The following is a 288,358-nucleotide window of genomic DNA, read 5'->3' on the forward strand; positions in this document are numbered from 1 at the left end:
CTCTTCCAAGAGGGACAACTCACCTAAGATGGAGAGACCTACTTGTTTTAGCATTTTTAGTTTATTGGTATTTTGCATCAAGATTGCATTAATGATATGTTGTCATTGATGTCAATTGAACCGGTAAATGTTATTCATGTTATTGTTGATATTGTTGTTTTTGATATTGGCTAGTAATCAATAAGAAGAGATTTGTGGAAGATGTTGTAAACCTGTATGTTAAGTTTGTGAGTTGAACCGGTGTAAAGGGTTAAACCTTTCTATGTAGTGTAACTCGTAAAACCCTCACAGACCAAGTTTGATGGTTTATTATCTGATAAGCGGTAATGATGGAGACACATGTGATCATTTGATTAAGGAGATATTCAAATTATTTTGGCGTGTTTGTTCTTGTCTAGGGAAGGAGAAAAGTGGATTGCATCTAATGCACAACGCATGATGAGTTACAAAGTCCAATAGAGCAGTGATCATGGAGTGGTTTAAATTGTCTTAAAGAATGTGAAGAGATTATCATGATTTCTAACGGTCAAGATTATACCAACTTGTTTGTAATCTCAATGATGAGAATTAGGTTTTTGTTGTGTTACCGACCTAATTGATTTCTATTTAAGGTCAATGAAGTTGTTTGTTAAGGTTGTTGGCAAGGTTGGTAGAAAACCTATTGAGTGTGTTGTTGCCAAACCAGTGGATGGATTTGCACTTTGAGTGAAGGCATACTGAATGTTATAGAAGGATTTGATAAAGAAAATGCAGTGCTACTCAGACAGATCAAGAAAACCTGTTACCATAGTAATCAGTAAGGTACTAAGAACCCTGCTACCAGTCTATGATATCCAAGTTGTAGCTATTCAGAGTTGCAATCCATTAATAAAACAAAGGTAACTCTTGAATTTATTATTGGCAAACTTACTACTTTTGAACTAAATGGCTATGATGGTAGTGTACAAAAATCAGAATCTACATTTAGAGCTTCTGTCTCTAACCCATATGTGAGAAGAAGTAGATATATTGGCCATAACTATGAATCTAGATCCAGCAGAGATGCTGAAGATGAAGACAACTTAGTGGAACTTGAAGTATTGTTGGAAAAATGATTGCCTAGACGCACTGGTAAATATAGAGGTAAGCTACCTTTAAAATGTTTTGCATGCAACAAGATTGGTCATATAGCAGCAAATTTCCCTAATGGTGAAAATGAATACAAGAGAGACAAATTTAAGAAATATAAGGGTAAAGGAAAGAGAGATTGTCTTGTAGCTATTGACAGTGGTGTTGCTAATGAAGAATTTGATGATGATGCTAGTGAAGGTATTGTGTTTGTAGAAATTAAGGAAGAAATATCATATTAGAAGGCACTAGTATCCAGAATGGATAACTCTGATAATTGGATCATTGATAGTGGTTGTTCACATCACATGACCGGTGATCAGAGCAAATTTCTTTCCCTGAAGGAATTTGATGGCAGTGTTGTCAAATTTGGCAATCACTTACCATGTATGGTTAAAGGTAAGGGAGTTATTTCTCTTAATGGGAAAAGCAGTGATGACGATGTCTATTGGGTTGAAGGCCTAAAGTACAATCTGTTAAGTGTGGCACAACTTAATGATAGAGGATACCCACTGGAGCTCAGAAATAGAGTGTGCAAAATCTTTGACAATAAAGGTGAATTGATTGCAACCAGTAAACAAGCCAGGGGTAATCTATTTCATCTCAATCCTAAAGTTAGCAACTATTCGATTGCAAAAATACATGATAGCTGGCTTTGGCATAGGAGATTTTGTCATATAAATTTTGACAATATTATTAAAGTAAGTAAGTCTAAGACAGTAAGAGGTTTGCCTCAAATAGATAAACCGGTTAATGCTCTTTATAAAGAATATCAACTAGGAAAGATGACTTCTTCAACTTTCAAGAGAAATTCCTTCTCAGCAGAGCACTTGTTAGATTTGGTTCATACAGATCTATATGACCAATAAGAACAAGAAGCATTCAAGGTGATATATACTTTATTATCTTCACTGATGACTCTTCAAGGATGATGTGGGTCACATTCTTGAAGGATAAAAATGAAGCTTTTGGTAAATTCAAGGCATTCAGAGCCTTAGCTGGGAAAGAGAGTGGCAAAAAGATAAAATGTCTAAGAACAAATCAAGGCAGTGACTTTACTTCTACAGAGTTCACTAAATATTGTGATGACAATGGTATCAAGTGGCAACTTTCTGCACAAAGGACACCATAGCAGAATGGTATAGCAGAAAGAAACAACTGTTTAGTGGTTGAAGCGAATTATGTTGATACAAGGAGGTGTATCAAAAATATTTTGGAAAGAAGCTCTAAGTACAGTTGTGTACACGATGAATTGAGTTATGGTAAAAAGAGGTAATGACAAGACCCCATATGAGTACTGGTATGGGAGATCACCTGATGTTAGCTTTTTTAAGATATTTGGAAGCAAATTTTTTATTAAAAGAGGTGATTACATAAGCAAATTTGAAGCTAAGAGTGATGAAGGCATATTCCTTGGCTATTCCACCAAGAGTAAGGCCTATAAATGCTTCAACAACCAGACATAGAAAATTGTTGAAAGTGTTGAGGTTCATGTAGATGAATGTCCTGAAATTGCAGAAGGAACCAGTTCTGAGAAGAAGGATGAAGATCCTTACATTTTGCTTTTGGAACCTGAAACTGTTAAATTAGAAACCGGTAAATCAAATCTTGATGAAATTGATCAACTGAAACAAATAAATTCAGAGGAAGATGAAAATGATGAAGTTGAACCTGAAGAGAATGATCATGTTATTCCTAGGTATGCAAGACTGAATCACAGTCCTGAATAGATAATTGGGGATAAGGATGTTGGAGTACTAACCAGAAGGAGAATAAGAAAGAACTCTTGCATCATATCCACCTTTGAACCTAGAAGTGCTAAAGAAGCATTTGTTGATGATCATTGGGTGAAATTTATGGAGGAGGAGTTAGATCAAATTGAGAAGAACACTTGGACCCTGGTACCCTGACCGGTAAACAAGAATGTTATAGGTACCAAATGGGTGTTCAAAAATGAATTAAATGAAGATGGTGTTGTAGTTCGGAATAAGGCAAGATTAGTATGCAAAGGGTATGTGAAAGAAGAAGGAGAAGACTATGGAGAAAATTTTGCACCAATAGCAAGATTGGAAGGTGTCAGAACATTTCTTGCATTTGCAACTCATAAGAAGTTCAAGGTATACCAGATGGATGTTAAGTCTATGTTCTTGAATGGGATATTGGAAGAAGAGGTTTATATAGAGTAGCTTGATGGCTATGCATTGACAGATAAGGAAGGCATGGTATGCAAATTGCATAAAGCCTTGTATGGATTAAAGCAAGCACCTAGAGCATGGTATGAATGGCTTCATACTCATTTGATGAAGATAGGCTTTATTAGAACTAATGATGATATCAACATTTATCTCAAGTCTGAAGGAGATGAGATACTGGTCAGTGAAGTATTTGTAGATAACATTATATTTGGAGGTAATGATGACATGAGTAATTGCTTTGCAGATGTAATGAAGAATGAATTTGAGATATCATTACTAGGGGAAATAAAAAAATTCATAGGCTTACAGATACAGCAGATGAAGAGTGGTATTTTCATTACTCAATCCAAGTATGTGAAAGAGGTTTTTAAGAATTTCGGTATGAGTGACTGTAAAACAGTTGGAACCCCAATGGTTACAAATTGTAAATTGTCAAAGGAAGATGCATCTAAGTCTATAAATGAAAAGGAATACAGATCAATAATTGGCAAACTACACTATGTTGTTCACAGTCAACCAGATATTGCCCATGTAGTTGGTATTGTTGCTAGATTTCAGAAGAATCCAAAGGAGGCACATCTGATGGCAACTAAGAGAATTTTTAGATATCTAAAAGGTACTATTGACTATGGGTTATGGTATCCATATGGTGGAAATTTTGATCTGAAAGCATACACAGATGCTAATTGGGCAGGAAACATTAATGACCGAAAAAGTACTATCGGTGGAGCATTCTTTTTTAGGAGGAAGGCTAGTCTCTTGGAGGAGTAAAAAGAAGAGTTGTACTTCACAATCTACTGTTGAAGTTGAATATGTCGCAGCTTACATGAATTGCACACAATCTATGTGGATGAGGCACATTTTGGAAGGTTTGAAGATGGAAATCTTAGAACCTATAAAGATTTTGCGTGATAATACAAGTGAAATAAACATTTCCAAAAATCTTGTTTTTCACACAAGGACTAAGCACATTGAATTAAAGTATCACTTCTTGAGGAAAAAGTTCAAAAGAAAAGATGTTATCTTGGACCATGTTTCTACCAAGGAGCAGCTTGCAGATATCTTTACCAAACCTCTACCTAAGACCACTTTCGAGTATCTTAGAAGTCAATTGGGGGTTGTCCCTCTTCATGAAGTTGGTTGAGCATGATGTTGATTGCATCAGTCTCTGCATTTCTTGTAGAATCTTATATGTACTTATGAAGGAGTGGATGTATTTCACAGGGGGAGCATCAACATTACAGTGAGAGAAGAATTACATGTTTTAATTTCACTTTGGCATTATTGTCAAAGGGGGAGAAGAATTATGTGATGGGAAGAAGAATTATGTGTTTGATTAGGTGAATACTTGGTAATGTAAACTAGGATTCCTATTCACCAATAGCAAGATGAAGACATACAGAGCAAGGTGAATACTTGGCAATGTAAACTAGGTTTCCTATTCACCAATATCAACAATAATCAAAGGTGTTGATATTTGTATTGCCATCAATGCCAAAGGGGGAGATTGTTGGCATTTTTAGTTTGTTGGTATTTTGCATCAAGATTGCATTAATGATATATTGTTATTGATGTCAACTGAACCGGTAAATGGTATTCATATTATTGATGATATTGTTGTTTTTGATATTGGCTAGTAACTGCTAAGAAGAGATTTGTGGAAGATGTTGTAAACCTGTATGTTAAGTTTGTGAGTTGAAACGGTGTAAAGGGTTAAACCTTTCTATGTAATATAACTGGTAAAACCCTATCAGTTGTTAAACCCTAACCGACCAAGCTTGATGGTTTATTATCTGATAAGTGGTAATGATGGAGACACATGTGATCATTTGATTAAGGAGATATTCAAATTGTTTTGTCACATTTGTTCTTGTCTATGGAAGGATCAAAGTGGATTGCATCTAATGCATAGTGCGTGATGAGTTAAAAAGTCCAATAGAGTGGTGATCATGGAGCGGTTGAAATTGTCTTGAAGAATGTGAAGAGATTATCATGATTTATAATGGTCAAGATTGTACCGACTTGTTTGTAATCTTGATGATGAGAATTAGGTTTTTGTTGTGTTACCAACCTAATTGATTTTTATTTAAGGTCGATGAAGTTGTTTGTTAAGGTTGTTGGCAAGGTTGGTAGAAAACCTATTGAGTGTGTTGTTGCCAAACCAGTGGATGGATCTGCACTTTGAGTGAAGTCAGACTAAAGGTTATAGAAGGATTTGATCAAGCAAATGTAGTGCTACTCAGACAGGTCAAGAAAACCTGTTGTTTTCTAACAATTACAACAGAAGTTAAATCCCTTAACCGGGTAATCTCTAACAACTTGGTTACTCATTAAATCCTCTAACACAGTGGTCCATTAGCTTGGATTCTTAAATCCTCCAATGAGGTTACTCCTAACAGGGTATTGTGCTTCTAACAAGACATATTTGTAAATCCCTTAACCGGGTGATTCCTAACCGGAACTAGTTCTTAACAAGACTTATTGTAAAGCTCTAATAGGCTTTGGCTCCTAACAGGGCGAATTTTGAAAGAGTTGAGATAGCTATCCTCGTGAGTCTCGTCTCACCGTGATTTTTACTTATTTGGGTTTTCCACGTATAATCATTTGTGTCAAGTGGTGAATGCTTTTGTGGTTGTGATCTTATTTGTTGATTTGGTTAATTTCTGATAAGGCATGTTAAGTAGAAGCATTGAGAGATGAATATGTTGAGTTATGATTAAGCATTGTTGATATTCACAAGATTGAAGTTGTTTACTATTAAAGTTCTCATAACAGTTAAATCGGTTAATGTCAAGTATTTTTATGAATATTGATCTTGATTGAGATATGTTTACTTTTTTTGATTGAGTTTGAGTTTGGGAACTTTGTATCAGTTTTTTCAGTATATTGATTCACCCCCCCTCTCAGTATTCTACTAGATACTTATTCTTTTATCATATCATCAACTTGTGCCTATTGTAAAATGTTTGGTCATGAGGAGCATCATTTCCATTCTAAAAATATTTATGAGCTCACACACATCCTCAAAAAGCATAACATTGATTTGCCTAATGCCTACAAGAAGGATGATTCATCAACTTCTACTTCCTCACATTCAAAAGGAAAAGGGCAAGTATTCATGGCTTCTACAAGTGGGAAGACTCACTCTTTTAGGAAAAGAATAGGAAAATCTCTTTGTGCTACTACAAGTCATGATTCAGGGAGATGGCTTCTAGATTCAGGGGCTTCTCATCATATGACATCTTTGCAGTCTATCTTCTCTACATTTGAGCCTTGCACCATGCCGCAGATTTTGATGGGCAATCATACATACATGGATGTGATTGGGAAAGGATCTATTGCCATTGGGGATAACTCCTTCAATGATGTGTTATGTGTACCCCATTTGACAAACAATCTCCTTTCCATCTATCAAATCACACATGACTCAACTAAGAGAATTATGGAGTTCACACCTGAGTCAGTTTTCATTAGAGACTTGAAGACTAGAGCTATCATTGTGACTGGGGTGGTTGATCATGCATCTCGGTTATATTCCTTTTCAAATTTTGTTGATGATGATGATTTCACATATGATGATTCTTCACATGATGATCACACTTCTTGTGATGATTCAGATTTTGAGGAGAACTTTGGGTACTTGAACTTGGGGATTCTCACATGTGAACCAATTCTCGAGCCTTGTGTTTCATCCCCTCCTATTGATATCGCATCACCTATTTCACTTGATGATGCAGATAGTGCGACAATTTTGCCTTCATGTGATTCAGTGCAACACGATATATCGTGTCTTCCAGCTTTAGTTTCATGGGATGATTACTTGACAGACATTGCAGGTTTGTTTATGGAATCCTACATTGTAGATTTGGGAGACATCATTGATGACATTCATCTTCTCTTTGATGAAGATGATCCTTCTTTGATTATTGCGAAGGAACACTCTGACCCTCTTGTTCATTCTCTACATGATCATTCTTTCAAGGTTGATATGATTGTGAATACTTATGTATAACAGTTGGAGGAGGTCTCTTTATTCTTAGAGGAGACATGTGAGTCTTTGGGACTTGTTCTACATTCATCTCCACTAGATCTTGGAGTGCCTTTTTCAGTAGCGTGGAGCAGTTTACCACCTTTGGAGGGGGTATCTTTCAGCATCAACACGGGGACACTTGAGAAGTTTTCTGAGACTTCATTCATCATGAGTTTTTTTTATACATCTTCCCTTCATGATTGGGGAGACTTCATGGATACACCTTTGGTTTTTTTTCTTCCTAAGGGGAGGAACATGGTTCGACGTTCGTGGAGCAGTTTCTTCATACATCATCGAGCTTCTATCATTGGTGTCGATTCTACATTGAGGGAGGGATTCCTAGCTTCTCTTCTTCTCTCATATGGAGGGACTTTTTCATCACATGGCGTTTTGTTCCTCACATAATTCTATGAGAGTTCTCTATATTTAGTTTTCATCTCTCTTTTGGGGGAGGGTTTTTTCCCATTGGGTTTTTCTCTCTTTCCCCGCTTTGTGAGAGATTTCATTGCATTGGTTTGCATGCATTTGCATTTGTACATGGGTACCTAACATGGCCTTGTAGCCGGGACCCATCTTGCATTGCTTAGTTTCATAGTAGACTTAAGTGCATTCCCCTAAGTTGCACTTAAGGGGGGTGTTGGTGTAAATAATTATTCATCATAGATATTATTACACTATACTTAAGTTTACTTAGGAAATGTATTTAATAGTAGTTTGGGTATGAGACACTTGGGTGTTTGTGCCATATTGGGATAGTGTGTGTATTAGAATTTCCACCTTTTATGGTGTTGATTTTGTTACTACTCTATCATATCCACTTATTGTGGAGTGATAATTCCACCTTCGATGGGTGAACCACCTCATGTTGAATATTTTACTGTTTCTCCTACCTACCACACCTATTTCCTACCTACCCATGTTTCTTATTGAGCCACATGTCATGTTTGTGTGCTCACATATCCATATAGCCTTGCCTATATATGAAAGCTCATATTCATTGTATGTAATTAATTTATTGATGATCCAGTTGATAAATATTTTCATCTTGATAGAATACAATTTATTCCTATCATACATTTTGTTCTCTCTTATTTGTGCTTTCCACTACCTCTTGATCTTGGAAAAATCCCACAATGATCCCTTGTAATAGACAGTGTTAATATATTTTATGAGCTTACTTTATGTTCTTTTATATTGGTTAATGTTAGTACTTGAGTAACATCATTGTGGAGTCTGAGGACTATTTCTAGTTATTATTTGTACATTTTTTTCTTATCATGTTGTATCATGTTGTTCAATGCACAACTTCATTTAAGTCCTCTGGACCTCATAGTGGGGCATTACATCCCAACTACTAGGCCATGTTAGGTACCCATGTACAAATACAAATGTATGCAAACTTATGCAATCTCTCACAAATAGAGAAAGAGAGAAAACCCCAATGGGAAAAAAATTCCCCCCTTAAAAGAGAGATGATGAAAGCACACAATGCTCTCAATGATGTATGAGAAGAACAAAACCTCATGTGAGGAGAAATTCCCCCTATAAGAGAGAAGAAGAGAGATCATGAAGGCCCCCCTTAATGTAGAATCTCCTGCAAAGATGGTCCAAAGTTGACCAAAATACCTCCCCATTAGGAAGAAAGAGAGCCAATGTTGCACCAATAATGTCAAAGTGTGACAAAACCAAGTACCAATGTTGATGATAATGAACCACTCACTACAACAAAATGAAGATCAAGCATGGAGACAGACGGATTAACACCAATGATAGATGTACTCAATCCAAATACCTTCTAAACTAAAGAATAAAAGTCTTACATGGATATTCCTAAGTGTACAAGAGAATTACATCAAATATTGTGAGAGTTGAGAAATACAACACCACAGGAGCACAAATGATCTTTGCAAGCTGAATAACCTGTTACAAGGAGATGCATGGAAGCAATAATAGAAAAACAAATACACAGAAAATATGCTTGAAAGATGAGAGCTCAATATTCACAAAATGTGTAATGTGATAATAATTACAATACAATGAAAAGAATTAACCTCTAATAGGTCATGAAACCCTAAAAAGGAAAACCTAGGCTTGCACATAATAATTAATAAAAGAATTAATTATTATGCACCTAAAGTTAGCTTAAGTGTAAAAAAGATAAAGGGAGCTTAAATAATTAAACAAATGTTGTTTAATTAATCAAGTAAAGACCTTAATACTTTAACACCCCCCCTCCCTCCTTAAGCTAGACTTAAGGAGAAGCTAAAACCTAGAACAGCTACTAAAAGAAAGAAAGATGGGTCCCGACAACAAGGCCTAATCAGGAACCCAAATACAACCAAATCTCTATGAACCAGAGAAATAGAGAAAATTGTGTGGGAAAAAAACTCTACTCCAAACAGAGATGGAAAAGGCAAGAAGAAGGAAACCTCCAAACAAGAATGTTCCGAAAAGATAAGAACAAGAGAAGAATAGAAGAATCACTAAAGCATGAAGAACCAGCAAACACTGTTGAAGAAAAACTGCTGATCTGAAGAACCTCCACTGAAATAGAACATGACTAGGTAGAGAAGACTGTAATCTATATGAGTGCCCTCAAATGAAACTACTCGAATCAGAAGGCAAACAAAGGCAAACAATTGAACCTGAAGATACAGATGGCATGAGAAACCAAAGCCTAAAGAGTTGATCAATTGAACCATGGAAGCATTAGAACCAACTGGACAAACCTCCCCATAATGCTGAAAAGGGAGAGGGATAGGTACACTAAAAAGAACGCCAACAAGAACTGCACGACGAAGAACCAGGAACATCGAAGGTGCAAAGAAAGTACATAGCATCATGGAAGGAACACACACTTGACACACATCATGAGGCAAATTTCATGGAAGGAACACTCACTAGACAAAGGTAGATGGCAAAAAAGGAAAACATCAACCCCCTCATGGCACTTTATAAGTAGTGCATGTACAATAAGACACAAGATGTGCAAGATCCCAAGTAAACAATGCATGATGGCACTTTATCTTAGTGTGTTTGCATAAATGAAATGTTACAATGATAATAATACTCAAAACAGAAAGAACCAAAACCAAGACATCCTACTCAGAGAAGAGATCCCAGGACATGAAACAACCAAGATATTTACCAGAGTGTTGAAAAGCAAAAAAATGAATAAAATATTCTTGGAGAAGAATCTGGAAACAAAACCCATATGGCTAGAAAGTACACAGAACAAGCTTTCCAACAATATAAAGTTTTTGAAAAATAGAGTTCATATGCCCATTCTACGGCTCCCGGAGTGCAAAAAAGAGACCCCACTTTGACTAGAAAAAAAATAGTCGAAAAGCAAAATTGGAAAAAAAATGCCAAAAATACGAGGTCCAGCTCAGAACTAGTTTTCTGATGCCTATTTTTTTTTGAAAAAATGACTCCATTTGCCCAAATTATGGAAAAAACACCAACCCCCCTTAAAAGAGGCAAGAGGGAGGTGCAGCGGGGGCAAGGTCGGGTGGAGGTGGCCCGTGGGCGGCGCTCCAGTGGCGGTCGAGTGGTGTTGTGGTGATCGGGCAGTGCTTTTGTGGTTTTCTGGTGGAGGTTTCGTGGCGACTGGTGGGCACAGGCGACGGTAGAGCGCAGGCAGGCCGCAGGCAGAGCGGCAATAGCGGGCGCGGGCAACGCAAGGCAGAGGTGGGCGATGCAGGGTAGAGGCGAGCGGCGCAGGGAGAGACTGGCACTAGCAGCGATAGCCAGTGGGGGGGCGACAAGGCCAATGGAAGCACCAGAGGCAGGGCGCCAACGGGGGCTATGAAGGCGGGCCGACGGGGGTCAGAGGTCGACGGCCTGCGGGGGCCCACTCTGACAACAGTGGCAAGGCCTGCAACATGACAGGGGGGCCCATGGTACCCTGCGTACCATGGGGAGCCCCAAAAAAAGATTTTTGATTTTTTTTTTTTTTTAAAACACTTTGTCGAGTTTCAATGATTTTTTATTTTTTTCTCGAACTGCATGTCAGGGTTGTACGCCCTAGTATTGGAGAAAAAAATACTCCCAAAGGCTCAGGAGCCAAAAATGGTCAAGTTTTAGATGACCATAGGGGTTTTTGGGCCTTCTGAGCATGATGGTGAGGTTCGTTTAGGCCCAAAGTGCTCAGAAAAAGGCCTATCCTTAGGTTCATAAAAAAACTTCTTAAAACCCCAGATCTGCTTCCAATGCAAAAAATCTCAAAACAAGAACAGATAGCTGCAGCTCTAAAGCTTTGATACCATGTGAGAGTTGAGAAATACTACACCATAGGAGCCCAAATGATCTCTGCAAGCTGAATAACTTGTTACAAGGAGATGCAAGGAAGCAATAACAGAAAAACAAATACACAAAAAATATGCTCAAAAGATGAGAGTTCAATATTCACAAAATATGTAATGTGATAATAATTACAATACAATGAAAAGAATTAACCTCTAATAGGTCATGAAACCCTAAAAAGGAAAACCTAGGCTTGCACATAATAATTAATAAAAGAATTAATTATTATGCACCTAAACTTAGCTTAAGTGTAAAAGAGATAAAGGGAACTTAAATAATTAAACAAATGTTGCTTAATTAATCAAGTAAAGACCCAAAACTCTAACAAATATGTCATAAATGACAAATTACAAGGAGATGTGGCACTTTATAATAGTGTGAGTACAATATTGCCCATGCAAGAGCATACAACATAATCAAAAATGTGCAAAGATGGAAACTGAAGAAGATGATGCCACCAAAATGATGACCTGTAGAATACTGCAGATGAAGATGCCTCCAATTGGGACATCGCCAAGAGATATAAAGGAGAAATCTAACACCCCCTTGGCGACCAGTTAGAAGCATTCCAAGATAGGTATGAAGGTGGACAAAAAATTGTTCCCAATTTTACTTATTACATGAAAAAAATTGTTTTTACAAAAAACTTATCAAAAGTTTAAGAAAAACATTTATTAAATACCAAATAAACTTTATTAAAAATTAATAGAGAAAAATTTTGATTTTTTTTTTAATTATTTGACAAAAAAACTTTATTAAAAAAGAAAAAACAACAAATTATTTTTTTTTAATTTTTAATTTTAAAAAACTTAATTAAATATTAATAAAGAAAACTTGAATAATTAATTTAAATTTTTTTTTAAAAAAATTGTTTAAAAAAAATGAGGGAGGGGGGAGGTGGTCCCCCTGCCACGATCATAGTCATGACAAGCGGAGCCATCCACCCCCTACCCTGCGAACCTATGGGCCACATGGTCTAATAGTACCCAGGGGTATTGTCAGTTCCCTACGATATCAAACAAACCATAAAAGATTTTTGTTTGTTTTTTAACTTAAAAAAAACAACACCCCATTTAAAATGAAATCGAAAAAACAAAGACCCCCCTGATTTTAAATTTTTCTAAAAAATTAACAAATTAGAATTTTTTATTTTTTTTAAATTCAGACCTGCAACAGTGACATTTGTATAGTAAGTTTGAGAGGGGGATTTTTTTAACTAGAAGGAACGGAAGCTGATTTCGACAAATTGATAGGCGATCTTCAGGTTTTTGGACCTTCTGAACATGATGGCAATGATGGATTGTGTCAATAATGCTCCAAAATTGCAAATCATTGTCGAAACATGTCACCACCCTCCACCTTCAAACAAATATCGGATGTCGGATTTGGATGAAAAAAAAGACGATTTTGACTTTTTCAAACCTCCTCAATCCAATTGTGACCTCAAAATTGACCCCACAAGCTCCAATAATAATCTGCAATAGAAAGCTCCAAAATGCAAAACCCCAAATAACATCAAATTTCACTCAATTAGAAAACCAGTGACATTTTAATGGCTTTGATACCATGTGAGAATTTGTCAAGATCTAGAGTCCAATTGATAGCACAAATAAAATAAAATAAATATTTTGAAAAGAATAAACTATATTCTAATCAAGATGCAAATATTGATCAACTAGATCATCAAAAATTGTTACATACAATGTAGATGAGCCTTCTTATAAAGGCGAGACCATATGAATATGTGAGCACACAATCATGACATGTTGCTCAATGAGAAAGAAGGGTAGGTAGGGATAGGTAGGAGAAATAATAAAATATTCCACACGAGGTGGATCACCCACCAAAGGTGGAATGTAACAACAAGATAAGACCACAAAAGGTGGAATTTCTCCTGCATGTATCATCCCTATGTGCACACTTCCGTAAGTATCTCATATCCAAACCATGATGTTATACATTTACCTAAGTCAACTTAAGTAAGGTGTAATTATGAGGAATAATTTACACCAACAATAATACATCATTATTACAAGTCCAGGGAAATGACATACGACTCCTCAAACTTCCTTTCTTTATAGATACGGATTCCACAACACTTACAATGGTTCTCTAAGGAAATAGACCTCCCAAACCGAATTGATTCAAACATAGTTCAAATGAGAAAAGAATGCAATCTCAAGCCTTTGCAGCCCATTATCAATTAGATTGATTCAATAGAGAAAATAATACAGTCTCAAGCCTATGCAACCCATTGTCAATTAGATCGATCAGTTTCAACACCATGAATTGGTTACTCTGATTGGTATGTTGATAAATGTATTCACAAAAACAAAACTTATGCATAGAGAAACACTAACACCAAAAGTAAGAAACAAATAATATGTGTTCCTTTGAGCTCTCATATGTAATAAACATCAAGTAAATGGTTCGCGAGGATTCATAGGCAGAAGCAAAGAAAATCCTCTCAGTATATCTCTTTAGCAAATCAATTAAGAATGCTCAAAGTAAACTTGATACAAGCATCAATAGGATAATCTTATGTCCGGGTGATTGGGATCAGGTTGACAAACATTTGTAGCTTCACTAGCTTCAGTTTTGATATGGACGATGAACTCTGCACTTGATCAAGCTTGATAGAAGAATACTATCACCTCTGAGTTCGCAAAAAACTCTTTCCTCCTCCTTAAGGTCAGACTCTGATTCATTTTTAAATATTTGAGCTCCTCTTCCTTTCATACCATCATAATTTTCTCAAACATATTCTTATATTGTCTCAATATGCATTTTTTGAGATAATGGAAAGCAACCCCTTAATTGTCATCAATGACCATCTATATCAATGTAAGAGGAGCTTTGGCCAAGAAAACTAACATAGCTTGAAAGGTGGTAACGCCCAACATTACCAAGGTAGCTTAATCCATAAGAGCATGGACTCAACCAACTTGCTTGTTGGTGATGAAATTGAATCTTCCACCAAGGCGTTATTTGCCATATCATATGCATTCAAAAAATAAAATAAGAAACATATGTATATTCATATAAGTACGCCCATATACGTGTGTGAAAATATATATGATCCACTAATAATAATAAATAAAGTAATCAAAGGAAACTCATATAAATATATCTTTATATAAATTATATGTGTGTATGTATGTATGCTTAAAATCATCATGCTGAAATAGGAAATAAGGAAATCATGAAATCCTTAACAATTAAAGCACTCCTAAACATAACTCAATGGAAATGAATGCATAAATGAAATGAATTAGACAATTAAAATAATTGAAAATTCCCTCAAATGCATTGTAGCTTCCATTGTTCCTCTCATCTTTGTGGTATGGTGGATCTCAAATATCACGTTGATAACCTGCATGTGACACAAAGATTTTGAAGTTTGTGATCATTGAGAAAGGGGAAAGTTGCTTTTATAGATTTTTGAGATAGATTGGGTGAGATATGGAACTGAAGTGTTGATTGATAGTTGAATTGATTTGATTGATCAGTTAACTTATTTTGATTGATCTATTAAGTGGATTGATTGGAGAGCTAACTCAATTGATTGCCTAGTCAACTAGATATATTAGCTAGTTAACTGAATAGATTGGGAAGAAGACTGAATTGATTAGAGAGAAGACTGAATAGATTGAAGAGATGATTGAATAGATTGACTAGTCAAAAAAAGGTGATTAGGAGTGAAAAGGGGAGATTGAAGAGTTAATTGAGTTAACTGATTTGATCAATCAGTCATGATTTTCAACATGTGTTGTAGGATTTTGAATTGAAATTCAATTACATGTTTATTTGGATTTGAATTTGTATTTTCAAATGATGAAATGCACATGAAATTTATTGAAATGGGATGAAATTAGAATTTGTTGAAATGTAAATTTAGGAGAAATGAAACTAATTGAAATCTGAATTTGGGGATTTGGAGGAATCAATTATTTAATTAATTAATTTAAATAAAATTATTTAATCATTAGAAATAAGGTTAATTAAATAATAAAGATTATTTAATTAAGGAATAAATCATAATTAATTAAATAATAATATTTAATTAATATTTGAGAAAGGGATTTAAATGACGAATTGATTAAGAAATGGAAATTGAATAATTAGTAATGATAGAAAAAGATGGTGATCGAATTAATTTAGAAAAATATGAATAATTAGATTAATTAAATATTAAAGAATTATTTAACAAATAGGATGAATAATTAGTGTGTGATCGATGATACATTTTTAGGTGTCTACATTTACCCCTCTTTGAGACAATGTTGGAATGACATTGTTTTAAAGAAAACGAAAATTTTCCTGCCCTAGTATGCCCTAGTATGCTCTAGTGACACTTAGGGTGTAATGCCCCCTCGAGAGATTGTTTGTGCATTAAAGGAATGAATGATCTCTTGAAAGAAAAAGAGTGTTAGATGAAAGATGAAGAATGATAAACTTGATGACACGAATGAGTTTGATTGAAGAGATGGTTAGATTGATTAGATTGATTGGATTGGTTTGATTTATAGGATTGATGGGATAATGATCAAGTCTAGTTGGACATATCCAGTATAAGACGAAGATGATCAAAACATCTAGTTTCAGGAAGGATACATCCTATACAAGAAAAAGATGAAATTTGATGAAAGTGAAGAAAAAGTGATTGATAGATAGAATAGTTTATGAGGAAATGAAATAATTATAGATGAAAAGGTTGGAAATAAGTGATGAGAGAGACAATGTTAGATGAAATGGATGATTGGAAAGAATTGAAAAGGTTGATCCAAGAAAAAAATCTTGATGAGAGAATGATCTTAATTGATAAAATCAACATGATGAGATTGATGATTGATACACAAACTTTTGTGCCTTTATTCATAGCGCAATATATATTCATCACAAGCCTTATTATGTAACAATGAAGTTGGGTACATCAAGGTATAAGGAACCAATATATAAAGATATCTCATTGTAAAGAACAAACACATAGAAGACAAGAAGTGAACCTTCCATTCTGGGAATAACACCAGGGGTTGAGGTATGTGCGGTAGTCCCAAGCATAGTTATCCTTCATGGGATAATTGCCGAATGAATGTACCAATCAAAGACACCCACTAGAACTATTGCCCCATAACTACATTGGTTCACACCACAAACAACAAAGAAAGAAAAAGATCATTCTTATCACGGCTCCTCTAGTCACTTGTGGACATCCTTGAGTAGCATAGTAACATGATCTATCACCCATTGATAAAAAAGATAAAGACCAACTAGGACAAAATTCAGTAGCCATACTGATCCGTGTCTTAGTTTGATTGCTTGATGTAATGGTTGATAATGCCTACTTTCAAAAAGTGTGGACCTTGTTTAAAACTAACCTGTCTGATTTCGAGTGTATCCTCTTATGTTTAAGACAAGATAATGATCACTTGATATGGATAGTTGATACGATTGATAAGACAATTTGATCAGTTGATTGCAAGTTTTGACAAGATAGTTTTATCCTTTGCAAACTTCGTGTGAAGTGTTTGTTGGATATCTACTAGGGTGTTTGATTCTTGCGAGACATTTTATTGCAAGTTTTCAATTATTTTTTATTTTTAGTTTGTTTTGATGTTTTCGATGTTGAGGGGTTTTTTCAGGATCATATTTGAATGTTTTTGTACTTTTTTTTCAGAATCATTTTTTGACATTTTTAGTTGATTTGTTGGATTTTCAATGTTTTGGGTATTTTTGCTATTTAATTTTTTTTTTGAATTTTTATGTTTTTTTCAGGAATTTATCCTATTTTTAGGATTTTTTCAGGACTTTTTATGATTTTTCAGCCATGCCCCTAGTATGCAGACTTACTATGACATGATGATCTATAGAATGTACATGAAGACAAAGAATTTTTGGCATGACCTATGCTAATGCAATATGCAAGATGAAGATGCATTTCCTATTTGAACAAGGATGATTGCATGCGTCTTTCATTTTGAAATGCACTAATTGAATTAAAGGTAAGAAACATTTCAGAGATAGGAGTTCAATCTATTCTCAGAAAACTTTGGATCATCCAACCTAACACACTATGTGACCAAGATTTATAAATGGAGACTTGGAAAACTTCCCCACCAATTCTTGAAACTTTGATCTTCTTTTGCCCATGTGTGTGCAATTGAATTTATTCCGACTTATAACCATTAGAGACCCTTAGAATCCTATGTAGTCAGATGCATTATGTATAGAGCCTCGCTATAAATTCCTTAAAGTGTCATTGGTTTTCTAATTGAGTGAAATTTGATGTTATTTGGGGTTTTGCATTTTGGAGCTTTCTATTGCAAATTATTATTGGAGCTTGTGGGGTCAATTTTGAGGTCACAATTGGATTGAGGAGGTTTGAGAAAGTCAAAATTGTCTTTTTTTTCATCCAAATCTGACATTCGATATTTGTTTGAAGGTGGAGGTTGGTGACATGTTCCGACAACGATTTGCAATTTTGGAGCATTATTATCTTCCCTTGTACCAACAATATAGTTGAATTTGAAGCCTCAGTCATAAGACTTCATACAATGGAAGATAATGGAGTTACAAGTCTATGGAGACTTGTAGCTTATCATCAATCAAGTGAACGATGATTATAATACAAAAGATGGCAAGATGACACCTTACAAGCAATTGGTGGACGAATACAAGTAACATTTCACCAATGCAACATTTGAACGAATTCCAAAAATGCAAAACAAGGCAACTGATGCTATGGTAACAAAGGATATCTCTTGGATATGAGCAACAATGGAAGTCCCTTTGAGTTCATAGTATAACAACTCATGGTACTAGCATATAAAATACCATCTTTTGAGTATGTTTCTATGTTAGTGGGACCTGAATCCCCTTGGTACAAAGAGGTTTATGACTATTTACATGACCAATATATGTCTCCTGATCTCTCGTGCAATCAAAGAAAGACACTTATACGTCAAGTATCAAGACATACAATCATTGCCGACACTCTATACAGGAAATGCTTACATGATACTTTGCTTCACTATCTTAGTCTTGAAGAAGCACAAACAACTATAAAGGAAGTTCATGATGGGATATGTGGTGCTCACTCTTCTGGTCCTGCACTAGAAAAGAAATTGCTGAGAATAGGGTACTATTCACCAATGATGGAGAAGGATGCATACAAATATATCCAAAAATGCAAACAATGCTAGATCCATGGAGATCTGATCCATGCACCTGCTCAAGACCTTCAACCAATTACATCACCATGATCATTCTCACAGTGGGGACTGGATCTCGTGGGAAAGATAAATCCTACCTCCTCCAATGGACACAAGTTCATACTCACAACTATTGAATACTTTACCAAATGGGTCGAGGAAATCCCAATGAATTACATAATAGGAAAATAGATAGCTAAATTAATCTTGAACTATATCATCTACATATATGGAGTTCCCATGTGCATTGTTATAGACAATGGGTGACCTTTCAAGAATCAAGAAGTGAGTGAAATTTGCGATCAATTCCACATCCAACGATATTTCACAACTCCTTACTATCCCCAAAGCAATAGTCAAGTTGAGGCAACAAACAAAATGATATTGAAAATCTCAAAGAAAGTAAATGAAGTCGAACGAGACTGTCATCTTCAATTGAATCCAACACTCCAAGCCTACCAAACTGGTGTACGCACAACTTCTAGTGCAAAACCATACTCTTTAGTATATGGTTTAAAATCCATTTTACCTATTGAGGTAGAATTTCCATCACTAAGAGTCTCCTTGAAACACATCATATCAGAGGAAGACTATAGAGTCGCATATTTGCAAGAACTAGAACTATTTAATGAAAAATGAGAAAGCGCTCTGAATCATTTACAAGGTTACCAAAACAGAATGAGATGAAGTTATAACAAAAGAGTAAGACCATATTTCTTTGAAGTAGGGGATATTGTCCTTAAGGAGAATCAAAGGAACCTAGCAGAATGCGAAAAACTAAGTTTGAACCTAATTGGCTAGGTCCTTTTGTAATAACAAGAGTGGTTGGAAATGGCACCTATAATCTAACAACAATGGAGGGAGATCAACTTCCTGATCCTATGAGCAACATGCACCTTAGAAGATATTACATCTAAGGGCAAGGTTAATTTAGTCTTTACTTTCTACATTTGCTTATCATATATTTTATTTCCTAAACGCATTGCATTCACAATCCTCATAGCATATAGTCTCTGAATTCGTATATAGCTGCATCAATAAGCAAGGAAATTGTCTTAGTCATTCACATGTTTTCACTAAAAGGAGCAAAGGTTGTCTCATTTCCTAGATACTAGTACATGAAGTTTTTAGGTCTTAGGTCATTCATCTTCAATGTCACCTTGTGATTGAGCTTTATCCATGGTTGTGTAGAGGTTTTAGTATTGAGCCTTGTTACCCAAAATCTATTGATTGCTATATATCTCACAAATTAATCAATAGCTCTAAGTCATTACAAATACCTTGTTGGTCATGTGGCTACTGAAAAATCCAAATTTCTACTTCAACACCGTTGTAATCGTCATACCCAAGTAGGTTTCATTACTTACAAATCAAGGCAAGAAAATAATAGAAAAAAATGCTATGCCAAAATCCATATCAAAATATCAAGGCCAAAAAAGAAAAGATACATAACTGAAATATCATGCATACAAGTGCAATAAAAGCTTGACTATGGGAACATGCAAGTAACTCCATCAGGGCTATGGATGCCTGCAAGAGATTACAGTGTATAACCCTGTCAGAGCTATAAACGTCTAACTAGCATCGAGGCTCTATCCAGGATTCTTTTGAAGTTATAATAACTCACGTAGCTAGAGAATTTGTCAGACCCCTAGAATTTCTCAGACCTTTATTTCCTCATTGATGGTTAGATGTTATTTTAAAGGATTATTGACAATTGACTAACACATTTATTTTGTGCGTGAGATGCATTATGTATATGTTATCATGTTTGCAAGTGTATGGGTGCGAGGAGGTGATTTTCCTTCACTCACTTCGGTGAGACCGGGAACATCATGATTCTCCTCCACCGATGTGTCTATCGTGTTTGAATATATATGTGTATGCATGAATTGGTGATGCAGGATTTGCAAGTACAAGGTACTGACTTCACCCGGTCCCATAGGTCTAAGTGTACCTAGATAATTTGATGGAAGTGGAGGAGATAGTCTTAAGGCCCTAAGTTTCACCTCTAGCCTTTCTCATTACTAAGCAGTGTCAGTCGTCGGTCAACCTTCCCTTTTGTTGGTATGTGGGTCGTGTTTTTGTTTTGCTTTGTTGTTTGTGTGTTATGCATTTATCTAAATTAATTTTAAAATAAATGATTAAGTGTATTTTAATATTTTAATAGATTAATCAATTGCTTTATTTGAATAGTTAAAAATTGAATTGTTAAGATAAATAGTGGAATGTTATATTATGTGTTTTTAATTGATTTAAAAAAAAGGAATAAAGTTGTTTTATTTTTATGTATATTTAATGGTTAATTGATTTTCATGTTTGTGGAAAAAGGGAAATGATTTTAGTTTGAAAATTTAAATAAAGTGCATTCTTTTGAAAAACAAATATATATTGCAATTTTTATTTTAAAAGTTTTAAATTGTGACCTAAAAGATATTTTTGAGGAGGAAATTTTCATATAATCTAAAATTTTCCCAAAAACATTTCATTATGCAATTTGTGAAAAACATTATGGAAACCTCTGTGTATGGTTTTGGACTGGAAATTATTGGTTGAAGACTCTGGTTGGTGTTTTGAGCCTTTCTCTTCTTCAACTTTGTCTTCTTGGAAAGCTTACTAGGTTGGTGTATTGATTTTTTTTAGTTGGGTAAAATTTTGGTTTTAATCAGCTCTTTGTTGAGTTGTGGGTTGAGTTTGCAAGAAATTTAAATTAGTGTATTTTTAATTTCCCCTTTTGGTTGTTAATTTTTATTTCTCCATTGTTGATTTAATTGGGGTTATGCTGCCAATTTTTTTAATTTTGGGCAAACCTCGGAAATTTGGGGAAATAGAAAATTGTTGTTTGTTGAAAGAAATGGAAAACAAAAATAACCTTATACCATGTTTGGTGTTTTAAAACCCCTGTTGTTTTTTAAACAATTGATATGAAATTTTGTTGGGGTTTGATTTTTAAAATTACTAGTTAAAAAAATATATATTGGGTTTTATAGTTGCTGGAAAAATTTGCTTTTTGGGTTATATAGTTGGTGTTTAAAAAAAAATTTACCAGTTCATATTTTGAGTTGAACTGGGTTTTTTAAAAAAAAATTAAAAATATTGAAAAAATATATGTATATTAAAATATTATTTAATGGTATGGGGGGGAGGGGGGGAGAGGGTGTCGATGGACCACATCCCCATGGCATGGGAGTCGTGGCTCCCCACGGCCATGGGAGTGGCCACGGCAATGTCAACCACATTGTGGTCCACCCACAGCCAAAGGTTGTAGGGAGGGCCACATCATGGCCCACAGCCACCATCCTACCCCTTGTTTTAGGGGATGCATGGCATTAAGAATACTACGTGGGGTTTTTAAAAGTTTTTATTTTTTTTTATTTTTTTTTTAAATAATCTTAATTAATTAAAAAAAAAAAAAATATATATATATATATATATATATATATATATACTTTTTTTTGTGGAGAAAAATATAGTTTGGAAAATAGGAAAAATAAAAAAGGTTATTGCATTTTGGGAAAAAGAAAATATTAGATTTAGTATATAAATGAATATATATATATATATATATATATATATATATATGGCTTTTGATTTGTAGTGAAATGGTTATTATTAAATGGTTTATTTTGAAACTTAGAGAAGTTAGAAGACTTAGTCAATTTTGTTTTTAAATGAAAGAGAAAAAAATTGTTATTCTAGATTAGCGAAGGTGCTTGTTTTAATTTGATTGTTTTCGCATTTAATTTGGAAACTGCAAGTCAATGGTTTAATAGAACTTGACATTTCCATGTGATATTTTTCATTGGTCGGTCATGTCACTTGACTAAGTTTTGTCAGTTGTTTTAACCTACGTGCAAGGGCTTGTATGGTCAAGTGTTTTCTATTCCCTTGAACTTCGTTATGTAACTTTGTTTGGTACCTTGGTTTTCAAGTTCATTAGGACAATTTGTTTAGTGTCATAAGGGAGAGTGGCTTTTGGCTGGGGGTCGTGCCCAAAGAGGTTAGCAAGATAACCCCTCGAAAGTTGTATAAGTAAGTGATAACCTAATAATACATTAGGGCTTTGGGTAGATGAAACATTAAGTAAGATAATTATACCTCGCTCATGGTTGAGTGCTAGTATAGACTCAGGATGCAGTGAGAAAGCTTGGAATGGCAAACCAACAACCTTGTCCTCATGAAAGGATTGTTTGGGTCCACGTGAGACTTGGATGGGGCCGGGGCTCCGAGAGAGGTTACCAAGATAACCCAGGATGGGGGTCAGGACCTATGAAGGTATGTCGGGATAGCCATACCAAGCTATGTGATGACACTCTTCCCTTATGGTCACTAGTGTGTAGCCTTGTTGGTATCACCTGAGTTTTGTTGTGGAGTCATGTTTTGCGAGTTTATGCCTTATGTGAGTTTCTCGATATTGTGTTTCGACCATGTGTGTTTCGACCTTGTAGGTTGCTAGTGGGTCTTATTTATATCTCCTAGCACGTTGGGGTGGTTCTTTTTGAGCCACATGGTCGGGTGATAGTGCCACTTTCCATCAGGTGTGTTTATTCCTTCTTGCGGGAGTTGGCTTCACAAGTGTTCCAGTTGCACTTGGATTCGAGCGTCTTGTTATTCAGTTGGATCCTATTGTTATTTTGGATCATTCCTTGTATATCATGGACCTTATATGGTCAGTTGTAATTGTATGCCAGCAATGTGGGATCAACCTGCAATAGAGAAGAACACTTCAAACATACACATGAAACACTGCATTAGAGTTAGAAATCAAAACAAAACAAAGCAATTTAATGAATCAAAACTCTTTAAAATCATTCCATGCTCCTCTATCTCTAAAGATCTCTAAGATTCAAGGTGGCCCTCGCTTGGAAGAGTACTTGATCCTCAAGATGACAACCTAGAGAACAATATTTAAATGATTCTAGGATCAAAATGGATGCAACTAAGATCCTAGTGAAAGCTAAGATGATGGATTGAGATGAAATGCAAGATGCAAGACTAAATGCTCAAGATGATGAAGATATGAAACTAGGTTAATTCCAAATTGAAGATTAAATTATATTAGATGAGTTAATTAAGCTAGAAAAGGATATGCATTTAAGCTAAATGAAACTAAAATGCTATGATATGAATGCTTGATGTTTGAAGATGACAAAGAGAGCTCCTTAACCTGTAAAATGACTACAAGTTTGATGCACAAAAGACTTGATATCTTTTGAAGAAAGAATGGGATCTATTTATAAGGAAAATAGGGCAATGGAGGGTTGAGATTGAATAATCTCAACAAGGGCTAGGATTGAAAGTTATCAATCCATGTGAGGGATTCAGTCCAATCTCAAGTTGACAAATGTCACCTTGAGAGGGCTTTAGAGGAGATGTAAGAGGCATTAAATGCCTGAGGAGACATGGAGGTTACATTAGGAGGTAAGTTTATGGTTAGGGTAGTGGATAATCAATGGACAAAGCCTTTACCCAAGGGGTAAACTCTTGTGCAAGGGTTAATAGGATAACTAGAGTCAAAGCCATGAGTGCTTGATGAGACCCTTGGGTTAGCTAAGGGTTAAAATAGAGAGAAAGTCTCTAACCATGAGGGGAAGGTTGAGTTAACCATTAATGGTTAAGAAGACTTTGGGGACAAATTTGTCAGAGTCCTTCCAAATTTGGGGAACTCAACAAGATAGCTTGTTGAATGGATAAAGCCTTTATTGCTTTTAGAAGACTTTCCTCCAAAATTGAGAAGTGACCACCTCAAGTTTAGGGAAAGGACATGATTAGGAGTTGATTAGGATAATTAAGAGAGTTTAGAAGAATCTAGAAGGCTCTAGAAGAGGTTTAGGAGGCAAGTGGGAGATGTAGGATTTTGCAAGTGGGTGGGGAAAAAGAATTTAATTGAAATAAAATTAATTTATTTCAACTGTTGGTTGCAACTTGCATTTGATAGATTAAAGAAATATTGATTTATTTAAATGTGATTTTTGATTTTGCAAGTGGGTGGTTTTAATTAAATGTAAATTTAATTAAAAATGGCTAGAAGGGGAATTTTAATTAAATGTAAATTTAATTAGATTTTAATTAAATGTAAATTTAATTAGATTTTAATTAAATGTAAATTTAAATAAATGGCTTAGAAAGGTGGATTTAATTAAATGGCTTAGATAGAAAAAGGGAAATATTAATCAAATCTTTAATTTGATTAATGATCAATTAGAAGAATAGGGATATTAATTAAATCTTAATTTAATTAATTGGAAGAAATAGGGACAATTAAATGAATAAAATTCACTTAATTTTTTGTGCAACTTTTAGGTGTCTATAGTAATTATTTGATATGTATTCTGTCATGGAAAGATGTAAATTGTAATGTAAACATCATCTGATCTTTTGAGACTTAGTGATTTAGTGGAATGTAATGTATTTCTATCTTATGATGCAAAACAAATGTGTGAATGGGAATTAAATGTTAAATGCATATGTTTTATTAGAATATTAGATGTAACGTAATTGATAGAATACTCATGAATGAACTTAGACATGTTAATAAAATCTCATACTAATGGTTGAATTAATTATTGGTTAAATGTAATTATGTTTTTATGTTTAATCAACTTAATTGGATTAATTAATGCTAAGAAATGTTAGTTTAAACCATGATAGCCAAGTTGGGAAACCCTTTAGGTGTTAAGTTAAGTCTTTCGTTGTGTAATCTAAACATAATGTTAGCTTCATGTATCATTAAACTTATTAAAGTTTTTTTTTTTTAATATTTACACTCTTTTCAAGTGTTTCAGTTTAATCCCTTCGGGTTTCCTAGCGGGGCGTTACAATTTATAGGATTGCTTTCACCTTTTCAGGTTCCATCTCAATGCCTCTATTTGATACAATAAACCCCAAGAGTTTACCAGATGTTACTCTGAACACACTCTTTTTTGGGTTGAGTTGGACACTATATTGCTCAAGTCTGTTAAAGATTTTGGCCAAGACATCCAAATGATCATCCCTTATTTTGGATTTAGCTAGTAAGTCATTCACATAGTCTTCCATGATTCTATGTATCGTGTCATAAAATAGGGTGGTCATTTATCTTTGATAAGTAGCGTCGGCGTTCTTGAGGCTGAACGACATCACATTCCAACAATATGTTCCCCAAGGACAAGTGAAAGTTGTTTTATGTTGGTCTTCTGGTGCAATCCTGATTTGATTATAACCAGAAAAACTATCCATGAGTGATAGCATTTCATTTCCAGTTTTCAGATCCACAATAATATCTATTTTATGGAGTGGAAAATCATCCTTTGGACAGGCTTTGTTTAGATCTCTGAAGTCAATGCAGATTCTTATGCCTACAATGTGTTTAGTCACTAGTACTAAGTTTGAAATCCATTCTGCATAATCTATGGGTCTGATGAAACCCACATCTAACAATTTATGTAGCTCAACTTTGACTAACAAGGCTATCTGAGGATGCATCTTCCCGAGTTATTGCTTGTATGGTTTCACTCCTGGAAACTTAATGGCAAATGATGCAAGACCAACTCGGGATCCAACCCTGGCATATTAGCATACGACCATGCAAAGTTGGGTCATTTTGTAAAGAATTAAATAAACTTTATTTTTTCTATTAGATTCAGAGGCTTGGCCAAGTGTATCTTATGTACAGTTTCAGCATCACCGATATTGATTTTTTCAGTTTCTTCTACTAGCAATGCTGACTGTTCTTTGTCTATAGGAGAATATCCAATCTGTTTGAAGTGGTATTTTCTACTTCATTCATGTCTTCTGGATTGGAAGAGGAGCTTGCTTCTCCAAAGTATGTGGTTCTATCAAGATCTATAAAAAACCGACTTTATGATCATCGTAGGGAAGTCCATCCCTAGCACCTAAGAATTCAACTATGGCCTCATCATTTTGGAACCAATCCAAATGTGTTGGTTCTTCTTGCCCCGGTCTATTAGATGAGGATACATAAGACACATATCTCTTTCCTCATTAGGAGGAGATGTTATTGATATCATGCATATTTTGTTGTCAAAAACATACTTGAATGATTTTTTATCAACTTTTTTATCCTCATATTCAATACCATCATCCATGATTGGCTGATTCTCATAGGCTCTGAATGCTAAATATGTGATGCAACTATGCAAAGATAAGAACTCATAGTCGTGTGAATCAGCTATACTCTCAATATATGTTTCTTTGTCTGATCCATCTTCATCAATTTCCTCAATCGAGGAAAGAGGAGTTTCAATTGTGTTGATGATAAATGGGAGAGTTTCATGACTTGTAGACCCTACTTCTATGATAGAGGCGTTGTTTAGGGCTTGAATGAGAGATAGAGGTAATATGGAATTACCATCTCTAGCTGGTGTTATTCGTGTGTGCCTTGATGTACTAGTTGATGATGATGATGTAGAAGCATTACTCGATTTATCAACCAATGCAATTCTTGTTTGTCATTGTATTGACATGTGATGTTGGTCCGAAGGTAATCATTGTTGTTTTGGTCTAACTCGGTGACTCAGGATCCTCATCTTCATTTGTGAGTTGTGTTGTTGTTGGAAAATTTTGGATGATTGGAGTATCAAGTCTAGATGTTCTTCTTCTTCTTCTTGTCAGGACCATATATTCTAATCCCCAATTCTTTGTATTTTCTGATGGTAATATGGGTTCTATAATGCCTTGATCATGTTCCCCCAATCCCATTGTTCCATAATAAGCATGTATGTGTAACATCTTGAAGCCATTTCCATATTGGTCCAGAGGGAGTCTGATATCTGCATTGTCATTTTCTTCTTTGTATAGCCATCCATTGACATCTTCTTCTATGGATTCCTCATTGAGATCTCCCCATCTTATGAAGGATTAAGAGTCTAAGAATTTGACAATTTCTTTTCCTTTATCTTTGTATTCAAATTTGGTAATGCTCTCCCAAAGGACGTTGGTGACAATTGTGCTACTGATAGTGTTCCAGAACAGGAATATTCACCACACCCTTCATCCTTGATTTTAAGTAGGTGTGCGATGATGATGTTAGTGTGTCTGCAATTTTCAAAGATTCCCTTGTATATAATCGAGAGCCATCAATAGTAGACCGGGATCGAAACCTAGTAGCTAGGTTAGATTAAGATTCTCTTGATTCAGATCTATAGGTTGTAAAGCGCAGATCCACGTGCATCACCCATATTAAAGGTTATCCCCTACCAGCTCCCCCTTACTCATCGATCTGTCGCCAAATCGCAGAAATCGGAATGAGAGTGACCTAGCCATTATGTTGAGTGGTGCTAACTGATTGATGGCAACTTGACTATCTATGCTTACTGTTAAATAGTTACAATGTTGAAAAGGATTTGGATCACCATGTATCATGATATCAATGTCGTTATAAGAGAACATCATACATTGGTAGAAAGTTGACGACACCACCTGCATGACATGTATCCATGGGCGACCTAATAACATATTGTATTCCAATTCTCGATCCATAACCTAAAATGTGATGTATGTGGTAACAGTTCCTACTTGCACAAGTAAGGTTACTACACCCTTGGATGGTCATCCTTAAACATCATATGCTTTAATATTGATTCTTTTGGTAGGATGGATATGATGTTATGAGTAACCCAAATCTTTTATCAAGTTTAAAGTGCATGTGTTGAGTCTAGCTCTACCATCTATTAGCACCCTTCTAACTTTCTTTCAATGTACAAATACTTCTAAGTGGAGAGGATCATTGTGCATGGGTCTGTCTATCGGTATATCATGTTCTGTGAATGCTACCTTGGAAGCTGCTAGATTTCCAACCATGGATTGGAATGCATTTTCATCCATGTCACGAGCAATGACAAATTCTTGTAGTGCCTTATCTAGAATTTCCTTGTGAGTTGGTGAGATGAGAAGCAACTCAAACAATGAGATTTGGGTTGGGGTCTTCTTTAATTGATCAACCATATTATAGTTTCTTGTTGGTGGAGGAGGATTTGATGGCATCCCTTGCAATCTGACCTTAGATCTACGGGTGACAACTGCACAATCTCGACTTCTTGGATTGACTATAATTGTTGCTACTATTTCATCTCCTGCACTGATTGCATTGATTGCAGAATCATATGCTACATTGGTATACTTTGCAGTGTTATTCTATGTACCTAAGCTAGAATCTTTCCCTTTGTCATGCTTAACAAAAGGATCTTTGAATATAGTATGATCTGTGTTACTTGATCCTTTGTTAGCATCCACAGTAATATCCCCTTGATCAATAAGGTCTTGTATCAAGTTCTTAAGCTTGTAATAACTTGTTGTTTTATGGCCTTTTGTACAATGGTACTCACAAAAGTCATTATCATTCCACCAAGTGGGTTTGAATGGACCTAGTTCATATGGTCTAACCTTTGGAAGAGTGATGACATGAGTTTGTATCAATTTCTTCAGATCTGACTCAATTGGTTCTCCAAGGGGTGTATAGTTCCTTTGAGGTGTATTGATCCTTGGAGGTCTTTGATTTCCTTATTGAACCGCATTGGCATTTGTTGACATTGCGTTGTTGCTATGAGGTTTATTTCTATTGAAAGGATCAATTGGTCCTTGCAGCGACACCATTGATTGAGCTTTGTTAACAACACGAGCATCTACAACTCCATCACTTGTGATATTCTTTTTTTTGGACTAAAACTTTAGTTTTTCATTACTTGAACTATTTGTTGATCCATTGTCTTTGTGATGTTTCAATATTCTTTTCTCTATTAAGCCCTTTTCACACTTTAGTCCTTTTTTTTTCTGTGATCTCTTTGAAGATACTCAAAAATTGCATTTGTAGTGGATATTTGACTTAAGGAATAAGGTTCTCAATGAAGATATCCAATTTCTAAACTTCTGGAATATGACTAAGACACCTGCGGTATAATGCCCTCCATATTTATAAGAATAAAGCAAATGTCTCACCTTCTCTTTGTTTGGCAACACATAAATCCATTAAAGTAACTAGATTGTCTATATTGTGGGAAAAATTTGTGATAAAATGCTCAACCAACTCACCCCATGAAGAAATCTTAGGTGGCAAATTTGAGAACCATTCTAATGTCATCCCTCCAAGAATTTTAGGAAAGAAACACATCAAATATGTGTCTTCATGAGCTACTTCAATACATGTTGTGAAAAATTCTCTAACATGATCTCAAGAATCACCTTTTCCTCTATACTTGTCAAACTTCGGAGTTTCAAAATGTGGTGGAAAATGTGACATATACAAAGTCCTAGCAAAAGGACAAGGATAGAGATCTTTTATGGTATAGCTATTCTTATCATTCATGTTTGCATGTTTGTCATTTGTTGTTGCAGATTATGTACTTGTTGAGCCAAAATTTCTATTTGGGTCAAAGGTGCACTGGCCCTATAGGTATTTCCTACAACTAAAATGGTTTTTGAGTACACTAGAGCTTGTTGGAATGTTGATTGACCATGTAATTGCGTGCCATGATTTTCACTGGGTGGCGTGAAATATCCAAATTCCACATTGACATTTGGTTGACTTGAGTTATACATCCTTGTTGATCCTTGATTCATATTTTGACCACTATATGTAGACCCAATGGCGATTGATACTGTTGGTTGAGAAGTACTTGTAGGGATAGTATTCTGAACCATTGTTGTTGAAGCCTGTGTGGAGGTATTCAAAATGCTTGACGTTGTTTGTGATGTAGCACTCGGTGTTGTTTGAGATGTGACATTTGTGCTTTAAGATGCGGCTTCTAATTGAGTTGAAGCCATCGTGGCTTGAGTTGTTACTTCTTGTGTGTTTTGAGATGCACCTTGGGTTGAACTAGAAGATGTTGCTTGAGTTTGTGTAACATTTGGTGCTTGAGTTACAATTTGGATCAATGTTACTCTTGGTGGCAAAATTGTCGAGATGTCAACACCTGGAGGCAACTTGGCCCCGTTTTGAACTAAAAGTGTGAGGTATCGATCTCTATCATTGTTGATAAGCACGTTTAAAACCATGAGGAGTGTTGGATCTTGTTGAGTTGCTCCAGTTATTCTTGTGTCTAATTATGTTGGACTTCATCTATTGAAGGCAATTTGTTTGGTAACAATGTTTGTCGTCCAACTTGTGGTTGTTGATAAGCTGATAGAATCATTTTCCAAGTGGTATTGACCAAGGGGTCGTTGTTTGGATCCATCTTAGCTCTTTGTGATCTTGTTATGAGCATGAAGAAACCTCTGAAGTGATCTTATGACCTAGGATGATACTGCTAAAATGTAAATGGTGAACTTGGATGAATGCAAGACTATGCAAGGACTAGCTATGTATGCAAGCTAAACTAAAATGACGACACTCTATTAAGAATTTTGATGAGGAATTTTCTCTTGAATTGCAATCTTTTCGAGTAGTTGTCGAAACAATTTCTTGTTCTCTCTATCGAGCAATTTCTTGTGAGGCTTGCACTTCAATCCATATTGATTTTTGGATTTCACCGTCTATAACATATTCGACTTCCTCATACCGGGGAAGGTCAATTCTCAACTCCCAAACAAGGTTATACAAACCATCAATTATTTATAATTGATCATCTTCTGTCCCAAGGTTGGGTTGTTCAAAAGGGAATTCACCATCACCTTTAAAACCCATGCAAATGATATGCTCCTAAGATTTTCTAATCAGTGATGGACTTCAAATGAAGACTATGCAAGGATTAATTTGAGACTAAGATGATAGAGGTAGACTCTAATGCAAGCTATTGGAATGTGCAAGACTTAAACTGGATCCTAAGAGGGACGTAAATGACAATAATGCAAAGACTATTTTGAATGCAACTTTTGACAAAGATTGAACTTATTTCTAAGTGTGAAGTGAGGACTTGTGCAAAGATTTGTGAAATATGAGGACATGAAATTGTGACTATGTATGGAATATGCAAAATGGAAAGACTATGCAATGGGACCTAAGATCACAAGAGAGAACATGTTTTCTCCATCCTTCTAAAAGTGGTAATCTTGTTTGATGTGTTGAACTTGACAAACTCGTTTGAGCTGAGATTGTGTTTGACCGATTCTCTGATTGTGTCTTAGATGTTTGAGGTATGATTTTCTAAAAATGATTAAAACACATCTGCAAGTAAGAAGGCGCTTTAATTTTCCATAAACTAAACAGAAGAGAGCATGTTTGATAGGATCTTTTCAAATCCCCTTTGTTTTGTAGGATCTTTTCAAATCCCAAGTTTTCGATAGATTTTTGGCCAAGCAAAAAACACATCAAGTAGACTCTCCCAATGTCAAAAGGTCATTCATAATATCATATCCCACATCTTGATATTCCATCAGCTCAAATAGCCCTGTCACACCCTAGGGTGCGCTCAATTTTTTGTCTTTTGCTAGAAGTTAAACCAAAGAGAATTGCTTCTCAATTGGATCATTTTATTGGGAGATATATGGTGAGTGTCTTGGGGGCGGATTCTTCCCCACCCTTGCACTATGATATTATAAATGTTTGGTTACTAACTCAGTTTGGCTTCTATGCTTAAGGTTTGTAGAAAAGGTTTTATTCGGTGCGTCAAAGATAAACTTCCCAAGGAGGCTTCCCAACCTTTAGAACAAAGGTTTTTCACATCTCAAAGATACTAGGGGGAGGCTATCAATGCAAAACTATCGTTGGACATAATTTTCATCACATGCATATTTGATTATAGTGGGTTGGATTACTTGGCTTTAACCATTGCCCACTTAGGTCATTCCCCTCTCATCGGTCTTATGGGCTTCCCAGGAGGGTGGGACTGCTAAAGGTTTTAGCCTAATTGCAATAAAGAAAGAAACCATAAATAGTGAGTCTAATTTTTTGATCACTCAATTAAGGGGAGAGCATATGCCTATCACTTTCGAAACACGATAGACAAAGATTGTTCTTTTTAATTCATCATTGCAATGCTATCTAATTGTTATTTGGAGATGTTGCTCCAACAGTCATGGTGTTCTTTTTAACCCAAATAGCAATATGTGAATGTTCTTTTTAAGCCAAAACATTGCAATAATAAAGCATTTGGAAGATAACAAAGAAATTTAATCTAACTCCTTGGACCTGCAACAAACGTTAGCCCCTGCAAAACCTTTTAAAAATGTTAGCAAACATTGTGGGCTCACAAACCTAGATTTTTCCTTTGGGTTACAAAAAGTTTGCTTTATGTTTGTAACAGATATGACAAAACACATAACATTAGCAGGACCAGAATATCACATACATTTTAGATATTACAAAATAGAGAGGTTCAAGAAAAGCCATCGAATGTGAATCAGGTTCAAATCAAATGCAGATTTATGCAAGGTTGAATGTGAACTACTATGTTGTCAAATGTGAATTATTGTCTGCTTGAATGTGAATTATTGCCTACGCGAATGCAGTGTAGAAAACAGAGTTTGGAAAATGACAAAAACCTGCAAGATAACGATTAGCTCGGAATAACACTACCCATTATAGCGATATTATCAAATACATTAAATTTTATTTAGTATTAATGGATGATATTATAGTATTTGGATAGAGCAGCTTCATCTAGCATATTTTAGATGCTTCTTTCTGCTCTGAGTATGTGTTGATGAGCTATTTGTTGTCTTATGTGCTCTGACCTTCTTCTTGCACCAAAAATCTTGAATGTTACCCTTCTTGCCATGAGAATTAATGCATTTTTGGTAGAAAAATAATTATTTCCAGAATTCAAAAATAATTATGGGTTAGTAGTGCAAATGGATGAAAAACATAAACGACACAAGAAATTGAAAATACAACTGGTCCCTGCAAATGTGAATCAATATGTAAGCGAATGCAAATCAGGATATCATTGAATGTGAATTTCTATCAACTCAAATGCAATGTAATGTGAGCAAATGCGAATTTTTGTTGTCGAATGTGTATCACTTCTTGTGTCCATACAGAACCTACAAAAACAAAAAAAAATCATGCCAAAAGGTTAAATGTTGTTCTTTACATCAAGTCCACCAGTGTTTTCATGCTCAAATAGGAAATAAGGAAATCATGAAATCCTTAACTATTAAAGCACTCCTAAACATAAGTCAATGGAAATGAATGCACAAATGAGATGAATTAGACAATTAAAATAATTGAAAATTCTCTCAAATGCATTGTGACTTCCATTGTTCTTCTCATCCCTATGGTATGGTGGCTCTTAGATATCATGCTAATAACCTAAAAGTGGCACAAAGATTCTGAAGTTCGTGGTCATTGAGAAAGGAGAAAAGAGGTTTCTTTATAGACTTTTGAGACAGATTGGGTGAGATATGGAGTTGAAGTGTTGATTGATAGTTGAACTGATTTGATTGATCAGTTAACTTCTTTTGATTGATCTGTTAAGTGGATTGATTGGAGAGATAACTCAATTGATTGTCTAGTCAACTAGATAGATTAGCTAGTTAACTGAATAGATTGGGAAGAAGACTGAATTAATTAGAGAGAAGACCGAATAGATTGAAAAGATGACTGAATAGATTGATTAGTCAAAAAAAGGTGATTAGGAGTGAAAAGGGGAGATTGAAGAGTTATTTGATTTGATCAATTAGTCATGATTTTCAACATGTGCTATAGGATTTTCATTTGAAATTCAATTTCATGTTTATTTGGATTTGAATTTGGATTTTCGAATGATGAAATGCACATGAAATTTATTGAAATAGGATGAAATTAGAATTTGGTGAAATTTGAATTTGGGAGAAATGAAATTAATTGAAATCTAAATTTGGGGATTTGGAGGAATGAATTAATTGATTAAATAATTTAAATGAAATCATTTAATCATTAGAAATGGGATTAATTAAATAATAAATATTATTTAATTAAGAAATAAATCACAATTAATTAAATTAGAATATTTAATTAATATTTGAGAAAGGGGTTTAAATGATGAATTGATTAAGAAATGAAAATTGAATAATTAGTAATGATAGAAAAAGATGGTGATTGAATTATTTTTGAAGAATATGAATAATTAGATTAATTAAATATTTATTTAACTAATAGGATGAATAATTAGTGTGCAACCGATGAGACATTTTTAGGTGTCTACAGTATATATATATATATATATATATATATATATATATATATATATATATATATATATAGAGTGTTTCTTGAGGGCAAGACATGGTTTTGAAAGGATGATGTTGGTGGGGTAAACCAAAAAAAAGGGTCCAAAACAATAGTAGATCCTATCACAAGCCACCACAAAGGAGATGTGTTGCTCAAGGTTGACTAGGTCTCCTAATGGTATCAAATGTATAAGGAATAGAATATAGATGGAATATATATTCATTGAGTGTTTCTTGAGGGCAAGACATCATTTTGAAAGGATGATGTTGGTGGGGTAAACCAAAAAAAGGGGTCCAAAACAATAGTAGATCCTATCGCAAGCCACCACAAAGGAGATGTGTTGCTCAAGGTTGACAAGGTCTCCTAATGGTATCAAATGTATAAGGAATAGAATATAGATGGATAGATTAATGATTGCAATGACAAATATAATATATCAACGTATTAAAGTTTGTGAATGCCTTGTATAAACTGTTACATATTGTATGATGGATACTATTCAAGATTCATGCTAATAAGCATAAACATTGTAGTCATTTAACCCTCATTTTGATCCTTCTATTATTGCTTCCTTTGGGGTATAAATATAGCACAAATAGAATATTTGGGCCTCAAAACATTTTATCTATGATCCCTACTTTGCTTATTATTAGCATGCATAAAACTAGCAAAAGTTGTATGTATTGTAGTATATAGAGTGCAGATTTTAGGTAGGAGGTATGGTGTATCCACGATTGACACCTTATAGGCCATCTACGATTAAAAAGAGTATATAAAAAAATCTCAAGTCGTGATTTATGGTTCATTCAAGATCAAAAAGAGGATTGGAGAAGTGTCTTATGAGTTGAAATTACCAAATGATAGCAAAGCACATAATGTATTCCATGTATCTCACCTCAAGAAAGTACTTGGACATAATGTGGTTGCCTCTTCAAAGTCACCTCCTTTCAATGAAAAGAACTCATCTTGATTCCTAAAGCAATTATTGATTTCAAAGAGTGTATATTGAGGAACATGAATATCAAATCATATTTGGTTAAGTGGAAGAAATCTTCCTATTGAGAATGCTACTTGGGAGATTGAGCATATTTTGAAACATCTAGACTTGCAAGCGCTTGAGGACAAGCAAATTATGGGAAGGAAGATTGTAATGTCCCCTTCTCGAGCATAACAAGTTGGGAAATGATTAACCTATTTTCCAAGTTTTCTCGTAGTCGAATTGGTGTGCAAGGGAGAACTCCAACTTTCTTGGAGAGTGCATGATTAAGCAAGCCTTTTGTTCATGGCGGTGAGTTCAAATGATTTTGGTAAGCCTCGTGATGCTTTTAAAATGTGATTTCTTCTTTTTAGGGGCTCTCCAAATTTCTTGGAGAAAATGGTTATTTTTAGACTAACACCAAGTTGCTACAATTTATTATTCTAAGTCATCAAAAACATTATGGTATGGTAAAATAACTAGTTATTTTTCCTTGGATGTTCCCTTTGATGATTGAGTTCAACATGGTTCAAAAGGAAATCATAGCTTCTCTTTAATCAAAAGTGCACCACAATTCTCTTAATCAAGCTTGAAATCATTTTGAAAATAGAATCATATCATTCTAATTAACAAAAGAGCACCAACATACTTGTTTAGATAATTCCACTACAAACTTGATCAACTTTTATTTCGCTTATGTCAAGTTAGTTCCTTGTTAAAGCAATTATCATTTTAAAACTATTATGCTCTTAAGACTTACTTATACTTGCCAACATATTCTCTCAAAATCCAAGTTGCAATCACCGTCATTTGGAACTACCTTGTCTTGATCTTGAAATATATAAATCATGATCAACCTAAAAAAAAAAATTTAGTTGGAGCTACAAATGAATAACAATATAGTCTTCATTTTGATGCACAACCAATCAATAAATTGATGATAGGTATCATGTAACACAATTATTGAATTTTGGATTAGGTAGTGTAGAGCCCAATTTTGTGCTCACCCTTTTGGGACAATGTTTTAATCAAAATGGTATTTTTTCAATTCTCTAGTTGACCACTTTGTTTCTCTTTTGACTTGAGTATTTGTTAATTATAAGATATTATATGATTTTCTTGTGTTGCATTTCAAATTTTGTATAAATTTGTAAGATTTTCAAGTGACTCTACGAGATTTCCTTTCTCATGGCATCAATAGCAGGTCCACATTATTGATAATCTCAAAGATTAATGACTAGTGTAATAGTTAGAGATTGTCAATCTAACACCTCTTTCCTATTATACCATTGGTTAATAATTGACACATCAACTTGAGAAAGCCCCATAATAGGGGAAGAGCACCAATTATTGTTCATGTTCCAATAATTGTTCACTTCACTTCTTGCAGAGCCAACTCTCGAATTACTAACTTTAAAGAAGAAAAAAAAACTAAAAGTCCATTAATAAATTTCACTTGTACCAATAGCTAACATTTTGGACTATAATTGGCCCGTTTGTGCACCTTTATTTGTAACCATAGCACAAAGTATTGGGGCATTTGTGCATAAGTATTGACAATTTTAAATGCACAGTTATTGAGGCATTTTTAGGCAGGTATCAAGCGACACTTTGAAATGTGTACTTTTTGACCCTTGTGCACATAATGAATCCCACATGTATTGTTACCACCCCAAATCCAAATCAATAGCTATAAATACTTACATAGAAAGTAAAAACAACAAAAAAAATAATCAAAATCCAATATACCGTTTAAAATCTATAGATACACAAAATAAACTATAAACTATAAACTATTGGTATTCTTCCCTAATACAATTCACTAGAAAAAGCTTGTGATACAACAAATGTCATCTCACCTAAAGAATGAAACAACCATTGCGGAGAAAGCTTGTGACACAAAATGTCAATCTCGCCTAAAGAATGAAACAACCATCGCAGTGTTTTGAAGTCAATACACCTTGGGCCTATCATGCTACTGGAAAAAACTCGGTCACTTGGTGAAGATGGTGGCCTTGATTTCCTTGATACCTTCAGCGAATACAGCGAAATGGAGCAAGGAGAACCTATCCTATATGATACATGTCACCTCGGCGCTTCCCGAAAATATTGTTAATCTTACAAGCTGTTCAGTTGCGCCACTGACTAGAGATGACACAATGGATAAAGTGGGTCCCTCATTTTGCTAAGAGCCACGACGTACAGGGTAGACTTTCGATGTAGCGAAACCGTTTATCATCTCTAAGATCAACAATGTGCAGTGTGTTTTTGAAGCTGCTTCAGACACCCCAATAAAGGACCTCCCAACACGAACAAGCGTGATGAATAATTTGGTGCAACACCAAGAATATTACAGTTGATGCACGGCGAAAAGATGTTGGCAGGAGGAGGCAACAACTTGAGAGACCTGTTTGAAGTGTCCAAGACCAGGGAAGACGCACCTCCCAAACTAGTGCAAATGCCGATGAACAAATTAGGTGCATCGGAGAGGAACAATAGGAGAGAATTTTCTGACCTAGGCGTGAGGGTTTCAGAAGGGGGTGCGAGCACCATTAAATCCAAATTAATTTCAAATTATGAATTCCATGTGTTTAATGTTAATAATATTACGAATAGCATTACAACAATGAAATTCCAAATAAAAAAATATTGACTATTAATTCAACATGATTTTTTTTCTTTTCTGCATTTACAAATTTGTATCTTGAATCTTCCCTGTTTGAATAGCAAAATCCCAATATTTCATTTATGATTGTAAACTTTATAAAGGGGGATTATATTAAAACACTTTTCACCCCGACCACATGATACGTGCTGCCAATTCAATGGATGTAAAAAGCACATAATAAATTAAATTGTTATCGTGTCTCCTCTGCGATAATTTCAGAAATTCTTTCAGTCAACATGATAAGAAGTATCTCACTCTAAGATTAGAAATATAATGAAACGCATTCCTTACAAGCATATTACTAGTACCTGTATAAATCAAATATTTGGAAACAAACCTTCTAAAAGGAAGAAAAAAAGTAGAATGACGCAAACAAAAAAGCACCTATTGGCACACCCATTGCATCTCCACATGGTGCAAATGCTAGTTAAATTCTGATGTGGGCGAGACTGGTTAGTTAAATTCTGATGAGGGAGGCAGATTTCGGGTTGTCTCACAATTTATATTTGATCTCCAACAGCACCATCAGTTTTGTATGCATCCTGATTTCTATGCCACGTCCACAAGGCATGTGTAGAATTAAACACCTACAAACAGAATGAGATCACCGTGATTAAAATTCTAATCAACACATAAAGCACATTTTGAATCCCAAACATGTGGTCATATTTCCATGGATAAACGATTATTCAATTTCACAGCCTAGATATATGGCATACCTCAAGTATGCCATGTCCAAAGCTACTCTCTCGATATGCACTCCATTCTGGTTGTTCATCCCAACAGAATTTACCTTTTGCAGGACCCGTAGTGAAATTTATGTGGCATACACCTCCAAATTCTGGTTTGTTGTCCTCTTTCTTGGGGCACTTGCCTTGATCATCTGCAAAGTCTGTGTCAATACCCTCGATGTTCCCACCATCTCCTACTATGATATACAAGGGAGCACATGGATCCAAAGTATAGTTGTACACTCTATTCATTCTTTCATATGCATGTACCTGCTATAATGTTGTTAGAATGCTAAAAACTTGATAAAACATCGACAGAGACTTCTAGATCACATCAATGCACGTATTTTTTTTTATCATTTTTAATTACTTGAACGAAGTTTCCATGTTTCCCACATATTGAGACACATGCCCTGCTATAGACCTGTAAGAATTAAAGTTGATAGGAATTCCACTCTACTTATTTGGCACTTTTTGCACAGACATCATTCACTCTACTTGTGGTAACGTTAATGATACATTTCATCCCTCAATACTGTGGGTACATTCTATGTAAGAGAGAATCCTCCACCTACCCTGTAAACACCCTGCATAGAGATCATCCTCATTAACTGAAAAAAGTATTTACTTGTATTTCTTCCAATTTTCAGATAGAATTCACATTATGCAACCACAAAGTTCCAAGATCGGTAAGAGTGTGAGGTAAGGTTCAAAGAATAAGAATCAGGGAAAATTCCTATGGGATGAGGTAAGAGCATGCAAGCTGGGACAAGGAAATTTCACAGGCTAACTGAACAGATTAAGAGTGTAAATTCATTCCTACATGTACAAAATGAAACTTCACCAGTGATTAACTGCAGTTTGCATGCTAATTATCTCTTTCTGTGTATGCACTACATTTGTTCCTTTCATGCCTAATATCCTACTCAAGGGATGAGGAAGAGTATAACCGCTTTGCTCAAACAAACTGTAAGTTGTCCCAATGCAAAAGTTTCTAGGTCACTACTTCATCCTTTGAAAGTAAGCATGAACCTCTCAGCACCGGAGGTGGGCTAGAATATTCATGCTTGTCATCATTAGAAAAGGTGGTTTGAGTCTGAAAAGCATCAATTATATTTTCCAATCAAAAAACAGTTGTGTGCCCAGGATACAATGTCAAAACCCACCAATATAAATGGGCTATCTACCGCACATCCCACTACTGGTTGCCAACTATAAGTTGAGAGCTTCCATTGACCTTACAAAAATCCTTTATTTAATGGCCTTCAATCTATTGCGTTGTTTACAGCTTAAAACTGATCAAAAGAGCAAAGTCAGATTGTCATTAAAATATTTTATTTACATACTTAAAATATATTTTGCTTCCCTAATAGGGAATTGCATTTGAGATAGATTGTACAATCAGAATCTCAAAATTAAATCTCATACATAATATACACCCTAATGTTTACACATGTAAAAAGCAGGGTGTTTCACGATCCAATGAAGCAATAGTCTGCAAAAAATCGCGATTATACCCGATTAATCTTGAATCCTGGAGCTAGCTGATTCATTCCTTGAAAAAATCGTTGACCAAGCGTTGACCCAATTTTCAAAGTTTTTTGCATTTAAATCACGTTAAAAACCCAAAAAATGGCAAAAAAGTGAAAAAAATCATTGTAAAAACTTGCAAAACCCTAGAAAAACGCATGAAATTACTGAATTGCTTAGAAATAGGGTTGGTATGAGACAAAATCAAAGCCAATGTGGAATCAACATTAAAAAAGTTTGTTATTTTGTCCATTTTCGAAGGGTTCATCATTCCCCACATTTCACTTGTTCAAACCCACGAGCTCAATGACCCAACAAAGGTAGAAAGCCCACAAGCTCAATGGCCCAGTAGGGGTTTGAACCTTGGTGGCTACCTCGCCAATGGAGTTTTTCTACCACAACACTAAATGTTAAAAGACATATTTAATATATGTAGATATAGATATATGATTTTTAATTTATAATTGATATAGTTAATTTTTGCTCAAACAAAGATATACAATTCATTATGTGAGCAATATATCTAAAGTGCTGCATAAAATAAATCTGAATGACAACAAACAAGCTTACATAGTTGTAATAAAAGAGCCTCCAACACACAATCATTAAAATTTGTCTCTACCTAAAATAGTAGTTGCAAGCTAGGTATTGCCAAAATCAGTGGCTTGCTAATCTTTTACTTCAGCTAAACAAATGCCTTTTGTTGAATTCAACCCCATAAAAGACTTATCAATTGCCATCAAGGAATATAAAGCATTGCAACTATGGAATATGATTTGATAAGCTTTCTCAAATATTGAACTACCCCTAGAAAACTCCTTGCCTCAATCACAATGAAAGTCTTGGAACACTTCAAAATGGCTTCCACTCTTACTAAATTCCTAACGAATGTTGGATCTTTGTCTGATAAATTTTGATCTCAACTACTTCATAGACTTAGCTAATCTTTGATCTCAGACTTAGACAACTATTTGGTGTATTTGGTGACTGCCCTTTTAAAAAGTTAAATGAATATTTGCCTGTGTAATCAGTAATATGAATATAAACAACAAAAAAAAAAAATTCCAACCCCCCCTTCGTCAAGTTGTGGATTCTCCCCTCTTGAGTTGGGTTGGGTTGTTGATGGTTTGATAGGTGGGTTTGTTTGGCTTGTCTAATTTTGTTTGTTTGGGGTTCGCACCTCTGTTTGGTCTATTTAATTTCGATAGCCTGTTGACTTTGTAAAGGGTCAGCACCCTAGTTAACATTGCTGTATTTATCAAAAACAAAAAACTATTTTCTACAATTCATAAGTTAAACTCCTTGTCTCAATCACAATGAAAGTCTTGGATCACTTCAAAATGGCTTCCACTTTTACTAAATTCCTAACAATAGTTGGATCTCTGTTTGATAAATTTTGATCTCAGCTACTTAGACTTAGCTAATATCCATAGAAAACTCCTTGCCTCTATCACAATGAAAGTCTTGGATCACTCCAAAATGGCTTCCACTTTTACTAAATTCCAAGTTGGATCTCAGTCTGATAATTTTTTATCTTAGCTACTTCATATACTTAGCTAATCTTTGATCTCAAACTTAGACAACTATTTGGTGTATTTGGTGACTGCCCTTTTAAAAAGTTAAATGAATATTTGCCTATGTAATCAGCAACATGAATATAAACAACAAAATCTATTTTCTACAATTCATGGGTTAAACTCTATTTTATTTACTCTCTAGAATCTCTATGCTATGGAAATGCCCTTAAGTTTTTTTTTAAAAGTAGTTTGTGTCTATTTTTCTACAAATTTTTACGATTTTTTAAAATCCAATTTCTTACTCATTTTTTCAAAAAATCTTATACTTTTGGTTTGCCGATTTTTTTCCCAAATGAATTTTGTTACTATGATATAAAGCATTGCAATTGTGAAATATGATTTGATAAGCTTTCTAAAATATTGAATTAACCCTACAAAACTCCTTTCCTCAATCACAATGTAATTCTTGGATCACTTCAAAATGGCTTTCACTTTTACTATTTGTCTGTTAACTTTTGATCTCAATTACTTCATAGACTTAGTTAATATTTGATTTGACTTAAACAACTATTTGGTGTATTTGGTGACTGACCTCTTAAAAAGTTAACTGATTATTTGCCTATGTAATCAATAATATGAATATAAACAACAAAAAATTATTTTCTACAATTCATGGGTTAAACTCTATTTTATTTGCTCTTTATATCTCTATGCTATGGAAATGCCCTGAAGTTATTTTAAAAAAATAGTTTTTCTCCTTTTCTACAATTTTTTTATGTTTTTTTTTTAAAATCTGATTTTTTCTGGGCTTTTTGCCTATTTTTTCCCAATTTTTTCAAAAAATCTTATACTTTTGGTTTGCCGATTTTTTTCCTAAACGATTTTTGCTACTATAAACTTTCATCTACTTGCTCAAACAACGAGTGTCATTGTCAAACATCAGGCTTTATATATGTTGTGCATCCATTTTTTCCCAACTCGTCTGCTTTACAATACTTCATTGGACATTTACAAACAATATGGTTTGATTTCACAAAATCATAATCCTATAGCTCAAGTCTTGAGATATGAATAGGATGCTTGAAACTCTACCATTGCTTCTGTTAAATTTTTTGATTAAAATTGAAATTACAGAGATACAGGGCAATATCTCTGATATTACTGTTATAATTCGAAATTAAAACAGAAATATCTAAATATATATATCTCACACTCAGTATATATATTGCACACAGTCTTTATTATTCTCACACTGCACATAAATCACAGCATATAACCTCAGGGATCTTCACGTAGCATATAAGTGCGGATATCTTTACGTACAGCCAACTAGAATTCGCTCAGATGTATTTTATGTGTATAGCTATTATCTACACACAGCTCTGAATATATAACACAAGATATATATCGCACACACAATGTAATATTCTCACGTAGCAGATATATGTTGCAACCTTTTTTCAAACACCTGGCAGACCAAATTACTCAGATCGCCGCCTATCCTTTTTAATCTTCTTGACTTTACTAAGGCCCACGACTAGGAGATAAAATACCCGATAGTAGAAGTGGACTGACATGTCCCAATCGGGGAGTCATTAGAAAAGTGTGTGATTAGTTATGTAAAGACACCCGATACATAATGCATTCAATGAATATTAGTTATTCAATAACAAAAGCAAATGGATAATAACAAAGCATGATGATTAGAGAAGAGACGAGATCACTGACAGGGATCATAAAATAATTTAAAAAATAAGGATTGCAACAGCAGTAAGGAGAAAGATATCTCATGTCGCTATAACATCAACACTCCCTCTTAACTAGGGAGGTATCTTTCCATATATACATGACATCCACAATGGCTCCTCCCATTTGTGGAGAAGAGTTTATTACGGAGTCATTCAACGTGATGTCCATGGCTACTCCCATGAGTGGAAAGGAATATGTGCACAAGTGCCCATCACGGAGTCACTCAATGTGATGTCGTCATGGTGTCACTCAACATGATGTCCACCATGGCTACTACCAGAGGGTGGATAAACACAAGTAAGAGAATCATCACAGAGTCTCTCAACCTGATGTTGTCATGGAATCACTCAACATGACATCCACCATGGCTACTCCTAGAGGGTGGATGGAACCACATCTCTGTCTCAGAGATGGACAAGGGCTTTCACCTCAAATTTCTCTGTCACAAAGAAAGATGCATTATGGCAAATTACAAAAAATCACTAATACTGAGACTCCCTCTCAGCAAGGGCTTCACTCTCCACAACTCCAATCTTGTCTCGAAAATGCACAAACTTCACTCTGGAGAGAGGCTTGGTGAGAATGTCAGTCGTCTGTTCATCAATGCAAATATATCAAAACTGAATGGCTTTCTGTAATACCATATCTCTGATGTAATGGTATTTGATCTCAACATGTTTTGTTTATTCATGTAACAATGGATTGACAGATAGCTTTACACAGCTTTGATTGTCACAATGAATAACAATCGGCTCCAATGATTGTCCAAACAATCCTGCAAGGAGCATTCAAATCCACACTACTTCTCGAGCTGCTACACATGCTACAATATATTTTGCCTTTGTCGTACTTAATGCTACTAAGGATTGCTTCCTGCTGCACCAAGAAATCATTGCAGAACCCAAGTTGAAGCAACACCTAGAGGTGCTCTTTCTATCAACTACACTCTCGGCCCAATCAGAATCAGATTAACCTTGTAGCTTTAGATCTATACAGGAAGAATACTTTCAACCCATATCCAATCGTCCCACATATGTATCTCAGGATATGCTTAGCTGCAACTAGATAAATTTGCCTTAGTTCACACATGAACTGATTGAGGGTACTCACTGCATAGCAAATGTCTAGTCTATTATTGACTAGATACATCAATGATCCAATAAATTGCCTGTACATGGTGGGATCTACCAAATTTGAACTAGCTGCAAACTCACTCAATTTCTTTAGATTTGTTTCCATTGGTGTAGACACAGACTTGCAATCTAACATTCCAAATCTCTTCAAGATATCTATGGTGTATTTTCCTTCACTTAGAATAATCTCATTGGGTCTTTGCCACACCTCTAATCCCAGAAAATAATGCATAAGACCTAAATCCTTCATCTCAAATTCAGAAGCTAACTCCTTTCATTTGACAATGAGATGACCTTCACCAGTAAGAAACAAGTCGTTAACATAAAGAACCAATATTAGAGTCTCACCATTAATTACCTTGAAGTAGAGATTTAACTTGCATCATTCTTGGAGAACCCCAAACTCATCAAGTATTGATCAATCCTTTCATATCAAGCACGAGGTGCCAATTTAAGGCCATACAATGCCTTTTTCAATCTGAGTACATGAAATTCCTTTCCTTGAATCACAAAACCATCTGGCTGTTCAATGTACACTTCTTCTTCAATTACACCATTAAGGAATGTTGTCTTTACGTCCATTTGGTGTAGCTTCCATCCTTTAGCTGATGCAATAGCAATAATAGTCCTGATGGATGTATAGCGAGCTACAAGAGCAAAGGTCTCCTCATAATCTATTCCCTCTTTCTGAGAGTATCCTCTAGCCACAAATCTTGCTTGGTACTTTTCAATGCTCCCATCAACTGCATGCTTGATCTTGAAAAGCCACTTGGAAAATACAACTGATTTCCCTTCTGGTCTAGATAAAACATCCCAAACATCATTCTTGAGAATGGACTGATATTCCTCTGTCATAACATCTTTCAACACTTGCTGAGTTGATGCCTCCTCAACACTGGAAGGTTCAGATTCGATGATGTGACTCATAGATGCCACATAGCTTGGAAACCTTTGTGGTCTTTTTCTTTCTCTGAATGTGCCTCTAGGAGCTGCATACTTTTCTGCATCTTGCATAGTCTGTCTAACCCATAGAGGTCTCTTTCGACTTATAGCAATATCTCTTGGACGATCTGTGGGTTCCAAAGGCTCAACTAGATCAATAGCCTCTTCAGGTTCAGTAGACTCCCTGTAAATCTTGGGAGTATGATTAACGTTCATGTCCTGAGGAGTCTCTTGGTCTTCATTATCTACTTCCATGTATGAACCCTTAGATCTTTTGAATGCAACATCTTCTTCAAAAGAGACATCCCTGTTGATCTCTATTTGTTTCTGTCCTGAAATGTAAATCCTGTAGGCTTTTAAAAATTCACTATAACCCACAAATATTCCTTTCTTTCCAGATGGTTCTAACTTAGATCTCTTATCTTTAGGCACATGAATATAAACAAGACAACCAAAAATTCTCAAATGTCTAACCTCGGGTTTCACACTTGTAAATGCTTCTTCAAGAGTCATACTTTCCAATATTCGATGAGGGCTCCGATTCTAAACATATAATGCAGTTCTAGATGCTTCTGCCCAAAGAAAGGTTTGTAAGTCTTGATCATGGTTCATAGCTTTGGCTGCCTCAACTATGGATCTGTTCTTCCTTTCTGCAACTCCGTTTTGCTGGGGGTTGTAAGGAACACAAAACTCCCTCTTAATCCCTGCCTCAATACAAAAATTACAGAAATTTCCAGAGGTGTACTCTCCTCCGTTATCAGATCTTAGAACCTTGATTCTTTTTCCTAACAAGTTTTCTACTTGATCCTTAAATTCTTTGAATTTCTCAAGTACTTCCTCAGATTCTTTAGACTTTAAAAAATAAATTCAAGTCTTTCTAGAGTAGTCATCAATGAAAGTTACATAATACCAAAAACCACTTAAGGATGCCACAGACATTGGACCACATAAAACAGAATGAATAAGATCTAGAATACATTTTGATCTACTTTCACTACAATGAAAAGGACTCTTAGTATTCTTACCCATTACACATCCTTTGCAAGTACCATTATGTTCCTGATTGAGTTTCGGAAGGTCAGCAACCATCTTCTCCATGGATGAAAGAGCTCTGAAGCGAAGGTGAGCAAGTCTCCTATGCCATATCTCACTCAAACTGGTGGAATCATGCATCAATGCTTGAGTTGGGCTAGTAGAAAGTCTATATAGACTCTCTTGGCGAACACCAATCACCTTAGCTATTTTAATGCTAGAGTTCTTTGGCCAAGAAAGAACTTTTCCTTCTGAGAATGCAACTTGATATCCTTTGTCCTCCAAAGCTGAAATTGATTCAAGGTTCCTCTTGATACTTGGTACGAACAAGACATCACTCAGGTGAAGAGGGATGCTAGAATCTAGATGTAGAGAGGTGGTTCCGACACCTTTCACATAATAGAAAGCATCGTCTCCAATTATTACTTTCAAGTTTGTTTCTCTTTCCACCAAGTCAAAAAGATGCTCTCAATATCCTGTAATGTGTCGTGAAGCACCACTATCAATCAGCCAAGTGTTACTGTTGGTTGGGACATTGCTTGGAGGAGCTGAAATGAATAGAAATCCACTTGAGTCTTCTCTTGATTCCTTCTAAGGATAGACATCATCCACATTTGCAGTAGAGGCATGTGATTTTGGTCTTGTTGAACAATCACTAGCATAGTGACCATATTTGTCACATCTGAAGCACTGAATATGGGAGAGATCCTTCTTCTTCTTTGATTTAGGAGCAGCATCTGATTTCCTGTCTCTATTTCTTTTGAAATTTCCTTTTCTCCCTTCTCTTCTTTTCCTCTTTGAAGTTTGGGTAGAAAGAACATAATTATCTTCATTGTAAGAGCTACAACCAATACCTCTTGCTGCCAACCTAGATTCTTCTTGAATTTAATCTGCTCTGCGGTGTTCAAACTTTGGCAATTTGGATCTTCCTCTGATACTTTGGATGAAGAGCTCCCAAGATTGTGGAAGACCATTTAAAGCCAACATAACCAGGTCTCTGTTTTCAACTTCATCTCCTATGGCACCTGGCTGATCCTTCAACTCGGTGATCATCATGAAGAAGGAGAGGATAGATTCTCCTTTAGCTATTTTAATGTGATGAAATTGTTGCTTCAATGCAAGAGCTCTACTGGTGTTGTTTATTTCATACATGCCTTGTAGACTCTCAAACATGGCTTTGGCCGTCTTTAACTTGGATATAATAGGTACAAGGTGATCCTTTACGGAATCAATCAATATCTTCTTGGCCTTCGTACCATTCTTCCTCTATTGTGTTTTCTCAATCTCATCATCAAGCTCGAGAACTTCTTTCTCCACAAATTCAAGAATATCATTTTCTTCTAACGCAATTAGGACTCTAAACTTCCAAGAGGTGAAGTTGGAGGCACCATCAAGTCTATCTTCAACCTTGAGTCCATTTACCATTTTCAAGACTTGGATAGGACTTCCTTAGTTGAAAAGTGTTGTGAAATATGGATCGAAGAAAAATGACAGCGATTCTGGAAGACTGATTGCCGTCAGTTATTGATCGTCTCCATCATTGAATCCGGTTTAAATACAAGAGGAAAGGTTGCCTACGTAGGGACATGTCCATGCGTGGCAGTTGCCAGGTATGGACATGTCCCTACGGAGGCAACTGTTCATAACAATTAGTTTGTTTATGTTTAATTTCCAAACGGTATGCTCTGTTAATATATCACTCTCCAGATAATAACCGATTTACCATTAGTTAGATTCATGAGGGCTATATCTTAACACTCCCTCTTAGCAGGAGTGGATCTAAGTAATTTTCTTGGGAGCATATTCTGTCATGACTTCCGACACAATTCGGGACAACATTTAATATAGTCTTGTCATGACAATAAACTCAATATCATGATATCCGGCTCAGTCTAGGACAATCACTTAAGAAGTCAATCATGAGATGATCACATACTTTAGGATCAAGATATCCGGCACAGTCTGGGACAACAACTTAATGTAGTCAATCTTGACACTTGGTCAACTATTGTCAAGATCGTCACCTTGAAATAGTAACCTTAAACATAAGAAGATCGTCATCTTCTTGAACACAGTTAGAATATTGCAATATACATTTTATTTATTTATTCATGAACAAATTACACATGGTAGGAATTTCATCCTAATAATCTCAATTATAATCTAGTCATACCAAGTTTACTTCTGAAGTATTCTATCTTCAATCTTGCAAGTGGCTTGGTGAAGATATCAGCATTTTGTTCTTCAGTACTGATGTACACTAGTTTTATGACGTTTCGATCTACCATATCTCTTATGTAGTGATAAGGGATCTCAATATGTTTGGATCGATTGTGAAAAACTGGATTTACTGAGAGCTTGATACAGCTCTGATTATCACAGTGAATTATTGTTGAATTCAGAGTTTTTCCAAATAATCCAAATAATAACTTTCTTAGCCATACCACTTCACGAGCTCCCATGGAGGCTGCCATATATTCTGCTTCGATGGAGCTTTGTGCAACTGCTGACTGTTTTCTACTAAACCAAGATATCATAGCAGAACCAAGACTGAAGCAACACCCTGTAGTACTTTTACGGTTAGTGGTACTTCCGGCCCAATCAGAATCAGAATATCCTTCAAGTTGAATCTCAACATTTTCATACTTTAAGCCAAGTTCGATTGTGCCTCGTAAATATCTTAGAATGTTTTTAGCAGCCATTAGATGTATCTTCTTAGGTTCACACATGAAGTGACTTAATACATTTGTAGCATAGCTGATATCAGGACGAGTATTTACCAAATACATGAGTGAACCGACGACTTGTCTGTAGAGTGTGGGATCTGTAGGTTTTGAATCTTCTACCTCAATTTTCAGCTTGTGCAAATTAGTTTCCATTGGTGTAGCTAATGGCTTGCACTCCATCATCCCAAATCTAGTTAGAATATCTGTGGTGTACTTTCCTTGATTTAGGAAGATGTAGTTTTTCTTCTGCCATACTTCTAATCCCAGAAAATAATGTAGAAGCCCTAGATCCTTCATATCGAATTCTGCTGCCAGATCTTGCTTACATTTCTCAATGAGATTATCCTCTCCTGTTATCAAAAGATCATCCATGTAAAGGACCAATATAATCATATTGCAATTTGAAGCCTTGAAGTAGATGTTGGGATCTGCTAGGTTCTTGGAGTACCCTAGTTTGGAGAGATAGTTGTCTATCCTTGCATACCAGGCCCTAGGTGCTTGTTTTAACCCATAGAGAGCTTTCTTTAGTTTACAAACATAGCAATTTTTATCATGTAGGTGAATCCTTCTGGTTGTTCTATATATACTTCTTCTTCAATTGAACCATTTAGGAAGGCAGTCTTTACATCCATTTGGTGAATTTTCCATCCTTTGGATGCTGCAATTGCAATGATTGTTCTTACTAACGTATACCAGGCAACTAGGGCAAATGTCTCTTCATAATCAATTCCTGCTTTCTGAGAGAATCCCCTGGCCACAAAGCGAGCTTTATGTTTTTCAATGCTGCCATTAGATGCATATTTGATCTTGAATAACCACTTGGATGAGACAACTGATTTGTCTTTTGGTCTAGGCACTATATCCCAAACATCATTCTTTAGTATAGATTGATATTCTTCAACCATAGCATCTTTCCAAGCCTGTTTTGATAAGGCTTCTCTGACATTTGTTGGTTCAGAATTTGTGAGTTCGGTCAGAAGTGCAGCATAACATTTTAGAGTTCTTGTTCTCTTATTTTCTTTGGAAATTTCATTTGGTTCTACATTATTCTCTTCAATCATTTTCCTTGCCCATAGAGGTCTTTTCTTGTTATTGAGTGTTTCAATATTTTCATCAACAAGAAGTTCAGAAGCTCTTATGATGTCCTCCCTCTCAGTGTCTGAAGGTTTGGAACTTTCTATGATATTCTCCCTCTCAATCTCAGTTATGTGATCTTCTTCTTCTTTAGTAATGTTATCATCCTCAGGTTCTTTGAGTGCAGTGTTTTCTTCAAACTTTACATCTCTACTTATCTCAACAAATTTTTTTCCTGGAATGTAAATGCGATATCCTTTAGTATTTTCACTATAGCCAATGAAGATACCTCTTTTTCCGGATGGTTCTAGTTTTGTCCTCTTTTCTTTAGGAACATGTATATATACGGGACAGCCAAATATCCTTAAATGACTTAAGTCTGGTTTGTTCCCTGTAAAAGCTTCTTCAGGGGTTATGTTTTCTAGAACTGAATGCGGACATCTTGTTTTGAATGTAGACTGCTGTATTTGAAGCTTCTACCCAGAATGAAGTGTGTAAATTTTGGTCATGCATCATGGCTTTTGCTGCTTCAATTATGGTTCTATTCTTTCTTTCTGCTACTCCATTCTGTTGTGGATTATATGGTACAGTATACTCCCTCTTAATCCCAACAGAATTACAAAAGTCTTTGAAGTTGTCAAATGTATATTCTCCCCCATTGTCGGATCTTAACACCTTAATTTTCTTCCCTAACTAGTTTTCTACTAGTGCCTTGAATTCTTTGAACTTAGATAGTACTTCATTTGAGTCCTTGCACTTTAGAAAATATATCCATGTTTTTCGAGAGTAGTCGTCAACAAAGATTATGTAGTATAAGGATCCAGTTAGGGATGTTGTTGACATGGGACCGCATAGGTCTGAGTGAATTAGTTCTAAAATAACTTTTGATTTGTGCTCGCTTGAGGGAAAAGAAACTTTCACATTCTTTCCCAAGGCACATCCTTTGCAAATGCCTGTGTGTTCAGATTTTAGTTGGGGCAGTCCTGAAGTAATCTTCTTTATGTTGGATAGAGCACTATATCTTAGGTGTCCTAATCTTTTGTGCCATAATTCATTATTATTTGAAACTTCAAGATTTAGTGCTTCCTTTTGATCACTGCATAGTTTGTATAGGCTACCATCTCTTGAACCTACTGTTATGGCATTTTTGATATTTGTATTTTTAGGCCAGAGTAGAACTTTATCTTCATTGAAGGTAACCCGATATCCTTGATCAGCTAGGCCTGAGATTGAGACTAGATTTCTTTTTATTCCAGGTACAAACAGAACATCCTTTAATTGTAGAGATACTCCATTTCTTAGTTTGATAGTACAGGTCCCAATTCCTTTCACAGGATATGTGGAGTTATCTCCAATAGTAACATCTTCACTTGAGTGCCCTTTAAGTGTTTCAAACTGATTTATGAATCCAGTTATATGCCTTGATGCTCCACTATCTACGATCCAAGTGTTTTTATTTGTATTTATTTCGCTTGATAGGGCTAAGAAAAAAAGTGAGTTTTCTCCTTTGACTTCGGCTAGAGTAGCTTGTGTTTTCTTCCTTTCTGGACAATTCCTGTGAGTGTGCCCATATTTGTCGCATTTGAAACACTGAATTTTAGACATATCTCTTTTCTTATGGTTTTTATTTCCTCTCTTCCGTTTGGAGAACTTTTTCTTTTTGTTGAAGATATTTGTATTAAGTGCTTGGATTTCTCCTTCTTTATTTGTCCCTAATCCTCTTGAGATTAGTCGAGATTCCTCTTGAATGCACTCATTCTTAAGTTGTTCAAATTGGGGTAAGGGGGGTGTTCTGCTAATAAATTGAATGTAGGATTCCCATGAAATTGGTAATCCTCTTAGGGCTATGAGAGAGATTTCTTGATCATCTACCTCATTTCCAATAGTTTGTAATTGGTCTTTTACTTCAGATATCCTTTAAAAGTATGTAGATATTGTATCATCTTTATTCATCTTTATGTTTAAAAGTTGTTGTTTCAAGGTTAACATTTTGCTCACATTGTTAACTTCATATGTATTTTTAATGGTTTTAAATACTTCATATGCTTTAGGCAGTCTGGCTATAGATGGAAGAATATGATCTTTGACTGAGTCAATAATTATTTTCTTTGCTTTATTATTACGCCTTTTCCAGGTAGATTTCTCTGGTTCATCATTTGGCATGTCTAGATTTTCTTCTATGTAAGACTCTAATTCTAGTTCTTCAAGAATGGCAATGATTCGTATCTTCCAGGAAACGAAGTTGGAGGCTCCTTCGAGTCTATCTTCCACTCTCATATTACTTGACATTTTGAATATTTTCTTAGTCGGATATATCCTCTGCGTATATAGCCTCTGCGTTGATTTGTTATTTACTTACGATAAATGCTTATGAGTAATATGGCTGTCTAATTTATTCTCTTAATAACTTGGCTCTGATACCATGTTGTGAAATATGGATCAAAGAAAAATGACAGCGATTCTGGAAGACTGATTGCCATGAGTTATTGATCGTCTCCATCATTGAATCTGGTTTAAATACAAGAGGAAAGCTTGCCTACGTAGGGACATGTCCATACGTGACAGTTGCCACGTATGGACATGTCCCTACGGAGGCAACCGTTCATAACTATTAGTTTGTTTATGTTTAATTTCCAAACTGTATGCTCTGTTAATATATCACTCTCTAGATAATAACCGATTTACCATTAGTTAGATTCATGAGGGCTATATCTTAACAAAAAGAGTAGATCAATTCTCCGTTGTTTCGACAAATCTGATCACGATCTTGTTCAAACCTGCTTTGATACCATGTTAAATTTTTGGATCAGAATTGAAATTACAGAGATACAAAGCAATATCTCTGATATTACTGTTGTAATTCAAAATTAAAACAGAAATATCTAAATATATATATCTCACACTTAGTATATATATTGCACACGGTCTTTATTATTCTCACACTACATATAAATCACATCATATAACCTCAGGGATCTTCATGTAGCATATAAGTGCGGAGATCTTTACGTACAGCCAACTAGAATTCTCTCAGATGTATTTTATGTGTATAGCTATCATCTACACACCGCTTTGTATATATATTACAAGAAATATATATATCGCACACACACAATGTAATATTCTCACGTAGCAGATATATGTTGCAGCCTTTTTTTCAAACACCTAGCAGACCAAATCACTCAGATCGCCGCCTATCCTTTTTAATCTTCTTGACTTTACTAAGGCCCATGACTAGGATATAAAATACCTGATAGTAGACGTGGACTAACATGTCCCAATCGGGGAGTCATTAGAAAAGGGTGTGATTAGTTATGTAAAGACACCCGATACATAATGCATTCGATGAATATTAGTTATTCAATAACAAAAGCAAATGGATAATAACAAAACATAATGATTAGAGAAGAGATGAGATTGCTGACAGCAATCATAAAATAATTAAAAAAATAAGGATTGCGACAGAGGTCAGGAGAAAGATATCTCATGTCACTATAACATCAACAGCTTCCGTCTACATTACAATTCAATAATCATAAACATGTTCTTTTAGTGATTAAATGATGAACATGTTATGAATTCTAAAGTGCACTCTGCTACCAGGTATTAATGCGAGTCCATTTGCAATTCACTCATCTTGTTCTCAGAGATGAAATGAGCAACACCATATTATTTGCCAGCTTCTTGTATTTTCCCAATTTCACTCTTAGAAGTACACAATCCCCAAATTCAGACTTTAATTTGGGAAATTCCTAAGCAACTTTTGGTTTAGAAACCATAAACAAGAGTTGTCTATTATGTCAAAGTCACCGTGGACTCCCACCTGGCCAAGTCACCTAGTATACCAAACCAAGCATGACGAATGTGGTATTATGCCAATTTCTACACTTAACATGTCTACTCAGATTAGATTCAAGGACTCTATTGAGATCCAACTTGCTTTAACCACTTGAATCCATTGCATTCAACAAACAATACTGCTTTTGCTATTGACATAATAAATTTGGTAAAACTGAAGGGCTTCTAGACTCTTAATTATTTTAAGCTGAAAAGCTCTTTGATCTTATAAGAAATTGTGTCCTTAAGGAATGCTACATCTTCGTATGTGTAAGTCTTCAAAAAGGCTCATCACCAATGCTGCATAGTGCATTGTTATATGCAAAATCCACCATTTGAAAATAATTAGTTGGAAAGTTTTGTACATGGTATTCAGTTAAGTAGGTTGATCCTATATTAGTTTTCCAATTGGAATCTAGATTATAAGCAGTTCTTAAATGCATTTGATGTTAATAGCTTGGATTAACAAATAATGTTTCCCTAAATATTGAAGTAACTTGTCAGCCTTGTGCATTAAATATTCTTTATAAGAAATTCCATGAAGCCCCACAATGTATATTATGTAGGCTACCACTATTTTTCACATTTTATGAGGAAATGACAAGTACAAAATGGTTTGCCTTGGCCGGCTTCTTCACCACAGCCATGATGCCATGACATTTCCTCATCATCTTGTGTAAATGTAAATAGACTGTGATGACTTTCAGAACAATCAGAATTCTGAGACAAAGAATTTATACTATTAGTATTTGATTTAAAGAAATATACAACTGATTTTATTTATGTCTTATCAGTTTGCCTCTGCAAATACGAAGACCAAGCAATTATATCTTCTACGTTCACCACATGTATCGTCTGACGTTTTTTTCTTATTCAACGAGGGTGGCGGATATATATTACTTGTCTTCATTGGATCGTGCCTCCACAGGGGGTCGCGATCCTATGTGGAACCACGTGGTTCCACATAGGGACGTGACCCCTGTGTGGAGCCACGATCCTTCTACACTTGTGGGATTACTTAACCAAACATAACAATAACAAACTAATGTGTTAGTTTAATATTAACTTACATAAATCTCAATTAAATCGCAAGTAAATCAAATCGAATTTCTGGGCATTAATAACCAGATTAGTTACGACTGACACTAATTTTAACACTCCCTCTTAGTCTTAGGAGTATAGACCTAAAACTTAATTTAGCTCCACACTAATCTCATGATAATTACATCACCTAGGTGTGAAGAATCAGCATGTGATTCTAAGGATATACTCACTTTGATATCCCTGTTTTAAGTATCAACCTGTGATACTAAGGATATACTCACTTTGATATCCCTGTTATAGTATGTGCACTGACATTAATCCGCTTACATAATGTCTACTATAATTTATCATATTACTGATATTCAAATTGTCTGATTTTCAGTTTATATGATCTTCCAAACATTTATAAGATGGTCACCTTACAATGTTAAAATACAAGTGTTCATTAACTAAAGAATCGTCATCCTTTAGGAATGAACACAGGGAAAGGTTACATACTTCATATACTCAAATATATGACCAAGAAGTTTACATAATTTTAGACATCAATTACATTTTAACCATACCAAGGTACCTCCTGAAGTGATCAATTTTCACTCTTGCTAGGGGTTTGGTGAGAATGTCAGCTATCTGATCTCCTGTATTGACATATTCCAATCTTATTACCTTTCTCTCTATCATGTCTCTTACATAGTGATATGGGATCTCAAAGTGCTTGGATCTATCATGGAAAACCGGATTCACTGAAAGTTTAATGCAGCTCTGATTGTCACAATGAATGATAGTAGGCTTCAGACTTTCACCAAACAGTCCTCCTATCAATTTCCTCAACCATACGGCTTCCTGTTGACGTGTATTTTGTACACGACCAAACACAGAATAAAATACCTAAAGGTACCTTATCCTCTCTTGAATAAAGTCTCTGAATGCTGAAGATGTCGCAAAAAGGATCAATCGGGATGACTTCAAGGTTCTTTGTTGTAGGATCTCTACGTGTTGATAAGCTCTTTGTGGTATGATGTGATTTGCTGGAATCACAAGGGGACTTACACTTGACGACCTAAACGTCTGTTTTGTTGGAATCATAGGATTTCACTAGCGTAGATTTGGAAAAAAGGAAAAAAAATGAGGGCGAAGAAAGGATCTAATTCTGATACTAAGAATGTAGGAGCAATGAATGATCTTTGATGAAATTCTAACTAAGTCTTGTTTTTGTCACAACCCTCCTTTATCACCTTTGGATTAAAATACAAACTCTATTATATTTCTTTTGGATAAACTATTGAATAAATATTATAAAGGAATAAAAATAATAAATCACACACACGGAAAATATACTTTTTTTTTAATTGATTATTTAAATTTCCTCACCCAAATTATGGCACATGTTGTAGGAGGAATAAGAAGCTTCTAGAGGCTTCTCCACCACCTTGCATATAACTCCTCCCACTAAGTCTAATCAATTTGCATGAAGGCCAAATTGGGAGAATCTCTTTTTTTTTAATTAAAAATTAGGTAGTGGAATTTGGAAATTTTTCTTATAAAAGATGTACAAGTTTTCAAAAAGAGGAGTTGGTAATTCCATAAAGATTTTTTTCAAGTAAATTTTTCTTTTGTAGTCATAATTCATTTTTCAGCTAAAATTTTTGCCTTGGAGGACTTCTTCATGTTGAAGGATCAAGGGAGATCCATAGAGGATTCTACACCATTTTCAAGCACCCAGGTTCTTTCAAATTCAGTTTTTTTCATGCATCTTATTCTTGCTGCAAATTAGAGTAGATTAAATTGTTTAACAAATTAGAATCTTTTGCTTCAAATTTTGATGAGAAATAGATTCATTTATTTTCAGCTTCTTGATAAAAATTAGATCCATTAGTTTCAAATTTTTGATAAGGAGAAGATTAAATTGTTTAAGAAATTAGAATCATTTGTTTCAAATTTCGATGAGAAATAGATTCATTTATTTTCAGATTCTTGATAAGAATTAGATCCATTAGATCCATTGTTTAAGAAGTTAGATCCATATATTTCAAATTTTTTATAGGAATTAGATTAAATCGTTTAAAAATTTCTTATTAAGTTTTAGATTGATTCTTGCTGAAGAACTAAATTAGAACTATCTTTATTTTCTCTAGAATCATCTCTCCGGTTATTGTTTATCTGAATCTCATCCTTTAAAGAGATTTCGCTGTGATTATTTCCTCTGTGTTTGGTTTGAGATTTTACTGCGATTATTCTAAATTTCTCCCTGTAATATTTAAATCTGTATGATTAATTCTTTCTATCTCTGTGAATAACTCTTTGTGAAGAAGCAAAATATAAATTTATCTTTGTAGGTTTTAGATTGAAAATCAAAAAAAAAAAAAAACACCTTTTATGAGCTTGCATTTACCAGCATAATCCATTTATCTTCATGGCTGGAAACAAATATTGTATCTGGATTGTCTATCTCTGAGAATAAAAGTTTATCTCTGTAGATTTTATGAGATTACACTTCCCAGCATAATCATCTATCTTTCATCTTCCTGGATTGTTTATCTGTAACTTCCTGGATTATTCAACCTGTGAATGAATCCTTATTGTTTACTTCAGTATTTTTTTATCCTTTTATCAAAAAAAAAATCTACTTTATGTACCTATTTAAACTAAAAAAAAATTAGAATTTATATATATATATATATATATATATATATATATATATAATGAATATTCCAATGTTAATATATTAATACTAATGCCATAGCGTACCGCATTTATGTTGCACAATTTTCCGAAAACGAGATTTCGCAGGGCGGCGGTTTTGAAAACCACGGGGTTAATGGTACCCCCCACTACCCTGCGGTCACTGTAAGTGGCCGCAGGGGAGTGGAGGGGACCACGCGGCCCCCTCATTCCCTACGGCCCTGCGAATTCAGGACCGCAGGGGATGATGGGACCCGTGGTCCCCACCTTCCCCTAATTGCTACACTTAAAAGCAATTCATTGCTAATGAATAAATTCGATAAAACTTTTAAAAATCATTCTTTATTAAAAATTTAAATTATTATTTTTATATATATATCGTTTAAGTTAAATTTAAGTTAATTTTTTTTACTTTATACAATTGTTTAGTTAAATTTATTTTTCTTAAAATTAGCAAAAAAAATTGAATTCAAAGTATTGTTTCAATTCCTTTAGGGAATTATTGGATTATTTGATCCATGATTTTGAAAACAAATAAGTCTTATTATTATTTTGATTTGACCCAAAAATTTCAAAAAAATTATAAGCTAGTCACTCATGGGGAATTTGTAACCTTATAATTAATTAGTCTCGCGATAAGAGAAAACATTTCTGCATTTTGTATGTAAATGACGTTACTTTTGCATTGTATTATTATTATTTCGTACTCCTTATCTTCATGCAATTTCTCGTAAGTTCACAATTATCATTACCATGCCAATACATGTATTAATTCATTTAATTGTAGAATAATGATATTTCTCTTTTTCAAATAGTATTTAATGTTTAAATTATGTACGTCCATTTCATAATTATATTTCAAGCATGATGTTCATAAGCTCTTAATTAGAAACTAAACAAAGGAAGTTGGAAAACCAAAACTAGCAGCGTTCGGTATATACAGTGCCTCAGGGTCACGCTTACAGGTAATGCCATCGTGTTGAACTACTGCACTTAACGCCTAATAAAGCTGCATTAACGACGTCTGTGGCATCATCCCTATAAATCATCGGGGATTAATAAGGGACACTTGGAAGTTAAAATCCAAGGGGCGGGTAATCCCCCTTGGATTGATAATTTAATAAGATAACTTTTAAATGATTTTCACATCCGTTGAGATAAACCATAGTAAACCCCTTTTAGGGATGGTCAAGTTAAATGCTCTCATGAAATTGATTTCTTTTTTTTATCTTGAAGGGATATTGGTGATTTGCAATTGGGTCAAGGGTGACACTCGTGATAGGAATTAGGACCTAGTTATTTTTTTAGGCCACAAGCAATAGGCCACCTTGAGCCTTCGCTTAAGCGCTACCATCGTGGGTAGCAACCGCAAAGAAACTGTCTGGGACACTGACCCTAGAAAGGGTTGCGTACCCACAAATCAGTTTACATCAAACCATAGAATAGAAAATAGAACTATATACTTTACGCCTTGATCCCGTGCCGAAGCGGGTATGTAGGCAGTCTTGGGACGGAGTTGTCCCTCATACTCAGGCGTTCGTGGGTGGGGTCTAGGCTTGGTTGAGTAAGAATCCTAATTGAAAGATAAGATAATTAAATTGAAAAAGAAATTCAATGCACACTCTGAAGGAATCCCGTATGGATTCGCTTGACTTCCCGAGGCTTTAAGCCAAATTCTGAGGCGGAATTCAAGCTTGTATTATTTTTAATTACTCCTAAGGACGGCGACCTCGGTGCACTCTTGTTAGAAGAGTGTAGTACTTAGTGAGTGGCTCAGGACCCGAACGGTCCCAATGAGTCTAAGTCTCTGGCCAGAGCATCTCCTATCCCGTTTGGATGGATGCCTACCCCGTATGGGTAGATGCCTATCTCGTTTGGATAGATGCCTACCCTGTATGGGTAGATGCCTATCCCGTATTGGATAGATGGAATCTTATGTCCCGTATGGACAATTGCCTAACCTGTATGGTTAGATGCTCATCCCGGATGGATGAATGCCTAATCCTAAATGGATGGATGCCCAGAGTATGCAATTGAATAAAACATAATGATTTCATTAAACAAAAAAAAAAAGAATACTCAATTTTGTTGATTCAGTTATGGTGGGTTATTACAGTTTTGACATCCCAGGACCATCTCCACAAGGTTAGTGTGATCTTCGAAGGAAAGCTTTATGATGTTCAAATCATCACTACAGGCATAGACACCATCAGGCTGATGCATATCAATGAAGAAGCGACAATTGATGTTAAGCTTAAGCTGAATGATTCCAGTTGACTACACAAGGTAAGTCTGCAATCAACAAACTGCTATTAGTATGGATATACGAATTTCACCATCAATCAAACACATTTCTTCCACTCATCTAATAACATGAAATCAAATATGAGAAGTATAGAGACCATGCAAATTGTCGAATCGACCCATAAATTTCACCATTTCTTCAATGAAGTTTTACAAGTCTTTTATAACAACATCTTGGCAACAATCTTTGCCTTCTCTCTCTACTCTACTCTAATTGCTATACTATTAACTGACTAATTCACTATTCTAACTATTCACTCCCTACTTTCTATCCGCCTTTACAAAATGAAGAGTCGGTGCTTATATAGTGCCCTTAATACAATTCAATGGCTAAGATCAATCTGAGATCAATGGCCAAGATTCTACAATGAAAACCCTAATTAGGGTTTGTTACAACAAACTCAATTCTGACCAATGAAATAATTGTATTAATTGGACACATGTCTTCTCTAGAAAATTCGACCAATGGATAGCTGGGGTAGGTACATCGAAGTTTGTGCCACCTCCCATGAGTTAGGTACATTGAATCTGGACACGCTGAGGTGGACCAATCCGACTGGAGGAGCGATGACTAGGATGCCACCTCGTCTAACACTTGCAACTTGGTAGATATCCAATTCGATGATGCTGAGAAGCTAGCTTTAATTAACTCTTCTGAAACTATCTGCTTCTTCAACGAACCCTTGCTCTGACTTCTTTTGTCTTTGATGTGCAGGATGATGATGTACCTCGCCCTGGAATGCTATATTGGAAGAGGTCGCCCTTATCCTTGCTCGATCTTCTTGGAGGAGACCGTCCTTGATCTGGCTTGATTTTCTTTGATGAGAGTCTGCCAAGTAATAGATCTTCCGACTCCGAGCCGCCATTTGATGCCTACACAAAACTCCAAAATTAGTCTTTAAGCATTATATCTTAAAATGTAGAAATTAAGACTCTCCAAAGGGAAAATTCAAGATATTGATTAAGAAATTTCATGATAAATCTAGAATTCTTCATTTCCTAATTAATTAATCAACACTTAGACTTTTCTAAAAAAAGTGCCCAAAAATCAAGTCCTGAACAAGGATATTAGGATAATTTTGCCATACCTCCTCTTGAGTACTTAACTCTAAGACCTTTTTGAAAATGATGCAAGAAAAATGGATTTTGCTAGGCAAAGTTTAAATCATAGCCCTCTCTTGGATGAATTGCGCCTCCATTAGTCTTCAAAAGAATTTCACCCTCCTTAGTCTCCACACTCTGCAAAATTTCGCCTTCAATCTTCTGGATTTCGCTCCTCAAATTGCTCCTCAATTTTGCATTTTAGAAGGGATGAATGAATGATTTGAACTTGAAACAATGCCCCCCTATTATATAGAGCGCTCACCTTCTTTCCATGAGGCCGACCTAGTTTTTTTAATAACAAAATAAGATAATAATCCATTAAAAAGAAGGCCGACTTGCTTGCAAAAGCCAATAAGTGTGTTTGAGCGCTCAATTTGTATTTTTAATTTTAAAAATTAATTTTAGTGCCTCCAAGGTGGATTTTTTAATTATTTCAAGGCTTAAAATTAATTTATTAAATGCAAAATGCTTTTAAATTAATGCGAATTTTAATTTTCCAAATGTCTCAAATTTAGCAATTTTGGTGATTTAGTGCAAACAGGAAAATATCAATTTTTGATCAAGGTCTCAATGAAGCTTGCTAGTGATTTCGCCCTGGACCCTCAGCAAGGGTCAGGAGCGATTTTTCTTCCCTAGCTCAAAATTGACATTTTTCAAAGCTCAAAATTTCTTCAAGGCATCTCAAATAGGTCCTCTTACTGAATCCCAATCTTAGTTCTATCCATCTTAGGAGAAAAAGTGTGATTTTGGTGTTTTTCGCCTTGGACCCTCAGCAAGGGTCAGGAGCGAATTTTAGGTTTTAGGCCAATTTTCAAATCCTTTCATCTTCAAATCACTTCCATGGCATAAAACATCACGTCCTTCTCCCATCCAAGTCATAAAAACCAAAATCCAATCTTGAAATGCAAGGAAAATAGGAGGCTTTGAATTTTTCGCCCTGGACCCTCTCCAAGGGTCAGGAGCGAATTTTGCCTTTGGGCATCAAAATTTGCGTTTTTAACCATCCAACCCAACTTCAAGGCAATTCAAATGTCATTTCACACTCATGTCTAAGCTTGGCCTTGCTCAAATTTTGGAGGAAAAGGTAGGTTTTAGGATTTTCGCCTTGGACCCTCAGCAAGGGTCAGGAGCGATTTTCCTTTTTCAAACTCAAAATCACCTCAATTTGACCAAACAAGGCAAAAAATGCCCTCTACTAAGATTTTCGCCCTGGACCCTCAACAAGGGTCAGGAGCGAAATTTTGGTTTTAGGCAAAATCCTTCATTTTTCAAAGTTAAAACTTCTTCAAGAGGCAAAAGGAAGTTGTTCTTGTTTCACTCATGCCTAAAACTTGACTTTTTTCATTGCAAGATGAGAGCTATTGGGAATTTTGCTCTGGACCCTCTCCAAGGGTCAGGAGCGAAATTGCCTTCCTTGTCCAGAATTCATCATTTTGCACGCTTCCAAACCTTTGGATGATGTTCAACCTTCACTCCAAGAGACCCTGCACATAAAAATATAGCCAAAATTAGTGAAAAAAAAGGCTCAAATAAGATTTTCGCTCTGGACCCTCAGCAAGGGTGAGGAGCGAAATTCACAATCTAGGCTAAACTACTCAATCTTCAAGTTTCAAATCACTTCAGAGCACAAGGTAAGATCGTTTTCAAGGCCAGGAACAAGGTTTCAAGCTCAAACAAGGTGGCAAATGAAGTTTATAATGAATTTCGCTATGGACCCTCAGGAAGGGTCAGGAGCGAAATTCCTAATCTTGGCCAAAATTCATCATTTTCTCAAGGTTTTCAAACATTTCCAGCTTTCCCTTCAAAATGCCTTGCAAGTCAAAATTTGGTCAAATAAGGCAAGAAATGAGTTCTAGGTTGATTTTCGCCTTGGACCCTTTGGAAGGGTCAGGGGCGAGATTCACTTTGGACCTCCTGAGAGGGTCAGGAGCGAAATTCGCTTTGGACCCTCAGGAAGGGTGAGGAGCGAAATTTGACTTTTTGAACTCTCCGTCAAGATAATTTTATGGAATATAACATTTAAGTATAAGAATACTTTAAGTTATATTCCATATATACTTTCAGGATGTTTGAGAGTGGTTTCAGACCTCCAGAAGTTATATTGCAAAATCTAGTTTTTGGAGGTTTTTCAGTTTCCAAACTTAGTCAAATTTCAGGATCAGGACATTCCAGACTTAGCCAAATTTCAGGATCAGGACATCACTCGAGCAAGACCTGCTATCCAGGTGATCCCCTTGGCGACACTCGAAAGATAAAGGCTAACAGACAAAACCTTAAAAGACCACAAAAAACCCTAAACAAGCAAAAAGCAAGGGTCCCCATTTGCAATGGGGCGATGTGTGAATACATCACAACACTTCCTTAGCTGCCATGGATGCAGCTATCTATTCAGCTTCTATGGAGCTTTGAGCTACGGATGATTGTTTTCTGCAGATCCAAGATACCATAGCTGATCCTAAGCTGAAACAGCATCCTGAAGTGCTCTTCCTATCTATCACGCTTCCAGCCAAGTCTGAATCAGAGTATCCATGTAGGTTCAATGCAGTGTGTTCATAATACAGTCCATAGTCCAAGGTACCTTGTAGATATCTTAATATATGCTTTACTGCAACCAAATGTATTTCTTTGGGTTCAACCATGTGTTTGCTGAGTGAATTTACTGCATAACATATATCAGGTCTGGTATTGACTAGGTACATTAATGATCCAATAATCTGTCTATATAATGTTGGATCTGCAAATTTGGAATCTGCTATAGCTTCTTTTAGTTTATGTAGGTTTGTTTCCATAGGAGATGACATTGGCTTACAATTCATCATTCCAAATCTCTTCAGAATGTCAATGGTGTATTTACCTTGATTTAGATAAATACCATCTGGTTTTTGCCATACTTCTAATCCAAGGAAATAATGGAGTAGACCTAAATCCTTCATCTCAAACTCTGAAGCTAGTTCCTGTTTGCATTTTGCAATGAGATGATCTTCGCCTGTAATTAATAAGTCATCTAAATATAATATGAGCATCAACATTTCACCTTTGATTATTTTGAAATACAGATTTGGATCAACAATGTTTTTAGAGAAACCTATCTCTAATAAGTAACTGTCAATTCTTTCGTACCATGCTCTGGGAGCTTGTTTTAATCCATACAGTGCTTTCTCTAACTTGCATACATGTGTTTTAGCATTATTTACCTCAAATCCCTCAGGTTGCTCTAGATATACTTCTTCTTCAATTGTTCCATTCAAAAATGCAGTTTTTACATCCATTTGATGAACTTTCCATCCTTTAGATGTTGCTATAGCCAGGATTGTTCTGACAGAAGTGTATCATGCAACAGGTGCAAATGTTTCTTCATAGTCAATTCCTTCCTTCTGTGAGAAGCCTCGAGCAACAAATCTTGCCTTATGTTTTTCTATACTGCCATTAGCAGCATGCTTAATTTTAAAGAGTCATTTAGAAGATACAACTGATTTTCCTTTAGGTCTAGGCACAATTTTCCACACATCATTCTTTAACATAGATTGATATTCTTCTATCATCACATCCTTCCATACTTGTTGTTTAAGAGCCTCTCCGGCACTTGAAGGTTCAACATTTATGAGGTCTGTCATTAGAGTAACATAGCTAGAGAACTTTGAAGGTCTTTTGCTTTCTCTAAATGTTCCTCTAGGTGCTGCAAAGGATTCTGCTTCCTGTACTGTTTTAGTGGCCCATAGTGGTCTCTTCCTGGGATTCTCTATTGTAGTGTTCTCAAGTTCCAAGGTGATATCCTCAGGATGCTCCCTCTGAGTTTCAGAAAGAGAATCTTCTTCCAAATTAATGGAATTAGTTGGGATTTTAGGAGTGATGGAACTCCTTGTTTTGTTAAGAGCTATATCTTCCTCAAATATGACATCTCTGCTTAATTCTATTTGTCTTTGACCAGGGATGAATATTCGGTAGGCTTTAGATGTTTCACTATATCCTACAAAAATCCCTTTCTGTCCAGTAGGTTCTAATTTAGTTCTTTTCTCCTTAGGTACATGAATATAAACAGGACATCCAAATATTTTGAAATGGCTAATATCAGGTTTAATTCCAGTAAAGACTTCTTCAGGAGTTTTGTCACCAATATGAGAGTGAGGACATCTATTTTGAATGTATACAACGGTATTAGTGGCTTCTCCCCAAAGTGCAGTTTCTAGGTTTTGATCTAACAACATAGCCCTTGCCGCTTCTACTATTGTTCTATTTTTTCTTTCAGCAACCCCGTTTTGTTGAGGATTGTAGGGTACCATGAACTCCCTCTTAATCCCAGCATCTTTGCAAAACTCTTTAAATACTTCTGATGTGTATTCCCTACCATTGTCAATCCTAAGAGTTTTGATTTTCCTACCAAAGTGATTTTCTGTGATAGATTTGAACTCTTTAAATTTCCTAAGAATATCTTCAGATTCTTTACTTTTAAGGAAATAAATCCAAGTTTTCCTAAAAAAATCGTATACAAAGATTACATAGTATAATGTGTTTCCTAGTGATGGTTCAGACATAGGCCCACATAAGTCAGAATGAACTAGTTCTAGTACTCCTTTAGTTTTTCTAGAACTACAAGGAAAAGAGCTTTTAGTATTTTTCCCTAGTGCACATCCTTTACAAACATCTAAATGAATTGGCTTTAGTTTAGGTAGTCCTGTGACTAATTTCTCCATAGAGGGTAGAGCACGAAAATGTCGGTGCCCTAGTCTTCTATGCCAAATTTCTACTTGATCTATGACTTCATGAAGTAAGGTTTGATTTGGCTCATTACACAATTCATATAGGTGCCCTTGTCTGTAACCAATCACTTGTGCTCTTTTGAAGGTGGCAGTTTTTGGCCATGCCATTACCTTTCCTTCTATGAATGAGACTCTATATCCATCGTCCTCAAGTGCAGAGATAGAGACTAAGTTCCTTTTGATGCCTGGTACAAATAGTACCCCGGTGAGTTGGATTGAGATTCCAGACTTCAGTCTGATTGTACATGTCCCAACACCTTTTACAGGATGTGCAGAGTCATCCCCTATTGTTACCTCTTCATTTGATCCCTTTTCCATTAAGTCTAGTAATTCTCTGAATCCGGTGACATGTCTTGACGATCCACTGTCTATCACCCAAGTGTTAGAATTGTTTGAAGCTTGACTTGATAGTGCTGAATATAATACAAACTTCTCAGATTCAAGTTCTGTGTTCCTCTCTACTTTGGCGAATGATGCCTACTGTTTTACTTTGTCAGGACAATTAAATGACATATGTCCGTACTGATCACATCTATGACATTGGATTTTTGACATGTCTTTCTTATGAAAGCTTTTCCCATGATGGGATTTTCTCTTCTTGAAGTTTCTCTTCTTGCCTTTCTTACGAGAGTCGGTATTCAGAATGTGGAGGTCCTCATCTTTAGTTTTGTGATTTCCCCCTTTCATTTGCCTTGATTCTTCAAGGAGACAGTCATCCCTTAGTCGATCAAATTCTGTGAATTTATCCCTTGCATTTATGCCTTGTTTGAATGATTCCCAAGATTCAGGTAATCCGTCTAGGGTAATCATTGATAGTTCTTGCTTCTCAACATGATAATCAAGTTTTTGTAGTTGATCTCTAAGTGAACCTATCCTCATGAAGTATGAGTTTATTGTTTCACCTTTATTTATACTTATGTGGTTCAACTGTCTTTTTAGAGCTAGGGTTTTGCTCGGATTGTTTATTTCATACGTCCTTTCAAGGGTTTTGAACATTTCATATGCGTTGTCATATTTTAATATAAGTGGTATTATGTGATCCCTTACTGCATCTATCATGATTTTTACAACTTTATCATTTCCCTCATTCCATACAGTTTTCTCAGGTTCGTTTTCAGGTTCGGGCTTGTCTTCTTTTATGAATTTGATTACTTTGTTCTCTTTTAACACTATCATAATTCTGACTTTCCAAGCCACATAATTTGCTGCTCTTTCGAGTCTGTCCTCGAATCTGATTGTGTTCGCCATTTTAGAATTCTTCAATTTTGTAAACTTCACTTTCAGTCTATTCGGATCTTAAGTAGTTAGGCTCTGATACCATGTAAATGTAAATAGACTGTGATGACTTTCAGAACAATCAGAATTCTGAGACAAAGAATTTATACTGTTAGTATTTGATTTAAAGAAATATACAACTGATTTTATTTATGTCTTATCAGTTTGCCTCTGCAGATACAAAGACCAAGCAATTATATCTTCTATGTTCACCACATGTATCGTCTAACGTTTTTTTCTTATTCAACGAGGGTGGCGGATATATATTACTTGTCTTCATTGGATCGTGCCTCCACAGGGGGTCGCGATCCTATGTGGAACCACGTGGTTCCACATAGGGTCATGACCCCTGTGTGGAGCCACGATCCTTCTACACCTGTGGGATTACTTAACCAAACATAACAATAACAAACTAATGTGTTAGTTTAATACTAACTTACATAAATCTCAATTAAATCGCAAGTATATCAAATCGAATTTCTAGGCGTTAATAACCAGATTAGTTACGACTGAGACTAATTTTAACATCTTGGGCAAATTGGTCATGAAAAGCATGGAAGGTTTAAAGTTTTAGAAATTTTAACTGATCAAAGTAAAACAAAACAGTCATGTTCTTCCATTTTCACTCTAGTCCATTCTATCCAGCAAGAGGCATCAAATAATTTTCTAATAATCTGTGGCCAAAAGAACCACTTCATTCAAGGTTGTATGTTACTTTCGATAAGCAGGATAGGCTATGAGTTGAGGTAGAGATATGAGTAATGTAATGCCCCCTTTTCCTGGCTCATTCCAACATCTTTAGAAACTCCAACTTCTTTGGAGAGTTCCTACTTTTTCAGAAAGGAATTCTGATAGTGGCAATAATCCCAGGAGATCAGGATGGGTCCAATAGTACTTTTGATGCAGTTTCTTGACTGTTAAGTTTTGATCAGATTATAATAGGTAGGTAATTTTAAATTTTATTTGAACTTTAATCTCCATTTGATGTCAATTCAAAACATATACGATGGAGATCCAATCTGTAGAATGTATATCGAATTCACTGCAAGTGAATATCACAAACTAAATGTGTATATGTCAAAGACTGTTGTATATGTATCCACCTTTTATTGCTTATGGTTCTCTATACGAACATTGTATTTATTGCTAGCTCCTGATTATATCTCTGCCTTATTGTATCATGTATATATCGTTGTCTGCTCATTATATCTCCGCCTGATCATATCCTATATATATTCCTCCCAAAGGAAATGCATTGTATGATATAGGATACCTGAGGTCGTGACTCTACACATCGGGACATGATACCTTTGGAGGAGAACCGATACATTAATGTAATCGGTATTTATAACTAAACCAATTTTAAACATAATTAGTTATGTGCAATAACACACATCACCAATAATTAGACAATACAATGATAATAAAGATTGATAATGTAATATAGATATCGATAGTCGATTATACATTTCGACAACAATCATTTGCTAATCTTTTTCATATTGATTATATATATAGACATTAACTAATATCGATTTTAATATTGTTTAATATATTAGGCATTTAATATCGATTTTCATTAATAGCTGGTATACATAATTGACTAAGGGCGATAGGCCAATTAGACAATTACATTGTCTCTGTTGGTCCTAATAGATTCTGACCGTAGCTATTCTATCATCAACACTCCCTCTTAGCTAGGGAGGAATCCTTCTTAACCTTTATAAGTTGCATCACCTCTTGTGATGATATATCACAATAGCTACATCTATTTGTGGAAGAGAAAGACATCACCTCACAATGATATCAAGCATTATGGTATATCCACAGATGTCACTTCTCATGATATCCACCATAGATATCTCCTTATGTAATATCCACCATTATGGCTTGTCCACAGATATCACTTCACATGATATCCACCATTATGGCATATCCATAGATATTACCTCTCAAGATATCAACCATTATGGTATATCCATAGATATCACCTCACGTGACATCCACCATTATGGTTTATCCACAAATATCACCTCATGTGAAATCAACCATTATGGCATATCCATAGATATCACCTCATGTGACATCCACCATTATGGCATATCCATAGATATCATCTCATGTGACATCCACCATTATGGTTTATTCATAGATATCACCTCACATGACATCAACCATTATGGTATGTCTAAAGATATTACTACATGGCATGCCCACGGATTTCACGTCACATGAAATCCAACATGAATATCTCTTTTTGTAATATCCACCATTATGGCTTATCCATGGATATCATGCCTCATGATATCCACCATTATGGCATATCCATAGATATTACTACTAGAGATATAATCCATTATGACATATCCATAGATATCACATCCCATGATATCCATCATAATGGTATGATCAATCAATATCGTAAGATCGTCACCTTACGATAAAGATTAGATGTACAAGAGTTCACTATTGAGAGATCGTCACCTCACAATAATGTTCACAGGGGCTCATCAAGCACTGAACCAAAATTGTCATGAAGTCACACACATGACATCCACCATGAACCATATTAGAGGGTGTGGATAAGGGATTTCTCCTTAAGTCTCTCTCAAAGAGAAATGCAATCACAAGAGTTTACACTTTAAAACATAATTGAAAAGAAGAATACATTAGTGAATAGCATACCTTTCCACCATGTCTCTAACATAGTGATACTTGATCTCCACATGCTTTGACCTTTCATGAAATTCAAGGTTGGAGTCTGCATCACTCTTGATGTATTCCAAGCTCACCAAGTATTCATCTATCCAGGAATATCATGACCTAGAAGTCAAAATAGAGGCCTTCCAGCCTACATAAATGGGACTCCGTCTCATGAATCATAGTCCTTTGACTAATCAGTAGATAAACCATATTGACATGGTCCACTCCCTTTGAACCAATATAACCAAGATCCTCTGATATCAATAGAAGCACATCCTCTTAGCTGCTCCCTCTGCCACAGAAGCATCCCCTGCTCACATGGTCCCAAGCATGGAAGATATCTTTCTTTAGGAGACTCTCATCATCTGGTATGATCCTCATACGGTTGGAAGTGCTGGATCCAAAACCACCATCGATCTACTGTCATAAGATCAAGCCCTAGGCAAGAATATGATCATCTTGAAATTTAGAACAAATTCCCCTTTCAGTATGCTCCCTCTCACTGAGAGAGCCCTCTTTGTCTCAATCTTGGCTTTGTAACCCTAGATGCTATCATTACCAGCACAAGTGCCTCTATGGCTTTCACAAGTGAACTATTGCACCTCTACAGGTATATATTTGTTTAATAAAAAATGGAAATGCAAAATCTCAGAATCTCCACTAAACTCCTCTGCATATTCCTCCTGAATTTTAATCTATTCATCACAACTAGAACTTCAAAACTCTATAGCCTGAAAAGCAAAAGACTCTAATTCTAAAGATGTCCTAAATGTAAGGGACAAATTTCTCATAGTAAATTGAAGAAATGTAAAACACAAGATATCCAAATGTAGCTGTTGTAAGCGAACATCTACTAACAAAGTTGTTTCATAAATAACACGCATAATGAAATTGCATGAATTAACAAAAAAAAAACTACATATTAAATTCATGAACATTATTCAAACAAAAAGAAAACTTATCTCTTTCAAATCAAAATATGAATCCATCTGAATCCTTTTGTGGAATAGTCTCACCAACATCCGCAATGGAGGCTTGGGGCGTAGTCCTGGTTGGACATTTCATTGCGTAGTGACTATATTTGTCACATCTAAAGCATTGAATTTTTGAAATGTCCTTCCTTCTTTTGTGCGTAGGAGCACCATTTGATTCCTCATCTTTCTTTCTTTTGGAGTGTCCTTTCTTACCCTTCTTCTTTGAGGAGTGTGTAGCAAGAACATGCATATCTTCATTTGTGGAGCTTTGCCCAATACCTCTTGTAGCCAATATTGACTCTTTTTGAATGCAATCTGTCTTCAATCGATCAAACTTAGGAAGCTTATATCGTGCACTTATCCCTTGAATGAATAATTCCCAAGAAGAAGGGAGACCATTGAGGGCCAACATGGTTAACTCTTTACTTTCAATTGTGTGACCAATGGTGGAGAGTTGGTCTCTTAGTTCTGTTAGGTGATAGATTCGTCCTTGATCATTTTTACGTGATGGAGTTGTTGCTTTAATGCAAGAGCTCTACTAGTATTATTTATCTCATACATACTTTCTAATGATTTGAACATGTCATAGGCCATTTCCAATTTTGAGATAGTTGGTACAATATGATCTTTCACAAAGTCAACCAACATTTTCATTGCTTTGTTGTTTTTTTCTCTTCCATTGAAGCTTCTCATCCTCTTCTTTTGGTTCAGGTACAACATCTTTCACGAATTCGTCTAATTCATTTTCCCCCAAGGTAAGCATAACTCTAAACTTCCAAGATACAAAGTTTAATTCTCCTTCAAGTCGATCCTCAAATCTAACACCATTCACCATTTTGATCTATAGAAGGGAGTAGAAGAATTCGAGGATATATAGAGAATAGTCTCGCCTATATAAATATGATCTGATCTTTTTCTTATGCTGGCTCTGATACCATGTTAAGTTTTGATCAGATTATAATAGGTAGGTAATTTTAAATTTTATTTGAACTTTAATCTCCATTTGATGTCAATTCAAAACATATACAATGGAAATCCAATCTGCAGAATGTATATCGAATTCACTGCAAGTGAATATCACAAACTAAATGTGTATATGTCAAAGACTGTTGTATATGTATCCACCTTTTATTGCTTATGGTTCTCTATACGAACATTGTATTTATTGCTAGCTCCTGATTATATCTCCGCCTTATCGTATCATGTATATATCGCTGTCTGCTTATTATATCTCCGCCTTATCATATCCTATATATATTCCTCCAAAAGGAAATGCATTGTATGATATAGGATACCTGAGGTCGTGACTCTACACGTCGGGACATGATACCTTTGGAGGAAAACCGATACATTAATGTAATCAGTATTTAAACATAATTAGTTATGTGCAATAACACACATCACCGATAATTAGACAATACAATGATAATAAAGATCGATAATGTAATATAGATATCGATAGTCGATTATACATTTCGACAACAATCATTTGCTAATGTTTTTCATATTGATTTTATATATAGACATTAACTAATATCGATTTTAATATTGTTTAATATATTAGGCATTTAATATCGATTTTCATTAATAGCTGGTATACGTAATTGACTAAGGGCGATAGGCCACTTAGACAATTACATTGTCTTTGTCGGTCCTAATAGATTCTGACCGTAGCTATTCTATCATCAACATTGACAACTCCATGAAGAACATTCTCTTAGAGAGATTGTTATTTGGATTAGCGAATGCAAAGGCAACTTTTCAAAGAGTGAGGGATTTATCATTTGGTGATATAGGGGAGATGTGACTGTGGTCTATTTAGATGATACCATGGTTTTCTCCAAGAAAAGAAGTAATCATCTCAATCATTTGATCATGGTATTTCACTGTTGTAGATTTCATGGAATTTCCCTAATCCTAAAAAATCTATAATCGTTGTAGTTCAAGGGAAATTATCCAGGCATGTATCATGAGAGGGAACAAAGATTTATCCAGGCAGAGTAGAAGCAATTCAAAACTTCTCCTTACCCACTAGTAAGACCAAAGTTAATTCTTACTTTGGAAAAATGAGCTTCTTGAGACAGGGAATAATACAAACATGATGAAGAAGGTAATTACCTTCAAATGGACTAAAATAAGGAAAAAAGGCATTCAGTGGTAAGTTACCGGTCCTAGTACTAGTTCAGGTCCCAGTTCAAGGGTTTGGTTCGCAAGTTTAGTCAAAAAAGAATTTGGGGTTGGGTTCATCCGTATAAAAACATATAAAAATCAGAAATATATATTTATAGCCTCAAATCAAGAATATAAGACAATATAATATTTCCTTCTTTTTTTTTATCGGTGAAAGTGCAAGGATTTTCAGCCTGGCCCTTGTTCTAGGTGAGGCCACAAATGGGGGACCTCCTTGTAATAACCCACCCTAATTGATCCAACAAAATTTGAGTATATATTTTTTTTTTCCTTTATTATGTTTTATTCAATTGCATACTCTGGGCATCCATCCAAATAGGATTGGGCATTCATCCATTCGAGATGAGCTTCTAACCATACGGATTAGGCAATTGTCCATACGGGACGTAAATTCCATCTATCCAATACGGGATAGGCATCTACCCATACGGGGTAGGCATCTATCCAAACGGGATAGGAGATGCTCTGGCCAGAGACTTAGACTCATCGGGACCATTCGGGTCCTGAGCCACTCACTAAGTACTACATTCTTCTAACAAGAATGCACCGAGGTCGCCGTCCTTAGGAGTAATAAGAAAATAATACAAGCTTGAATTCTGCCTCGGAATTTGGCTTAAAGCCTCGGGAAGTCAAGCGAATCCATACGGGATTCCTTCCGAGTATGCATTGAATTAAGTTTGATTATCTTATCTCTCAATTAGGATTCTTACTCAACCAAGCCTAGACCCCACCCACGAACGCCTGAGTACGAGGGACAACTCCGTCCCAAGACTGCCTACATACCCGCTTCGGCACGGGATCAAGGCGTAAAGTATGTAGTTCTATTTTCTAATCTATGGTTTGATGTAAACTGATTTGTGGGTACGCAACCCTTTCTAGGGTCAGTGTCCCAGACAGTTTCTCTGCGGTTGCTACCCACGAAGGTAGCACTTAAGCGAAGGCTCAAGATGGCCTATTGCTTGTGGCCTAAACAAAATAACTAGAACCTAATACTTATCATGAGCGTCACCCCATTGCGAATCACCAATATCCCTTCGAGATGAATAAATAAATAAATAAGAAAGTAAATTCCACGAGAGCTTTTGACTTGACCATCCCTAAGAGGGGTTTACTATGGTTTATCTCAACGGATGTGAAATTCATTAAAAGTTATCTTATTAAATTATCGATCCAAGAGGGATTACCCGCCCCTTGGATTTTTAACTTCCAAATGTCCCTTATTACTCCCCAACGATTTATAGGGACGATGCCACAGACGTCGTTAATGCAGCTTTATTAGGCGTTAAGTGCAGTAGTTCAACACGACGGCATTACCCGTAAGCGTGACCCAGAGGCACCATATATACCGAACGCTGCTAGTTTTGGTTTTCCAACTTCCTTTATTTAGTTTTCTAACTATGAATAACAAAATGAAAGCGTAATTAATTGAAGTAACTACTTGAAGTGTAATTTGCATAACAAATGAAACTTGCATAATAGTAATTGCATGGAAGATATAATTATCCTATAAATAATTCGCATGCTATGAACCATTAACGAAAGCAATTAATCTATGATGAAAGATGACTTAACGAATCCAAAATAACGATTAAATCTAAGTACTTGTAATAAGGTAAGTTAATCTCAATCAAGTGTCTTAACGATTCTTAATTTTTTTGAAGAATATAGTCTACAATTTTAAAGTTTATTAAGGATAGTTCAATTACAATCTTGCTACACGTTAATCCCATTTTCAATTGAAAGTCAATATCCTTAAATTTATACTAAGGAAGAAAAAAAATCATCATTTCCTAATGTCATTATTATCAACTGAAAAAAAATGACTAAATAGAAATTAACTTAGATTATTGTTTTTTTTTAAAAAAAACCAAATTACAATTTCAAATTTCGAAATACTTAAATAAAAAAAAACTAAATTTTAAACTTAATGGCAAAAAGGGCTTGCATCGTTTTATAATAATAAAGAGGGTTGTGGGGTGGGGACCACGGGTCCCATCACCCCTGCGGCCCTGCATGCGCAGGACCGCAGAGGTGAGGGAACCCGCGGCCCGTACTCTGCGACGGTTACTACGTAACCGTCCATGCAATGCACTGTTGCCGACGTCCAATCAGCGAAAACGCCATGCGTTACGGGCTCGGGGAAAGATTTGAAGTTCGAAATGCTTTCTCGCTTTTTTTGGTTACTTATATATATATATATATATATATATATATATATATATGTATAGATATATATTTGTTACAGTATTATCATTATCATTTTTATACAGGAGTATTATAACTTTTAAAAATATTTGAAGATTAATAGGTAATTAATAATGTTGCAGGTTTGTCTCAGGGACAAAATGAAGCAATAACCAGAGGGATTTTTTTCCCATTTCTTTGTTTTCTACAGGGAAATACATTCACAGATAAAGAGAGTTTATTTCTTTTCTTCATTTCTTTTGTTTCCTACACAGGGAAAACTCATTCACAGAGAAAGGAATTCATTTCTTTACACAGGAAAAATTCATTCACAGAGAGAGATATTCATTTCTTTACACAGGGAAAATTCATTCACAGAGAGAGATATTCATTTCTTTACACAGGGAAAATTCATTCACAGAGAGAGATATTCATTTCTTTACACAGGGAAAATTCATTCACAGAGAGAGATATTCATTTCTTTACACAGGGAAAATTCATTCACAGAGAGAGGAGATTTATTTATACACACAGGGAGATCTAATTTTTATCAAAATAAACTGAAGATAATGAATCTAATTTCCATTTACTCTGAAACTAATTTCTTATCAGAATTAAAACAATGAATCTTATTTTCAAAAAAAAAAATGAATTTCATTCTACAAAATCTGAAACAAATTTCTTATCAAAATTTTAAACAATGAATTTTATTCTCTAAAAATCTGAAACTAATTTCTTATCAAAAATTTAAACAATGAATTTCATTCTCTACAAAATCTGAAACTAATTTCTTATCAAAAATTTAAACAATGAATCTTATTTAGCAATAAATCTCATTCTTTACAAAATCTAAAACTAATTTCATATCAAGAATTTAAACACAAATCTAAGACTAATTTCATATCAAGAATTTAAACACAAATCTAAAACCATGACTCTCATTTTCTACAAAATCTAAAACTAATTCTTTAACAAAACACAAATGAATTTCATACTCATAATTAATCTAATCAAATCTAATCTACCATAAAAATGAGATGCATAAACTAAGTTGAAGGAACCTGGATGCTTGAAGATGGTGTAGAGTCTTCCTTGATCCTCCAAATTGAAGAGAAATCTTCCCAACAAAAATCTTAGCTGCCAATGAAAGTGGACTACAAAGGAGAATTCAACTTGCAGAAATTTCTTATGGAATAGCTAACTTTTCTTTTGAAACTTGTACCTATTTTATAAAAGAAATTTCAAATTCCCACTACCTAATTATTAATTGAAAAAAAAGAGATTCTCCCCCAATTTGGCCTCCATGCAAATTGATTAGGCTTAGTGGGAGGAGTTACATGCAAGGAGGTGGAGAAGCCTCTAGAAGCTTCTTATTCCTCCTACAACATGTGCCTTAATTTGGGTGAGGGAATTTAATTAACAAATTAAAATATATATGCATTTTCCATGTGTGTGAGGTTTATTATTTTTATTCCCTTACAATATTCATTCAATAATTCATTCAAAGAATATAAGTAGAGTTTTGTATTTAAATCAAAAAAAGTGGTAAAGGAGGGTTGTGACACTCCTCCCCGGCATTAACACTTGGCCGCCTTCCTTCTCCTCCTTGGCATTAACGCTGGCCGTCCTCCTCCTCTTCACGTTCTCCGCATTCCTCCTTTGTGCTGTTCTCCTCTTCTTCCTTCTCTCTCCGTCCTCTATGGGGTTTGAACCTTCATAGCACCATTAACAATGCCACTTTTTCACCATCACATTGCAGGGTCAACCCCAATATTTCCTATATTTTTCAATGTATAATATAAAATGTTATAAAATAATAATAAAATTAATATTAAAAATTAATTTACATAAATTAATCTTTTTAAAATTTTCAATTAACAGTAATATTAATAATTTAATTAAATAAATCTGTATTATTTATAATGCAATTTATTAGCATAAGAAATATTAATTTTCTGGTATTAATGTTATAGATTGAAACTATATTATATTAATATTCTAATTATATTAATGTTACCCTCTACTTCAGCGAGCCTCTCACGTCTGTTCTAGTCAATTAGTGAAATCTCATTGAACAACCAATTGCATGGCTGGTCTGATTTATACCGCATCTGGGTTTTTTCGCCTTCCAGTTTTCCTTATTAAGATGTATGACCAAAATAATCAGAGATGTCCAGAATTTATAGAGCAAAAACATTAGGTTTGGCATAGGGCACATGATTTTTCTATTGGATTCTTCATATGTTCACGCAAATTCATTCAAGACAAATCCACAGCTGTTCAACTTCAAACTTCATAGTTCATACACATCTGAACAAAACCTTTGACAATTCAGCTCTAAATCTGGATGGGGTATGAACTGGACTCAGAATTGAGCATAGTAGGGACAAACCGGTAACATAGATTCAATGATAAAAGAAGTAAGCAATGGGGAACCAGAATTAGTTGCCTAGATTATTCTAAGGAATTTGTCACACATTCTTATGCTTCAAAATTCACTATGTCAATTATTCTAACCCAAAAGAATCATAAAGGGATAGAATCACCCATTGCTTTCATAAGATTTGGATTCAAAGATCAAGATATACACAATTGGATTGAAGAAGCATTCCTATGCATTAGTACATGCTAATAAGAGTTTCCACTTTTACATAATTCATTCTCACTCTAAATTTATGGTCCCAGATCCAGTAGTAAAGACTATTCTAACTCAACAAGAGGTAGGTACTAAGTACTAAAAGACGCAATTGGGTTTGTTAATTTTTGTAACATCGGTCGTGCTATTTCATGATTCTGATGTATTAATTTGATTGCATGTTAACATATATACTAATAGATTAACTATTAGTATATACGTTAACAAATGATGAATAAATCAAAATTAAATTATTGCATTTAACCAACGGTTACACCGTTACATGTTATCGAGTTGTAAGCGATTCTTAACAAATCGCACTCCTTCCGATCGGGTAAGTAAATAATGCTAGTTAACGTGTTGTGGTGAGAGGTATGTAGGGAAGAGATGTGTCTTCCAACGTGGGAAGACATATCTCTTCACTACGTAACCCCTCATCCACTTACATAACATGCATACATTGAGGAGGATCAACACACCGAAATCGATAAGTGTGGTGCATCCTTCAAATCACACTATAGCAGATAAAATACAACTCACAGGTCATATCTCCATCTCTCCTATCTTCTTGATCACAGAATTTTCAAAGAACTTAACATGGTATCAGAGCGAAGTTAAGGAAGATCGTATTAAAATTTTGTAACGATCTCATAGACTTTCACCCAGCTCTTACTAGATCACATTCTTATAATCCTAATGGCAACCGGAGTTAGGTTTGAAGATTGATTAGATGGAGCATCAAATTTTGTATCTTGGAAATTCAGGATCATGCTTGTTTTGAAAGAAAATAAAATTGACTCCCATGTCAAAAGTGAAATTCTTGAACCCTCTGATGATACAGAGAAAATTCAGTGGAGCAAGGACAGTGAGAAGGCTCTTAAGATAATTGTGGATTCAGTGAGAGACCACATTGTGCCAATTATTTCTAAATATGAGACGGCCTTTCAAATGTTTAAAGCATTAGCTGACATTTATGAAATCAACAACACTAGCAAGGCTCTCACCCTAAAGAATCAACTACACCATATAAAGATGAATAAAGGAGAAACAGTTACATCCTATTTCTTGAGGATCATTGAGCTTAGGGATCAACTATCCAGTGTTGGACATCTAGTAGACAACAAAGAACTTGCTATGATGGCCCTAACTGGACTTCCTACCTCATGGGAATCGTTCATTCAAGGAATCAGTGCTCGTTCTAAATTTCCTAAGTTTGATAGATTGAAAATCGATTGTATTCAAGAGGAATCTCGGCTTGTCACAAGAGGAATAAAACACAACAATGGTAATGAAGACATTCAAGTTCTAAACTCTAATTCCCACAAGAAAGGAAAGAAGAACTTTAACGAGAAGCTAGTCTTCTACTCAGCCCTCTCTAGTCAAGTCACCTCCAATTCCAACGCATGGGTGATTGACAACGGAGCATCTCGACACATCATTGGATTTCGTGAGCACCTAGATGCACTTGTGGAAAATTCAAATGAAGAAGTGACAATTGGTGATGACTCAAATTATCCAAGTATGGGAATAGGAACCTGCAATATCAACCCAAAGTCAGGCATATCCCTACAGCTGACTGTAGTTCTATTTGTACCTGGTATAAAGAGAAACCTTGTCTCAGTTTCTGCACTTGAAGATAAGGGTTATAGATTAACCTTTATGGAAGAAAAGGTACTTGTTTGGCCAAAGAACTCCACCGTCAAGAAAGCACACACCATTGGAGTAAGACAAGGGAGCCTCTACAGACTTTGCACCACTCCACCTCTAGCCTTGATTCATGAGACTCCAAATTTGAATGAACTTTGGCACAGAAGATTAGGGAACCTTCATTTCCATGCCCTACCTAAGATAGAGAAGACGGTGATTGGCTTACCCAAGCAAAGTCAAAATTTTGAAGGAGCCTGCAAAGGGTGTGCCTTGGGAAAAAATACTAAAGGGTCTTTTAATTCTAGCAACAGTAAATCCAAAAATGTATTAGAATTAGTTCATTCTGATTTATGTGGACCCATGTCTGTACCCTCCTTAGGGGGATTTTTATATTATATAATATTTGTAGATGATTATTCTAGGAAGAACTGGATATATTTTCTGAGGTACAAAGAGTCTGAAGAAATCCTTTCTAAATTTAAGGAATTCAAAGCTCTTGCAGAAAATATGACAGGTAAGAAAATCATAACCTTAAGAATAGACAATGGGGGGGAATACACTTCTGATATATTTAAAGATTATTGTATAAATGCTAGGATTAAGAGGGAGTTAACTGTACCTTATAACCCACAACAAAATGGGGTAGCTGAAAGAAAGAATAGGACTATAGTAGAAGCTGCTAGGGCTATGTTGTTTGACCAAAATATAGAAACTTCATTTTGGGCTGAAGCATCTAGGACAGCTGTGTACATTCAAAATAGATGTCCTCATTCTCTTCTTGATAATAAAACCCCTAAAGAAGCCTTTACTAGTAACAAACCTGACATAAGTCATCTCTGGATCTTTGGGTGTCCAATCTATATTCATGTCCCCAAAGAAAAGAGATCAAAATTAGAACCTTTTGGAAAGAAAGGAGTATTTGTTGGGTACAGTGAAACCTCTAAAGCTTACAGAGTATACATACCTGGTCAAAGGCAAATTGAACTAAGCAGAGATGTCATCTTTGAGGAAGACATAGCATTCAAGAGGTCCAAAAGCTCTAAAGAATTAGAACACCAAGATCCTCTTACAAGCTTGGATGAGGATTCCACCCCTGAGATTCAGAGGGAGACCCCTGAAAACGTTGAGCATGAAGTTCAAGGCTTACCTTTAGAAGAACATTATCCCGAAACTAGGAAGAGACCACTTTGGGCTAAAAAGATTCTTCAAGAAGCTGAAAATTATGCTGCTCCAAAGGGGACCTTCAAAGAAAGTAATAGACCTAACCTATTTTCCAGTTATACTACCTTGATGAGTGAGATCATTGATGCGGAACTTTCTTGTGTTGGAGATGCGCTCAAGCATCAAGTTTGGAAAGATGCTATGTCAGAAGAGTATCAGCCAATTCTGAAAAATGATGTTTGGGATATTGTGCCTAGGCCTAAAGGCAATCTGTGGTATCTTCTAAACGGCTCTTCAAAATCAAACATGCAATAGATGGTAGCATTGGGAAGCACAAAGCAAGGTTTGTTGCCAAAGGTTTCTCACATAAAAAAGGTATTGACTATGAAGAGACATTTGCTTCTGTTGCCAGATACACTTCTGTCCGAGCAGTTTTGGCTATTGCAGCATCTGAAGGATGGAAAGTCCATCAAATGGATGTCAAGACTTCTTTTCTAAATGGTAAGATTGAAGTAGTTTATTTGGAGCAACCTGAAGGTTTTGTGATTCATACGACTGAATCACATGTCTACAGATTAAAGAAAGCTCTATATGGACTGAAACAGGCCCCAAGAGCATGGTATGAAAGAATTGATCGCTATCTCTTGGAATTAGGGTTTTCTAAGAATGAAGCAGATCCAAATCTCTACTACAAGGTAATCAATGGTGAATTATTAATTCTTATTCTTTATGTTGATGATCTACTAATCAAAGGAGAGGATAATTGTATTTCTCGATGTAAGAAAGAATTAGCCTCTGAGTTTGATATGAAAGATTTAGGAATTCTTCACTACTTCCTTGGATTGGAAGTTTGGCAGCAGGCAGATGGTATAATCCTTAATCAAGGAAAATACACCATTGATATACTCAAGAGATTTAGAATGATGGATTGCAGATCCATGACCACACCTATGGAGACAAATCTACACAAGCTAAAGGAAACAGCTCCAGAATCAGAGTTTGCAGATCCTACACTCTATAGACAAATTATTGAATCTCTAATGTATTTGGTAAACACAAGACCTAATATATGTTATGCTGTTAATGCACTAAGTCAGTTCATGTGTGAACCTAGGGAAATAGATCTTGTTGCTGCAAAGCATATTCTGAGATATCTTTGAGGAACTATTGGTTTTGGTCTGAAATATAAACATGTAGACCTTGACCTACATGGATTCACTAATTCTGATTGGGTTGGAAGCATAGTTGACAAGAAGAGCACATCCAGATGTTGCTTCAGTTTAGGATCAAGAATCATCTCATGGATATGTAGAAAACAGTCTTCAGTTGCTCAGAGTTCTACAGAAGTTGAATACATTGCAGCCTCCATGGGAGCAAGAGAAGTTGTATGGCTCCGGAAATTGCTTGTAGGATTGTTTGGTCAGCCCTTAAACCCTACTGTCATCTATTGTGACAATTAGAGTTGCATCAAGCTTTCAATGAATCCAGTATTTCAAGACAGGTCTAAACACATTGAGATTCCTTATCACTATGTTCGAGATATGGTGGAAAGGAATGTGATCCGACTAAATTATATTAGTATGGGTGATCAGATTGCAGACATTCTTACCAAGCCTCTCTCCAGGATCAAGACTGAACACTTTAGAGATAAACTTGGTATGGTTGAAAATGTTATTTAATTTTGAGATAGAGTCTCATTTGTTCTGATATACTAATATATTTAAAGATGTTTAATGTTTAAACTCTTTTATTTGTCATGTGTGTGACTCCATGACTTCATGGACCTTCTGTGAACATTATTGAAGGATGACGACTTTTCAATAATGAACACTTGTTTCAAATTGATATTGTAAGGTGATGATTTTACAATTATCAATTTATCTATCTTGATGGATATCATGTGACTTGATATCTGTGGACATTTCATGATAGTATATATATCTCTAAGACATTATGGTAGATATTTGTTGGTTGATATCATTAAATAAACCATAATTATGATAGAGATCTTCATGTTGAATATTATGAACATAATATTCGTGGACATGCCATGAAATCATTATCAGTATGGTAGGCATCATGTGACTTGATGCCAGTGCACATACCTGTTGATGTGTATTTCATGCACATGCGAACACAGAATAAAATACCTAAAAGGTACCTTATCCTCTCTTGAACAAAGTTCCCGATTGCTGAAGATCTCGCCAAAGGATCAGTCGAGGCAACTCCAAGGTTCTGCTTTGTAGGATCTCTACTCGTGGATAAGCTCTTCGCGGTATGATGTGATTTTGCTGGAATCACAAGGGGACTTACACTTGACAACCTAAACGTCTAATTTGCTGGAATCACAGGATTTCACTAGCCTAGATTTTTTTTTAAAAAAAAAAAGGATGAGGGCGAGGGAAGGATCTAATTCTGACACTAAGAATGTAAGAGCAATGATTGATCTTTGATGAAATTCTAACTAAGTCTTGTCTTGACATCCCAGGACCATCTCCACAAGGTTAGTGCGATCTTCGGAGGAAAGCTTTATGATGTTCAAATCATCGCTACAGGCATAGACACCATCAGGCTGATGCATATCAATGAAGAAGCGACAATTGAAGTTAAGCTTAAGCTAAATGATTCCAGTTGACTACACAAGGCAAGTCTGCAATCAACAAACTGCTAGTAGTATGGATATACAAATTTCACCATCAATCAAACACATTTCTTCCACTCATCTAATAACATGAAATCAAATCTGAGAAGTATAAAGACCATGCAAATTGTTGAATCGACCCATAGATTTCACCATTTCTTCAATGAAGTTTTACAAGTCTTTTACAACATCTTGGCAACAATCTTTGCCTTCTCTTGCTATTCTACTCCAATTGCTATTCTATCAACTGATTATTCACTATTAGCTAACTATTCACCTACTATCAACTATTGACTAAATATTATTAGCCTTTGCAAATGAGGAGTCAGGGCTTATATAGTGCCCACAATACTATTCAATGGCTTAGATCAATTTGAGATCAATGGCCAAGATTTTACAATGAAAACCCTAATTAGGGTTTGTTACAACAAACTTAATTCTAACCAATGAAATAATTGCATTATTTGGACACATGTCTTCTCCGGAATATTCGACCAATGGATAGCCGGGGTAGGCACATCGAAGTTAGTGCCATCTTTGATGGGTCAGGTACATTGAATCTGGACATGCTGAAGTGGACCAACCCGACTGGAGGAGTGATGACTGGGATGCCACCTTGTCTTTCCTTCAAATGTTGGACTGGAAGAGGTCGTCCTTGATGAGGCTGGGCTGGAGAAGGTGGTCCTTGTTGATGCTGGGCTGGAGAAGGTCGTCCTTGTCCTAGCCTGGTCTTCTTTCATCTGCCAAAACAAACCAAAAGATGATTAAGGACACATGATAAATTCATTTCAACATAGCATTTTCAACTTAAATCATCAACAAAAGGATATTAACATGAAACTTGCCCAAGATTTTCTCCAGGAACAGACCCTATAAGAATTTCGCCCTGGACCCTTTGGAAGGGTCAGGGGCGAATTTTGCATTCCTGGCTCAAATTCTTCTCACCTTGTGATCATACTTGCTTAGATACATGCCCAAGGACGTCCTCATTCTCAACCAACACCAAGCTTGATGTAAATTTGGGGCAAAAATGGAAGTCTTCAGAATTTTGCTCTGGACCCTTTGGAAGGGTCAGGAGCGATTTTCTCTTCTTGCAGCTCATTTTTTATCGTTCCAACTTCAATCGACCTCATAAAGCTAGGCAATATCTTTCTTCTTTCACCCAATCTAAGTTTGATTTCGTTTTGCAAGGCAGAATAGGAGATTTTAGAATTTTCGCCCTGGACCCTTTGGAAGGGTCAGGAGCGAAAATCCTCCTTTGGCCTAAAATCATCACTTTTGGAAACCAACATCAAGTCAGAGGTAGTCTCAAGGGCATTTCTTACCTTAGTCAAACCTTGCCTTAGCATAAATTTGAAAGGAATGGGTAGGTTTTAGGATTTTCGCTCTGGACCCTTTGGAAGGGTCAGGAGCGAAAATCTTGTTTTAGGGCTATCTTGCCATCCTTCCAACTTCAAATTACTTCCAAGGCATAGAACATCTTATCTTTCTCCTTCCCATGGTATAAAAACCAAAATCTTGTCTTGAATTTGCAAGGAAAAAGAGGAATTTTAGAAATTTCGCTCTGGACCCTTTGGAAGGGTCAGGAGCGAAATTTTCATTAGGCTTTCAATTTTGCATTCTTGGCAACCAAAATTCACTCTAAGGCAATCCAAATGCCTTCTCACACCCTTGTCCTAGCTTGGTCTTGCCCAAAATTTTGAAAAAACAATGTTTTCAAGGATTTTCGCTCTCGACCCTTTGGAAGGGTCAGGAGCGAAAATCACTTTTTAGGCTTATTTCTCTATCATTTCAAGTTGCATTCACCTCAAAAGGCTAGAAAACACTTCTCCTCTCACGTCCAACCCAAGTTTGACTTGATTTCGCAAGGAGAAAAGGTGATTTTAGGAAATTTCGCTCTGGACCCTTTGGAAGGGTCAGGAGCGAATTTCCTATTTTGAGCTTGTTTTGGCTACTCCATTACCTCAATCCAATATTCAAAGGCAAGAACACATAAAAGTCCACCTAACCATGCCATAAACTCAAGAATTTGACCATCTCCAAGAAGAAAATATGAGTTTCCAAGAATTTCGCTCTGGACCCTTTGGAAGGGTCAGGAGCGAAAATCTGGTTTTGAGCTAAAATCATCATTCTTTCAACTTGAAACTCATATTGCAAGGTAAAATCTCATCTCCCTTTGCCCTAGGAACAAGGTTTTAAGCTTGAGAAAGGTCAAAAGGTATACCTATAAGGAATTTTGCCCTGGACCCTTTGGAAGGGTCAGGAGCGAAATTTCCTTTCCTAGCTAGAATCCTTCATTTTCACAACTTCTAAACATCCCCAAAGGCTAGACCATGTTCATACTTCATCTCATCATGCCTTGGACATCAAATTTTGGCCAAATAAGGCAAGAAATGAGTTTTAGAGAGATTTTCGCTCTGGACCCTTTGGAAGGGTCAGGAGCGAAAATCCCTTCTTGGGCTAAATCCTTCATTTCTACTTTCCAAAACGACCCCAAGAGGCAAAAGCAAGTCATTTTCCTTCCATCCATGCCATAACAAATCAAAACTTGATTTCTTTTATTGCAAAATTAAGAGCTTTTAGAAATTTCGCTCTAGACCCTTTGGAAGGGTCAGGAGTGAAATTTTCATTTTTGTCCAAAATCCTTCATTTTCAATGCTTTCAAGCCTTTCAAAGGCAATAAGAATGTCCAAGCTTCCTTCCAAGGTACCCTGCAAGTCAAAGATTAGCCAAACTTAAGATGAAATGTGCTTTGGGAAGATTTTCGCTCTGGGCCCTTTGGAAGGGTCAGGAGCGAAAATCTCATTCTTGGCTAAATTACTCATTTTTCAAGCTTCAAACCACTTCACAAGGCAAAATTAGATCATCATCCACATTAGGAGCAAGGTTCTTAATCCATTCAAGTCAAGAAGCATGGTTTATGATGAATTTCGCTCTGGACCCTTTGGAAGGGTCAGGAGCGAAATTTGACATTTTGGACTCTCCGTCAGGATCATTTTATGGAATATAACATTTAAGTATAAGAATGTCACTTACACTTTAAGTTATATTCCATATATACTTTTAGGATGTTTGAGAGTGGTTTCGGACCTCCAGGAGTTATATTGCAAAATCTAGTTTTTGGAGGATTCTTCAGTTTTCCAGACTTAGTCAAATTTCAGGATCGGGACATTCCAAACTTAGCCAAATTTCAGGATCAGGACATTCCAGACTTAGCCAAATTTCAGGGCATTTGAAGATCAGGATGACATTTCAAACTTCATCACTCACCAACTCGACCTAGCTCGGACCTTCAAGAATGATACCCACTCACAAAGAAAGACATAATTAGCAACGAGAGCAAAACCAGGCCCTAAGGAAGACTCTCAAAGAAACCCTAATTCTGGGGCACCTGCTGACTCCCCTGGCTCAAGCAAAGCCTACCATCCTATTGATCCCCTAGCGACACTCAAAATGCAAAGGCTAACAGACAAACCCTAAACACTAAGAAAGCAAACCCCAGAAAGCGAAAAAAAAGTAGGGGTCCCCATTTGCAATGGGGTGATGTGTGAATACGTCACAACAATACCTTACTTGATAACTATGAGTTATGGTGAGTATCGTGAGACTTGATATTCATTGTTTAACCATATCTCTAAATATCACCATGGTGTGATATCTCTTCTCTTCACAATCAATGGATGAATTGTGATGTTTTCTCTAACATGAAATGTGTCCTCCCTAGTTAAGAGGGAGTGTTAATTTTTGTAACATTGGTCGTGCTATTTCATGATTCCGATGTATTATTTTGATTACATGTTAACATATATACTAATAGATTAACTATTAGTATATACGTTAACAAATGATGAATAAATCAAAATTAAATTATTGCATTTAACCAACGGTTACATCGTTACATGTTATCGAGTTGTAAGCGATTCTTAACAAATCGCGCTCCTTCCGATTGGGCAAGTAAATACTGCTAGTTAACGTGTTGTGGTGAGAGGTGTGTAGGGAAGAGATGTGTCTTCCCACGGGTTGTAAGCGATTCTTAACAAATCGCACTCCTTCCGATCAGGTAAGTAAATAATGCTAGTTAACGTGCTGTGGTGAGAGGTACGTAGGGAAGAGATGTGTCTTCCCACGGGTTGTAAGCGATTCTTAACAAATCGCACTCCTTCCGATCGGGTAAGTAAATAATGCTAGTTAACGTGCTGTGGTGAGAGGTACGTAGGGAAGAGATGTGTCTTCCCACGTGCAATTCTTAACAAATCGCACTCCTTCCGATCGGGTAAGTAAATAATGCTAGTTAACGTGCTGTGGTGAGAGGTACGTAGGGAAGAGATGATGCTAGTTAACGTGCTGTGGTGAGCGGTACGTAGGGAAGAGATGTGTCTTCCCTACGTACGTGGGAAGACACATCTCTTCCCTACGTACCTCTCACCACAGCACGTTAACTAGCATTATTTACTTACCCGATCGGAAGGAGTGCGATTTGTTAAGAATCGCTTACAACCCGATAACATGTAACGGTGAAGACATATCTCTTAACTACGTAACCCCTCATCCACTTATATAACATGCATACATTGAGGAGGATCAACACACCGAAATCGATGAGTGTGGTGCATCCTTCAAATCACACTATAGCAGATAAAATACAACTCACAGGTCATATCTCCATTTCTCCTATCTTCCTTGATCACAGAATTTTGAAAGAACTTAACAAGGTTGCCAAAATTTAGGAATATAATTGTATCTTCAACCAAGTTGATAAGGGGAAGGGGTTTCTGCAAGTTGATAAATGAGAATGGTGATTTGAAAAGGAAAATGCCATAGCATCAAAAAAAAGATGTAGAGTTGTCAATGGATTTATTTATTGATGTAAATTGTACTTGGTATCAAGATATTATCAATTTCCTTCCTATGGTAATTGTCCAATGCATTTGGATGGCAAACAAAGAGCTTTGAAATTGTGGGTGTGAAAACATATCATCTAGAAGGATATATTATATAAGAGAGGTTTTTGAGATGCATAAATAAAGAGCAGTAGATGAAGCTTCTTGAAAGTTTTCATGAGTAGGCCTGTGGCAGTCATTTTTTTCATGAATTACAACATTTGAGATCTTGCACACTCACTCTTTTATTGGCCTACTTTGTTCAAGGATGCTTCTTATGGATCTTGTCATTCATGTCAGCAATTGATCAAGATATTAAAATTGGATGCCATAGCTTTGAAACTTGTAGTAATTCATGCCCCATTTAGCACTAGAGTCTTGGTGTATACTTGTTTTCTTGTTGACAAATTAATTCGCCTATGCTTTTGTTGTTTTCTTCCTCTTCTGAAATGAACTGTTTGTGAAGTTATGTGAATGAGGAATGCATTTTATTTTGCCTTTTGAAAATTGATGATAAGAGTTTTTTAATTTAGTTCTGTGTATTTTTGTAATGACGTTTTCAGATTATATTTAATGATTCATCATAAAAAAGAGGAGTTAAATGTTGATCTTATAATAAGTTGAATGTTAAAATGAGATATTCAATAAAGCTTTTGAGGATGAGATTTACAGTCAAATGTGCATCAATTTGGAGATTTACAAAGACTACATAAAGTTCATCGTACATGACGAAAAAAATCATTGTGAACAAAAATGCAATACTACTAGTACTTGATACATTGAACTATATAGAAACTGGACATTAGGTTTGTTTTCTTTCCCAATATTTTAGGCTTTGCTTTAATATTGTACCTGTACTGTCATCAGTATTATATGGATTCAAAACTCTTTCTCTTGACAATCAACTTATAAACTTACAATAATAAATCAAAATGAAAAGGATATTTGATTTCAGTATATTATTTACTTTATTAGCAAGTCAATTTTTGTATACATCAAAAGGTTTTGATAATGCAGAGAATAAAATACTTATGATTACTTACATGGCCAGAGAATACTATGTCCACACCAAACTCATACAAAAGGTGTTCCATTTCTTGCCTCATACACTCAAACTCTTGGTAATGAGAAGAGTAACTATTATACCAAGGTGGATGCCATGATGCAACAAGCCATGGTGTAACTTGTCGATCTACATTTGCCAAATCTTTCTTTAGCCAATCATATTGCATGCCTATTTTAAGAAAAGTACACGAAAGCATTAGACCATTTGAAGATATTATTTTTACTCACCACTTTGAAAATTCATACATTGTATAGTAAAGTAGAATTTCAAAACTACCTATAACGTATTTTAACTGTAAAATTTGATAGTTTGAATTTTTGATGAACTTTTTAGTGCTAAGTTGACAAAATTTATTTTGGAGAATTGAAAACGGACCATTCAACATATTAGATTTGCAAAAGTACTGTCAAAAGTGGACACTTTTACCAATCTTGTTGTAGTTAACATATGCTCCCAGCATGATGAAATGTATTCCTCCCATATTGAAGGAATAATAGAAACTACTGTTTGAGCTACATTCTTCAGAAGGTACAGCAAATCGAGCCTTGTAAGAGGTAAAATTGACTCCTTTTGCTTGAGGCTCTATTTCATGATTTCCTTCTATCACCATCATGGGCACCCTTGAGGTCAATGGCTCCATAAATCTATGCGAGACAAGACAATTGGTTAATTGTGAGGACAACAATTTGCTGTTTGCTACAATAACACAACTTTGAATGTAATGACTCTTTAATTAATACTAACGGGCACAATTAGGCTAAGAAAGCATTCATCTCTCATTGCTGTCAAGCAGAACAGGAAAACACGTCTGAAGAATAAGCATAAACAACAGTTAGCATGTATTACAAATCTATAACCTTAAAAAGTAAGTAAGACGAATAAATAAGATGGAATTTGTATCTATCAAGTATGTGATGTATAAATCCAGTGAAATTTAATATAATAAAGAGAATTGACTTGTTAGAAGAGGGTTCCATGAAGAAATGCATAGGACATTGCACAAGACACCTTGGATGGTAAAGCTGCAACAACAATTGTGATGTCTACATAATGGAGAAAGATGATGATTCATATCAATTCACTCAAAAAAATAAACTTGCATAGGTTAATTGACATGAGAAAACTAAATGGTATTCTCATCACAAGACTCTAAACGAGTTACACACAGAAGATGAGCTCTTGTTAAAAAGGAACTCTCTTGGACACTGCCACCTCGCATGACAGAAAAGAGTATGTCCTTTTGTAATGACACCTAATTGGGAATCTACCTTTCACAGAAGAACAATCTGAAACTGCTTAATGTGCTAATTTAATACTATTACCAAAATAAACCATTGAATAGAATATTATATAACATTACTACACTCATCACTTCCTCTCTATGGGTTAATAAGCTGTCCCCAGTTTATTGAAGACAATGGAATACAATTCAAAATAGATCTTGGCATCATTTGCGTACAATGTGACTTGTTTTGCCTATTGAGTTCTAGCATCATTAAATAAACAATTAAAATCATGTCATGGTTATGAGGAAATAGAATGGGTCCTGTTGATGTGGTTTTTTAGGACACCTCGGACACAGAATAAAATGCTAAGTATTCTATCCTCACTTGAACAAAGAAACCTCATATGCTATACAATGTGATCAAATGAGACAACTCCAAAACTTACAATGCAAACAATTGACTTTGAATGTGGATAGACTCAGTGATGTATGATGTGATAATGCTGGAATCACAAGGGGACTTACACTTATGAACACTGCTAGAAAGTGGAATCTATACTAACTCACTTGGAAAATAAAGACAAAAGAGGCGAAGGATTAGGAGATCTAATCTAATCCTAATAACTATGACGATAAAGGATGATGCTTTGATAGAGAGATTCCATAATCACGCCTTGCTTCACCATGCAGAAACAACTACACAAAACTGATGCAATCTCCAAAGGAATTTCATATTGTAGACATTCATCGAATACACAAGATTGGCGCAATTCAAATGAAGATCCACAATTGAACTTGTGCTTAACAAGGTTTAGGCTAACTTTTCATTGTAGCTTACAATCATCAAACCACAAAAAGTATGTACTAGAATTCCATCAAATACCATTACTCTTGACCTTTATAATCAATGAACTTTATCTAAACTTGAGAAGTAACAAGAAACCATGCAACATATAGAAACAACACATAGAAATCCACCATGCTTCAATGAAAATCATGTATTAACTCCAACAAGTTTTGGCAACAACTTCAAGTTTCCTCCTCTACTACTAGCTACTAATTACTTCTGCTACTGACTTTTGACTATCAACTATTAACCTTTACAAATGAGAGATTTGAGCCATATATAGAGGTCTCCTTACAATTCAATGGCTTAGATTGATTCAAGATCAATGGCTGATATTACATGACAAAACCCTAATTATTAGCTACAATTGACTTCTTTGAACCAATGAAAAAATTACATTTTTATGGATGCATGTCCATCCTTGAATGTGCACCAATTGGAATGAGGTTAGGTATGTGAAACAATATTTGATAAATCGTCATGTATCACTTGCTCCGCCCTTGAATGAGTCAAGTTCAATGAAGTTGGACAAGTTGATGTGACATAATCTGATTTGTTGAATGTGACCGGATGCCAACTAAGCTTGCCCCTTGGAGATCATCATGAAGAAGTGTTTGTGATTGAGGCATATCTCTTGATGCTCAACATTATCCAGTTGCTCAATGTGATGAAGATGGGGCATATTCCCAAATTGTATCATCTTCATAATCAAGTTGACCTTCTAACTTTTCTTAACTCTTCTGAAACTATCTTCTTTTATCTTCATTCACTTTTCATCTTCATGTTTGGGAATCTTCCTTCTTGTGATGCATTTCCACTCCCAACCTTTGATTCTTGAAATATTTCCTTTCTTGATGCTTTTTGATCTTGAAATTCCTTACCTTGGACTTGAATTCCTTAGTGGAGTTCCTGACTTCATGTTGCAATATACTTTTCATCCTTAGAATTCCTCTTCTTGAATATCATCTTGCCTTGAGTATGTGAATCTTGACCTTGATCTTGCAATCATCTTCCTTCAAATATCTTGAATGTACTAGACCTTGATCTTGGATTTCCAAAGGAAATTCAAGATTGTTGTAGCATCCTTCATTATTGCAAGGTTCTTCACCTGCATAATTCAGATGTCCTACTTTGCACCATTCAAGCCCTTTGCATTGCTTAGGGTTTGATGTTGTTGTCTCTCACTCCTTGTGTTGTGATTGCAATGTTGAGTCTTCCTCTTTTCATTTTCTCATTATGTTAATCTCTTTCTCGGGTTGAAATCGTGATGCATCATTGAAGTGACCTCTATCATGATGTTGTGCAAATCTTTCTCTCCACGCATAGCTCCTTTTGTTACAAGTGTGGTTGTCGTTACACCAAAAGATCGACCTGTTAATACCCGATACAACCACTAGACTTGTAGAATCCACAGGAGGCGGTTAAGCCATGTCACAAACATTTCCATACTCAGCCTTACACTGCTCTATTCCACTAATCTGCATTAATCCGGAGCATAGATCTCTAACCTACACATGCGAAGTTGCACACAGTCGATCAGTTTCTATTCATGATCGTTTCATTTAGAAACATCGTCCTATAATTACCTATATGTAAACTATTGTTTTCGTAATTAAATTAAGCAATTACTATTTCATAGTATTAGAGCCATTTAGAATTTTTTGCAAATCTTTTAACAAGAAAAAATTTGTGAGTTATCTTGAAATTTTTTCAGAAGTTTCTTTTTTTATTGATTTCTTTCTAAAAGAAAAATCGAAATTTTTTCTTGAGTAAAAATTTGTGATTTATTCAGTGATAGTCCCAAATTTTCCAACAACGAAATTGCTAAGGGTCGTTTGCAAATCGTGACATGTTTTTAATCTGATTTTCGTAGAGGTTTTATGCTTGTGCGACATCTTTCTGGAAAAATCACAGGAGATTTTCGAAACCTGGCCGCGTAAAGATTTTTTTCCTTCCGTGACCTGACATTTCCTAGTTGTGTGTGTGCATGAAGAGTTTCTCTAGCGACAAATGACATTTTTTTGCTCACGCAAAATGCAAGCTTTTGCAACCACGATGCTTTTTTATGCTTATTTTGTTTTTTCCATGACAAAAGGGCTTCCATAATCGTGGCGACCTATTTTCTCTAGGTTGGTTTTTTTCGCACAAAACTCAGGGTACTGCTCATGAGCTATTTTCTATTGTGGCCCTATAGAAGATCGTAAAAGGGTTATTCGTGTTTCCTAAACTTTTCTGAGGCAGCTAGGGTTTTCTGATTTCTAAGTTCCAGGAACGTGTTGTTTGTGTGACCTAGAGTTTTTTGCAAACCTTGGGATTTGGGTCAATATTGTTTTTTGATTGTTTTTTCAAATAAAAATCAAGGTTTTATTTTTTTTATTATTTCCTTGGATATTGTGCACCTTGGGTTTTGTGCAAGTGCTATTGTAATGTCCCCTTACAAGTGACAAGCAATTGAGCAAGGATTGGCCTATCATCTAGTTCCCGTAGGCCAATTGAGTGAAGAGGGAACCCATTCAGGAGTCATGGAGCCTTGCAGGGGGCTTTGTGAGCTGATTCAGACATTCAGACGACAGTTCCTAGTTTTTAGGAGGGATCCCTATTTTTTAGGGAATGACTAAGAGTTGGTCTTGGGGTGTCTGGGAACCATTCTGGATCATTTGAGACCACCTCCTAAATTTTAGGGAGGGGTCCTATTTTTTAAGGAGGACTATTAGTTGACTGGTTGACCACCCGGAGGGCCACGAAGCAGAGTTGGTTCGCTTTTGAGCATTCCTAGATGTTTGGAGACAGTTTCCTACTTTCTAGGAGGATTCCTACTTTTTAGGGGGATCACTGCCAATTACCCTGCAACACTCAGAGTTCATCCATGGACAGGTGGCTTCAGCCAGAATTCGATTCGGAGTCCAGATGAGCAGCGTTTGAATTATTTGGGAAATATTTAATATTTCCCAAGTTGGATTAAATAAATAATAATAAAGTGAAATAATATAATCATTTTATATTATAATAGAGTGGCCCCTTGGCACATTTTCCTAGAAGCTATAGCTTAAAGGTTATAACTTAATAATATGGCCACTTTTAATAAGGAATTTGGCCCTCAATAGGTTAAACCTCTTAGGGAAAGTTATTTTTTAATAAAAAAGAAACATTTTAACATGTTTTATGATGCCAAAAGTACAACCCTAACCCCAAATTCGAATTAGGGTTTGAAACTTTGAGGCGTGTTAAAAAGACATTTTGGAGGCTCATTTTGGCATTGTGTGATTTTATTTTTCTAGAAATTATCTCTGCAGCAGCCTACAACCAGCAGATAGCAGCTTGGAATCACCATTGGGAACGAAAACTCTCAATGTTTTAGTGTTTGGATGTACCCCCATTCACTTACAGCCACTTGGTGCCAATTTGGAAGCTTCATATCAGGCCATTGAGGGTCAAATTATTGAAGTTAATAGCTGAAACAACAAGGGACATACAGAGAAATCATATCTGAGCAAGTTGGAGGTTCAAATTTACAAATTTGGGGGTCATTTATGCAAGCCGTACCATTCCAAGATAGATCGTACCATTTCAGCTAGCCTGGAGATTCAAAAAAATAATTTAGAGGGGTTTTGAATCAGTTGTTTCTTGGAAATTCATTGTCAGGGAAATAAAAGGGCAGTTTGATGATTCTTTGAGAGATTCCATACCAGATCGGAGCTACACCAGCAATTATTCAGGGAAAGTCAGCATTTCTGGAGGGTCTTTGCTAGCAAGGAATTGGAATTCAGCTTATGTGTGCATAATTCTTCACTATTTGTTTTTGGTAATTTATATTAGAGTCAATAAGACATATTGGAGTTGTTGTCTCATTGTGGGAGTTCCAATTTCATCTATTCTTCAGTTCAGGCAATAAAAATAAGCCTTACTAGGCAAGCTCGGGACACCCGGTATGTTAGTTTGGCTTTGAATGTTAGCATTTAACTATTCTTTGAAATTATTCATTACTAGTAAAAAATATCAGAAGTATGAAAATTTAATTCCAGTTAGTTATTCTATATGTATTGCATTTGTTTTCATTCTATGATTTCAAAAATACAAGCATAAAACCCAAAAAAGCATAAAACTCAAAACTTAACCAAAAAAATCCAAAACACCTATTCGCTGGTCAAAGTCTCAATTTGAAACAAACACATCAGATCAGAGCCAATCCCTAGTTGGCATCTTACAACTATAGGGTTGGCTAATCAATCTTTTGCAATGCCTTGGGATTTGTGCCCACAAGCTTTGTCACTTTTTTTACCTGTTTTTAAATTTTGCAGTCATGTGTGACTTTTTGTGTATCGAAAACTAGCGAGATGGCATCTCTGATGAACGTTATGTTGGGAAGCAATCAGAAGTTCAATGGCCGCAATCAAAGTTGAACTACTTGCCACTCGGCAAAACTCGCCAAACCATGGGAAAAAAACTCGGCAAAAACTTAGAAAAACTCGATGAAAAACTCAGCAACTTAAAAACACACTTAAATTTAATTAAAAAAAATTGCAAAATTTAATGAGAAGGTGCATCCAATCAGTCAATAAATGACAACACAAAAGAAACGAGCTAATTCTAGATATATTTAAATGCAAAGTGTCTACAAAATCGAATCCTCATGAGGAATGTTGATGGTTGGAAGCCTGAAAGCAATATAGTAAATAGTTTTTGTAAAACCAAAAGTAAATACATCATTACAAATTACAATTATAACTTCCTCTTCCCAGCTCTAACAAAAAATTTGGTAGAGGTAGACCTAGAGGGTCCAGTCCTAGAAGTCTGCAATGGGCGTGTGAGTGTTTGTGCATCCTCGCTCGGTATGGCTGGCTCATCCTCCATCATGGCTGAAGCTATGTCTCCACCTTCTTGTGGCACTAGCAATGACTCCTCATCCTCATCCTCTTCCTCCTCAATGTCATCCAGTGTGAAACCAAATCCACCCCCCTCCTCCTCCATAGCCTACCTCTCCAAATCAATGATCTCACCCTCGGAAAACAATGGAGGCTGCTCCTGTGATGTCCAATCACTATAAGGATCTATATCATCCAAGTCAATTGGACCACCTTCTACTTCCTCTACCTTCCTTACCCGCAATCGAAGGTTATATTGCACGAAGACAAGGTCATTGAGGCGTTTCTATGCTAACTTGCTCCTCTTCTTCGTGTGGATTGCTTCAAACAAGCTCCAATTGCGCTCACAATTGGATGAACTGAAAGGCTGACATAAGACTCTGAGGGCAAATTTTTTGAGATGGGGGGTGTTTCCACCCAATTTTGCCACCAAGCATCTGCAAAATTAAAAAAATTGAAGAGTTAGAAAGCAAAGAGAAAAGAGAAAACATACTTTATCAGTTTAGATCCCAAAATCCAAATGGCAAATGTTATACCTGGGGTTTGAGTGGTTCTTCCTCTCCTAGCCAGCTTTGAAAAGAATAGCTTACCCCTTCCTTCCTCATAATTTTGGAGCTCACTCACAATGAGGTCTCTCTCCTGAACATCGGGTACCATCCTCTCAATGCATGTACTGAGGCCCTCCATGACCTCTCCATTTGAATCTAAGTAAGAACCCCCGAACCTAAAGCGAGGGTTGAGGAAGTACCCTGCTACATGAATGGGTTGGTGGAGCTGATTGTTCCACCTCCTATCAACAATTTCCCAAATAGGATCAAATTTGAGTCTATCCCCCTTGTAGTAGTTTTTGATAGACTCCTTGGCCCTACCCATGGCCTCATAAAGATATCCCATTGGGGTTTTATCCCCATCCACCAAGCGGAGAACTCGAACTAGGGGCTCTGACACCTACAATTGAAAAATACAAATTACAAAAAGATTAATTCATAAAGTTACAAATTAGTAATGAGAGACTTGAATCAAGAATAAGTAAAAATTAAAGTTTTGAAGTTACCTTCACAATCTTTGTAGCCCTTTGTGCAATTGATTGTCGAACACTATGAATGCCACAGCCTCTCCTTCAGGCTTCTTTGAATAAGGTGAGTTAAGCCATTCTCCACTCACAAACATTTGTTTCAAAGAAGTCAATGTAGCAAGAACACTTTGCAACGTCAAGAAAATCGTTGCAAACCTTGTGACACCAGCTCTCACCAAATCTCTCCCTTGGGTGTATTGTCTCATCAAATTTAGAACCCAAGGGTGATTGTAAATATATTTGGTGATCCTCCTTGCATTTTCCACAACTGGAGTCACCCACTCAAGTTTGCCTATGTCCTCCAAAAGAATGTCAAGGACGTGTTGCACAAGGTGTCCAAAACAGAGTGGGGTGCCTCTCTTGGAGGGTTCTTCCTGCAAAAGAAGTTATTCTTAAGAAAGATGCAACCAAGTAAAACAAAGCCACAAGTAGAACAAATGAAAATATTGGTAATGCCTAAAGGTGATAATTCAAAAGGATTCTACCTGCTGACACATATGTCGCTGCATTATCTGTGATGATTTGCACCACATTCTCTACCCCCACCTCCATCACAACATGCTCCAACATTCCAGCCAATGTTTATGCATTTTTCACGTTGTTGGAGGCATCAACCGACTTCAAGAACACTAAATTGTCCTTGCAAGCAACCAAAAAATTTATAGTGGTGCGGTTCTTGCCATCTGTCCACCCATCAGAAAGAATGGTGCAGCCATATTTTGCCCATTCATTTTTTCATTCCTCTACCACTTCCTTTGCCCTAGCAACAACATTTGTGAGCAACCTACCAGAACAAAGTGAAATTAGTTCTTATTACACAATTTTGATTTAATAAACAAGAAATCTACAGAACAATTAAAAATGAAACCAAGTGGACTATTTAGTAATTTACTAACCTCTCACTCAACTCCTTGCGAGTAGGGGCCTTGTACCCCTTTCTTGCAACTGTCATTGCGGACACCAAATTCAACCAATAAGAATTTTCCGCCACATTGAATGGAATGCTGTTGAAGTACCAAAAATCAGCACATGCAATGTGGCATTTCTCATGTGCCTCCCTATTCCATCCAGTGGCCTCTAATGATGGTTGTGCTCCAGGTGTGTTCCTGAGCACAAAATAGTCACCTATGGACCCTGATCGTGATGCAATAGTGCCACTAGCACTGCTAGAGCCAGGTACTCTACTAGAGGAACCAGATACAATGGGCAAGGTGGTGGTGGGTTTGCGAATACGTGGGCCACGCCGAGAGCCCACTATGCTCTGAAGTGCTTCTTGTTCCTCTTCAATATCAATAGAAGCACCTTGAGATTCAGCTATGGCTGATCTCATGGCTAGCTTTACCCTCTCCCTCTGCAATTTCTTCTCTTCCCCAGCTGCAAGTAGGGCATTCATTTCTCTTTTAATTTCAGGAGTGGTCCCTATGCATTCTCTAGCATCATGTTTGTCTATGCCGGTAAGGGGGTATTTGAGGCAGTTGATGCCTCCATGAAGTACTCTTTCACACTTTATGCAAATAACTTCCCCAAGTTCGAGTCCCTCATATGCATACCTTCAAGCCCTATCTCTAGCACCTTTAGGACGGGTGCCTATATAACCGGATGGGCGTGGTTCTAGTGGCCAATCATGACTTGCCATATTTAATGCTTAGCTAACCTACACATACAAAGTGAAAAAAAAAGTTAACATTTTAGTTAAACAATTTAGCAAACTATCTAAATTAGTTGAAAAACATTTAGACATCATTTAAAGTTTAAAAAGAAAAAAAAACTAATAGGGTTTGATTTTGTTTTGAAAACTAGATATTCTTCAAAAAAAATAGTGAAAAAATCTACAAAACTTGTAAAAACTAGTGTTAAATCTTGTTCAAATAAGTTAAAAAGATTTTAGACTACTTAGGAATGATTTCTAACTCATCTAAATTCAACAAAAAATAAACAAAATATTTTTAAAAAGCATAGGAAAAAAATAAAAAAACTAACCTGGGAATCTGATTTTTCTTGAAAATCCCCTTCAAATTCACTTGGAATCACTCAAAAATCATTCCAAATCACCTTACAAGTCACTCCAAGTCAACCTTCCCCCTTCTCAGCCCAAAACCCAATCAAAAAACACAAAATGAATCTGATTTTTGTTGTTTTTCCTTATCACGCACAAGCGGCCGAGTTTTTGACTTGGACCCGCCGAGTTTTGGTCAAAAACTTGCCGAGTTTCTTGACCAAAACTCGAAGAGTTAATTCGGCGAGTAAAACTCATTAAAACTCGTCAAGCAAAGAAACTCGATGAGTTTTTGCAACTCACCGAGTACTCAGTGAGTAGTTCAACTATGGCCACAATTATTACATGTGGAAATAGCGCATGCTAACTATCTCTGAATATCGATGTCTTGATGAGGTCGTTTTGGGTGGTACAACTCGACCTTCAACAGCGAGAAAAGAACAAGACAGATATGATGAGCACAATCGAGAAGCAATCATGCTCATCAAATTGTCCATCACTAATGATTAGCTTCCTCAAGTCTCATCTGGTAAGACTATTGTGATGTTTTCACACATCACCCCATTGCAAATGGGGACCTGTTGGTGTGTTTTTTATGCACACGCAACTCAGAATAAAATACCTAGAGATATTGTTAGAAATTAGGATCTTAGGATACTAATCATTATAAACAAGATTATAAAGTAAATGAAATATGAAACATACATGCAAAATGTACACATTACACAAGATATACATGGGGAAAACCCTTTCGGGTAAAAAAACCCATAAAGCATCATTTAATTAAAACACTTACAAATATAGTCTATAATAAAATAGACATGAACTTGGGGACACTCCTCCAATACTTCCACATGGCCAATAATACCTCATATGCATAGTGATACAACTCACAATAAAGCTCCAAATTCCCGCACCTCTCAAATGAGAGAGAACCTCCTTAAATATAGGAGGAAGGGTGACTTCACTAGTCACACCTTTTCAATAACCCCCACTTATAAATAATTAATAATCTAATAGTTATTAGATTATAATTATTTCAAATAAGATATGCTTATAAAGCATATAATATATAAGGTTTTATAACCTTATATTAGAACATTATATATAAATGTTATAAGGATGTGATCCCTAATAACATTATGTTCTAACACTCCCCCTTAATGTTAACAGGGGATCACATGTCAATTTCCATAAAAGAAAAAATGAAGCACCCCAGTAACGTAGGTCTTCTTTGACAGTGATAAACAGGGACACAAATATATGCCAACATGAAGATCATGCATTCCGGACTACATGAAAGTCATCTTGTCATAATTTATAATCCCAGTGTTTTAAAATGATGCTGTGAGGTCTTAAAAATTATATTGGAGCCGCGGTCCCCTCAAATTAGCCTCTCCCCAGGTTCATTACATAGTGCCCGTAGGTCTTAATACAATGCTTTTACAAGTGGAAGTTTTACAGGGAGAAAAATTTACAATATGCCCGTAGGACTTAAAAAAATCTGCCCGTAGGTCTTACGATACTGTGCCCGTAGGACTTAAAAAAAATCTGCCCGTAGGTCTTACAATACTGTGCCCGTAGGACTTAAAAAATAAAGGATTTAGCCACTAGGTGGTGTCATTGACATGCACACTCCCCCTCAATGGCATCACCTAAGGCCAAGCATTATTTGAATTTGGAGCATATAATGCCTAAAGGTCTTATGCCTATTAGGTCTTAAATCTAGGATTTAGCCACTAGGTGGTGTCATGTACACTCCCCCTTAATGGCATCACCTCAAAGCCAATCACTGCATAGAGGATTTCAAAGTGATGGCTAAAAAATATAATATATAGTATGTGCTCATGATCTTCAAAGTGTCTTTATTATAAAATGCTTTCACTTGAGTGAGGTGCCCATGATCTTCAAGGTGCCTTTATTATATAATGCTTTCACTTGAGTGAGGTGCCCATGATCTTCAAGGTTTATTTTGATCTTTAGAAATGATATTCTCTAGAAAGAGTAAAGTAACTTCAAGTAATATAGCACTTTCATATGTATCCAAATGGAATTCTTCAATAAATCTTCAAGGCCATATTGATTCTTCAAGAGCTACATTCATATTTTGTCCATTTGATTCAAAGACACATAGAAGATAGTCTTCTTATTAAAGTATTGCAGCATCCATGTAATAGCATTTGCACCATATGTTTTGAAGGCATAACCTCGCCATAGAAGAAACAATATAGTTAGTAACATAGTAATCAACTTCATTTTTGGTACAAAGAAAGAACATAATATTATTATTTTTTTGTCATTTGCCAAAGATCATATAATATTAGGGATCACATCCTTATAACATTTATATATAATGTTCTAATATAAGGTTATAAAACCTTATATATTATATGCTTTATAAGCATATCCTATTTGAAATAATTATAATCTAATAACTATTAGATTATTAATTATTTATAAGTGGGGGTTATTGAAAAGGTGTGACTAGTGAAGTCACCCTTCCTCCTATATTTAAGGAGGTTCTCTCTCATTTGAGAGGTGCGGGAATTTGGAGCTTTATTGTGAGTTGTATCACTATGCATATGAGGTATTATTGGCCATGTGGAAGTATTGCAAGAGTGTCCCCAGGTTCATGTCTATTTTATTATAGACTATATTTGTAAGTGTTTTAATTAAATGATGCTTTATGGGGTTTTTTACCCGAAAGGGTTTTCCCCATGTATATCTTGTGTAATGTGTACATTTTGCATGTATGTTTCATATTTCATTTACTTTATAAACTTGTTTATAATGATTAGTATCCTAAGATCCTAATTTCTAACAGATATCCTATTCTCTTTTGATCAAAATCTTCTATGTGCTAAACAAATGGGCTGTCTGATCATAAAGATGACTCCAAGGTTCCAAATTCATGTAGATAGCCTCAATTGGTTCGTTGTGATATGCTGGTAATCTCAAGGGGGACTTACACAATTGTTCAAGGAGTGAATCAATCAAAGGATTCTGTTGATTGCCAACATTTGTAACTTTCTTCTTTTTTGGAATAATTTTTGCAATAAGTTCTTTTCAATCCTACTACTAAGTCTTGGAAAAAAAAGGCAAAAGGATGAGGGTCTAGGAAGTTACTTCTAATCTTAAGCTAATCCTATGAACTCTAGAGATGGAAATTGCAAAAGTGGAATTCAAAACCAATTCTTGCTTCGCCAAATTCAACAACTACACAAGAACGGTGCTATCTTCATATCGCTCATATTCACCAACATTTTGAACAATCAATATAGCAATAGAAGTTAAGTTTTCATTTACTGGTTCAGGCTAACTTTGCACAATAATTGAAAATCATCCAATTATCAAAAGTATGAACACATTCATTCCACATTAAGCAATTCTATCAAATCCTTCATCCGATTTAACAACTTGAAAATGAAATCTATTCTATTGGGAGCCAAGAAACCATGCTAACTTGCAAAAGTAGACAAAATTCACCAACAATTGAACAATGAATTATGTCTTAACACTCAAGAAGTATTATTACAACAATTTCTCGAAAATCCTTCCCTTTACAAATGAGAGGAGAAGGGTTTATATAGGCACCCCATTACAAAGCAATGGCCACAATTGATCCAAGATTAGCAGAAAACCTAACTAGGGCAAGCTAGCATAGTTATCCAAAATGGACCAATGAGAAAATTACAAAGTTTTGGATAACCAATGAGAAAATAGGAGCCATTTAATATCTTCCACTTGTTGAGTTTGGTTCATTGCACTTAGACATGTCTGACTTGGAACCCTTGGATTGGTTGATAGGTGACTGGGATGCCACCTCAGCTTGCCTTGCAGATTTGGTTTCCCATCATGAAGAAGTGTTGACCTTACTCTTGGATTTCCAATGGAAATTCAAGATGATTAGAACATTTTCTTCATTGAACTTATTGCTCTTTGGTGTGGAATCTTTTGTGTTCACCATCATTTTAAAATTTTCTTTATGTTCGAACTAGTCCTCATCTTCACTTTTATCTTGTGCTTCTTGAACAATCCTCCATATTGACAAGTTCTTTCTTTTGATTTTGAATTTCCAAAAGAAATCCAAGGTCGATGTAGATCCTTTCATCCTTGGATGCCTTCATCTTCTTGAATGTCTTGATGGACTGTAAATCCTTCTTCTTTGTTCCTTTCATCTTTGGATTCTAGATTGAAGCATGAATGTTGTCTTTCCATGTGTTGCATAATCATCTTTCCGACTAGCTCCTTTGTTTAAATCTTCACCTTTTTGGAATCCCTTCTTGAGTTGACATCTATTGGTTGTGAAACATACAAAATTTCCAAGTTAGAACAAGGTAGCTTGATATTTACTTGACCAATTTCAAAAGATCTCTGATTTTCTCATAAATTCTTAAAATCAGACCCAAAATCAGACTAAGTTAAGTCTGAAAATGAAACGTCAGAGTTAGAAAAACTTTGCAAATTACGGAATTAAGTCTGATTATGAACCTTAGGAATGAAAATCAGACTTTAACATATTCTGAAAACCAAAATCAGACTTCAAAAATTCTTGAAGTTGTGAGATTAAGTCTGATTTACGAAATTTCTGACCTCAACATTGAAAAAGCACAAAAAAAGCCATATAGTTCTCTGATGAAATTTGACAAATTTTGCGAAGGAAATCCATGTGCAGGTCTGAGAATCAGAAATTCAGACTGAAAGAGGGAATTTTGAAGTTCAAAATCCTGAAAATCTGTCTTGAGAGTGCTTTTAGACATGGAAAATATTGAAGCAATTCTTCAACTCTGTCTGATTCCTTCCCTAAAATTATTTTGCACCTGCAATTTTACTCTGAAAATCTGCCTCACAACTTGGAGAAAAATCTTGGAAGAGTTTGAATTCCAAGCATAAGAAGCAAGGTGTGCATAATGAATTCACCAATGCTTATGTTTATAGGTAATTCGAACTTGCTTGGCTCTATCTTTTTTATTTATTTAAAACTCAGTGGCAATTCTTCTTTTTCTTTTCTTGCTTCATTCCAGAAGCCTTCTCTCTTTGGGTGAATTTTCACCTACTTTTCAATTCTTTTGCCAAGTTTAAAGCTCCTTCCTTTCCCTTAGGCGAATTTCTTTTTGTGTTTGGCTTTATTTGTTTTTTCCCTTTGATCCAATACTTAGGCCAATTTCTGATTTAATCTTTGACTTTCTCTTTCCTTGTTGGGTGAATTGTTTTTATGTTTTATTTCTTGCTGTATTCCCTTTTTCACATTCAGCAACTTCTTTTGCTTCTACCTAGGGCGGACTTTATGCTATCACCAGAAAGATTTTCTCACCACCTAGGTGGACTTGACATGTGTCCAAGGAACTTTTAATCACCTTGAGGGCAGACTTTGCACATGTCTAAGGAAGTTTACCACCTTGAGGGAAGACTTTGCAAGTTGATAAGGAATATTATGCTTCTCCCAAGGTTGCTTTAGCCTCTTGATAGAAAGTTTTATGATGTTGCCATGCTGATTCAAAATTTCATCACCTTCTTAACACATTCCCTTGGCAAACTTCACACTTGATTAGGAATATTTTCATGATGTTGCCAACACTTAACCGTTTTTCTTATCCTCCGCCCAACACTTAATTCCTTTTCACACCCACTCCTTGGGCACACTTTGCACATGGCCAAGGAAGTTTTTAATCATGCCATGGTGGACTTTGAACAGTGCCATGCAACATTTACATTATACTTGGACGGACTTTGCAGAGTGCCATGCAACTTTTCCCCATGGCATGGGCAGACTTTGCATAGTCCCACGTATAATTGCTAGCCTAGAGAGGGCAGACTTTGCATAAGGTCGCGTATAATTTCCAACCTACCATGGGCGGACTTTGCACCAAGCCGCATAAGATTTCACGTGCCTTGGTCTTCAATTGAAAATTTTCCTCTTCCCAGGCAACCTCCATGATTTGAACAAGGAATTTCTTGATCTTGATTCCAAACTTGACCATTTCCTTATGAGATTCAACTAGCTTTTCAGGAATCATCTTCTAGATTTGAAAGCTATTTCACACTTGGTTTGTTATGGATGAATTCTTCTAACTTGACACTTCTTTTGATTAAACTCTAAAACCATCCATGACCCCTGAAAAAGCAAAAAGTGGAAAAAAGCAACTTTCTATTTTTAGGAAAAAAAAGAAAGCCAAAAAGGCAAGTTCCCGTGTTGGCCCCAAAATGCCAAAAACAAAACTTTCTAAATTTTTTTTTTTTTAAAAAAAGCAAAAATTCTAAAAAAGCAAGTTGTCAAAATTGACCCTGTGAAATTGCGATTTTACTCCTTTGACCTATCTGAGCTGATCTGTGACATCAAAATGTCCATTTGACCACTGCTTCACCATTCTAACTTTGATGACTCCTCCAAATTTCACAAAACTTGACTAATTTGCAGAGGTAAGAAATTGGAGACAAAACCCTAAGATGCCAAAACACTACCTTAATAAGCAAAAACAGGTCCCCATTTGCAATGGGGTGAAGAAATTTCACAACAAGACCCCCACTTTTTTTTTTTGTTTTCTAGGTTAGTTGTTGTGTCTTTAGCTATCAACCTTTCACTTATAGGAAGTGCAATGCCTTGGGTTTTCAAGGGGTGATCAAGTCAGGCCTCTCTCTTTAGGTTGGAATGAGGTCAATTTAGCTTTCAATGCCTTCAAGTCAGAAATGGAAACATTGAGTGCAAGTGTGGAGATCAACCATGAGAATTGGGAGATTAGATGCAAGTCAATCAAAATGAAAGCCTAACAACCATGGAGGATTGGTTAATGATGAAGGACCCTTAGAGTCGGAGAGGTGAGTGCTTCATGTTTGAAGAGGTCAAGGTGGTTGAGCGAGTAAAATTGATATCTTTGAGTCATTATCAGTGAGAGGTGAAAACCCCAACCACTGTCAGTTCCCTATCAAAATCCCGACCACTTCCAATCAGTGCTCATCCAAATCTTCGACCTGCCTTATACCCAACCAATGGGGCCTCAAAAGTCTACCACCTTGAAAGCATTTCTTGTGACCCTTCAAAAGCACAATCAAGGTGTGGAGGTCTTATACTTAGCAAGATGAACCAAAGTTGGAAAACTCAGACTTGCCGCGGACTCGACAGCCCAAAAATTGGACTTGGACTCGAACTCGACAAAAACTCGGGAGAGGACTCGGCAAAAAAAAACCGTAGTTTTACAAAAATAAAAAATAAAAAATTAATGCATTTAGAGAACATAAGAGCCATAATTGAAACGTTACACATGTCATATGATCTCCAAACAATCAATAATTGAAATTTCATCATTCACACTCATAGTTTCAAACTTAAAATGTATAACAGCAGCATAAGTTTATAAATGTTTATACTAAGCAAAAAAAGTTTTAAAATGTTTACAAAATTACATATAATGATATGTCCAAATGTGAAAAACAACAAACTATAGACCTGTTTTGAGCAATAACATAAGTCAAAAGTGAGGGAAAGTTTAAAAAAATCAAGTTTTATCCTTGACTGGGCGTTCTCAGCTAGCTTCAAGAGTCCTTCATTAGGGCTTGCAAGTCTTGACGCCAGACTCACGTGAGTCTAGACGCCAAACTCGCATGAGTCCTTAGCACAAACTTGGGAGTCTTTGGCTCAAACTCTCCCAAACTCGGCTCGCAAGTCCGTGGCAAGTCGACTCGACCCGCCAACAGACTTGCGAGTCTTGGCGAGTCCGAGGTGAGTCCACAGAGTCCTCAAACTATGATGTGTCATGTTTCTCAAGACAAGAGGCATGTACACGTGTGCAAAAAAAAAAAGAGATTACACTCCAATATTCCTTGCAAGAAATATAGACACCTAAGAATGGAGTTGTACACTATTCCTTGTAAGAAATATGGTAACACCTAAAAAAGGAGTTACACTCTAGGGAATCTTAGCTAAAAACAAATGAGGTGTAGAATAATCTAAATTAAGAAATAAAAAATTTTAATAATTCTAGTCACCTCAGTAGGACAAAACCTCCTTAAATGTGGAAAAAATCTCAAAAGTAAATCAAACCAAGCCCATCCACCTATAATCTGAGTACACCTAGAATAGACAAGAATTCTTCCTCAAATGAGCTACCTTTTCACCAATTCTGATCTAGCCTCAGCTGCATGTATCAAGTCTGTAATATTTCTGAATGGGAGAAAAGAAGAGATATGGCCTGTCATGGACAAGGCTTATTTGAAGGCTTCTGTTAAGCACCATACCCCTCTTTGATAATTAGGGATGAAGAAAGTAGAATAAAACAGACCTATCTAGCCTTGTCATGCTGCTTTCTGATAATTTCATATGGTTAGTGCTCTTTAAGGATCTTATTTGTTATATGTGGAAAAGGAATTGTGGATACTCACTTAGTTTCTTGTACCTTCCATGGGTTGTCTTCATAATGGTACAGCTCTACTTTTCCCAACTTATGCTATCATGTTCCACTTCAAAGGTTAATTGAACATTGGGATAATTTAATAAATTATGTTGACATTTTTAGGAAGCAACTATAACCTTTTTTAACCCAAAAATCAAATATCTTGAGCAACAAACTTCAATTGTAAATTTGTAAGTACTAAGATGAATATCCAAAATGCATGATTTTAAGTGCAAACGTAACAACTAACAATCAAAACATCAATAATTGTAATGTTCCTCTTTTGTTTGGTCCCCAAGATATTGAAATTGCGCGCTAGAAGTTTTTAGGAAGTAGCTTTTCTTAGTTTACATTCATTGACCTTTGTTACTGGGTTCCTCTAAAACACCCCCATACCTGTGTGGATACGGTTCTAGTTCTGATTCCTTGCTGGTTCCCCACTGGGTTAGCCTAGGTTCCTTCTAGGCACCCCAAGTTCAAGACCCACAAAGGAACCCAGGGAGCCTGAAAGGGACCTTGGGCGAACCTAGGCCAAACCCAAGTGAACCCAAGGGGGCAAAAGGGCTGCCCCAAAAAAAACAAAAATAAGGTTAATTTTTTTAAAAAATTTATAAACAAAAAATGCCTATGTACATAATTTCGCCCTTAGTGATAAATTTGTGAAAATGGCATGCATCATGAAGGTTTTTCACATAAGAAACTTGATTACAGTAAGGGGGTGACAAGGAATTGGGATCTAACTCTTGAATGTGTTGACTTAGACATTATTGTTGCACAACTTGCCAGAAAATATCTTTAGATGAGGCAGCTTGTATACTACATGGCTAGTGGAAGTGGCATTGTAACTCATTGTGATTCAAACGAAATTGAACCAAATGTTAGATTTAGATGCTTTTGATCAAGGGGAAAATGAAGATCATTAAATATTGATTGTAACTTTCATTGTGTATTGACATTTGACAGATCATTGAATTGTGAATTTATGAGTTTTCATTTTTGTAAATTATGAGGCATTTAAATTTTTTTTATGGCAATTATGAGTATTATTGTTTTATATTATATAATTTTAAATTATTTCATGCATACATACACACACATACACACATTCACAAATACATACATACGCGCACACACACATACAAATTCCTGCACCCATACAGAGTTCCAATATTAGTACTGAAACAGGTAACTTAGATTTATTCTGTACACTATTGAAAACATGTTTCCAACTACTATATAGCTACATCTGAGAGTTCTTGACTATCCTTACTATCACTTTGGCTTCCTATTTCATCTCCGAGAGATTGTATGGAGGATGAAATACTTCATAGGTATGCATACTCTAGAGGATCCACAAAAGAGCATTTAAAGTTTAACCAAATCCAAAACTGAAAAATGATCTGCAAATTATGTCTTGTAGAAAGGCAGGCAAAAACTTTCCTTGGAACTTCTTTTCTATATTTGAATGAAAAAACAAATAGAAGACTGTTACCTAACCCTACCTCTTCTACAACAACTTATTGCTATACTTATCCATTGTTCTCCTTGTTATCAATGACATTTCTTATTATCTGTCTTATTTTTCCTGTTTACTTCAAATTTTGGGTTTGAATGTTAAAGACTTGAGAACTATGTAAGGTTAAGGCTTCAAGGAAATGATGTTTTCCTTTTTCTTTGATGATTTTAATGATCTTGTGGTAGTTGAAAATTTATCACAGTTAGCAAGCAGTAACATGTGAAATCAAACACACCAATATTTCAATCAAATTCTCAGACACTCTTTTTTTGGGGTTTCAAAACCTAAAATACTAAATGTACATGTGAGTAAAATTAGTGATTACTATACAAATAACAATATCAACATTATTAATAAAAAATCTTTGTCATTGAGTATGTGTCAAGAGTTCCAATTGTTTTCTCTTTTCCATGCTTAATGATACTAAAGAAAACTTTTAACAAGAACGGATGTGTGAAGAATCCAGGTCAAATTATATAACATATTTTATAAGCTGCATATCATTCATGACTTCTACAGTTAAAGCAGTAGCAAGAAACTAAATGTATAGATAAGAATCTAAAGAAAAAAACAGTTACTAAAACTCAGAAATATTGTTCTTTCCTGAAATAATTAGCCCACGATACTAGCAATTTCGTGTGCTATATTATCAAGAAAATATTACATTTCAATTAAACTTAAAATCTTCAGGCATCATAATAATTGAGTTTGAATAAGAAAATTAACAAAGTGGCATAATGAAAGCTTATCTAGATTCCATTATTAACAAACTATTGACTTGAAGAGATTTTATGATATTAATAATAATATAAAATGTTGAGATAGAACAATTACCTTCCCCATCCATCCCAACGAAGCTGATATGTTTCTCTAATAGGTGCGTTTGGAAAGGCACATGAAAAACATGATACCCCTTTAGTACCAGTGGTGATGTATTGGTCTGCATAAGTGACGTCCCCAACCATTAAAATCAATGAAGGATCATTTTGATTGAGATGATCAATGGTGGTAGATGAATTACTCGTAAGACCCAAATCTCCAATTATTCCTATCCGACGAGGATAATTAAGTGGGCTTGGCAAAGGTGGTGTCACAAACACATGCTCTTCGCTCATAGCTGACAAAGAACTGTCCCCACATTTGTAGTAGTACTTTGTATTTGAAGAGAGCCCTGGACCAATTCTCAATTGTAAGCCTTTGCTTTGACCAATGAATGAAACTAAACAATGACTTCTTGTTTTTCTTACAATTTATCATTCTGCAGATTAAATAATGAAAAAATGAGATATTTTTTACATAACAAAAAGAAAGTCAATATGGTCAAATCAATTTGAAAAGAATTATCATATTAGACATTCTGGTTTTAGTCATGGTAATATACATTTGAAACTCTCCAAAGTTACCCAGCACAACTTCCAACAATAAAACAAAAAGCATTCAACTGATGTTCCTTTTAGGATATTGTTGTGACGTTTTCACACATCACCCCATTGCAAATGGGGACCCATGTTTTTTGCTCGTTTTGCTCGTTTTCGCTTTGCTTTTTAGGTTTTTGGTTTAGTTTGTTAGTTGTCTGGATTAGGGTCAAGCCTTAGGGTTTTTCACTTTGATGTTTTCAGGCCAGAATCCAGTCAGTCTTGAGAGCTCTTTGAGCTTCCTTTCGTAGGATGCAATTTTGAATAAAGTGAATTCGCCAGAATGGTTTATTTTCAATTGGAATTTTGAATGCAGAGTCCTAAATTTGTCTAAGTGTTGATGATGAAATGTGAATTTTGTCCAATTGAGTAATTTTGACCAAATTTTGGGTTTTTTGAAATTTGATCCCGGGCATTGGAAATGATTTGTTTTTGCCTTGTGAAATGATTAAATGTGCGAAATCATGATATTTTGGCCTATAGGAGCAAAATCGCTCCTGTCCTTCAGTGAAGGACCGGAGCTCGTTTTCAAATATCTTACTGTCTCTACAAGGTCAAGATGAATTTCAAATTGGAAGTGATAGAGAAAGGCGTGATCTTTCCGTTGAATATAAATTGAAGAATTTCACAAACACAGAAATGCCTCAGGGAGCAAAATCGCTCATGTCCCTCAGTGAAGGACCGGAGCTTAAAACCAAATATTGCTTTGTCCTTGCAGGATTTTGACGACTTGATGATTTGAAGAGGTCCAAGGAGGTGCATTTTATCAAATGAATATAACTTGAAGTGCCGTCGTGAAGGAGAATGAACTAAAATGCCAAAATCGCTCCTGTCCCTCAGTCAGGGACCAGGGCGAAGTTCTTTGTAGCTCCCGTCACTCTCCCAGGGACCAAAGCGAAGTTCTTCATAAGGCAAAATTCAGGCAAAAATCAAGTAAATTTTAAGTTCGAAGGCAAGAAAGGAGGTGAGTTGAACCCGTTGAAGACAAATTGAAGATTATGAAACGTCAACAAGGGACCCAAATGCCCAAGTTCGCTCCTGTCCCTCAGGCAGGGACCAGAGCGATTTTTGTCTAAGACAAATTTCTTGCTAAGTTACAATCGATCCCAAGGCATGGATGAGTGAAAAGGTACATTACGAATCCGTTGAAGATAGTTTTTGAAGGTGATAAAGTGAAATGAAGCCTACAGGACCAATATCGCTCCTGTCCCTCTCCAAGGGACCAGGGCGATATGATGATTATATTGTCGTTCCTCCAAATTCAAGACACTCTAAGACGAAGAACAAGGTGGCAAGGACGTTTCGAGGTGTTTCAATCAAGCATAAAGCATCAAAGGTCGCCAACATTGAAAGATTTGCACTAAAATATCCCAGTTCGCTCCTATCCCTCAGGAAGGGACCAGAGCGAAATTTGCATAAAGGCATAAATTTTGAAAGTTTATCACACATCAAGCGACTAAGAAGAATCAAGGGACTTCATTTTACGCGTTGAAGGTAATTGCAAGTTGGTTGAAGCAAGGACAAGCTCAAAACCTTGAAGTTCGCTCCTGTCCCTCAGGAAGGGACCAGAGCGATATTAATCATATTGGCCAAATCTCTCAAAAATCACGTGAGGTTAAGGTTTTGCAAGGTGGTAAAAGGTCCAAGGCATGGTTAGAAGATGATATTCAAAGGCTTCAAACGTTAAACGATCATCAAATTGAACAAAGAGGCTATATCGCTCCTATCCCTCTCCAAGGGACCAGGGCGATATTTGCTAAAGCACTTATTATTCTTCGAAGATCATGACAAACAAACTTGCAAAGGGTTCAAAACGTTGTTTGAAGGATAATGAACGAGGAATTGATATCAAGAACGAAGAATCTCACGTAAAAGAATAGTGATCGCTCCTGTCCCTCTCCAAGGGACCAGGGCGATAATGGTCATGAGATGCATTTATTCGCACAAGCAAGACACTCAAGTTCGAAGATCCTAGCGAAAATGGCAAATTCAACGTGGAGATGAAGACTTTGAACGTTAAAATTGCAAGAATCATGACCAAATTGATGGACGCTCCTGTACCTCAGTCAGGGACCAAGGCGATGAGGTTTGAATCTTCCCACTTTTTCATTTTTGGCGCTAAACAAACATTTTTAAATTTATTTTAAATGCTAAGTTCGATGGGTTTTAAAAATTCAATTAAAAGGCATTTAAATATTGCGCTTGATATTTATTAATTACTTTTGCCTTTGTAAAAAATCGAATTTGACAATTTAAATAATAAAGGCATTTAATAATTAATTATTAATTTAATAAAAATCAAATGGAGCGCTAAGATTGTGAGGTCGGCCTTGTTATTGATGTAAAAATCGTTTTTAATTGCTTAATTTTACCAAAGTCGGCCTAAGTGAATGGATGGTATAAGCGCCTATAAAGGAGAGGTGAAGATCATTATTTTCACATTATCATTTTACCATTTCAAGTGCGATTTGAGGAAGACAAGATAGAGGTGCGAATTATATTCAAGGTGGTGCGAATTTTAGTTCAAGCAAGGTGGCGCTAAGATTATCAAAGGTGGTGCGAATCTAGAGTTTCATTTGTGCGAATTTGTCCAAGGCATTGGAAGATCACGTTAAGGACTCCAAAAGGTGGCGAAGGTGCTAATTTGAAGAGGAGATCACGTTAAAAGCCATCTAATACCAATTTTGCCTAGGCGATTTTCTTCATTTTGCATTCTAGAGTTAGCTCTCTATTGAGGTATGGCGATATTTGTTTTATTGTTTTGATTTTGATTTTGATCGTCATTACCTTAAAATTTGAATTTTGTAATTTTGAATAGCTCAATCGTCATTTAGGAAATGATAATTCAAGGACTTATCATGAAGTTTCCTAAAATTTAAGTTCTTCATTGCAAAATCATGTTACTAATTTTGAAATGTTGTGTAGGTATCAAATGGAGATCTCATCAAGGAAAATCAAGCCAAATCAAGGACGGTCTTCGCCGGGACGATCAAGCCAGGACATGGGCAACCTCTTTCAATCCAGCGTTCCAAGGCGAGGTACATCATCATCCTGCACATCAAGGACACAGGGAGTTAGAACAAGGGCTCGTTGAAGAAGTAAATAGTTCCAGATGAATTAATTAAAGCAAGCTTCTCAACAACATCAAGTTGAATATCTACCAAGTTACAAGTGTCAAATGAGGTGGCGTCCTAGTCATCATTTCTCCAATCAGTGAGGTTCACCTCAGCATGTCCAGATTCAATGTACTTAACTCATGGAAGGTGGCACAAACTCCGATGTACCTACCCCGGCTATCCATTGGTCGATTTTTCTAGAGGGGACATGTGTCCAAACAATACAATTTTACCATTGGTCAAGCATTAAATGTTATGTAATGGTTGTAACAAACCCTAATTAGGGTTTTCATTGTTGAATCTTGGCCATTGATCTCGAATTGATCTAAGCCATCAAATTGTATTGAGGGCACTATATAGGCCCTGACATTTCATTTTGTAAAATATAATTAGAGATAATATAGAAATTGATAGAATAGCAATTAGAGTAGAATAGGAGGACAAGGCAAGAAATTGTTGCCATTGATTGTAAACAAACTCCATTTTCATTGAAGTAATGGTGAAATATGTCGTTTTTTTGCAATTTGCATGGTTTCTTGTTGAGTCTTCAATCCTAGATGGTAGATGATTAGATGAATGGAGGAAATGTGCTTGATTGATGGTGAAATTCGTACATCCATACTACTAGCAGTTTGTTGATTGCAAACTCGCCTTGTGTAGTCGACTGGAATCGTTCAGCTTAAGCTCAATTTCAATTTGTCACTTCTTCATTGATATGCATCAACTTGATGGTGTCCATGCCTGCGGTGATGATTTGAACATCATAAAGCTTCCCTTAGAAGATAGCACTAGCCTTGTGGAGATGGTCCATTGATGTCAAAACAAGACCTAGTTAGAGTTTCATCAAAGATCAATCATTGCTCCTACATTCTTAGTATTAGGATTAGATCCTCTCTTCGCCCTTATCTTTTTTTTTTTTTTTTTTCTAAGTTAATAAGAGCCTGTGTTCCAGCAAAGCAGATCGGAAGTTCAATCATCAGATGTAAGTCCCCTTGTGATTCCAGCAAATCACATCATACCACTGGAGCTTATCCACACGTAGAGACCCTACATACAGGAACCTTGAAGTCATCCCGATTGATCCTTTTCGCGACATCTTCAGCATTCGGAGGCTTTATTCAAGAGAGGATAAGGTACCCTTGGGTATTTTATTCTGTGTTAGGCAATGTACAAAATACACGTCAACAGATATATATATTCATATTGATAGACAGCCATATATACATGTGTGTGTGTGTGTGTGTATAGAGATTTAAGCTGTTTGGATCAGGAAGGTTCTAAAGTTGATAAATGTTTGTGCAGTTCTACAGAGAAATTATAGGTTACGTTCAGCAATACATTGAATGTCTGAATGAATATACAATGAATTCGTGATTGGAGAAAAGTCCTGTGAAAATCTTGGCAGTGGTCTAAAAAATTGCCATTAGGCATGTGGAGGCACAACCTTCTCATCATTTGTTGAAGGGAGATGCTGATGTTAGTATGTTGCTGCTGAAAAGCATGATGTTGCCAAAGTGTTGCTGAAGATCAACTATGTTATCAAAATGCTGTTGAAGATCACATGTTACTGCTGAAATACTCGAATGCTGCCAAAGTGTATGTTTGAATCAAGAAGTGGTGGAGACAGTATGGTATTACATCATGGAGTGTTCAGCTTACAAAGATATTTGGATCAATTACAATGAGACACTAAACGTGAACACCTTGAGTAATCTGATCAAGATACACAGTAGAAAATCCCAGATGCAGAGGGAAAAAGAGATTTAGTAGGCACAGTGTTTCAGGCTTTGCATGCTTATTTGTTTGCTAGCTAATCGTGGGTCCCATAGGCTGTCTGGCCTCGCAGGCGTTATTAAAAACATTCATTCATTCATTCAATCTTGGGCTGGCAATTGACTTGGAAAAGGGCATGATCGTTGGTCACTTGGTCGTTTTACCTGCAAGGACAGTGCTAGGGTGGCAAAAAGCCATATGATGCAGATTGTTATTAATTGGTATTTGAAATCATTGGTTTGCATGAGATTGTGGTTGTAGATGTATGCATGGAAGGAAATCAACTGTAGATGTTCCTTGATTGGCATCTGTTGGACTTGAAAGGATGATCATTTGAGTGTCAATGTGGATGAGTGGGCACCTAGGCAGTTGCAAAGGCGCAACTGTCAATCCTCCTTTGTGCCAAACAGCCAAAGAGAGAGGATAAATGAGGAACATTGAGTCAGTGTATAAATTCAGTTGACTCGAGAATGTAACTCTTATTATTAATTCAATCAGATAGGAGGTGTTGTGCAGAGATCTTGTGTTTGCAGGAGCAAAGTGGAAGCAAAGGAGTGAAGGTTTCATTGCATTGCTCCAAAAGACCACTGAGATAGCATTGTACTCCACATAATGACAGTAGATAGTGGCAGGATGCTGAATGCATGCCCTTCCTTGAGTTTTTCACCTATTTTGGGTCTTCTCTAGATGAATCTTTGTGTCATGTGATCCATTGTCTTGTGTGTTTGTGCTTTGTTAGTTATTGTTTTCTTTCTAGTTATTCAAATTTCATTCTGCCATAAGTGATTTAATCAAAGGCTAATTGCTAAGAGTTGTGAGAAAAAGTGATCTAGGAAACTAGGAATCCATGTTTGATGTGCCATTAGGGAAATTAACCCACTGGTTTATGAATTAATCTATATTTATATGTAAATATTGATCACATGCTCTTTTATAGGAACCTAGGCCAAAAGCATTTACAAATGGCATCATGCAGCACAAAAGAAGAGTTTTTCACCACAAAAGTCTTCTAATTTAAATTGAAATAAAACTTAGTAGTATTTAACTTTCAACAAAATATTGATGGCAACAAAAAACCTATGTATCACTTATCTTTGTTTGGATGTCAGAATTGTTGATGTGTTTTTTAGGCACATGCAAACATAGAATAAAATACCCAAAAGTATCTTATTGTCTCTTGATCAAAGACTCCCAAATGCTAAAGATTCGCTTAAGGATCACTTGAGATAACTCCAAGGTTCTTGCATGTCGGGTCACAACGTGTGGATAAGCACAATTAGTCATCATGATTGTTGTTTCATCAAGGGGCCTTACATACTCTTAGGATATGAATGCTCTACTTCCAAGGAATGGTTTACGAAAGATATGCAATGAAGCTCACTTACTACTGCTAGATGTTGATCAAAAAAATTACAAAAGATTAGGGTTGAGAGATGCTAAGTTATGCCTAGAAATGCAAGGATGAAGGACGATTTTAGTGAAACTCAACTAGTCTTAGTATTGTCGTACAAGAACAACTCCACTAGGGCTAATGCAATCTTCTAAGGAGATCAAATGAATTTTCCAATTATTACCAATCATAAACACCATTAATTGAATGCATATCAATGATTAAATAACAATGGAACTTTAACACATTTAAGAATTCCAGTTGACCACACAAGGTGAATTTGCAACCAACAAACTGCTGGTGGTATGGATTAGGAGTTTCACCATAAATCATACGCAACATTCTATCATTCAATTTTAACACTTGAACAAAATTCTAAAACTTAGATTGAGAAGATGAATAACCATGCATGTGCTCCAAAGATTAAATAGAAAACACCACACTTAAAAGTCTTTATTAATCTAGCAGCAAATTAGCAACAATTGTTCAAGTCTTTCTCATCTATCTATCTATCTATATTCTACAAAATGAAAAATGGCAGCTTATATAGAGCTCCAAAATGAAATAGAGGGCCAAGATTGCCTTGAAATGAATGGCTGAGATTAAAACCCTAATTAGGGTTAGTTGCAGCCAACTAGCTAATTACATAATCAACCAATAGAAATCTGGCATGTTTTTTGCAACGAACTTTGAGGAAATTTCCTCCAATGAGAAAATGAACAACACATGTAGCTCATAACAAACTTTCTTCTAGAAGTTCGTTTGCTTGGTCCTTCTCTCTGATGGCAAATGCAATGAATCTGGTCATTATTGTATTGAGCTCTTCCATGGACAAGTTAGGCAAATTATCAAGTTTGAACTTGATCACCTCCAATGCATCAACACAAGTAGCAAAGACCCTTTGCCATTCCATTTCCTGCTTCCAAAATATTCCCATGAAAGCCATGAATGAACATATTCCAGTCAAAAAAGCATCTGAAAAACCTATGGTTGGCAAGAAGATAGATTTTATCTTATTATGTAGTTCATCAACGCTAAAACCATCTTCATCAAACATATCTTGAAGGAACATTTCTCTAGTTGAGATGATGAATTGTTCTTGAATTCCTTTTAAGTGTTTCTTCCATCTTGATGCAATCATCCCTTGTCTTATCAATAGTTTCTTTCTTGGTCACCAAAATGCAATACCATCTATCGAAGTCATAAACTGCTTTTGCATCCATCACTCCACCATCAATTAGCACCTACTTGGGAATTTCTTTCAATGTTTGCAAACGTGGAATGGTCTTATCTCGGATAAACTGAAATTCCTCCCATATCTCCATAATGTTCTAGATTTTGCACAGGAATGTGGTGACTCTATCATAAGTTTGCAGATACTCATGAGTGAATGCACTAGCTTGTTGGAAAGCATTTTCAATCCATGCCTTAGTGGTTTGAGCTATTATTCTTGTTTTGTCTACTCCTTCAATTGCTTCAATGGAGAGTATCTAAGGTGGGAGAGGTGTATCTTCTTCCTCCTTCAATTGCTTCTTTTTTCTTACCTCAATCTTCAATCGTTCTTCCATGTTAGAGGCTGAACCTCTAAACTCTTCAATAACCTGAGTGTGAGTGATAGGACTAATGTCTATCTCCCTTATGCCATTATCTTTTGTTGTGATTTGATCTCTTAGCTTATCAAATTTAGGAATAGCCACTTGTATTTTTCAAGGACCAAATGCGTCATTCACAATCTTGGCATACTTCTTAGGCTTCTTTTCTTTATTTTGTTCTAATTTGGCAAGCGAAGTATCCAAATCTTAACCTCATCTACTATTGTCACTGATTTCTTCTTCATTCTTTCTCTCAACCATTCGAGCGCTTGATCATCCACATCTTCTAAACCTGATTGTTGTTGATTACTTTCAGGGACCATGAATGTGTCTTCATAATGCTCTTGATTCTGATTATCAACATCCATACCTTGTCCTTCTTCATTTGTATTGATTTGCTGGTCATAAGTAGGTTCCTCATCATGGGGTGGTAAATTAACTTCTCGATCCTCTCGCTCATTGGTATCATTAGATTCATTGACACTCCTCCCATCTTGTGTATTCTAAATAACTCCTTCATCTTCTTGCGAGATGTTCTTTCCTTTCAAAGATATTCACTTCTCTTCCAAAAGGAGTACTAATGGTCGATGGATTTTTTGTTGACCTTTGCTTCTTTTGCTGAGTTGAATTATCATTTACCCTTTTCCTCTTCTTTGCTTGGGCTTGTGAACTTTCAAGAATGTCCTGTTGATTACTCTCCCCTTGCATGTCCACTTCATTTCCTATGCTTTCCTCTTCGAACTCTTCTGAATTCTCCTATTGATAAGATGATGACTCCTCATTATCCATTCGGTCATATGTTGGAGTGATGCCTTTTGATCTCAATTTATCAGCTTGATACAATATCCACTTCCTAGTGTTGTCTAAGACTATTTGATTTATGACTTCTGGTTGGGTGACCTTGGGAGCATATCAATCTATTGAAGAAAGAGGCTTTTCCTTTTCTTTTCTGTAGTGTGGTAATCTCCCTCAATCTGATCTAGTACCCACAATACTCTTGTGTGTCTGATCAATTTAAGAGATAGTCTTGAGTATGCGCTCTCTCTTATCTCAAAATCATCAGCTGCATTAGCCCATTGATCTTCAATATGCATGAAGTGGTGAAACTTCTCTTTATTCACTGTTTCGATGTTATGATAGGGTTCAAAGTTGCTCCTTGAGGTGTGAATCCTGAGATTGTAGTGTTGTAGCTCTTCCTCTGATCCTTGTGCTACTAAAAGGGTGGGGCATTTTCAAGTGATTTCCCCACCATGATTGGGAAGGTAATCTTTGATTTCTTCCTTCTCTTCTTGATTGCATCATATTCTAGTAGTTGCTTGGATAATTCTAACAACACCATCATGTCAATAGGATATCTTGGTAGTCGGTAGGCATGTGAAGAGCAACCTTGTATCCTCAAATATGTGAATTTTGGAAATTGAGTATACCAACACCCTTACTTCTTTATCAGGTTCATTGACTCCTTAGATAGTCTAATATGAGTGCCCCCTTGTAATGTTCTCACAATATGCATGGTGAATAAATCGTTCACCCTCTTGAAATGAGAAACACTATTGTTCAAGTGTAACTGTGGGTATGCATCATATGAGAGCATTTGCCCTTCTGCTGGTCCAACGGGTGTTCTACAATTCAAACCTTTGTATTTCCGAAATCCTGCCAAAATGTAGATTAAGTATGAGCTCATATTACATGTTTTAGTTTTCCCTACATTCTTCAATTGCTCATGTAGATTATCACTCACTATCTTGGCCCAATTGGTTATCTTGACACCTTTAGTCACTTCTTCATGTAGTACCACATCCAAGGTTCATAGGATGTAGTTTGTGGGGATCACATAACTCTGTCCAGTATCATTATAAGCTCGGCCAGTCCTTCCTTGAAATCTGATTTGAGGAGTGTCTTCTTGGGCACTCTCTTATGACTACTCCATGGTTCTATGATCCAATTCTTGTTGAGGATGTCATCGCATATCTCTAGTTGGCTTTGGTATAGTGCTAATGCATCATTCTTACTCTTGTAAATGAGCTTGTCATATGTAGGCACATTGAATACTTCAGCTATAGATAGCTCCATGATGTATGCTATGTTGCTTCCATCCGGTGCTACTATAACTCTCCTCTCCGGGTTATAATACTTTGCACATTCTACAACCAATTCACTACATTGTACTACTAGTGGGAAGCTTGCAATGTGAGCAATGTCATTCCTTGTGAGTTTCTTTGCTATCTTCAAAGCGGTGTATTTGCCTCTACCGAGCACTCGATCTCGAAAATCTTCCATACCAATGTGCCCAGAGTTGGTGTCGCCAATCTTCCGCCATTTGGAGGTGAGTTTAGTTTCAACGAGTGTATCTTTGAATTCATTCCTCATTAGGACCTGCCTCTTATTTCCTCATGTCTTCGCTTCAGACATTGGCTTGCAAACAAGATAATTTTGTCACCAAATTGATATGGTTCTTTGAAGTTTTGAGGGATGAGATATGATAGATAAGAGTGCTATTGATATTCAACTTGATCAACAACTTATCTTCCCTTTGCTAAGGCAAACAAAAACTTTTCTTAAAACTTGAAAGCTACAGCTCTTTGATATAATAAAATCAGACTTGAAGATGATAAAATGAACTTAAATTTTCAACCTTTATAGCAATTTATCAAAACCTTAGGGTTGGTAAAAGTATTTTTCATGGGAATATGTTCTTACAAATACCAACTCGCCAAATGTCAAGGTTTGGTTTGATCTTATTTCACCTTTTATATGCTGATGCAAATATGATGATATACAGATTTTTGTTGTCCTCATTTTCGAATTTTTAATAAAATTGACAACCCTTACCAAATCTTGGTTTAAATGTGTCATTTTTGTCTCTAAGGCACGTTTTAGGAGGTGCAAAAACTCATATTTGATAGTGTCAAATCATTAGGAGGTGTCTTTGCCATTGTTGTCCAAGTTTTGGTTGGTTTCAGCCTTCATTTTCCTAGTTTTCTGTGCAATTTCAGGTTTCAGAGCAGTCATTGCAAGTTGGAGAACTTTTGGATGTCATTACAAGTAAACTCATTGCAAGTAAATGCACTTACTTGCAGTCAGGCTTTTGAAACCCGATTACAAGTGGGTTCATTGTTTATAATGTCAAGTTACAAGTCAAGTGGGGAACTTTTTGAGGTGATTGCAAGTGTTTGAAATTACAAGTCTTTTCAACTTGCAATCAGCCTCCCAAAACCCGAAATTGGCCTTTGTCATTTTTTCAGACTTGTAAAGTGATTTTAAAAGCCCACATTACAAGTTATTTTCAAAAAGCAACTTCTAATGAACCAAAAATAACCCGATTTGCTTCAAGTAAAGCATTACAAGACATTTTCAACTTGTAATGGGTCACGAAAAACCCGAAATGCTTGCAATGAGGAATTACAAGTTATTTTCAACTTGTAATGAGTCTCCCCAAACCTGAAATTAGTTTTGCAAGTGTTTTTGTGAATTTTTAACTTGCTCTTGCTCATATCTACCCCGATTGGAGAGATTTTTGGCATGAAGAACACTTGGCAAGGTCTGCAACTTTATTGAATCCCCCATTTTTGTTCTACTATTGCCACATTTTTGCAGATTTGAGTTGATTTTAATGCCCTTCCCTCCATGGTCGAATCTCCACAAGGCGGTTGCAATTTTCTTTCATTCATAAGCAAGTTTTAAATGTTCCCTCTTTGCAAATAAAGAACACTTGTAGTCGGATCTTCAAGACCCGATTACAAGTGGTTGGGTAAAAATTTTTCCCTATACTTGCAATTGCAATCAACCTTCCAAAAGCCGAAATTGGTCCAAAATGCACTCAAAAACACTTGAAAATGAGTCTCTAGGAACCAATTACAAATGCAAACTTGTATTTTCCTATTACACATATGAAGTTGCATGTTCATTCTCCATAATTGCAAGTCAATGATCTTGTTTTTCCACACATGTAATGCAGTCCTCCAAACCCGAAATTCACTTGTGAGCCCATTTTCGCAGCAATTTATCCCTTCCCGTGTCAGTCTTGTTTGCACACACAATCTATCAAACCAACAAATCAAGGCATGGGCATTGTTTTATAACAATATCATCTTGAATAAGGTGTTATGGGTTCTTCATCAGTGTACAAAAGAAGAAGAGATACAACAGCAATTCATGGATGCAAATTATAGAATGCTTTCAAGACAGAGATGGTCATGAAATGAAACGAGGAAGGTAGCCCTTTCCCTCCAGAAGAAATGGTACTACCTGTTGTGAGGTATTCACACATCGCTCCATTACAAATGGGGACCCCTACTTTTTTGCTTTCTAGGATTGGTCCTCTTAGCTTAGTTCTAGGTTAGTGTTGAGTCTTTCACTGTGAACCTTTGCATTGAAGAGGTATAGTGGGTCAAGAGGTCAGAAGTTGATCAAGTTTGTCTCACTGCCCGTGGGTGCCTAGGCCCGATCACTCTCATTTCCATTCCTCGCCTTCGCCATCACCATTCCACCCTTTCATCCTTTCGTCTCTCTCTTCATTCCATAACCCTCCATCTTGACGGCTTTCCACTTCCCCTTTCCCACCTATTGATGTGTATTTTGTACACAATCATACACAGAATAAAATACCCAAGGGTACCTTATCCTCTCTTGAATAAAGCCTCTGATTGCTGAAGATGTCGCAAAAAAGGATCAATCAGGGTGACTCCAATGTTCTTTTATGTAGGGTCTCTACGTGTGGATAAGCACCAGTGGTCGTTGTGATTGTTGTTTCATCAAGGGGCCTTACGTATCCGAATTGCAGGAACAAGATTTCTCTAAACTAACAAGTTCTCAAAAAGATCAAAAGGTAGAGTTTGCAAGGGGTAAATTCTAATCTAATCCTAAGAATGACTCGATGTAGGCTTAGACTTGGCAGGATTCGACCAATTTCAATATTGCCATGAAATAACAACTCAACTAAAATTGATGCGATCTTCTAAGGTAACAAATGATCTTTCAATTCATCGAGGACCATGGACACTACCACAAAGGCACATATCCAAAGTTCAATGACTATTGAAGGTTTAAGTAATTCAAGTCTCTCCAGTTGACCACACAAGGCGTTCCCACAATCAGTAAGAAGCTAGTGGTTTGGAACGTGAATCTCACCAAAGATCAAGCCCAACACTTAGTCCTTCAAACTTAAATACTACTTTGACTGAGAATGATTCAAGAAAGTAAACAACCATGAAGATAGCCACGAGAATTGCAACAAAACACCATAACTTCAATATTTTATTGATCTCAAAGCCAAAATAAACAACAATTGCTTGAAATTCTTTCTTCAAAGCTCAATCTTGCTACAAAATAAATTGCTTCTCCAAAAGCTCTAAACTCTAATTGCATATCCTCTAATCTCTCTATTTTCTAATGACAAAATGAAAATGAATGAGGGTATAAATAGCATCCTCAATTACAATGAACGGCCCAGATCAAAAGAAGATCAACGGCTGAGATTCTAACACCTAAACCCTAATTAGGGTTTATTACAAATAGCCCCCTTTTTATTGAACAATATTAAATGCATAGCCAAATATTTAATTTGGCACAGAAATCTAGGAGACATAGACCAATGACAATTAAGGTGCCACATCATCTATAACAACCTTTCTTCTAGAATCTTATTTCCTTTCCAATGCTCTTTTTTAGCATATGCAATGAATCTAGACACGATTCCTTCAATCTCAGCAATTGGAATCTCGGGAAGATTCCTCATTCATTCCTCCAAGTGGATGACCTGATCGAAAGCCTTGAGAAGAGCAGTGTCCCATCCAGGTTCAAGTTCTTTGATCTTCTCAATCGGGAGCATGGTGGCAAACATTTGATCCCGTTGCTCATCTGTGATAACATTCTCATCTTTGCAAAAGATGACCTTGACTCTTTCTTCTAATTCTTGCAAATCCACATCTGTCTCAACTTCGATCCTCCTGCCAAGAATAGTACATAATACTTCAAACACCTTGTCCTGGATCGGATGGATAATCTCTTCAACTTGATTGCATTTGTTACTGATGTCCTCAAAAAGAACTTCCTTCATCTGGAGTAAAGTTGACCATTGGAGTAAACTATGAGATCCTCCATCCATTATCTTTTCTTGTGCTAGGGTCTTCCTTGATGTTTGCCTTATTACTTGCAGGACAGGAATGATAACATCCTTAGTATGGGCAAAGGCGGCTACAGTTATCATTAGGTTGTGGATGATCTCAAGAGCTTGGATAGCTCGGTGGATGGTCTGCATCATTCTTGTTGCAAATTCAATAGCAACTGTATGGGATTTGTCAATCCAAGAGCTCATAAGCTGGACCAAACTCTTGATTTTCTCTGCCTCACCAACTGATTCAATGGGAAGTGCCTGCACAGGAGATACTGTTGGATCCTGACGTCCCAAAGGCTGATTGAGATGGCTAAAGTAGCCTCTCCATGCACCGACCTCTCTCTTAAGCTTTCTATTTTTCTCCATTTCTTCCCTAAGCTTGTCTTTTAGTGCTTCAAACGAATCGGTTGCCTCATCCAGTGTCTGTTCGGCTGTGAGTGGGCCAAGCTCAAATGTTTCTACATCATATTCCTCTACGAGGATTTCACCTTCATACTTGTCCACTGCTGGTGTAGCTATCTGCAACTTCCTGGATCCTGTCTCATCTCTGATCATCTTGGACATCTTAGTGGCCTTCCTCTTTTCTATCACTTCCTGAGAATTTCCAACAAGGCTTTCTAAATCAATCACATTATCTTCGTCCTCAATCACAATCACCCTTGTTAGTCTCTCCTTCAACCAATCCGGAATGGCAAATCTCGTCTCTCTAACTTGTATCTCTTTAGGCAATGTTTCTTCTTCTCTGAGAGGAGATGTCACTTCGTCATCATTCTTGTCTTCATGTAGCTCATTAACTTGGAGAGATCGACTTGATGAACGTTGAGGTGCCTGTCCTTCTTCATGTTTATCGTTCTGGACCATTGATTCCATAGATTCCTCCATTTCAAGTGTCCTCTTCTCTTGTCGAGAAGATGTGTCGGATGAACGATCTCGATTGGCCTCTTGCTTCTTCTTGGAGGATTCCTTTTTCTCAAGTCTCTCTTTTCTCTTTGAGCCTCTAGGATGAGGATTGCCTTCACTTACGCTTCGAAGGTTGCCTTCGCTCGTGCTTCTGGGATGAGGATTGCCTTCACTTACACTTGTTCCTCCTTCCCCTGGCCTTTCCTCCAAAGTAAAAGTCATAGATATGTTCTGTTCTCTTAACTTTTGATGTTGCACATCAACCCATCTGCGAGTACAAGACAAAACTGGAGCCATCAAAGCATCTAGATCCAAAACCTCAGGCTCATTCCAATCTATCCTCACTGCTTTGCTTTCTCGGTCATAGGATGATTGGAGATGTCTGCCACTGTCCTGAGCTTGGTCGGCCACTCTGTAAATTTTGCATTTCCTGATGAAGTCTAAAGGCAATCTGGAATGCATCTTTCTTTTTACTTCAAAATCATCTAAGAGATTCATCCAAAAGTCCTCTACCTGAAACTCATGCTTGTACTTTCTACCGACTGTCTCCTCTATATACCCATAAGGATCAAAACTTTCTCTCGAGGCAAAGAATGAAAATGAATACAAGGCCAACTCCTTCTCTGCGTCATCCATGGCTAGAGCATTAGGACATACCTCAACTGAATTTCCTAGTATGATAGGCACAGGAACTCCATTTCCATGCCTGTGTCTGAATGCCTTCGCATAAGCTGCCAACTGTCTAGTCACCTCAAGTAACACTATTATGTCTGTCGGATATCTCGGCAACATGTAGGGAGGTGAAGGACATCCATGAACTCTAATATATGTAAATTTCTGAAATTGGATGAACCAAGCACCATACCTCTTTACAAGCTCTTGTGCATCTTGAGATAACCGATTGTGAATCCCGCCTTGCAATGTCCTAGTGATGTTCATCGTGAAGGTATCATTGACTAACTTGTAGTCACTTCCTGGTGGATGATGCAAATGAACATAGGAATCACAAACTCTGACTTCCCCAGGCCCTCTTCCGATCACTCCTCTGTGAGGTAGTCCCGCATATTCAAAACTCCTGATCAAGGCATATATGATGTATGAACTCATGTGGAAGGACTTAGTAGCCTTCAGTCTTCTTAACTGCACGTCCAAGCAATGGCTAATCATTCTAGCGCAATGAATTGTTCCTTTTCCTTGAACTATCACTTGGATGAAGTAGAACATCCACTTCTCAAAATAGAAGGCTTGAGGAGCTCCTATAACTCGGTTGAGTAATATTATCAAATCTCTATACTCCTCCTGGAAGTCGATCCTATGTGGTGTGTTTGGAATCTTGCTCAGGCGAGGACGACTCTTGAGTAACCAATTCTTGTTGATGATGCTCAAGCAAGTGTCTAGATCATCTTCGTACATGGACCTGGCTCCTTCTAAGCTTTTATAAACCATATCTCTGTGCTCTGGAAGATGGAGAGCCTCACTTATAGCCTCCTCTAAAAGGTAAGCCAAAGTGTTTCCCTCCTTGGACACGATCGATCTTGACTGGGGGTCGTAATGGCGGGCACACTCGATCATCAGCTCATGGCACTGGATTGCTGGAGGGAAGCCGGCTGCCTTGATAATGCCACTTTCAATTATTCTCCTTGCGACAGGTGATGGCTTGCCAATGTAAGGGACCTCTCGAAACTTCTTCACACTGAAGTTTCCCAAGTTGGTATCTCCAATGTTGCTCCATTTCGACACAATCTTGGTCTCCAATTCTTCATTCTTCTGATCTTCCTTCATGAGGGCTGGACGACTAGTGGATGCTCCTGCCTTTGGGGTCGCCATCGTGACACCTACACAACATTTTATAATGAGCAATATACTTCGCAATGTAGAAATATAGATTAGAAAGAGGATTTAAGTTTTAAAATTTAGGAAACTTCATGATAAGTCTTTGAATTATCATTTCCTAAATATAGCTATGTAATTTGGAATTCAAAATTCAAAATTTGGACAAGGGAGATCTTGCCATACCTCTCTTGAGAACTAACTCTAAAAAAGATGCAAAATTAGGAAATTCGCTAGGCAAAATGAAGATCGAAGTCTTCTAGCAAATGCGCCTTCTTTATTAACTTCACCACCTCTTAGTTTTAATGCCTCGAGAAAAATTCGCTCCAACTCTAGCCTCCAACAAAGTTCGCACTCTTCCTTGGACCAGATTTCACACTCCTTTATTACCTCTCCAAATCGCATATGAATGAATGATTAAATGATGGTTTAAAATGCCTCAAAATACCTCTCTTATATAAGCGCTCACCATTATACTCTCGCATAGGCCGACTTTTGGAAATAAGGCCAATAATAAACAAAATTTAAATAAAAGGAGAGGCCGACTTTTGTAAAAACATTAAAATAAAACCCCAAGCGCACTCCCTTCATTTAATTAATTTAAATGCCTTTGCAATTAAAATTTCGATTTTAAAAAAGGCTAAATTAATGATTAAATGCCTTATGCGAACTCATTAAATGTCAATTTTAATTAAAAATATTTCAAAGTTTTATCGAATTTAGCATTTAATGCAATTCAAAAAGTATTGGCGCCTAAGCATGGGAGATATTTGGGACATCAATAATATCGCTCTGGTCCCTGGGTGGGGGACAGGAGCGACTCATGCATTTTAACCTTGTATTTCTTGTTTCTTTAATCGCCAATTCATGTTACAGGGCAAGTGATGATTTCATCCATCCATTCCATACATGCTTAACTTGTCCTTTGCAAGGCAAACTCGATATTTTAGGGATTTTCGCCCTGGTCCCTTGGTGAGGGACACGAGCGAACTTTACCTTTTGCCTTTGGTCTTTGTCTCTTTAATTGCCAAATCGAGTTGCGAGGTAGGCAATGATCCTTATTGTTTGCTTCATGCATGTCCAATTCGCTTTCTCGAGACTAAATGAGCTCCTCCAAGGATTATCGCCCTAGTCCTCCAATGAAGGACAGGAGCGAATTTTATACTTGAGCCAAAAATTGTCAATTCTTGTGGATGTTTCCTTGTCCATCGTTTTCCAGAAGGCGTTTCTCATTTCGTACAACCTTGTCTTGGCGTGATTCTGGAGGGAGATGCTTGATTTTATAGAAATCGCCCTAGTCCTCCCGTGAAGGACAGGAGCGATTTTTAATCCATGGCACAAATCCTCAATCATATCAATATCAAATTATCTCCAAGGCGTAAAACGTTGTTCCTTATTCCATCTTGAGTCTTGCGAATGGAAGTAGCACTCCAAAATATTAGGCAATCAAGGAAATTTAAAGATTTTGCTTTGGTCCCTGGGAGAGGGACAGGAGCGCCTTAGCCAATTTGAGCAAATGCTTGTGGTCTTTGCAACTTCGTTCTTCTTTAAGGCATTCCAAATATCATCGCCATCATGTGTCTAGGCTCGGACTTGTCCAAATTCGGAGGGGGAGGCTGGACAATCTATATTTCGCCCTGGTCCCTTGGAGAGGGACAGGAGCGATCTTGCATCTATAAGCTCACTTGTGTTTCGCCAACTTTCAAAATTATCTTCAACGGGGTGATCACGCCTTCCTTCCTTCATCTCAAACTCAAAACTCGCTTTTCCTTTGCCCAAAATTTGCATCTTGAGAAAATCGCTCTGGTCCCTGAGTGAGGGACGGGAGCTTCCTTTGAAAATCGCTCTGGTCCCTGGGAGAGGGACAAGAGCGCCTAGGCCATTTTGGGTTGATTTTCTTCATTTTGGTCCATTCAAGTTATATTCAACGAGCAAAACATACTTTCCTTGTCCTCCTCAAATCGCGAAATCGTTTAAATCTTGTGAGGACAATGTAATTTAGGAATTCAAGCTCCGGTCCTTCAGTGAGGGACAGGAGCGATTTTTGTCATTAAGGTCAAATCTTTACCATTTTCATCTCAAATTTCCTTTGCTGGGGAAGATACCATCATTTTGCAAGCTATGAACAAAAGTCAAAATCCAAAAAATGTCCAAGAGGGTGTGATTGAAGAAAATCGCTCTAGTCCCTGGGAGAGGGACAGGAGCGAACTTGTCTTGCTAGGCCAAAAGTTCAATCTTTTCACCGCCAACGATTAAGTCTAGATACTCCTCCATGCTTGTTTCACCTTTCATTGCGTCCTTGATGCTTCAGTTTGATCAAATGAGGCCAAAAATGATCTAAGCAAGCCATTTCGCCCTGGTCCTTCAGTGAAGGACAGGAGCGATTTGGCTTTAATCTTTAAAAACTTGTCATTTTGAGTCCTCAAAATCTTCAAAATCTTCAATTTACGTCCAATTGCGTGCCCTGGCGACCCTGCACAAGACAATTAAAACGAGTCAATAACCAAGATACTTCAAATATAACTTTCGCCCTGGTCCCTGAGAGAGGGACAGGAGTGATTTTGCCTTTATAAGCCAAAATATCAAAAATTTAGGTCTTCAGATCACTTCATCATGCGGGGTTAGGTCGTCTTCAAGTCCAGGAATCGGTTACTTTGCTTCCAAAATTCGGTCAAATTTACCTAGACAAAATGTATAATTTAATCACTAAAATGCTAACACTTAGACCTAACTTTGAATTTACCCCAAGATCCGGACTGGACCCATCCTGAGACACACCTTGACTTCCTGGCAGGCTCATCTTATTTCAAAATTGCAACCTTCGGGAGGAGGCTTAATAATCTTTCAAAATTTGACTGGACTTCAGCTTGAAAATATCAAAAGGAAACTCCTAAGGCTTAACCCTAGTCCAGACGACTCACTCACTTACCCAAAACCCTAAAAGCAGAGAGAAGAACAGGCAAAACAAAAGCAAAAAGAGGAGGTCCCCATTTTAATGGGGCGATGTGTGAAATGGTCACAACACCACCATCACCATTTCACCCTACCCTTTCCACTTCCATATCCCTTACCTTCTATCTCTCTTTATCTTTTATCACCTTCACCTAACATACTCATCTACTACCCTTCACCTACATTTAGTCCTACCACTACACCCTCACCTCCCTTCACTTAACTTAAACCTACCCTTCCATCTTACACCCTCATCTCCCTTCACTAACTTCCTTTCCACCTTACCCCTACCCCTATTCTATCCTAACATCTCCTTTCCCCTCATACCTTCTATCTCACACTCCCTTTAGCCTACCATCCACACTAACTTCCTTTTCCCCTTTATTACCCTAAAATCACCTATTCTAACCCACATCGCATAAGTCTCACTTCCTTTATTTCCCTAAGCTTACCTCTACCCCTACCCCTAACCTTCTTACCCATCTATCCCACCTTCCTTCACCTAGTCTAAACCTCATCCCATTATAACCTACACCCCTCTACCCTTTCATTACCCCCTCATACCTCCCATTACATTTTACTCCCTAACCTTCCCTAACTCCATCCACTACCTCTTATACCTCCGAACCCGACGCCTCTCCTACTTCCATCATTTATATCCCTTATGTCCCCCTTTCCTCCAACATCCCATTTCCCCTCTTTCTCCACGTAGCAGCTTCCCTTACCACTTCCCTCACATTCCTCTCATCACCCTTTTGGGCCCCACTTTAAACTCAAAATGGAGAATTGAATTAACTTTTTATTAAAGACTCTTGTTGGGACCCACCAACCACTGGTTTGGGGAATTTAAATGTTTTGTTTTTTTTGTTTTTTTTTTGTCTTTCATATTAAACGGGCCCCACCACCACCAGAATTTTTGGAATGAAAGAAGAGTTCTTTTTTTTAATAGAAATTATAAAAAAGGGAGAGCATCCACCTCACTCTACTCTTCCACCTTATTTCCTCGTGGCACTTCTTTACAACATCACCCCATCCTCTTTGCCACCACATCCTCTTTGTTGTTACACCTTTCATCCCTTCTCACATTCGTGGCATGTTTTGGACTCCACTAAGATTCAACGATAAAAAATATAAAGCAATTCACTTCAAAGTTGATTCAAAACTTCTAGGTTTGTACCTACAGATCCATCTTGAAGGGAGATATTAATCACTGATTGGCTCCAAAGGAGAGAAGATTTTCAAGCAAAAAAGAGGTGAATTATAAGGGATAAGCTATGAAAGAAGAGATTCAAGCAGGCTGGTTCCTAATCACGGGAAAATTTATCAGATCTTCAGGAAGAGATCAGGCCTCATTCACTCTTGGTTTAAATGCAATTTCCAGTGGATTAATTTCTCTGAGTTTAGACCACAATCAGATCTAAGTATTATTTCATACTCAGAAATATGATTAATGTACATGATAATTAATTCAAGTTTTGTGTCTTTGCAGGTATGGTTGTAAACAAATAATGGAGCACGAGGAATATAGGATGATGATAAACCAAGAATGGGGAATCCTCCACATAAGGGAAGAGATCTGATCTGTGCATCTCCACATGAAGAATGTACTCAGATAGAATTAATCCTGCAAATACAGAAAGTCCTAAAATCAGACCAAAGCTTATGAAAATCCGGCCTGATTCAATTGTGCAAGCAAGTAAATTTGATTCATCAATCATCTGCTACAAAAGAACCTTTGATGGCCGATTCAGTGAAGAAGGTTTTGACAACGAAAGATGAAGTTTTGACTGATGTAATGACCGATTTGCCTTAGGGATTAAAATTTGATTAACTTAGTTTCTAAATCTGGATGAAGCTTTGGAAAGCAAATGGATTTCAAAGGTCTTCTTGAGGTTAATCTGATATGGATGACTAAGACTTAGGATCTGAGTTGATGGAATGAGTTTCGTCAAGTGAAGAAACTGTCTTCTTGAGGTTAATCTAATATGGATGACTAAGACTTAGGATCTGAGTTGATGGAATGAGTTTCGTCAAGTGAAGAAACTGTCCAGTATTCCCAATTTGAAGCGAAATCCCTGCTAAGGCCTTCTTTGAAAGGTTGATTTGATATTTTTCACATTGGAGTGACAGAGACTTGTTTGAACTAGTTATTGATCATGAACAATGAGGAATTTGAGCTAGGGCATCAAATTCGCTCCTGACCCTTCCAAAGGTACAGGAGCGAGTTTTCTTAGAACACCTTCTTGCTCCTTACTTGGATCCAAACTCACGCTTTCAGGGCTTGATTGAAGGAAATTTGAGTTATGTGTGCCTTTAGAAGTGAATTCAAACCTAGTTGAATGATGAAGTCTGGAGAATTTGAACAATATTGTCAATTTCGCTCCTGACCCTTCCAAAGGTACATGAGCGAATTTTTCTTAGAGCCCTCCATTGCTTCTAAGTTGGACCAAAATCCTTGCTCCTATGGCGTGATTGAAGAGGAAATGATGTATGCATGCCTTGAAATTGAATTGAAACAAGTTTGAATGGCAAAACATGAGGAATCTAAGCCAAGAAGCAAAATTTTAAGCCAAGAAGCAAAATTTCGCTCCTGACCCTTCCAAAGGTACAGGAGCGAAATCCTTGAAAGGACCTAATTTCTCACTCAAGCAATTGAACGGATCTTATTTGGGAACAAACTGACTTGATCATGATGGAAGAAGGATTCAAAAGCTAAGTTCAAGGTGAAGTATTGAGGGATGGTGAAGGAATTGAATCAAAAGAAGAATTTCGCTTATGTCCCTCTCTAAGGGTCCAGAGCGAAATCTCTTGGAAGGACCTCCTATCTCACCTAAAGCACCAAGAGGATCTTGTTTTAAGCAAAGTTGGGAGTAGATTGACTTGAGCACGATGAGAAGAGAATTTCAAAAATCAAGTCTAAGGCAAAGTGATAGGAATGAAGCGTGAATTGAGTCAAGAGGAAGAAATTCGCTCATGTACCTTCCAAAGGTACAGGAGCGAAATCTCTTGAAGAAGAATGTTTTGTTAATCAAGATATCAAGACAAGCCTTCTTGAAGGTAATTTAAGTCTTTGTTGCAGCATGAGCCTTCTAATGATAATGAAAATTGAGTATGTGAGTGAGAAAACTAAGATTAGCCCTTAGTTCGCTCAGGTACCTTCCAAAGGTACAGGAGCGAAATGCATTGAGGATGAGTAATATGCTAATGATAGTGTGTTGTAAGTCTTCTTCATGGTGGTTTCAAGTGTTCAAGCATCCTAAACTTCATGCAGATCGTGAGAACTAAGCTTGCCTTCATCAAATATTGATGAAAATTTGACTTATATCCTATCTCGCTCATGTCCCTCTCTAAGGTACCAAGGCGAAATTCTATTAAAGGCAATTGCATTATGGTAAAAAACCGAAAAGATCAAGAGAAGACTAAGTGCAAGTCAACCTAGAAACATTTGATGCATTAATAAACCAATCTCACTTTGGCGGCAAAAGCAAATTCAAAATTTTTTAAGAGAAGTCGGCCAGCTAAAGGGAAATAAAATTTATTTATTCATCCAAACAAAGTCGGCTTTCATCAAAGAAGTGCATTCTCCCATAAAGGCGCCTATATAAGGGAGGTTGATTCTTAAATTATTCATCATTCATTTCAAACATTCTTCTTCAAAGAGTGAAATCCTTCAGCAGTTAAGAAGCAAATTCCAGATTTGTCAACAATCTTCACAAGCCGAATTCGACAAGAGCGAATTTGAGGAGCAACCGAATTCATCAAGGCGAATTTCAAAAGCAGATTTCATTAGACAGATTGGTGATTGAGGAGGCAAATTTCAGGTCTTATAGAAATCAGTCACTTTAAGGCGTAGAGTACATCCTAACAACAGCAAAATTCAATAAAGGAAGGACTGAATTCATCATAGCAAGAGCAAATTTGCTCAAGAAAAGGACAATCTACCCTAAACCTGCACCTATCAGACCTGCAAATCACATAAAATCAGAGATTGTATAAGCTATATATCATGTGTTTGATGTTCATTTGTTTGTTTTGCAGCAAGAAAAGAAAGAAATCAGAAAGACCATGTTGGAGGAAGATCGGAACGAAGATCTCAAGAAGAATATTTCAACATCAAGGTCAAAGGAAGACCTCTTCAAGAGGATCTCATAGGCAAACACGAGAGTCAAGGAAGGGTACATCGTTCATCAAGTATATCAAGGACGATGGAGGATCAACAAAAGTCATCACAAAGGAAGTACCAGACAAGGTGGCATCCCAGTCACTGTTCCTCCAATCAGATAGGTCCACATCAGCATGTCCAGATTCAATGTACCTGACTTATCAGTGATGACACAAACTTCGAGGCACCTACCCCCGTTTCCTATTGGTTCTCATGCATTGAATGTAATTTTCTCATTGGCTAAAAGGTTTTGTTGTAACAAACCCTAATTAGGGTTTTCATCTTGTAATCCTAGCCATTCATTCTAAATCAATCTGAGCCATTGAAATGTAAAGAGCTCCCTATATAAAGCCTTGGCTCTTCATTTGTAAAGGTTAATAGTTAGAGAATAGTTAGTCAATAGATAGCTAATAGTTAATAGTTAGTAATAGAGGCCAGAATAGTAGAATAGCAATTAGAGTAGATTAAGAAGAGAAGGCAAGACTTTGTTGCCTTAATTGTAAAGACTTCTTTTCATTGAAGATATGGTGGAATATGTTGTTTCTTTGCAATGTGCATGGTCTCTTGTTGAATCTTCATTTTGATGATAGATGATTAGATTGAATGAAAGAAGCTGTTGAATGCACCTGTGTGGAATCCGTCTAATCCATACCACTAGCCTCTTACTGATTGTAAGTGCGCCTTGCGTGGTCAACTGGCATAAAATGAGCTTAATCTCAAGTCGTCACACGTCTATTGTTCATGCATTAACTTGAATGATGATCAATATCTGATGGTGTCCGATTTGAATATTTTTGAAGCATCCCCCAGAAGATCGCACTGAGTTGGTGTTGAATTGTTCATCTTGATGGTGAGACCCAGCCCAGTAGGACTCCACCTAGTCATTCATCCATCTTCTCGCATTCTAGGTAGTAGAGTAGACTTCCTGAACCCTGCATCTTTTACCATTTGTTTGTCTTTCAGTTAGTTAATAGGACCTGTGATTCCAGCAAATCAGACGTTTAGGTCGTCAAGTGTAAGTCCCCTTGTGATTCTAGCAAAATCACATCATACCACAAAGAGCTTATCCACACGTAGAGATCCTACATACAGAACCTTGGAGTTACTCCAATTGATCCTTCAGTGAGATCTTCAGTAGTCGGGAACTTTGTTCAAGAGAGGATAAGATACTTCGGTATTTTATTCTGTGTTCGCATGTGCATAAAAAACGCATCAACACTACCCCAAGCATGTAATAAGGTTGAATTTCGCTGGCTAAGGACACAAAGATCATTAAGGATGCAAATTTCCATTCCGGTTCGAGATGTCTTCACTAATCCTGAATACTTCAAGTTATAAAATCCTAAAGCAGCATGAAGACTTTCAAAACAAAGAATGATGTAGTTAGAGTTGTGTCTTTTGAACACATAGAATAGTTTTATGCATTTGTAATTTTGTTTTGACAAGTTACATGTAAAAACAAGTTTTGTAATTGCAAGTGTCACTTTTACTTGCATTTTGTAAAATATAATTACATGTAAAGCAACTACAAGTTGAGTTAAATTAGGACTGTAGTTGGAATAAGTCATGTTGGTTGAGAGAATTTCTCAAGTTAGTTAGGATCTTCACACCTTTTTCTCAAGGCTCCTCTCCTATAAATACTTGAGGGGATCTATTGTAATCTATATCTTTTTGGCAAGCAAGTAAACTCTGTAGAATTTTGCACTTTAAAGACTTTGAGCTTTGAAGTTGTAGATTGTTTCTTCTCAAATAATATCAAAGAGTTGGAGTTCCAAATTTTGTGTTGAAGCCATACTTTGCGTCCTTTGTGTTCTTATGTCATATTGGAGCATTTCTTTGTGCATATTTGAGATTGTGGAAAATTGTTAAGAAGAGTTTCACCTAAAATATCTGCAAACTTTGTGCTGCAAATACCAAAGGTGGAATTAGTTTAGTTTGTTGTTAAAAAGCTGAGAAAAGTTACAAGACTTTGTGCTTGTAGTAATTCCCATACAAAGTAGTTGAAGTTGCATCATACTTACAGACTTTGTGTTGTTATATGTTGTAGATTGTCTTTATTACGTCATTTTGAAAAGGGTAGATAGGAATTTAGGAATTCGAGACTTTGTGCTTGATTGCTGATTTCCCATCCCGGAGGAAGTGACGGAAGTTTTTGTGCTTTCAGGAAACTTCATTTCCTCTTTCTTGGTTTCATTTTAATTTGTTGTTGTTATTACTTCACACTTGTTGCTTCTTTTCTGTGAAAAGGAAAGAGCATGATCTTTTCTGAAAAAAGAGAAAAGGTTGTTGTCCCATCCATTTTAGATTAAATTAGTATTAGAAAAAGAGGAGTCTTCCCTAAATTAGGAGAGTTTATACTCAAGTGATGTGGTTGAAACCACAATTTTGCACATCCTCCTGGGTGTATAAAATTTTCAACCAACAATTTTGACCTAGAAACGCTTCTAAGTTAGAATAAAAGATCTTCAAATCAATCTTGCATTCCTTGAGAATGCACTTTGATCAATGAATGGTCAAAATCTCTTGTTAAAATCGCTAATATAGATAAATTCGCCCTTCAAAATCGTAGTTTTAGAGATGCAAATCAGAATTGAATTGTTCTTTGATGTTGGTCTTTTGAATTCACAAAGCAGAATATTATAGATTGCCTTGAATGATACTTTTGAAATGAACATGAACACCTTATATAGGCATTGAGGGCTAGAGATGTGTCTCTTGGTTTCAACTTCCCATAGGCCGACTTGCCTCTTATAAAAATAAAAAAAACATTTTAGTTTGCCCTTTGTGTTGGGTGCTCCACACTTGAAGGCCGACCTCCTAGAGATGCAAATCAGAATTGAATTGTTCTTTGATGTTGGTCTTTTGAATTCGCAGAGCAGAATATTATAGATTGCCTTGAATGATGCTTTTGAAATGAACATGAACACCTTATATAGGCGTTGAGGGCTAGAGATGTGTCTCTTGGTTTCAACTTCCCATAGGCCAACTTGCCTCTTATAAAAATAAAAATAAAAACATTTTAGTTTGCCCTTTGTGCTGGGTGCTCCACACTTGAAGGCTGACCTCCTAGCTTTCCTTTGCACTATTTGACCTTGGCGGCATTTTAAGGTATCTTTGCAACTTGATTAGAGGCGGCTTTTCATGACACCTTTGCAACCTTTAGTCCAAGCGAATTTTTAAGAGACCTTTGCAATCTTGTTTGGAGGCAGCATTTTGTAGCTCCTTTGCAACTTTTCATGTGATCGGCTTTCTAAGGCACCTTTGCAAGTCTTACACTTGGGCGGCTTTTGATAAACACCTTTGCAACTCAACACTTGGGTGGAATTTTGAAGTACCTTTGCAAGTAATGGTCTAGGCGGCTTTTTGAAGTACCTTTGCAAGTCATGGTCTAGGCGGATTTTTGAAGTACCTTTGCAAGTCATCATCATGGCAGATTTTGGAGGGACCTTTGCAAGATTTGCACTTGGGAATATTTTCAAGGGACCTTTGCAATCCAAAACATGATCAGCCACCTTAACTAGTTTTGCAATCCATTTGTGAATTGGCCAATTAGGAGACCTTTGCAATCCATTTGTAATCCAAAGCTTTGTCAAGATTCTGAGACTAAATTCGCCAAATTTTTATCTTTAAGGCAAATCATCATTCAAAAATTCATCCTTGGTCAAAACCCTCTTCACCAAATCAGCCATCTTAGGTTCCTTTGCAACCCAAAACATGATTCTCACTCCTCATGCTCTCTTCAAACCCTAATTGACCTAAGCTAAGAGACTTCGATAATCTTAATCTCTCTTACATACCTCTTAATCTTTAGTTACTAAGATCGACAATGCTCTAGGATAAAGGGAATCTTCATTTTGGAGTCTAATCTTGAGATAATAACCATTTGATTGACCGACTACTATTGCTGGAAGCAAAAGAAGAGGGGTCCCCATCTTTGATGGGGTGATGTGTGAAATGGTCACAACAAGAATGACACAATAAGGAAAAGCCATGGGTACTACCATATCACATATGAAAGCTTGGCTATTTAGAGAAGACCATATCCTTTCCCTAGAATAGTTGTGTTGGACAAAGAATTTTAATTAGAAATTCATATCCCAATCTAACACCGAAAATACATAATGGAGATACAATGATGTTTACTAACTAATTGGTGATACTAATTTTGTTACACGCTAGTTTATTAGACAAAGGTACACATGGGCATGTATTCTCCCCTTTTCCAAACCAAATCAAGTTAGAGAACCCAAAGCCTATTTTTGTTCCCCATAAGTCAAAGATGGGGATTTAATAGGGTAATAAAATAATAATAATTTATTAAGTTGTTCAAAAGGTACTATAATAAGTTATTTTGGAAAAGAAAACTTAATTTATTACCATTAAATGAGACCAAAAGTAAATATTAGATACAAGGCCAAAAAGACAAAAAATTATAATTTGGAACAAGGGTGAATATTCAATTAAAAGAAATATTAATCACCTATAAAATAACTAATAATTATAAGTTGGAAAAATGCTACATTATCCAGGGACGCATCCCCAATTTTTTTTCAGGCGTTGCCGACCCCGAGACAAGGGACTCCTAGGGGACACCCCCATAAATTCTGCATATTGATAGTGAATTTCAACAATGAATTCTATAAGCAATTTGACTGACTCTCAATTTAGCACAAATTTGGCATAAGAACTCTGCTAGTTCTTATATGTTAAGGTTCTGTAATGTATATGTGCATGCTTTCTCCATGTTTTCATATGAATATTTTAAATTTCCCTCTAGGTTTAAATTTTCCCTATTTTTATATAGCCATTCCCTTTGTCGTCCCCTAGCCGTCCCCAAAATTGGCAAAAGAAATCACCATCTCGGAAACACGTACCCCCATACCCTATCGTCCTCGTCCTAGAAACTCGAGGTAAACATAGGAAAAATGTGAATATTCAATTACAAGTAATTTTAAATTTTAATTACTTTTAAGGTTGGATGGAAAAAGAAATAAAATATCAATTGCTGAAAAAAAAGGTTCATTCCATTCATTATCAATTTCCAAAAACCTTGTTGTAAAGCTTTGATGAAATGATAATTGATTGAGTGATGTTGTAATTAATTAAGGAGAGGAATACTCCTTATATAGAAATTTACAAGACAATCTTTCCATAATGGAAATGATAGAGAATAGAAACATGAAAGGAACCATACTAAAAAGAAACTAACTACGAAAGGGAAAGATCCTAAATGAATGACCATTATAGAAACACTACAAAATTACTGTAATGCCCTCCCCTACTGGTCATTCTACTAACCGACAGAAAACTTGACATAATTTGCAGGCCATTTGGCCACGAATGCATAGAAGGCTGCCCCCTTCTCCTCAAAACACTCTGCAACATGAGCTTGCTATTGAGACTCTCCCTGGTTTTGTAGAACTTCTGGATATGACCAAGTTTACTATAATCCTTCTACCACAATCCTTCCAACATGATGTTGGGTAACAAAGCCATCCTTACCTTTATCTAGAGAAACTGAGATCAGCTTCTCAAAACTCATGCGGAAAACCAATTTTTGGGAAAAAAATCAAAAAACCCAAAAAACAACAACACCCTTCATCATTTTTTGCAGAAAAAATCAGAAAACCCTCTAGCAGAGAAAGAACCCATGATTTTTGTGTGAAAAAATCATGCAAAAAATTAACAGAGAAACCATGATTTTTTAGGAGAAAATCGTTGAAAAAAATTCATGATTTTTGTGGAGAAAAATTAGAAAATCCATCCACGATTTTTTACGAGAATCGTACAAAACCCCCCAGTCTGTTCAAAAAATTTGCTCATAGCCATCACGAGTAGTAAACAAAAATAAAAAGTCCCTTATTTTTGTAGAAAAAAATCAAGCAAAACCCTTCCATGATTTTTTGTGGGAAAAAAAAAAACCTAAAAAAATTTGCCAAAAAAGAACCTTAAGCTCTACTACCATGAAATGATAATTGATTGACTGATGTTGTAATTAATCAAGGAGAGGAATACTCATATAGAAAATTACAAGATGATCTTCCCATAACGGAAACAATTGAGAATAGAAAAACAAAAGGAAACGTACTAAAAAGAAACTAATTATGGAAGGGAAAGATCCTAACTGAATGACCATTATAGAAACACTACAAAATTACTTTAATATTTGATTCAGCTTTTACCCTAAGTGGTACGGTCATATCATCTTATCATCCCAGCATCATGTTGATGTGTGTTTTATGCACATAACATTCAAAATAAAATACCAAAGTAATTTACCCTCTCTTGAACAAAATCAACTCAGATGCTAAGGGTAAGATCAACTAAAATGATTCCAAGGTTTCTATAGTCAGATCTTGACAAGTGGGTAACTCAATAGTCGATGTGAATTGTTGTTTTCACTTGGGGACTTACACAAATGTTCGAATCAATTTCTCTTATCATGGATATGGAATGGGTGTGTTGATAACTTAGGATTTGGCAATGTAGTTCCGAATTCAATTCTTACAAGACTTACTAAAAAATGGCAAAAGGGAATAGGGTTTAAGAAATCTATTCTAAGCCTAGGAATGTAGGAAATGATGAACAAATTCAGTGGAATCAAACTAGGCAAGGTCTCACCATCAAGTCGAACAGATTTTGACATGAGCTTAGTGCAATCATCTAAGGTATACTTATAGATTTTCAAATCATTACCATCAAACATTGACACCACCCAAGTTGATGCATATCAATGGGCGCATAATAATTGAAGTTAAGCTTGCATAAATTTTCAGTTGACCACGCAAGGCACACTTACAATCAGCAAGAGGCTAGTGGCATGGATTCTACACAAATATATTTAACAAATCTTTCATTCAATCTAACAAACATGAAAACAAATTCTAATCTAACTTGGAAGAATTGAGAACCTTGAATGAAAAACAACACTTGAAAGACAAAATCACCATCAAGTTGAACAAAGATTTATATTCAAATAGTTGCAATATATACCAACAATTCTACAAAAAATCTCTCTTACAAATGAGAGGCAATGAGGTATATATAGAGTCTCATACAAAATGGATGGCCAAGATTAAAACTAAATCAAGGGCCAAGATCATGCCAACAAAACTCTAGAGTTGCCCTAATTAGGGTTTACATCAAAAATGGTGCCACCAACATATGGCCCAATAGAAAGATACCTAGTCATCAAATATGGAATCTTCTAGAAGATTTCGTCCTGCATCTCTCTCTCCTAGCATACTCCAAGAATCTAGCCAATACAGAATCTAACTCCTCCATGGAAATGTTGGGTAAGGTATCCTGTTGTAAATCAATCATGTCCAATGCATCCAAGCAAGCATCCAAAGTGTTCTCCCAATCTGGCATAAGCTTCTGCGAACTATGAACATGAATCAACAAAGAGACCAAATCATCTATCTGACTCTTCTTCAAAGAGTCCAACTAATTGAAATACATGAATTTCATTTTGTGTCTTAATTCTGCTAAGTGTAAATCACTAGCCTCACTGACATCAACCCCCAATAACTCTTCAATTGAGGCAAGGATCTTCAACTAAATATCATGAATTGATCCTTCCATCTCTGTACAACTCAGTTATGCGCTCTCATAAGTTGATTTCTTCATGGCTAATGAACAATGCCAGCCATGGAAATCGTATCTATCTCCACTGTGCACAACATTCTCCCTAACTAATGTGGACCTAGGAATCTTATTCAAAGCTCTGAGGCGTGTAATAGTCTTCTCCTAAATTGGTCTGAATTCTTCCCAAACTCCCTCCAAATAATGTATTCTAAATATGAGCCCTGTTGTCTTGTCAAATGCCTGGACAAACTGAATAAGAAAATCATTCGCCTATTTCTTTGTATTTTCAATCCATTTCAACACCTTTGAGAGTGTATCTCTCGCTGCCTCATAATGTGAATGTAGTCCACAGTCAATTGCAATAGGGGAAATACGGGTGGGATTTTCACGCCTTATACCTGCAATGTACTCTCTAAGTCTGATATTCTCTTCTTTGTACTTTTTCTTTTCTTCAATTTCTCTATCCAATCTCACACTGATTGCCCTAAGGTTATCACCAACCTCCTAAAATTCTTGTTCTCTTGTAGTACGGCCAAGGGCAACTGAAGTGATCTGGAAATCCATGGGAGTAGCAATGTCTGCCATCACACCTACAATAGGAACAACCACCTGCACAATCTGCATTCCTGTCTCATCTCTAGCTATGTGTGACAAAATCTCAGCTCTCTTAGGCTCTGGCTCCTTATTGCTCGTAGCTAAGTAGTCATCAATGTCATCAATAGGATGTGCCTCTTATCATTTTCTTACTTTTCTCCATACTCTTCATCAACCAATCAAGAATAGCGGCCATCTTCATACCATCATCGAGACGCATCTCTCGATCAAGCTCTCTCAATGCTGAGATAACATCATCATCATCATTAGGATTATTCCTAGTCAAATCACATACATTCTTTCCCAAACTAACCTCCAAAAGGACAGTAGGGGGTCCCGATTGATCATCATCCTCATTAGGTGGAGCAAATGTCGTTGTGGCATGTAAATCTTGAATATTCTCTGGTAGTATCACTGTGTTGGAACATTGCTTAGTCTCCTTGTTTTGTTCTGGTACTTCAACTTCCCGGAATGACGAGACACTAAGGGTGGTGAAGGAATGATAGGCAAAGGAATGATAGTCTTTTGCTTCTTCTTCTTGACCTCCTCAATCTTCTTCCCTCTAGCCTTGACTTCTCCTGGTGTATTCTTCCTTCTCTTGGGAGCTTGACTCTCCTCATCTGCATGAATCCTGATATCACTGATAGTCCTCTAATCATCTTCGAAAGCAGATTCCTCATGTTTCATCTTTTCATAAGTGAAGGTAACACCCATATCAACTAATCTGTTCATCTAAATATCCACCCATGCTCGGGAGAAACTCAAGACCTCTCTCATCAACACATTCAAATCTATTTCTTCTAATTTTGACCAATTAGGCAATAGGATCGTCTTCATTTCATTTTCATATTGTGGATACGTATAATCCATGTCATCTAACACTTGGTCAGGAATGAGGAAAAGTCCACACTTCCTCATGATATCCACTGACATTCTAGACCACATTCTTCTCTTTACTGCCTGCTCATCCATCAAGTTGGCTCAATAATCTTCATGTCTACCTCGTGGATGAACTTTTCTCCCCTGATCCTTCCAACTTTCTTATCTAGATCAAATCTTTCTCTTCTCTTGTATGTTGCAAATCGATAGAATGCAAGTTCCTCACTGGTCGTGTTGGCTGCTAAGGCGGACTGGCAAACCTCCAATGTCTTTCCAACTGAAATAGGAAATGACATGCCCATTTTGTGCTTTTCCTTCTGGATAGAATCAAACTCCAGAAGTTCTCACCACTTCCAATAAGATCACTCTGTTAGAAGCATACCTAGGAAGCCTGTAGGGTTCGGATTGAAATCCATGAATCCTAAGGTATGTGAAAGTGGGAAACTGTAATACCACGATCCATATTTCTCTATCAACTCAGTTACCTCCTTGTACAACCTCCCATGGACTCCACCATGCAATATTCGCGTTATGTACATTGTGAATACATCATTCACTCTCTTATAATCTTCAATTTGATACATGTTCAGTTGTGGATAGCACTCGTAACTCCTGAATTGTCTTTGTCCGTTCCCAACTTCACCTCTGCATATCAATCTCTTGTATGTAACAAATCGTGCAAGCAAGTACACCAAATAGGAAGTCATGGCGAATGACTTGGACCGCTCCACTTTCCTCAGCTGAAATTTCAAATTATCACTTATGATTCTAGACCAATTTATCAATGATCCTTTTAGACAATCCTGGATGAAATAGAACATCCATCCTTCATATATTGCACCCTACGACATCCCCATCACTCGGTTGAGCAGGAATACTAAATCACTATATTCCTCTTTAAAGTCTATGCACATGAGTGTCTTCGGAGCCTTGGAATGATGAGTCCTAGGCTCGATCATCCACTCTTTGTTTACTACGGTCTTGCACATATCCATCTTCTTCTTATATCAGTCTTCATATTCATCCTTAGTTATATTTTTCATGTCCGCTCCACGTGGAATTCCAAACACCTCAGCAATCACATCCTTAGCAAGGTAGGCAATGATGGCACCCTTAGGAGTTTTGATCATTCGGGAGCGAGGATCATAAAATCATGCACACTCTAGGATAAGATCATTGCACTGTATGGATTGCGGAAATCCAGTGGCCTAATTAATGCCACTCTTCATAATGTTCACATAGGCTGGGGAAGGAATCTAGCTCCCAATTCCGAACATACACTGTCGCATCTGGTTCATGTTCAGGAAATGCATGTTCGTGTCCGTAATCTCCTTCCATCTGGACAACATCTTGGATTCTGGATAGAATCCAGTCTCAACTATCTTTTGTCGTTCTCTCCTTTCCTTGAGTCTGAACTTCGATATTGTCCATGTACAAAGATAGAAGTTAGAACTTAGGAAAAATAATCCTGACAAAATTCTGATTTCCTAATGATTTAGACTAATTTGACAATGGAAATCCGGATAATAATCCACATTCTCAATAGATTTCAACAATTGAATACAAGAAATGTGACAAGGTTAGGATATAAAACCCTCATGAAATTCATTAAAATCAATAATTTTCAGACCAAAGTCTGAAAACACCTCCTTATACTTAGAAATTATGTTCAAATTAGAGTGCAAAGGAGTATACCGGATCAACAATGACTAAGGAAAGGTGTGAAAGGTTGTGTTTTCACACAAAACTATGTTTGAAGACACCTCCCGATGTCAACAATGGCTACTAGCAAATCTGAAGACAACGTGCAACTTCACTAATTAATCTCTAAAAACATGTTGCAATCACCCAAATGTGCGCAAACTTGATGAAAATCAGCCTCAATGATGAAAGCAATCATATCCAGGAATGTAAGTATGGCTGGTAAAAATAAAGTTTTCTGAGGACGAGTCTAAAAATTAGTTACTTCAGACTTACCAGCACATTGCAAAGTAGTGAAAATCCCTGAAAATGATCAAAAAATGACTAAAGAATGAGCTCCAAGCAAAATCGCCTAAGTGGGTAGGTGGCTGGAAATGAGGATTTTCTAAGGACAGCCCCCCTACAATGGAGGTTCAGACCTGCAACAGCGTTCAAATGGTCTGAAAAATGCACTAAAACTCCACAAAAACACCTCCAAATGCAAATCGCCTAAGTCGGAATTAGCTGGGCAATGAAAATTGAAGTCTGAAAATTAATTACCAGCCAACAATGGAGGTCACACAAGCTCAACAATGGCGAAATAACAATTATTAGCAGTCTCCAAAAAAAATGGCACCACAAATGGTGAAGGGAATCACCAAAAATGGAGGTGAAAATCCTCCAAAATAAAAAATCGCCCTCCTCCAAAAATCATCTAAGTCTGAAAATGAAGCTTTAATGGCACTCAAATGGCAGCCAAAACAAATCGCCCAACTGGAAATGGAGGAAGAAAAACAATAAAATCAACTTGCAGCTCAATGGTGTCAACTTGACACTTCACCTAAATCACCAATTGGAGGAAAAAATCGCCTTTGCAAGCATTCACTTGGCAAATATAATAATATAATAATGTTGAGATCTCTCCTTTTAAACTTGCTTTCACCATCAACTTTCACCACACAAGCAATGTGGGATAAAAACTTGTTCTTATACTTTCCTGGCAAAAAATCGATTTGCTTCTAGAAGGTAAAATCATTAAATGCTCATTGCAAATCATTTATTAATTGTTTTTTTATTTTTAAATAATCGTTGCTTTTCATTAAAAACAATTAAATGGGTTCACTTTATTAAAATATTTCAAAATTTGAATCAAAAAAGACCAATTGGGGAAAATCGATTTAATTTGGGATAAAAATCCCAACAAAAATCATTAAAAATCATTAAAATACCCCCTTAAGAGAAAATCGATCCAAGTAGGGATAAAAATCCCTATCAAAATTTCACCAACTTGCACAAAAATGGGTCCAGGGGAAAATCGATTTGAGTCTGGAATGAAAATTCCAATTAAAACTTCATCACTTAGCACAAAAATGCCCCTGGGGGAAAATCGATCCTAGTCTGGACATTCATCTGGACACAAAATTATCAAAATTACTCTCAGTGGAAAATCACCCAAGGTCTGGAATGAATATCCCCATAAAATCCACAAAATCTTGTCATAAAAGGTCCTAGTGGAAAATCGATCTATGTCAGGAATCATCACAAATGTCATCTGCAACCTTATCCATACTCCCAATGGAAAAACGAAGGCAGTCAGGAAAAATCCCAACACTTAGTCAAAATTAATCATCCTGGGGGAAAATCGACCCTAGTATGGATTCTCAATGGTGGAAAAATGGGGCATGTCTGGATTTCAAGGGAAATCCATGTCCAATCTAGATTTTGAGTGGGGGAAAATCATGGGTAATCAAGAATATGAGGGGAAAAGCACCTCTAGTGGAATTTTGACCTTTTAACCCTTAGAATATGGATTTTCATCCGGAAAATAATGATTTTTCCACTCAAAATCACTAGGAAACTTCAAAACTCAATAAAACTCATCTAGACTTAGGCGAATTCACCAAAAATTTGAGCAAAACAAAAAAAAACCTATCGGGATAAAGTGCAAAATCAACTAGATAACTTCCTAAGAGCGAGAAAACAACTCCAAAAGGTCTTAAAATACCTTAGCACTTTAAAATCACTGACGTGGACGTTCAAAAACACGTTAACACTCAAAAGGACTGCACTTAGACAAAATTAGGATCATTTAAAATCTCAACTTTACATGCTTGATCCTATAACCTCAAAAAACCCTAAACGACAATAGGCATGATAAAAAATTCCGAGACTCAAGCACAGGAAACTCAAAATTGTCCACTAAGCTGCCAAAACCCTAAACTAACCAATGCAGAAAGCAGGAAAAGAGGGGGTCCTTGTTTGCAATGGGGCGATGTGTGAAAAGGTCACAACACATCCCAAATTCAAAGCAACAATCAAGAATTTGTGAATTTTCAAACTGCGTACTAGTCATCAACAGGGAGGAAGGAAATCAAGTGATCAAAGTAAGTTGTTTGTGGGGTCAAGGAAGGTCATGGACCCCTTCTATACCCAATTGCAGCCTTCTACACATAGCCACTCCTTCCCAGACTTGTAATTTCCTAGAAAAGGGACATGGGAATGATACATGGGGCTAGAGAAGGAATTATGGGAATAAGCTAGCTGCAGCCCATTTAATATTTGAAGAAGACAAAAAAAAAAGGTAAGAGTCTTTCTTGGAGGTGGTGTGTAGAATGCCTAGAAGGAGATTAGCAACTTAATAAGCCAGAAAAAGCGGGTCGTGGGACCCAAACCAAAGCCAGCCTCATTCCTTTTGGAATCCATTCAAACTGTTAAAAGAAGCAGAACACTATAGAGGTGACAAATTTAGCGATTCACTAATACCAGATTTTTTCCTTTGTTATTTAAATTTCAACAAATATTATTTGAATTGTGTTTTCCAAGTATATTTTGTGAATATTTTATTCACCATGATGAGTATCTTTTGGCTGTAATAAGAAACTTAATCAGCATTGGTTTATCAAAATTTACAACTGAGAAAACAAAAAATCAAAATTAAAATTTTAAAAATATATAGATGGAAATTGCAGGAAACTTTGAAAAAAAAAGATATTTCAGCGCATAATTCCTTCAAATAAACCATAGCATAGCTTGGTGCTGATGAGTTGACCTAGCAATAAGATTTTGATAAGTTAGACATTATTAATGTTAAAGTGCAATATTCCATGATTAATAGAAATGAAATATTAAAAAGCATGATGAATTGCATATTGTTGAGGTTCCAAGAGCTTGAGTAACCAAAGCAACATCATGGGTGCAAATAACTTACAAACCCATGCTAGGTCAAGTGACTAGTGTTACAGAGACCCCTGTTCCTCTCCACCCCTAATAAACCCTAGTCAAGGTTGTGCATCCCTATGTTTTGTTTGGCCTGCCCCCATGGATGAAGGCCTAAAACTCCCTTGTCATCCACACCACCCTACAAGCAAACACAAGTGGGTGAGGGGGCAACATGTGAGGCCACCAACAGTACCTTCTTAGCAATTGTTGGAAGAAGTTGAAGTGTCACCTAATGAAGATGGGGACTCCTTTTATGTGGCTTGTTGTAATATCCCCTGTCCTATAGAAGATTGGAAACAAGAGATATTTGCTGACCAAGTTGTGTGTTATGCAGTTCAAAGGGTTATGCGTTATGCTGATAATGTTTTCAGATTATAATGAAGGCTAACACATATGGATATCTCAAGAATAAACAACTTCTAATGATTCCACAAGACTGATAATGGTCAATAGATGCATATACAATTGACTCATATGATTATAACCTCCAAGCCAAGAGCTAACAGCAAACAGTCATTTCATCAAACACTTGGCATGCATCCTCAGAAAATGGAGGGAAAAGATGCAACCTTATTACTCCTTTATTCATAAGACAAGTAATGCATTACAATGTTCAAACAAGTGCCAAAACACCTAACTCCTTATTATGACAATTTTACGAATATCTGAAGACACATGGCAGCCATGGAAGTCTGAATACAAACTGAAAATTACAAAGGACAATGATGCCAAAGAACCTGATTTAAATCACCCTATCTTGTAATTGTAGAAAGAATGCAATTCCTTGATTTTGAAGACTCCACAATGCCAATTCGATTTGTTCTACAAATTGCCCCTGCTGCCAGCAAAATGGTCTGATAATAAATAATTTCCAGCTGCTAACTTCCAATTTCCTCATCAAAAAGAATCGTTGTCCCTCTCAAATCAGGTTGCCATTGATAGATGCCAAAATCGATGCATAATGAGATATCTATGAGCAAAATGGTGGGCCTCAGCTGTCTGGTTCAGTTTTACTTCAGAACTGAATTGAGCTTGACTTCTCCTTCAATCTCCCTTCCAACTACCCCAAGATGTATCAACCTTCCTTCAGAAAGCAATCGCTGGCCGCCAAGATGAATTTCGGTGCTTAGATGATGAAAGAAAGTCAAAATCGTGGGTTTGGGGGCTGAGTACGGTCTTTGCCTTAGACCTGGGATCTTTCAACAGCAACTACAAACCACCTCCATTCATCATTAGATGAGATTGCCTTCCTTTCCTCAAAATGCCGATGCTAATGTAGAACAAAGGGAGCCAAATCGTGGCTCATCTCCCAACTGTTGTAAACCTGAAAATTACTAAGTATGGCACCACTCCCAATCTGATATAAACCTCAGAAATTACTGAGTTAAATTCAGTGAATGGAAGTGCAGATCAGCTCCAATAAGCAGAATTGTTGAAGACACTTGATGCCGGAAATGTCTCCAATATAAGCCCAAATGAAACTGGCCTTTGGCTGCCAATGAAGTCCAAGCGAGATGACTGAAATATCACCTCCTCAACGCAACCCCTCGAGAGATCTTTCACTCCCTCAGTTACGCTTGCCAATGGGAGTTTCCATTCCTAAAGACCATAGTATGCAGACACCTCTCGGTTCTACAAAACCAATCAATCTACAATTCCAATTCCAAGTCTGCCTTGAAGCTTCATCTTGATCTCTTTAAATGCTTTTTCACTCCTACATCCAAAAGCTTCTAGAAGTGACTTTATGAAGTAATATTTTAATTAGTCACTTTTATTAAATATAAAGTCATCTTTTAATTTTAATTTATTTGATAACTTTATAAATAATTAACTTAATATTATTAATTAAAATAATTAATCAAGCTATCCATAAAATATATCAAAAATTTGGACAACTTAATTAATTAAATTACTTAATTAATTCTTCTTCAAAATGGGGACATTACACTTGTCATGTAGTACTTGTGAATCCTTACAAGATGGGATTTGATTCATAGTGTACTTTGCAAGAGGTCTAAAGCGTGTTTCGCATCACTCATGCGAAACATGCTTCCATGTTGCAACTTTAATGCGAGATCCAAGTTCGTAGGAGCTATGAAATCCATGGTCACAAATCTATTTTCTGTAGTGGCAAAGTCAAGTGTGAATTTAAAGTTCATAGGAACTACAAAGTTGAAATTTGTAGGCTTGCAAAAGTTCAAAAACCAAAGTTGTGAATTCTGGAAAATAACTCACAAGAGATGAGAATATGCCTTGGGATAGTGCAAAGTTGACCCTAACCTACTTATGCTTGAATCATTCGCTATTTAAGACCAATGGTCCTCATTGCACAAATGACCAACTGTAGAAACTAAACTTGAAGTTTATGTACCCTCAATAGTAGCATCTATGACAAAGGTTACCCTAAAGAGTAATTCACCAATCAATTAAAAAATTAAGGAAAAAAAAATTCTTCTCTGTACATTCAAAAAATAACCGACAAAAACAAATAAAATCTAAAAGAAAGATATTAAGACAACATTCATTGCTCCTATGTCTCTTAAAAACAAACTAAAACTTATAAAGGTATTACCGATCCAAGGTGACATAATGGTGTTTATCTAATTCTTCTTTGCTCTTTTGGATGTCCATAGATTGGTGAAACTAGTTAATCAATCCAAACTACGGTAAATGAGAATTGACAAATGAGATTCATAATTGTGTTGAGAAGCTACATGTGCTTGGAGGATGTGAAATTTGCTGCAAGGATAGCTCATATCACAAATGACACTTGAGGGAACAAAGGAGATGAAAAAAAACCAAAACTTAAATAGGGATGATGACTAGAATGTTAGTCAAACTTAGAAATCCACTATCCACAAAATAAATGGGAAGGTTGGCCCAAAAACTCAAAGGCCAAAATACTACCTTAATACATGACACAACATCTTGATCTCAAACAAGTATTATTAATGACTTTTCAATATCTAGAAATTCTTCATAAGTATCGAATAATAAAATACCTAACTATATCAATCATAATCACACAACTTATGCATGGCAAGCACTAGGCAAGATGAAGAGTAGAAGTTGAATTACAAATAAACCCAACTAGTTAATTAAAAGCCAACTTATACCAATTCCAAAGTTTCACAGTCAATTTTGATATCCATTTCAGTATCAGCATGAAGCTCCGTAATAAATCAACATAAAATTGACTCTAATTTGTTTTCCTAAAGAGAAGAGTCAAACTCAGGGGTACTCAATTAACTTGGAAATGAAATTGTAATTTTAATTTCAGCGTTTGGTGTTTATATCGAAAATATTGAATCAGCTAAGACATTTCATTCATTGGATCCAATCACAATTAAAGTGTACCTATTGGTCAGAATTATTAGGTTGGTGTTGTCTAGTAAAACAATTAAATACTATGTTACCTGGAAACGTGTTTCCGGCTTCAAGGCACCTGTTTCGGAAACCGTCCCGGTTTCGGGGACTTGGGGACAGCTGGAAACGTTTCCCAGCTGTCCTCAATCCCCGAAAAATTTTGGAAACCATCCCAGAAACTCAAGGACGGTCAACATTTTCCCCAGCTCCCGTTGACTGTACTACCCCTACCCTATTCAGACCCTTTTTGACCTCGTTGACCAAGGTTGACTTTTCAGTGGCTTATGTGGATGGTTGATTTATTGTGATTGTGATGTGTTATTCAGGTATGACACTTTGGAGTGTGATTTAGTGAACATGATTATGCATTATTGCTTATTGATGAGTAGTTGTAAACTCTGTTTTTGCATTGTATTTATAAATGATGAAATGTTAAGTTTATTTATGTGTTACTAACGATGGACTAACACATTTGCTTCATGCGCGAGTTGCTTTATGTATATGTCGTCATGTTGTGTGAAAGTGTATGGGGTGCGAGGAGATGATTTTCCATCACTCATTTCGATGAGAAACGGAAAGTCACGATTCTCTTCCACCGGTGTGTTTACCATGTTTGTGTATATATATGTATGCATGGTTTGGTGATGCAGGAAATTGCAGGTACAAGGTACTGACTCCACCTGGCTCCACAGGGCTGAGCATACCTAATTAATCCGATGGAAGTGGAGGAGGTAGTTCTAAGGCCCTAATGTTAACCCTAGCCTTGTTCATTTATGAGCGTCGTCAGTTTTGTGTCTACCCTATCGGATCGCCAAGTAGGCCATCGTTCCGACGTTCGTATGTGGGTCATGTTCTTATTTGGTTTAAGTTAAATGTTGTGTGTTATGTGTCTTGTGTATTTAATTATTCTTTTCTTGAGAAGTTATAAGTAATTAATGCATGTTGTGTTTTTTTAAATGGAATTAAGGATAAATTAAATTAAGGTCTTTTTTGTGGTTAATTAGATAATCGATTATTCTTAATTGTCCAGTTAGAGTGAATATTGAATTATTAGTGAAAATTATATTATGGCTTGAGTAATTTTTTTTTATTTTTTTAAAAGAAAGAAAGTAAATCAATTTTTACTTATTAGTTATTAAATATTTTATGACTTTTGTGTTGAAAAGGAAAAGTAAAAGAATAATAGAATTTTTGAATATAGTCATGCAGATTTTTCAATTTTTATAAAAAAGTGAATTATGCCCTAAAATTGATTTTTAAGAAAAGGGGCTTTATAATTTGGGAATTTTTGGAAAAGGGGATTCTGCTCATGCTGGAGAAAATTTCTCCTCTCTGCTGGTTATGGGGGTTTGGTGTGAACTCTGGTATCTTGGGGAGGATTGGGATGGCTCTTCTCAAATTTCCTCCAGGAAAGCTCTTGCAGGTTGGCTGCCTAGATTCCTTTGCTTGTTCTTTTGTTTTTAAATTATCTGCAATTGTGTAATTATGTAATTGTTTGTTCCTTTCTATTGGGGCAAAATTGGATTCTTGGGTTTTGAGATTTCTCCAATTTTCTGTTTGGGAAGGAAAAAAAAATTGGACAATTATAGTATTTGAATCTTTTATTCAAACTATTTAATAACTATTGTGAATGTTTTACCCTTCTATTGGGTTGCCAAAAATTCATACCCAGTTGTTGGGCAAAGGATTGGTATTTTATTTGTTTATGCTGCTGGAAAACTCTATTCTGGAATTTCATTTGCAAATTTTGTTTTAAAAAAAAATCATAACTGTCTACCGAATTTTGGAGGGGAGATTGTTTAAAAAATAATAATTACAAAAAAAATTTTAAAAAAAAATGGCGTGGGGGGGGCGTAGAGCCCAAACCCCACGGCGTGGGGAGAGGGCACCACAGCCATGGTGCCTCTACCCACCGTGGTGTGGAGAGGGCACCACGATTGTGGTGTCCCCTCACCACAGTCGTGGGGGGGGAACCCTGTTGAGACATGGACCAGCTAGGGCTCGAACCTAGGACCTTCCATACGCCACTGGAGTGCTCTACCACTAAGTTACTGGCCCCTCTTGGACTAGTCCATTGTCGGTCCGGGTGTGGCTTATTTCCAACACCAACACCCCCCCTTAAGCCACACCTCTCGTGTGCTTGGGGCTCCTAGCCTGGACCTAGCTCTAATATCATGTTGAGACATGGACCAGCTAGGACTCGAACCTAGGACCTTCCATACGCTACTGGAGTGCTCTACCACTGAGCTACTGGCCCCTCTTGGACCAATCCATTGTCGGTCCAGGTGTGGCTTATTTCCAACACCAACCCCCCCCCCAATCCTCCCCGCAGGTGTATGCCGTAACCAAAATAAAAACCACATAATTCGATTTGGTATTGTTTATTTCAATTGCCAATTAAAAAAATGGTTTTCGATGGTATTAAATATGATAAGATTTATATTTATATTTATATATATATATAGGTATATGTAAGTTTATAATTTTTGAATTAATAAGAGGTTTAGTGGATATTGGATTTTTAAAATAATTTTTGGATTTCAAATTTAATAAGTAAATATATATATAATATGTATTTTGAAATTAGTAGTATGGAAAATTAAATGTTAAAGATTGATTAGATGTAATCACAAATTATTTTGTGAAAATGAAGTTTACATTGTTAGCCATCAATTACGTTTAGTCAATATGACTTTTATTTGAAAAGGATTATTTTGATTTAAATATTGAATTTAGTTTTCAAATGTATTTTAAATGTTATTTTCATTAACTTGAAATTTGAATGCAAATGGAAATTGCTATGGCGCAGTGAGTGGGGGGTAGGCGCAGGGGGTTAAACCCTCCTCCCCACAGGTGTATGTCGTAACCAAAATAAAAACCATGCAGTTCGATTTGGTATTGTTTATTCTAATTGCTGATTAAAAAAATGGTTTTTGATGGTATTAATATATGATAAGATTTATATTATTTATATATATATATATATATATAGTTATATGTAAGTTTATAATTTTTAAATTAATAAGAGGTTCAGTGGATATTGGATTTTTTAAATAATTTTTGGATTTCGAATTTAATAAGTAAATATATATATAATATGTATTTTGAAATTAGTAGTATGGAAAATTAAATGTTAAAGGTTGATTAGATGTAATCACAAATTATTTTGTGAAAATGAAATTTACATTGTTAGCCATCAATTATGTTTAGTCGATATGACTTTTATTTGAAAAGGGTTATTTTGATTTAAATATTGAATTTAGTTTTCAAATGTATTTTAAATATTATTTTCATTAACTTAAAATTTAAATGCAAATGGAAATTGTTATAGCCAAATTGGATTAAATTGAAAAATTTATAATTGTTTTAAATCATGGCTTATTTAGCTTATGAGTTGTGTTTATTCTTTTTAAGGGTGTATGGTTTTTAAGTCAAGCATTGTGCAAGTCTATTTGGGTGTATGTGTACTTAGAGCCTCTTTATGCGTTATTCCCTATTGTGGTGTTCTTATCATGAAAAAGTCAGTTATTGAAAGAGATGCAACTAGATAACATTAGTTTTTAATTATATTTTGAGTAATCGTTATGATTCCTTAACATGGATATGTTTAGAGTGCAAGTGGTACCTGTTGAGTATGGACTCTGATTGATGAATTTTGGTGTTGATTTGAAAGAGTATTTTCGTGTCATGATGGCATGTTGTTGAATGTAAGTCTATCGTGTAAATTAATTTGGTTAAGTTTTGATTGTGGTCGTACTTGCCTTATTTTGGTTTTGGTCTCATCTTGTGGATAGACCACTTGTTCGTTTCACACCTCTGGTGGTTTAACCTTGGTAGAAGGTTTGTATAATCAAATTGTTCTTCAGTTTTGTTTGTGAACTCCATGGGTTAGTTGGCTTTTATGTTTTTCCTTGGGGTCTTTGGAGGTTGTGTAGTGTCATAAGGAAGAGTGGCTTCTAAGTGGGAGTTGGGGCCCAAAGTGGTTGCCAGGATAACCCCTTGGAAGTTGTGTAATAAGTGATAACTTAATTAATTAACTAGGTTTGGGTTTCAAACATTAATCAAGATTAATTGTGCCCCGCTCATGGTTGAGTGCTAGTACAGACTCAGGATGCAATGGGAAGGCCTGGAATGGCAAACCAACTTCCTTGTATTCACGAAAGGTTTGTTGGGTCCCAAGAGTCATGGATGGGGGCCGGGGGTTCGGGAGGGACTACCAAGATAACCTAGGATGGGGGCCGTGGCCTATGGAGGCCTACCAAGATAACCCATACTAGCTATGCAATGACACTCTTCCCTTATGTTCACTAGTGTGTAGTCATGTGTTGGCTTTACTTGGAGCACTCTTGTGAGAGTCATATTTGTATGCTTTGTCTTGTGTGAGTACCTGATGTACATGTTAGATCATGTGATTCTTTGTTGTGGCTTGCTTGAGGGCCCTATTACTATCTCCTAGCATGGAGGGGTGGTTCCTTTTTGGGCCACAAGGTCGGGTGGTAGTGCCACTTTCCATTGGGTATTTTGTTTGTGCCTTCTTGAGATGGATTAGCTTTGCAAGTGCTCTAGATGTTTCTCTTGGATTCATTTCATTCCATTGTACCAGTTGGATCCTCTTTGTTTCTTTGGATCATATTTGTATCTCTTGGACTCATATGTGGTCAGTTGTATCATTTATTATAAGTATGCCTTCATGGCAATTGTAATTTGATGTAATCATTATGTAATTTGTATGTGACTTGATGTATAAGTGCAATTGTAATACTAAGTTATCCTTGAAATATAAAAGAAATGTATTATGATGTGATTTAAACGTTAAGATTTCTCTCTTTAATTAAATCATTGTTGTAATGTGATTGAATGTGTTAACACGAATGAAGTATAGTAATGTAATTGTTATCTTGTTCAAAGTATAAACAATCATTGAATTGTATAATTAAGTTCTTAATGGTTAAATGTATATCTTAAAAGGATTAATTGACCTTAAGGAAAGATTAGTTTATTTAAGTAATTCACGTTGGGAAACCCTTTAGGAGTTTGTGTTAAGTCTTCCGCATGTGCAACTTCAATTGCAATGTTTATCTTTTACGTTAATGTGTTCTAATTTTTATTTTTTTTAAATTGCACTCTTTTCGAGTGTTTGTAGTTGTTTCTTTTAGGGTTTCTTGGCAGGGCATTACATTGACCATCCCCGAGACAGCAAAGGATGCCCAAGCCGTCCCGAGGATGGCTAGCCATTTCCGGCTCATTCAGCAATTAAAAAAATTTGAGCAAATATAAGATTCTTGTTGTTGTTCACATTTTGAGTACCTATGCATAAATCTGAGTATTTCTTTATCCATTTGCTGCACTGGGTATGTTGTTATCTGCTCAATATTAAGGTCAGATTTTTCTGCAATTATTTCCATGTATGCTGGAAGAGATTTTAATACTGTAACCTATCATATATGGATGCCATAAATTATTGTTATCAATCAATGAAAAGCTGCCATTATTCAAGTCTGCATTTCAGTTGTAACATGTGCACTCTGTTCTTATATCTGAATGTTCATAGCTTAGTCTTAATCATTCAATCTGAGTGAGAATAGTTAACTTATTTTGCTGATGTATGAAAATCTTTTTGAGAACATTGAAATCAAACATCATCAGCAAATAATTAGAATTAGAATCAAGACTCTAATTTATAAATGTTATTATGTTGCTACTTGCTATTATTAAATTTCATTTTATATATATATATATATATATATAGCTAGCCGTCCCTATCGTCCCCTGTTCCGGGCAAAAAAAAAACGTCCCGGAAACTCGGGGTAACATAGATTAAATACCTTCCGTTGCCTTGAGATCACTAAATCTAATACGATTAAGATAGCAAGCTTGACATCAAAGAGCTATTGGTTGCAATTTTGAAGCTAGAAAGAGAAAATGTGTTTGAAATTGCAATCCATATATCTAGATTAAACCTGAAATCCCAATCATAACTTGGAGAGCTGGTCACAAGCTAAGAGGTCCAAGGTTCAGTCTTCACCTGGCTAAAATGTTCAAAATAGTATTAAAGCCATTGTCATTGTTTGGCTAGGGCTATAGCTTGAATGTGAACTTGTAACATCCTCAATTAAGGCCCAAAAAACATTTTAAATATTTAAAGCTCTATTCCAATGCAACTCGGAAGTAGAAATTGACAGAATTGTTTGGTATCATGATTTTTATTTTAAATGTGTTAGCTAGAAATTAAAAGAAAATTTAATCTATGCATTATTTTATCAAGATGTGTAGACAGGACTTATTATGAAATATTGGTTTATATGGATTATGTAATTTTGATGAACACGTACTTAAAATGTCTTGTCTAAATGTGAGATAACAAGTTCATGGGAGGTAGGTTAATAAAGAGGGAAAAAAAATGAATCAAGCAAGCTAATAGCCCCAGTCCATGCAGATTCCCAACTTCCTTTTGGATTGCAATTTTTCATGTGCATATTGGTGTTGTGGATTTTGTGGATCTTAGTGTGGTCCTTTTGCACTTTGGTGTGTATGTCACTTATGTGCACACCCTTTATTAATTGAGATAAAGCTATGCAATTTTATTAAAGGAATTGGAAGAATGAAAAAAAGGGTTGCTAAAAGGATGGCATAGCACTTTTTGCATAAAAAGATAAAGTGTGTTAAGTTAGCAATACTTTTTTCAGACGTGCTAAAGCTGAAGGTGAGCAGGGGCATAGCTAGGGTTCAGGGGCAACAAGGAAAACATAGCAGCAGTACAACAGTAGTTCATGGCAGTGAAGGTTTAGTGTTTAGGGAAAGAGATGATTCATTTGCAGCTGCTGATAGTGATGGAAAAGGGAATCATCTTTCTTCATTTTATCCTTGTCAGCATGGTATTAAGGTGGTGAAGCATGGTGATTGGGTTAAAGATTTAATGGCAAAATCTGTTGGATTGAAAATTCTTGGTGAGAGGTAAAGGCAACTTTAGTTCTTGTCCTTTCTCCACCTTAGTTGTTGAAGCCTCTCCTAGTGCTTCCTCCTGATGGTGTGGTCTTGCAAAATGTAAAGCAGCATGAAGACAACATGATCTACACTGGGTGCAAAAATATGCCTAACCTGTTTCTTGTATGCGTAAAATTTGTAAAGTTCTACTCCCAATGGCTAAGGAGGGTCCCCATATTCTGGCATGCACAAAAATGGTTGCAAATATCAGAAATATTAAGGATGTTGGGGTTGCAGACTGACGTAAGGAGGTGTTGCATGGTTCTCTGTCCAAGGATTCTATGGGTTCTCTCTTGCAGGAAGGGCTTTTTGGAGAAAGGTAGGGCAAAGGTGTTTTCAGTGGATAGAGCCCTGGAGCCAGGAGATATCTCTCCTTCAGAGGATGGTAGGTGGCCTGTTTCTCTAGCTATAGGGAACTTTCCTCTTAAACTTGTTGCTTGTCCCTCTAAACTGATTCATCTTGACAAGTGTGTTGCTGAGGTGACTTCAGTGATTGGAGCTTGTTCCCTCATTTGTCATTTTATCACAAAGTTGTGTGCAAATGAAATTTTCAAGTGGACTGAGCTTGAGAAATTTCCCTGCCTCTTCTTTCTAAAGGTTTTCTTCTTCTTCAGTTCCATTCAGTTGAAGATAATGGCCCATGATTCTGGGAGAGGCACAGTTCGTTTATGTGTTCTTGGCAGCCTTTCTTTGATCCTGAAAAGTTGTCATCTTCAAGGGTTTCTTTTCAGATCCACCTTTGCAATGTTCCTGTAATTTGTTGATCTGCCAATTTTATTCAAATACTGGCTGAAAAGATTCGGGTCTTTGTCAAATGCAACCCTGTTCTCAATGGATCTATGAGTAGCTTTGCCAGGGTCTATGTGTATGTTGACATTTCTTGCTGTAAAGCGGAAAAAAATCGAACCCTAGTTGCTCTCCCCTCTTCCAACTCCAAGGAGAGAGAAAGGAGGTTACTAGGATTGACGGTTTTCACTTAGGGGAGACTTTACATTCAAAAGAGGGGTTGAAACCCACAAGATCTAATCCTACACAATGCAAGATTGGATTCTAAATGAGTTTCAAGGGTTAAGACAGCAAGGCTACCCTCTTTTGTAAAGAATGTAGATAGAATGATTAAGCTAGGAATGCATAGAAAGTGAGAAAGATTCGCTTATAAATTGAGATAGGGATATAGGATGAAGTTGCGGACCTGGAATTTGCAGTAAAATGTCAAGACGGCGCTGTCCTGCAAATTTGAGCAAAAGTTGACAGGACGATGGCGCCCGGCGTGCACACGATGCTCCGAAAAATCCGCGAAACGAAGGGGGATCTGTTCGTCTCTGCACAAGGATTCCAGATCTTCAATTACAGCTGCGTACCTGCAACCTACACACAGAAAAGCGAAGACGATTCAGGGGTTAGGGATTAGGGGTTTGCCCTTAGGTCAAACCCCAATTTTGGAATTAACCAAGAAATGAGAAATGCTGTAAATGTAAATGATTGTAATGTAAAACAAGTACTAGTACCTTGTTGTAAGGATGTTTGTATCCTTATATGCGAAGGTATAGATGTTGTTGTATGTTGTATGTTGTATGTTGTATGTTGTAAGTGATCTCCTCTTCAATGGTTGAATCCTTGTCTTGAATGCAACACTTAGCCTTGAATGGAGACTTAGAATGATCAATTGCTTGAAGGAATGCTTGAATGCTTGAATGCTTGAATGTTTGAATATCGTTTCCGTGTCTTGTAAACATTTGTCCTTCCTCCTCAAATGGGAGAGGAAATGTAGTTTATATACTTGTCAATTAGGGCTGATAGACTGATTTTTCCGACCTTGGGCCGACAAGGAAAGAGTATTTTCCAATTTGCAAACATAAAGACCCGAAGCCCCATAGGAGACCGGGCCCAAAATAGGGCCAGGGACCAAGGCGCTGGGCGCCATGGTCCTGGGGGGCGCCCTGGTCCCACCTCCCGGGACAGCTGGGTGCAAGGAGGGATCAGGCAGGGTGCTGGAAAAAATGCAGTTTTTGATGCCGTGGACAAGTTTCGGGGTCTCCATTCAGGTTCCGTGTTGCATCGCCATCGTGAAGACCCAAATGCGGTCGAAATTGCAAGTGTCACAATTTTAGGACGCTACACTTGCCCTATTATTCAAGCCACTCACATTCTTTATTTTCACGGTGCCTGGCTTCAGTTCATGAATTTTGAAACGTTGCCTTTTAGGTGTTTCCACTGCAATCAGATTGGGTAAAAGGTGTTTGAACGCACATCCTCTGAGAAACCAAAGTAGAGTTCATTCAACCTGCAGAAATGGGTGCCAAATAAGGAGGAACCTGATGGAGACTTTTTATAGTGGAACCTTGGTTGTTTTTTGGCTTCTCAAGAATCTGTGCTTATTGGGGAGCATCAGGATCCCCCCTTTGGTTTGTGCAGTGGATCTAGGTGGCTGTTTCAGATGGAGGTGCAGATCAGGAGAGAAGATAGTTTGCTTCTTCAAGACTTCCCTTGAGAGCAGGATGTTTTGGATTGCTTGGGAGGAATTGCCTCAATGGAGAGGCTGCCTGTTGTGGATAAGCCCAAGAAGTGGGCAAGGCTGGGAATTGGAAGTGGAGAGACTCTAGTTGGAAGCCCAAAAAGTGATTGATAAGGGTTCTTAGTGAACTATACAGAAACTACTCTCCCACAGAAACAAGGGGGCAATTCTTGCAAATCAGCTCCAAGCTTTTCAGGCCTTGCTTATGGATGGGGTGGATAGGAATTCTGTCATTGGTTGGGCTCACTTTGCCCCTTCCCATCAAACAGTTGCATATCAAGGAAGTTGTGGAAGACTTCATCTTGTAAGTGTAAATAAAGTGAATTCATGTATTGTATATTGTAACTGGCTTAAAGCCAAGTGATGTAATCTTGTAACTCATAAGAAAGATATTGAAAAAATATTGGCGGGTAATCCATTGATGTAATGTAATATTTATAATATACAACAAAAAGAAAAATTGGGTTGCATTTTAGTGGGTATGTTACAGACATTAGGATGACGGTTGTAAATAGCAATCAATGTTTCTCGATAGATCCTAAAAGTCCCACCATGAAATGATCAAGTAGCTTATTGCTAAAGCAACTCGTTGTATCAACGTTGGTATTAGGCAAAGACCACAACTGGAGCCAAAGTTGATGTTTGGTTAGGGATTCAACCTGAGCCAATAATAGAGCTTCGCTAGGACCATAAATTGAGTGTGGCTTGATTGAGAGGGATGACAAAAATTGTAAATTGCATTCCACCTTTCTAGGAAGAATTCGAAATTTCCATCATAAAACGGGCAAGCATCTTGTCCATAGAGCAGCTCGCTAGCTGGAAGAGATTCTCTATTTTCAATTCCCGCCTGTCCAAAATTCTAAGCTCAAATCCTGTAGTGTCCAGAATTTAAACAAGTCTTGCCTCTCAACGAGTGAGCTGCTCTACCAGTGGCTTAGCTGCCCTTTTGATGATTCTAGTAACAGAATGGTTCCAACTATCTTGTTTAAGTCAAATTCATAACCGACATCCTTGTACACATTTCTCTATCTGTCATTAGGAGTCCTCATAGAACAACGAATCAAATGCACAAGACTGGAGCTTAATACCCAACTCACCACTTTGCCAAACCCATTATGATAAAAAGGAAGATTGCAAAAGGAAAATTGGGCATTGCAAGTAGAGCACAAATACTCTGCATGAAAAAAAAAATTGGCAACGAAGAAATAAATACCTTCAAGACGAACATGATGAATGATGCCAGAAGTGTAATTGAGAAGGCCCTCGAAAGGATATATCTGGCTGTAGACGGACGAGTACCCATGCTGAACAAATGTGAGTTTGCCACTGCGTGTACCGTAATGAACCTCACTTCCAACAGTGGAAGGATCCAGAGGGGTAACCTCGGGCCCTATCTGAGCGTCTCCTGAAGCCCATTAAACAAAATTATATATATGCATTCATCTGATAAAGATGGATAATTATGTTGATAGATAATTACCTGTAATCCAGGAGACCCAGATGGAATCAGGGGTGGAAAGTGCGAGAGCAATTTGTTCCGGGAAATTGGAGCGAACTTTTTTCGCCAATCTAGGATGGTGCAGGGGAAGGTCATCACTTCTTTTGCGTAGAGAAGGATCGAAACGTCTTGTTACAGGGCTGAAAGGCCCATCTACAGTTGTTGGAATTGACACTCCATTGCCCACTAACAGTAGCAATTCTACTAAGAAAAACAGTAGCAGATATTCTCCCATTTCGCCCTGCCTGCATTCAAATTGCTATAACTGAACAGATACTTAATGCATTTCATTTCCCTTGGAGTTGGTAGGGTATATTCCGAGTATATCACGAACAGTCAATGATTCCTTCATATTTCTGAATATTTCTGAGTAATATGAAATAGGCCTGAACCAAAATGGAAAATTTACTACCCACGATTTCATTGTCGTACTGTAATACTGATCCGTCGTTGTGTTCAGAATGCAATGCATCTAATCAGATGGTAGACCTATTTTGAGTGAAAGCTTTAGGTGGGACAAAATCATCGAACAACAATTTTGCTTCCCAGCTACGCGAGAAGGGAAATTAAATTTTTGCAATTATACAAGGATTTTTGCGAAAAAAATATTAAAAACTATTAGAAATAATTATCAATTTTTTAATTTTATTATAAAAAAACTTAACTTGAAGATCCTTAGTATTTGATAGCGACTGATTTGGAGTGATTAGGAGTTATGTCTCTTTCAATATGGATATTTTTTTTATTATTTTATCAATAAATTCATAATTTAGTACTTTTATTTGAAGAGATTATGATTTTGAAAAAATAAAAATTAGAAGATAATTTATTTATGAGTATTTGTCTTTGTAGTTTTGTAATAATAGTTTTAATTTAGAGACAAGCAAGTTATTATGTTAAAATTATATTTATATGACATTATTTTTAACAAATTATCAAAAATCATATTTTCAACTAATAACATATCAAGATTCTTTTTCATATTTTTTCACTTCACCAAAATTTAGATGCAATTCTTTTAATCAAAAATAATTGAAAAATTATTTTAGTTCAATCTTTGAGACTATATGACAAAGAATAGGAAAAATTGATTACAAAATATAGAAAAAAAATTATAACATTGAAAATTATAATTTTTATTTGGAAAAATATAATATTAATTAAAAATGTAGCCACTAACTATAAAAGATAATACAATAATTGTAATATATAATATATCATTTATTGTAACATTATATATTATTATATTTTATTAATATAATATATTGTTATATTATAATTTAGCATTAACTTTATTTTTAGTTTAATTTTTTATGTAATATAATTATTATTATGTAATATTACAATATTATTATCATATTATAGTATGTTGTTGTTGTTCTTATTATTATGTTAATAAAGTGAATAATAAAATAGTGAAAAAAAAGCTTCCCATTCTTAACTTAAAAAATTTTAAAAATAAAATGGATTTAGTTTATTAAACATCATATATATAAACTCAATCAACATAATATTTTAATTTTTTTAAATTATCAAATTAAATTATTTTCAAATCAATACATTAACTATAATGAATTAAATTTATAAATTATCATTAAGAACTAGATTTCTTAGTCAACCAATATTATTATCATATTAACCAAAAAAGAAATTAAATTGTTTACTATCAAACTGTGTTGCCATAATGTAATAAAACTCATGCCTTATTCAATGAAAATTATAGTTATTTAGACTAACATTGATGCTAAGTTTGATTCATTAAAATAAATATGAACTATATAATTGAAATCAAATTTAAATTAAATAATAATTAAGATTTAATTGTGTGTGTATTCAAAGTGTTGAATAAACAATATAGAACATAAGGATTCACAAAGATATGTGATTCGTTAAATAGGAGATATGTATTTTTTTTATAGGGTGTATATATGATTATGATTGGAAAAATGTTTAGAATTTTTTTATTCTTTTTTACTAAAAAGTAAGTTCAATAAATTTATATAATAGAAATTGATATATTTTTATGGTTGGAAATGCTTAGAATATTTTTGTCTAAAAAGGAAGTTCAATAAATTCATATAATAGAAATAAATATATTTTCTTGTCAATGGGCTCATGGTTTGTTGGTGAAGTGGAAAGGTTCTCAATGAGTCTGTTGGTAAATAGATTTGTCACTATAAATTATCATTCAAACTTGACCCTGTTCGCCCAAAAAGAAGTGAAAATCATCCAAACAGTTGAGAGATTGTGGTGAAACCACAATCTTCCTCTGCGTTTGAGAGGGGCAGCTCCCTCGTATGATGGAGATTTTTAGGATTTTTGTGTACTTTTAACCTGAAAGTACATAAAGGAGAAAACACAAAACTAAAGAAAGGTAAAGAATAGAAACCTCAACAATAGACATACAAATACCAATTGAGATTTCACAATAGATAACAATTACAAAGGGGGATTTAAGCACAATATAAGCTTTGACTTGCAATGATGATGAAGAAGGGCTACAAATCTCAACATACAAAGAGCTGAATAACTCTAACACATCCGAACCAAGATACCAAAGCTTGATAATGTTTCATTACATCAATTGCATAAATCATAATCATTCCAATAGATGATAAATGATTTGTACATCCAAACCAAGATACCAAAGCTTGATAATGTTTCATTACATTAATTGCATAAATCATAAGCATTCCAATAGATGATAAATCACATGGACAAAAGATACCACTAATTTGACACATGAAAAAATCAGCAATAATAACTCCACAAGAACATATAGAACATGCGAGCTAAATGCATCCTTTATTATCTTCATGAAATTGTACAATCTCAAGAACCCTTTTATACAAAATGCAAAACCAAAAGTCATTAAACTTGTTCTAAAAATTTCTCCATAGTCTTCTCCCTTTTGAAGAAGTCCCCCCCACTTTTAAAAGTCCCTTTTACAATGCAAAAGCCTTGTATTTATAGGCTTAGAGAAAATAACTACCTCATAACCAACTCATAACCACTTAGGATATAACTAACTAAGTTGGTCACTTAGGATAACTACTTAGAATAACCATTTAGGATAACTACCTGAAGTAATAACTTAGGACAACTACCCAAATGATGACTTCTAATAACTACCTTTTACAAACAAGTTAGGATTTACATTGCTTATCTAGAAATAAGGTCCATTATCTAACTTTCACTTACAATGAGTGACATGAGTCAGTTTTACAAAAGTGTAACTAGCAACTTCTAACTTTGAAAAAGGACCAAATCTTTGACATTGTTGAGGTAGTTTTTGATATCCATCTATTCCATTTTTCTTTGTAACCATCTCACCATCAACTCTACGAGCAAATAATCTTGAAGATTTTCATAATGATGAAAAAGTTCTTTTCTTGCACCACAAGTATCCTCATATATTGAAAAATTTAAGCCAACAAATTTCAGTTCTCTTTCTTCTTCATTTGAAAGCATCCAAAAACTGCAGGTTCGAAAGCTATCATATTGGATATTGCATCATGACATGATCAGTTGTAAGGATATTGTTTGGCTATCATAAATTTTATCACTCCCACACTTTGAATAGAAAATTCAAGTCCATCAAGCTTGCTATGCTCCTCCTAAGGAGAAATGCAAAGCAATATTCGATTAATCAAAAAGAAGTCATCATACACAAAATGTATCACCATCCCATTCAACATCTCAACCAATAACATGTTATCATTATCATGTGTTTCTTTCTCTTCTTTTAGTTTCACTCGTTTGATATCAGTTTCTATTCTCCAACATCATTAATTTGTGTCAATGTCTCCATTCTTTGCTCTCACATTGCATTTGTTTGCAAGTTCCTAAGGCCATTTCAACCTCTCAATTTTGAGCATATCATGCAATCATTGTTGATTGTGAGATGGTATTATCTGGAGGCATCTTTCAAATGGTTCACATGTTGTCTATCATTCCACATTTTTACAAACATGTCAATCAAACATTTACAGCAACAACATCTGAAAAAAATTCCCCATTATTATTATACTTTTGTGGATGTTCATCACCCTTTCCAAAGTTCTCATTTTACAGAGGTAGATAGGATGTGGGCAACTGTTGTGTATTTTGGCTTTATACCCACCACATGCATCTTCTTGAAAGTTTCCAAATCCTTTCTAACAAATCCATTTTGTGTGCGGACTGGAATTATTCATCTCATACCTTGAGATGAGATCTCTTTTGAGGCGGCATGTTCTTTACACCTGCAAATTACATTTTCATGGACCTTTCTTAAGCATTTTCAATATATCCATTGTGCATATACCGAAATCATCATTCTACTCCTTGAGATGACGTCTCTATCAGGTGTGTTGTCAAATGTATTTGCTCGAGAGCTTCTACAAATTTGTTAGACAAATGCATTTTGTGTGTAACCTGCAATCCCATTTCATTTCCCAGGATGACATTTGTTTGTAGAAAGTTGGCATATAGTTTACACATCTTATCTATGCTGCTTCATTATGCGTGTATATTGAGCAATGGAATTACAAACAACAACCTCATACCAAACTCCTATATGCTTTATGTTTTGTTAAATCCTCATACATTGTTACAAAGTTTCTTTGATATTGCAAGCAAAGAGGACAAGGGATTTGCTCGAAAATTGCAAAAGACTCTTCACCAAATGAACCAAGCAAATGAAGTTTTGAAGCAGTTTTTGAATTAGTTATAATAACTAACTCCTTTGTGAAGAATGCATTGACATCTTTCAAAAGTAAAACAACTCATCGGCAAGCGAAGAGTCAAGCTAAATGTATTCAATAAATTAATTCCTTCTTATTGGCCTAAATGGACCCTCTACAACTTATCGGCTTCTTTCTCAACTTGGGCAACTTGCCAATGTTAATTTTTTTTATCGTTGATGGCAATTATAACACATATTAAAAACTCCTCCTTTAGTGACTTGGTGCTGAGCTTACATTTCTACATGTAGATAAAGAAGATGTATTTGCTTAGTTTCTTGGGTAGTTACAATAACTACTTTATCACTTCAGTTATCGGCCATTTACAATATTTCCAAACTGTCCAAAATTACCGACAAACTCCAATAAATTGGAATACACTAAGCCTTGTTTCATTATCGAGCCTTTGGGGAAGTTTTCAAATTTACCGAAATCATTAATGGGCATAATTCCACTCTTGGTGTTGACCTTCAAAAAGATGGATGCAATATACTTTGTTGGCATATTGTGCAAGGTCACCAACTTAGGCATGTTGTTAAAACTGTTGATGAGGATATACAAGGCTCCTTTCGGTGAATTCTGAGTCTTTGACAAAATACCAATCTTAAAAATCTTCCACCCATTATTTACTTTGTGAGGATTTCGAACAACTCAAGAAACTAGTCGAAAGGACCGATCCACACGCTGAACAAGTGTTTCTACTCATTTATAAGTACCTGGTGATTTGAAGAACATCCACAAGTCTATCGGTATTTTGGTTGGTTTGTTGAACTTAGTGACATAACTGAGTTGATGGCTCCTTCATTTTGGTGGAAATAAGAATATCCACAACTTTTTTTTAAAGATGTGTTAAATAGTTGATGTGATAGGAGACTTAGCATTTGAGGATTATAGTAGACCTTTCAAATCGACAACTACTAGATGCAAGTTTTTAAAGGTCAAAAAGTTTAAAATTTTACAAGTTTAAAAAATAGTGGTAACAGAGTCTGATCAAGTCTTGAGGTCAAATTTGATGGAATGGATAATTCATTAAGATTATCTTCTTAATAAAATTTTTAAAAATGTTTATATTATATTATAATTATTATAAAGTTCAAAATAATAATCAATAAGCTACAAAAATATTTAATACATGTTATAACCCTTTAAATAAGTAATTATATAATTAAAATAATATAATATTTTATTGTAATTCAAACAAATTAAATATTAATTAAATTAACTAAATATATTGTAATTAATATAATCATAATCTTGATTAATTAAAATGAAAAATAGTAAAAATAACTAGAAAATTAAAATAAAAGAAGTTAATTAATAACCCATAGTGAAGCAAACCATTTTTTTGATACCTTGTCAAGCTAAGAAAATTGTAGCAAAACAGATTAAATTTCAAAATAAACAAATTTTGTGCAACATTAATCAAAACTTGGAAGTCATTAATGTTATTTGGAATTTCTAGGAATTAACAAAACTTTGTAACTAACATCATTTATTTAATCTTCAACTTCTCAATTGTTCTCTATCACATTCCTCTATCGAATTTCGGTGTTCTCCCCTCTACATTATACCATCTCTTTATTATTTCCTTATTGTGTAGCTTCATTGGAGATTATTTATTTTCCTTTTACTGATCTCTACACCTATCATCTTGACTTCCCATATTGGCTTTGTATAGCGCTAGTGTAATGTCCCCATTTTAAGGTTCCCTAACAGTACAATAGTCATTAGCTTTCTAGGTTTGTGCTAGCATATTTAGAACGGTAATTTGATATTACTAGTGAGCTTAGATAGTTTAGAGGAGTCATATGATGCTTTCAAATGTTATTTTTGGCTTCTTGTTTGGGCTCCAATATTTTTGGAGGGTTAGTAATTCACCTAGTCAAGTTTATTTGTTCGAGTTGAGGGTGCTTAAGGGATTTGAAATTAAAGGCTAAATTATGGAAAATTGACATAAAATAGCATGAACAACAAGCTACATATGTGGTGGGAAAATATAGAGCTAGATCTAAGCAAAAGGGACAAAGAAGAACCTGTGTCAAAAAATCTAGCCTGAAAGTATGGGACCTAGATGCTTGGGGCAACCTAGTCCTACGACTATCAAATGCAGACAAAGAGGAAACTTTTAGTATCAAAATTTCGCTCAAAATCTTCTCCCAAATGTTCTTTAGGAATTTACGATACTGAGATGCTCAAGGCAACTCAATCCTCTTCTTTTCGCCCCTGCAACATGTCAGATTTGATAGACGTCTTCTCCTTTGCTAGAATCTTCATTTGTAGCTTCGGAATCTATTGTATACACATAGAATGAAAGGAAATGGTGTTGTTGATAAGGGTTTTCCTAGGTCAAACCTTAGGTTTGGAATTAACCCTTAAATTGAATTAAAATTGTAAATGGAAATGTTGAAGTAAATTTTGAACGATATACTTTAGATCTACTACAATTGATGAAGGTTGATGATGCAATGCTCTTATGATGCAATGCTCTTTATATGCAATCACAAGTGTTGATGCAATAACATGATGAAACATGAATGACTCAAACACAAACACATGCTCACATAAATATTGATGTAACTTGTTTCTATTGGCAATTGACACTCATCCGGTAAGAGTTAATGTCATTTTGGGTTGCCATTGATGGCAACTCATCATCTCATGGGATTTCATCTTCAAGTGTATATAGTCTCTATTTGGTTTGATTGTCTTATCTCTTTTGGTTAACCAGTATTCATTACACCTCACCGGTATTCACATTTCTTCACAACTAGCACCAACATTCACTTTGTTTCATTCCCAGTAACTAGTCTGGGTAACGTGTATATGGAACCCGGTAATGGATAGGACCTAGATAGGAAATCTTTTGGTCCTGATTATTTTTTTCATGGATTTGTGGTAATGTGTGACAACCGACATGGTCATTCGGATTATGTTTGAAATTCATTATGTACTAATAGCCGAAATGTTTATATTTCTCATTGAAGCTCACATGGTAAAGTTAGAAGGATATTTAAGGAGATTCTTTTGGCAATAGATCATATGAGTTATGGAATGCAATTTTTTGGATGCGAATATTTCAGTGGGTATCGATATGCATTTTGGTCAGCAATTAGAATCGTTTGTTTGCAATTTCACGTGCATAGCATAACCAGTAGCTAAACATGGTAGAACAAAGCATCAGACAACAGGTATACAAAGTTGGCTATCAGAGCTTGAACCGAAACTTATCCAGCATGGTCAGAAGCATTTCATTAGTTCATTTTAGTTTGTAATTACTTTTTAAACCTTTGTAAGTCAGTGAGACTTCCTATTTTGTGTTTGAGCAATGAGCTCTAGGTGGTTGCCCTGATTGCATGTGCAATCCCCTTTATGTAATATTTGTATACCTTGATCAAGTATATAAATATTTTGGATATTAGCCCCACCGTGGTTTTTCCCTTTGCAGGGTTTTCCACGTATAAATATTGGTGTTATGGTTTTGCCTTTTTATGTGTTATTTGGTGTATGCACTTTAATTTTATTTAATGTTAACCGATTAATAAGAAATAAGTTCAAAACTAACATTACCAGTAGAACACTGATTCACCCCCCTCTCAGTGTCATGGATTCCAATAGTTTCTCCATAATGTTGAAAATATCGAAATGATATGGTGGGATGAAATGTTGTCTTGAATGCTTAAAGATGCTTGATGTGGAGGCAAAAATGATGGATGAAAGTGATTGATTGTGGATTATATTAGATTATGAAAATGAATCAAAATGATGCTCTTATATAGGGTTCCCAAGGTAATTTATCAATTAGGCCAACCTGCAATGATCATATTGAGACATTGAGATCCAAAATCACTAGGAAGGGAAAGTGCACCAACACATTCAAAATAGCTTCTATTTAAGGAGGACCAAGACACCTCAGGTGCCCCTATCCACCAAAAATAGGGCAAACAAGTGGGAAATGTAGAGTTCATAACCTAATGCTAGGGTTTAGATCACCATGCAGAAAGATGACATTAGTTTTGAGGTAAAAAGGCTAGAAATGGACCTAGGAGAGAGCTAAGATGGGACATGCTAAAGCAGGGACACAAAAAGTGGTGACACTATAGAAGGATTGATTAATGGAAGGCATTAATGTAAAGTATCCATTAATAGGTTCATTTTTTAGATAGATACTTTTGTTCTTTGTATTTTGACTATGTTACCCTAGATAAGGCACCAGTCTTTTGGGTTGTCCAATTCTTGGTTCAAAATCAATTAAAAAATAAAATCCATTTTATTTCTATGTAATTAGGAGTAGGATAATTTATGATTGTCCAAGAAATGAGCTAATTCAAATCAAATCAAACATTTCCTTAGTATATTTTCATTGGAAACTTATATTCTTTACTCACAATATTTGAGCATGAGTTCTAAAGATCATTAAAAATTGTTAATGGAGACCCAACTTGATTTTGCAGAGCTAAATTATAGAAGATGGCAATCTTGTGATTGAGTCTTTTCAATTGGCCACTAACCCAAGAATCTGATAATTGAACATGGCTAAATCATAGGACTTCTTAGATGTAACCAGTTGGAACCACCAACACCCTGCAATGCTCATTTGGCCAAATTTCAAAAAAATCCCTGTTGATTGGTCTACAAACTCAATCCTCTTTTATGCTATATATAATTCAACAACTCCATGGAATACTGATAGTAGAAAAAAAACACGGCAAATGATCTTTTGGCATTTTTAGTATTCTTGTCCCTATTCATATTCTCTCAAGTTTCTCTTAGTTGAGGTGGCATGCATAGAACCATTATTTGAATTGCCATTTGAAATAATGCTTATTGTCATGTTAAGGTTGTAGCTTCCCCAATCATTAATCCACAAGTATTATCTTTGATCTCTTCACCCATTCATTCCCTTCCTATATGATTGTGAATCATCGTGGTAATGCTTTTCTTTCACAACTTTTCTGTACATCATCATTCTCGTAGAGTTCCTAAACAATTATTTGTGCATCAGTACAAGTTGTAGTTTCAGAAGCATGAATATTAATTTGTGTTTGAGTATTTGGAAATCAAAGCATATATCTCCAGCTCAAGAAATCCAATGTTTTTTCTTACTACATTAAATGTGACATCTACGAATGCATCAACATATTGAAAGGAAAACGGGCATCCCAGAATAACCATCTGAGACTTGTATGTGTATCTAGCATCAATTACAAACACACATCACTATGTGTAACATGCTAGAACTTTAAAAGAGACATTAATTAAAAAATTTAACTAACTGAAACAAAAGTAACCATTGCAAATATAGTCGTTATCATAAACATTACAAATAACATGAAAGGAATTTTTATTTATTTTTTAAGCAAGGATAATGATGTCTGAAAGTAATTTCATTGGACTAAATCAAACATATATGTAAGATAAAGAAATAAACAACATTGCATGAAATAAAAGAGAGAAAGGGTTTAGAGAGTACTTTTCAACTGATGCTAAAATTTTGAACTTCAAAACTTTGTCATGATACTGGTGAGGAGGGAAAGTATCATTAGGGTGCTTTTCTGCCCAACCACAGACTATCTAGTCCTCCGTGCCATATCCATCTGGATTAGACCGGCCCTTCGCAGAGAGGTAATGGAAAAAGAGAACTCAATGCCATCTGAGACTTGGTGTTAGGACCTACATGCTTAGTCGGTCATAGACTAAGGGTAACTCCCTACTAGTATGATGCTCTAACTATAGCTGTATCTGGTAATAAAGATCAGACAAATGCATGCATTACACAACACCACCTTGGACAAGGTTTTACACCGTAAGCATGAATTAAAGCATTGTCAATGATCTCGCCCTTCTCGGCAATAATACTAGGTTCTAGGAGTTCAACTGAACTCAAATGGGAACTAAGTCCAAACTTGTGTTTAGTGTTCATCTGTAACAATTTTAGTACTCTAAGATGTTATCATTAATTTATTTCTCATTCACAATTGCAATGATTTATGATGTATCAACTGAATCCCTGGCTTGGGAAAATAGGGGGCATAAGAGCTGCTAGAGTGTAGGTGCAATTCCTAAGTATGGAATATAACTTTTCTGGATATGTCTTTGTTGTCCTGACATCTTGAGAGTGACCTTAGGGAGTTCTAAAATATTGAATAAGAGGTCAAATTATTCATTAAGTTGTCTTGAGTATTAACACCCTTCCATTGAATGGTATAAGTTTGCACCACTATGTTGAAATATGCTTACTAGTGCATGTTAAGGTACGCATACACGGACACACGAGCACAAATACCTTTACGTATACATCAAGTATTACCAGTTATCAATCACCATGGTACATACTTGTCGGTATATGTCAAAGTGCGTGTACAAATGTGCACCTATACCTACACCTTCACATGTATGATGAGTATTCTTGGGTGCCTAAGATTTACGTCTTAATTTACTTTAAAAAAACTTAACAATTGCCTTATCCTTTGTATCACAATAACCCAAATTTCATTAAGGGCGGAGATTCTATGGATAAGATTTTATTTCAATCTATAGTTTAACTGTGGAATGCATGTAGATCTATCACATAGGCCTATAGTTTGTTGTTTGATACCAGTTATACTAACGAGGTTGTTGAAGAATTTAAACTCCTTGTTTGGAAAGATAACACCAGTACTACAATAATAGAGATGTCTTGCCTTTTCAAAATAAATTGCCCCCACAAGGTTATGGTTACACACACACACACACACACACACACACACACACACACACACACACACACACACACACACACACACACACACACACACACACACACACACACACACGTTTATATGTATGTATATATATTTTTACGGATAAGTATGCAGTACATAATTATACAAGTAAGAAAGTAATTACATTCACTCATATCTTCCCTAATATTCCAAATAGTAAGCAAATCTATTTTAATATAAAAATACTACAAAAATAGAAGGTGTTTTCTTTTTACACAAGGTTTAACCCTCATCAAAACAGAGGTATAAGTTCTTAATTTCTATCCTCTCTTCTTAAACAGGTTTAAAAGGAATAAAATAGTAAATCTTAGACCTGCAAGCATCTATACACACACACACACACACACACACACACACATATATACATACCTTTTTCATTTCCCATGGAAGAGAAAACATAGTCAACACTATATAAACCTTCTTTCTTATTTCATTTTCAAACTACCCAAAACCCTACACAGAATACATGGAATTACATCATGTTGGTTATTATTTGCTAAAAATGAAACAGTAACTAATATATTTCATAAGAATATAGAAGGGTTTCAAACCCATATGAAATTTCATGAAATTCTCTAAAACTTCTAGCAATTTACATACAACAGATATATTTATGCATTCCTCCCATTATATTTTCAAAATAAGAAAACAATGGTAAGAGAGAAGAGTACAATCATAGGTCTAAGAAGGGTATTATGACATGGTTTGTATTTAAGAAGATGAATATCTGGTTGAATATTTTGTATTGCAACCCTCTCTACTTAGAAACACAAGCTGAAATTGTTTTGAAAATGCAGAGCCAACCCTATTCCCTACCACAAATAAAGAAGAATGTATAATGTCTCGGTTTCTTTCTCAAATGGTTTATGGATTGCCTAGCACATGATTCCTCCTTTGTTCACCCTAATACCAGGTAGAATTTCCAAAACCTGCCAGGAGTCACGTTAATCTCATGCTCCATTTCCACGCATTTAGCCATTCCTTGGCTTCCTGAGGAAGTTTCTCCCTCATGTGTTTTGACATGCCATGAAAGAAAAATATATTTTCCATATCGATAAATAATGAAGTGCTTTCTCTTTGAACCTTTTTGTTTTATTTCCTTCAAATGCCCGATAACTCATATACCAAGGTTGAGAAATAAAATGGTTTTTAATTTCCTTTACTCTTTTTTTTTTTTTAACAAACCTCCAATAGCCTGATAAAATATTATAACTTGCTTATTAATGAGGAATATGTAATGGGTTTAGCATTGAATAAGATTTAAATGTTTTATTAAAAAATTATTTCCTCTCAACACTATAAAAATATTCCAAGCCAACTCTCCTAGTGGCTTTAGGAGAGATTTAATTATATGTATCCCCCTCTCAAATCGTTTACTTGAATTATTGAGTTGCTAATTAAAGTTGGCAAAATAATAATTTATTTAATTAAAATAACCTTGTCATGCAATATTATTAATTGATTTAAATATATATATGAACACATATATTTATATATATACAACCATACATCTTATGTATACCTGGCTACGAAAGTACGTATATGACCATGTATACGTACTCTCGTACCCAGGTATTCACATAGGATATATATAATATATATACGTGTACATAAATAAATATATAATAAAAAGAAACATTAGTCACAGCTAAATTTGATTAATAATTAATGATATTAATTAAAAATTACCTAGAGAAGTGACAAAACCTAGGGTTATGAACCCTAAACTCTCTGCATTGACCCTCTAGGTTACTTAGCACACTAGCTAACAAGGTCTGACAAGGTCAACATAAGTTTACGTAGATTAGGTTAGGGTTTTCAAACGGCATTGAGTCCTTTCTTTCCTTTCACCTCCCGACCTGATGATACTTTCCCTCCCTTCGTAGTGGACGATGGTCTCTTGCACACACACGGCCAACGAAATCAGTTAGATCCAAATCTTGTCCAGTTCTGACAATTAATAATTCATGACAAAAGTAAAACATTATATCATATTGTTAATTGTAAATTCATCAATTAATCAATCAAAGTCCATCAAATTAGCATTGAAAGCATGATTGTCATCATTCACATATACATAAACATCTGAACATATCCATCAATTAAAGCATGAAACTAGGCCCATTAAACATCTACATGTATATCAAAAATGCACTAGAGTTAACATGTATTAGGGCGTAAATACTGCACATAATCAACTAAGGCACAGGTGGGATGTAACACTATGTCATAAAGCAGTTTCAGACACAGTTTATTTCCCACATTAACCCTTAGAGGAAAGTGATTGCAATTTATGATCTTGTCAGATCAAAGTGCAGTTTCAGCATCATGCATAGATTTAGATTCAATAACACAAAATCATAAAACAAAAGACAAAGACAAAAAAGTAGAACAAAGATATACCGTGGGAAAAACCCTTCCGAGTAAAAAACCCCACACTCCAAAACCAGAGAGCCATTGTATTATTCAGCAACAAAAACAGTTAAAATACAATATTCAGGCTCTAGGCCTTTTCATGGAGATTTACATCTTGCTCCATCCTAGAGAAAATCTGGCAGCATAACCCCTGTAAAAAATGAACTCCTCTCTCATTCAACTCCTCTAGAAATCCTTATATTTATAGAGCTTACAATGCAAAAGGAAACAACTTCTCAAAAGCGTCCACATTCAATGTATCTACAACATATAATTAGAAACTTCCCTTGTGCACAACTCTTTTATAAATAATATTTAATATAAATATTATTTATCTAGAAATACAAGTCATCCAAGATGAGGTAAACAAGTCTCTTGCTAATATAAAACTTTCTATTTTATTCCAAGCATATCCAAGTGGATGATTTGGTCCTGCAAAAAATCTTTCCAAAAACATGCACAAGAAAAGGAAACAAAACTACGCAACCACTTGTCGAAAGAGCAGAGATTTTAAGAGCTCCAAAAAAAATTTCTTCTCAAAGTTCCCTCCTTGTGTCAAGTTGCACAATTTCGCTTCCTCCTCAAAACTTGTTGCATCCAACATGCCATCAGGCCTCACAATTAAGCTTTGCACTTTGGAAACTTAATATATTCCATTAAATAAATAAAATCAGCACACGAAAACATTAAAATTAATTAAATAATTTGCTTGAGACTCCTAAAATTGAAGCACCTTAATCCCAACACATATTGACATTCAAAAGAAACAAATATTGTCAAAAGATGAAGGATACTCTAACCAATATTAGACAATAAAATATCATGAAATTCTCAAAGCAAAATTACTATCATTGTCATTATCCTTTGGTTGTCTTTTTATTTTTTCCCATGTTCTAGACTATGAATCGCCATTGCTATTCTCCCTATGACCTTTTATTTTAATTGTGTGCCATACTGTCTTAACAGTATATCATCATCATTATGCCATTTGACATACATATTGTGAGCTTCCCTTCTCTAGCAATTAGAAATATTTTACTTCTACTTTATTGATCTTACTTCAGTTAGTAAAATACTTCATTATACTACCCTCTACTCCAGACAAATTTTATTTCATTTTTTGAAGCCAATTTATAGTCTCATATTTGTATTCTGTTAACACTCCAACAAACCAATATGCTTTCTCAAATAAGTTTGTCCACTGGATTGAATAGCAGAAAAAAAGTTCTTTGATGCCTGCTCGAGGCTCTTTATGATCTGCTAGCACTCCCACCATATCTGCACCAATGGCATCTTCATTCTCTGTTTGTGAATCTCTATCAGCCAAAAGTAGCACATAATCATTGTTCATGATAATAAGAAATGCCTCGACTAAATTTCTACAAACATTCAACTTGTTGAGAGTGGGTGTTCAAGTTTCGTCACTACAAAGGGCATTCACTGCAACCATCTCTATTCTTTGGCAGTCATTCTCTTTGTGATAGTCCCCTATTGTGAGAGCTTATATGAGCCTATGGCCATGGTTATAGACAATACAATAATGACACCAAAAAAAATATTAATCCCATCTCTATACTTTCTATATTGAATAGGGTACATGACAACTATTTCTATTAACATTCCAGTTTCAATTGAACAAATGCAGAAATTACCAATGGCTTTTAAGGACCACCTATGAATGACTCATTTTGTAATATCGACCAAATGAGCAACCTTACCAAAAAAATGTGTGGACTTCTTGCTTGCATGTACTCCATCCCCGAGATTCTCCTATTAGAGAAAACTTATCGATATTTTAAAGAAGCCCAGAATCAGTGGGAACGAAATCTACTTCCTTAATGGGAATTATATCACTAGGAAAAAGGATAGAAACTACCGTTTGTCATCCCTAAGCATTGTGGTCTTAGGAGCTAGATGGCCATGAGAGTAGCAACAGTATTTCTTGCATTGCTTTCTTCGATGAAGCTTATAGTTGATTTAATAACAAACAACACAAGTCTTCCAATGGAAACTTGCCAATCTAGAAGTTCTCCATTTTCATTTGCCTGCTACTCATTTTAGATTTTTCTTGGAAAAAGACAATGTTTTGTCAATAGATGGTAACAAGGGTTTGGTCGATCAGACATACTTCAACAACATACTTATAGGATCATATGTTAGAAGTGTCGTGAATGTTCAATAAAACTCCCAAACTAATACTACAAATCCTTACTATGACAGACAACTCTCATGAGAGTCTTTCAAGCTAAAAATCCTCTTCACTCTGTAGAGTTGCATCCTCCATTATATTCTACATGCATGCTCATTCACACTCTATGCATGGTTGGAAGATGACTATCTTCATGGACCACTACAACCATTTCAAGATCTTTTACCCTAAAAAATGAAACTTACACGTACAACCTTCTCCACAACATGATTGAAAATGGTGAAAGAATACATTACATGAGTCATTCCCCTGATGGAACTAATTAGAGAGGTTATATCCAATATGAACCATCTTCTATAGCCTCTTGTTGAAGTTCCATCAGCCTTGGCCGCCATGAAGGTCTCCAATACACTTGTTAAAAGAGTAAACTCGACACACCAAAACCTTAATACTCAACCTAATTTCAATAAAACTTGAACTCTTTTCACACGAAAGCTTCTACTAAACATGCAACGTGAATGGGAAATATTAAAGTGACAACGAACTTGACTTTTTCAAAGCAACAATTTCATTCTCTTTTGGGGTACATGAAATTTGAAGATAAAGCTATGTTGATGATCAATTATTTGTATCAGATAGACTATCAAATACTCTCAAGGACTTATGGGATTATTTTGGTAATAAGACTAAAATAACTCAACAATAAGGAGTTGCTGAGTAACTAGTAAGTTTGATGAAGCATGGGAGAGTTTTTACTAGATTTTTTATATTTGTTGTTTGAAGATTGTATTTACATCGTGTTGTACTATCTTTGTTTTAGACATTGCATCTTATCACAATTATTTATTTTGGATTGTGGATTAATGGATTAATGAAATCAATCAGAAGGTAGGTTATATCCTAGTTTTAGATTATTTGAGTTACCAAAAAAAAAAAATGTTAGAATGAAGACTACGTTTACTGGATGTTTATGAAAATGTTTGGATAGTTGCACCATACAAAGGAAACATGTGTTGGCTAGAGGAAGTGTGTGAAGATAAATTGTGACTAGTTGAATCTATCGTATGAAGTGCATACCAATTCTTCACTCATGCATTGTTGCAATTGATTTGAGGTTAAGTCAAATACATGCTACATGAATTCAGGATTGACCTAGATAGAAGACGTAAATTTCTTGGAGAGTTGCAATTGTATTATTAGTTCCAAGCCAAGTTTGAGGCGATAATACCAAGATGGTATTGATATATATAGCTGATATTTTGTGCTACAAAAGTATGTAGAAGAGTGGTGAGCATAATGTAATCTGAAGTATACATGGTGACAATATGTGTGCATTTGTGTCTGTATGAACATATTATTACATTCTCAGTTACACAACAAAAGTATTGAGAAGTGAAAAATGTTGTAAGGTGTTTGTTAGTTAAATTAGATCAAGATTGGATGTTTTGGGATTGAATTTGTGAAGGTTTATATGAGAGATTCATTTGTTACTCCCATATCACTCACTTTTGTAATTTGAGGTTAGTGCTTCTTAATTTGGGTTGGTGCTCAGCACTTTGGTTGAATCTCAATATAAGTGGATTGTTGTATCTTGTATGTTGGTGTATAAAAAATAGATAGTAACTTAGAAACTCGATGTCTCTTATGGGTTGAAATCCTTGTACCGTTAGTGCCTACAAAAAAATCGTAAAGTTTAAATATATTTTGTAAGGATGGATTTGGATAGTAGATCCAAGCAACAATTCTCATCATGGTTTTCCCTTTAGGGTTTCTATGTAAATCGTATATTCTCTTGTGTGGATGTGTTTACTTCTTGTATAGCCTCTTTTTGTTGTTGTTGATAAATGCAATATTTTTAAGTTAAATTATTAAAATATTGATTCAACCCTCTACTAGTATTTGTGTGTCCTACAAAATATTAAAACTATAAAAATAGTTTGGGACTTCAATATAATTATGAGTGGATTTTATGGACTAAATATTCAACTTTTCACATTATAAAAAAATTGATTGAATAATTTTCTAGATACTAAATTTATTATGTGTTCTATGTAGTGAATGTTAATCAAGTATGGTAAATTCGAATTTTGTTGCTTTACATATTCAATATAGTTTCTATGACCCTATATTATCAAAGTTCCATTCCCTACCAACACCAACTTTTTGGCAATTTTGTAGTCATCCATACTTCCAATTTTATTTAAAGATTTCTTAACTAGTTCACATGTTGTGCTTCACAACTCACACCCCACTTGTTAGTTGACTAGGTGGGCACCCCCCTCTTTTTGGTTCTTTGATTCTTGCCTTGGGTTTGTTTTGTTCCCCTCTATCGTTAGTTCTTTTTTCCCTTTTCTCCTTTTGTTTTGTCTCTTTTCAGGCTTTGGGCTTCGAGGATGTCCCTTTCTTGATCCCTAATCTCTGGTGTCTTCCTTTCAAGGATTGGGCATCGGGGAATCAAGGATCACATGGTGATATGTGATCCCTAAAAACCCAATCCCTGGCGCTCAAAGGGGTATGTCGTCTTCTTATCTACACCCAAAGTGTATTTATTGTGTCCAACACTTGATAACATAACCCCCTTTTGCCTACAAAATTTGAGTTTGAATGATCACTTACACAATTTACATTCAAAATTTCTTGAGCTTCTTAGGCTTCTTGCATACTTATTTGCAAACTATTGATCACATGTAATCTCAAATATAAAATACAATGGGCTTGTGACTACCACCAAGTGTCAGACTCTGGAAGTATAAAAATTTTGGTTCATGTAGGGTTTTTCTTCCTTATTTTAATTTTCTTTGTTTACTTTGTGGTTTATGTTTAGTCTTGTGTTTATGGAAGGTCCCAAGGACTTATACACCATCTCTTTGTGCCTTTTTATCTTCATTTCTTTATTGCAACCTCTCAAGATTCTTCCTTGTCATTGCATATAGCATAAATGTTATATTAGGGCTTTTTTTAATTATAAGGTCCCTTCTTGCTTTTGTGTGTGTCCTGGTTTATGATGATTCACAAAATTTAGGGTTGGTAGTATTGTTCCCTTAAATTCAATCTCATTTAGGGTATACTAAACACAAATGAAGTAGAGCCTAGATATTTGGTAACCCCCAGGCTGGGGTTTGCCAGTGGGAACGGTTCCAAAACCCTTAATCAACCTACCATTGAATTTGGGTATTCCTTAGCCTAAGAGAAGTTGTAAATGGTTTGCAAAATATTCACCAGATTTGATGGTAAAATGGAAAAATCTAAATAATTAGTTAAGTCATTTGAAGAAGCGGATTTAGATATGTGTTGCAAAAGAAACGATCACCTGATAACCATGAGTCCTGACAAGCTATGGCTTGTCGGGCATCAAGACCTAAAGGTATCAAGTGCACAAATGGATCAAAGAAGTATTATCCCCGATCCGCAAAACCCTAACTCTCCATACTTTATTGGGCCCTCGTATATTGAGTGTCAAGGGTGTCAACACTTCTATCCAAGCAAGGTTTCAAGATGTCTCATCCCTAACCCTTGAAGTATCACATAATCACCGATATCCAAAAGGATTCAAGGATATCTCATGCTTGATCCCATGAAGTATTAAATAAATTCCCATCTCTATAGGTAGTAGAGGATGTCTCATCCCCGATATCCAATTGATGTTCAATAGAAATAGATCTAATTCTAGGACTTAAGCAATTTATGGATTAAGTGTTGTATGTAGTTTGAAATTTGATTTCAATAATGGTGCAATAGGTAACTGATGAATAAAAAGATGTTTTAAAATTTGATGTGTTATTAACTTAATTTGTTTTTATGTAGAGAGTGTGATGTCTCAAGAGAGAGTTGTACCAATGAAGTACAAGCTCCTTAGCTACCTCCACCCCCACAAAGTTGATGGCTATGGACAGGGAGATCACTAACACTGAATTGGTACATATATACTTGGATGAATTCCTTAGGAGGGTGTCTACCCAAAATAGGAGAAGCTACTAGGCCACAACAATGATTAGGTCTAGGATTGTAAAAGCTAACGATTTCCCTATTTTACTACAATCCTCAAACATAGTAATGGTGTGTGCCAGAAGTTACAATGAAAAATAAAGGATGGTATATGGACCCCGAGGAGAGGTAATACAAGATATTTTACCTAATTCTATTGCAAAGATGTTTTTCATCCTTGCTCATGGTCATAATGTTAAGGCCATTTTTTCTTATGGGGAACAATTCTACAAAAATGACAAAGACCCAATGGCCTGTATCAAATAGTAGTTCTTGTATAAACCCATGAAAGGGAAACAATTGGAGAAACTAAAATTGATTCATAGAATCCTATTACATGTTTGATGTCATAAATTTAGTTACCCTCCTAATCAAAGTAGCCAATTTTTTTTATGCCAAAGAATTCCATCCTTAGATGCTTCTCTTCATTAAGACTATTCTAGCTAGAAAATAATATATAAACTAAGGTAATATGATTAGTGACAACCTACATGAACAATTGATTTGGGTAAAATATGACCCATGGTTATACATGACCTTATATTTGGTATATCTATTGGTTTCTCAAGCCACCTAGCAATGAACAAGGAAGAAGAGGTCATTCACTAATCCTAATGTCAAAGTATATAAACACTATCCTAAATTGACCTTAGAAAGAAGTAGAAATAATCATTAGATAGTCAATGATACCTTTGTGTTTTCTATAATAGGGACTTTGGAAGGAGATTTTGTGAAGATGCTATCACTTGGTGCTATTGTAGAGATTAAAATATTTGGAAACTACTTCATCTAATTCAAGGTCTTCACCTACATATGGATAGTTGTATGCACCATGGCTCTAATCAAGTTGCCAAGATATCCCTCTAATAGGTCAGTTGTCTTGGAATTGTACAAACAAATGGGTGATACCCACAAATTGATCATAAGCAAATATAATACATGTTAGGCCCAATATAGAAAGCTAATGTACTGAGAGGGGAGGGGTGAATCAGTACTCCAAAACTTTTCTTTTGTAATAACCTTACTGTTATGCATAAATAGAATAGTGCAGTAACATAAAGCAAAACTATAATCAACAGATAACATTCATACATGATTCACTCCATAACACATATATTTTGGTCACGCAAAAACTCTTGGTTAGAGAGAAAATTGCAGTGGGGATGGCACCCACAACTTCACTACTGCAATAATAAAGAATGCTTGGTTAGAGCTACATTTAGCTATTTTTGATAGCTTGCCCTATTAGGAGTATTAAGATCAGTTAGATCTACCTTACTAAAGGATTTATACAACACTATATAAGTGTACCACCTGGTTAAAGGATTTACAATTTATAGACTTGGTTAGATTCTTTTACCCTATTAAAGGTTTCTCTTACAACTTCAAAATATTACAATATAATCATTACAAATATCTGCAACTTTACATATGAAATGTTAAAGCAGATTCTATGTGCTCTGAATAAGATTACCTAGCTTGTAGCATACCTCGGTAACCCATAATGAAACTCGGTAAACCCTTATGTTTACTTTGTTCTTCGACTGTTCACTGATAACCTTCTCGGTGACCTCTCTGTGTCTCTGTAATAGTCTTCCTTCATGCATACACACTGCTATCTCATTGCATCTCTTATCACATCATATCATATCATGTCATATATCTAACCCTAGAATCATGCTGTATATATAGATCTCTTACAGCGGTGATATGATTCATTGCTTTGATCTTACAAAAAGATTCTTCGATTAAACAAAATATCTCATAGGTTAGATTGATCTTGTAATCATACACAATCTCCTAGTGCAATTTCTAATGCAAAAATGGTTAGATGTGCCTCGATCTTGTAACACGTTTTCATGTGCATGTCTGGGTTCAGTGTATCTAGTAAGACGTTTTACTCAGTGAATATCAACTCGGTGAGTTAATTATACCACTCGGTAGCCATGAACCTTTACGCGGTAAACAGCTTGGTGAATACTATGTTTAGTGACTGCTTTCTTCTGTAACCGACTAGACTGTTCATACCGACTTCCCTGTGTGTACCGACTACATGATTCGGTAATACTAACCGACTAGAATATAGTATGACTTTGAATATGAAACTAATGGCAATTTGATAAGTAGTAACAATCTCCCCTTTTGACATTAGTTGAGATGTTTGACAAAAACTACTTACAAAGTCATAACTAAAAAAAATATACTTGACAATATGTACAATAGTCAATAGTATATGCAGATGTACTCCCCTTATCATTATCCTGTACATAACTCTGAATTTGCATGTTCGGTTTGGTTCTGTACTGTACTTGTGTACTCTTAATGCTCTGTATATTCTGCTCGGTAGACTCCCCTTGTATACAATACTCAAAATTATGTTATCAAAATTGTATTATTCTCCAAGTGTAGAATTACTCCCCCTTTGATGGGCTTTCCTCTCTTGTGTAGTAACATAATAGTACTCCCCCTTTTTGACAAACATTAAAAACTTAATTTGCATCTGGAGGTGGTAACTAATCAAAAATAGTTTTATACTTGGTTCGAGCGTCAGTGAGGGCGATTGAGAGTGAGTCCTTGAGACTTTCCATTAATGAGTTTTGTGCTTGAATATCAGATAAGAGTGATATCAAGCAATCAAGAGCGCTTCCCTCTTGGGTAGCTGATAAGCTTGTAGCTCGGTTAAGCTGCTCTTAGACTGATGAGAGATGAGGAAGGAATAATGTTTGAAGGGTCATTATATCCATCCTAATTTTATGCTCTTCATTCCTCAGTTCTAACTGTTGAGCCATGAGCTGTTGTAGCTTTTTGAAAAAGGTCTGAACTGAATTAGGCTCAGTGGTCAACTTGGAGGAGAGATCGGCGATCTCTTTCTCAATTGCATTAGTTTTATTTTTGATGTCTTTAATAAATAAAGAAAATGTACACAATTTCTGGAATAAATAAAGAATGTGGTTAAGTTGAGGGGTCAACTCAGCAATGAATTTGACAAGTTTTACCTTGCCAACAACTATTGATTTTTGGACTTCCTCTATCATTTTTGATGTTAGCTCTTTATCCTTGAGCTTGCTTAGGTATTCGGATGCATCAACTCTAGATGTATCAATCTGATTAAGGAGTTCATCCAACTAAATATGGATGGCTGCATCGGTTGACATTGTTGCTGATGGTAGCATTTCTGTGAGCAGTGTCCTAACCTTTTGAAGTACCTTGTTCTTTTTCTGTATTGCTAGTTGTTTCTCCTATTTGGCCTTTGCTTTGCATAGTTCATCGAATTCAGTGAGTGCTTGCCCTTTTAATTTGGAGATGTTGACATTGGGCAACACGATCGGTTTAGATAAGTCAAATTTAAAACCATGTTTTCTCACCTTTTTCTCTCTTCCTTTTTTCTAGGGCACTAAGACAAGTGCTTGTGAGGCTTGCTATCCCTCGGTAGGTTGCTCGGTAGATGCAACACTTTGCACTGTTACTGTAGCAGTTGCAGTGTCTTTGGATGGCTCGGTGCTAGAGGTCTCTGCTGTAATATTTGTTGTGCTTGTCTGTCCCTGAGATGATTGATCTTTTGTTGTTTCTGTTGCAGCTTCAGACTTGTTACCTGTATCTTCTGTAGCTTCAGATTTGTTACCTTCGGTAACTTGTTTAGTGTCCTTGGGGGCTTCGGTTGGTACTTTTGGCTTCACCAGCGGATAAGGTTGAACTTGTTCTAAGACTGATTCACTAGACATGAGTTTTGCATAAGTGGTGCCTTCAATCATTTCTTGCTCCGGTGCGGCTTCATCCATTACATCTTCATCAATTTGTATTGTGTCAATCGGGTTTGGACCTTGCTCGGTGACATCTGGATCTTGCTCAGTGACATCAACAATTTCAATTTGAGATTGTTCACTGACATCCTTTTGTCTGAAGATCTCCTGCCACTTGGCCTTAGTCTCATTCTCCACGTCAATATATAGCCCATTCATCAATTTTAAGGCTTTGTGTTTCACAAGAAATTTTGAATTGTATGTGGACAAATGCTCCTTGATTTCAGCTACGGACATGTCAGGAAATAAGTGGACAAGACTTCTTTCTCTTATTTGTCTCTCTGAATCCATTGCATATTTCCATCTGTTATCAATATGTGAGTAGAGTTCACTTGGAAGTGACTTTGCTAGTTCCAATGGTGCTAACCGAAACTTCAGAAGTGTACATATGACAACTTCTTCAATCTGTCGTTTCTCATCATTGTTCCTAGACTCATACTTAACATATCTGAATCCTACAAATCCACCGTATTCCTTGAGATTGGCACAAAAGTTTTCAAAACTATGAATGTTTACCTTTTTGCTCTTCACAATCTAGAATTTGTTAGCATCATCAAACTTTGTATCACTCGACTCTTTTGCCAAAATGAGTCTCTGAGTAGATTTCTTGTAAGTCTTTGTTACCTTAGGAGTGGCAATAGTCTTTTGTTTCTTGCTCGGTGATGCAGCTAATGCTCTAGTGTTGGGTCTCTTTGTTGGTGGAGTCGGTAGGGCCTTTGTAATGTCCTGTTTCTTTCTTTTTAGAACTTTTCCCTTTGGCAACTCTGTGCTCAATGTTATTGCAGCCTCCTGTGCTTTTATTTCTTCCTTGGTAATGGCAAGATTGCCTTTGACAGGTGTAGATGAAGATTCTTCTCCGAATTTCTCAGACAAAGCTTTTATCATCTTGGTTGCTTTCCTTATAGCCTTAGGAACTACAATGCTCATTTTTACTTTCTCCTTTACCTCTTCATAGGTTCCATACCTTAGTTCAATTGCATGCCTTGGCAATGATAGGTAGGCATCAATTTGTTGCTGTGTGATGTCATAATCAATTTCATAACCCATTGGTTGCAATGACTGAATCCTTGGTTCAACACCATTTACATAGCAGTAATCAGTGTCAACTTCAAAATAAATATTGTCCTTGTATTTTTCAACCAGTTGTGGTGGGATCCTGTACCTGTTGTGCATTCTCTCTTGGAATTTTCTAAAGTAATCATCCATGACATCATTAAGGTTATCTCCTAACTTCTTGATGTAATCATTGATCTGATGGGTGATAGGTCGGTGTAGCTCCCATACTACTTTACCGACTGAGGGAAAGAACTTTTCAAAATAGAAAAACATACAGACAAGTAGTGAACCGAACTTGAGTGTGTTTGCCGAGTTGTTCTTCTTCGGCTTCCTTATTGTGTTCAGGTTCTCAAATAAGTTCTTTAGTAGTACTTCACACAAGTCTACTTTCATTCCCTTCTTTACTATTTTGTAGGCTAGGTCCACTGCAGCACATGGTACACTATTTTCCCTTGCAGATTGGAAGAAACAATAACCAATGACTCTGATTGCAAATTTCAGTTCAGCATCAGTGACATTATTCAATTTCAGTCCTCGGTAATCAGATTCTACTCCAGTTAGACTGATTAGCTCCTTTTGTGATATCATTTTCTGTGCATGAGCATGATCGTAGATGGGATATCTGGTGATCAGGTGAATGACTTCCTTTGTGATCTTGAATGGTTGCTCTTGTAGCCACATGAAATCGTCATGTACTCTGCTCAATATAAACTTAACCCATTAGGGTTTGAACACACGAGAATAGACTAGGGCTTTAGTTAATCCCTTGATTCTGATATGTTCAAATTTACTATCTAGTTTGTCGTCAGTGCATAGTTCATCATATGTGTTACTAATCTCTACATGACCGAGTTCCTCAAGATGGCACTTGGTAAAGAATCTGACATCTTCTACCAATAAGACTCGATCTAGGATGAGTGAAAATGTCATTTTATCATCCAATTCTGAGGCAACTTTAGGAGTTAGGGAATATTTCAGAGATGGCTTCTCCACATTTTGGACAACTACAGGGTCTTGGATCTTGGGCGCCATGGTAGATCTCGAGTAAAAATTTGACAGGTTATCCTTAGGGTTTACAAGTAGCTTACTCTTCACACTCGATAGACACTAGCAATTTGACTAGATTAGAAACCAGCTAAACAATGTGAATAGACTGATGTAAATACCTTGAAAATTTGATCTGAATGAAATTTGGTCGCTTTGATTCACTCTACTCTGCTTCTTGAAAACTTGAAAATGACCGCGAAAATACTTTTAAGTACTCAAAAATACCTTATCGGGCTCCGTGCAGGTTCGGTCATGGTATTAAATGCGCTCAGTTCACCTTTTACCGATTTACTTCATTTTCTGTTTTCACCGAGTATTCAACTTTGCTTTGATAACTGACTTGACAAGTTTCCTGTATACACCGACTTGACAGGTTTCCTGTATACACCGACTTGACAGGTTTCCTGTATAGTATACTAACTGACTTATTGCATCTTAACTATGCAGATTTTGAATTCTTGTTCATAATAAAATAGGAGCTATTATGATTTATCTTTTAAAGAATGCAGTCCCTTCATACCTTTTCTTGGCTAATTTGAACTAGGTGCACCTAACTCAGTAGGTAAGGTGCTTTCTTCATCAGACATAATTTCTTTCTTTTTCCAAATCATCTTGAATTTTTCTTTTATCTCCTCAGTGTCTCTTCTCGGTTGATCACTGCAATCTCCAACTAAATGTCCAGCTTTGTGACAATTAAAATATGCCATACCGGGATTTCTCCATGATCTCCAGTTGTTCATTCCAAACCTTATAAAACAGTTGGCACTTATATGTCCATATCTTCCACAACATTCACACCATATCCTCGTATTGTAATCCTATGGTACTACTGCATATTGTCGATGAGAATCTATGTGAATTCGATAACCTCCAGTGTTTGCTCGGTGTGGACACTTCATGTAGTTCTTTTGCTTAAACCAGCATCTCTCGGTACTATGTCCATATCTATTGCAGTTTTTACAAAACCCTTTGAATTTTGCCTTCTGATGGTTGTTGACAGACTTTGTTCTACATTGATTAGGTATGTGACCATATTTATTGCAATTATAACAATATCCATTGGACTTAAGATATTTGGTTTCTTAATTACCTTTTCTGATCTGGTATATGTTGGCAGTATGACCTTGATTTCCACAGTAGTAGCAAATAGGCTTCTTCCTTTTGATGTTATTTCTTTTTTCAGCTTGTTTTGATGATTCTCCTTTCTCGGTAGTATTATTTCCTTTCTCGGTAGAGTCTTTTCCTTTATAACCGAGTCCTCCATCTTTGTAGAGTCTTCTTGTATTCAATTGCTCATCCAACATCTTTGATGCTTCATAACTCTTCTCCAATGATTCTTTGGATTTCTTTTCTGTTTCAAGTTCACCAGTCAACCTTGATACTTCAAGTTTCAATGATTGATTTTCATCATTCTTCAAAATTGCTTCATGATGAGCATAACCTAGTTGATCTATCATATTTTGTTGAATACCAGTTAACCTCATGATTTCATCATCCTTATCAGATACTAGAGCTTCAAGTTGTTGTTTCTCTCTTTGTAGATCTCTTGCTTTATCCCGAGCTCTCCTTAATGCATCTAGATTTTTAGTCATTTGTGTACTGAAATGTTCATGTTCTCTTTTCATTGCTTTTAGTTGATCAGCCAATGCTTTGATCTTTTCATTCAACATTCCAATCATTTCTTCAGTTTCTTCAGATATACTGTTCTCAGATGATGTCTCGATTTGTTCCACTAGCTCTTGAGAATCATGCAAGTTATCAGATAATCTTCTCCTTACTTTCAAATATTTTTGCATTTGCCTCTGCATGTCTGCAATCACTTGATTTACATTATCCATCTCTTCTTGAAGATGCACAATCCTCCGAGATTGTTTGTAGCCTTCCATTGCTAAGATCTTTCTCTTCAAGTGCTTAAACCCTTTTCCAAGTTTCAAGCTCTGATACCAATTGTTAGGCCCAATATAGAAAGCTAATGTACTGAGAGGGGAGGGGTGAATCAGTACTCCAAAACTTTTCTTTTGTAATAACCTTACTATTATGCATAAACAGAATAGTGCAATAACATAAAGCAAAACTATAATCAACAGATAACATTCATACATGATTCACTCCATAACACATATATTTTGGTCACGCAGAAACTCTTGGTTAGAGAGAAAATTGCAGTGGGGATGGCACCCACAACTTCACTGCTGCAATAATAAAGAATGCTCGGTTAGAGCTACATTTAGCTATTTCTGATAGCTTACCCTGTTAGGAGTATTAAGATTAGTTAGATCTACCTTACTAAAGGATTTATACAACACTATATAAGTGTAGCACCTGGTTAAAGGATTTACAATTTATAGACTTGGTTAGAGTCTTTTACCCTATTAAAGGTTTCTCTTACAACTTCAAAATATTACAATATAATCATTACAAATATCTGCAACTTTACATATGAAATGCTAAAGCAGATTCTATGTGCTCTGAATAAGATTACCTAGCTTGTAGCATACCTCGGTAACCCATAATGAAACTCAATAAACCCTTCTGTTTACTTTGTTCTTCGACTGTTCACTGATAACCTTCTCGGTGACCTCTCTGTGTCTCTGTAATAGTCTTCCTTCATGCATACACACTGCTATCTCATTGCATCTCTTATCACATCATATCATATCATGTCATATATCTAACCCTAGAATCATGCTGTATATATAGATCTCTTACAGCGGTGATCTGATTCATTGCTTCAATCTTACAAAAATATTCTTCGATTAAACAAAATATCTCATAGGTTAGATTGATCTTGTAATCATACACAATCTCCTAGTGCAATTTCCAATGCAAAAACGGTTAGATGTGCCTCGATCTTGTAACACGTTTTCATGTGCATGTCTAGGTTCAATGTATCTAGTAAGACGTTTTACTCAGTGAATATCAACTCAGTGAGTTAATTATACCACTCGGTAGCCATGAACCTTTACTCAGTAAACAGCTCGGTGAATACTGTGTTTAGTGACTGCTTTCTTCAGTAATCGACTAGACTGTTCATACCGACAATAGTCAATAGTATATGCAGATGTACTCCCCTTATTATTATCCTGTACATAACTCTAAATTTGCATGTTCGATTCGGTTCTGTATTGTACTTGTGTACTCTGAATGCTCTGTATATTTTGCTCGGTAGACTCCCCTTGTATACAATACTCAAAATTGTGTTATCAAAACTGTACTATTCTCCAAGTGTAGAATTACTCCCCCTTTGTTGGGCTTTCCTCTCTTGTGTAGTAACATAATAGTACTCCCCCTTTTTGACAAACATTAAAAAATTAATTTGCATCCGGAGGCAGTAACTAATCAAAAATAGTTTTATACTTGGTCCGAGCGTCAGTGAGGGCGACTGAGAGTGAGTCCTTGAGACTTTCCATTAATGAGTTATGTGCTTGAATATCAGATAAGAGTGATATCAAGCAATCAAGAGCGCTTCCCTCTTGGGTAGTTGATAAGCTTGTAGCTCAGTTAAGCTACTCTTGGACTGATGAGAGATGAGGAAGGAATAATGTTTGAAGGGTCATTATATCCATCCTAATTTTATGCTCTTCATTCCTCCGTTCTAACTATTGAGCCATGAGCTGTTGTAGCTTTTTGAAAAAGGTCTGAACTGAATTAGGCTCAGTGGTCAACTTGGAGGAGAGATCGACGATCTCTTTCTCAATTGCATCAGTTTAATTTTTGATGTCTTTAATAAATAAAGAAAATGTACACAATTTCTGGAATAAATAAAGAATGTGCTTGAGTTGAGGGGTCAACTCAACAATGAATTTGACAAATTTTACCTTGCCAACAACAATTGATTTTTGGACTTCCTCTATCATTTTTGTTGTTAGCTCTTTATCCTTGAGCTTGCTTAGGTATTCGGATGCATCAACTCCAGATGTTTCAATCTGATTAAGGAGTTCATCCAACTAAATATGGATGGCTGCATCGGTTGACACTGTTGCTGATGGTAGCATTTCTGTGAGCAGTGTCCTAACCTTTTGAAGTACCTTATTCTTTTTCTGTATTGCCAGTTGTTTCTCCTATTCGACCTTTGCTTTGCATAGTTCACCGAATTCAGTGAGTGCTTGCCCTTTTAATTTGGAGATGTTGACATTGGGCAACACGATTGGTTTAGATAAGTCAAAATTAAAACCATGCTTTCTAACCTTTTTCTATTTTCCTTTTGTCTGGGGCACTAAGACAAGTTCTTGTGAGGCTTGCTATCCCTCGGTAGGTTGCTCGGTAGATGCAACACTTTCCACTGTTCCTGTAGCAGTTGCAGTGTCTTTGGATGGCTCGGTACTAGGGGTCTCTGCTGTAATATTTGCTATGCTTGTCTGTCCCTGAGATGATTGATCTTTTGTTGTGTCTGCTGCAGCTTCAGACTTGTTAGTTGTATCTTCTGTAGCTTCAGATTTGTTACCTTCGGTAACTTGTTCGGTGTCCTTGTGGGCTTCGGTTGGTACTTTTGGCTTCACCGATGGATAAGGCTGAACTTGTTCTAAGACTGATTCACTAGACACAAGTTTTGCATAAGTGGTGCCTTCAATCATTTCTTGCTCCGGTGCGGCTTCATCCATTACATCTTCATCAATTTGTATTGTGTCAACCGGGTCTGGACCTTGCTCGGTGACATCTGGATCTTGCTCGGTGACATCAACAATTTCAATTTGAGATTATTCACCGACATCCTTTTGTTTGAAGATCTCCTACCACTTGGCCTTAGTCTCATTCTCCACGTCAATATATAGCCCATTCATCAATTTTAAGGCTCTGTGTTTCACAAGAAATTTTGAATTGTATGTGGACAAATGCTCCTTGATTTCAGCTACGGACATGTTAGGAAATAAGTGGACAAGACTTCTTTCTCTTATTTGTCTCTCTGAATCCATTGCATATTTCCATCTGTTATCAATATGTGAGTAAAGTTCGCTTGGAAGTGACTTTGCTAGTTCCAATGGTGCTAATCGAAACTTCAGAAGTGTACATATGACAGCTTCTTCAATCTGTCATTTCTCATCATTGTTCCTAGACTCATACTTAACATATCTGAATCCTACAAATCCACCGTATTCCTTGAGATTGGCACAAAAGTTTTCAAAACTATGAATGTTTGCCTTTTTGCTCTTCACAATCTGGAATTCGTTAGCATCATCAAACTCTGTATCACTCAACTCTTTTGCCAAAATGAGTCTTCGAGTAGATTTCTTGTAAGTCTTTGTTACCTTAGGAGCGGCAACAGTCTTTTGTTTCTTGCTCGGTGATGCAGCTGATGCTCTAGTGTTGGGTCTCTTTGTTGGTGGAGTCAGTAGGGCCTTTGTAATGTCTTGTTTCTTTCTTTTTAGAACTTTTCCCTTTGGCAACTCTGTGCTCAATGTTATTGCAGCCTCCTGTGCTTTTGATTCTTCCTCAGTAATGGCAAGATTGCCTTTGATAGGTGTAGATGAAGGTTCTTCTCTGAATTTTTCAGACAAATCTTTTATCATCTTTGTTGCTTTCCTTGTAGCCTTAGGAACTACAATGCTCATTTTTACTTTCTCCTTTACCTCTTCATAGGTTCCATACCTTAGTTCAGTTGCATGCCTTGGCAATGATAGGTAGGCATCAATTTGTTGCTGTGTGATGTCATAATCAATTTCATAACCCATTGGTTGCAACGACTGAATCCTCAGTTCAACAGCATTCACATAGCAATAATCAGTGTCAACTTCAAAACAAATATTGTCCTTGTATTTTTCAACCAGTTGTGGTGGTATCCTGTACCTGTTGTGCATTTTCTCTTAGAATTTGCGTGGTAAGAAGATCAGGAGGCAAATTGTTTAGATGATTTTTAAGTAAGGGTTCAAGAATTTTGCAGATTAGATTTGGACCTTGCCAATGAGGCCTGCAGAATGTCGATTTCAAATGAATCCAAGGCTAAGGTTGATGAAAATAGGCTACATTCATTATACAACTCAAATAGAATCTTTGATGTCCCTAATCACAATGTTAATGTGACTCTCGAAGAAAGGGAATATATGAAACACAAGGCCAAATATATCATTCAGTGGACATAGGAGTGAGTTAGCAGACCCTAGCCAATGCACCGCATTCCCCAAGTAGAAGGGAATCCATTACAATAGTAGGAAATAACTTTAATAATTATGAGACTTTATTCTTCTGCTAAGCCAACCACTTCTACTCATCCAAATGGTTATGTTGGGTGAATATTTGTAATCAACTAATTGATTACAAAATTATTATATTAGCCATGGTATTATGAGATTAAATCTCTCCTCCTAGAAAGCAAAGGCTCCCTTCTTATTGCTAACTTAAACAACTAATACTTAACTAAGTATATTATGTACACTAAACTATTCATTAGGAGTTACATTCATCCTATTCTCTTATTTAGGAATAGATATAGATCGACTTTACAATAATTCATGACTATAATCCCTTAATAACTACAGTGTGTAATCAGCCGCAAAAAACTAGTTAGAGAAATAATGACCAATATACAATATTGGATAGACTAAATAATAACCATAAGGATACTAGCTAGTTTTAGTAATCAAGAAGTTCAAGTAAGCCCAAACTCTTCTTGTAATAATGAAAATTAGGGTTTCACCAATTAAGATAACAAAACCACTATTTTTTCTTAAAAGTCCATCACATTGAAATAGGGTTGGACCTAATAGATTTACACTTGATCTTTCTAACGAAAAAACTCTAAAATACTAATTAGGTTCCACCTAGGTTAGGGTTTTGATTCCCTCTTTCTAAGTTGAATTGTGAAAATGTTGAAATTAGGGTAAATGGGTGAATATTGAAGAGGTCGGGCATAAACAATGAGCTATCATATAGAGCCACCAACCTGGACCTGAGTAGAAGAGGATTATTCAGATTTGTTCCTTGGAGTTTAGCCCGATTTTTCAAGACCATGTTGTTGGTTACCCCGGTCCTCTAAATTTCTCGCTCTCAAAAGGTGAACCAGTTCATCTCTGTAAATCTCGTCGACCCTGAATGTAGCTCTATACCTATTTCCTATACATAAATTGAAGGGAGAAATTGTTGGGAATATGGGTTTGCCTAAGTCAAACCCCGATTTAGGAATTAACCTTAAATGAATAAATTCAAATACTAAGATAAATACTAGAAATATATACCTCATATCTGTAATTGTTGATGATGATGATTTGTTCTTTGAATGTAATCACATATGTTGTCTGAAATGGCATGAACATGACAAAACCCTAATCACACACATGCTTTCATAAGAATGATGTAGTTTTATTCCACAATGGTTGAATGATGAATATGCAGCCTTGAAGATATATGAAGATGCTTAATGATAGATGGTTCACGAATGCACAAGTGATAGGAATGATTGCTTAGAATTGATAGCATACTTGGATGAAATTGGGTTGATAAATTATCTTTATATAGGGGCATATAGGTAAATTACCAATTAGGCCGACCTCCAACAGTCATGTTGACCACGGGGATCAATTCTCGTCTAGGAAATACAACACCTGCCCCAATTCAAGTTTGGGCCCCATTGAGAGGAAGCATGGGGCTAGGCATCATGGTCTAGACCAGGCTATTGGGCGCCATGGTCCTTCTACATACATTACCAAGATAAGGATTAAGGGGGAGGGGTACATCACCATGGAACCCACCAATGGGTGTTTATGGCCTCAAAGCTAGAGAATAGAGACAAAATGAACCTAGATAGATGATGAGGAGAGGAAATGCTAAAGTAGGGGCACAAACATGAGGTGTAAATTGGCTGGGTGACAATTTATGATGCTAAAATTTTGTTACTCCTTATGTGAATCAAAGAGGACAAGGTTGTGATATATGAGCATCTCAAAGTCTTCAACATACACCACAAATTAATCACTTAAATGTAGATAACAAAATGCAGCTCAAAGTCCCCAAATTATTGCCAGTTTATACACAACAATAATTCCAAATCTAATAATGTAGCTGAAAGACTAAAAAATTAGATTTAGATCACCTTTTACTCAAATGATTTCCTACACTACACAATTCAATCAATTTCTAATGTATATAGGGCAGACCACTAAGAGGGGGAGGGGTGAATTAGTTGTCACCAAAAATTGCAGCAACTTACTTTAATTCCAAATTTGATTAATTAGCAATGAAAACATGAATCATCAACATAACATGAACACACACAACACCAATATTTTTGACGTGGAAAACTCGATTAAGGGAAAAATCACAGTGGGAACCTACCCACAATATGATGATACCCTGTAAGAAGTATATGAAATATTACAATTGAAAATGACATGCATTCGGGAACACTACCTAGAGCTCACTACTCAAAAATGTAAAGATGTAAATCATGCTAACTTCAATAATAGCCGAAATACTCTTTATTCTTAAAGAAACTCATAAATCAATTAATAAGTCTATTTCATTCCAAATTTCCTTCCATAGCTTCATTTGATCGTTCCATTTATTTTGTAATAAACACGAAATTTCTATAAAAGATAAAGATTCTTCATTCAATAAATTGACATAACTAGTATCTCAATCATACAATACTTAGGCATTTCAAGTTGTCATAAGTTCAATAACAAAATAATACAAAGTAAAGGGTGAGATGCATCCGTCGATCTGCAACCCAAGCTATCTTCAATACAATCTTTAGCATGAAGACGAGAACAAGATTCAGGTGCTTTTTCTGCCCAACCTTGAAGTTTACACTTCCCCAGAATTTTTAGTCAATCAAGAATACCCGACCCTGCACGAAGTGCTTAGCAAAAGAATTTGAAAGACAAGATGGAATCCGGTGCATGCCTAGATGATATATGCAATTCATTTTTCTAATTCCATTAAGAAACATGCTAGATCAATCAAGGTTGTGGTAGAGTGGATAAATAAAAGAATTCCATCTATTTCAATGGTTATTCAATTGCTTACTCGGTCGAGTATAATGCCATGTGTAGTCATATAAATCTATCCATTTTAATTAAACGAATATTTTCTATTTATTTTATTAAAAACCCACTAGCCATCAATTAATTAAATTAACATTTAATTAATTCATCTTCAAACATTCTCCTGTTAATTAAATAAATTATTCAATTTATTTCAATTAATTCATTAAACCAAATTCACAATCAATTAAATGAATAAATTCTATTTATTTTATTTAATCCTCTTTCCTCTTTTAAATAAATTAAATAAAACATTTATTTAAATCGTTAAATCCCCCCCACTTGCATTCTCCTAAAAATGCAACTTGCACCTATTTGTTGAAATAAATGAATTTTATTTTAATAAAAATCCTATTTTCCCTCACCCACCAAACCCACTTGCAATCCTAACCCCCTTCTAGATTTTTCTAACCCCTTCCTAATTAGCCTAATCCATCCCCTAAATATTGTCACATTCCTAAGCAACTTGGAGTCACTTCTCAAAGACTTCAAAGTATTTGAAAAGTATTAAATGCTTTGTGTGTTCAACAATTTAACCTCTAAAGTCTTCCAAACCACTTATGGCTCTTACATGACCATTAATGGTTAAATCCACTTGCACCCATGGTTAGGGACTTTGACCCCTAACTCAACCCTCATGTGACCCATGTGTCTCCTCAAGCATTTATTGCTTTGACCATGGTTATCCTCACTAACTCTTGCACAAGAGTTTATCCATTGGATAAAAGCATTATTCTTTGGATAATGAATTTATTCACTCAACCCAACCTTAACCTTAACTCCCAAGTTAACTCTCAGGTCATGTCAAGCATTTAATGCTTCTTCCCTCTCCTCTCAACCTATCTCATGTTGACACTTGTCATCCTGGGATTGGGTTGAAAGCCCTCACATGGATTGAATATCATTCAATCCAGACCCTTGTTGAGATTACTCAATCTCAACCATCCATTGCTCCATTTTTCCTATAAATAGAACCCATTTCTTCATAATCGAGATCCTGAAAACTTGTATGCATTTAATCTATAGTCAATTTTAGAGAGCAATTTAGCATAAAATTACTAATATATTGTCATTTTAGACTAAAATAAATCTTAGTTCATTTCATAGCATCTCATATTTAGCTTATTTTTACACTTGCATAGCATAAGTTTATAAGAATTTCAATCTTGAATCTCGAGAAGACATCCATAGTGCAAAAAGTTGCTGAGAACTGCACTCATTTGGAAAGTTGGAGAGGAGAGGAACAAGGGAGGAGGAGCTACAAGCATGATGGATGGCATTTGGAGATGCCTTGTTGCATTTGTTTTCTTTGTCAAATGTTCTATTTTGCTTTTAATGTCTCTCTTGATATGTCTGCTTAGATTAATCTTTGGTTGTTAACACTAACGTTTGTTTCTTGTGTTCTTGTGTGTGTTCCATACCAAAGATCTTCTAATCCTTTTTGTAGAGCATCATTTGGTGAACCCGACATGAACCCCGACAACAATTTTTTTTTACAACTAACTTTTTGACCGTTTAGCTTGACACACAGGTTGTGCTTCGGCCCTTTTGTTCATTCTTTAGCGCTATTGTCATTTAGTATTCTAGTGCTTTTATTTTTACAATAGCGCTATTGTCCAAAGTTTAACGCTTATGTCTATATTCTAGCACTTTTGTCTTTTTATTAGCACTTTTGTTTATGTTTTAGCGCATTTGTCCTTCTGCATTAATATCTAGCTTTAGCGCTTGTGTCTATACGTTCGCGCTTTTGTGTTAAGTAGCACTTTTGTTTTCACACAGAGTAGCGCTATTGTAACAGGATGTTGTAAAAAAGGCCTTGTAACCGATAAAAAAAAAATTAGGGTTGTGGAAGCCCACCATATATTCAGATTTTACTAACTTTTAATTTCGTGTGCAGGAACTTGAAAATTTTCATTTGGTGCTTAAAAATCAACCGCAGAAACACTTTATTTTTTGTGCTCTAAAAGTCACAAACAAATTTGCTTTCATTGCAAGTTAGGATTCACTTATATTTGGTGCTTAAAAGTAAGACAAGACAAATCTCATTTCTTGCATCAAACTTAAGGAAATTCACAATCAACACTTCAATTTTGTCCAAGTAAAAAGAACAATCAACTTGTCGTATTTTGCAAAACGATTTACTTCATGCATTCGTGTTTCAATTTCAGTTGACTAGGATTTCAAATTCCTAGTTTACTCAAACATATTGCCTTTGAAGTTAAAAAGAACATCATGGTTGTTCGAGCAACATCTCCAAATAGATAGAACATCATTGCAATGACAAGTTAAAAAGAACAAGTGTATTTTGTGTTTGGCACACTTGTGCAAAAGAGTTTGTTGAGTGGTCCTACTTCTAATACACACTATCCTCTCCCTTGGCTTTCATGGTCCTAGGTGCAAGAGAAAAGTGTTAGTAACACTCAAAATTTTATGTTTTTAAGAGAGTCTTGCCAAGAGACACATCACTCTTGGGAACGACCTCGCATGGTAAATCCTTCAAGCCACTATAGAAATCAGGTGAGAGCGAAAGTTGTTGCCTTGGGTATAGTTGTTTCTACAGTGTAACTTGTCGAAAGGGAAAATGGGCCCCACCACAAGTTACAAGGCTCTTAAGTGAGTCAATGCAGAATGAACTTATGTCCAAAGACATCAAAAATTACTAAACACCTTTATGTAGTAGCCCACCCGTTCTATTGATTGAGGATATTTGTGTTAAATTCAGTGCAAGAGCATAGAAGGTTTTGCTCCCAAGATACTCACCATACATATTTCCTTGAGTAGAAAAATAGCTTTTTGAAAGGTTACTTGTAGCCTGATAAAAGTGGTGACTCCACCATCATAGGGATCATCTATTTTTTATGCTCATGCAAGGCTTAGTATATCACATCCTTACCTGCCATAGCGGGATTCATAAGGTATGTAGTACCAAAGTTGAAGAAATATCAAGATGTGGGCTGAAATTATCGCAACTGGCCATTTGACCTTAGGGATAAAGAATGTTTGAAGTGTTTTTCATTTTGAGTCAAGACCAGTGCAAATTGAGTTGACTTCAGGCTTTGGAAAACACCTAAAAATACATTTGAAGGAAAGGGTCATAAAAATTTCAAAGGATTGGGTTGATCTAGACCCACACCTATTTTGCCTTTTGAGGCAACATTCTTGTGTTTGTGTTCTTGCTTTGTTTTCTTGTCAAAAGAAAAATCAAAACTCAGTTCCAAAAACAAGTATTCATCCAACATAAACATTTTCAAAATACCAACAAAAGTATCAAACTATATGACCATTCTTCACATCTTGAGAAAGAAGAATCCTCATCAACACATCAACTTGAAGAAAAGACCATTAAGCTCAAAGGCTTTTATGAAAAGGAGGAAATTCTTCTATCTTAATAGACAAATCTTTGTCTCTCATAGAAACTTCTTACATCACATGCATCTATACCTTCAAGGAAAATCAAATGAGTTTGATCAAGAGTCATTAAACCGTACAACTTTTACTCAATATAGAACTTTGAGTTATCATCAAAATAAGGGAGGCAAGATCAATCCTGCCTTCTTTCTAGATATTTGTATCACATATAACTCAGCTAGGGTAGAATCACCAACCCTTGAACAAGAAGAGGAAGAGTTTGTTCCTTTTGTAACACAAAGTTTCTATTGAAGTTAACATTTCATCCATTTCCCACATTCACATCTCATCAAATCCATTCCAACTCTCAAAACATCAAGAGGTTTTTGTCCTAAGTTCTCTTTCGATATTGCTTGAATCAAACACAATACATCACTTTTTAGAGTGTCTCTACATCTAGGATAAACTCATCCTAACAGGCATTTCTATGCAGGTTAAAACTAGTCTATGAGTGAATCCTCTCATTACTAGGTAGTTGGGTCTGTAACACATCTCACATCTCTCTAAACCTTATCACATCAAACATTGCCAATCAAACACAACAAATAATTCAAGGAAGAACTTTGGTAGCACCTACCTTTAGTGCTAGAGATCCATATGCAAAACACTTTACCAAACATCAATCTTTCATTCCATCACCCACTCATCGTCATTTTCACGAAACTTCAACAAAAACTTATAAACAAAATGGCTCATACCAAATCAATGTCTAGACAACAAGAAATTGAAGAGGAAGAGGAGGAAAATATTAATGAATTCCAAGAAGCCCTTAGAGGAAATGCGAATGATGAAAATCCAAGTACTCCTACTGCTGTGGCAACAAAAAGGGCACAACACAACCCTCTCTTTAATAGAATTTTTGATGAAATACTCAAGAGAAATGTTGATGCTCACTTTTTAAGACTTGCTCAAGAGGGGGCTAAACTACCCTCTGACTTTGATGTTGCACAACTAAGACAAGAATCAAAATGCCAAAGTCATAATGAGGATGAAAGAGGTCGAGATCACATTAGATATAACCTTCTTCAAGGTAATCCCCCACCTCCTCCTCCTCCAAATGAAATAGACATGTTGCGGAAACAAGTCGAAAATCTCGCCCAACAACTTCATAGTGGTGTAAAAACTAATCAATTTTGACTCAATGACATTTGTCCCTATCCCTTTGATAGGAATCTTCATATGCCACATTTTCCACAAGGGTTTGAAACACCCAAGTTCGAAAAGTACCGAGAAAAGGAGACCCTTGTGATCATGTTAGAGAATTCCATTCAACTTGCCTCGAAGTGGCATATGAGGACACATACCTAATGTGACTCTTTCCCCAAAGTTTGGGAGGAACAACCACATCATGGTTTTCCCGACTACCAGGTGGCATTAGGACCTTCGAAGAACTAGTCCAGAAGTTCCTAGCACATTACTCACACAACATTGAACGTGATATCACCATGGCTGATCTATGTAACACCAAGCAAAAACCAGGTGAGCTATTTTCAGTCTTTCTGCAATGATGGCGTCAAATGTCTAGCAGACGTTCTCTTCAATTACCTGAACAAGAACTGGTGGAAATATTTATTTCCAACTTAAATGACGAAATGGAATTTCACCTAGATGTAAAAGACACAAACTCTTTCAATGACATGATCACCAAAGGTTTAAAATGTGAACGGGCTCTCATAAAAAAAGGGCTTATCAAGATATACAATGAGCCAAAGGATGGCCCTCACCCACACTTCAATAGTGATAAGCCTAATTTCTAGAATAAAAAGAAAAACAGCATCAATGACGAGGTTGTGGATGCAAGAACTATCAAAAGTGCACAACCTGTGGTCCAATTTATAGGACAAAACCCCCCACCCAAGAATAACACAGTTGCTCCTCTAAATCAAGGACACAATATATCTCAAGAGGAACCCAGACAACATCAGCAAAATTTAAAACCAAAACGAACATAGACTCCCTTAGGGGAACCCATTGAAACAATGTTACATCAGTTGGTTTCTCAAAATCTAGTGACCTTACCCAAAACATCAAACTACAAACCTCAAGTTAAACCTTCATGGTGGAGAGATACTGAACATTGCAATTTCCATCAAGGGAAAGGGCATGAGACAAGAAATTATCATAGATTGAAATATCTTATTCAGGATCTTATTGACCGACGTGAAATCGAAATCAAAGGACATGACCCAAAGACAATAAACAATGATCATCTCATGTTTAAAAATCCACTTCCATCACACGATTAAAGGGGTCTTTCCACTTTAGGGAGAAACACAGATACCACTGATTATATGCAAGCGTGTATAATTACATTGTGAATCACCTATATGATGTCAGTGAGCAAATTGCAACTATTACCATCAAAAATCTCAGTTCTAACTGCAATGTTATTACACATCACGACAAGATCACCATAAAAGCAGCTCCACAAGGCACTCCATCTATCCCAAAGTAGTATAACCTTATGGATCAATTAGATAAAACACCCGCATTGATATCTATCTTAGAGCTATTGCACCTATCTCCATCTCATAAAATAATCTTGGATCAATCTCTCCAAGAGGCGTCAGTTCCTACAAACCTAAACATAGATCAGTTCCAAGCTATGGTTGGCAATCTAAGGTCATCACCTTGTCTCACATTCTTTGAAAGTGACAATACATCCTTCCAGCAACCTCACAACGCCTCAGTCCATATCGAAGGGTTTATCAACCAACATAGGATCAAGTGAGTCTTGATCACTAATGGAGCAGGCCTGAATATCTGTACACTACAATTAGTCATAACTTTGGGATATGCAATTGAATCAGTGGATCCCCACAAGAAGATAACAATCAAAGCCTATGATGATGCATAGCGCTCATCCAAAGGAGTTGTTGTGCTACCAATCCAAGTGGGCCCTGTGGTGAAACACATCATCTGTCAAGTTCTGGACCTTTCTCTGCCATACAATTTGTTGTTAGGAAGACCTTGGATACATGCCATGCAAGTCGTTCCATCCACCTACCATCAGTGTATCAAGTTCCCGCATAATGGTGTATAAATTACAATCCTGGGCGATGTAAACCCCTTTGCATATTGTCACAATTTCAATCATCAACCGAAGATAACCGTTCCCAACAACAAAGAAACCATCTCATCCACATCATATGTAAGTCCAGCCTCTCTTTCCAGTTCAAACACCACTATACCCAAGCAAGAGAAGCTCAAGATGAAAATAGCAGAGGAAGGTCCTAGGGAGTACAATTTAAGCCAACTCTTTTGTGTTGGACAAGTGCCTCCTTCTCCAAGAACTCATGGTAAACCTCAACAGTTACTTCAAACACCACTGGTCCATCTAGCATGCACTTTGACATCTTTCATCCTTGGAAAGAGTAAAGAAGAAGAGACCAGAGATGAAGACTTAGCATAATGGATCTATAAAGATCCTATCACCATGAACCTCCCACAAGCTAAGCTTCCCACATATCTGTATGGAAAAGGCCTTCTCATTATGCAAAGAATGGGTTATGATGGTCAAAGTTCTTTAGGACCTTGCAAGCAAGGATGAAATGAGCCGCTACAGCCAAAGTTAAAGCCCAAAGATAACACAGGCTTAGGCTTTCAAAAGGCGATCCTTCTTAAACTCAGATTCAAAGGTAAACCCAACAAACCTCTATATAAGCCTACTACAAACATAAAGAGGTCACCTTTGATTATATCAACAGCACCACAAACCACACCAACTACCCCACTAAGGCTAAAAATCCTAGTAAAAACATCCACAATACCAATCATCCCACCAATCAAACCAATGATCCCATCAACCACAACAACCGCATCAACAACACCACTAGCACTATCAGAACCCCCAACAGTATCTACAACACGGGCAATTCTAGCAGAAGAAGTAGATTCAACACTACAAATACTCCCGGTATCAGATTCTTTGATCCCCATAATTCTTCCTGCAACACCGATCATTTCATCTACAATTGTACATCAGCCGATCACACCTGCAGTGTTTAACTCAAAGGATATCCCAGTATGGTATAGTAATCGGATACTGGAAAGCGACTCAGAGACTGACTCACATGAGTGGGAATTTGATTCTGTCCAGCTTAATACTTCAGATGAGGAAGACACATCACTACCTCCACCTCATAAAGACATCCCTATTTACAGAGAAGCATAGATAAAGACCTCTTGGATTCCTGAACTGGAAACTTCTTCCACAGACCCTATGTCACATCCTACGCCTGATTCTGACAGGGAGAGTACCATCAACAACCTTCACCACAACGTCTTGACCCTCACTAACACATCTCATGAACTTAACCTAATTGATGAGGTAATGCCCATTATCCATCCTGAACTCATCAAATGGAACCAACCTAATCCCCCATGCCTTGACCACTTCCAAAACGATGAGGCAATCATTAACTTTTTGGAACTACGGGATAACATACCAAGCGGGGATCACAAAGTTGGATTCGCCATTGAACTTAATAGCGCAACATACTTCGGGGTGGATGCCAAACCTTTCAGCAGCAAAAATATAATAATAAAATATGGATCTTCTAGTGAAAACCACACTGTGGCACTGTTTGATCCCAAAAAGGTAAAAAGAAAGAGCGTATCAAATGGTGAAAACCTCTTTGAGGCACTAGAGGATGAAATGTTTGACATGCCCCCTCTAGTACACAGCGGGAATGATCAACAATTCTTATTGAGGAAACAAAATAATACAAAGTGGGGACTCCTGAAACTCCTCACCACATACATTTGGCATCTCTTTTAACTCTAGAGGAACAACCTAGGTTTGTTGAATTCTTCAAAAAGCGTCAGATCAACTTTGCATGGTCATATGTAGATATGCCTGGACTTGATCTTGATTTAGTCATGCATCATCTCGTCGTAGCAGAAGGAGTCAAGCCTGTCAAGTGGAAACTTCGCAAGATGCATCCCCAGATCCCGGTACTAGTCAAAGCAGAACTTAAGAAACTCCTAGATGTTGGTTTTATTAGACCAATTGATTATGCAGATTGGATATCCAATATTGTGCCTATCGGCAAACCAAATGGGGGCATCCGTATCTGTATTGACTTTAGAGATCTGAACAAAGCATGTCCTAAAGATGACTTCCCCCTACCAAACATCAACATAATAGTGGACCTAACAGCAAGACATGCCATGCTTTCACTCATGGATGGCTTTTCAGGGTACAATCAGATAAAGATCACACCAGAGGATCAACATAAGACGGCCTTCACATGTCCATGGGGAACATACTGCTGGAATATAATGCCTTTTGGTCTAAAGAATGTAGGAGCGACCTATCAAAGAGCAATGACCACCATCTTCCATGACATGATGCATACCATAATGGAAGATTATGTTGATGACTTACTGGCAAAATCACTAACAAGAGAAGGTCATCTAGAAATATTAGAGAAAATCTTTGATATACTAGAACAATATCATGTTCGACTCAACCCAAAGAAATGTGTCTTTGGAGTAACCTCAGGGAAGCTTCTAGGATACATTGTCTGAAGCAAAGGCATTGAGGTCGATCCAGCAAAGGTCAAGGCAATCATGGATATGCCACCTCCATGGAACATCAACTAGCTAAAGACATTACAAGGACAACTTCAATCCATCTGAAGGTTCATTGCACAACTGGCAGATAAGTGTCACCCCTTTACACACTTACTACACAATAACATCCATTTTCAATGGGATATCAGATGCCAACAAGCATTCCAGATGCTTAAAGACTATCTCATGAATACACCATTGCTGATCCCACCAGATCCGAGCAGACCTCTATTGCTCTATATTTCAGCAACAAGTACATCATTGGGAGTACTACTGGCACAACATAATGCAGAAGGGAAAGAGTGTGCTATCTACTACATCTCTCGCACACTGGTTGGCTATGAACTCAATTACACAGCTATCGAGCAAGCTTGCCTAGCATGTAATCTTGGCAACTACTAAACTGTGACACTATCTATTAACACATAAAGTAAAACTCATTGCCAAGATCGATCCACTAAAGTACTTACTTAGCAAAGCAACATTGACAGGCCGCTTGGCCAAATGGGTGATGATTCTAAGTGAATTTGACATTGAGTATGTGGACAATAAGGCTATCAAGGGTCAATTTATTGTAGATCAATTAGCCGACGCTCCCCTCATAGGCGATCGTCCTCTCATTTCCAATTTTCCAAATGAAGAGATATTCATGATCATAGCAACACAACCCTAGAAACTATACTTTGATGGTTCATACACTAGGCATGGCTCGGGGGCAGGTATCTTGTTTATCACACCTCAAGGTGACAGCATCCCTAAGTCTTACAGGCTCACATTTTCATGTACAAATAACATAGCTGAGTATGAAGCCTTGATTACAGGACTCAGACTAGCCATACAATGGAAATTGAAAGAGCTACAGCTATATGGCGACTCCCAACTGGTCATCCGACAAGTAACAGATGAATATCAGACCAAGGATGACAAACTCATGTCGTACAAACAAATGGTGGACAATTTAAAGGCATCATTCACTACTATCACCTTTGAGCAGATACCCAGAGATCAGAATCAAGCTGCTGACGCTATGGTTACCATTGCATCTCTCCTAGATCTTCCACAGAATTCAACACGCTACGAGTTCTTGGTCGAACAACTTTGGATTCCTACTTATCATATCCCTGAATCCGAGATGATATGTCACCTTGTCGGTTCTGAATCCCCATGGTATGGTGAGTACTATACCTACCCCCACAATCACACCCTTCCACCAAACCAATCGAATAACCAACGTAAAACTTTCATTCGCCAAACCGCTTGATATACCATTATTGTTGAAACCCTATACCGATGTAGTCTTGATGGTACTCTCCTTCGATGTCTGGAACGGGATGAGATAACAAAGGCCTTGGAAGAAGTACATGAAGGAATTTGTGGGACTCATTCAAGTGGTCCTTCCTTAGCAAAGAAGATCATGCGCGTTGGATACTATTAGCCATCCATGGAAAAAGACTCCTACTACTTTGTCAGAAAATGCAAGAAATGCCAAGTTCATGGAGACCTGATACATGCACCATAATAGGAATTGCAACCCATCACAACACCATGGCCTTTTTGTCAATAGGGACTTGACCTTGTGGGTAAAATCCATCCATCTTCATCCAACAACCATAAGTTTATCATTACCGCCACCAAATATTTCACAAAGTGGATCGAAAATGTTCCACTTACCCAAGTCACCGACAAGTAGATCACCTCATTTATCCTTAATTACATCATATGTCGGTATGGTGTACCCATGTCCATCATCACAAATAATGGTCTTCCTTTCAAAAGTTAAGATGTCTGTGAGCTCTGTGAGAAGTTTCATATCCAACACCTCTTTTTCACTCCCTATTACCCACAAGGCAATGGTCAGGCTGAAGCATCGAACAAGAACATATTGAGAATCCTTAAGAAGACAGTCAATGATGTCGGTCATGATTGGCATGTTCAATTGAATCCAGCGCTATGGGCGTATCGAACTAGCATTCGAACCCCTACAGGCACAACTCCCTACTCACTAGTCTATGGTGCAAAAGTTATCCTTCCTATTGAGGTCGAGATACCATCTCTATGAGTTTCCTTGCACAATCTCATAGATGACTAAGCCTACAAAGTATCGCGTCTTCAAGACTTAGAGCTACTTGATGAGAAGCAACAAGCTGCATACAACCACCTCAAGGCCTATCAGCAATGCATGAGTAGGAGCTATAATCATCGAGTTAGACCTCGTACATTTGAGGTAGGTGATCTTATTCTTCAAGAGAATCCTCATAACCAATCAAACAGAGAACATCAGGGAAAGTTTAAATCGAACTAGCTGGGTCCATATGTTATCACTGTTGTATTTGGGTCTAAGGCATATTAGTTGGCTACTTCAGAAGGAGAACCGCTAGTAGATCCGATCAACCACATGCACCTCAAACGATTTTATACATAAGATGCACAGAGAATCAAGCTCCCCTACATACCGAAAAAATAGCAAAAACATTTAGATAAATATCCTGAAGAAAACAAAAAAAAATCAAAATAGTAAAGAAAAAAAATCATGCATCCAAAAGGTGAACAACCACTCTGGTGGCACCTTGGGTAAGTATGATGGTGAAAACCTGGCAAACAGGCGCCACTCATAATAGCTATGGCTCCATTGTCTTTCAGACTTGTTGCGATCACATTCATTTCATCCATTCATCCATCCGTCCAAACCATGGCTTGTTATTGATCTGCAATCAGGGATAGTACTTCATGCGTCTTGCATCCCACTTTTTCATAGCGACATCTAACTGGGGGCAATTCCCTTAACCTATTGATGGAAGTGGATTTTGCATTACTTGTGATTCATTGAGTTCTTCATTCAAAACTGTCTCACAAAATGCCAAAAACATTGGAAAACTATCTCACAAAATCCAAAAACATTTTGAAAACATCAAAAATCAATCAAAAACATGGCAACGCTTTTGTACATACGCATCCAAGCAAATACCAAACACACATTTTGAAATATTCAAACGATGACCACTTCTCACATCGACACACAACTGTCTTAACACAGATACATTCTGCCTTACCAAAACAAAGACATGATAAAATTTTCTTTGACAAGAAAATTTTGTTTAAGCTATCAAGTACTTGGTTAGTTTGATAGGTTATTTATTCATTTATATCAGGTTCCTATGCTACTCCGGGATATCCACAAGTGATTAGAGTGGCCAGGATGGTTCCTAAGTATCGTTTGTTTGTTTATCTTCTGTGAATTATTCCAATGAAGTTATGGGGCATGTACTAATGGTGTCTACATGGGAAGTTCACTAAGCTACGTGATCATATGCAAAATATAGTCATGGATCACTATGGCTTGCTGACTACAGCGTATACCTCAACCATATGAGCATGAACCATTATGGAGGGTCCATTTTCTTTATTTTATGTTGTTTTGGTTACTACTACCTCATCCAAGATTGATACTATCATGCTCAATGATGAAAATAAAGCACTATGGATCGTCATTTCATCTCATCTGTATATATTGCATTCCATTGCATTCTATCCATCCATACATTCATAAATAGCTGCATATCATGCATACATAGTCATAACAATGCATACTCTATTTACTCATCTTCTTCCATAGGACTCGGTCCTAGGTCCTCCATATCTTCTATCTAACACTGAATCCCCCCCTCACCCTCCCTATCTTGGTCATCATCATAATCCCTTCATTGTTTCCCATCAACCCAATCAAGCCACATTCATCACCATCCATCTCTAACAAGAGGGCCTGCACTTCCCATCCTCAGTCATCCACCCAATCAAGCAAGTTACTCTATCTACATAGCTACATCGACTCACACACACCTAGACTATCAATAGATACTCTGATCAAGTATCTTCGGATCTCAACGGGTAATCGATCATGGTAATCCTAGACTACATCGGGCATTTATCATAATGACCTAGTCTCAACGAGACTGCTATGATTCACCACAACCATCCATCACACACACACACACTATCAATTGATCAACCAATCAAACACAATCCATCAGACAATTACATCAATTGTCTAAGTCTCAATGAGTATTTTGCTTCCAATACCTTGACTTCATCAGGCAATTACATCAATTGTCTAAGTCACATCAGGTCACTTTGATTCACTTACTCAAACTTTTTCCTATCCAAGTGACCAACTGACATCAACTGTCACACTTTGACTCGACTGAGGCAATTAAACAGGTTGCACCAGATTGTCCAACCAATTTTGATCAATTGTATAACATCAATCCAAACCACACACTACATCTTCTTTGTATCTCTTGCATGACCTCAGGGAACTCGTTGGCTTGTTGTTTCTTCGTATTCACTCCATTTTCTCCCATTCTTTCACCATTAGTTCTATTATCTTCTCTTCTACCACCCCGCCAATTTTCATTCTTTTTTCAAGAGATCGCCCGATTCTTTGAAATTTTTTGGCCCATCTCTCGAGGGGGAATACCACCCATTAAATTAACATTTTATGGGGCATATTTCTTCACACCTATTTTTCTTTCTTTGAAACGATGGATAAACCACACCGTCTCAAAGAGGGGCAAATGTAGTCACATAAATTTGTCCATTTTAATTAAACAAATATTTGCTATTTATTTTATTAAAAACCCACTAGCCATCAGTTAATTAAATTAACATTTAATTAATTCATCTTCAAACATTCTCCTATTAATTAAATAAATTATTCAATTTATTTCAATTAATTCATTAAACCAAATTCACAATCAATTAAATGAATAAATTCTATTTATTTTATTTAAACCTCTTTCCTCTTTTAAATAAATTAAATAAAACATTTATTTAAATCATTAAATCCACCCCACTTGCATTCTCCTAAAAATGCAACTTGCACCTATTTGTTGAAATAAATGAATTTTATTTTAATAAAAATCCTATTTTCCCTCACCCACCAAACCCACTTGCAATCCTAACCCCCTTCTAGATTCTTCTAGCCCCTTCCTAATTAGCCTAATCCATCCCCTAAATATTGTCACATTCCTAAGCAACTTGGAGTCACTTCTCAAAGACTTCAAAGTCTTTGAAAAGCATTAAATGCTTTGTGTGTTCAACAATTTAACCTCTAAAGTCTTCCAAACCACTTATGGCTCTTACATGATCATTAATGGTTAAATCCACTTGCACCCATGGTTAGGGACTTTGACCCCTAACTCAACGCTCATGTGACCCATGTGTCTCCTCAAGCATTTATTGCTTTGACCATGGTTATCCTCACTAACTCTTGCACAAGATTTTATCCACTGGATAAAAGTATTATTCTTTGGATAATGAATTTATTCACTCAACCCAACCTTAACCTTAACTCCCAAGTTAAATCTCAGGTCATGTCAAACATTTAATGCTTCTTCCCTCTCCTCTCAACCTATCTCATGTTGACACTTGTCATCGTGGGATTGGGTTGAAAGCCCTCACATGGATTGAATATCATTCAATCCGGACCCTTGTTGAGAGCATTTAATCTATAGTCAATTTTAGAGAGCATTTTAGCATAAAATCACTAATATATTGTCATTTTGGACTAAAATAAATCTTAGTTCATTTCATAGCATCTCATATTTAGCTTATTTTTACACTTGCATAGCATAAGTTTATAAGCATTTCAATCTTGAATCTCCATAAGACATCCATAGTGCAAAAAGCTGCTAAGAGCTACACTCATTTGGAAACTTGGAGAGGAGAGGAACAAGGGAGGAGGAGCTACAAGCATGGTGGAAGGCATTTGGAGATGCCTTGTTGCATTTCTTTTCTTTGTCAAATGTTCTATTTTTCTTTTAGTGTCTCTCTTGATATACCTATTTAGATTAATCTTTGGTTGTTAACACTAACGTTTGTTTCTTGTGTTCTTGTGTGTGTTCCATACCACATATTTTCTAATCCTTTTTGCAGAGCATCACCATGTATAGAAAATAATATAGTTTGGAAAAAGCAAACTCTCTCTCTCTATAACCCACATTCGACACCCGTCCTGGAAGGTAACTTTCCACAAACACAAGCCTATCTAGCTTTGTTCACATGAATCTAGAATAAATATTTACGGAAGACAATCTTTCGCCTTTCAATTCCAGCTTCCAATTTCTCATAAAAATACAATATTTAAAGAAGACAATCTTTTGCCTTTCAATTCTAGCTTCCCATTTCTCATAAGATAAAAATATAATGTTTAAAGAAGACAATCTTTCTGTTAAGTAGAAAGAGAGAGAACCAATCTTTCATTAAAACCAATCCTATCTAACAGAAAACAATCTTTCATGGATAAACAAATATACATCTAAAAGAAAAACAATCTTCCGCTTCTATCTTTCAAGCAATTTAAAGACAAGAATTAAATATTAAGAAGGTGTAACACATGTATTATCTTTACATAGAAATTGAATAAAATGAGCACACATTCTTTTATTCAATTATCAAAACATTTAAATAACATAATCATTAACATGCATTTCATTTCTTATGGTTTAGAATTCTAATTTTATATCGTCTAAGCTCTCCATCTTTCCATGTGTCTTGGTTCATTTACCTCTTTTCTCAAACATCATATTTAGTTTAATACTAATATGTGACTTTCATGATTTAAAAACTCAACTCACTGATTTTACTAATTTACCATAACAACAATCTAACATGATGAAAATTCATAAAGCGCCTATATGCGCCTATCTATATGTCATTTTTAATGAGACATCTGGTAACCATATTTTCTCTTCATGCAAGGATCTAATTTGAAAGTGTAAGTCTTTTCTTTATGAAATCAAAATAAACTTCTCTATTTAATAAGTCGTAATCCTGATATTTCATCTTCTTTGTAGTTCAATTTTAGAGTTTCTCTCTCTATCCTCTTACTTTGTTCCTAGAGGATTGGGTGATCTAATTTCTGAGAGTTTCACGAAGTTTTATCAATAATTTTTTAGAAAATATTTCATTATTGCATCTATATTTGCATGATCGTAATTTAAACAATTAAAAATGATTTATATCGCGACTCTAACTTTTTTAATAGAATATTGCATAAGTCTAAAACTAAATCATTCTTTATCTCTTAAATCTCCACAACAAAACATGCTAGATTTGAGCCTACCTCAAGAAACATGATCTATGGCTATTATGATCCCTAATAACTTCAAATTATCTACAATATGTCTGGATTCCAATGCTTTCCTCCTCGACGCTCTTCTATCTCACGAGCTCTTTATTCCTAGTCCTTATCCTTTCTATATTCTGAAAATAATAATAAAGAAACTAACACTCATTCAAGAGCCTAACCCCTAAGTTCGACACTAAATTGGAGATGATCATCATTTATCTTTTACGACTTGGTCGTAAACACATCAAAATATCCACTATTCCATTCTCTCTAATCTCTTGTCGCTCTTCTACATTCTTACTCTCCTTTATCTTGCTTTCCTCTAACTTGCTCTTTTCCTATCATCTCCCTTCTAACTTGCTTTTCTCTAACTTCCTCCCTTCTCCTTTCTTCCAACTCAATGGTCTATATATAATGATCCAATCTACCTTCTTTCCCATTTTCGGGCTATCTCTCTTAGTGGTGGATTGATTCTAAATGACACCACTCATAGTTTTATTGCAACGTAACAATCCTACTTGGATTCGAACACCTATGTGTTCACCATGCAAAGTTATTCATTATCTATTTCGTGACACCCAACTACTAAAGTTGTTAAGTTCATAATTATAGATTATCCATGTGGCTTTTAACTCTAAGTCAACTTTACTAAAAAAATGACTTCCTTAAAACATGTAAAGTTAAATTAAATTAACTTCTTACTATGCATGTCGATCAATATATTGGTGGGTTTACATGGGCTGGTAAACCACGTTGCCAATAATTCATGCCACATATTTGGTAGCTTGCAACGTGGATGTTCTTTATAACAAGGAGTGGTTGGTGTGAAACCAAAGTTGACTATGACCGTATTAAACTCCTGCCACCCTATCGGGTATGTGGCTGCACGTGGTTTGTACCATATATAAATGGGAGGAGGGGTGGTCGGTGGTAATATCAACCCCTCCCTTTAATTAAGAGGGACCACCCTCTTAAAGTTTTAATATAAAAAATTTAAACTAACCCACCACCATTAATCATTTGTTTTTTTTTGTTTTTTTTGGCAAGGTGGCAATGCCACTTGATATATTTTATTAATAATATATAATTTTTACAATATATTTAAAAATTGGTTCAAACTAAGCTCCCAGAGAAAAGAACCAGCAAGAAAAACTTCAGTCATTTCTCATCAACATGACTATAGAAGAGAAGTAGTCAACAATCCTCTAGTCGGAGCTAGTTACAAAATAGAGATCAACAAATGAGCATGCAGGATCATTTACAAATAGGAGCATGCAAGCTCATTTTACAGAATAGAAGCATGTAGGCTTATTTACAAAATAAGGACATGAAAAAGAAATAACATAGGTTGCCCAGTGAATGAAGAAGAGAGCTCCAAAAAGCAAGAGGACTAAACTAGCATCGAAGGACAGATCCATCTTCATGGGATATCTTGAAGGCCCTACAACAAAGAACTCCTGCAACCAAAATTGGCATGCCCCTGCACCAAAAAACACCTGCAACCAAAATATATATATACTTCAGAACACAAAGAATTTACAAGAAACACAAGGGTCCAAAACATGACTGACACCAATGACATGAGATCTGCAGTCTGCCATTATAGACAAATGCCAAAGGAGAAGAGGTGAATGCAGAAATGCTAGAGAGAAATGAAGCCCAAATCGTTATGTTGTAAATGAAAAGAAAGAGGAGATATATCATAAAAAATCTGACAAACCAAAAGAAGCGATGTACAGAGATAATCATGAAAAAAATGCCACGCCAAACTTTAAATGGCATATGAAGGACGGATTCCCAATGTGAAAATAAATATCTCCAGATTTCGCACTAGAAGAAAGTACCAAACACATGAACAATATCAATAACAACCAACTCATCATTAATGAATGCCAAGCAATGATCGAGTAAAGCAAAGTACCTCAAATCAAAACCAAATGGAATTATTAAAAGGAATACCTCACCAAGAGAAGAGAATATCAACTCGTATAAATGAGCAATCATATAATAAGAAAGATTAAATACTCGGCTCTCTATAGGCTATAATTAATAGGTTTGGGAAGCTCATCAAATCACACCCCAATCGAGAGGAATCAATAACAGTTTTTTCACAACCCATATTAGCGAGGCAATCAGCCAATGCATTACCTTCATGATAAACATGTGAGATGATGAGGTGCTCAAACATATCAAGAAGAGTCCATATTTGTTCAAGAATATACCGGAAATGCCAATTATCAGCTTTTCTTGCCTTGCAAGCATTAATGACAATAGTCGAATCACCTTCAATATGAAGGTATTTGAAATTCAAATCCTTAGCCATAACAAGACCTTGTAAAAGAGCACAAGCCTCAGCCATATTATTTGTGCCAAAAGAAATTGGTGTAGCTTTTAATGCTAATAAAGAACCCAAATGATCACGAAAAACTATCCCTATTCCTGAATCACCAGGATTTCCACACGAGGATCCATCAAAATTCAATTTACAAAAAGGGGAATTAGGAGGATGCCATTTTATGGGATTTCTATCTACAAGTGTTTTCTAAATCCTTGGAAAGGCGAGTGATAGAAGAATAATGATAATTTTCTAGGAAGAAATCATAAATTGGTCCCAGGAAGAGAACTTTGAATTCATATTAAAATATTTCTAAACATGAGCATTAACTTGCTCAATAATACTTCTTTCCAAAACCCCAAGAACAATAGATAAATCCGATGAGTCACATCTAAAAATGCGCTTGTTTCTTTCCCACCAAATGGCCCATATGACTGAAGAGGGAATTATAAGCCACAAACAAGCAAATAGAGAAGATGAAAACAAAACTGGCCAAGACTGAAACATGTCCCATAAAGATAAATGCAAAGGGAATGAAAGAGATAACTTTTGGAGGACAAAATACCAACAACTAATCGCAAACTCACAATGAAGAAAAAGATGATTGACATCTTCAAGAGATTTACCACATAAGACACAAGAAAAGGAGGCTGCAATATTAAATTTGACTAAATGATCACTAGTCAAAATTCTATTTTGTAGCGCGAGCCAAGAAAAAACACCAACTTTAGGTAATACTAAATTATTCCAACAGAACAAAAAGGAACGATGAGGAGCATTTTGATTGGCCATTTGTTGAACAACAACATATCCTTCTTTAACAAAGTAGTTTCCCGATTTAGAAGGGCACCAAATAAGTTGATCTTTGATGTTAGAAAGGAAAGCCACTCGGTCTTGCAAAATAGATTTAAAATTTTGAATGTCTTGCAAGGACAATGGAAGAGTAGAGGATCCTTCCATGAGACCTTGTGAGAAAACAGATCAACACTATCTACATAATCAACCGATCTAACTCCCCATGATTGAGAAAGAACAACTGAAACAGAAGCAAGAGAATCATGCTACGAAAGAGGGGGAAAGTCATTCCAGGAGTCTTTCCAAAAAAGAATATCCTCCCCCAAATGGACCTGCCAGGAGAGAAAATTAGAGACCACTTCCCTACATGAGATCATAAAGTTCCAAATAGCAGACCCCTGTGAAGGATTAGAAATTGTGAAGATCCTAGCAGGATTCTGGGAATCCAAATACTTAGCCTGCATAATTTTGGCACCACAAAGATTGGGGCTTAGTATACATAGACCAAACTAGTTTTCCCCCAAAAGCCCTATTTCTTTTAGATAAGTCCTAAATCCCAGCACCACCGACTTGCTTGGAAAGAGACATCTTGGTCAAAGAAATCAGTGGAATCTTTTTATCTTCTATCATGTTATTTTTCCAAAGAAAAGATTGAATAATCTTTTCAATTTGAGATATGACTGATCTGGGAGCTTGAAGAACTGAGATATAGTAATTAGGAATGGCAGATAGGACCATTTTAATGAGAAGTATCCTACTTGAAAGAGACAACCACCCAGCCTTCCAAGCAGAAATACGAGATTTAAGTCTCTCAATAACCAAATTCCAAAAAGAAGGCTTAACAGATCCCATAAAGAAAGGAATCCCCAAATAGGTAGAAGGAAGAGAGTCTACTGGGAAACCTAAGATATTTACAAGTCTATCAACCACCAACCGAGGAGTATTAAAAATGAAGATCTTGGATTTATGGAGGCTAATTTGTTAGCCAAATCCAACAATATAAGTATCCAAAATAAATTTAATATGAGTAGCCTCTTGAATAGAAGAAGACCCAAATAAAAGTGTATCATCAGAAAAAAGGTTATGAGTGACTAAAATATCAAAATTAGGAATTAACACCCCTTGCCAAAAGCCCAAATCCCTTTGCTTAATAGATAATCGACTAAAAGCTTCTGCCATAATGATAAATAAGAAAGGAGATAAAGGATCTCCTTGTCTAACACCCTGGGTTGAAGAAAAGTATCTAGAGGAAGCTCCATTAATGATGACAGAAAATGAAGTAGTAGAAATACAACTCTTGATCCATTTACACCAGCTTTCAGAGAAACCAAATTTTCTCAAAACTTTGAGCAAAAAATCCTAGCAAACTTTATCATAAGCCTTCATCATATCAAGTTTGACGACAAAAGCTGGGATATTGGATGAATTTATGGAATGTAAAGTTTCATGAGCAACAATTGCTCCCTCATGAGTTTCCCGACCCGGAACAAAACCTCCTTATTGAGGAGAGATGATACGAGGAAGGAGAATTTTAAGACTTAAATAAATAGCCTTGGTGAAGATTTTGTAAATAGAGTTGCACAAAGAAATGGGTCTAAATTCAGCAAAAGTTTGGGGATTCTTAGATTTCGGGATAAGGGAAATATAATTGATGTTAATTTTTTTAAGGATATACCCACCCCTCCTAGACTCTTCCAAAGCCATTAATAAGTCAAAACCAATAAAATCCCAACATTTATGAAATAACAAGATAGTACACCCATCAGGACCCAGAGCTTTGTCAGGGGCCATGGAAAAAACAACAAAATTGAGCTCATCTAAAGAAAAAGGCCTCATAAGAAAGTCATTATCCTCATGAGAAACAAGGGAGGGGATATAATCTAAAAGAAAATCCACATGATGATCCATAGAGGAAGAAGAAAAAGAAGGAGATAACAATTCCTTAAAAAAAGACACCCCCTCCTCTCTAATCTGTTGATCTGAATTAAGGACATAACCAGACTTAGAATCCTTAATACTAAAAATTGTAGAAGTATCTTGTTTAATCTTGGTTGCATCTTGAAAGAAGGCAGTATTCTTGTCACCTTCTTTAAGCCAAACCTCATGAGACTTTTGTTGCCAATAGATTTCAACCCGGGAGCAAAGGATCTCCCAGTAAGCTTGCAATTTCTTTTGAGCATCATTAGTAGAGGAATTAGTGCCATGTCTAATAATCTCCTCATTAACAACCTTCAAATCATTGGCAAATGCCTCTTTTTCATGAAAAATATTCTTAAAGACCAATTTATTCCAAGCCATAATTTGAGATTTCACAAATTTCAGTTTGGAATAAAATTCAAACATCTTAGTACCTTTGCAAAACGGAGCACTTATCCACCATTGCTTTAATAAAGAAAGAAAATGAGGATGAGTGAACCACATTTTCTCAAACTTAAAATAAGGTCTAATAGAGGAAACATGATCCAATTTACCAAAATTGAGCAAAATTGGGAAATGGTCAAAATCTGAGGAGGTAAGAATCTCAGAAGAAAAGGAAAAGTTGCTCAAACGTAGGTTTAGGGAAATGAGAAATATGTCAAGGCAAGAGGCAATCTAGCATTTAGATCTCCTATTAGTCCAAGTGAAAGAACCATTAGAAGGAAAAATATCAAATAACGCATTGTCTTGTATGAAGGAAGAAAAGTCATCAATAACCTTCTGAGTTGTAGGATTACCCCCTCTTTTTTCATCCGGGGAAAGGAGAGCATTAAAATCACCCCCAAGCACAATAAAAAAATCATCATATCATAAAAACAATTCATATAAGGAATCCCATAAGTTAGTTTTATTTGAAGGAAAAGTCAGACCATAAATATTAAATAGAACAAAAGAGACTTCAAACCAGTCAACCTTTAACAACTGCCAATGAGAATCAAAAGATAAAATCTCAACTTTGATTGATTTAGGATTCCATAAAGTTATAAGACCACCAGAAGCACCCAAAGAAGAAACATGAACAACTTTCCAAAGGGACCATTTGGAAATTATGTTATCAAAAGAATCCTGGGAAATTTTAGACTCTTGCAATAAGATCATATCCACTTTTGAAGAATCAAGAAATTTCTTGATCCTTCGCCTTTTGTCAGGGGCATTTAAGCCCCTGGCATGCAAAGATAAAATCCTCATTTATCACAAGGAGAGAAACATGCCTTCCTTGTTTTGACTTGGGAAGAAAATTTCTCTACAATAGTGGATTGAATACCAGCTGTAATATCCTCCTTGATTTTAGCCAATTTTGGTTTCTGACCCCTCTTCTTAGGAGTTTTAACAATAGGGGGAGAAATAGAAGGAGATTGCTCCAAGGCTAACTTCTAAGAGAAATCAAATCCATACAAATTAGAAATAGTTGAAGGAGGATTATCAATAAGATCTGAATCCACACCTTCAACTGAATTTGGCTGAGAAGAGGAAACATGACAACCATCATGGACAGGCCCCGAAGAGGTAGATGTAGAAGAAAAAGAAAATTCAGGAAATTCCTTTGCAAAAATCTCATCAAATAGATCAAAAGAAACTGAAAATAAAATATCTGAAGCAACAAGCTAAATCTTCTCTTCAGAAACAGAAAGAGAAGGAGACCTTGGAATGGGCAAAAAAGTATCACTATCAAAAATCAAACTATGAACAATTTCGGTATCATCCGCCGGACCCACAAAAGAAGAACGAGGAGATGAATTAACAGAGCAATGATCTATGCAACCATTAGAAGGTAACAACAATTTTGAAAACGGAACCGAAGGACAAGAAATTTAAAAAAAACTCGCAGAGGAGAACATAAAAGGTTCAAAATGAAATTCAGGAGACCAATAATCCTTGATAGGAAGAAACTTAACCAAGTTTGAAGAAATAGAACAAAACTGATGAATGATAGACAGAACAAAGAAGAACACAACCAGAGAGCAGAGAAAAGTAAAATCCATCAGAGGAACATCACATATGGTATATCTAGAAAAAGGAATGAGAGATGTAATAGAAAGAGGTAAAGGAGCAGAATCCTTAACATTATGATCCTTCAAAGATTGACGATCCTTACTTTTAAAAAAGGAACATTGGCAAAAATCAGATGAAAATTTTGAACAAACTTGTAAAGGTGCATCAAAATCACCACAACATTGAGAGGTGAAATGGCCAAGTAACGAAGCACAAGAATGGATAGTGATCACATCTTGAATTACCACAGGCTAAATCCATGCATCATATTTGGAGCAAATAGTAATCTCAGAGGGAATGCTTTAGACAGATTTAATAACAAACAAACCCTAACCAAAAGATGAGGTCATTTGAAAGGAACTAAATCATGCTTAATAAAGATGCCCAATTTGTTTGCCAAGATTTCAACCATATGCACATCACGATACTCCAAAGGAAGACCTGGGAAAGTTACCCAGAAGGGCATAAACTATGGCTTCTCCGATTGAATATCAAAATGAGGAGACCAAGCATAGGTAAAAATTCCTATCCGAAAACAAAACCACCCTTTAAATATATGCACACAATCCCTATACTTTTCAGAATCAAAAATCACAGTGAAATATAGAGAATCTTTATCAAACAGAAATAAATCCTTCGTACCATCCCAATTAGAATTTACCCATGTTAACAATTTGCCAAAAGAAACCAGAGAAAGAAGCTTACCAATGAGGGCAGTAGAACGCAATAACTTCACAGAGTCCTGAATCATGTAATCAGGGAGTATAGCCTTATACTGCACAAAAGAATGTGGATTACCCCTTATCGAATCGGAAAATGCAGAGGGAGAGTTATGGGGAAGTGGATTTGGATGGAAGGAAGCTCGTTTAGTAGCACAAATGTCATTCGGGGAAGAAAGGAAGTGAGGGTTAGAAACCAAAGTGTTATTTGGCCATGTGACATAGGATGGGAGGGAAGGATTACAATCCTGAGAGGGAGATATAGAAGGAACTAATGGGGAAAAACCATCAAAATGTGGGAAGCCATGACAAATATCGAATGGCGGTTGAGGAAAAACAGATCTACGCTTCCTAGGTTTTTCAGAACCAAAAAAGGAATGACAACGCTTAAAAGGAGTCTTTGGGTGATCAATGGGAGGAGGAACCAGAATGCCCTGAAATATTAATGCCTTGGGAACAAAAGATTTATAATAAGAATGCAAAGGTTTTGGAACAAAATTACTTGTAAATTTGCGAAAATATGAAGAAGCTGGTAGGAATTTGTCATAAGCCAAGTCACGCCAGCAACCATCCTTGACAACCCATTGAGGATAATTATTAGAAGTTTGTAACTGAGCCAAATCATGGTCATCAAACGACACATCTTCCCATCGCATCTTCCTGTGAGGAAGGACCGGTGTCATCGTTTCTCGAAAATCATCAATCGTAGCACTAGGCAAAGCAATCTCACTAGGGGAACGAACAGGGGGCTGGATGGCAGCGACAGCCGGCCTTAGGGTAGCGACAAATGGCTTCATAGTGGCAGACGGCTTCACAGTGGCAAACGACATCACAATCGGCCTTAGGGCAGCGACAAATTTTTCAGAAAGGTCGGCGAATGAGAGGGTTTGTTCAATCATGGTGATCTGAGCAGCCCTGTGATCGACATTTGGTTGAGCTAGATTGTTTAATAGATAGAAGTCGTGGTGCATGTGTTCTCCCCAGATTTCTTCCCACACCACCATTAATCTTTTGTTATTATTTATTTATTTATTTTAATTTTAATTTATATTTATATATATATAAATAATGACTTCATTAAAACATTAAAATTGTTAACAAATTCTCTAATAAACCATTTTCCATAATTAAATATATATAGGATTTGCATTAAATAATTTAATTCCATAAACCTATTTACATATAAAATAATTACATACGTATTTATAAGTACATGATCAAATTATTATAAGAACTTATATACATATATATAATACGTATATATATTTAATTAATCTCAAATAATTACATATAGGTATAAACAAAATTCATGACGTAATTAATTTCACGATCATATATAATATCTATATAGATATGTATGTATATGATTGATTCAATATCTTATATACATATATATGTTATACTATTTTCAAATTACCAAAGTAAACTTATTAGTACGATATTTCATACATTTATACATATCTGAACAAAAAGAACATATAAACATAGGGTCAATATTCATTTTTGAATCATTTACACATTTCATCTCTTTTAACAATAAAGCATAATATTTCACAATCACTCTTGCAACTTAGATTTAATTCAAATCACCACTTAAATCTTGCAATCAATGCACATGAATAAATATTTAAATCAATCTACTACTCATTCCAAGTTCATCATTCCAATTTGAACAAATACTCAAATAAGGTCATTTAAATCATCCATCTTTTCAAGATGCAAATTATAAATCCTAATGTGGTGTGTGAGAGATTCCATCTATTCTAACTAAATACAAGAGCTAAGACAACTCTACCTGAACCATGTTCTCGCCTTCATCTGCGTTCACTAGTTCCTGCATTCACTTGCACTCAGTTGCTCATTAGCAATGACTATCCCAATTTTACAATAAAAATTATTACTGATCATTTGATTGTATATAAATTATTTCAGTGTATTCGATCTCCTATCTTATTTCATTGAAAATTCCAATTTCATTTGTGAAAAATAAACATTATTTTCCTAATTAAATAATTATGGAAAAATAGGGTTCGTGACATCAAAAACAAGAAAGGGATAAAACCCAGGGAAGACTCACTATCTTACAAATAGATTTGGATCACATCCAAAAAACATGAACTGAGAAATAACATCTTCAATGTCTAGTTACAGCTCCAGTTAAGCACATAACAACTTTCACTTACTTCTCCACACTTCTTCTCTGCTTCTGAAAGATCAATACTTTATTTGCACACTCTACATCATACCACACACAATATTGTTACATTTATTTATACATGACATCAACTGATTGATCTATCATCAAGGTCGGCTCAACACTCATCACCAAATTATAAATATATAACCATACACACTACAATATCATATGCGGACAAAAACAATGTTGGCTAAGACATAGCATGGACCTAAATCACCACCTCAAACATGAAACACCTCCAATAATTATTCCTCGAACATCTGCAATATGCTACAATCATCATGTCGGACAAGAACATGAAGAACACCACCAGACCAAAGAAAATCATCAATAACGTGCTCAACAATCAATGTGGACCACTAGCATGAATGATACATGATCTAGAAACATCCACAAGCATCATGAATTACTAGAAACATCCACACCAACACAAATTACTAGAATCATCATCATCATCATCATCATCATATCGGATCTCAAGAACACTAACTCAACTAAATGTCAACATGAAAAATCACTTGCAGACCTCCAAATCACAAACCATTTAAATTAAGGACACATATGAATGTCCAAACATTTCTCCAAATCCACAAAATAAGATATTACAATGTGGAGCAATACGGATCAAAATAACGAACACTCTGCCAACATTGAACAACAGAAAAACTGGCCACAGGGTGAACTCACAATGTTGGTTCCCACTTTTCAGTACATCCTATTTTTTGTTGAAATCATACATTTTTTAGAAAATATATTGATTTAAGCTTTAAAAGGTCCCATTTGAAGTAATTAATTGAAGAGAGTTATATCAAAGGCTCTTAGATCAAGATTTATTGGATAGAACCTCTCTACTTCTAAATTATACTTTTAATGGAGTCTTCTTTGCATCTTTCAAATGTTGATAAAAAACCAATTTTACATTAGCTTTTTGGGGGTCAAATGAATTCATTTAGAAGTTTTATTTTTTCAAGTATTTAGTCCTTATTATAAGCTTTCTAATAGTATAATTTTTAATATATTTTTATTTTACTTCTTATGAATGTAGGTTTTTCACCAAACATGAACTTTTTTGTTCAATGCATTGAAAAAAATAGTAAACTAATTCAAAAAAAATATGAAAATATCTATGCACTAGGTATTGATGTCTTCTTTCTAACAAAAAAGAGAAAATTGAATTTTGATACATATAGAACAAGTTATGTGTTCAAACATACACCTATATCTAAATTATAATTAGTTGGACTTCAAAACTTAATAAAATGAAAAATATTTAACATATCACTATCAAACCAACTGCATGCCCTGGTTGTTGACGTTACAAACCAAAATTCAAAATAATTAAGTTTTAATCATTTATAGAAAAAAGTTATGTGTTTCGGGATGCACATCACTCTTAAAAAAAGTTTGATGTAAAAAACTACTTTTTGAGGGAGATGGAAAAATCAATAAAAATTTTTTCAAAAAAATTAAAAAATATATATTTAGAATCTAGAAACAAGATGTTACAAATCACTAGTTTACATCATCTTCAAATTCTTAACGGTTTAAAAGTTATAGGTGTCGAAAAGTGGAGGTTTTTTTCAAAATGTTCATCTAAGTGTCAAAGTTGGTCAAAAAGTGGGAACCAGTATTGTGAGTTCACCCCACAACACAAAAACTCATATCTCAACCAAAACTTCATGCAAACCTTTGAATCCTGCACTGAATCAACTAGAGATAATTATCTACAAACCCTTTAATCTACAAACTCTGATCCCAAACATATAAGCTTCATCGGATACAGCAACTCATTGAACATCACAACATCACTGCACCAAACAAAGAAATATGTTGACATCAATGACAACACATCTCTCAAATATCACCAGATATCTCATAAGCACATATTTGTAGCACTCATCTCAATAATATCCCAACAATCTCCCCCTTTGGCATTGATGGCAACATATGATGTGAAAAACAATCAATGACAAAGAAAAATAAATAATTCACTCTCCCAAAACGCTGCACACCAAATGCACCTTAGTTCTGATTAGAAGGGACAATTACCCCTAACTTCCCTTTGAGATACTCAAAATTATCCTTAGGCAAAGGCTTCGTGAAGATATCTGCAATCTATTCCTTTGTGGATACATACTCCAATCTTATTTCCTTCTCATTTACTTACTCTCTCAAAAAGTGAAACTTGATAGATATATGCTTAATCTTGGAATGCAACACCAGATTCTTAGAAATGTTGATAGCACTTGAATTGTCATAGTAAATAGCAATAGGCTCATCATACACAACTTTGGTATCCTTCAACATCTTCTTCATCCATACCACTTGAGTACAATTGCTAGCAACAACAATATACTCTGCCTCTATAGTAGATAAGGAAATGGAATTCTACTTCTTAGTAAACCAAGAAACCAATCTCTTACCCAAGAAAAATGCATCACCACTAGTACTCTTTCGGTCATCAACATCACCTACCCAATTAGCATTAGTAAAAACACTCAAAGTAAAATCATTATCTTTAGGATACCATAAGCCAAAATCAATTGTTCCTTTCAAATATCTAAATATTTTTTTAACAATACTAACATGAGATTCCTTAGGATCAACTTAAAATCTAGCAACAAGACAAACGACATTCATATATCAGGTCTAGTTTGAGTCAAATAGAGCAATCCACCAATCATAGATTTGTATTTGGTCTAATTTGCATTAGGAGAATCATCATCTTTAGTCAACTTACATTCGGACACCATAGGGATACCTACTAATTTTGAATCATCTAAACCAAACTTCTTCAATAACTCTTTCACATACTTGGACTGCGATATAAAGATTCCGTTATCAGACTGTATAATTTGCAATCCTAGAAATAATTTCATCTCACCAATCATAGACATCTCAAACTCATTCTGCATCTCATCAACAAACTTCTTGTACAAACCATCATTTCCTCCAAAAATAATATCATCAACAAAAACTTCAACAATCAAAATGTTATCATTATCAATCTAGAAATACATATTACTATTAGCAGTACCTTTGTTGAATCGTAGCTTCAACAAATACTTGTCCAATATGGCATACCATGCCCTTGGGACTTGTTTCAATCCATACAATGCTTTCCTCAACTGGCAAACCATATCTCCTTGATCAGTCAATTGAAATCCATTTGCTTGCTCAATGTACACCTCTTCTTCCAATTCACCATTTAGAAATGTTGACTTGACATCCATCTGATAGACTTTAAAATCCCTTAGAGTCTTAGGATTTTTTTTATTTTCAAACTCTTGTATTATTTCTTCTGCACTTGCACTACCCTTTCTACTCGATTCACTAGATTCACTAGAACAATATGAATTTGATTATGATTCTGAGGTTGCTTCCCATTGCTTGAACTGTCATATATTAAAACTAACCACAAATTTGTTAATATAAGTTTCAAGCAATAGAGACCTAACAAATAATGGAGTACTAGACTGAATAATGGAAGTCTCCCAAATCATGCTGAAAACACAAATGCATGTGTATTCTTTGATATCAATATTGCAGCTAATGGGTGCAAATTGCACAAAATATTTGAAAATTTGGAGGTTAATTGTGTGGAAATGTAGAAGGCTACACAAATCATGCAAGCCAATTATAAATTTTCATCGCAACCCATTAATGCAATGATATTAGATTCTTATATCTTCATGGGGGAAATTGGTCCAAATGTGAGAGATGAGGTTAAAGAGTTTATGTTTCCATTTCAAAAGGATAATGAGCCTAAGTACTCTAAAGTGCAAGCTTTTCATAGCCAAAAAAGAAGTAACAATATGAGGAGCAAGAAGGAGCCATTATGATGGTATACCACTTGTAAATAACCCCAAGTCCGTCACACCCACACACAACTAGCACTCCTACACCAACTACCTTTAAGTAAGATTTTTCTCCACCAAACAAGCTCCAAATGGTGACTGTCAACAAATATAGTGCAATAGAGGAGCTAAATAAGACAAGCAAATATGTCAATGTTGAACTTGTTGCAGAGTTGTCCATGCAGATGGAAGCACTAATACAATTATTAGATCACACAAAGGGTAGTAAATCCTCTACATAACAAGGGAAAATCTCATGTGTCAATGCAACTGTAGCAATGTTGGTGGTATTTAAAGAAAAATTAGAAGTTCCACTCTTTCTACTAAGTTTGAGAATCTTTAGGAAGAACTTGCATTGTTTTTTGGTTGATTTTGGAGCATAATGCAACATGATGCCATACTTAGTTTGTCAAAAGCTAGGGTTAACTCCCCCCTAGCTAATCGAGTTGTCATACAACTCAACAAGTTTGAAGTAAGAGTAATTAGAGTTCTTAAAAATGTACTCATATAGTTAGCGGTGGACCCTCAGATGTAAAATTATATTGAAATTCATGTGGTAGACATTCCAAAACTATATGACATGCTTTTGAGTAGAGAATGGACCAAATGCCTGAGAAGATGGTTCTTTGCAAATTTCACTCAGTTATGGTTACCATGGTGAGGATTGAGAAATTATATTTAGATAGATGTAGAACCAAAACTCAAACACATGATTACAACCCCTTATGAAGTAATTTACATAGAAGTGGACTTAGGTGTGCACAAGTTGGGTCAAATTTTAATGTTGGATCATAAAGAAGACAATGGGTCAGAGGTAGTACAATCTTGGGTATTCGGGAGTTTAGTCCTACTAATCAATAATTTGAAGAATGAAAAAAAAAAGATGTTTAGAAATATCAGATACCTAGAAGGGCTCATGGATCATTCCATCTTGTAACTTCCAATATGGTGTCAAATATACCACTAGAAACATTTAGAATTCACTTGTTCCACTTGCCGATACATCATGGACTGGGTGAAGATATAGTTGTCCTAGGGAAATGGTGAAGAACACTCACAAAAATATTGGTCAACAAATGAAATCACTTTGGTTCAAGTTGATCCATTAGGAAAAGATTGAGAATATTTTGTGCTAGAATGAGATGCAATCTTAACAAATATTGATAAAAGATGAAGCAAGGAGCATCACCAATACAGGGATCAAGTTAATCCTATTCAACCTCATCAGTCGAAGGAAGAGAAGAGGTTACCCATAGCCTAAAAAGGAAAGAAAGACTAAATCCCAAGGTAGAAAAAGTGAGGAAATTTAAAATTATGATTCGATAGTTCAAAAAGAAAACAAGGATGTGGAGCAAGAGTAGAACTAACAAACCCCAAAAGGAAATCATTCTTAATTACCTATAGCATCCACGTGTACAAATAAAATGGTAGAATATGAGGTGTTAATACCTGACCTCCTACTAGCGCATAAAAAGGGAGTTAAGTTGTTGATTGCGGATGGGGATTGCTAGCTAGTCACCAAATAAATTGGGACTCACTATGCCTATCATCATAAAAGGTTAAGAACATACCAGAACTACATTTAGGATCTAATTGAATATTTCAATGCATTCAATATCAAGTTGACCCCACAATAAAAATAGTGTGGCTTACTTGTTGGAAGTGTCAACAAGTTCCTTGGAACCCATAAAAAATTCTAAGTTAAAGAGATTCTCTGTGGACTTGGTCTCTACTCCCATTATGCCAAATAATTTCATAAAATTTTAGGTATTAATTGATGATCAACATATCTTAGAGTTTTTAATGTGCAATTGGATCTTCTAAGCTCAAATAATAGACAATGAGGAGTGAGAGCCTATTGAGTTGGGGGGTGGAGGAATCATAAACTTTATAACAAACACTATCCCAAAAGGGATAGTATCCCTTGAGAATATGTTTGACCAAGATGAGCCTACTCAAAGAAATAATCCTCATGAAGAGCCAAAGGTGATAAATTTAACCTTCACAACCTCAATAGTATGAAGAAAAAAAGGAACCTAATAGGAAAGGTATGTACATATAAAGAGAGAGAAGATATTCCCTAATTGCTTAAGAATTATCGAGGGGTGATAGATTGGAATTATGAAGAACTCAAAATACACAACACCTAAGTCATCATACACACTATGCCCCTGAAGCCTAGCACAAAGCTTTAGATAAAGGAAATCTCCAATGAATGCATCGATAGAACCATTGATCTTAAAGGAAGTATACAAGTTGTTGAGTTCTAGCATTATCTACCCAATTCGGCATTCTACTTGGGTAGCCAACATGGTTCCTATAATAAATAAAAATGAAGAAAATAAGCTCTATATAGATTTTTGGAACTTGAATTGAGCTTCAAAATAGGACATTTATCTACTGCTATCATTGGAAGAGGTGTTTCAAATAGTAAATGGTTCACAAATGATATCTTTCTTGGATGGATATTCAAGCTATAATCAAGTGATGGTCCAAGAGGAAGATTGATTAAAGACAAATTTTTATGACTAAATGGGGGATTTTTGTTCATTGGCAAATCTCACTCGAGCTGATAAATATTGGGGAAACCTACCAAAGGGTGATGGATATACTATTCAAAGGCTTAGTGGGCAGGTGCATCATCATTCACATAGATAAATTGATAGTTTTTTAAAATAACTAAGAAAATCATGCGAACAACCTCATGAAAATGCTGCAAAGATGCCAAGATGTAAAAATTTCCTTGAATCCCAAGAAATACATTTTTGGGGTAACTAAAGGTAAATTGTTGGATCACATGAGTTTGGAAAGGAGGATTGCATTGGCCCACAATGTGTAGAAGCCATCCAAAAGCTTGTTTTGTCAAATGCAAAGAAGTAGTTGAAGTCCTTTGGCAAGGTTTATTTTGTTTGTAAATTAATCAATGGGTTTCTAGAGATCATTCATGTGTTGATTATATGTTGAAGAAAGATGATAAGATCAAATGGAAGAGTTATGAAAATAAATAATTTAAAGAAATAAAAATTTTCATAATGAGTTCTCCTATTCTTTCAAGATAGGACTATACAAGGCCCTTCAAAATATATTCTTTTTTCTCATAATATTCTTATGTAGGAGTTTTGACTCAACATGGAGTAGATGAAGATGAGAGGCCAATTCTTTTCATGAGCTCTCCCCTAAAGAATGCTAAGTTGAGATACCCAAGCTTGGACAAATTATCCATCACCCTCATAAAAGCAGTAAATAAATTTAGACATTATATACTAAGTTGTAAACTTATAGCCAATGTTCTAGACCCAACGGTGAAGTCAATGCTCATGCAAAATGAGCTAGGGAAACATGACTTGTGCAATGACAAGGTCTCTCAAAATCACTAGCTAGAGTTGATGAACATTTCATATGTCACCAATAAATATTCAAAGATATTGCAATGATGCAGGAGCATCCCTGGTTCTTGGCAATCTTGCATCAACCAAACAAACATTTTCTTTTCAATTTGTTCATGTTTTGTAGTTCAGCATTTCATTTTGTGTTTCTTTGCATTTTCTCACTAGATCTTTCTGAGTTGTATTTTGATCATGGACATGTTCATCTACCTTATCCTTGGTCTGCAGGATGTTTGGATCTTTTCCCGACAAGTTATCGCTTCCAGAATCTGAGACAATTTTTTGGCTTAGAACATCAGAACTGCTTGGACCTATTTTCTATCGGTGAATCTTGTGGATCTCTTCCATAGCTTGTGAAGCTTAATTTCATTGTTTCCAACATTCATTAACATGTGGCTGACCTTCCCTTGGGTCCACACTTCATCCTTTGGATTTTCTAGAGGGATCTTTTGGCAGAGGTCGACCTTGTTGTTTTACACATTTTATCTTGATTCATCGGTATTTGTTTCGTTTTGGGCCAACATGAATCATCCTTGATCATATAAATCAATGTAATCAAGCATGTGGGGAGTATTGATTAGGATATAGAAGATAGATCTAAGGATTAGGAGTTCTAGAGCTGGATGTTGCATAACACACATGTTTTGTACTCGGGCTTGTAAGTTGAATGTTGTAGCACACATGTTGCCGAAAGTTTGTAATCAAATTTTATGATTTAATAAATTTCTTTCTATATTACCTCTGTCATATTATGTTGATCTTTTTGTGTTAATTTGTTGCACTATCTGAATTATTCTCCTTGAGGACCCTCCTATCTTTGACTACACCAAGTGGTATCAGAGTGAGATTTCATTCCAGAGATTGCAAAGTTTTGTAAGATCTTGTTGTGGGGTGGTGGAATTGAGGATCCGACCCATAGTTGTAGAGGACTTGTGTAAAGATGGCATGAAGAAATGCTAGAGGTGGTGGAGTTTGTGGAAATGTAGACCCTAATGTGATGGAAATCTTGAGAGGAATTGCAGCCCGACTAGAAGTTGTTGAAACGACCCATAGACGAGGTCAACATATTGAAGATGTGAGCAATGATGAAGGAGAAGTTGAGGTAGGAGAAGCAATTACAAATCAACCAGCAATCAATCCAAAGGAAGAAAGGTTCTTGAGGGTTTTGAGTGGAGTGAACACCAAACCACATTTTACCCCACTAGATTATGATGGCAAGTTGGATTCAGATAAATTGATGAACTGGATCTTGGAGATGGAAAAGTATTTTGATTTTGAGAATACCGCAAAATAATGGAAGGTGAAATATGCTTGCTCTAGGTTGAAGGGTCATGCATCTCTTTGGTGGGAACATTTGAAAATAGACCAACATAGAAGAGGTAAAGTATAGATCAAATTGAGGTAAAGTAAAGATCAAAGTGAATTTGTTCCAGAAGTTGCAGAACCTGAAGTAGAAAGAAACTAGTGTAAAGGAGTATACCGAAGCATTCTACAAGTTGAACATTAAATCTAGACACATTGATGATGAGGTTGAACAAGTTACCCAATATTTAAATGGATTGTGAATGTCGATAAATATGAACTCAATTTGATTAAGATGCAGAGTGTGGAAGAAGAATACCAATATGCCTTGAAGGCAAAAGCAGCTAGGCAAAGGCAGAAGATTTCAAAGGAGGAAGATCCTATACTAAAGGTCGAGGAACCTGTGCAGGTCAGACTAAAGACAAGGAAGTTAGCTGAGATGGTAGTTCATATCAGAGGGATGACATAAATTTTTAATGAAAAAAAAATATGAAGGTTATCGGAATGAGGGTTATGGGAAGGAAGACAAAAGACAAGAAAAGAGAGTGTTTAGAGGAACTTGTTTTAAATGCGGAGGAGAAGGACATCGTGCCTTTGAATGTAAGAAGACAAAGAACCACGGAAGAGCAACCTTGGCAGAAGAAGAACCTACTGATTCAAGTAACAGACCGGAGGATGGAGAGTTTTTGATGATGAGGAGATCATTAAATCAAACCGAAGGAGATCAAGAGCCCTTGCAGAGGAAGAATTTGTTCAAGACAAGATGTAAAGTAGGTGGTAAGTGTTGTAAAGCTATAATTGATAGTGGTAGTACTGATAACCTTTTTTTGGTGGAAATGGTGACTAAGTTTAATTTGGAGAGGTTGAAACACCCTAAGTCTATCAAATATCATGGATTCAAGGTGAGCATAAGGTATTGGTAAGTGAGCAATGTTTGGTAAAATTGAAGATTTGAGCTTATCATGATGAAATTTTGTGTGATATTATGCAAATGGATGTGTCATATCTTGTTGGGTAGACCTTGGCAGTATGATAGACAAGCGATGCATGATGGAAGAAGGAATATATATATATATATATTGTTGTGGCTAATACAGAGAAACAAATCTTGTTGCCTTTGGAGGAGCTTGTGAAGAGTGACGTTTGTACTAATGCCAGAATTTGTCTAGTTGATGGAAGGAAGTTCCTGGATGGGATGAGACATGAGAATATTTGATTTTCTTTAATTCTTAAGAAGACAAAGAATCTGGAGCCTGAAGAAGAACCACCAGAAGAGATAAAAGAATTGCTAACAAAGTATGGAGACATCATTTTAGATAATGTACCTGACAGATTGCCCCTGTGAGAAGTATTAGTCATTGCATGGACCTGATTCACAGAGATAGTTTGCCTAATAAAGCAACACACCAAATGACATTGGCAGAGAATGAAGAGTTTAATAGATAGGCGCAGGAGTTGTTGAGGAATGGTTTGATCTGAGAAAGTTTGAGTCCTTGTGCAGTTCCAACAGTGTTAGCACCTAAGAAGAATGGAGAATGGAGGATGTGTACCGATTACATTGTAATAAAAAAGATCATAATAAAGTATCGATTCCCTTTGCCTAGGATGGATGACATAATGGATTGTCTGAGTGGAGCCAAATATTATACAAAGATAGACTTTAAGAGTGGATACCATCAAATCAGAATCAGAGAAGGAGATGAGTGGAAGATAGCATTCAAGAAAAATGAAGGACTGTATGAATGGTCGGTGATGCCTTTTGGATTGACTAATGCACCGAGCACTTTCATGAGATTGATGAATGAGGTATTGAAGAAATTTTTGGGTAAGTTTTTTATTGTGTACTTTGATGACATTCTGATTTTCTACAAGACAATAGAGGAACATCTATTACATGTGAGACAAGTTTTGCAGAGGTTGAGAGAAGAGAAGTTGTTGATAAATATTAAGAAGTGTAGTTTCATGAGGGAAGAGTTAGTATACTTGGGTTTTGTGATATCTATGGATGGATTGAAGATGGATCCTGAGAAAGTAAGAGAAATTGTTTATTGGCCTACACTAGAGAGCATTGGAGAAGTAACATCATTTCATGGATTGGCTAGTTTTTACCAGAAGTTCATCAAAAAATTTAGTTCAATTTGTAGCCCTATGACAAAAACAATGAGAGGAGATAAAAAGGATTTCAAGTGGACCACCAGACCAAATAGAATTTTTGAATTATTGAAGTAGAAGGTGATAGAACAACATGTGTTGGCTTTACTAGATTTTAATAACTTCTTTCAAATGGATTGTGATGCAAGTGGGAATGCAATTGGAGTAGTGTTGAGCCAATAAGGAAGACTGATAGCTTATTTCAACGAGAGATTGAAATGATGCAAGGAGGAGGTATTCGGTGTATGATCAAGAATTTTATGCCATAATTCAAGCATTAAAGAAATAGAGACATTATTTTCTGACTAGGGAGTTTGTGTTGTATACTGATCATCAGGTTTTACAATATTTGAATAGTCAAGGTAAGTTGAATCAAAGACACATGAGATGGGTAGAATATTTGTAGAGTTATACCTTTATTTTGAAGCTTAAAAGTGGGAAGTCAAATAAATTTGTTGATACCCTGAGTAAAAGGAGGAATTTGCTAACATAAATGAGGATAGAAGTATTAGGTTTTGAGGAATTGAAGAACTTGTATGAGGATGACCCAAATTTTGCAGAACCTTGGAGAGGTCGCACAAAACCTATTGCAATGGATAGGAGTAAGTGGCTAGATTATTTCATGTAAGAAGAGGTGTTCTCCAAAATAAATCATTTGTGTATACTCGGAGCTCTATGAGAGAAAATATGATAACAGAGAAGCATAGTGGAGGATTAGTCGGACACTTTGGAGTAGACAAGACAGTGACATTAGTAAGTGAGAATTACTTTTGGCCTAATATTCATAAGGATGCTAAGAAATTTCTTCAAAGTTGTAGAATTTGTCAACTAACAAAATGAGGTAGTCAGAATGTTGGATTGTATAAGTCGTTGACAATTCCGAAGAGACCTTGGGAGGACATAAGCATGGATTTCATACTTAGCTTACCTAAAACATGGAGAGGAAATGATTATATATTTATAGTGGTGGATATATTCTTGAAGATAGCACATTTTATACCTTGTAAGAAGACAACAGATGTAGTACATGTTGCTGACCTATTTTTCAAAGAAGCGGTAAGATTATACGGATTGCCTAAGAGCATAGTTTCTGACATAGATACCAAGTTTGCTGGTTATTTTTGGAGATTTTTTTGGAAAAAGCTGAAGACATATTTGAAGTTCAGTTCTACTTTTCACCCACAGATTGGTGGATAGATGGAGGTAGTAAAAAGACATTTGTGAAACTTGTTGAGATGCTTAGTTGGAGACAAAACCGGAAGTTGGTACTTGATTCTTGCAAAAGCAGAATTTGCCTACAATAATTTAGTGAATAGGAGTACTAGAAGAACACCTTTTGAGATTATTACCAAAAGTACACCCTAGAGGCATATCGAAACTAAAAAACATTAGTAATGAGGATAAGCGGAATGCAAAAGCAGAATTTGGCTACAATAATTTAGTGAACAGGAGAATTAGAAGAACACCTTTTGAGATTATTACTAGAGTACACCCTAGAGGCATATCATAACTGAAAAACATCAATAATGAGGATAAGTAGAATGCAAAAGTAGAAGAATTTGTAGAGTATATGAATACAATGCATAATCAGGTTAAACAACATTTGGAGGACATGAACAACAATTATAAGGAGAAGGCAAATGAGAAGAAGAGACATAAGGAATTTGAAGTTGGAGATAAAGTGATGGTGTATGTTAGGAAAGAAAGATTCCCAGTTGGTACCTATAATAAGTTGAAGATGAGAAAGTTTGGAACTTGTAAGATCTTGAAGAAATTCAGTTCCCGAAATGCATATGAAGTGGAGTTACCAAATAGTTTGAGTATTTTGCCTATTTTCAACATTGCAGACTTGTATCAGTATCATGAGGATGAATTCAATGTAGAAAATGTAGCAGAATTGGAGAAGAAAATACCCTAGAAGGTATTGAACCAGATTGATGAAATTTTGGATAGCATAATTGGGCATAGCTCTTGTAACAAGCAATATAGAGAGTATCTTGTGAAATGGAAAGGCAAGCCAGTTTAAGATTCATCATGCATTTCTTAGGTTGTAGTGAACCATCTTAGTTTTCCTTTAGCCCTGACAAAGTGAGAGGATCACATTTCAATCAACCCCGGATGTCTGATGCAAGAGCATCCCTGACTCTTAGCAATCTTGCATCAACCAAAAAACATTTTTTTTAGTTTGTTCATGTTTTATAGTTCAACATTTCATTCTGTGTTTCTTTGTATTTTCTCACTGGATCTTGAGGAGTTTTATTTTGATCATGGACATTTTCATATACCTTATCCTTAGTTTGCAGGATGTTTGGATCTTTTCCCGACAACTTATCGCTTTTGGAATCTGAGACAGTTTTCTGGCTTAGAACATTGGAACCGCTTAGACTTATTTGGTATTGGCGACTCTTGTGGATCTCTTTCATAGCTTGAAAAGCTTTAGTTTGTTGTTTCCAATGTTCCTTGGCATGTGGTTGGCCTTCCCTTGTGTCTGCACTTCATCCTTTGGATTTTATGGAGGGATCTTTTGGCGGAGGCCGACCTTGTCATTTTACACGTTTCATCTTGATTCATCAACATTTGTTTCATTTTGGGTCAACTCAAATCATCCTTGATCATATAAATCAATATAATCAAGCATGTAGGGAGTAGTAATTAGGATATAGAAGATAGATCTAAGGGTTAGGAGTTTCGGAGTTGGCTCGCATTCCTGATAGAGTTGGATGTTGCATAACCCACATGTTTTGTACTCAGGCCCGTGAGCCGAATGTTATAGCCCACATGTTGTCGACAGTTTGTAATCAAATTTTATGATTTAATGAATTTATTTGTACATTTACTCCATCATATTATGTCAATCTTGTTGTGTTAATTTTCTGCACGGTTTAGATTGTTCTCCTTGAGGACCCTCCTATATGTGACTACACCATGCAACAAACAATTTGCATAAGAATGTGGTCTACTAAGTTATGCAAAACCATTGCCTAGAAGGAATGAACAAATCTGATAGAAGGGCCTTAAAGATAAAAAGTAGTTCCTATATGATAAAAATTGCACACTTTACAAAAGGAGCTATGAAGGCCTATACTTGGGATTCCTAGACAATGAAGAAGCACTCACAATTCTACAATATTTTCATGATAGGTATGGGATTATACATGGATTGACATATAAGACAACTCACTAGATACTAAATTTGGTTATTATTGGTTGAACCTATCTAAAGACACTAAGAACATGTGCATGTATGTCATACATGCCAAATTAGTGCTACAAACGAGAGGAATTTTGCAATGTTGTTGCAACATGTTTATGAGGTATGTTTGTTTGCTCGATGGGGTTTAGATTTCACAAGAATAATTAATAATTCTTCTTCTCCAAGGTACACGTATATCCTCATAGCAACAAACTATTACACTTGGTGGATTGAAGCACTAGCATGCAATAATTGCACAATTCAGGTCGTTACCAAATCTTTGGAAGATCGAGTCATAACTAGGTTTGGAATTTCCTTTTATCTAGTATGTGATAATGGCCCCTCCTAGATCTAGAGGAAAAGAGAGTAGCCACCTTAGAGAATGTAACAAAACATAAAGTTTTGGTAAAACACTGGTTTGAAAATAGAACTTAGGTAAAATCATTTAGTATCGTAGACCTAGTCCTAATGTGGGACAAACCAAAGGAGAAAGTCAACAATCCTACCAAGTTAGAATGCATCTGGACCAGCCCATATCAGATAGTAGAAATTCTAGGAGACAATTCCCTCATGATCAATACCTTTGATGGAGAACTTATGCCATTTCCTATCAATATCAATTTATCAAACATCACTTTGGATCCTATAAGGGCATGTCTTTTCCTTTATACAATAGTAGGTGTAAGTTTCCCTTTTGCTTGGTCTTATTTGTTTTATTTTCCCTTTGCTGCTTTGCCTTTGTTTTGGTTTTATTTTCTCATTTTTTGGGGGTCCTTTCCCTTGGTTTTGTTTGTGTGAGTGAGTTTTTGGGGCTATCCCCCTTCAAAGGTGAAGTCTTTAGGATACCCAATTGAGAGGAGATACTTATCTTTCTTTGTCAAAATATCACAAGATATAGAACCTTACCCCAAATTTTCCATCATTACTATATTGAACAAATAAAGGTCTATCATAATAGATGGGATATACCGACATCTTTACATTGAATCTTGATTGGTTAAAAGATTAAACACAGAGTTTGGAAAGGGTAGACCTAGAGTAGTCTCAAGACAAAATTATTTTATGATCATGTCATTCTAGAAATGACCATGGTTGTTCTCAACCCTCACTAAAGGTTTCAAGCTATGTATTTGTAGTTGAACATACCACCATAGAAGAGTCCATTGAGGATATAATTTCAAAGAAAACAAAGTAAAAGATAACTTTCATAAAACTCAATTGCAAAAGGGGGTGATTCTAGTAACCTCCAATGAGGCTATGGATATTTGGCTGGTAGTGGATTTATGCTATGAGAGAGCCAAAGACAACTCTATTGAGGCTATGGATGTCTGGATAGTAGTATAATAATGACCAAGAGGTTATAGAAACATGATTAAAAAAATGGTGCTTTGACCTAAATCGTTTCCTGGTCCTTCTTATAGGTAAGTACTAGAAAGATTCACTCACAATGTACACAAACCAAATTCTAATGTTAGGAAATAGATCTTAAAATTTATGTGGCAAACTTATAAGTTGTTTCATACAAAGATGACTTCTTTTGGTTGTGGGTTTTTCAAGCGGTGTTTGTTAATGAAGGAATGCCAAGGGCATGTCTAATAGTTTTGGGGTTATTTGTTGTGTTTCACAACTCACACCCCATCGATCGATAGAATAGGTGGGAACCCCCTCTTTTTTCTTCTTTCTTTGTTGCCTTGGGTATTACTTATTTCCCTTTATGTTTGGTTCTTTTATTTTCCCTTGCCTAATTTTTTTTTCATTTTCCAAGCTTTGTGCTTCGAGTGAGGTGGAATCCCAAGTAGGTTTGAGAGGTTGCTCTTCTCTAATCCCCAATAATTGTCTCTTCCCTTGATTTTTTTATTTTGAGCTTTGGGATTTGGGGATGTCCCATCCTTGATCCTAATCTCTGGTATATTCATTATAGGTATTTAAAATTAAGGAATTGGGTATAACATAGAGATATGTGATCCCAAAATCATGATCCCCAACCCCTAAAGGTGATATAAAAGCAGACTTTGAAAATCAATTGCACACTTTACATCTAAAATTTCTTGAGATTCTCAAGCTTCCTACATACTTATTTGCAAGCTATCATTGACACTCACCCTCAAACCTAAAATAAAATTGGCTTGCGACTATCATCGTGTGTCAAACTTTGGAGGTTTCAAAAGTTTGGTTCAAGTGGGGTTTTGTTTCATTCTTTTATTTATTTATTTATTTACTTCAAGATTTTTCTCTAGTATTGTGTTTAGGGTAGTTCCTAAGGGCTTCTATGTTGTTTGTTTTAGCCTTTTTCTCTTCATTTCTTGTTGCAACCTACCATTATTCTATTGGGTGAAAATTTTGTAAACTGATGAAGCTTTACAAAATGTGAGATTCACGACAGCACATGAGATAATATCTCTTAGATGGCAAGCTATGATCTCTCCTAATTGTAAGGGAAGGCTCCCCCTTTCTACTGTAATTATTTTCTATTCTATCTGCCTGCTAAATGTACACTATTCCAGGATGAAACAACAACTTAGTTCTCTTTTTTCAAAACCATTTATATCTAATTCTCTTTTAAGAACATATTTCCTTAATTATCAACTCTAATCTTGCAATAATATTAAAACCAATCTAACTAGGAAGTAAAGTGCGTGTGAAAGAACAAAGTCTTTTGTTACTTCCCTTTTTTGAAAAATGACCCAGGGATAGGAATTATGCACACTAAGAACTCAAAGATTCTTTTGAATACCTAATCCCTATCAACTATTGCAGCCCAAAAATATTATGAGCTCAAAAACTTACAATATATTAAAAAGATCTTTTACTCTAACCAGATAATCCGTACAACACAAAGACTTTACTTTTTATATTTTCAATACAAATTCCAGAGATAACTTGCAAACACTCAAAGACTTAAAACAACCCTCTCTCAACCAATTTCCAATTCTTGAATTTTCAAAGTAACACAAAGATTACTTGTAAAGACTCAAAAGCTTTTCAATATTTAGCATTAATAACTATATCAAACTTTAATCATTCAAGAAAATCTGGTACTAGTGACATAAGAACATTCATGCCATACATAAGTTTGTTCTCAAAACAAAGTTTAAATTCCAAGCTTATCTCCTCTTTGACTAAATTGAAAATTTTATAAAATGAACACCAAGTCTCAATTTTCTTTTCACTTTGGTAGAGTTTCGTTGCATAAACAATGATGGAAAAAAGGTCCTTATTACAATAATAACTCTCATATATATAGAAGAGGGCTGCAACATGAAATTAGGAAATTAAAACTAATTCTAAGACCAAGTCAAAAAAAGAGTTTGATTTGACTTAGGACTTGTGCACTCAACACATGCACCTGGCAATATACAAAATGATACCTGAGTTGTTGATTGACAAAAACAAATGCCACTAGAAAAACATAAAAATGACTAAGTATTGTGTATGGTGAAAAGTGATGATAAACTATTGTAAAACCATAAAGATTCAACCACAAACAATCTAAGTCCTATAATGAAACATTCACCAATACCAATAGAGATACCTAAGATCATATAAATCAATAAAATAAAACAATATTACTATTCACATGTATAGTAGGGTTTCAATCTCCATTGATCTTGTTTGATATGTTTGCTCTCAGATTTTATGTGTGCATAAGAGCTCAACAAAGAACGGAAATGTGGTTGATAGCTTGATCACAAAAAGACTTGACTGCATAAGAGATTTAACAATTAGACGATTAGAATGTTCATTAGGTAATTAGAATGCTCATTAAAAAATTAGGGTTGATAATGAAGAAGAGTGTCCTCTTATATAGAAGACACTATAGGAAATGGAGAGATAAGATTAAGAGGTGTAAAAGATAAATGGCCAGCTAAGATTAAAGGGTAGGTAGAAGAAACGATTAAATGATAAAGGGGGTAGGTAGTGTAGGAATTAAGACATAAATGACACGTGTCATGCATAGAAAAGTATAATAAATTAATTAAATAAATAAATATTTATTTAATTAATAGAAGAAGTGGGATCAATTAAATAAATAAAAATATTTATTTAATTTAGGAGAAGGACAATTTAAATAAATAAATATATATAATTAAATGAGGAAAAGGGTTAGAAGAGGATTAATGAATTAATTAAATAAATAAAATTTTGTTTAATTAATAGAAGACTTAAGATAAAATAATTAAATAAATAAAAAAATTTATTTAATTCCATAGGACAATTTTAGGTGTCTACATTTTATCCCTCTTTGAGACAATGCAGCTTGTCGTGTTGGCTCAAAGAAGATAATATGAACTGATACAAAGTTTCCCCACGATGGGAATGATATGCCCCCTCGAGAGATTGGATGAAAATGTTTGAAAAGACCACAGACAATCTCTCATTAAGAAAGAAAGGCTAGAAAAGACTGACAATATAGGGTGACAAGGTCACGCAGGAAAAAGACTAACTCAAGAAGAATCAACAAAATCTTGTCTATGTCTTAAGAGGCCAAAATTGATAGTTATGTGATGAACATACATTATCAATTGGATAAGTTGCTGAGAGGATTCACACAAACAAGTGCCCTAGGGAAGACAAACTGGAAAGAAGGATAGAATTGATAATTTTGTGATAAACATACGTTGCCAATTGGATAAGCTCCTGAGAGGATTCACTCAACTAGTGCCCTAAAACAGGTAGGTTTGCTAAGCTGAGTGTAGGATAAGCCGTCGAATTGATAAAATTCGGTGAGTTCTCTAGCAAGATAGGATATAGTGCAATATGATAAATATATACACTAGGATGCAGTGCCATGTGATAGACATAAGCACTAGGATAGAGCTTGATGAGCAACACCATGTGATGGACATAGGTACCACTAGGCTAGGATAAGATAAGATAAGATAAGCAACACTATGTGATGAACATGAGTACCACTAGGATTGACACAATTGATTTGATTGGATATAGGAGTAATTACCCCAGGTTGAGTCTAGAAATAGATTCCCTGTGACACAATAGTTACAAACATATTTGACTGCTAAGGACCATGCCACGATCAAGGCGATGGGATTGAGACACATTATGTATATGCCTGAGATTTGAGAAAACACAAGATTGTTAATTGCTTTGGTGAAAATATGGTCCCGCAGGGTTTGCAAGAGGGGGCAGACGAGATGATCTAGGTTGTATCAGTTTTTGTAGCCATATGAGATATTTTGACATCATTGTATCATGACACTTTATTATTTTTATATATATGAGATGAGATGATCCATGCTTGTGGCAACTATATGCATGTGTTATATGTGTTTATGTTTTTATATTCTTTATGATGATTTTATGATGCTTATGATATGGATGCAAATATGTACATGATGAAATGCAATATATTTTTGTTCTTTTATGTTTTATATGCGGATGTAGATACTAACCAATGATATATGCAGGATGTAATGTAATTGTGATATATATATATATATATATATGTATGTATGAAATGAGATATGCTAACATATGATGATGCATGTAGGTGCAAACTACATGAAATGCAAATATTTTTGGCGTGTCATTATACTCAATCATGTGATAGTGGGCTACACGGACTCAAGAAGGATCATGGAGGTCAATCACAAAAGGGGGATCGAAGGTAGAAGATATGGAAGTGAAAGAGCTTCTTGTGCTTTATCATCATTGAGCTTTATTATGGAAAATAGGTTATGACAATCGAGGTATAGGTTTGACCCAAAAGGTCATTGTACTTGTTTGCATGGAGATCAGACAGTCGCAAACAAAGAATGCCCCCATTCACACTAGACTCACAGTGTCCTCATATCCTTGGACAAGTCATATCATTAATAAGAGACAATCCACAAACAATAAAACAATAGGTGAACATATCCCATCCTCACCTTTCTAGTCAAAGACATCCTGGAGATAGAATCTCTAGTCAGAGACATCCTGGAAAAGCTAAAAGACATGTCACCAAAAGATAAAATCAAAAGAAAACCAAGACTTCACACCAACTCACAATGAAGTCCTCAAGTTATTTGTGTTTCTTGCCACATATGCTAACATGTTTGATTTGGTCACCATGTTGTCATCCTGATAAAGGACGGTTCATTCTGAAAATGATATTGTTGCCAAAATCTACTGAAAGATTTGATTTTTTGAATGCCCACTACTTCTTGTGTGTCATCTGAAATTGATTGAATCCATAAAACTGATACTTTATTGCGAAGAAGAATGAAACCTTATTGCGGATTGGCGATGCAAATGACCTTTTATTGTGGAGTGTGCACGAAAATAAGAAGGAATGAAAAGACGATGCTCCTCAAAACATGCGATGCTCAGGGTACCACTTCCATCACCAGATTTAGGATTTTTGCCCCAATTGCAGATTGGACCTGATTTATTATGGATGGAAAGAGGTGAAAAGAGAGGATTTATTATGAATGGCTAACTAATCATAGTTAAATCAATAACAAGCCATGATGGGAATGGGTAAGTTTAATATGGATGGATAGGTTGTGAGTGTGTGCAAAGTGAAATGATGAGATTGAATCCTGAAGGAGGGAGGAGCAATGTCTCTACACATGGCATCGATAACCCGGTTTTCACAATGGTACTTGCCCAAGGCGCCACCGAATTGGTTTTCACTATTAGACAAATTTATTTCTCTTTACATTTTTTGATATTTTACAAAAAAAAAATTGTGTCATAAGGCGCCTGTTTGCCGGGTTTTCACCAAGTAATGATTTTTTTATTTGTATTTTGTATTTTTTTGTATTTTTGAATTAGGATATTCTAAAGATCTATGTGTAAAACCTACGAAGGTGCATGTTGTTGATAGGATCTTCCAAGGGTTCTCCTTCTAGTGTCGAAAGATGATATGCACCTAATTCGTAGACTGTTGTGATGACATAGGGACCAAGCCAATTTGGTTCAAACTTGCCCTTCTTCTCTTTGTCTTACTGATTTCTAGGATATTATCTGAGAACTAAGTCACCTACCTCAAATGTATGAGGATTTACCTTATGATTGTAGATGCGTCATTCCTTGACTGAATGATGTGTTTCACCCTTGATTGTCTCCCTCAATGAAGGAACTGAGATAGAATTACTAGTGTGTGGACTACACAAGTCCGTATACATGTCACCTAAAGAATTTTGGGCATCTCTGATAACAAAGTCCTTCAAGGAAGTTCCATTAAAGGTCGAAGATGTATCACCAGAATGGAAAGGATGTGCAGAACAAGTGGATGATTAATGAAGGCATATGATTGCAAAAAGAAGTGAAAGTAGCATGGCATGATGGAGACTTAAGATCAACAAGTATGCTTTTTAACTTAAAATTGTAGAACTTTTGCCCACAGTTATTTTGATATTAGGGGAGATCATCTCTTTCTCTTTTTCTTTCATAGGATTTTTATCCTTGACTTTGATTTTTGTAGAGTCCAATAGCTTTTGATTTTGATTTGGACTGAAGAACTTTTCTTTATTTTTGACTTTAATATTTTTCTTTTCAAAGTTTAATTTTTCATCCCCAATGAGTAAGGGCTTTTCTGATTCTTGGTAATCCAATTCTAGGAGAGGAATGGAAATGGAATGAATGGATGAAATGGTAAATCTATGTGAGTTCTCAAGAGTGTTAGTGATACGCTCAATAAATTCTTCACTGGAACCACTCTTAGGATTATTGATATCAAGAGTTGCTTTCACCACTAGAGGAGATTTGCATTCAAATTTAGTAGCAACAACACTAGGTGGTTCACACCCAATTCCTTGGTATTGCAAATTGTTTGTAGGTTGTTCCTTTCAACTAAATGTCTTAGGAGATAGTGGGATTTGATCAACATGAAAGATATACTCACCACATCCCATGTCTTTAATCTTGAACTTTTCTTTGAGCTCTATTTGTTTGGATGTAGAAGCTTTCATGGATTCTGGATCCACGTATGTTGATGAAGGAATAGCCTCTCGATTGACTGGGATTGTTATTTCTGATCTATGTCGCAGGTTATTGCAATATATGAATGGATTTGGATCGCCTTTGATGGTCACTTCAACACCATTGTGTGGGAATTTGATACACTGATGATATGTTGGTGGAATAGCTCTCATTTCATGAATCTATGGACTTCCCAAGAGTATATTGTATGTGAGCTCTAAATCGAGGAATTCACATACCACATCCTTCGTCACTGGCCCAACTCTAAGAGGTAAGGTGATTGTGCCTTTGGGTGAGTTCTCTTCAACATCATATGCTTTTATGGCAATTGCATGTGTAGAATTCACAGCCTTTCCAAAATATCCCAATCGTTCAATAGTATTCAATGTACAAATGTTCAGACCTGCTCCTCCATCTATCAGGACTCATTTTATTTGGTTTTTATAGATAAAGGCTTCAATATGTAGAGGTGCATTATGAGGTTAGGTTATGGAGGCATCATCAACTTCTATAAATGTGAGGGTATGCAGAATATAAAGGTATCCCACCATGGCTTGAAACTGGTCGACGTTCAGATCAATGGGCATGAAAGTTTCTCTCAAAGTCTTATCAAGGATGGTCTTATGTGCGCGGGATATGCATAAAAGCTCAAGGATGGAGATGAGGGCAGTTGTCTTCCCTAGCTGATCTACAAGGTCATACTCATTCTTTGTGGATAACGAGGTTGTGGTCTTAGATAGAACGCCTTGCAAGGTGAATTTACCTCGATGGGTTGTGACATTACATTCGGAGGTTTCATTTTTAGAAGATGAGGAAGATAGTCCAATTCCTTTTAAGACAACCTTACTCCTTTGGGTAGGACCTTCAGGAGTTGTATCCTTGATGATGATGGTTGAAACATGGTTGTCCATTGAAATGTGATTAATGGTAGAATCATAGTCATAAGGCATCTTGGTATAATTGGCTTGATTATCAATAGTTTTTTCTTTTCCCTTGTCATGTCTAGGAAATGGCTCCTTAAACATCGCATGCTCTTCATTGGAGGTATGTTCATCAACTTCTATGTCACCTCTATTAATGAGATCTTGTATGATACTTTAATCTGTGGTAGTTGCTAGTAAGATGTCCTTTTCTCTTGTGATATTCGCAATATTCATCATCATTCCACCAATTTGGTTTCACTTTTGGTTCATATGGTGGATTATTTGGTAGTGTTATGAGCTTATATGCCACTAACTTCTTGAATGTGATTTCAATTGGTTCTCCCAATGGGGTGTATTTTCTTCAAGGTTTTGATTTCCTTTGATTGTTTGAGTTAGAATAACTTGCACCAGGCAAAGTTATCTTAGGTTTGACAATATTTGCATCCACTACCCTGTCATTGACTATGTTCTTATTCTTGCTCCAAAAGCGGCGTTTGTCTTTCCCATTTGATTCTTCTTTATTTTATTTAAATATCTTAATTACTCCTTGTTCAATAAGGACTTTTTTTGTCGCCATTCCTTTCTCAATGACCTCTTTGAAAGTAGACAAACATGCTTTAGCTCATATCCAATGTATTTGTTGACGTTTTGAGTGAACATTTTTACCATTTGTTTTTCTGGTATATCACAAGAGAATCAACTAGCAAGAACTCTCCATCGCTGTAAAAATGAAGAGAAGGATTCCCCATGTTTCTGCTTAGTATTGCATAAGGTGGATACTGACACATCTGTTTCAATGTTGTATGAAAGCCTCTGCTAGATCACCCCATGACTTAATTCCAGGTGGAAGTTGGGATAACCATTCCATAGCTTGTTCACCTAAGCTTTGTGGGAACAATCTCATCAAGTATGTTTCTTCTATTGCTACCTCAATGCAATTTGTGGAAAACTATCTTATGTGTGCCTTAGGATCCCCTTTGCCTTTGTACTTGTCAAATTTTGGTGTTATGAAATGTGGAGGGAACAGAGGCATTGGAATGCTTCTATCAAATGGGTAAGGACAAATGTCTCTCATTGTGTATTGTTGCTTTGGTGTATTCTTGTCTGCCATTTTCCTTTTCAAGTCCTTTATCTGTTGTTGCAAGTCATTCTTGGTTGGTGTCTTTTCTCTTTCAGCTAGTCCCATACCTCAGCCACTAGGCGGAGGAGGAAGGATATAATGCATATGTGGATGGTATTGATCATAGATGTGTTAATATGGAGGAGGGACATAGTTATATCTTGCATATGGACCACTTGTTATACTATTATAGTGAGGAGCACTAGGTCTAGGTCGATGCATGTCATGACCATGGGGATAGGGGGTGCCATAAGAATGATCTTCAATATTACCCCCAAATCTGACATGGGGTCTCCTCGTGTCATGATTTTGAATGTTCAGTTGAGGGTAATTGTATGCATTGGTATTATCTTAGGTATCATCATGGTCATGCATGGTGGTAGTTCTTCTCCATGGGAAAAGATGGCTGCAGGGTTGTTCATGAGAGGTTCTATCATAACTGGCATGAGAATGAGTGTATGTGTTTGGAATCTCTGGTTTTTGAAATAGGGATGAAGGTGACTCAAGTACGAGACACTCTTTCTTACCACCACTATTGGGCCTCCTTTTTCTTGTGTTAACTTGATTTGCTTGGTTTGGATCATCCTCCAAAATCCATGACATATAAAAATCACAAGGTAATCTTGTTCCACTTTGTGCCGTGACTTGTAAGAAATATTGTCTATCCCTTTTCATGATTTCTTGAACCAACCTATTAAAATGTAGATCCATGATAGTTTCCTCAACTTCTACAAAATCCATGGATGCATTGTCATTGTCATTATCATTCCCATTGTTATTGTCATTATTGTCATTATCTGGTATATTGTTGCGGTGTTCAAATGGATTGTAGAATTCGTCTCCATCAAACTCTTAAGTACTCATGTTTAAAGACCTTAAAGCTTCTTTGATTTCCCTTCTAGACCTTTGTGAACGAGTTTCAACCATGGACTAAAGTCTTGACCAAAATGAAAGGTAGTATGAAAATGCAAAGACTATGGAAGACCAAGAGGTGTATGAAGTGTAGATAAATCTAGGGTAAACTTTCAATGTCCAAGAGTGTAAGACCAAAGTATGTATGTTTGAATTTTTTTTGCAATTATGTCCAATTGTGAAGTTGTTGAATGTGAACAAATCTCAATGTTTTGACTTTTAGTGGCAAGAAGACACAATAACAATGAAGACTCAATGCTTGAAAGTGTTTTGTCTTAAAGATCCAAAATGTTTCCAAATGTGAAGTATAACGTGAAATGTTTTTGCATAGACTTGAAAATGCGACAGACACAATGTTTCTTTGTTTTGTTTGAAAATGTTTGAGTGTTTTCATCATGCAAGCACAAATCCTAGGGTTGGTCAGGACAATAGTTGTTGAATCTCACTTGGGTGGTTACCCCAAGCTACGCAATTCATAGGGGATACTTAGGTGCTTGACCCCACTGGCTCCACCCTCAACACTCACTTCTCTGGGGCAGCCAAGCACCAGTCCCCACAAAAAATCCTCGTGGCGAACTTTGTATCTCTACTAAGAACCGTAAGAATGTGACCTGCGTATATTAGATCTTATCAAAACAATGAAAAACCCTATTTTTTAATTTTTTTTTTTAAAAGGTGGCAATGGCACTTAATATATTTTATTATATAAAGCTGATTCAAAGAGCTCCCGGAGAAAAGAACCAGTAATAAAAACTATGATCCTTGCTCTACAATACATAGAAAGGTCATGAGATTTAAATCTCAAATATACCAAAAAATGCAATATCTTATAGTGTCTAGAATACCGAATGCCATAAAACATCCCCTAGTATCGAATGCTTTTTGGAATATATTGAACAAGATGTAGTCCGAACCAAAACATCACGAGAGATGTACACATTTCTATAGCAGTCCACAATATGTCTCACTTATGCATTTATCCAACTTACAATCCAACATGCTTCTCAAATCGACATCCCTTCACAATATACAGATACAACAAAACCACAGGACCTTGCACTTATAATATCACACATACCAATTTATATCATTATGAAAAAGACCACTGCATAGCTATATGTAATATTATCATGTACCCATATCCTCCAAAATTTTCCCCTTAAGAATTGGATAAGAATCAAAATCACAATTCGGACCGATCATGTTAAGTTCCTCCTTAGAACTTCCCATATTTGCCAAATGATCTACAACCCGGTTCCCTTCTCTATACACATGTGAAATGGTGAAGTTTGTAAATGTATCAATTACTGTCCATGCTTGTTCAAGTAAATATCTTATCTGCTAATTATCAATATTTCTCTTTATGCAAGCGTTGATAATAATAGCTGAATCGCTTTCAATGTGAATATAAGAGATGTTCGGTTTTTTTACTAGAAGAATACCTTCAAGTAAAGCATATGCCTCTGCAAAGTTGTTAGTACCCGGTGGAATAAAAGCATATTTCAAAGCAAAAACACATCATGTGTGATCCCTTATGCATACTCCTATCCCTGCATCACCTGGGTTCCCTTTAGAGGAGCCATCAAAATTTAATTTGAAATGTATTGAATCCGAAGGACACCATTTCACTTTATTTCTATCAATTTAACTAGTTCTCACTCTCGGAAGACAAGGTGATACAGGAATAGAGATGCCCTTCTAGCAATTAATAACTTGACCATCCCAAGAAGTAAATTCTCTATTTGAATTGAACTTATTTGAAACATAAGCATTAACCAGTTCTGATACTGATTTTTCAATATAATTGAAAACATCAGAAAGAGGAGATGTTTGCTTTCTAAAAATACGCTTATTTCTTTCCCACTAAAGTGACCATACTACTATGGATGGGATCACTTTCCAAATACATGCAAAAAGAGAGGATGAGTATAAGACTAGCCATGACTGGAACAAATCCCATACATTATCTGGAAGAGGGGTGCTAAAGGAAAGCTTATCAAGCATAAACATCCAACAATAGTGAGCAAAATCACATTGGAGGAGGAGATGATCTAACGTTTCATTGTGTTCACCACAAAGTACACAAGCAAATGGATGTGCAATATTTAGTTTAACAAGTCTCTCACTGGTGAGTATTCTCTTATGTAGAGAAAGCCAAGCAAACATCCCTGCCTTGGGAAGAACACTGTTGTTCCAACAGAAATTGTAGGCTCTTTGTGAATAGGATTGAATAGACATTTGATGAATTGCCTTATACTTTTCCTTGATAGAGTACTTTCCATTCTTCACAAGGAACCATATCGATTTGTCCAAACCATTAGAGATAAAGATAATGCGGTTCTTGAGAATAAGATAAAATTTTACCTTTTGACTTGGGGATATTAGGAGTAGAGTTGGCTTCTTCCAAATGACACGATTTGAAGGCTTCTCAAGATCATCTATGTAGTCATAAAGGTGAGAACCCCAATGAGCTGTAAATATAGGGATCACATCTACTAGGCACTCCTCAAGATTAAGAGGGGGGAGACCACTCCATGAATCATGCCAAAAGTTGACTTCTTTGCCACTATGTACTTGCCACGATAAGTATCTAGTAATCACATTCCTAAAGTCCATCATGAAGTTCCAAACTGTAGACCCTGATGGAGGATCAAGGATATTAAATACACGTGAAGGGGTAGGAGTATCTAAATACTTTACTTGCATAATTTGACACCACAAAGCATGTGGTTTTCATACATATTCCAAACTAGCTTTCCCCCAAAGGCCTTATTCCTTTTTGAAAGATCATGCAGACCCACCCTGCCCGTAGATTTGCTTGGAGTCATTTTGTTGAGAGACATAAGCAAGATCTTTTTATCTTCTGAAAGATTACCTTTCCAAATAAAATTCTGAATAATTTTCTCGATATGAGAGACAATAGATTTCGGGGCTTGAAGGATTGAAATGTAGTAGTTTGGAATTGTAGCCATAATAGTTTTAACAAGAAGGATTCTACCTGACAAAGATAACCATCTAGCTTTCCACACAGAAATTTTCCTTTTTAATCTGTCAATCACAAAATTCTAAAAAGAAGGTTCTCTACTCCCATAAAGAAAAAGATACCCAAGTACGATGATGGAAGAGAATCCACTGGAAAGCCCAATGTCTAGATAATGTTGTTAGACACCATTTCAGAAGTATTGAATATGAATAGTTTAGATTTCTGCAAACTAATTTTCTATCCAGACCCAGAAATATGTATGTCCAATATTTTCTTAATATGCCTTGCTTCTTGTATATTGGAACAACCAAATAAAAGTGTATCATCTGTAAATAAAGTGTGGGTGATAGAAATTGAGGTATTAGGGATGCATACCCCCTTCCAAAAACCCAAACTCAACTGCTTATTGACCAATCTGCTAAAAGCTTCTGCCATGATAATGAAAAGAAAAGATGATAGTGGGTCACCTTATCGAACCCCTCGGGTGCCTCGAAAAAAACCGGAAGGATTACCATTAACAATAACTGAAAAATGTACCCCGGAGAGGCAATTTTTGATCCATTTGCACCACTTATCTGAAAAACCAAACTTTTTAAGCACTCTCAAAAGAAAGGACCAACATACTTTATCATATGCTTTCAACATGTCTAATTTAGCTATAAAAGCAGGGGATTGTGAAGAGTTAATTGAGTGCAGAACTTCATGGGCCACAAGCGCACCTTTTGATGTTTCCCTGCTAGGAACAACACCTCCTTGTTGAAGAGATATTACTTTAGGTATCAAGGATTTTAATCAGAGATATATATCTTTTGTGAAAATCTTGTACACTGAATTACACAAAGGGATAGGCCTAAAATGTACAAAAGATTAAGGGTTATTGGATTTAGGGATAAGAACAAGATGGGTTAAATTGAAGTTCTTGAGAATAAAAGCTTTTTGTCTTGACTCCTCCAAAGCCATTAAAAGATCAAAGCCTAAAACATCCCAACACTTTTTAAAGAATAGTATGGTGAAACCATCGTGGCCTGGAGACTTGTCAGGAGCCATCGAAACTACCACCTCTTGTAATTTAGCAAGAGAGAAAGGTTGCATTAGATAATCATTATCACATTGTGAAATCAAAAAAGGAATGAAGTCTAACAATATGTCAACACTGGACTCCTCAGGAACAAAAGGAGGGGAGGGAGCAAGAAGATTTTTATAGAAGAGTTCACCATCTTCCCTAATTTCTTGTTCATTAGTTAATTTTTCCCCCGAAGAAGAGGCATTTATAGAAAAGATAGTAGATGTAGCTTGCTTAATCTTTGCAGATGCCTGGAAGAATTTAGTATTTTTATATCCTTCTTTTAGCCATAATTCCCTTGATTTTTGTCTCCAATATTCCTCCTCTCTAGAGCATAATTCTTCCTAGTAGTTTTGTAAATGCTTCTGCTTTGAGAAATTTTTTGGATTAATCCCAGTAGAAAAGATAAGTTCATTGACGTCCTTTAATTCCTTCTCTACCTTTTTTTTTTTTGCAAAGATATTTTTGAATACTTCCCTATTCCAGACTTTGATATTTGCTTTTACAAATTGCATTTTCATATAAAGTTGAAACATTTTGTTCCCCCTGTAGAAGGGGGCACTCACCCACCATTGACGAAGCAGAGCATGAAAATGTGGGTCCCGAAACCACATTATTTCAAACTAAAAAGAAGATCTATGATTAGAAACTTCATGTTTATCTAGGCATAATTCGATAAGAAAATGGCCAGACCCAAAGAACAGTAGAATTTTAGAGCTGAAAGTATATTTCTGAAGGATCCATTCACATGAAGTGAAAAACCTATCCAATCTACTTGCAATTTAAAGGGAATTTCTCCGGTTTGTCCATGTAAATTGACCATTAGAAGGTGAAATGTCAGAAAGGGTGTTATCAAACACGAAAGATCTAAAGTCTTCAATCACCTTAGACATTGTAGGATTGCCTCCCTATTTCTCATCCTGAGCCCAGATGGCATTAAAATCACCTCCTAAAATGATTTTCTGAACTCCCTGTTGTTGGCTCTAACAAGTTATAGTATTCCAAAGAGCATGTTTCTCTTGAGGAGTTGTTGGGCCATAGATATTAAAGAGACCAAAGGATAAATCAAAATTTTCAATAAGAATAAGATGCCAATTTGTCCCTTGGCTCAAAAATTTTAAAGATGATTTTTCACGAATTATTTTACACCCAAATTTAAATCACAAAAAATAGATCTCCTGTATAATTCTAAGAACTTCTGAAAATGTAATAAAATTTGAAAAATTTACTAATTTGCTTCAAATATTATTTTTTTATGAAAAATAATAAAAAATTCATATATGCTCCAAAAATTCTGAATTTCGAATTGAACACTCCTGATACTGTCTCCAACCTACAAAGAAAATTTGGTGCAAAATTTTGAAATTGTTTGTGAGATCGAATCAAATCTCTCGAAGATCTTAATCTTGTGTCCAAAACCCTAGCTGCACAAGGTTATTCTCCAAATTATTTTACAAAACAATAATATAGGGTTAGAAAAACCTGCAAAAAGTATAGATCTAACAAATATCCAAGTCCCACCAGGTGTGCCAAAATGTGTACGGTGAAAAGTGATGATAAAATATTGTAAAACCATAAAGATTCAACCACAAATAATCTAAGTCCTACATTGAAACATTCACCAATACCAATAGAGATGCCTAAGATCATGTAAATCAATAAAATAAAATAATATTACCATTCACATGTGTAGTAGGGTTTCAATCTCCATTGTCTTCCATCTCCATTGATCTTGCTTGATATGTTTGCTCTCAAATTTTATGTGTGCACAAGAGCTGAACAAAGAATGAATATGTGATTGATAGCTAGATCACAAAAAGGCTTGATTGCATAAGAGATTTGACAATTAGATGATTGGAATGCTCATTAGGTAATTAGAATGCTCATTAGAAAATTAGGGTTGATAATGAAGAAAAGTATCCTCTTATATAGAAGACACTGTAGGAATGGAGTGATAAGATTACGAGGTGTAAAAGATAAATGGTTGGCTAAGATTAAAGGGTAGGTAGAAGAAATAATTAAATGATAAAGGGGGTAGGTAGTGTAGGAATTAAAAGATGAATGACATGTATCATGGGTAGAAAAGGATAATGAATTAATAATATAAATAAAGATTTATTTAATTAATAGAGAAAGTGGGATCAATTAAATAAATAAAAATATTTATTTAATTTAGGAGAAGGATAATTTCAATAAATAAAAGTATTTATTTAAATGAGGAAAAGGTCTTGAAGAGGATTAATAAAAGACTTAGGATAAAATAATTAAATAAATAAAAAATATTTAGTTAATTAGACAAGACAATTTTAGGTGTCTACAAGTATCGTTTTCCTCAAGTGGACTCTTGCTTCTAGGATTCTTTGAACTTTTGCAAGGCATTCTTCATTTAAACTCCATCAGGGCCCTATGTATGGTTGGTAATGATCTTGACACCAGTGATAAAATCCTCCAAGTCAATGCAACACTTCTCGTGTTTCCTCAGAAGTGAATCTAGAAAATCCAAGATGAATTGGAGGTCAACCAATTTATCAATTGAGGGCAAATAAAAGTCCTATCTATCAACTTTTGCAGTCACGGGCAAACTGAACTCCTTAATGATTTTGTCAACATCAAGGACATTTTCATTCTCATCAAGGAAAGCACCTGGAATTTCAAATATTTTAGCAACAATCTCTTTCTTCTTATCTGCACATTCTTTTTGGGCTTTCCTCGTGTCCTTGACCAGTCGTTCTAGGATATTGATATGATGCTCCAATGCCTCTTTCTACTCAGTATATATTTTCCACAAAGGAATAACATGATTTTGAATGAGATCATCTAGGTCATAATCTTTAAATTTCAACCAAGCTTCAAAGACATTTTCTTGTATTTCAAGTTCTTGGAAGAAGGCTTCTATAGTGTTGTCCATCTCTGTTATCACAACATCAAGGTTACTAAAAATGGTGCAAGCTAATCTTAGGAGTCACGTACCTTGACTCAACATTATATCCATCCATTCCCCTATGTGTCTGCTTCATGATACTATTTGCTCAACTCTTTTCACAACCTATTCATCAAGAGATGGGGCTATCGGTTCAATAACTCCTGAAGACTTAGTTAATTTGATAAGAATTCAAGTGAGCTAATCAATTCATGCCTTGAGTTGGTCCTTTTTAGGTTTATCTTCATCATATCTGGAAATTAGAGCCTCCAAAGCTGACTGAGCATCTTGTACAACAAAATCATGAGTCTTCTTCCCTAGCTCAATCCAATGGATCACATTGTCTTATTCCTAGAGTTTATCGATATTTGTGTTTGGAGGAGGAATAGCAATTTCAACATACTTGTTCCTTTCTTTGTCAACTTTTACTCTTGATAAAGTTTTAGCTTTCTTTGTAGTTTTGGGTTTAACAGGAGCAAGTTGACTGAAATCAAAATCTCCAGGTGAGACTACCTGCTTCTTTGCTTAGGTGCATTAGAAATTAACCATGGTGGTAATGTTGAACTATCATCATCACCTACAACTACATCTTGAGAAGGATCGATTGAATCTTGAACAATGGTAGTTACAAAAGGAGATGTCATTGTGACAATATTGGTAGGATTTTCAAGGAATGATTTATTAGACCTAGGAGCATACTCAGTCATAAACTTGTCAAAATTATCTAGCATGGTGGCAGACACCTCAAACAACATGGGAAAAGTAGAGAAAACATTCTCAATGTTGTCATGAGGAGTATTTAGGGTAGACTCACTAGCACTGGTAGAAGATACATGAATAACATTAAATATAAGTGACCGCTGGAGGTTATGACTTAGAAGTATAAACATGAACCTATATTGTAGAAAGAGGTACCTATGGTAAGTACTTATCTTCTTGCGACAACTCTTCTTCATCAAATTCACCTTGTTCTTGATCACCTTCATAACATTCTTCTAGTTGATCAACTTCAATTGGCTCTTCATCAGATGGCTCACCTTCCAATTATTCATCCAATACCTCAAACTCTTGTGTCTCATGAATATTAGAGGCTGATGGATTTCCTTTAGCTTTCCCTTTCTTGGTTCCAACTGTGAACTTCAATTTGGGAGCCTTGGCTAGAGTGGCAGGATCCTATTTGTTCTTGGTTATAATTTTTCAGCTTTTTTTCCCATTGGGCGAACAGTGTCATCATCAGAATCAGAGAAGGGTTTCAATGGAATACCTTTACTTGAAATCCATACATTTGTATTCCTAAGAATACTTTGAAACCGATATCTGATTGAAGTTGATTCTTTTTACGACCATTGGATCAAAGACAAAGGAGTAGGAGAGACCTTCTTTTCAGCATAGGTAAGATCCAAGATATAACAATCCATTTCTATATTATCAGGGATGTCGGCAAGATCAAACTCCCTGACTTGATCAATTGTCAATCGACAATAGTCAAGCTCTCTAATATCATGCTCGATCTTGCAATCAGCACAAACATCTTCAATACAATGCACATGATTATATGCCTTCTTCAGCTTATTTCTCATCCCTTTGTAATCAAAGTCTCTCCTTGCCTTGAAGAACCTCATGGTAACTCTTCTCTTCTCCTCCTATATTGCTCTAGCTTTGAATATTGAGTTGATGGAATATCTACCAATGATGAGAGAAAACTTCAAACCCATTTTATGAGAACCAAATTGGGCCTCATGAACTACCACCATTTGACAAGCTAGCTCTATAAACACAATTTGGTTTGAGGGATATCTTGGGAGCATGAAAGGTTTTCCATTGAAACATCCAACCTTGAGATATGTAAAGGTTGTAAATTGCAAGAACATGCATCCATATTCACTTACCACCTCACAGGCATGATCATATACTCTTCTATTGTACAAATTCTTATTCAACATACACATGTAGTATCCAAAGAAAATGTCATTCATCCTCTGAAAATGATTATGACTATTCTTGAATATTAACTAGGATAAATACTTGTGCACAACAACTTGCCTTATATTACCTATTTAAGATAAGTGTAGAGAATGTCTCATTGATGTTACAACATACACCAAGTAGGAGGTCATGTAGAACTTGAGAGTGGTGGGCATCTTGGCAAGCTACTCACAAATGGCATCATTGATTTGTTTCCCCTAGAATATCTTCTCCTTATTATGTCTAATAACATGAATATATTGATACATACATTTATGGTAAGTGTTGGAGGTGGGAAGACCTTTCACTCTACTTAGGAGATCTATCAAATCATTAACTTCTTCAATGAAGTCATGCATAGGAAGCATTTTTGACCATTAAGCAATAGTAGGCCTTGGGATCTCCGACCAATTTACATTCATGTTTCACCTACACTTGTCAGAATTTCTATCAAAGTAGACTATAGTTGATTGCATTGTGATGTATGAGTATTTCTCAATGCTGGGACACTTGAAAATAGTGTTGAAGAAGTACTCATCCAGCCTGATCAATTTCATATTTTAGACTCTTACTAGCTGGATCAAAGTGGTTCACAACCACCATGAGAAACTCAAGGTCTTCAGTAAACATAGGGAAGGCCACCACCAGATGGATTCCACTATTGATAATAGATTCCATTTTACTGTAGGAAGAAAGTTGCCCAACCCTCTTTAGAAACTCAAATAGGTCAACATTACCTATTTTTGTATCTTTTGTGTGATCTATATTTGATGTGACTGAAGGTGCGAAAACAGGATGGGGGTCTTACTTCTTGAATTTCAATGCCTTCTTGCTTGGAGAAGCTTCTATCATTTGTATAATAGCAACATTGTGACAGGAAAAACCATCGATCTTGTGAAAGTATAACTTGATCAACCATTTTGTTCATTTTGAATTGAACAGTCTCTTGAAAATGATGCATTAGAGACCATTAGGGTTTATAAAACCCTCATAGAAAATTGATATCTCCAAGGTAAATCTGGCTTAAAATCCCAATTCACATGTGTGCAAATAGGTGTAATTTGGGTTTATAACCTTGAATTACACTTTTAGGAAAATGCAGAATCTTGTGTAATTCAGGTTTTATAAGCACAAATTACACTTAAAAAAACATAAAACAAACCTAGGTGTAAGGGGGGTCATAAACCCGCCATATACCTTAGCAACTTTACAAATTGGTGCAGGGTGGGTTTACAACCCCACCTTACACCTAATGCAAGATAGTATAAACATCAATGTTTGGTGGGGTTGTAAACCCGCCACATACTACTGCAAAGTGTGGTGCTTGGTGGGCCTATGACCCTACCTCACACCACAAAGGTAAAAGAAACTATGTGAAAAGAGTATTGTATATTCATGGTGTGGGGTGGGGTCATAGACCCACCACACACCACTATGAACTGTGGTGTGTGGTGGGCCTACGACCCCGCCCAACACCACAAAGGGGAAAGTACGATAAACAAAATCCAAAGCAAAGGGATGGAAGAAAAGGTGTCACCAAGATCCACAGACCCGAATGACATCACAAACATGGTGTCATTCAAGCCAATGAACCCATGCAACACCATGCTTTGGATGCATGAAAAATTGATCAAATCAAACAAGATAAACATTCAAAAGATGCATTTAAAATAAAAGGGTTTCAAAACCCTAATAAGGAGAAACGAAAATGATAAATACCCATATAAGATGAAACATATTTGGGTCTAGTTCAATAAATCTTCCTCCCACGACCTCAAGCAAGCTCGAACTAGAAAAATGCAGTCCAAAATGATAGAAAAAGACGTAAAACTGGAGAAAAGGACTCCTATTCAACTTGTGCAATGGGGTAATTAATAACATGAAATGTCATTAATAGGTGCAAATTAGATTTATAAACCTAATTTGCACTTATCAAGGTGCATTTTGGGTTTATGAACCTGATTTGCACCCGAGGGAAAAAAAAAGGGAAAGAATAAGGTGTAAGTCGGGTTTATAAATCTGATTTGCACCTAAAAACCACACTTGGTGTAAATCAGGTTTATAAACCCAATTTGCACTTGAACTTCACAGTTGGTGAAAAAGGGAAAAACAAATGGGGGGAAACACACTTACGACAACAATGATGTCTCATAAAGCATGAATAGAGCTTTAAGACAACAAATGGGCAAAAATTTGTGGGGGTAACCTTAGATTTTCGCAATGCAAAAATCAAGGATAACAGATTATTTCTCATCATTCAATAAAGTATGATTTGTTCTTTTAGGGCTTGTTTTCACTCAGCTCCTTTTTGCTTTTATCTATTCTCTAGTTTATAATGATTTAAAGAAATTAGGGTTAGCAGTATTCTTATTGGTTTAGCTATTATAAGTGTTAGAAAGTCAAAATTTGGTTCAAAATGTTGATTTCAGTGTCAAGTTTGGCCAAAAAGTGTAACCCAATACATGTGTGGCATACATCTCTAAGTTAAAAAGATCACCTACATGTGTGGACATGCCTTCCCAATGCATCCTTCACTTCATACTAGCACTCAAGGCATGTTCGTGGCAACCAATTATCTTATTTAATGTTTAACCCATCCCAAGTTTTAATTGTGTTTTCACTTGATTAAGGAACTCCTCAACATGATTGACTACATGCTACTTATGGGCTAAGTACACGTCAAGAGTCACTCCCTAGACCCACTCTACTACCTAGACTTAAGCTCATCTCATTCAATTAGATGAGGAATTAAAAAAAACACAATGTTAGATCCTAAGGACAAGGCATCTCAAATACCTCAAATTATCTCACTTACAAAATGTCATTTCATACATAAGCAAGGATACTCAATTGGCCACAATGTTGATAGATTGGATCCAAATCTATCCCATATTAAAATTTGCTTTAATAATATCATCATTCCACAATAAAATAACACCTCAAAACCATCAAATTCCACTATTTAACAAATTCCATTTTAGACCAATAACCAGTCTAAGAGGCCATCCACCATTGATGGACCTCCAAAATGCTCAAATTTTAAAAATGCATAAATAAAAAATTAGAGAAAAACCATTAGTTATTATCCTCCCAACATCACAAAAATGCCCTCAAATTGCCATTTCAACAATCCAATAAAAAAAGGGCAGCATATCCCCATATAAACCCATATTTTCTAAAACTTCAAACAACAATTCATACAAACATTTAAATGAAATTCTATGAATTGAAAGAGTGTTCTAAATCACTCAATAAACCATTTGCAACAAAATAGAACCATTTTAATTAAAAAACAAAGGAGAAATGAGAGTTTCCTACCTCAAAACTTGCTAAAATTTCAAACTGAAAAAGAATATCATACATACCAGAAAAGGATGATATCTTTGGATAGATGATAGAATTCACCAAGCCAATTATTTTGAGCCAATACCCATAAAAATCCACCAAGCCAAACTCCCAGAATCAACAATCCAAATTCAAAGTGTAGGATTTTTGAGAGGACATGAGAGAAAAATGACTAAGTGTTCAAAAATGAACTTCAAATCATAATCTAAATTCACTTTTTGAGTGAAGAAATAAAAATAATATATAATCCAATTAAAACTCAAATATCGAATAAACCCCAAAATGACCCCTAAAGACAAATCATGCAATTCTCATAAATTTTAATAATCTCAAGGCACATTTCACAATTAAATATTAAATAATCTCAATAATATTTAAATATCATTAGTATATACATATTAAATGACGATATTTCACAATTGATTGACTATGCATAAATAGTCTTTATGGGTCTTATATAAATATGCATTAGGGTACTTAGGCATTACCAAAGCAATAATTGGAGGTTTAAACACATATATTCAAGTAAATTGTCAAGATTAGGATGTTGGGTAAGGTTGGGTAACAAAATTGGCCAGTGTTCTATCTTCTGTAACCATCATCGGGGATATGGGCACACTCAGACCCATGGATCTAGGAGGAGTCAATTTCCTATACTTGCATCAACTAAAACACAATAATATATATAATATAATATAAATGAAACACACATGTATAATCATTTCCCAATCAGGTTCACATAATAACATCATTAGTAACATGATATCTCATCAAATCAATACAACATAATCAAGTTGAATATATTGAAGTACTACATCTAACATGACTATCATCAGTCACGACTATAAGAATTTTAATCTCTTAACAAATCAAGATAAAAAATATGACTTTTTTTTTTTTATCATTAATTAGGTTAACATCACTTTTCAACTTAAGCATCAATATGTTTTTGGATGCAATAATTGAAATCACATAGTTAATCTATCTCTATCATTAGAGGCATAATTATTTTACACAACCAAGTACAAGAAATCAATCACACATCTTAATGCAACAACATAATCGCTATCACCATGAAGCAATCCATCACTGGTCCAAAACGATCAAGAAACATATATCAAAATAGAGTATAAGATAAGCACTCGAAGTCACATGTTGCAAAAATGAACTATCTTGAACAAGGACAAAGCACCACAAACATGATCCACATCCAAGAACAAATGGCACAACCTCAAGCACAAAGCCAAGTCCACATCAAAAAGTATGCAATGCAAATGAGCAAACAAGAGAGGCATCACATCCTCTTCCCCAAGAATTAGGCTTTCTCCTGGAAGCCTAAATATCAAGAATAAGGCACATTCAGTGCGCAATCCAACCAAACACATCGGCATACAAAAAGGACAATTCAACTCACTCACAAGTCTAGGCCACACCTCACAATTATTTTACCGAACATCACTACAACTAAGGGAAAGACCAATCATATAGTCCCGAAAGAGCATCAACTACTCACGAGATCTAACAACTGAGTCACTACCGGTGCTAGGAACTCCATCTAGCCACCATCTCAACCAAAACAACACAAACTCTAATTTTTTTACCTCATCCCAAGGCAACTGTGCACAAAATTTCACCTCGAAGGTCTCTCGTTAGACCAAGGAACTAAAATTTAAGAGTTACAACCCAACATTAAGGTCGAGATCTCCCACGAGATTGAAAAACACTAGCATGTTCATCTAGAGCTTACTAAATTTTACAAAAGGTCTCACTTTCTCAACCATTATACTATAATAATGAGGATTTTCTTACAACATCTACTTTCCCTCAAGACCAACATAAGGGCACTTAGAGGCATAAACGCAAAGAAATTGCCTCTCACAACTAGGAGCACACACTCTATGGAGGCTCAACAACCCCCAAATCTCCACATGAGGGCCACTAAGCTGCCAACTACCATAAGGCATAGGAGCAAAACAATATTTTTCTACTATCGAATGCTCAAGTGTCTAGCCAAAACAAGGGTTATTCGACCCAAATTGATCATGATTCCATAATTAAGAAGGTGACACTAGACCCCTCACTAGTGTCAACTTACCACGCTCACAATTACAACCAAATTGCATCCTATCTCAACCATACATGTAGTTAGGGAATCTATATCTAAGGTGAAACAATGTGTGGCCACAAGCAATCAAAATGGTAAGATCAATGGTGCATTAAACACCTCTAAAATCATTCCAAAAGTACCATACACTTATTAAAAAAAGGTTTCAAGACCACACAAGGAAGAATAAGCAATAAAGGCGAATTAAATCATACCAAGCCATCCACTATCAATCAGGATCAAATACGAAGAATACACATGATTCTACTATCACCAACACAATCTTATACAAGAATACAACAAGCACAATGAGAGAATCCTATTATAGTTTGTTCACAATCCATCACATGGCATGAGATTATACAAGAATTACCATAAGCGCATTACAAACATCTAGATCTGCATTCCATATAGCATCCCATATAGGCACCCATGCTTAATTAATATAACACAAAGAATGGATTAACTTCAATAAGGATAAATGATTGCAATTCATTATGATTTTCACTAATGTAATACTATAGAACTCACATATGATCAGTCACACATCTTTTGATAATTTGCGTATATAGATCAAGAAGTTTCAATCTCATTTTATCATGGGAGACATCTTTTAATTCTTTTATTTAACTATAGTTCTAACTCATCAACAATCACATATGGTACATTCTTTGAAATGTTCTCCCTTGTACATACTATCAAAGGTTTGTGTTGAACATGATAGAAGACAACACTTAACACAAACAAGGTCAACAATACCAAAATTTAGAATAGCCGCCACGAGGTTTGAAAATAGAAACCCAAGTGAGAAAATCATCAAGTTCAACATTAAATAATAAAACATCAAGAAAGATCAAGAAGTTTCAATCTCATTTTATCATGGGAGACATCTTTTAATTCTTTTATTTAACTATAGTTCTAACTTATCAACAATCACATATGGTACATTGTTTGAAATGTTCTCCCTTGTACATACTATCAAAGGTTTGTGTTGAACATGATAGAAGACAACACTTAACACAAGCAAGGCCAACAATATCAAAATTTAGAATAGCCACCTCAAGATTTGAAAATAGAAACCCAAGTGAGAAAATCATCAAGTTCAACATTAAATAATAAAATGTCAAGAATTTTAACAATAAATAATGTGACAAGGGCCACAAAATAGGTAGATATAGGAGTTTGCTTTCTAGTCCAAGTGTAGGGAAGTTAAAATAAATTCCATGGTAGCCAATACAACACATGAACAAATCACCAATAACCAAAATAAATCGTCAAACACATAACATATTTACATAATGGAGTGACTAATTTCAACCACATTTGATGGAGTACACTGCATTACTCCAAAAGATGTAATATTTAGGATGCATTAGAGAGTGCACCCAAACATGGTAGAAAATAGAGTCATCTACACTTAATTATTAAGCATATTTTATGCAACAATATATGTAATTATGATTTCTACTTAGTTGAAACAATTTACTATTTAAGGCAATGCAATTTTTCCTGTATGCTAGAAAGTATATCTAGAGGGAGTGTTATCACATTTACAAGAAATACATTTAATGCATAGCTCCAGTTCACTTAAAACATCACATTCTCTAGGTAATTATGATAAAAAACTCTATTACACAAAATTCACCTTAATAGCATATTCATGACACGAGGCCACTCCAAGGTACTTTGTAATTTTAATACAAGGGCACTTTACTCATTAACACTAGGAGGGGCCACATTCACCAGATTTTCATAATAACAGGGCTAGATGAAGATGCATAATGATTTGTGTTGGGAAATAGGTGTTGTACACTTTGCATAATAATGCTTATAATTGTAATATTTATTTATTATGCAAGTTTCCCATGGACATGTAATGCAATATTTATTCATTTGATGTTGCACATGGATGTGTAACATGTAGAGATTCCTTGGGAATATTCTTGGGGCCACTTGATGAGTTGTATTGTAACATTGGGATTGTTATATTATAATTATTTAATATTAAGGAAAGATATTTAAAGAGAGAAAACTTGGTACCCAATATTAAATATGGGGTCAAGGGTAGTTAGCACATGGTTTTGTCACATGTTTTTGTGGCACATGGTTTTACTTTACCACTAGTTGTTTTTGTGTGAGCTTTTGCTTATAGAAGCAAGCACATGTTTAGTGGTTAAGGTTGGCTAGTGGTTTTGGGCTCTCATTCTATTGATTCCTTTGGAGGATTGCATTTGTGAAGCATGCCATGGGTTGTGTGGATTCATGCTTGGACACATGGAAATGCATTAGAAGGCTTGATGGATCGAAGGTATTCATTGTAAATCTATGTTGCTTTATGGCTAATTAATATAATGGAGTATAGATGCTTTTGGAGTTTGGGTTTTTCTCTCATGAGGGTTTTCCCAAGATATATCTTGTGTCTTTTCTATTTGATTGTTGCATTATGGTGATTCTATAAGATTGTGTGCATTCTTTTCTCTCATGGATTTTGTAGGAAATGGATTATTAGAATGTAGGTTTAAATCATTATTTCCTAACAATTTCAACACAAAGTTACTTTGCACATTACATATATCAGTGAGTAATAGTTTCTCACATAGATATTACCCTCATAGGAGCATGCATAAACTCACATAACTTACATCACAATCATTATCACAAAAAGTATATACTAAGATCCACATGCTTACAATAACAACTCAACAAGAGAACCTTTCCATATCAACACTATGGTATCACAATACATAATTTATATTAATGATTTAAGTTGCACACTAAACAAGCTAAGGTCTACACTAGGTCATGGCCAACAATGTTGAACAATATTGAGCCCTTATTAGAACACTTTATGTCACACTATACAAGGTAAGTGATGTAGGAGCATCCAATGGTGTAAGGGTAATCTTGCATCACCAAAAAAAACAACTTTTTGTTAAGTTCCTTTTAATGTTTTCTCATTTATGGATACCCATTTGGGTGAATAAGTGATTCCAACTTTCAGAATTGTTCTACTGCTTTTTCCTAGCCAACCTACTATTTTTAGAAAGTTTTAATTTGAAGGCGAATGGAGACAAAAATTTGTGGGAAGATTTTGAATGGAAAAATGAGCACTTTGGCAAAAGAATCAAGTTAAAATCATTCACGGTTTGAAAGTTATTCAAGTTTCAGTTTCTTGAAAAACTATTGAAAATTCTTCCAAGTCAAATTTTGTAGACAAACGGTTCCAAATGGCCTCAAAAATTGTCAAATTGGCAGAATAGATTCTTAGCATATTCTTCACTCCAAGAGATTTCCAATGCTTCAAACGATGTGTAAATTGGACTACTGGATCAAAAGTTATGGCTGCCAAAAGCTGGACAACTTTTCGAAAAGTTTCAATTTTCAAATTTGGCTCAATTTTCAAATTTTAAGTTTTGGCGTCAGTCTACCAAATTTCAAATTTCAAATTGTAATTTTTTCTCCAAACCGTAGGGAGGCTATTTATGACCCATTTGGGGAAACTTGTAAGTTAGTTTTTGGGTGGAAAAGAATGATTGTGAGAAAGGGAATTTCTAGAATTTGTATAAGTTGTAATGTGTTGCAGCCTGTGAGGATTTATTCCTCTTGGATGTATTTTCATGTAATGAAGTTATCTTTCAATCGATAATAAAATAATCTTTTGTTGTTCATTCATGTGTTTTTTTCTAAGTCTCATATTTTGCCTTCATCAAGTGGTATCAAAGCAGGTTGTTTCTATGTGTATGGATAGATCGTTGAACATGAGCCAATTCATACCTAGACTTTTGATTGTGGGATCGAGGTCAAGATGCCTCCAAGAGTGATGTGTGGTGGCAGAAATGGTTTGGTAGACGAGGGTTTTAGGGTGCTCCACAGACAAGTTGATACATTTTAGAAGGAGTTGAGAAAAGGGTTTAATTCGAGAAGAGGAGAAAGTGAAGATGAGGAAGAGATTGAAGACACATCTAAGGAGGAAGTAGAAGAAGCAGGGGATCAAAATCAAGTTCTACTATTAAGGGTCATTTCCCAAATTGGGAAGAGACCCAAAATTGAAGTTTCTAAATATTCTGGAAATCTAAACCTGGAGGAGCTAATTGACTGGATAGATGAAATGGAAGAATATTTTGAGTATGAGGAGATAAAGGACCCAGATTGGGTCAAGTTTGCAAAAACAAAGCTGAAGGATCATGCCAATATTTGGTGGAAAGAGGTCCAACTTGAAAGAAATGAGAAAGGAAAGGGAAAGATCGCCAGATGGGATGGTTGAGAAGATGAAGAAACAATTCTTTCCAATGGACTACGAGTTGGATTTGTTGAAAAAATTACAAGGATTAAAGAAAGGTAGCAAGTTTGTTAAGGAGTATACAAAGGAATTTTAAATGATGATTATCAAAATAGGCCATGTAGAGGCCAACAAGGAAAAAGTCACTCGTTACCTTAACGAGTTAAGACGAAGTATTCAAGAGGAGCTAATCCTGGTCAGAATGACTAATATTCAAGATGCATATCAATTTGCATTGAAAGTGGAAGAGAAGTTGAATAAGAGATTTGAAGGCAAGCAAAAAGGGAAAGCTCAAGGTAGAAGGGGTGGTAGAAGATTCTTTGGGAGTCAAAATAAGGATCAAAAGAAAAATGAAGATTTGGGTATTGGTCGAAATCAGAAGAGTGATAATTTCTATTACCCCTGTGATCAAAATAATAGTGAACAATGAGGAAGAGGAAGAGGAATAGGAAGAGGAAGAGGAAGAGGAAGAGGAAGAGGAAGACTTGGACAAGGATTTGGGAGAGGAGGTTTTAGAGGAACCTGTTTCCAGTGTGGTGAAGAAGGGCATCAAGCCTATGAATATCCACAACACTATGGAAGGACAAACAAAAGGAATGAAGTTCATGTATGCATTGCACATACAGATGAAGAAGCTCAATCTAAGAAATCTAATGATGCTGAAAGGGGAGAGGCCCTAGTGGTCAGAATAACCCTATTAAATGAGGAGAAAGAACTAGATTAGAGGAAGAGTTGATTTTACACCAGATGCAATTGTGAGGATAAATGTTGTGATGTGATTACTGATAGTGGGAGAACTAATAATTTGGTGTCTAAAGAGATAGTCACAAAGTTGAAGTTGAAGAGGGGAAGACATCCATATTCGTATCAGATAGCCTAGTTGCGAAATGACCACAAAGGTTTGGTCAATGAGCAATGCCTCGTAAAATTCAAGATTGGTATTTATTGTGATGAGGTACTATGTGACATCATACCCATAGATGCATGTCATATGTTGTTAGGGAGGCCATAGCAATTTGATAAGCATGTTGTACATGATGGTCGTGATAATACCCATACCCTAACAAAGGACGGAGTTTTCCATAAGCTGAAGCCCCTGAAGGAGGCGGAAGAAAAGGTATGTACTAGTGCTAAAATATGATTTTGTTGATAGAAGAATTTTTTTGGAAGGCATGAAAAATGAACATATGTGTTATGCTTTGATTCCTAGACTAGATAGGGATGATAAAAAAGAGGTGCCTGTAGAAGTTTTAGGTTTGTTGAATGAGTTTCAGGACATTGTGTTTTATAATATGCCTAAGGGTTTACCACCAGTAAGAAAGATCAGTCATTAGATTGACTTGATCCTTGGAGTTAGTTTGCCGAATAAGGCAATCCATAGAATGACTCCAATAGAAAATGAAAAGTTGAATAGACAAGTTCAAGAGTTTTTGAGAAAAGGATTGATCTGAGAGAGGCTAAGTCCATGTGTGGTACTTGCAGTACTAGCACCAAAAGGGATGGGGAGTGGAGGATGCGTACAGACTCCAGAGCCATAAACAAGATAAAAATCAAGTACAAATTTACCCTACCAAGGATGGATGACCTTATGGAATGTTTGGGTGGAGCACAATACTTCATAAATATTGATTTGAAGAGTGAGTATCACCAAATCTTGATTAGTGAAGGATATAAGTGGAATATTTCCTTCAAAACCAAAGAAGGCTTGTACGAGTGGTTAGTCATGACTTTGGGGCTAAAGAATGCACCGAGCACATTCATGTGGCTCATGAACGAGATACTTAAGGAATTTTGGGCAAGTTTGTTATTGTCTATTTTGATGATATCTTCATTTTCAGTAAGACACTGGATGAGCATTTAATGCATATTCGTAGAGTTTTTGAGAAGTTAAGAGAGGAAAAATTGTTGATTAATTTGAAGAAGTGTAGTTTTTTGAAGGAGTTGGTGTACTTGGGGTTTGTTGTCTCAGCAGAAGGTCTTAAAATGGACCCAGAGATGGTGAAGGCTATTCTTGAATGACCTACCCTAAGGACTGCTACTAAGGTGAGTTCTTTTCATGGTTTGGCCAACTTTTACAGAAAGTTCATTAGAAAACTGAGTAGTATTTGTGTACCATGTCCAAAACTATGAGAGGGGATAGGAAGGAGTTCAAGTGGAATATGGGAGCGACAATTTTTTTTTGACATGTTGAAGAAGAAGGTGATAGAGCAAGCTGTTTTACCCTTGTAGATTTCAATAAGGTGTTTTCAGGTGGATTGTGATACCAGTGGTAATGCCACTGAAGTTGTTTTGAGCCAGGAAGGTAGACCCATTGCATATTTCAGTGAAAAGTTAAATGATGCAAAGAAAAATTATAATTTTTATGATTAGGAATTTTATGCAATAATTCAAGCATTGAAGAAATAGAGACACTATCTATTGCTAAAATAATTTGTCTTGTATACTAATCATTAAGCATTGTAGTACTTGAATAGCCAGGGAAAATTGAATCAGAGACACTTAAAGTGGGTGGAGTTTTTGCAGAGTTACACTTTTGTCTTGAAGCATCAGAGTGGGAGGTCTAAAAGAATTGCATATGCCTTAAGTAGGAGGCAGATTTTGTTGTTAGAGATATAGTTTGAGGTGGTTGGGTTCCATGAACTAAAGACATTGTATCATGAGCATCCTGATTTTGTAGAGGCTTGGAAAACTTGCAAGGAGCTTGTTACTTTAGACTGGATGAGATGGTTGGATTTCATAGTCTAAGATGGCATGTTGTTTAAGAGAAGCTAGTTATGCATTCTGAGGAGCTTCATGAGAGAGAACTTGATCAAAGAGAAGCACAATCGAGGAATGGCAAGACACTTGAGTTGAGATAAGATCATTGTCATTATCAGTGAGCATTATTTTTGGCCTCAATTATCACAGGATGTGATGAAATTTATGCAGAGTTGTAGAGTATGTTAGGTGGCTAAAGGAGTAAGTCAAAATACAAGGCTATATCAGACATTACCTGTACCGGAGAGGCCATGGGAGGACAAAGAGGAAATGATTCAATATTTGTGGTGGTTGATAGCATTTCAAAGATGACACATTTCATTCTATGCTAGAATACCCATGATGTTATTGTTGGCATTTTTGATGTTTATGTTGTGATTGTCATTGATGGACACACACTTGTATTGAGATCCCCTTCATATGTATAGCTAGGGCTCAAACGGAATTTGTTCCAACCAGTATGTTGTATTCTAGTCTTTGGATTAATGATTTTGTAGAATGTGTTTCCCGGTCTAAAGTGGCATGACGATCCCAAGCGGTTCGTAGATCTCAACCGGTACAAGGGAGCAAAGAGGCTCAACACATTCTTACCAGTCTTCATTTTTGTCAAACCGGCAATCAGTATTTTGTATAAACCGGTAATACTCTGTGATGAGTTTCCAATCGGCATTTTGTGATGAGTTACCAACCCACCGATTGATTGATGGTGCCGACACACTGACGGTGCTTTTTGTGTCATGTTACTGAGTATGTCTAGATTCATTGAACCTAGGAAATTGTAATGTAATCCTATTGGACCGACATGAAATCAGATTCCTTTAAAAGGACATCATGTCTAGGGTTTTAGGTGTTGTTGTTGAGGTTGTTGCTGTTACTGAAAGGGTTTATGTTGTGGCTAGGGTTTAAGGTGATTGTTGAGTTGTAAGAGAAATCTCATCTGAGAAGATTGAGTTGTAAACAGAAAGAGATAGAGAAGACTGAAGTAATGTTGAAGTGCATTAACAGTGAACTATACTGGATCTAATCAAGCAGTCTGTGCTATAAGATAGATCAAACACTTATTGATTACTCACATCTTTGACAAGTTTGTAGCCCTTAACCGGGTAGGCCTCAAAGCCTTTGTAAAATCCTCTAACAAGGTGGTTCACTTCTGTGAATCTGAAATCCTCTAACAAGATAGTCTTTAATTGGACTTATCTCTTAACAGAGATTGAGATTCCTAACATGATATGTTCTGGTGAAGAACATTGTAAGACCTTAACCGGTCTGGTTTCTATTTTGTAGATAGTGACTTGTGAGTTCCATCTCACCGTGGTTTTTCCCAATTGGGTTTCCATGTCAAATATCTTGTGTTATGGTTGTATTGCTTTTGTGGGTGAATTCTTTATTCGCATTTTGGTTTGCATGTGTGATAACCGATATATCTGTTAGACTGTTTTATCGGTTTATATTCAGACTGTGTAAGTATTTAAGTACAGAGATTTTTGGCATACTAATTCACCCCCCCCTCTTAGTATTCATCAATTGGTATCATGGCCTACCTTTCTATAAGTCTAACCACTTGGAAAGAGATATGGGGGAATACACTTTGAGGGAACTTACTCAACGGCTCACTAAGTCTGAGCAAGCCTATGATGATCTTATAGTCAAATACAAGGCATCTCAAGCAAAAAGGAGAGAACATGCAAAAAAGCTGATGGAGCTATCTGAAAGTAGTTCTAAAGATGAAGCAAATATGGAAGCCATGATTGCAGAAGTAAATAAGTTGAATGATTCAAACTCCAATCTTAGAAAGGAGTTGGAAGGACTGACTATTTGGTTTAGTCAAGAGCTTGAGAATCATAGGAAAGCTGAAGATCAGATAAAGGATAGAGATCATGAGATCTCCAAGTTGAAACAAGAGATTAGTGCATTGACTGCTCGCCTTCATGAGAGTAGGATGGAAAAGGAAGACATGCAAGGTGAACTGAACATGGCCATCTCTGAAAATGCAAGTCTAATGGAGACAAATACTGCTATTTCCAAAGAACTCTCTGAGTCAAAGGAAATACTTGCTAAGTTTGGCAAAAGTACTATCAAGCTAGAGCAAAAGCTTGAGTCATCTAGACCAGCAAAGAATACCAATGGTCTTGGTTTCTCTAGACATGAGGAAGGAGAATCCTTAGGAACAAATGCTGAAGCATCAAAGAAGCAACCGACACTCAAAGGAAAAGGTAAGCAAAAATTCAAACCTGTTTGCTTTAACTGTCTTAAAGAAGGACACACTGCCAATGTATGTAGGAGCAAAGCCTACAATAATTTTCCATATTTTATCAACAATGTACCTAGATCCAATAAGTTCAATGGTCATTGTTATGCATGAAACAAGTTTGGGCATAGAGCATCTGAATGCAGGTCTATCATGAACAATACCAGAAGATATCCTCAGAGGACCCAAGGAGCTGGTCCAAAATCTTTTGTAAACCAGAACCCCAACCAGTTCAATGCCTACAATTATCAGTCAAGCAACAACGGTTATCAACCGGCAACCAGATGGAGAGAAAATTGTTGGATTTTTCATGGACATGGACACACTGTGGCTACATGCAAAAGGAAGAATGGAAATATGAACAATGGACCTTGGAGAGCACCTGGATTGGTTTGCTATCACTACAACAAACTGGGTCACATTGCAAGATTCTGTAGAAGCAGAAAGAGTATATCTGTTGATATACCGGTCACTCAGAAAGGAGAAGTTGATGTTGAAAAAGTTCAAGCGGACATGAACAAAACCTAGAGGAAGAAACCAACAATGTTGGAAGAGGAACCAATTTCTGCACCTAGTGTGGAAATATCGAAACCGGTAAACTAAGCTCCGAAGAAGCTCTAGGGGATCAAATGATGAAATGATTCTGAACCCTCGATTACCCCGATAAAAGACCTTAACCAGTACGTGATACCTATCGCTTGGAAAAAGACTGGAAACGGTAAAGGAGGCAAATTAGGGTTTTTGCCCTAATAGAGGAGCATTAATGGCGGTAGGTGAGAGACATGTACAAAAGCATATTTGAAATCATTTCTCACTATCTATTTTTGAGTGAAGAAAATTTTTCAAAGTGCAAAGCGAAGCAAAGGCGATTTGAGCTAAGATTTCAAGAAATTGATAAATCTTGAAGGAGATTCAAATCCAGTTTGCAAGCGGTCGTGGAGAACACAAAGTGATGATTTGGAAACTGACGAAGAGTGAAGTGAAGCAGAATCAGGAAGCCCTAAATTTGCATTGTAAAGGTATTTTTCATGTTCTTGAAAATACTCAACAATGGCTTCCGCATCTCATACCAGTTCTAGTACATCAATGAGTCAGAAGTTTTATTCAGAGGAAGTCCAAATATAATGCCTTATCACAAGTTCCAGTTGGAGTCATAGTTGAAGAAGGAATTTCATATTATATTGATTGCAAAATAGAAGACCTAGGGTCTTTATCTATTCACACCCAATTAGGTTTATTTTGCGGCAAGGACAAAAAGATCAAACTGGAGTTTAGTATCTTAGAAAAGAAGAAACTCCATAATGCAGTATATTTTCTGGAAGACTTCACAAAGGATCACATCAGGATCATCTTGAGTAGAGTCTACGGTGACAAGATGTATCTAGAGAGGACACATGATATCATGCCTCAGGCAATTCATGCAATCACCAGTTTTTGCAACATAGGGGAAGTGCCAGCCCTAAGAACGGTAAGCAAAACTGAAATGGCCAAGCTCACCGGTTCAACACGTGACTCACGGGGTATGACAGTTAATCCTATCAAGGATGATCTAGTGAAATACGCCTACATGGTGATAGGCTACAGAACGTTTTCAGCCAGCAGGATTAATTCTATATTTGTTGTAGCAGTAAATGCCACTTACCGAATGATTAAAGAGGATGCATCTTTTGACTTATGCACCAGTATGCAGAGGCAACTCCTGTTGAATCTAAAGGCGATCAAACAGGACAATGCACTGAGGTTTAAGTTTGGGCAACTACTGCTAGGGTTGTTCTTCTACTTCCAAGGCTACTTTCCTGGAGTAGGAGATGTCTAGTGGTCTCCTGACCAACCGGTTACCAAGCAGATCAAGGAAAGCATACAAGCCATTGGAACTAGTTACCCTAAAGTACTGAAAAAATATTTTGATGAGTTCAGAAGAGAGATGAGTCAAAGGGTAAGAATCTCATGTGATATAGTAAAGAAATATGAAGATGACATCTGTTTCACCATTCAGGTGGACAAATGCTTAATGGAGGCTGTTGAGCCTAGAATGGAGGAAGTAGAGCCAATGGGCTATGAAGTTATGTATGATATGCTGGAAGGGTATGCCTCAACCCTTATTGCCTCACCTCTTGATCCAAAGGCTAAAAGGACCAGAACCTACTTGGAGAGGATTGCACCGGCTAAAGAACCATCAGTTAAGAAAGGTAAAGAACCGGCAGCAAAGAAAGCCAAAGCAGTGCCTGCAACTTTGGCACCGGCTACCACTGCAACTCCAAGAGTGACCAAGCAGTCACCTGCAAAGAAGCAACCGAAGGTAACATTGACAAAAGTCTTTGAAAGAAAAAGGAAGACAAAGACAAATGAACTGGACTCTGAAGAAACCGAGTCTGATGAAAAGCCAAAGAAGGCCAGATAGACAAAGAAAATGAAGAAGAATGAACCGACAGCATCCGCACCGATAAATATTGACATCTCCTCATACAAACCTTTGACACATTTTCAAAGGACAGTTAAGAATATTAGGAGAAAATTACTTCATGATTTAATAGATTATTATGATGATTTTAGTGATGAGGAAAAGGAAGAAGTATTACAGGAAATCATCATTTATTTGTGTAACAATGACCGGTCGCCATCAGAGATTAAATCTCAGACACCAGATTCTTTATTTAAAGGATTAGATAATAAATGGCGCATTGCCACTGAAAAAGAATAGGAGATTAGGGAGAAAGTCTTTGCACAGTACTTTCTTGACCTCTCAAATTCAAAATTGTTTGATGTGTTGGACCAAAATAAAGGTCTCTTCTTCACAAGGAGAAGAAGACTCTGGTTGTTGGAGGGGAGAATTGATGATGTTGAAAAAGATACTCATCAGCATATGGATTATGTTATCAACTCTGACAAAGAAAAAAGGGCTAACCTCCAAGCAGAAAAAGAACCGGTTGTTTCCAAACCGAATGAAGTTTTTGATGAGGAAGGAAACCTAGTTGAAGAACCAATCGATGCTATTGATGTCGATGCCATGGATGTAGAAGATGTCACTCAGGACATACCTTCTGAGGGAATAGAACAAGGGCAACAAGCTGAACAGGGTGGTGAGCAAGCTAAGGACAAACAAGAAGCGGCTCAAGAACAGGAAGAGAAGAAGAAGAGGGATGGAGATGAGAAAAAGAGAAAAGAGGAAGAGAAGAGAAAAGAGGAAGAGGAGAAACGAAAAGATGAAGAGGAGAAGAAGCAAGAAGAGGAAAAGAAGAAGAAAGAAGATGAGGAAATGAAGAAGAAAGAAGAAGAGGATAAGGAAGAGAAGAGGAAGAAGGAAGAGGAAGACAAGAAGAAGAAGGAAGAGGAAGACAAGAAGAAGAAGGAAGAGGAAGAAAAGAAGAAGAAGGAAGAGGAAGAGAAGAAGAAAAAGGAAGAGGAAGAGAAGAAAAAGATGGAAGAAGAAGAAAAGAAAAAGAAAGAAGAGCAAGACAAGGAACAAAAGAAAGAAGCAGAGACAAGGAAGAAGGCAGAAGTAGACAAGGTAGCAAAAGCAATGGAGAGCACTCAGATGGAGACTCCGAAGGCAACCGGGAGTCAAGCCAAACTGGCTGATATCTCCAGTCCTATCAATCTCCAATCTACAAGTGAGTCAGAGCTTATGCAAAGCATCAAGGTTTCTCAAGAGCGCCTTGAGATCATTCGCAGGAAAAAGGAATAGGACATAATTCAGGCGGCTGTAGACACCCTTATCGGTTTAATCCCCGGTACTAATCTTCCTGACACTGAATCATCACTAGCACAACTAAAACTACTATGTATGGTAGTGGATGATCATGTGCAGAGCCTGGAAGAAGTAGCTGAGGCAAATGTCAAGAAAGAGCACCAAAAGGCTCTTAACATTGCTCTGGTGAAAAAGATGAATGAGCTTAGGACTGAACTACTGAAAGATCAAAAGGACATAAGGAATGCCTTGGATGAGGGAAACTTGCTACTAAGCAAAATCTATCAACCTCATCTGTTCTGCAATGATGTGCTTGCCAAGAAGCAAAAGCTTCAAATGGACTTACAGTCCTACTTGGGCACATTTAAGACACCTTATGATTCCTTTGCAACATATGGGCAAACCATTCACTGGTTCCAGATCCAGTCAGCCAAAGTAGAGCAAGAGATCAGTACACGATCTAAAGATTTGCAGGAGCTACAATTGGATTTACTTCCATGTCTGCAAATTCTTTAGAAGTGTTATCTGAACCTGGATGCCTTGACAATTACGCAGAAGCGGAGCACAGTTGATGCCATGGAGGAACAGGTATACCAGATGTAAACAGAAAAAGAAGTGGCCACCTCCTTACTTGAGTCCCGGTCACTATCCATGAAACAATTTTTGCAGGACTATAAATCGGTTTTTGACAAATATTATTCATTGTTGTCATAAACTTTTTATTTATATCAAATGGAAACAGGGTTGTTTAGCGGTACTTTGTCATTGTTGGCAAAGGGGGAGAAGTATCTGTTTTTGGTTTTAAAATTTTGATCTTTTGATATAGGGGGAGAAGTACTCTATCTATTTTGAAGACAAATAGGGAGAAGTATCTGTTTTTGAAATTTTGATATATGTTTTGATAGATGCTATATGCTCTGATGTCTCAATGATTATGCTCTGTATGCAAAATTACTATACTTCGTGTTGATTAAGGGATAGTGTATATGCTTAGGGGGAGCAATTTTGTTAATGGCAAGTTTTTGTTGTAAAACACTTAGATGTCAAAATTTTATTTTCCTAAGTGTTGCCACCAATGCTAAAGGGGGAGATTGTTGGCATTTTTTATGTTTATGTTGTGATTGTCATTGATGGACACACACTTGTATTGAGATCCCCTTCATATGTATGAGCTAGGGCTCAACCGGTATTTGTTCCAATTGGTATGTTGTATTCTAGTCTTTAGATTAATGATTTTGCAGAATGTGTTTCCCGATTTGAAGCAGCATGACGATTCCAAGCGGTTCATAGATCTCAACCAGTACAAGGGAGCAAAGCGGCTCAACACATTCTTACCAGTCTTCATTTTTGTCAAACCGACAATCGGTATTTTGTATAAACCGGTAATACTCTGTGATGAGTTACCAACCGACATTTTGTGATGAGTTACCAACCCACTGATTGATTGACAGTGCCGACACACTGACAGTGCTTTTTGTGTCGTGTTACTAAGTATGTCTAGATTCATTGAACATAGGAAATTGTAATGTAATCCTATTGGACCGGCATGAAATCAGATTCCTTTAAAAGGACATCATGTCTAGGGTTTTAGGTGTTGTTGTTGAGGTTGTTGTTGTTACTGAAAGGGTTTATGTTGTGGCTAGGGTTTAAGGTGATTGTTGAGTTGTAAGAGCGATCTCATCTGAGAAGATCAAGTTGTAAACAGAAAGAGATAGAGAAGACTAAAGTAATGCTGAAGTGCATTAGCAGTGAACTATATTGGATCTAATCAAGCAGTCTGTGCTATAAGATAGATCAAACACTTGTTGATTACTCACATCTTTGACAAGTCTATAGCCCTTAACCGGGTAGGCCTCAAAGCCTTTGTAAAATCCTCTAACAAGGTGGTTCACTTCTGTGAATCTGAAATCCTCTAACAAGGTAGTCTTTAATCGGACTTATCTCTTAACAGAGATAGAGATTCCTAACAGGATCTGTTCTGGTGAAGAACATTGTAAGACCTTAACCAATCTGGCTTCTATTCTGCAGATAGTGACTTGTGAGTTCCATCTCACCATGGTTTTTCCCAGTTGGGTTTCCACGTCAAATATCTTGTGTTATGGTTGTATTGCTTATGTGGGTGAATGCTTTATTCGCATTTTGGTTTGCATGTGTGATAACCGATCTGTCTGTTAGACTGTTTTACTGGTTTGTATTCAGACTGTGTAAGTGTTTAAGTACAAAGATTTTTGGCATACTAATTCACCCCCCCTCTTAGTATTCATCAGTTATCCACATTGTTTATTTATTCTTCAGGAAGGTGGTAAGACTACATGGTCTACCAAAAAGTACAATTTCAGATCGCGACACCAAGTTTGTTGGATACTTTTGGAGGACCTTGTGGAAGAAGTTGAAAATAGAGTTGAAGTTCAGTTTTGTACACTATCCAGAAACTGATGGATAAACTAAGGTAGTGAACATGAGTCTGGATAACCTACTAAGATGCTTGGTAGGAGATAAACCCAAGGGATGGGATCTGATTTTAGTATAGGCAAAATTTTCCTACAATAATTCTATCAAATAGAGCACTGGTAGATCACCATTCAAAATTGCATATGGAGGCAATCCAAGGATCGCTTAAGAATTAAGGAAGATGTACCAAGAGAAGCACACAAGTGCTAAAGCTAAAGACTTTGTAGAGCACATCAAGAATCTACATGAAGAGGTGAGGAAGCACATCAACAAGATGAATATGTAGTATAAGGTGAAGGCAAACCAAAAGAGTAGGCATAAGGAGTTCCAGGTTGGAGATGAAGTGATGGTCCACCTGAGAAAAGATAGGTTTCCAGGAGAGCCTACAATGAGCTGAAGATGAAGAAGTTTGGTCCTTGCAATATTTTGAAGAAGCATGATTCAGGGAATGTATATGAGGTAGATTTGTCAGATAGAATCAATATTTCCCCTATGTTTGACATTGCAGACTTAACAAAATATAATGAAGGTGGTGCAAAGGAGAAACCAGTGATAGAACAATGTAAAATCTCTGCACCTACTTCAAAGACGGAGGAGATTGAAGCAATTTTGGATAGTCTTTTGGGAAGGAGTACCAAAAATGGACAATATGAGGAATATTTGGTGAAATGGAGGGGAAGAACTATTGTATATTCATCATGGTTGTCCAAGGCATAGGTTGACCGTTTATGTTTCCTCAACCAATTGAAATGTGACGGGGTCACTTCTCAAACAACCCTAGGGGTCTGATGTAGGAGCATCCAATGGTGTAAGGGCAATCCTACATCATCCAATTTTTCTTCTTCTTTTTGTTAAGTTTCTTTTAATGTTTTCTTATTTATGGATACCCATTTGGGCGAATAAGAGATTCCAATTGTCAGAATTGTTCTGTTGCTTTTTTCTAGCCAACTTGCTATTTTTAGAAAGTTTTAATCTAAAGATGGATGGAGACAAAAAAATTGCGGGAGGCTTTAGAATGGAAAAATAAGCAATTTGGCGAAAGAATCAGGTCAAAACCATTTACGGTTTGAAATTTATTCAAGTTTCAGTTTCTCGAAAAACTGCTAAAAATTCTTCTGAGTCAAATTTAAGGAATTAAATGGTTCTGAATGGCCCCGAAAATGGCGAGAATTGGTGGAATGGAATTTTAGCATATTCTTCACTCCAAAATCTTTCAAATGGAGCATAAATCGGACTGTAAGATCAAAATTTATGGCTGCCTAAAGTTGGACAACTTTTTGAAAGTTTCTAGTTTATGAATTTGGCTCAGTTTTCAAATTTCAAATTATAATTTTGGCTCCAAATTGTAGGGAGTCTATTTATGACCCATTTGGGGAAACCTGTAAGTTAGTTTCTGGGTGGAAATGTAGGATTGTGACAAAGGGAATTTCCAGAATTTATATAAGTTGTAATTTGTTGCAACTTGTGAGGATTCATTCCTCTTGAATGTATTTGCATGTAATGAAGTTATCTTTCAGTCGATAATAAAATAATCTTTTGTTGTTCATTCCTATTTTTTTTCTAAGTCTCGGGTTCTACCTTCACGAACAAGTACAACACAATACCATGGATCACAATGCAATATGTACATGATATAGGTGAATATAATGAGCTTCATGATGTCACAAGACAATTAAGCCACATAAACACTCATATAAATGCAATAAACAATGCAAATTGAGGATATAAGTCCTTAACCCAATTGACCTACTATGATGATTTCCACACTACTCGCTCACAATTGTTTGTCTCACATATGTAATGATACATTATTTTTCAAACCAATACACACCACATTCTAATGCAAGCACAACAATATCAACACATCACTTTGATGAATCACTTCAATTCCTTTCACATATACCATAGTGCATTCTCACAAAAATGATGCACAATATACCCAATGCAAGTACAAGGATTGTTAATACATCCCAAGCATGAATTAAATATACCTCTATCACATCCAAAGGAAGTATTACACAATTTCATGCCATGGAAAGCTCAATCAAGAGCCAATCATTGAGAAATAAAGGCAAATGATAGTGAGAGAAATCATGCCATCCTAAAAATGGACACAAAATCAATAGGCCCACTCGTTGCCACTAATAATCTATGAAAGTAGGAATCAACCATTGAGTAGATTGTCACACTAGGGGGACCTCCTTGGTACACACATACGGGCCAAATCAACCTAAACAACATGCACTCAACAAATATCATGCTAGGTCAAACAAGTCAACACAACCATTGCCACCAATATATCCACACAAACCAAACACACAAGTGCCAACAAGAGCTTACACACAAGGAGCAACATACCAACAACTTATCCTTAGCTTTCTACCAAGGCTCTCACATAGGGGTATTTATCCATCCTTGATAGCTGCAAAAGATCTAGGAGATACTCTTCCACCACCACATGTTTCTTGGGTTCGTTCGTCATAAACTCTCAAAAATGATGCACAAGGCACTTAAGCAACAAGCTAATAGCTAACTCACCATGTAAACACACATGCATCTATGCGCTAACAACCATATACATGGGGAACGATGTAACTAGAGATCTCAGTGTTACAAAATGGGCTTCGATACTATAATGTAACACTCCAAGAAGAAACCCTAGTAGATAAGAGAAAAATACACTCAAGATGCTCAAAAATATCTTTTTGTGAAGAAATAAGTGACAAAACATATACATCTCAAAATAATGCTAAACACAAACCTCAATATTAGATCAATTGGTCGATACTTGCCATTGTGCCAATAGAATAATATGCACCTAAACCTTCAACTAAACAAGAGTAAATGTAAGGAAACCATGGAACAAGTTCATTGAGGTGTTTAGGGTCACACAAAAACATCCCCAAAGTTGCAAGAGTTGAGTCAACAAACTAGACCAATGACTAGGTCTTAGGTGTCACTTATGAGCTTTGATAAAACCCTAATTGCAATAAAATGGCTTCAAAAATATTTAAAATAACTCTAAACCAATTCAAGACACCTCTATGGATTCCTAGACATCGCTACCTTCGAAAAAAATATGAAAATGGGTCAAATTGACAACATGTTTAAGAGGTTAGGACCAAGTTTGATGTCAAGATGATGAATACTATAAAAGTTGTCAAAAAAGATGTGAAAGTTGCTTGACAACTTTTCAAGTTGTCAAGCAACCTTGTCAAATACAATCCCAATGACTGACCAGGTTTAAATTATTGTTATGACCATTGAAAGGGATGAAGGCAAGTATATAAACCCTCCTTTTGGTCGAGGAGAGGTTATTGATGGGTGTATCAAGCCTTGAGCCTTGAGCCTTTGAAACTTGCCTTGACATTTGATTTGAGATTTGCTGATTCACCTAGGTACTCTACATCATAGTGGTATCAAAGCCAAGTTCTAATTGGCAAGGGAAAGTAGTGGTGTTTGAAGAAGAGTAAGTTGACTTGTGAAGACAAAATGCCTCCAAAAGGTGGGTCAGTGATTGTCAATAGATTTAAGGCCCTAGAAGATGAGATTGAAATAATGAAATCCATATAGACAAGGAGAGAGAGGGGTAAAGAAGAGAGTGACCTTCATGAAGAAGAAGAGGGTGAAGAGCGAGACCCTCATGTGAATCCTCAAGAAGAGGAGATGGATCTTGAAGAAAGAAGGCTTATCAATGCTTTGAAGACAATAAAGGGATAGACTTTTGATGTAAAGATGGATCTTCCAATGTATGAAGGAAAGATGGATGTTGAGGAGGTAATAGAGTGGGTTGATGCTCTCAATAACTACTTTGAATACAAGGAAGTGCCAGAGGAAAAGAAGGTGAAGCTTGCAAATGTTTTTTTGAAAGGGATTGCCTTGACATGGTGGAACTATAACCAAGGAGAAAGGGTGAAATGAAACATGTCCATGATCACTTCATTGGATAGAGTGGTAAACAAATTGAAGAATCTAATCTTCTTTGTAGATTATGATGTTCAAGTGTTTGAGAATATGCAAAACTTGAAGCAAAGAGACATGGATGTGGCTGCCTAGACTGAGGAGTTTCCAAAACTTGGTATAAGGTCCATGCATGTGGAGAATGAGAGGGAGAAGGTGGCAAGATACCTTAATGGATTTAAGTTTAGCATCCAAGATGAAATTAGTTTGTAACCCCAAAGACATTTGAAGAGTGTTTTTAAGTGGCATGTAGGGCTAAAGAGAAGTTGAAGAGGAATCACGAACAACAAGGAAGGGGTAGAGGAAGAAGTTTCAGAGGTTGAGGATCTTTTGGTGGTAGAAATTAGTCCCAAATGTCATATGGAGAGTCCAGTGGGAGCCAAGAACAAATCCATGAGTCAAGAGGAGGTTTTAGAGGTAGAAGGCCTAACGGAAGGGGGAGATCAAATGGACCAGGAAGGGGATCCAATACCTTCTCTAGTAGGTGTTATACTTGCAATTAGTTTGGACACCCTTCTTTCAAGTGTCTTGAGAAACAAGCCTCACACTCATAGGGAGGAGAACATAGAAATCAAATTGTAAAAGAAGATGGAGAGAGTGTGACTTAACCCATGGTGAATGTTACATCAGAGGTTGGAGAAAGCTTGATGATTAGGAGAACATCACTCAAGGTACCAGTTGCCAAGGAACCCCCACAAAGGAAAGCACTATTCAAAATTAATTATAAGGTGCAAGGTAAAGTGTGTAAGGTAGTAGTGGCCTCAGACTCTACTGATAATCTTATTGCATTAGAGATGGTAGGAAAATTAAATTTGAAATCCCTCACTCTAACCCATATAAAGTTTCATGGCTTAATAAAGGACAACAAGTGTTAATGAATGAGCAATCTTGGGTAGAATTCAACATTGGAGCATACAAGGACAAGGTCCTATGTGACATCATCCCTATGGATGTATTGTTGGCATTATATTATAATTGATGTCAACCGGTATAGTATGTCACTGGTATGGATGCCAACCAACCGATATGCAAGATGGAGATTGTTGAATGATAGTTAGAGCTTGTTGACATGGTGTCATCATGAATGTTAACCGGTATACAAATCGAAGTTATCGATAGTCAAGTATAAACATTGAAGAGTGTTGACATGTTGTTGCCAACCGATAAGCATGACCACTGGTAAGCAAGCATAAGAAAGCAAAGAGACAGAACTGAAGAAAATAAATTGAGTGGTTGCCAAATTGGATAGGTTGAAGAGGTGAATACAGAACCATGAGTAGTATGGGTTACCATGACCAAACCGGTAGAACAAAGAAGTGCATGACATAAAGGTTAACCAGTTAGTATATACTGGTAGTATGTTTGACAGGTGAACAAGTTTGAACAGACATAATCAAATATGTTGAATGTTGATAGAGATATCATGTGGACTCCAGGTGGCAAACATGCAGTGGTAGATGAATTGTGCATCAGCGAGGTTGTTACAGAGTAGGTTGATATTAAATGTTGACTGCGAAAATCATGGATCGAGTGCAGAGGATTGCGGCTCAAAGCGGCTCAAAAGGAAGCAGCTGGGTTGACAAAAATCAAGGCCAATGAACAAGATCTAGTTTGCTAAAAATAGAGAATATGCTTTGGAAGAATCAAAATGGTGGTGATGTTTTATTTGTTGCAAGCTATCAATCCCAGAGATAAGATCTGATTTGATTTGATATGGATCATGGTCGGTGAAGAAAACCCTAGGCACGTAAAGTTTGAATTTCCTTTTGGTGGGAAAGCATGAGTATAAATGTTTAGATCGAAGATCTAAGACCATGATAAGAGATTGATAATAAATTTGGGTTCTGCAAGGTGAGTGTTGATAGAAAAATATTGGAGTGACTGAGTGTTGAAAGAAGAACCGGTAAGAAAGGTGTAACTGACAAGGGTTAAAGTAACCGATAAGCTGTTACAGAGCATAACAGTCTATTTAACCGATAGTGTCTGAACTGGTAAGACAACAATAGAGAGTGAAGGAGAGAAAATGGAGTGTGAGAGGTGATCTGGAAAGGTAGAGCTTGAGTTGAAAAGGATTCAGACAGAGTGATCAAAGAACTAGCATAGTAAAGAAGTAGTGTGACAGAGAAGAGTTAAACCGATAGAGAGGATACTTTGCAGGAGTTACAAAATTCATTTGTAAAGGGGTATTTTTCATTCTATTGTTTTTATATCTCGTTGTATTTCAATGGGTAGATTCTCGGTGCAGAAGTTGGTGCTCCTTGAGTTGGTGCTCAAAATAGATCAAGGGTTGCCCATAAATTGTTAGGGGTTGGTGCTCCTTGGGTTGGTGCCCTAAATATTGTAAAATTGTTACTTCATTATGAGGCTAGATTGGAGTAGTAGATCTCCAACAACATTTCTCACCAAGGTTTTTCCCACATTGGGTTTTCCTCGTATATCTGGTGTTATTTGATGTGCTCTTGTGTGTAATTATTTGTTAGTATTTTTATCATTATATCAGTTGCACACACAGTTTGAAATTTTTTATAATCACCGATTCACCCCCCTCTTAGTGATATCTTGTGTTCTACATGTATGTCACTTGCTTCTTGGTAGGCCTTGGCAATGTGATAGGAAAGCCAAGCATGATGGGGAGAAGAACACCTATGCCATTTTGAAAGATGAAGTGAACTACAACCTTACTCCTCTACAAGAAGAAGGTAAAGCTAATCATGAGGGACCCAATATTATGATGGTGGGGGAGAAGGAATTTCTGAAAAATTTGAGGGAGGAAGGGGGGCAAGGATATGCCTTAATTGTTAAGTCGACAAACAAATCAGTTTTGTCTTTTAAGAAGGAAAGTACCATGCCTAGTGAATTCCAAACCCTGTTAGAAGAGTACAAGGGTATAAAAGTGGACGAAATGCCTAATTATTTTCCTCCAATCAAAGATATCAGTCATCATATAGATCTGATATGAAGTGCTACATTGCCTAATAAGGCTGCCTATAAAATGACCTTGGCCCGAAATGAGGAAATAGCAAAATAAGTGCAAGAATTATTGGATAAAGGCCTAGTTAGAGAGATTCTAAGCCCTTGTGCAATGCCTACTATGTTGGACCCTAAGAATGATGGTAAGCAGAGCTTATGTACTGATTCGAGAGCCATACATAAGATAACCATCAGATATAGGTTTCCTATGCCAAGAACGAAAGACCTCATGGATTGTCTAGGTGGTGCTTACTACTTTTCAAAGATTGACGTGAAGAGTGGGTATCATCAAATTAAGATTAGAGAGGGGGATGAATGGAAGACAACATTTAAGACTAATGAAGGCCTATATGAGTGGCTTACGATGCCCTTTGGACTCTCCAATTCACCTAGTACATTCATGAGACTAATGAATGAAGTATTAAAACCTTTTATTGGTAAATTTGTTGTTTATTTGGATGAAATTATTGTGTTTAGCAAGTTCAAGGAGGATAATTTGAAGCATCTTGACATGGTGCTAAGGAGAGTACATGAGGAGAAGTTGATGATCAACTTGGAGAAATGTGAATTCATGAAAGAGGAATTCGTATATCTCAGTTTTCTCATCTCAAAGGGAAGTTTGAAGATGGACCCAGCCAAGGTGGAGACTATCCTCAATTGGCTAACCCCTAAGTCAGTGGAGGATGTGAGGGTTTTTCATGGTCTTGCAAGTTTCTACTGAAAATTCATAGGGAACTTCAATCACATATGTGCACCAATCATAGATACAATCAAGGGAGACAAAAAGAGTAAGTTCATGTGGACTAAGGAAGCAAACGAAGGGTTTGAATATTTGAAAAGAAGGGTATCTCAATAAAGTATCATTACTCTTCTTGATTTTAATAAAGTATTTATAATAGAATGTGATGCTAGTGGTCAAGCAATAGGGGAAGTCCTAAGTCAAGAAGGGAAACTGGTTGCATTTTTTAGCAAGAAATTTAATGAGGCTAAGAGAAAATATTCTTCATATAATTTGGAACTCTATGCTATGGTCAAGCCCTCAAGAAATGGAGGCATTATTTGTTACCAAAGAAATTTATTGTGTTTACTAACAATCATGCTCTTAGCTTCTTGAATGGACAAGATAAATTGAACCACATGCACATAAAGTGGGTTGAGTACTTACAAGCATACACCTTCACCATAAAACATAAGAAATGATAATACAATAAAGTTGCAAATGCTCTTAATAGGAGAGCCATGTTGGTCCAAGAGGTACAATTGCAAAGTGTGGGTATAGAATCCCTCAAAAGTATGTACAAGGAGGATGATGATTTCAAGGAAGTTTTTGATGTTTGTTCTAAATTTTTAGATGCATTTCATAGCGAGTATGTTGATTATGTTGTGCAAGATGGTTTATTGTTTAAGGGGGATCAATTGTGCATACCAAAGTACTCTATGAGAGTCATTTTGATAAAGGAGAAGCACAATGGAAGTCTAGGTGCTCATTTTGGCCTTAACAAAACTTTGGAACAAGTTAGAAGATTATATTTTTGGCTAAAAATGTAGGTGGATTTAAGGAAGTATGTAGAAAGATGCACCATATGTCAAAGAGAAAAGGGTACTACCTCAAATGTAAGACTCTACCAACCCCTACATATACCAAAAATACCTTGGGAAAGCATAAGCATGGATTTTGCATTGGGGCTACCTAGAACACAAAGGGGGTTTGATAGTGTCTTTGTTGTGGTAGATAGATTCAGTAAAAAAATTATTCCTTGAAAATGTACAAATAATGCATCTAACATTGGAGGTATGTTCTTTAAGGAAGTTGTGAGGATTCATGGTCTTCCTTTGACCATTGTGTCAGATAGAGACTCCAAATTCATTGGTCACTTTTGGAGGACATTGTGGAAGAAGTTGGGCACTAATTTGGCTTATAGTTCTACCTACCATCCCCAAATAGATGGAAAAAAAGAGGAAGTGAATATATCTCTTGGTAATTTGTTGAGATGTTGTACCAAGGAGCATGGCCTACAATGGGATCTAGTTCTCCCCCAAGCCAAGTATGCCTATAATGATTCCATTAATAGGAGTATAGGGTAAACCCCATTTTAAGTTGTGTATGGGATGAGTCCAAGGGGGGTTTGTGAGTTAAGATATCTGAAGGGAATGGAGAAGAGGAGTGTTGAAGGTGAGGAATTTTCAGCAGCCATGAAGGATCTTCATGATCAAGTGAAAGCAAACATCAAACAAAGTGTGGATAGATA

The 288,358-nt window shown here is 36.0% G+C and overlaps 1 protein-coding gene across 5 annotated transcripts; it reads right to left on the reverse strand.

The window, feature by feature from the left end:
- Nucleotides 1-38,557: 38,557 nt before the first annotated feature.
- LOC131069701 (purple acid phosphatase 23) lies at nt 38,558-164,128 on the reverse strand. Of its 5 annotated transcripts, none has more exons than XM_058005224.2 (7): nt 163,552-164,126; nt 163,285-163,476; nt 110,837-111,173; nt 90,521-90,738; nt 90,072-90,262; nt 39,296-39,580; nt 38,558-39,163 (listed from the first exon to the last, which is right to left on the reverse strand). In XM_058005224.2, exons 1-7 carry the CDS (start codon nt 163,802-163,804, stop codon nt 39,077-39,079), a joined length of 1,563 nt encoding a protein of 520 aa, XP_057861207.1. In that variant the 5' UTR covers nt 163,805-164,126; the 3' UTR covers nt 38,558-39,076. The 5 variants fall into 5 exon arrangements, with proteins under 5 accessions (XP_057861207.1, XP_059069827.1, XP_057861208.1 ...); XM_059213844.1 differs by having other exon boundaries at nt 39,296-39,577; nt 163,552-164,125; XM_058005225.2 differs by lacking the exon at nt 38,558-39,163 and adding an exon at nt 77,126-77,201 and having other exon boundaries at nt 39,414-39,577; nt 163,552-164,128.
- Between the last annotated feature and the right edge of the window lie 124,230 nt (nt 164,129-288,358).

The sequence above is a fragment of the Cryptomeria japonica genome, chromosome 11, assembly GCF_030272615.1.
Source record: "Cryptomeria japonica chromosome 11, Sugi_1.0, whole genome shotgun sequence".
In the NCBI taxonomy this organism is placed as follows: domain Eukaryota; kingdom Viridiplantae; phylum Streptophyta; class Pinopsida; order Cupressales; family Cupressaceae; genus Cryptomeria; species Cryptomeria japonica.

Coding starts and splice junctions, on each gene's coding strand:
- LOC131069701 (XM_058005224.2), bottom strand. CDS start 163,804: ATGGGAGAATATCTGCTACTGTTTTTCTTAGTAGAATTGCTACTGTTA. Junction 111,174..163,284: donor TCATCATGTTCGTCTTGAAG/GTATTTATTTCT, acceptor GAATTGGTCCAG/GGCTCTCTTCAAATACAAAG. Junction 39,581..90,071: donor ACATAGTATTCTCTGGCCAT/GTAAGTAATCAT, acceptor ACAACATTATAG/CAGGTACATGCATATGAAAG.